General features: G+C 31.6%; 10 protein-coding genes across 15 annotated transcripts; 6 read left to right on the top strand and 4 right to left on the bottom strand.

The window, feature by feature from the left end:
- Nucleotides 1-1583: 1583 nt before the first annotated feature.
- LOC134707232 (uncharacterized) lies at nucleotides 1584-13519 on the top strand. Of its 2 annotated transcripts, XR_010105691.1 has the most exons (4): nucleotides 1584-2433; nucleotides 3547-5009; nucleotides 9878-12278; nucleotides 13392-13519. XR_010105691.1 is itself a non-coding variant. In XM_063566827.1 (3 exons), exons 2-3 carry the CDS (start codon nucleotides 3704-3706, stop codon nucleotides 10855-10857), a joined length of 2286 nt encoding a protein of 761 aa, XP_063422897.1. In that variant the 5' UTR covers nucleotides 1584-2433; nucleotides 3547-3703; the 3' UTR covers nucleotides 10858-13369. The 2 variants fall into 2 exon arrangements, 1 of the variants encoding a protein (XP_063422897.1); XM_063566827.1 differs by lacking the exon at nucleotides 13392-13519 and having other exon boundaries at nucleotides 9878-13369.
- Nucleotides 13520-16938: 3419 nt separating this feature from the next.
- Nucleotides 16939-22505, bottom strand: LOC134707231 (uncharacterized). The gene is made up of 6 exons (XM_063566826.1): nucleotides 22338-22505; nucleotides 21233-21397; nucleotides 20532-20610; nucleotides 18839-19015; nucleotides 18356-18374; nucleotides 16939-17062 (listed from the first exon to the last, which is right to left on the bottom strand). The coding sequence occupies exons 1-6, from the start codon at nucleotides 22344-22346 to the stop codon at nucleotides 17023-17025; spliced, it is 489 nt and encodes a 162-aa protein (XP_063422896.1). The 5' UTR covers nucleotides 22347-22505; the 3' UTR covers nucleotides 16939-17022.
- Nucleotides 22506-34535: 12030 nt separating this feature from the next.
- LOC134707230 (large ribosomal subunit protein uL18-like) lies at nucleotides 34536-52705 on the bottom strand. The gene is made up of 8 exons (XM_063566825.1): nucleotides 52584-52705; nucleotides 41138-41207; nucleotides 40522-40637; nucleotides 39995-40129; nucleotides 38964-39166; nucleotides 36371-36542; nucleotides 35660-35748; nucleotides 34536-34664 (listed from the first exon to the last, which is right to left on the bottom strand). The coding sequence occupies exons 1-8, from the start codon at nucleotides 52584-52586 to the stop codon at nucleotides 34571-34573; spliced, it is 882 nt and encodes a 293-aa protein (XP_063422895.1). The 5' UTR covers nucleotides 52587-52705; the 3' UTR covers nucleotides 34536-34570.
- A 4040-nt stretch (nucleotides 52706-56745) lies between these two features.
- Nucleotides 56746-87284, top strand: LOC134707229 (coiled-coil domain-containing protein 18-like). Of its 2 annotated transcripts, XM_063566824.1 has the most exons (31): nucleotides 56746-57217; nucleotides 59265-59472; nucleotides 60030-60209; nucleotides 60602-60711; nucleotides 61790-61918; nucleotides 62867-62963; nucleotides 63555-63676; nucleotides 65050-65153; nucleotides 65651-65838; nucleotides 66498-66655; nucleotides 67121-67257; nucleotides 67860-68080; nucleotides 68288-68539; nucleotides 68775-68909; nucleotides 69738-69932; nucleotides 71520-71687; nucleotides 72282-72424; nucleotides 73370-73533; nucleotides 74398-74495; nucleotides 75261-75376; nucleotides 76219-76318; nucleotides 78931-79047; nucleotides 79329-79472; nucleotides 80067-80146; nucleotides 80695-80812; nucleotides 81327-81470; nucleotides 82273-82485; nucleotides 83958-84363; nucleotides 84403-84519; nucleotides 85530-85602; nucleotides 85963-87284. In XM_063566824.1, exons 1-31 carry the CDS (start codon nucleotides 57090-57092, stop codon nucleotides 86066-86068), a joined length of 4671 nt encoding a protein of 1556 aa, XP_063422894.1. In that variant the 5' UTR covers nucleotides 56746-57089; the 3' UTR covers nucleotides 86069-87284. The 2 variants fall into 2 exon arrangements, with proteins under 2 accessions (XP_063422894.1, XP_063422893.1); XM_063566823.1 differs by having other exon boundaries at nucleotides 83958-84519.
- A 7523-nt stretch (nucleotides 87285-94807) lies between these two features.
- LOC134707227 (probable peptidyl-tRNA hydrolase) lies at nucleotides 94808-108030 on the bottom strand. 2 transcript variants are annotated; one of them, XM_063566822.1, is made up of 5 exons: nucleotides 108007-108030; nucleotides 96623-96842; nucleotides 96286-96385; nucleotides 95826-95871; nucleotides 94808-95364 (listed from the first exon to the last, which is right to left on the bottom strand). In XM_063566822.1, exons 1-5 carry the CDS (start codon nucleotides 108013-108015, stop codon nucleotides 95179-95181), a joined length of 561 nt encoding a protein of 186 aa, XP_063422892.1. In that variant the 5' UTR covers nucleotides 108016-108030; the 3' UTR covers nucleotides 94808-95178. The 2 variants fall into 2 exon arrangements, with proteins under 2 accessions (XP_063422892.1, XP_063422891.1); XM_063566821.1 differs by lacking the exon at nucleotides 108007-108030 and adding an exon at nucleotides 103259-103585 and having other exon boundaries at nucleotides 94813-95364.
- Nucleotides 103563-124818, top strand: LOC134707226 (monocarboxylate transporter 14-like). 2 transcript variants are annotated; one of them, XM_063566819.1, is made up of 8 exons: nucleotides 103563-103641; nucleotides 110313-110528; nucleotides 114859-114987; nucleotides 116526-116642; nucleotides 117143-117286; nucleotides 118179-118446; nucleotides 121146-121849; nucleotides 122273-124818. In XM_063566819.1, the coding sequence occupies exons 2-8, from the start codon at nucleotides 110399-110401 to the stop codon at nucleotides 122404-122406; spliced, it is 1626 nt and encodes a 541-aa protein (XP_063422889.1). In that variant the 5' UTR covers nucleotides 103563-103641; nucleotides 110313-110398; the 3' UTR covers nucleotides 122407-124818. The 2 variants fall into 2 exon arrangements, with proteins under 2 accessions (XP_063422889.1, XP_063422890.1); XM_063566820.1 differs by lacking the exon at nucleotides 103563-103641 and having other exon boundaries at nucleotides 110345-110528; nucleotides 114859-114946.
- A 17490-nt stretch (nucleotides 124819-142308) lies between these two features.
- On the bottom strand, nucleotides 142309-160976 carry LOC134707225 (fatty acid-binding protein 5-like). The gene is made up of 4 exons (XM_063566818.1): nucleotides 160386-160976; nucleotides 145163-145341; nucleotides 144824-144931; nucleotides 142309-143788 (listed from the first exon to the last, which is right to left on the bottom strand). Exons 1-4 carry the CDS (start codon nucleotides 160462-160464, stop codon nucleotides 143738-143740), a joined length of 417 nt encoding a protein of 138 aa, XP_063422888.1. The 5' UTR covers nucleotides 160465-160976; the 3' UTR covers nucleotides 142309-143737.
- Nucleotides 160977-179212: 18236 nt separating this feature from the next.
- On the top strand, nucleotides 179213-190178 carry LOC134707224 (ubiquitin-associated domain-containing protein 1-like). 2 transcript variants are annotated; one of them, XM_063566817.1, is made up of 9 exons: nucleotides 179213-179549; nucleotides 184277-184338; nucleotides 184695-184799; nucleotides 185478-185580; nucleotides 186086-186191; nucleotides 186822-186900; nucleotides 187379-187579; nucleotides 189296-189437; nucleotides 189940-190178. In XM_063566817.1, the coding sequence occupies exons 1-9, from the start codon at nucleotides 179294-179296 to the stop codon at nucleotides 190083-190085; spliced, it is 1200 nt and encodes a 399-aa protein (XP_063422887.1). In that variant the 5' UTR covers nucleotides 179213-179293; the 3' UTR covers nucleotides 190086-190178. The 2 variants fall into 2 exon arrangements, with proteins under 2 accessions (XP_063422887.1, XP_063422886.1); XM_063566816.1 differs by having other exon boundaries at nucleotides 184277-184344.
- A 5541-nt stretch (nucleotides 190179-195719) lies between these two features.
- On the top strand, nucleotides 195720-210624 carry LOC134707223 (L-xylulose reductase-like). The gene is made up of 9 exons (XM_063566815.1): nucleotides 195720-195869; nucleotides 197585-197724; nucleotides 200827-200919; nucleotides 201273-201411; nucleotides 202139-202179; nucleotides 202505-202574; nucleotides 204072-204108; nucleotides 209651-209714; nucleotides 210344-210624. Exons 1-9 carry the CDS (start codon nucleotides 195833-195835, stop codon nucleotides 210500-210502), a joined length of 780 nt encoding a protein of 259 aa, XP_063422885.1. The 5' UTR covers nucleotides 195720-195832; the 3' UTR covers nucleotides 210503-210624.
- A 4521-nt stretch (nucleotides 210625-215145) lies between these two features.
- LOC134707222 (polypeptide N-acetylgalactosaminyltransferase 5-like) lies at nucleotides 215146-228338 on the top strand. Its single transcript, XM_063566814.1, has 12 exons — nucleotides 215146-215189; nucleotides 216191-217168; nucleotides 217801-217954; nucleotides 218746-218912; nucleotides 220034-220198; nucleotides 221652-221868; nucleotides 224003-224120; nucleotides 225470-225661; nucleotides 225953-226081; nucleotides 226385-226492; nucleotides 226918-227046; nucleotides 228151-228338. The coding sequence occupies exons 2-12, from the start codon at nucleotides 216661-216663 to the stop codon at nucleotides 228277-228279; spliced, it is 2016 nt and encodes a 671-aa protein (XP_063422884.1). The 5' UTR covers nucleotides 215146-215189; nucleotides 216191-216660; the 3' UTR covers nucleotides 228280-228338.
- The last annotated feature ends 12146 nt before the right edge of the window (nucleotides 228339-240484 follow it).

The raw sequence follows: 240484 nt of genomic DNA, 5'->3' as shown, positions 1-240484 counted from the left end.
TACAAGAGCCTACTACTTCATGTAGTGATTTTTAAACTGTAAAAACGTCCAAAAATAACCCTTACCATGAAATATTATAGTTAGTATTAAGAAATGAGCCATGATCTTATCAATAACAACAATTTGCTACAATATGTTTAAAAACAGAATATAAAAGCTAAAGACTCAGATTCATGAAACCAACCAAATACGGGGTTGATCTAAGGTGCTTCGGAAGGTGAACAGATCCTGCTCCACGTGTGAATGTGATACCTGTCGTGTTAGGAGTTTGATTTCGCATTTCGGCCCCGTTGATTTTTTATTTAAATATGAAATATAAAGTGTCATCTGATGAAAAATGAATTCTTTAATCTTACGTTAAATCTTTAGAAGCTTCTGAATGATTTATTAAACACATGATTTTTATATTGTGTTTCGAGAAAAAAAAAACGAGACTTATATAGTCCTCCTACACTTATATGCAAGCTAGAATACCTTGGTGAAGATAGATTTTACATATAATAATCAAATGATGACATGTATCTGAACTTTTACCAGAATTACAAAAAGTAACGGTTCCCTCTACGTATATAAAGAAACATGCATAGACACTTTATGTGTCTTAAATGGGTATTTGCTGCCGAATGCATTACCATAAACTTTATTCAAACTCTTAAATTCGATTTATAACATGCTAAAATATTTACCTGCAATAAAGTTTAATAGGAAGTTACAAGCATTACACGAAATCGTGATAAAGTATCAATCGGAGATCTTTAGGCTGTTGACCACTGTTGCAATTAAATACAACACCGATATAACCTTGGTTGTACTGTTATACCACTGTCTCAGGTTAGGGGGAGGGTTGGGATCCCGCTAACATGTTTAACCCCGACACATTATTTATGAATGTGCCTGTCCCAAGTCAGGAGCCTGTAATTCAGTGGTTGTCGTTGTGTTACATATTTGTTTTTCGTTCATTTTTTTTTTACATAAATAAGGCCGTTAGTTTTCTCGCTTGAATTGTTTTACATTGTCTTATCTGGACATTTTATAACTGACTATATGCGGTATGGGCTTTGCTCATTGTTGAAGGCCGTACGGTGACCTATAATTGTTAATGTTTGTGTCATTTTGGTCTTTTGTGGATAGTTGTCTCATTGGCAATCATACCACATCTTCTTTTTTATATTGGCAATGGTTATCATATATGTCACTAGATACATATATATAAAATACATTTATCATATACTTTGACTAAATAACATATGATTTTTACTGTATGATAATAGCATTAAATTAACGTAACCTTCATATTTTTGGAATTGGTGCTTAGCGGGCTGATATGAAAAGTTTAGCACATGCTTCGATTGTTATCACATGCCTTTCTGTAACGTTATCGCATGGCATTCTGGTGATACTCGGCAAATTCCGGAAAATACACCTCAATGCTACGCTTTCAGTGAAAAAACATTACAAATGACATGGTGTATTTTTCGTTCAAATTTAATTCTCAGGCACCAACCCCAAATACTAATAAACATTCATTTATTAGAAAGAAAGATAGTTCCGAAAGTTCATAATTAAAATAAATTATTATTTATTTCTTCATTTACATAGAAAACTTTTCAATTCACGGCCCTAGATAAAGATTTATTTATATCTTATATAATAGGTTTTAAGTTAACATTTTGAAGCATTTAAGACGGAACTAAGTTTTTATTGTATTTACTTTGAATCGGGATTGTAGATTCCTTACGGCTTATTTTTAATACTTTTCTAGAATTTTAGCAAATAGTCTTTGTCATGAGATTAACACTTTGACTCAAACCTATTTAGCTTTGGCAGATACAAACTTGTAGACAGAGATTTAATTAAGCTGCTATTGTTATCTGCCTGAAATGTAGGTAATTTCAATTAGCACTGTTGATCAGGGCACGCTATTTTAGGACCGCCCTTATTTTTAAGAAATGACAAATCCCCCTTATTTTTCTAAAAACCTAGAAATCCGATTGGTTAAACAGAAAATAATCCTAGAGGAAATTGAAATACTATTTCTTGGGAACAAATCACTTACTGATTTGTTTCCAATTAATAAACATCTATATTTCAAGTTTCTCTTGGATTGTTTTCAGGTTAGTGAAATTACATTTATTTTATTGTATTATGAAATTCTTTTTATATCTATTTAAAAGAAGTCTTGAGACATAGAAAAAGAGTTAGCTATAATTGTAAATAATGTACACTAGATATATGTGTATATAGATCAATTAATTATCCTTCTTTTTATTGCGAATACATGTTCATTTTAATGAAAATTAAGAGTTCAAAGCCTATCTATAAATAGCTAGATTAAATCAAGTCCGATAACTCATTTCTGTTATGATAAAAATAGAAAAGGCGCTTTGTAAATGAAAGCAAGTTTTTACTTAGGAAAAGATGTTTAGAATCATGGTAAGACTTGGTTGCCTAAAGCCGATTCGCAGAATTTCTATAATATTATCTATAGCAAGGTTGTCTTAATATTCTATGCGTATAGAATCAGTTTTAGTCTAAATATTTGTGTAATAATGTTGGCCTACAGGTAGCCATTGTTTTACTCGTGAACTGAAGCAATAGAAACTGTACTGTTATCAGCTGATATAAGAAAATGAATATACTATTTTATTCCTTCAATGTTTTATCCTGAATAGTTTCCCCTATGACAGATTAAAGAATAATAGTAATTTCATCCCATGTTGAAAATGATTATCTCCCCTTATTTTGTTTAAATTATCAGTTGTAAATAATTAATCTAGTGTATATAGTGTGTAATGCATTTTTAGTTAAAGAATCATACTCATATCTATGTTGTTCACAGTACACAATAACTTATCACCCTTTTAGCAGAATTTATACCTTGCAAGACACCCATGCATAAAAGTGTGATTATCTCCCCTTAATTAGAAATGTATCAATTGTCAAATAAGTACTTATCTTATGAATAGAATTTTAACTACTTTACAAATTATAAAATGTAGGTCCACTCTTATCCGAAACTTAATAAAGGAGCTAGTCCCTCCCTTATTTATTATACATGTATTTAAATCCAGATTCTTTATGATTGACCCGTCATGTTCATAGGTTATCTTTGCAAGGTGTGTCTTTTGTTTGTTTGTTGTAGATAGTTTTTTGTTTTTAGTATATTTTTATAATGAGGAATGTTTAGTATTTTAAATACCACCCAGTAAAGCTGAAAACTTATATTTTATTAGGTACGCATAAGTATGTTGCATTTGTTTCTGAATTTCACTTTATCGCTTTTTTTTCAGTAGTATTCACTACGTCTTAATGTTGATTGTTTGAGTTTCACAAATTAATGATATTGATGTGTATTATTATATAGGTTTTGCTTTATACATCACAAATATGTATGTTTATATGTATCATTGATAGTATCCATTAACCCATGATTTTAGTTTATAGCCTTTGTATTGTACTTGTATTACTTTTTATATATGATGACTTACTGATTTGTTTCCAATTAATAAACATCTATATTTCAAGTTTCTCTTGGATTGTTTTCAGAACCCCAGTGAAGGATCGCATTCGATTACTGGTATACCCAAGTTAACCCGACACAACACCCTTATCCATACAAACATCAACATCCGCAACAAACAAGCGAAATTCACACTCTGTCAATTGGTGGAGCGACTTAAAGATCCCTAGTGTAGGAGAATATATGTGGACCAGATCCAAAGGACCAATAGACCTACATCACTCGTGGATGATAAGTATGTTTCCAGAAAATGGCACCCCCACAACATCAGATGGAGAAACAAATCTGATACTCCAACAACCAGGAACTTCTGGCCTCCAACAACCAGGAACTTCTGGACTCCAAAACTCAGCAACTTCCAGCCTCCAACAACCAGGAACTTCCAGCCTCCAACAACCTGGACCTTCAGGTCACCAAACAGCACCAACAACTAACGCTACAACAACAACAGTACCTACAACATCAACAGCAACAGTTCCAACAGTGAGTACTCATGCACCTGTCATTACATATCAACCACCACCTCAACCATCCAACCAACAAATACCTCCAGGTTTCCAGATAGAGCACAAAATTAATGTTCAAATAAAACCGTATGATGGGAAAGTTTCGCCAAGTCAATGGTGGCAAAAGTTTTTAGCTTTTATAACACTTCAGCATATGACAGACAAACAAGCAATATTATCATTACCGTTCCATTTAGAGGACAAACCAAGTGAATGGTTTTCAACCCTAGCTGATGAAGCAAAACAATCATTGGCAACAATCAAGACTGCTTTCATAAGCAGATTTCAACCTCAAGTCAGTTCAAGTATTAACTTGACAAAGTTAAAGCAGTCTCCAACCGAAAATATCGAAGATTATATTCATCGGGCAATTCAATACAATAAGTATAGGAGTGCCTCAGTACCGTTTTTGATAGAACTTGCTATTAATGGAATGAAATCCTCTATTGCCCACATAATTATTCCTCAACAACCACAAACTATTGAAGAGTTAAGGAAAATCGCATCAATAGCTGAAATGACAGTAAATCAAACAAAAACACTAGACGAAACCAACATCAATGACAGCGTCGAAAAATTTGTTGCATCAGCTGAAGCAAGACTCATGGACAATTTGGCAGAAAGATTTTCAAGTACCATCTCTGCAATAAATTCTTCAATGGATGAAAAAATTACCAGCTACAATCCAAATACCTATAAACCGGTTGAAAACAACCAATATGTTCAACCACAATACCAACCACAACTCCAGAATAACTATCAGCCAATCCAGCAATTCCAACAATTCCAACCACGCCAACAATTCCAACCACGTCAACAATTCCAACCACGCCAACAATTCCAACCACGTCAGCAATTCCAACCAAGACAGCAATTCCAGCCACAACAGCAGAATCGAACAAGATATCAACAAACCACGAACCAGACACAGCAATGGTCACCACAAAACCAGACAAACCAAAATACAAATTGTATAGGCTGTGGTAAGTTTTGTATATCAAGGTCCAAATGTCCTGCATTTAATAAGTTTTGTTTAAAATGTGGTAAACAAGGTCATTTTCACTATGTATGCAATCAGGGTAATCAAAACTTTCAACAGTCTGTCAATTTCCAATAGGGGTGCGAGCCTGCTTGTAGGCAACATAGGTCTATAGGTGGGCATAATGACAATCACAATCATAAGGCAATTGTAAATTTGTTGACAACTTTTCATCCTCAAAAGAGTACTACACAGGTTTCTGTTGGTGACACGAGAACTCATGCTTTGTTAGACAGTGGAGCAAATATTTCAGTTATGCATTCTAACTTTCTGAACAAAACTTCATATTCAAAAAACAAACTTCTTCCGCCTGATATACCATCTATAATTGCAGTGAATGGTGATCATGTCAGAATATTAGGCAAAATAAAAATCAAGGTCACAATAGGAGATAGAGACTATCAACAAATGGTCTATGTGCTTAACAAACTTCACCATTCATTGATATTAGGGGTAGATTTTTTGAAAAACTCAAAAGCACATTTGTGCTTTGACACAAACACAGTTACTTTAACAGACAACCCAAGCATATCAACTGTTATAAAAATGGACACAAAATCTGGTTTAGCAAGAGTCAAAAATGCTGTTATAATTCCTAAAATGTCTGAGAAAATCATATCAGTCAAAATTTCAAGACAAAAACATGGCGCAGAGGTTTTACTAGAACCACTTCACAATTTGGCTAGTCAAAACTTACTTGCTGCAAAATGTGTAGTCAAGGTAAACAAAAATAAAGGCTTTATAAAATTGCTAAACCCAACAAACAAAGATGTGCATTTAAGAGCAAACAGGGAATTAGCTACAGTTGAATGTTTACAAGGTGCAGAAATACACTCTTTTGATAAACCACAAGATGATTTGCACAATTTTTCTGTTTCATCTATGAAATCTAGCAACACAAAACAACCTAATGATATTCAATTTGATTTAGCAGATAGTGATTTAACAGAAGGTCAAAAGACAAAGCTAAATGCTTTCCTTAAAGAACATAGAGGTACTTTTGCTGCTGATATGAGTGAATTAGGTCTTACTACATCCTATACCCATCACATCGAAACAATCCCAAACTCCCAAACAGTGAGACAAAATTTCTATAGACAATCCCCTCACATGGAGAAAGAAACAAACAAACACATTGATGAAATGTTGCAAAATGACATTATCCAGCACTCCACCTCCAACTGGTCTTCTCCAGTTGTTCTAGTCCGTAAAAAGGCACTTGGTAATGAGTCGGACAAAGTGGAATACAGATTTTGTATAGATTATAGAAAATTGAATCGGATATCTTTCGCACAAAATTTTCCTCTACCCCATCTAGATAGTGTATTCGATTCCATTGGAGAAGCTCAAGCAAAATTTTTCACATCACTCGACATGAGAAGTTCTTTTTGGCAAGTCCCACTAGACCCTGAAAGTCAAATCAAAAGTGCTTTTATCACTCAATCTGGTGTCTATCAATGGAAAAGAATGCCATTTGGTTTAAGAAACAGTAGCATTACTTTTGCTAGCATGATGTCTAACGTCTTAAGAGGGCTTAACTGGAAATCTGTTCTTGTGTATATTGATGACATCCTTATCTTCAGTCGCTCATTTGAGGAACATCTTTCACATATTGGCCAGGTTTTCACTCGGTTGAATGAAGCAAATCTTAAACTTCACCCTTCAAAATGTCATTTTGCAGTAAAACAGTTAAAGTTCTTAGGTCACATTATTTCTAGAGATGGAGTTGAAGTAGACTCAGAGAAAACTAGAGCAGTCAGTGAATATCCTATCCCAAAAACCCAAAAACAAGTTCGTAGCTTTCTTGGCATGGCAAATTATTACAGGAGGTTCATCAGGAATTACTCACAGATTGTGAGTCCTTTAAATGCTCTTCTTAGAAAAGATAAATCTTTTGATTGGACTGAGGACTGTGAACAATCTTTTCAAACTATCAAAAATGCCTTGATCTCAGCACCTGTTCTTTCCTATGCTAATAGCTCTAAACCTTTCATCTTGACATGTGATGCTTCAAATCAAGCCATAAGCTATATTCTTGGTCAAAAAGATGATGAGGGCAAGGAATATGTCATTTGCTATGGAGGTAAATCATTAACCTCAGATGAAAGAAAATGGACAACTTCTGAAAAAGAATGTTATGCTGTGATTAAAGGTATTGAAGCTTATCGTCCCTACTTGGCAGGTACTCATTTTACCATAATTACTGACCATAGAGCACTTATATGGTTACAAACTGCAAAACATACAGGTCGTTTAGAAAGATGGGCATTAAAAATTCAATATCTTAACTTTGACATAGTCCATAGACCAGGAAAAAGCAATGTTGTAGCCGACTGCCTTAGTCGTCGACCTTATGATGATTCAGACTCTTCTTCTGCTAATGTTTGTTCTCTTCAAAATGATATTCCATGTGATGAAGATGGTTATCAACGTGAGGTCACTTTTGTCTATGCAAATGATTCTGAGGACTCTTTTCCTTCTATTTCTGCTTTAGAGGTTGGTCCTGATATAAATGATATCATAGGTAACAATACATCTCTGTCAGAGCTACAAAAGAACTGTGATGATTTCAAAGAAATCTATGCATATCTATCTGACAAAACTCTTCCAGATGACACAAAAACCATTAGGCATATTATTTCAGAAAGTGCATTCTATTCCATTCAAAATAATGTGTTATACCACTGGTATCAAAGGCGTTGCAGAAATGTCCAAGAAGAGTTGCGTCACATTCTACAAATTGCTTTACCTAAATGTTTAAGGCTTGATGCTCTAAAATCCTATCATGACTCTTTAGCAGGAGGTGGCCATCTTGGCGTTGAAAAATGTAGATCTTCTCTCTTGCAAAATTATTGGTGGCCAGCAATGCATGCAGATGTAGTTGAATATATAAAGTCTTGTGACAGATGTCAAAGAGCAAAAAGAAACTATGATCCAAACAAACCTCCTCGGTCTCCAATGCCACAAGCAGGTAGATTTGACAGATGGCATATAGATGTTCTAGGTCCTATTTATAAAACTGCTGACAACTATGAATTCATTCTTGTAGTCGTTGACGCTTTTACTCGCTGGTGTGAGGCATTTCCCCTTCGAACTCAATCAGCAAAAGAAATAGGTACTGTTCTTTACAATGAGGTAATAACTCGTTACGGAGCACCAAGGTGCCTCACCTCTGATCGTGGAGCTGCTTTTACTTCAAAACTCATACGAGCTATCTGTGAAATATTTGAGGTCACAAAACATTACACAAGTTCTTATCATCCAAATACAAATGGTACGGTTGAGCGTCAAAACAGTACACTTGCTGCCTCTTTGAGAACATATTGCAATAATGATCAGAAAAATTGGCCAGCCTTGATTCCTAGTATAATGATGGCATTTCGTCGTGCCCCATCAAACAACACAACAAAATTCTCACCTTTCTACATGGTCTTTGGTCAAGAGATGAGGTTGCCCTTTGATATTGCATTAGAACCAAAAGATTCTTTGCCTCCAGACAGTAGACACTTTATACAAGAATTTCTATCTAACTTAAAAATGGCTCATGAAATTGGTCTGAAAAATGAAACAGAACAAAAGGCCAAAGATAAAGAGCGCCATGACCTCAAAGCCAAGATACCTGAATTATCCATTGGTGACCAAGTTTTATTGAAAATACAAAAAACACCAAAAGGTCTCTCACGCAAGCTTTATGACAAATCTGAAGGTCCTTATCGTATCATAGAGCTTGGCCCTAACTACACATATAAGCTAAAAAGACTTTCTGATCATCGCATTTATCCTTCCCTTATAAATGCCACAAATTTGAGACGCTATTACCCCCCTGGACCTGTCAGAAGAAAATATGATGACCCACCTGAAGCTGAAATTCCACAAAATAATGACCCACCAGAACAGAATGCAGATATCAATGATGACACACAACAACAAGTAGATGGAGATGTTGCCCTAACTCAGCAGAATCCAAACCCCCCAACTCAACAGAATCCAAAACCCCCAATTCAACAGAATCCAAAACCCCAAACTCTGCCCACTACAGACCCCAGTACAAAATATGTAGTTAAAGATCTATTGAAAGGTCGATACAAAAATGGACACAGACAAACTCGAGTAGAATGGGCAGATAATTCACGTACATGGGAACCAGATACCAGTTTTGACCCAGATATAATAGAAGAAATAGACCGCATATTCACCAAGAAAGGAAAACGCAAAAGGTCACTGTTTAACAAAAAGAATATATCCTTCCTCAGGCCTCAACATAAAAAGTCTGAATTCTCAGATAATTCTTAGGTATGATTAGCCCCCCTTACCCAGAAAGAAAATCTTAGATGTAGTAAGCCCCCCTTCCCCCATACACACAGGTATAGATGATATTGAATCCCCCATTGAACATTGTTTTTCGACCCCCAAACCCACACACCCTTTTACTGCGATAGGCTTAGACTAATACCGCTATGGTGATTTGATGGTCAATAGACACACCGGTTATAAAGACATTTTTCTGATGAGGAACATTGCGCATATCATTTAATTTTTTTTCTACCTCGTTCATAGGATAATTCTTATCAGAAATATAAAATTCATTTTAGAATAACATAAATTAAATTTAGAGAGAAAACAGAATATTATGTGTTATGGTCATGTTTGTGTTAGTAGCTGGTTCTACTGTCTTAGTGCTAGATTGTATACTGTGTACAGGTATACTTTCATCGACAATCAACACATAAGTTTTTGTTACAATTAAAACATACTTTTAAATAAAAAAAAAAAAAAAAGAAAAGATTAAAATATTTTTTTCATATTTTGTAGGTTTCTTGTTCGCTCATCAGAATAGTCTTCTCTACTCCATCATAGTCATATTAAGCCTCATCACAATACTGTTATCCCCCATAAATGGAAAACTCACCCAAAGAATCAACCATGGAAATGAAATTAAAGAACAAATCCAGTCATTTATTACCCAAGAATCATGGTTACCCACTTTCCAGATTGAGTCACCCAAGACCATCGAAGAACAACCCATATTTACACAAAAGTTTGAACCAGAGGCAACATGGCCTGATTCAAACACCATTCTCATTGTTTTTACTACTGGTATCTCCAGAATAGTAATTGTCTTTTGTATTTTCATGTTATGTAAAGTTCGTAAAATGGCAGTAACACTACTTATTTTACAACAGTCACTACAAATACATTCACAAACCATGCCATCATTCATATATCGCAATCCAAATGTCAAGGATAAATCTCCATCTATCATTGAAAAGTTGATGAAACAAGAGTTTTCGTGGAGCCATGTATCTGTTATTTTGAATACCATTGTATTAATATTTCTGATTTTTATCATATACTCTTTGTACAAATCAAAAAATCAAAAGTCAACAAAAGTCATGCTTGAAATAACTTCAGGTGGAAGTTGTGTAACAGTGCCAATACTAAGTTTGTCATTATGTCCATCCTATTACAATTTTCCTGTACCAAAAGTACATGATCTCTCAATTTCTGCATTTCCTCAATCAAAATTATTTGTTTCATGGTCATCATTTATTATTACAAACAGAGTTACTGGACAGACTGTTAAAATACCATCCACTATAGATATTAATATCATTACTCGTTATAAAATTAGTCAGATTATAAATCAACCATTTAATGTGTATGTTTTGATAACCCATCAAGGTTTTGCCTCCACACTGAATCCATCTTGTTTACCACAGTCTAATGATCATGTTGATGATGTTCATGTAAAGGTTGATGAAACAACCTCAATGTATCCAAAGCTTGATTGACTCAACAAATTGCAATATAACTTCTAGTATAAAAGAATAAACGCTTAATACTATTTCATTTTTGAATCTTTTATATATATATTTTAAACATTGATGTTCAATGAGAGTAAACGCGCCCTGGTTACAGTACTTTCATTTAAAAATAACCTTTAAAACAACTTTATGCAAATTGTTTTTATTTTTTAAATTAAGTCAATAAGGCTGTTCCATAATTTTTAGAAAAATCAGGACCTTGATTACAAAACTAATCTCTGCATATGTGTTTTCTATATTTTAATTGGTATTGTCTATATGTGTATTATAATTTTTATGCTTTACTTTATATAAGAAAGATACTTCTGTTACTAGTTTGTTTTTTTCTACTAATATTTGTGTATTGATATTTTTCAGAAGTGATATTAACATTTTGAAGCTTTGGGGTCCAAAGCAGTTGGGCCAAGGGGGAATTGACATGGTGTATTTTTCGTTCAAATTTAATTCTCAGGCACCAACCCCAAATACTAATAAACATTCATTTATTAGAAAGAAAGATAGTTCCGAAAGTTCATAATTAAAATAAATTATTATTTATTTCTTCATTTACATAGAAAACTTTTCAATTCACGGCCCTAGATAAAGATTTATTTATATCTTATATAATAGGTTTTAAGTTAACATTTTGAAGCATTTAAGACGGAACTAAGTTTTTATTGTATTTACTTTGAATCGGGATTGTAGATTCCTTACGGCTTATTTTTAATACTTTTCTAGAATTTTAGCAAATAGTCTTTGTCATGAGATTAACACTTTGACTCAAACCTATTTAGCTTTGGCAGATACAAACTTGTAGACAGAGATTTAATTAAGCTGCTATTGTTATCTGCCTGAAATGTAGGTAATTTCAATTAGCACTGTTGATCAGGGCACGCTATTTTAGGACCGCCCTTATTTTTAAGAAATGACAAATCCCCCTTATTTTTCTAAAAACCTAGAAATCCGATTGGTTAAACAGAAAATAATCCTAGAGGAAATTGAAATACTATTTCTTGGGAACAAATCACTTACTGATTTGTTTCCAATTAATAAACATCTATATTTCAAGTTTCTCTTGGATTGTTTTCAGGTTAGTGAAATTACATTTATTTTATTGTATTATGAAATTCTTTTTATATCTATTTAAAAGAAGTCTTGAGACATAGAAAAAGAGTTAGCTATAATTGTAAATAATGTACACTAGATATATGTGTATATAGATCAATTAATTATCCTTCTTTTTATTGCGAATACATGTTCATTTTAATGAAAATTAAGAGTTCAAAGCCTATCTATAAATAGCTAGATTAAATCAAGTCCGATAACTCATTTCTGTTATGATAAAAATAGAAAAGGCGCTTTGTAAATGAAAGCAAGTTTTTACTTAGGAAAAGATGTTTAGAATCATGGTAAGACTTGGTTGCCTAAAGCCGATTCGCAGAATTTCTATAATATTATCTATAGCAAGGTTGTCTTAATATTCTATGCGTATAGAATCAGTTTTAGTCTAAATATTTGTGTAATAATGTTGGCCTACAGGTAGCCATTGTTTTACTCGTGAACTGAAGCAATAGAAACTGTACTGTTATCAGCTGATATAAGAAAATGAATATACTATTTTATTCCTTCAATGTTTTATCCTGAATAGTTTCCCCTATGACAGATTAAAGAATAATAGTAATTTCATCCCATGTTGAAAATGATTATCTCCCCTTATTTTGTTTAAATTATCAGTTGTAAATAATTAATCTAGTGTATATAGTGTGTAATGCATTTTTAGTTAAAGAATCATACTCATATCTATGTTGTTCACAGTACACAATAACTTATCACCCTTTTAGCAGAATTTATACCTTGCAAGACACCCATGCATAAAAGTGTGATTATCTCCCCTTAATTAGAAATGTATCAATTGTCAAATAAGTACTTATCTTATGAATAGAATTTTAACTACTTTACAAATTATAAAATGTAGGTCCACTCTTATCCGAAACTTAATAAAGGAGCTAGTCCCTCCCTTATTTATTATACATGTATTTAAATCCAGATTCTTTATGATTGACCCGTCATGTTCATAGGTTATCTTTGCAAGGTGTGTCTTTTGTTTGTTTGTTGTAGATAGTTTTTTGTTTTTAGTATATTTTTATAATGAGGAATGTTTAGTATTTTAAATACCACCCAGTAAAGCTGAAAACTTATATTTTATTAGGTACGCATAAGTATGTTGCATTTGTTTCTGAATTTCACTTTATCGCTTTTTTTTCAGTAGTATTCACTACGTCTTAATGTTGATTGTTTGAGTTTCACAAATTAATGATATTGATGTGTATTATTATATAGGTTTTGCTTTATACATCACAAATATGTATGTTTATATGTATCATTGATAGTATCCATTAACCCATGATTTTAGTTTATAGCCTTTGTATTGTACTTGTATTACTTTTTATATATGATGACTTACTGATTTGTTTCCAATTAATAAACATCTATATTTCAAGTTTCTCTTGGATTGTTTTCAGAACCCCAGTGAAGGATCGCATTCGATTACTGGTATACCCAAGTTAACCCGACACAACACCCTTATCCATACAAACATCAACATCCGCAACAAACAAGCGAAATTCACACTCTGTCACAAAGTAGTGTACAAAACAATTATTTGGATACTAAAAAGTATATTGTGTAAAATAATTAAAAATAGAAAAAAAATATTAAATAAATGCATTTCTTACTGTATAAAAAGTTTCAATCATAATTTAGAAAGTTACTTTAAAAAATATGACTTTTCCAAACAGTGTTCATAAGATATTGTTGAATTATTTTTTTGTCGATTCGTTCATAGATTTTTCTTCTCTGTTGAGGCATATGATGAGATAGATCCAAATATAAAATATATACATCATCGGTTAGGGCACAATTGATTTTTTTTGTTTGTTTGAGGGCTGCCCTCCAGGCAGTTATAAAATCACAACTGTCACAACCTTTGGAAATTTAGAATTGTACCAGTTCACATCGCAAATAACTATTTTTATTTGGCACATCTTTGTAATCTTTGCGCCGTGTTTGGACATTTTAGAATTGTACCAGCGTCTGTGGTGTCCGCTTAAATTGGATAAACTTTCAAGATTTTAATAGTATCTCAAGTTATATTGTTGAATATATTGACATGATTCATTTGACATCGTGCTATTACCGAAGAAGGATATCTGTTATCCGAAATATCTAATATTTGTTCATTTTATAGTTATTTAATGGTGATGTTGTACCCTTTTTTACTTGTTATATATTATATTTTGTAGTGTACAGAATCATATTACATGATCCATCGCCCTGTAAGATTAATCCTTGACTACTTATTCAGTCATTATATATAATATATATATAAGTACGTCTGAACCAGTGACAACTCTACAACAGATTTATCCATCGGATACATGACTGTGTACATTCTGTATATACAACTCGTCTAAACATCAACCCAACAATGTTAGATTTGCAAATTTTGTTCTCCCCTCGCCGGGATTCGAACCCAAGCTACTGATATATCGTGACATCTAATCACCTGCACTGTAACCGACGCGCTATCACACGACCACCTGGCCTTGAAGGCATAAAACTTTGCTCAGTGCTCGGAGCACAAAAATCATGCTCGAAACATGAAATTCAGCAATTTAATTGGTTGATTTTCGAGTCTGAGTACAAAAATCATGCTCGAAAGTTATATGACCGTGAGGCCTGGGCTTCATTACATTACCGGCATGAAGCTTTCGGTGGCCGGGTGTTACCTGTCCACGTCAGTTTTAATCTAGCGTCTTACTACAGTACATGATATATAAGGCATGAAGATGTTATTTTTACAGATCAGCTAAATTATCTGTAGTAAAGGGTCCTACAAATTAATTTAAGCTACAGTCACAGAAATGATCATATTTGTAAGTACGTCTGAACCAGTGACAACTCTACAACAGATTTATCCATCGGATCACCAGTAGTGATGGTGATACATGGCTGTGTATATTCTGCTTATACAACTCGTCTAAACAACAACCCAACAATGTTAGATTTGTAAATTTGCTTTCGCAATTTTTTGTTCTGCCCTCGTCGGGATTCGATATATGTATATATAGAGAGAGAGAGCTGCCAATGGTTATGTCACTAAATATATAAACATACATAAAACTATAGATTCTAGACAGATGAGCATGTGCAAAATTGTACAAAACAGTGGCGGATCCAGAAATTTTCATAAGTGGGGACCCATTGACTGCCTGAGAGGGGCGCGCTCTAGTCATGCTTCAGGGATTCCCTATATAAGCATTTTTTTTTACCTCTTGATGGATAAATGTCAATACTTTCGGAAAATGTGTCGTTCAAATGGATTGAAATTCTACTTTGGACCAATTTTCTGGGGACTTTTGTTACATTTTCACCTATTTTTTGTAATATTTTGTGTTAAAATATGTAGATTATTGCCACGGATACACCAATTGACATTAGAACTCACTTGGATTTATCAAACAATGGAAGATGACACATAGATCGACATTTTAAAAAAGTATACCAAAAACATTGATGTGATTACTATTACTCCGAGTTTATGACACAAACTGAATATACCTATCCAAAATAAATTCAGTTTAACACTAACTCAAAAGAAAACAGTCAATATTGTCCATTTTTAGACCCAATTGTATTGAAATAAAAACTAAAATATATGACAATAGAGACGTTGAAACTTTGATTTAAAGAACTTCCTTTTTAAATCTGTAATGTTCCAGGGTGTTTACATTTCACAGCTGGTATAGATTGTTCAAAAATGTTCAAATGAAGCCGACTGTAAAGAGCGTATATAAGCACTAATTGCCAGGGTTACAGATAAAACAGACTCAAGAATATATGTACTTTTGAAAGATCTTAAAATCATTTTCAGGATGTATCCTCTCTGTAAATGTAATGTAAAAAGCAAGTAATAAATGGCATTTCTATTAACCATACTTTCTATTATAATGATTATGTCACAAATAGAAATAAAATACATGCAAAAAATGATTAAGATGTTGGTACATGGTGCGATGTGATTTGAAACTACTGTCCGATGTTAGGGGAGGGGCGCCCACAAATATGTTTAACCCTGCTAAATACTGTATGTGCCTATCACAGAGTACAGAAAATGTATTTAACTAGTTGTCCGGAGTGGTTGGTTGTCTGTTAATTGCTGCATGTCACAGGTTTTTTTTCCGTTTATTGTCATGTACATAAAACAGGCCGTTACTTTTGCTTGTATAAATTGTTGTCTTACATTAGTCGTTTCGTGGACTATTATAGCTTGTTATGCGTATGGGTTTTCCTCATTGTTGACGGCAGTACAGTGACCTCTATTTTTTTATCTTCAGCACAATTTGGTCTCGAGTTTTCTCATTAGCAAGCATACGCCTTCTTTTTTTTTTTATACAGACGTTTTTTTTTAACTAGTTGAGTTTAAACGGTTCTTTTGTCTAATGATCTGGCATTTTATAACTGGCGGAATCGTAGATCTTAAGATCTATTGATATTTTTGAGAATTTTCTGATCTTTGAGCGATGTAATATTATGTATTCTGTCGTTAGATTATATATTGAATAAATGTTTGTGGGAAGCTAAAGTGCTTAAGTATACTTGACAGGTAACGGAAGGTAAAACATTGTTACATAGATGATATTTTTTTTATCAAACATTACACTTCAAAACAAAATATCACAAGGTTTTCGTGCGAAATACTCAAATTTGAATTTGATTATTTCATGTAAGCCTCCATAACCTTATTGCACATATTCATGCATGTTAGGAAACCTTGTAAACCTATACAACTACTCGAACCCTGTGTCAATCTGCATTGTTCGACACCTATATCAACTTTCTTTCAACTGTAGATCCCAATGGCAACACACAGCGCGCATATATATTATATTCAATTATATTCTAAACAACATTCGAGCCCTATTAAGTCGACCGTTAACGGTACATCAGTTAATATCATGTAAATATTATAAAATAAATATCTTGTTTAATTTTTATTCATTAAATATCATTATGATAATGGTAGATGATTTTCATAAATTATGATTTTTTAATTGCATTGCAATGTTTCAAGTTCAGGCTGTCTCATTTCGTTTAGAAGAACATTCCACCATCGAACATAAAAGATCCCATTCTGAAATAAAGTAAATGGGAGTTGAGATTTAGGTTGATTTAGTTTTTTCATGTATATTTAGTTGATATTTATCTGTCCTTACAAACATAAACATAAATTACTTCTTTGTTTGTCTGTACCTTCTAAATAATATCTTTACATATTTACGACATGGCCTTCTTGTACTAGACACAATTCATTGTCTATAAAATAAATGTTTCTAATTTCATGGTATGACTTTGATTTTATAATATGAAAAAAATAATTGTCATTTTTGTTTGATTTAAGTCGAGAAACGTATTGATCATTATAATGTGCATGTAAACAAGGTGTATTGCCTCACCTTGTATCTGATTTAAGTTTGGATGAATTTCTAAGCATCTTGTTAATTTTTAATGTATTTGATGAAAGCGGAAGGAAAAACTAAGAAGGCTTATCACTCCATAAAGGGTCTGTAATAAAGCTTCCTATTAGAAGTGTGATGTTTCCATGTTCCTGATACAATGTGATAGGATAAAAGTCCTAACTTCCTCTTCTATATTGATAAATGTCACAAGGAAATCATTTACATGAAACATTGCTACTGACTGCAAGTGGCATAAAAGCTCTTGTGAATCGGAAGTTATAACGAGTAAGATTTTGAGGTAAAAGAATAATAACTCCACCAAAGTTTAGCTTTATAAAAAGCTTCGGACTGCTTCGCTAGAAGATACACTAATTTAAGGTTATATGTGTGCATGTGGTTGTTAAATTAGTATTGGAAATGTGGTATTTTTAGATATCGATTGGTATAATATTGATGTACTTTAAGAGTGTTCGTTGTACACCCATGCATTTAAAAAAAAATCTTGTTGAAAATTAAAACAATTATAAATGTAGACACGACTATTGAGGTGTGCCTTTCTGGAGGTGTTCAAAAGTTATAAAATACAGATATAAATGCATTTTTGTAAACTGTTAACATTGTATAGGAACATTGTTTAGCCAAGCAAATCGTGCCAATTGCAGAATAACCGCAAGCATTTAATATTAATAACTGATATTTCAATATTGAATTTATCTGTGAAATGTATGCATAATAAAACGAACATGAATTAATGACAGTTGATCAGAACTGAAATACACATAGTTAATTTTCCGGCATTTGATGTCTTATCCTGGACGAGAAAACTTTGTAATTCTTAATCTCATTTAAGCCAATAGCTGTTGCTGTATTTCAGCCTCATCATAATGCACAACCAATCAGAAATTATACGCGATTAAGTAATTTATTCAAAAACCGTGATAAAAAGCAATAATCATAATACTACTTACAACATATTCTGCATAGGATCTGAAATAAAAGAATATATCCAAGTTTGATTTATTTTTTTGTTTTGACGTTCCGTGGCAAGTATATCATATATATTCAGAACAAAAGCACATTCAGATTTATTCTACCAAGGACTTATATACGTCCCTGATTCTAAGTAGTTGACCGATATATGCAGGATGAAGGGCACAACGTGTCAACATTTTGTTGGATAAATGTTGGATAAACTAGAAATTTCAATTCGATGAGTTGTAATTCCTTCACATGTTACGTTTCAGTAATAAGATAATTACAAATAAATTATACAATTTATTTTATCAACATAAAAAGACGACTACCAAAATCGCTATTTGATTTAGATATATCACGACTGTCTAAACTTTTGAAAAAAGAAACAAAAAAATATTATTTTCCCTCCTAAAACATTACATTGGCATTCATACCACATCTTCTTGTTTCTATTCAACTCTAAAAATAATGATTACCTTGACTGCCGAACATTGAGTTTCCTGTTTGAGCTGGCACATTCAATAATTGGTTACTCTGAGCGGCATTAAGCATCTGAAACACATTAGGGAGGTCAGCAGGAAGAGTTACTGGTGTTTCCTTTGCTGGTTTTGTCATGGTTTCACCGGCTCCAGGTAAAACGATACTCACTGTCACTGAAAACGATATTAATTAATAAATATTTCAAATTCTTATTATATAAGCATGCTATGATGCAATGACACACGTTTTCCCTTAGAACTATTCCTCGTTTAAATGGACAAATACAGAGTTTCGAATGGGTTCTTTCATGTTTGCACATAGCTTTTGAATAAATTTTGAATAAAAAACCTCTCCATTCATAATACCCTATTTATTGGTATAAATTGACATACTTGACACATCTTTGATTGTGTCACCAAATTTTGCATAATGTAAAAGACTTATGTGTATCACAATCATAGATAAGAAAAGAAATTGTAAGTGTTCCGCGGAACCCAGTGCTTACTTTTGATGTTAATCGCAGTTCTGTGTCTATTCAGTCTTTCAATCGACGCAATGCAATTTCAAAGATATTTCCTTTTGCTTTGTATACACTAGGGAATTCGTTTTTGTCGAGCCTTCGACTTTAGTCGAAAAAGCGAGACTAAGCGATCCTACATTTCGTCGTCGTCGGTGTCGTCAACAAATATTCACTCTGTGGTTAAAGTTTTTGAAATTTTAATAACTTTCTTAAACTATACTGGATTTCTACCAAACTTGGACAGAAGCTTGTTTATGATCATAAGATAGTATCCAGAAGTAAATTTTGTAAAAATAGAATTCCATTTTTTCCGTATTTTACTTATAAATAGACTTAGTTTTTTCTGCGGGGAAACATAACATTCACTCTGTGGTTAAAGTTTTTAGAATTTTAATAACTTTCTTAAACTATCCTGGGTTTGTACCAAACTTGGACAGAAGCTTGTTTATGATCATAAGATAGTATCCAGAAGTAAATTTTGTAAAAATATAAATCATTTTTTTCCATATTTTACTTTTGAATGGACTTAGTTTTTCTGCAGGGAAACATTACATTCACTCTGTGGTTAAAGTTTTTAAAATTTTATAATAATAACTTTCTTAGCTATCCTGGGTGTGTACCAAACTTGGACAGAAGCTTATTTATGATTATAAAATAGTATCCAGAAGTAAATTTTGTAAAAAGATAACTCCATTTTTTCTGTATTTTATTTTGAAATGGACTTAGATTTTCTTTAAGTTAACATTACATACAGTTTGCAGTTAAAGTTTTCAAAACATTCATTAGATTTATTAACTATCCTAGATTTTTACCAAACTTAGAAAGAAGCTTCTTACAATCATAAGATGGTATCAAGAGGAAAATTTGTATTGATTTTTTTCCTCATTTTTGTTGAGCCCGCGATGTACAGCAAAAGTAGGCGAGACACTGGGTTCCGCGGAACCCTTACAATTTTTTTATCCCATTTCTCCCATATATGCAGAAGGTACATCGTACATTCATGGTGTAAAAACGAGATAACTTACATGCAAATACAATGTTCAGTCACAGTCTTGGTGGTAAGGTTTCGCTTTGTTAAAGACTGAGCCATAGTATTTAATACATTTTGTAAAAGACAAGTTTTTCTGCTTTAACTGAATTTCGCCCGACTATAAATTACAAAGACTTACCAGCGCATCTGAAGCAGTCATTTCCCTGACATTTAGCAAGTCTCACACATGTTTCAAATGGGGTGTCGCATGCGGGGTCCTAAAAGATGACACGAAACAAAATGTTAATCCGAAACATTAATCATATGGATACGAAAGTTGGGTTTAAGGTGTTCAGAAGGATATCATAAAGCTATGGGTATAGTTAAATAATTTAAAATATGTGTCTAATATTATTTGGTATTTTATGTACAGTATTGGTAGCAGATGTAAAATAATTTAAATGTAACTGAAATATATCCTCTTCGCATGTGAGCAATACCATAATAACGGAATATTTCTTGTGACAGGCTGTTATAATAATCTATTAGAACTTTTAAGTCAACGAGTTTTTAACACCAAGTAAGTATATATTTACACTCTTTGGATTTTCTGGAATGAAAACAAATTGTCCATAGTAAAAATATATGCTTTTAAACTTTATACGTTGCAAAATGATTCGACTAAAAGCTAAGGTAAAACAAAAGTTAAGCAAATAAAGTTTCATATAAGGCAGACTAAAAGAATATACAGAAGGTAAACTTTTAGAATTGATCGGTTTCTGCCTTTTTCCGCTTCGAATTTAATTTTGATTTGGCATTTACAATGTTTTAAAGTCTTGTCAATAGTAATTACAAAACAATATTAAATCATCGCATGTTTATTTATCTTTAGTTTCTTACACATCCTTTCTTTGTAGATTTAGTGACGGTCCTTTGTGCTGTTACTTTGACTGTGTTTACAACGACAGGTGCTGGTTCTGGGGCAGCCTTAGATGTTGGTTCTGGTTGTGGTGATGCTGGAGATTGACAAGCAACGAAACCAACAAAGCAAATAACAGCAAGTATCTACAATATAAACAATCCAACTTAAATTCTATTACACTGCGATACAACTGATATTCATTTTCCTCAATTGAGTGTTTTTGTTAGAAAAGACATATTAAAAAAATCTAAATAACCTAGGGTCGTGCAAACGAATCTGTCTTAGAACCAGGACGTGTCGAGAGGGTGTTAGAGCACATATGATCTTAGTCCTAAACGTTTTCCAAGATAATATATGTCTTACATTTTGTCCTAGGGTTAGCATATATACATATGTATCTTTTGATGGTCTTCGGGTAGTAAATGTTACGACGACCTAAGTCGAAATAAAACAAACACATATTGGCCTTAATTCAATTTAGCTGCGGAACCGTAGCTCTTGGGTCCTTATTTTATTTTTTTACTATTTGCGGACGATCTATATGGTCCGCAAATAGTCAAAAAATAACATAAGGACCTAAGAGCTACGGTTCCGCAGCTAAATTCAATTATAAAAATACTAATACAAATATCAAATATTATACATATTATACTGTTATTAGAATTTAACTAATTAAACAAAACATTTTTCAATATGTGTTTTTTAAAGATTCAATTGTCACGGTTGCATAATTTTACATTTGTGGACAAATTTGATCCACAAAATACTTCCAGATATCAACAAAGTACGTTTATTATATTCACTTTCAGTTTTTTTAATATTTAATATGCATATTACAAGACCTTTGTCTGGTTGTTCTAGAACTAACTGATGCACATGCTTAAATACATTAAGATATTCCGGAGTCACTGATTGGTGCAGTATTTTTTAAGAACTAAAAGTGCGTTTCTATATTTATTTTTTTAATCATCTAAAAGGGACATAAATCGCAGCTTTCCATACAAAGTCTTGTGACAATTAAGTTCCAATTAGTTAAATTACACAACCTAAAACACATATGATGATGAGTAAGACGATACTTACGGATTTCATTTTCTGTGTCTAATATCTATCTTCCACAAAATTAATGGCAAAAACGCACAGAGGATGGAATTTAGAGCTTTATATGGAGCCTATACCCTATCTGTCATAAAATGATTTAATATATATTTATATCGTTAAGACAATGTAAATGATGTCTTGTTATGACATATTAAATGCTTGTTGTAAACGTTCGGCAATCATAAACTGGACAGGTCATTAATGTTCTCATGTTTCCATTACACATACATTCTTGTATATGATAAATAAAAGGGGGTGTCAAGATAATGTTTGACTCAAAACGTATTCAATTTCATATTGGAATTAATAATTTGCTATTATGAATTGTTTGCTAATTACTAAAATTGTTGGAATATTACAATGAACGTTCATTTTATTAACTTGTAAAAATTCCATAAATCTAACAGAAGCAATTCCATGAAAACAATAATTCTTAGATAAAACATTGATCACCTAAATTATGGGTTAGAAAAAATCAGAACTCTCACTTCCTATGTATTTGCATTTATTCTCATAAAAAAATGATAATATTCAATAGAAAACGTTTACGCTGACATTTTTTAACCTATGGTGATGTAGTTTAAGTTGAGATTATTTTATTAAATAAAAGGTCATATGAAGCAATTATATCAATATATTTGTCTTATAGTAACACAGCTAGATCAGTAATTGATGTATTAGACCGAGATACACGATACATGTATTAGATCGAGATACACGATACATGTACTACATGTATCATAATTTAATTATGTTGATCTTATATGTCTAGACGACACCCATTATTCTGACATCAGTACAAGCCATTAGGGTAAAAACATAATCATTTAAAAGACTGGAATGTTTTAAATGTGAAGTAGTAATGTTCATGATATAACCAAATTTTCTATCTCTAGTGATTTTACTTCCAGTTTGCCAAGAAAAAAAACAAACTTGGGAAGCAAAAATACATGTAGGAAGTTAATATGTTTATGCCCATTTTGATATGATATCTTGCTTAATTTAAAAAAAAAAAAAAAGATATCTAAACAATTCATAATATAATATGAATAAAAAAAATAATAGATAACCTATACAGGCTTTGTCAAGGCTGTATCAACTAAATGTTTAATATCCTATCACTTTAAAAAAAAATCTGACCACTTATAATTTTTGAATTGTGCGTTTTGCTGCAGCCAATATCAATCTTTTATCTATCTTGTGTATTTCCAATACAAATTAAAAAAAATATTGATAAGAAGTGGTAAACAGAATAAACATGTAAATGAATAACATTGAACCTGGTCATATTATCAAACTGATTTATTTTACAATGTCATATGGGGTTTGACAAGGTTACCATATTTAGCGCCATGTCAATACGGACCGGCAATGAATCCTGAATTACATGTAAACATATATGTGCATGTAATTCAGGATTCATTGGCAGTCCGTATTTGATTGGCCCTATATTCACATTTGATGTATGTAAAACAGCAATCTAATTAAAAACCGATCTCTCATCGCTCCCGTTTTCTGATATTAGTACTATATGTCTCGAGGCCAATACAGCAAACCTTGAATCTATTCCACTGCCAATACAGAAACAGCCAGTTAATAACACTATATTATTATATAAGTATCAAAGTGTATACATGTTGGATTTAATTCATTCACTTGTTGCAGTAAAGTTAAAGAAATTACAGAGAAAACTAGAAGAGGTCATATCATCAGTTTACCGTTACTAAATAGGTCATATCATCAGTTTACCGTTACTAAATAGGTCATATCATCAGTTTACCGTTGCTAAATAGAAAAGTGCAAAGGAAAACAACTCTGACAAATAAAATATTTTCCTGTGTATGTCTGATATCAAAACTGAATATTAGTCTAGTCTTGTTATTATTTCGCTTAAAACTAAAAGTTTTAGTAAATTGACAAGACTAGACTAGAACTACTGTGTAATTTTTGAAACCTGTCTTAGTTTGTTTTTTTAAATATTTGAACAAGCTTTCGCCGAGATAAAGGCTCCTTGTGCTTCTACGACGTAAAGTAATCAAAATCATAAACAAATATAGTAAAAAAAAACGATCTGAATGCCTTTCTTGCATTTAAAATAGTTATCTTGAAACTGAAACATACCGTTCTCCAAAGACGAATCGTAAGCTCAATGAACAGTAAATGGGCTATGTCATATATTTTGGTAAAATGTGAATACAAATTAACTGAAAATCGAAAAAAAATGCATTTATGTCTTTTATTTTCTGAAATATTGCTGGTTGAATTTAGTCAAACTAGTATTTGAACAGAAAGCACATAGAGTTGAAAAAACACGTTCCCTAATTTTGTTTTTGAATAATCTAAGCTCCAATTTCTAGACTAAGTTTTCTAACACAGCGATTTTCCTTAAAAAATAATATATATGTTGTTGATACAGAAATATCCGTTTTATGATATGATTCTATTTATCGCTATTTTGTGCATTTTTCCTTTGGTTCAATTTGTGATAATTTTTCATATCATGGCTACTCGCTTGAGATGGAAAAGTATCGCTAGAAACTAAGCAGGCACGTGGCGTTGCTAACGAAATTGTCATGAAATTGACAACGTCGTCATAGGTAAAATAGCGATAAACAGATTATCATTGGCCTTCTCAACTCGAATGCCTGTCTCGCTTTCGCCGTACCGGATCAAGCGAGAAAATCAATCTCGTTGAAATGATCAAAGATAATCTATTAATTTCATAAGCAACGCCACGTGCCTCCTTAGTTTCTAGCAATACTTGTTCATTTCAAGCCAGTAGTTTGACATGAAAAATTATCACACAAATAGATCAAAGGAAAAGGGCACAAAAAAGCGATAAAAAATCAGTAATTTTTCGATTACAAGCAAACTTTATCAGGTATTATCGCTATTAATTTTGTGCATTTTTTCTTAGGTCTATTTTTGTGATAATTTTTCATACCATGCTAATCGCTTGAGATGGAAAAGTATCGCTAGAAAATAAGCAGGCACGTGGCGTTGCTAACGAAATTGACATGAAATTGACAACGTCGTCATAGGTAAAATAGCGATAAACAGATTATCATTGGCCTTCTCAACTCGATTGCCTGTCTCGCTTTCGCCGCACCGGATCAAGCGAGAAAATCAATCTCGTTGAAATGATCAAAGATAATCTATTAATTTCATAAGCAACGCCACGTGCCTCCTTAGTTTCTAGCAATACTTGTTCATTTCAAGCCAGTAGTTTGACATGAAAAATTATCACACAAATAGATCAAAGGAAAAGGGCACAAAAAAGCGATAAAAATCAGTAATTTTTCGATTACAAGCAAACTTTATCAGGTATTATCGCTATTAATTTTGAGCATTTTTTCTTAGGTCTATTTTTGTGATAATTTCTCATACCATGCTACTCGCTTGAGATGGAAAAGTATCGCTAGAAAATAAGCAGGCACGTGGCGTTGCTAACGAAATTGACATGAAATTGACAAAATCGTCATAGGTAAAATAGCGATAAACAGAATATCATTGGTCATCTTAACTCCAGTCCCTTTCTCGTTGAGATAATCAACGATAATCTATAAGTATCATACAACATGTTAAACTATGGGTTCAGTTTACATACAATAAAGATAGAGTAATTCAGGAATCATCTCCAGTTCATTTCAAATCAACATTTTTTTTTTCGAATGTTGTTGCTGATGATACATAACGTACATACAAAAGTACATTTCAAATGCCATGGCCGAGATACAAAAAAAAAATGTATTTGTTTACATTTAACCAGAAGACATCCAATTAATAAAACTACATGTAACAGGTGCTCTTGGCAAGCTCATACATTCATGTCAAGTTATAAAACAATTCGCATACATCGTAACACAAATATAATATAATGGTTATAATGGGAATATAAGTGTTATTTTTTCCTTCTATATTATCCATGCAATAAAAATAAAGTGACATTTATGTTTGTAATTGAATAATGTAAAATTCAGCATCACGATTTTGTGGTAATCATTTTGATTGATTGTAACGTGTGATTTGACGTCCGTGCTACGTTTACTCTGGGTTATTTCACGACTTAGTGATCATTTTTTTTTTGTAACATACGACTCTATGGAGTGCTTCAATGTTTCATAAATCAACGTTAGATTTCGTTTGTATTTTTGTTGATTATTCATCTGGGAAAAACAAAACTAAGTTGGGCTATTTTGACCGTCCTGAGTCGGGAGCCTCTAGTTAAAGAGATTATCTTTTGGTGGTGTGGTGCATGGGCGTTTTTCGTTTTTTTAAACCGTTGGTTTTCCTGTTTAGCACGAGTAATTGTAGAACCTTAATAACTTGTTGCTCGGTGTGAGCCAGGGCTTCGTGTTGAAAGCCGTACTTTCACCTATAGTTGTTATATTTTTATACATTGCGACTTGGATGGCAAATTTTGTCATTTGCACTCTTGCCACGTGCATCTTTCTAATAGGGGCCTCAATTAAAACCAGGTACATGATCCCATGAAAGATCTATTCTCTTACAGTTAACCTATAAACCAGCAGATGAGCTACCTATAGCCATTTAAACAAAATTTAGCACAAATCTGAGCAGTCAAGTGTCATCGAGGGTTGGAACTTCAAAAATTGACTGTAACTGATGGTTGATTGCTTAATACGGAAGCCACGCTAGTCTACTTTTTACAATTTGATATAACACCTTATCAATTTGATATACCAGATTTTCGATTTTGATATAACAAAATATTTATTTGCTATAACAGATTATTAATTTGATATATAAACAGATTATTAATTTGATATAAAAAAAATTGTCAATTTTATATAACTGGACCATAACTCTGCACAAGAATTTTCAATTTAACATCTCGAATCATGACGAAAATAGTGTATAACTGATTAAATCATTAAATCAGTTTTACAAGTTGAAGGACCACAACTCTGCACAAAATCATCAGAGTAGAAAAAAATTGAACTTGATTTGTAATTATAAAACAACATACCAAATATCAAATCAATATCTTCAAAGCATGAAGAAAAAGTGTGGAAAACTGATTTGCCGGAAGAAGTGCAAACCTCAAGTTTCCTTCTATTTCATCAGTAGGGGACCAATAAACAGCTATAGATCACCATACAGCCTTCAACAATAAGCAAAGCCCGTACCCCATTGAGATCACAATTGTAAAACAGATCAAATGAGAAAACAGCCTAATTAATGTACAAATATGTAACATAGCAACAAACAACAACCACCACTGAATTGCAGGTTCCCAACTTGGGACAGACACAGGAGCAAACGGTCTTGCGAGAAAAAAAAATATTGTTGGTTTATAATTGCAATCAATCATTAGACAGAGAATATTGTAGTTTCATTAAATTGAACGGAATCAAATAAATTGGGACTGCGTCCATGCGACAGAGATAATGTCACAGCTGACATTCAACCTTATAAAAGGACACAACTCAAGAACTGTAAAAGTGGCCTTACTCAAATTACTTTATCAGAGTTGTGTACAAGTTTCATAACAAACTTGAGTTGAGAACATAAAAGAATTCACCAATTTTCTGGATCTATGTTTTGTGGTAACAAGTATTGTGTAAAGGTTTTATAAAATTTATCTAAATCTTATGGATAAGGTAAAACTGAATTCCCCCTCCCCTACAATGGGGGCATAACAGACATTTTTTCCTAAGTATATCTAACAATAAATGTCAGATCAGAGCAATAAAGTTAAGATTGCAGAAATGGCAAATTTAATTTTAATTTTTTTTTCGAACTTGATGTGTTTGGTGGTCATAAGCTTTATGTACAAGTTTGGTTGAGGCAATATACAGCATGTGTTGAAATGGCAAATGAAGCCATTTTTCATTTATAAAGGGGACACAACTCAAGAGCTTTGAAAGTGACACATACCAAATTATTACATGATCTGTGTTTGATGGTTAATAAGCAGTGTGCTAGTTTCACAAAATTAAGTCCAGGCAAATTAAAGATTGACAACCAAACTTATTATGGGATGAACACAACTTACAAAAAAGAGAATAAAGCGTTATCATAGAGATATGTCTCGCTTTTTTGTAATTTCAATAAAGCAAGTTTTGAAATAAAAAATAGCAACACTTTAACATGCAAATTTGGCAAATATTCGAAGTTAATGAACCATGACTGAAGGTACATGGCTAAACAAGCTCCATGGAAATGAGATATGCCAATGTTAATACAACTGCATACCAAGAATCATTGACCTACCACTTCTGGTTCCCCATAAACTGACCCAATCACAAACTAATACATGAAAACTAAGCAAAAGTTTCAAAGTCAACAGACCATGATTGAGGGGGCAGGGCCAAATAATCTCCATAGAAACGAGGTATGCCAATGCTTATACAACTGCATACCAATTATCATTAACCTTTGACTAGTGGTTCCCCATAGACTGTCTTGACACATTACAGCTAATACATTAATGCTAGCAAGACAAATCTTTGTTTGGCTTGCTTGCTTTGCTTGTATCAATGTTTGCTCAAGCATGGCAATTAAGAAAGGCGGGGCTTCAGCTTGTATACATCATACTTAAATTTTATTGGACGTTATGTTTGAAGTTAAGGACAGTCACACTAAATTTTAAAACATCACAAGATGACAAATATAAAGCGCAATCGTAGAAATGGAAGCCAAAAAATTGTATTTGTTTTTTTCTCGAAAGTATGCATTTTTTTATCATCCAACTGAAAAGACTGTCGTCAAGTACTTTTAGTATAACAAGAAAAAAAGCTATTCCAACACACCTACTCTGATTTCGAGTAATTCATTACATAGGTATTTCATTTGACCCATATATTTCATCTTTTAGTACTGTGATTTTTTTATGTTATAACGTCAACCTGTAGCTTTGCTATATAAAAATGATAGAATCTGAAGCGAGATGATGTATCAAATATTCTTTCTTTGTACGTTTTCAACACAAAATATTCATCTCAAACACACCCTAATAAAGAAGGTGTACTTGATTTTCTAATAAAAGGGATAAATTAATTAGGGGGGGATGACTTAATTATTTAATTTTTATGTCTATTGTTATTAAATATTGCGCACTTTGGATTAATTTTTGTTTGTAAACCTTCAAACTGATCATTCTTTGTTTATAGAGAAGGCGATAAGTACTTTCTGTTATGTCTACTTTAATAAGATTTTTTTCAAAAGTGAATAGAAACAAATAAAATAACAATTTTCATCTCAAATACGAGTGTTTTGTTGTAAAAAACAACCATTTGCATAAGTTTTTAATTTATCTATTACAAAGTTAAGTAGAACAGTTAGATATCAAGTCGACGACATGGTTATCTATCAAGTTGGGTGAAGAAAATTCTTCCCTTTTTTTAATTAATACAGACGGAGAACATATCAATCTATAAGTTTACTTATTTCCGTGTCTGTCCTTCAATTACGTGACTCAAGAAAAAAAATCAAAAAGTTGAAAACAATTGTATCAAAAAGAGAAAATCGAGCGAACCTTCTTATGTAAGGGTGTGTTTGAGATGAATAATTTGTCTAAAAATCGCACAAAGGAAGAACATTTGATACATCATCTCGCTTCAGATTCTATCATTTTTATATAACAAAGCTACAGGTTGACTTTATAACATAAAAAAATCACAGTACTAAAAGATGAAATATATGGGTCAAATGAAATACCTATGTAATGAATCACTAAATCAGAGTAGGTGTGTTCGAATAGTTATTTTGCTTTTCTAAAAGTACTTGACGACAGTCTTTTCAGTTGGATGATGAAAATGCATATCTTCGAGAAAAAACAAATACATTTTTTTGGCTTCCATTTCTACGATTGCGCTTTATATTTGTCATCCTGTGATGTTTAAAATTTAGTGTCCTTAACTTCAATAACTGTCCAATAAAATTTAAGTATGACGTATACAAGCTGAAGCCCCGCCTATCTTAATTGCCATGCTTGAGCAAACATTGATACAAGCAAAGCAAGCCAAACAAAGATTTGTCTTGCTAGCATTAATGTATTAGCTGTAAAACTAAGCAAAAAATTCAGTCAATAGACCATAAATGAAGGGGCCGGTCCAAATAATCTCCATGGAAATGAGATATGCTGATGCTTATACAACTGCATACCAATTATCATTACTGTCCCACCAGTGGTTCCCCATAAACTGACCTAATAAACTAATACATGAAAACTTAACAAAAGTTTCAGTCAAAAAACCATAACTGAGGGGGCAGAGTCAAATAATCTCCATGGTAATGAGATGTGCCAATACCTATACAACTGCATACCAAATATCTTACCACTAGTCGTTCACCATTAACCCTTTAACCCCCAATCCCGCCTGTAGGCGTGATGGCGACAACCATTCTTTGATGGTCCGTATGACCCACCTGATATGAACTGTCATGATAGCAGGGACTTCAACCAAGCAGTGCATGGTCCAAAAACTCTTCTCAGACGTCTGAAAATATGAATATGGCACTTTGAAAGCCGTTTAAGAGTTAAAAATCGGAAAAACGTGAAAAGTAGCCAAAATCAGGTGGGGGTCTGCATCTTTTGATTGCCACTACGTGACTGGTAGTCACTATAGGTATAAACTATTATCGTAAAAGCATGCATAGGTGGTATAGGAACACAGAGGCATAATATGGCCAATAGGAAACTAGTCTGTAAAATCTAGGTCACCGTTTTGTCAAAATTCCGTAAAAACACACATTTAGGCAGACCTGATTGACAATATTAATTCGCCAGCAAGACATCGTCAGCAAGACATCGTCAGCAAGACACTTAAGTCCCATATACTTCCAGTAAGCATGAATGGACTGCAGTAACTATAGGGTAAGACTTGATTGACAGAGAAACACAGTCTGGTCAATGTTCACCTCTCAAGGTCGTTTTAAAATCGGAAAATAGACGGAAAATGACAATTTTTCAGTGGGGGTGGGTTCAAACCCATGAAAAATCTTCCACCTATTATCCATGCCATCCGCCCCTAAATCTCAATACATAGTTCAATAGATGAGCATCAGTTACAGCATCAAGAGTCTGATCATTTGCATATGATTGCAAATTTTCGAAAATGCCTGATTTTCCAAAAATGTCTTGGCGCCGCCGTCACTGGGAACAGCATACCTTCATGTAAGTCTCGCTATTTGACTCTGTCAGCTGAGACAACCAGATGATCCGCAGGACGCAGCTTTATACGACCGCAGAGGTTGAACCCTGAACGGTTGGGGAAAGTTTGGACACAACATTCAAGCTGGATTCAGCTCTAAATTTGGATTGTGATTAAATAGTTGACACAGGTTTCTGACACAGAATGAATGTGGTCTAATGAACTTGCATTTCACTATGTTGAATATTATTCCTCTCAAAAAAATTTTTGAAGAAATTTTCTTTTTATTTATGAAATCTGAAATGAAAAAAAAAAATGACCCCCCCCCCCCCCTTTTCCCTTATTCCAAAGCTGATCTCAATTCAAATTTCTAATGGAGTTTACAACAATAACTGCACATTAAAATACATCATAAAATATTAAAATGTAAAAAAAAGTGCTTGTTATCACTGAATGGTAAAGATTGTTTTAATTTATCAGTTGGTAGTAAAAGTGAAAATACATTGTATATTGTATAAAACAATGATTTAAGTTGATTCAACTACTATTCTGGACAAAGAAAGATAACTCCAATTGAAAATTGATTGCTATTGCACAATATTGTGCAATTAGATATTTCTTGCTATTACGCAATACTGTCAATTGAAGATTTCTTGCTATTGCTGAATACTGTGCAATTGAAAATTTCTTGCTATTGCACAGTACTTAATATAATAATTTTGAATCCTGATTTGGACCAACTTGAAAACTTTGCCCATAATCAAAAATCTAAGTACATGTTCAGATTCAGCATATCAAAGAAGCCCAAGAATTTAATTTTTGTTAAAATCAAATTTAGTTTAATTTTGGACCCTTTGGACCTTAATGAAGACCAATTTGAAAATGGGACCAAAAATTAAGAATCTACTAACACAATAAGATTTGGCATATCAAGGAACCCCAATTATTCAATTTTTGATGCACACACTGAAATGTCTCGCCTTCTTTACTTGTCATTAATATTGTGTTGATAGTCCTAAATAAAAAGCTTTATTACAACTATCACATAAATTAAACACAAGAGTGCAAATGCTGAAATGTCTGGCCTTCTTTACTAATCATTGATATTATGTTGATACTAAGTCAAAAGTATAAAGCTTTATTAAAAACTGTCGCATAAACTTGGCATTAACCGAGATAACTAAACAAAGACCAATGAACCATGAAAATGAGGTCAAAGTCAGATGAACCATGCCAGGCAGACATGTACAGCTAACAATGGTTCCATACAACAAACATAGTTGATCTATTACTTATAATAGACCAAAACACAAAAACTTAACACTGAGCAATGAACCGTGAAAATGAGGTCGAGGTCAAATAAAACCTGCGCAACTGACATATGGATCATAAAATTATTCCATACACCAAATATAGTTGACCTATGGCATAAAGTATTAAGATAAAAAGACCAAAACTCAAAACTTAACTTTGATCACAACCATGAAAATGAGGTCAAGGTCAGATGACATCTGCCCGCTAGACATGAACACCTTACAATCATTCCATACAACAAATATAGTAGACCTATTGCATAGTGTATGAAAAAAAAAGACCAAAACTCAAAAACTTAACTATAACCACTGAACCATGAAAATGAGGTCAAGGTCAGATGACACCTGCCAGTTGGACATGTACACCCTAAAGTCCTTCCATACACTGAATATACTAGTCCTAATGCTTATAGTATCTGAGATATAAAACTTAACTTGTTCACTGATCCATGAAATGAGGTTGAGGTCAAGTGAAAACTGTCTAACAGGCATGAAGACTGGCAAGGTAAGCACATATCAAATATAATTATCCTATTACTTATAATAAGAGAGAATTCAACATTACAAAAAATCTGATTTTTTTTTCCAAGTGGTCACTGAACCATGAAAATGAGGTCAAGGACATTGGACTGACAGAAACTTCGTAACATGAGGCATCTATATACAAAGTATGAAGCTTCCATGTCTTCTACCTTCTAAAATATGACGCTTTTAAAAAGTAAGCGAACACCGCCACCGCCTATGTCGAGCTTTCTGCAACAAAAGTTGCAGGCTCTACAATAAACCATGAAAACTAAACATTGACCTTTGAACCATGAAAATGGGGTCAAGGTCAGATGAACCATGCCAGGCAGACATATACAGCTAACAATTCTTTCATACAATAAATATAGTTGAGGTATTGCTTATAGTTTAAGAAAAACAGACTAAAACACAAACAAAAAAAACAAAAACTCCCAAAATCAATCTGAACCTGCCTTTTGTGGTCATAAACCTTGTGTAAAAATTTCATAGATTTCTGTTGACTTAAACTAAAGTTTTAGTACGAAAACCAAGAAAATGCTTATTTGGGCCCTTTTTGGCCCCTAATTCCTCAAATGTTGGGACCAAAATTTCCAAAATCAATCCCAACCTTTCTTTTGTGGTCATAATCCTTGTATTTAAATTTCATAGATTTCTATTCACTTTTACTAGTTAGAGTGCAAAAAACTAAAAGTATTTCGGACAACGCCAACATGATAGCAATATACGACCAAAAAATTTTAATTTTTGCGGTCAAATAAAATCTGATTGCTCTCTGTGGGAGGCATAAAAAAATTTGTACAATTAAGTCAAGTCATTCACTCGAAAATAAACTATGCATGTGTACAAGCATTGCTTCCCCAGACTATAACTGTTTAGTTTACTTCAAACTAATGCACTGCCGACTGGTGGACCAAAGTGAACATATTTGTTTACTGCAACTGATTGTTTGTTTTCAACACCACTCTCTTCTATATTGGAGGTCTGTTTTATTATTAGAAAAAGCTGGAGTTCCTTAAAAAATAAAATGCAACCTACACCAGGAAAACTGGCAATCCCAGAAAATCCAGATCTAGAGTCTGATGCAACTGCCACAAAAACAAGAAGGGATTGAGTTCACTATCTCAGTGTTGACAAGCTAGTGATTTCTGTAGGTGAACTACTTACATCACTCCACCACCTTTTTGTCAGTAGTTGAACAAATTTATAAAATAAGTGAAACTAAATTAGGCAGGACAGATTGTTTTATTTAGCACAGTCTTTATTCATCCTCTTGTATTTTCTTTAAGAATGCCGCCTTTTTCTGCTTAACTCTGTCTTTCCTCTGTAGGCTTGCCATCTTTGATCGATTCCATCTGAAATAATATAATAATAATGTATTATTTCAACAATATTTGGAGAAAGGGGAAATAGTAAATGAAATTTGTATGCTTCTGGTTTGGCTTTCAGCTCTTGTTCAAATCATTCATTTTATAAATTCAAACTTTATTCTCCTCTCAGTGTCATATTTCCATTATACCAGATTCATCATAGTTGAAAACAAACCCAATGGTTATTGAGGAATAGATTTCTTTCTGCACTCAATTTGTGTTAGTAGTGTTGTGGTGATAATGAGGTAATTCTCAATAAATAGTATGTTGCTATAAACTAGCTTGTCATTTGGATGATTTGAGTAAACTATTGTATGTATTGCTATTGGCCATGTTAGTTTTACCTCTTCTTTGGAACCTCTTTAGATGTTAGTAGTGTTTGTGTTGTGATGATTTTTGACAAGATAATTTTCAATGCAAGTCTGTGTGTTGCTATAAACCAGCTTGTCATTAAAACAATGGTTAGAGTTAAGTACTGTGTTAACTTATTGGACATGTTAGGACTTACTTCTTGTTTGGAACCTCATAAGGTGTTTGTGATGTAATGATATTTGACAAGATAATTCTCAATGAAAGTCTTGTGTGTTGCTATAAACCAGCTTGTCTTTAAAACAATGGTTAGAGTTAAGTACTGTGTGTATTCTTATTGGCCATGTTAGGACTTCCCTCATCTTTGGAACCTCTTTAGGTGTTTGTGTTGTAATGATATTTGACAAGATAATTCTCAATGAAAGTCTGTGTGTTGCTATAAACCAGCTTGTCTTTAAAACAATGGTTAGAGTTAAGTACTGTGTGTATTCTTATTGGCCATGTTAGGACTTCCCTCATCTTTGGAACCTCTTTAGGTGTTTGTGTTGTAATGATATTTGACAAGATAATTCTCAATGAAAGTCTTGTTGTGTTGCTATAAACCAGCTTGTCATTAACAATGGTTAGAGTTAAGTACTGTGTGTATTCTAATTGGACATGTTAGGACTTACCTCTTCTTTGGAACCTCTTTAGATACTTTAGCTTTAGCCTCAGGATTGGATCTTATTGCAGCATGACCTTTCTTGTACATAGCCTCTATCTGTTATAAAACATATTTATATTTAAGAAGAGAACCAATACAAGTTTTTTCTGTTTAATTACAAAGCTTTATGTGTCCATTCATTACCTAGAAAATCAAAGATCAATACAAATCATAGTCTCAACAAAGAAGAGAAGAGATTTTTTTTTTTTTTTTAGTCCTCCTTACATTATAGAACAAGAATGTGTCCATAGTATATGTATGTCCCAACACAGTTTCATTTTATAAATAAAATTGGGGTCAAAACTAGGAAGATTATATCATACGGAACATGTGTATTAAATTTCAAGCTGATTCAACTTAACTTCATCAAAAACCAAAAACTTTAACCATAAGCTGGACAGATGGACTGCAAACGAAAACAGACATAAAAAATACCAAAAAGAGAAATGTTAAGCCAATACATTCATTGCATGATGGCATTATTACAGCATCCATGAAATTCACAATTGTACGAGGGTTTATTATTTGTACTAATTTTACTTTCACAAATAATATGAAATAGTATTAAGGCCCCAAAAAAATATAATTGATTCTGGACAGTCTACAAGCCTTTTTAAAATTCATTTTAAAAGTGTATGCACATCCAATTGATGAAGATATATCCCACATGCCTACTTACTGTATCTGGTTTGACGCCATTCTTGATGAATTGAGAGAACTGCCTCTTGTAGGCATCATCATCTTCTTCCTCTAATTGTTTCATGTAGTCTGAAACATGCTTTCCAAAGATATGGTCTTTATGGACATCAGCCTTGAATTCACTTCCATCAAATCCAGGGAATCTCTTGTTGCTTGAATTAAAATAAATACCATACAGGGTTTCAAATGAGATAAGGTTGCATGTGTTAACTTTAAAAATTAGTATAGAAGAGTAGGAGTGCAGTTCAAATTTAAACAACAGATTGTTTGTCCATTTGATGTTCACAAAGATTGCTCAATAAATGTGTTAAATTTTGTTAGGTTTTGTAGTCCAGTACCACTGTATGACTGTCCACACCAATTCATATATTTTGATACCATTTTTTTTTTTATTTCAATAAAAACTACATTTTCCTCTTATTCATTTGGTTTTTTTTTAATATATATCTTCTAGATTAAGGAGTCTGTATCTTTTTACATTTGATTGAAAAATCTTTTCTATTCATACTAGATTTTTTAATTGCAATTCTTATTTTTAGACTGATTTTTTTTCCTTTAGTACCTTTTTTTTTTTACAGGTCTTTAAATAAAAATAATTGGAAGAATTTTGTGGCAATACCAATATAAATACTGTTACATCATATCTGCCATGATAATCATAAGATTTCCACGGAAAAGGAAAGATGTAATTTATTTAGCTCTGTTTTAGTCCAAGATATCTACACTAAACAGCTTGGGTGGAGTAGAGCATATAAAAGACTGCAACAGTTGTAATCAGTAATGAAAAAACATTGAGATTGGCAAGGGATGAAGTAAGCAGTTAGAAGTCCAAACAGATACTACAATTGAGAGATTGTGGCAAATATTAATAAATTTTTCTTTCAATATTCCATCTCTCACACAAAAAGGAAGACAGATGAAAAATTTGCATTTTTGAATCTAAACATTGGTAAGGTTATCCCCCAGAACCCTGTGCAGTGATATTGTTAGCCTCAAATTACCGCTGATATTCGGCCTTTTCCCCTAGAGAAAATTCCCAATTACAAAAAAAAATGGCTTGAAATTCTTCCCAATTAGTTGTACATTTTCCCAAACAGTGATTGCATTTGTAGTAATGCTGTGTAAATTTCGTATTTATGTTATTATTTTGATATGATTAAAGCGCTTTTGAGATCAAGGACTCTGATTCTGATCATTGGGGTGCTTGTAAAATGATTTGTGTAAAACATGTGTATGTACGGTACTACCATCATTCTAATCGTTTCTTCCCCCCCATTAATGTTCTTTTCCGGTTATAGTTTTATCGTTTCTTTCCCTGCCCTCAAATGTTCCTTTCCGGTTAAGAATGTCTTACAATTCAAAATATTACGTCAAAAAACTCAGTAAAAAAGACGGCAAAGGTTTACAGAAGATCGGAGATGTGTTCAAAAAAATTAATAAAGTTAATAAAGTCACTGATGAATCATCTGAAATAAAATCGGAAGTTGCTAAAGCTATTGAATTTGCTCATTCAACCATCATTTAAATGACAATGACTTGAATGAGCTTGTTGATATGTTCAAGGGGTTGAAGGACCGGAAAATGGATCTTTGAACATTAAAAATTAAAATAATGAACTGTCTTTGTCCAAGTTTCATAACAAACAATGAAAATTTACAAATTATGAATGTAAAAATTAACACAAATGATGTGATGCCCCAACTTGCACATCACTTAAAGTTAGAAAGGGACACTACAGAAGAATGGTAAAAGTGAGGCTACCCAAATTATACTTGATCTGAGTTTCTTGGTAATCAGTATTGGAAAAAGAAGAAATTCCATTTCATGACCCAATTTGGAATCTAACTTGAATTTGAATTTAAGTTGAATTAAGTTACAAGGCAGTACCTCTCACTCTGATATCTTTACTTATCGGTCGTCCCACTGTCTATATCACTCTGTTCAGCTCTTAATATTATTCCGTATCATGTCTTTGTGACGTCAAATACATTGACCCGGCCTTAATAACTTTAACCTGGACATATCAGCGACGTCATAATGTTTGAACCGACGTTAATAACTTTGACCCGAACTTATCAAGTCATCTTTTGTGTGCTGATGAAACAAAAAAAACACTTCTGGAACACGCAAATATAGCTCGATAAATCGATTATCAGATTATCTGCATAATGATATTGTAAAATATCAGCTGCTTGACATTATATGAAGGCTCTTTGATCTCGTTCGCTACGCTCACTCGACAAACTTCATATTATGTCTCGCAGCCAATATTTCAGATATCAACATGCAGATAACCTGATAATCGGTACACATCAGGGTATCTAAAGATAATTTGTGCCAAACAGATGTATTTTTAAATCATTTGCAGTGTTCTCCCCAGAAATTTTAGATAGCATCACATTTGGCAGTACAGCGACACTAAAACGGCCTGGGGAGAACACAGCTTTGCTTTTGTTACTAAAGGCATTGATATCAATCTAGGTATAAACTGTTGACACAGATAAACTCATTTGTTTAACATGTCAACTTTAAAATGGAGACCTTTAAAAATGACTTGAGAGATTAGAATCTACCTGTGAGGGATGTCAAGACCACCATCAACAGCTCCCTTCATGGCTCCAAACACTCGGGCTCCAGTTGTGGTTCTGAAGAGACCAACATCTAAGTAACATCTAAATGCACCTGGCTGGCCATCAACATCTTCATTGCTGAACTCGTCACCATCGATTTTTGTTTGACCTTGATAGATTTCATCCAGCTTCAGTTGTTTCAAAAGCTAAAAGAAACAAAACAATCTTTAACATATAATCAGAAAAGAATCATTTATATTTACATGATAATGTATCACTTATCTACTCCAAATTGGTCATTTACTGGCAACAGTGTGAGGGTGTTTTGATTAAAAGCAAATGAGGATATTTTGTAGAATACTTCCCACTTGGGCAAGAGGGGTCAGAGAAGAAAACCAAATTATTTCATAATGAAGAGGGCAGGGAACAAAAAAAATATTTGGTTATAAAAATACTTGCATGTTTAAATCCTATGGTCTTCATAGTAACTATCCAAATGCCAGTAATGTTATTTGCCAAAATCGGCAAATTATTTAAACTTTTTACTGTAAATCGAAGTGTTGCCCATTTTTCTAGGATCTAATTGCTTGTTTTCTTGTTTCCAAATTGTAGCAGAATCACTTAGTGGAAAAAAAGTTAAGTCACAGCATAAGAGCAAAAATTTCTTTTTGGTTATTTTAGTGCTGAATCAACTTAATAAAAGAAGACTTAAAAAGGGACACAATCTAGATAACTCACTACCGAAATTTAGACTCTGTCACAAGTTTTAAGTTCTTAGCATTGTGTAGGAGTTCGTAAATATTGAATGAGGAAAACTTATATTTTTTTAAATGAGAAGTGGACAATAATATATATACACATATACCTCTACCATTCATACACAATAAGATAATACAACATATACTAATACTTGATTTCCCCCCCTCAATGATATAGCTTTTAAGAGACTCTTGCATTTGGATCTTATCATTTGGGGTGTATTCACTGCATAAAATGTTGTCATGAAGACCAACATGAGATTAAATTCTACCTACTCTTCTGGCCAGCAAGAGTCCTGTACAATATGCTGCTGCATAGTTAGTCAACCCAACCTTGACGCCATATCGGGGGAGCTCATGAGAATAAGCTGCACATATAATGTAATCTCCCTCAATTCTTGCGTACGCTATCTGAAAAATAACAAGGACAAATGGTTATGATAACCTCTACTTAAAATACCTGACAATATTTGCCACAATGGAACTTCCTCCATATTGAGAAAGGATAAAAAAAATAGTTTACAAATGTTCACTTTTTATTCTAAATTACAAAGTGTCACAAAAAAGATAAGAAAACATTTGGACAATACAAAAAAAGATAGTGCAAGTTATACAAAACATTAAAATTCAATGAAAGAATTACATAAAGAGGATCATTTATTTTTCTGCACAATTGAGATATGCCAAAGCTCAATATAACCACATATCAATTTTTGTTTACCTATCACATGTGGTTCCCCTCACAAACCTGAAACTATCAGCTGAAAATTAGACATAAATCTCCATAACTAATTCCTTCTTACCTGACAGATGATATCCTTGTTGGTAAATCGAACAATCATTCTGTACTTTGGAGTGTTGTATTTGTTTTTTTCTTGAATGATAAGGCGTTTCCTGGCATAGTAATCTGTCCTACCCTCTAAAAAGACAAACAGAGAGTTATTATATAAATACCAACATAATATATACATATATAGGATGTCTATGCATTATACTACAAATTCTAGGGAGACACAATTTCTCCTAAGTGCAGATGAGGAAGCGATGGAATAAAAAGACTTTTTGGTGAAGCCCTCAGTTTGTATCTGATTGAATTTAACAAACAAAAATCCAGAATTTATAGAAACTTACTAATTGATGACTTCACCAGAACTGAAACTAAACGTATCCAGCATAGAAGCATATTCAAATCAAACAATTGCAATTTTTATTTTTAATATTTAAGTCCAGGGAACATGCCTTATTTATGAAATCAAATTTGAACAGCTGACATCAGAAACATGTAAATCTTTTTGAGCAAAAAAAATAAAGGAAAGAGAAAGTTTTAAGCCAGAGGTCATAACGTTACAACTGTAGATCTCAGATAGACAAATCTGTTAACTTTCACTATCAAACCTTTCTTCTAGCTGTTAATCTTACCTTGTCTCCTCCTATACTTTACTTGAAACCTTTTAAAGTATGCCTTATTCTTCACTACTTTCACAAACCCCTATAATCACAAAATAATAAAAATTCAATTCTACATATTTTTCTTTTGATATCTTTTCAATATTGCTATTGTAAGGTCATTCATTATTCTAAAAATACAATTGCTATGGTAACTAATTTAATATTTATGACAGAATTTCTATTTCAAATTCAAATACTTTATTGGACAATTTTTTTTTTTAATTTAACACCAGAAAACTGGAGTTCACCCCACTTTTCACAACTCGAGCACAACCTGTTACAGTAAAACAAACAGGAAGGCATGGAACCATAGATTTTGACCTAAAAAGGTTAGCAAGGACTGGCTAGTGGATTTTTAAAGGTATCTTTTAATATACACTAAGAAAAACTAACTCAAACCCTTAGTTTTAGTTAAACTGCTGAAGCATTTTTAGTTAAATGTCTAAAAACTGGAAAATACCCCCTTTTTAATGAATAAAACCCCAAAACTCAGAATGTTAAATCTGTAAAAAATTGAAAGGGAGCCTACATCAATAAATATAAACAAATCAGCAAAATGTCATGAGAACTACTGAAAGCATTTAGAGTTTTTGTCCCCAAACTGGATAATCCCCTTTTTTTTTAATTAATAAAACCCTACAACTTGGAGCCGTAAAATCTTAAAATTTAAAAAAACAAAAGAGTTCTCACATCAATAGATATATATAAACAATTCCACCAAGGTTCATGCAATTTTGAATTTTGTTAAAGAGTATTAAAGTTAATGTCCGACATAGTGATGGCTGGACAGACGGACAACAGTATACTATATGTCCTGTACACTCTAACACACAGCCTCAAGTTTGTCGCTCAGCTCGAGCGTTGTTTCATGTAGTATAATGTTTCTCAATTAGGGGATTTGACATACAACATTGACAGCTTCAATTATCTTTATCATTTAAATTACATGATAAGCCAAATAGTATGAAAACATAGTTTCTGGTCATACACATTTATGTATACATGAGTCAGATGTAAACAATTAGATACATATATATAGAAACAGGAAATGGAAGATGTAAAAATGAAGAAAAGAAAAAAGAAAAAAAAACATTTATATTTGTGAGTATTCTGATTGAAAATTATTTATATCAATACATAAGCATTGTTCTATTTTGATGATTTTTTTAATATATATACAAATGTACATCTGTATACCTTGAACATTACATGTTTCCATTGCCTATTGATCAGTGAAAATGAAAAAAATAAATAATGCAATAATACTTGTACATGTGAAAGAGGGACGAACGATACCAGATGGACAGTCAAACTCATAAATCGAAAATAAACTGACAACGCCTGTAAACCTATTTTTTTCTGGTGGGTAAAGATATGAATAAGATGAGATTTTCCACAAAGACAAGATTGAAGAACGATATTAACATGTTTTAATAATTAAAGCACTACCAAAACAATAAAAACATGTAGAGGTATTAATTAGATCTAGAATGAGGGAGATTTTTATTCTAGATATTTGATTTATATATAAACAGGGAAAATACTTGTTGATTATTAGTTTTGTTAAAATACTTCATTCAACAGTAAACCCCTCCCCCTTTTTTAAACCTAGTATGATTAAAAAAGAACTTTTGAAAACATACTAACAAATGTTACGCTATAAAACATATACAATATCCAAATACTCAGGTATGCCATACAAATATTAACTGTTACTGCTTGAATACGTAATATACATCAATCATACCTATTATTACATTGTAATATTCTCCGCTGTGATTGCAATAAAAAAACAATATATCAGAATCCAAATGATGTAGATGTCACCAACTATAGATTGGAATGGGGTATCCGTCAATGATACTAGTAATAAATCAGTACATGCACAGCAGAATTCACATAATAAAAGGAACAGCGATTGTATTGCTGTTCTTTATCTCAAAGTCCCAGTGAGGACTTCAACAGGGAACTGAAATAAAACTCTTACCAAAGCATCTTCAGAAAAATGGTATCAGTAAATTCAATTCAATCATAATGTACAAATTTAAAACCTGCTTCGACTTAATCCAATTTAATTTTTAAGATTATATATATCGGCAATTTTTAGGTAACACAAATACATAGAGACAAAGATGTTTGAAAATGTGCCTTTGTTAAAATGTTTTCCGTGCATACAGTTTGAAGATGACAGCAACAAATGGATAAGGTTTCAAGCCATTGTAGATTTTCTAAGGAAGCATCATCTTGAAACTGATTCCATCAAAGAAATTAAAAGGCACAACTTGTTACGGGAAATGAAATCGTATAAAAACAGCATAAGAGAGACTGACAGTGAAATATATGTAAATCTAAGTACCTTCATTCGCTATATCTTTCATCACTCTGACCAGCTAAAAATATGCTTACACATAGTTCATCAAATAGAAGCAGCTATGCATTCTAGACCAAAAAAGCAACAGCATTCAATACAAGTTTACAGTGTTGAGGAACTGTATAAAAATATAGCAACCAAACAATTCAGACTTCCTGCAATTGACAACATCTTAAAAAAGGACCAGAGTATAGATAATTACTGTACACCCTGTTTATTTCAAAACTATAAAGGTCAATTTACAGACAACGAATGGCAGAAAATATGCTTTTTTGAATATCATTTCTCTAAATCAAACCAGGAAGCTGAATTTAAAGATTATGATCAACAATTGGACCTTAAATGGCAGTTTCTTAAGCAAGTTGATAATGTAGCTGTTGTGGCAAAGTCCATCAAAAAGTCATCAAACAATATCATCAAATATCGCAATGAAAGAAAACATATTGCAGAAACAGATGAAAAAATACTTTTATATGCCAGTAAAATTCATATCGCAGCTAGAATAGAAAACGAACTTTGCACTGCAGCTTCTGAAGATGTAGAGAATGTTCTTCTTTTTGATTGTGTTTCATCATGCACGCATCGAATGAAAATTCATATATTTGCAGAAGTTAAATCAGAAAGACTTTTCCAAATGGCAGATGTAATAAGTACATTTAAATTTCATCTAATGAACAGACATAATCTACTCATGCACTCTATTGTTTTCTTGAGGCCAAATACTTTAACACCGATCTCAGAAGGCACTGATATGTCCAGATTTGAAATCAGAGACCTGTATATGTTGAACAAACTTGATGAAAATATTATAACAGAACATATTCTCGAAGATGATCAAGAAGTTGAAAGTGCAGAGGAAGAAGGAAAATGTGACAGATGCTTTCAGAACCAAATGATTAAACCACTACATTGGAAATCATTCAATATTATACAAGAATGGACAATGGATGTACCTTTAGATGTTCAAATTTTGCTTGAAACATTTTTAAATCAGAACAGTCTTAATCGTTCAAACGAACTAGAGACTCTTATAACATCAAAGCTAAAGAAGCTCTATGGCATATATGATACATTATTAAATGTTTTCAACAGAAACTACTGTGGTATTCTTCAAGAGCTCAATACCCAAGAACTGTCTATGAACTATCAATCTATTGGCACTGCATTTTCTATTGCTTCAAGTTCTGGTGCCACTCTCAGCTTAAATGCAGCAGAAAAGAGAATTAAAGAGAAAGCGTCTTTGGAGATGTGTTATTTCAATACTTACGTGAGAAGATACCAGTTAGAATACAACACTGTGGCCGGCTACGTTACAAATAATGTAAGTCTACGCCAATGCCTGTTGGTTTTAATGATGGATAACTTAGTCAGACTTAAATACCATACAGATCCAAATCCTGGTGAATCTCGCTCCATGCAAATATGTACATTACCAATTACTCTACGTGGTGTTCCAAAAGACCATATAGATGTTCAACAGACATGGCATACTGATCATCAATGTGACCAGTCTGATGATTGCAAATGTAGGCAAGAAACTAATCTCCACAAAGAAGATGTGCATACTAGTCTTTTATCCTTATCGACAGAAGAAGAAACATGTATGAATCAGTTTCGATCAATGATGACTTGGGGATTAGATGATCTGTGGAGAAATATTATGAATGGTATGTTATCTATAGGGCTTTTACACAGGCGATTTTCTTAAAAAGACTAATTGTTCATCGAATATAAATTAAAAAAAGAATATGTGGGATGATTGCCAGTCTGATAACTTCTTTTATGCAGATTATCTTTGCATATTTAAAACAATATCTAATAACATAAATGGCTTCTTCTAGAAAATATATGTACTTTAATGAAATTTATTAAATATTGAGATGGATTGTAATAAATATCATATATAAACACAGGAACAATTATTATTAAAAAAAAGTACTGATTGTTAAGTGGAAGGAAAAATATCAGTTATTTTGTTTAATCCTTATTTGGCATATTACCAAACTATCTTTTGTTATTATCAGAAAACAAGCACCTATTAGTCTGTGGTCAAGAGGACTCAACACAAAATTCAGATATAGCTCTTGAAGACTCATTTGCTACACTTGACATTGAGGATCATATGGATGATAATATTGGAAGAAAGGTATACTGTGTTAATCATTATGTATTTGTTCCTTTGATCATTAATCAAAACTACCTCACATTTTTCAAGCTTACAAACAAAATGTGGAATATGGATACACACAAATGTACAAATAAGACTTACAGTAATAGTATACCTACAGTCTGTTACACACAAACGACAGCAACCTTTCATTGCAAAGATTCCAAAGGTGATTGGGTTTCTTGTTTAAACACAGATTCAAAATCAACCGATATTGGATAACACTTTTAACAAAAGAATGAATATACAGTCACATTTCAGGTGATAGAACTACACAGACGGTTAATTTGAAAGGGACTCTCACAAGATTCATTCACAGATGAGTTATGATAAATAATACTTCATTTGGGATCTTTTAAGTTTGGCTCAACCAAATGTCATGAAACTTCATGCTCATTCCAACAAAACACAGATTAAATCGAAAGGTGCATGAGTTTTGTTACTTCTACTGTGTTTTAAGTAATGATCCTTTATAATGTTATATGCAGGTGGGGCATCATTTGTGTCCCATGAAAAATTATCCATTATTTCATTTAAATATTTACCTATTTATTTCAGTCTCCCGATGAAATTGAAGAAGACATTGAGATGGAACTCTCTGGCGAGGAAAGTGACAACACTATTGATTTAGACTATGAAGAGCCTGAATCAAACTCATCAGATTATGACAAAGAAGAAAACTTGGAAGACATTCTGAACGAGCTTGAGTTATCAAACATTCCAGATGAAGACTACGAAGATTTGGAACAGTTTTTCACCCCACTGGACGATTCAGTTGATTTGACACCAATCCAAGAAAACTCAGACTTAGACTTGCAGATACAAGAACAACACATTACAGAACTCACAGATGACCAATTATTGAATGAAATTGCAGCCATTAGCACCAATGTAATGGCAACTGATTTTGATCAAAATTCAACAAATAACAATTCATTGATTACAGATAAACCTGATATATCCTATGACAGAATTGCAGGTAGCTTTGGATTTAAAAAATACAACCCACCTACATTACTTACAAGACATCCACCTCCTGCCACAGGAAGAGATGATGATATAGTAAAACTTAAGGAAGTATTGGATGACATACTAATTAAAACTGATAAAGTCGGCACTAATGCAGCCAAGTCGTACAGGATTCTTTTTGGTGCTGATAATAAAATTGGAGCTAATTTGCTTAAGCTAATGTCAATGTCTTCCAAATACAAAATTTTTATTCCTGAGTATCCTATTCTACATCTTAAGAAGTCTAAAATAAACAATATTTGTAGTGGTTATAAGCATGCTGGAATAATTCAAATATTGAAATACATGCGTGATGAAGAATACAATGAGTGGAAGAAACTAATATCTGCAGATCACATTGAAAAGGCATCAAGATACATAAGAAGGCTTTCAATCGCTCTGAGAATTTCATTTCAAGTAAAGTTTATCCAGACATTACAACAAGACCAGAGAAAAGAAGTACTGAGTGACCTTCAACAAGAAACAAACAACTGGAAGAATTGGGAATTGCTGTACAAAGATTTTCTTGCTGAAAGCAAAAGAGTAAATGCTACTTTCCTGCTTCATTATGAAATGATGGAACATTGTGAAGAAGTGAGTGCTCTTTCTCTTGCAGAACGCATTGGTGGTCATCAGGGATATAATCTGATGCTGGCATCAGTCAAGCTTTCATTACCGTTTGCATTTTTGAATGGTGCATCCTCATATGCTGCATATACAACACAGCTACTATATGAACATTGTAAGTGTGGCGTGTTCTATCAAAACATGAAAGAATCTTTATTTACAGCACCTCACAAAGACAGTACATTGAACTTTGGATTGGACACCCAGAGAGAAATGGACCACCGTGACGCCTTAAAGGCTTTTCGTTCAGGAGCAACAATGTCCTCTGTTATGCCTAGAATGTCACTCATTGACTCTTTGAATGAGGCACATGATCACAGTTCAAAAAACAAGAGATTACAGAAACAGGGAGAAGCATTGAATGACAATACTCTTGGGATGGCTATGAATGACAAAGATTTCAATTACATTATAAGCATTTCCAGTTTGATATTGCGCCAGGGTGGTTTGTCAACAAAGAAGGACGATAGAATTTTAAATGTTTATTCTCACCCAACAGTTGTCTTGCCAGAAGCGATATTAGATGCTAACACAAAGGATGTTGGCCAATATCTAATATGGAAATATATAAGCACTCAGGGATTATTTAACCTTTCAAAAGACGACTGCCCTGATGTAGAAAAAATTGATGGACCTAAAGAAATTATTAGAAAACTTAAAACATCTAAAGGTACAACAATTCAACGAGTAGGAAAAAAACTGAAAGATGTTACAAAGAAGGAAAGGGACACAAAAGAGATCCAAAGAAAGAAACTTGTAGCAAAACAGACAAAATTGGCAGATCAAAAAAGTTCAGAAATGAATGCATGTCAAGCCATATTAAAGCCTGATTGTTCTAAACCAAAAGTTCAAAAATCTACAGGTATCCAGAAAGCACTGCTTCACTTGTTAAAAGAAGCAATTGAAAAACTGGACGAAGTTGATGGGAATGAAGGCATGAATATGGACAAGTATTTCTTATTTGGACAAAAGACCTTACCAGCGTATATTGTGACCTTGATATCCCATGTGACGGTTGAATTTGCTGGTGTCAAGTTCAAAACTCGGGCACACGATGGAAAACATTATTTAAAGTTTGTTGAAGATTCAATTATAAATAAAACAATCAGCCTGATGCCAAAAGTAAAACAAATGGTAATATGTGAAGAAAAGTATAGCTTTACACCAGACCACTTTAAAGCAGCAACAAGAACACAACGGCAAGTCAACAAGCCGTTGTTTCCTATTACACATTTAAAGACCAATGAAGAAATCTTAAGTTCCACCACCTTTGACAAAACATCGCTTGTCACAACAATGGAAGGTAAAAGCCTAATAAGTACTTTCATAGCTAGAAACATCGAGCAACTTAAATTCAAACGTGATATTATAATTGATATTGACAGTGAATACATAATGGAACATGAAACAGACTGTCCTTTAGGGGTACAATGCCTTTGCGAAAAATACACAACCCCAATTAGATACAAATTCAATCACTCACCATTATCCCGGAACAAAATTGAGAAACTCCCATGCATAAAACAACGCAAAGGAGAAGCAGAAATGGCGCAGGTGGATTGGCTGGTAGAATATGTATCAGACATGGAAGAAGGAACAGCATGTGCCAGTATAGTAACATCAGGAGACATTGATGCTGTTACCATACACATGTTTGCATTGTGCCATTTATGGCCTAGAAACGATGACAACACTTACAAGCATCCAGTATATATTATCTTACAAAAACCAGGAAGCACTATGGATGTTTATAATGTTACTGCTATTTTGCAACTATTAGAAAGGAGGTGGAATGATAGATATATTGGGATAAAAATTGCAATATTTCTATGTTTAGGGGGTAATGATTTTTTACCAAAATTTTATAACATAAGTCATTTAAATGTAGTCAGTACTATAGTTGCTACAGATCATATCTTTCAAAATTTAGTCAGAGCAGAGGAAAATGAAATGGATCAACAAACATTTTTGAATGTCACTTTCAGTCAAGAATCATATAGAGAACTGATTAAGTTGTTATATTGTCCAAAGACCCTTGATTCAACAATGCTGTCATTTGAGGAAATCAGACAACTAACTGTGAAAGCTCCTACTGCTAAGATCAGTGATCCACCTAGAAACTATGCATTGTGGATGCCAGCAGCATCAGTTCTCAATAAATTATCTTTGAATATTAATTGTCTAATCAAATATTATATATCTGCTGGACAACACACAGCTTTCTTGCCAAATTTTCTTCAAGACGGATGTCTTTTGAAATTATCATCGGGAGAAATTGAGTACAATCTAGGCAGTGAAGCATCAGTTGATAGTGAAAGTGAAATTTTGATTTACCCACCAAAAGAACTGGCCTCTAAATTGAAAAACTGTCAGTTAAAAAGAAAGAAACAGATTAACAAAACTAGAGGCTCTCAAGAGCCTGTATCGCTCACCTGATTCTACTTGGGTTTTTGAAATCATATAAAAAAATATAAAATTTGGCTAAAAGTGACAACACAACCTCATTTATAAGAAAAGGAACATGTTTAATTTCATTCAAAAGTCCCCCACTGGCGGCCATCTTGGATGACGGATCGGCTACAAAGTAACAACACTTGGTCAGCACCTCATAAGGAACATTCATGCCATGTTTGGTTTTATTCCATTCAGTGGTTCTCTAAAAGAAGTCATTTGTATGCATTTCCCATAGGGTCCCATGTTAAACTAAGTTCCCTGCTGGCGGCCATCTTGGATGATGGATCAGCTACAAAGTAACAACACTTGGTCAGCACCTCATAAGGAACATTCATGCAATGTTTGGTTTTATTCCATTCAGTGGTTCTCTAAAAGAAGTCATTTGTATGCATTTCCTTATAGGGTCCTATGTTAAACTAAGTCCCCCGCTGGCGGCAATCTTGGATAATGGATCGGCTACAAAGTAACAACACTTGGTCAGCACCACATTAGGAACATTCATGCCATGTTTGATTTCATTCCATTCAGTGGTTCTCTAAAAGAAGTCATTTGTATGCATTTCCCATAGGGTCCTATGTTAAACTAAGTCCCCGGCTGGCGGCCATCTTGGATGATGGATCGGCAACAAAGTAACAACACTTGGTCAGCACCTCATAAGGAACATTCATGCCATGTTTGGTTTCATTCCATTCAATGGTTCTCTAAAAGAAGTCATTTGTATGCATTTCCCATAGTGTCCTATGTTAAACTAAGTCCCCCGCTGGCGGCCATCTTGGATGATGGATCGGCTACAAAGTAACAACACTTGGTCAGCACCTCATAAGGAACATTCATGCCATGTTTGGTTCCATTCCATTCAGTGGTTCTCTAGAAGAAGTTCAAAATGTAAATTGTTAACGACGACGACGACGGACGACGGACGCCAAGTGGTGAGAAAAGCTCACTTGGCCCTTCGGGCCAGGTGAGCTAAAAAGCGGTATGAAAAGGAGACCAGAGGACACTCCACAAAAAGGAGCTAGGAAAAAAATTCAACAAACTTCTACACCAAAGAAGTAATTATAAAGAATAGTCAAGGACTAATATTACATTCAGAAATATGATTAGTTGTGTTTTAGTTGACTAAAGTATCTATAATTTGTCTACATTTTTAAATACAATTTACTCTGCTTTTATTAATGAATTTGTTGTTTGGTTTTATAGAAAAAAATTGGATGAACATTATTCTCTTTCACACCAATGACAATGTCATTATGCTTCATTTGTAAATCTGACAAGAGGTGGCATTAAAACCTTCATTTTATTTACAAAAGAAATTAATATTTTCAAATAAAAGAAAATACTACTGAATCAAAACTATTTAGATAGATATAATGTAAAGAGACAAAATTGAAGGGAAATTGTGCTTTATTTCAAGAAAAACAATCGTCTGAATTTGCAACATGTAGGGTTCATTCTTGCAAACTCTGTAAAATAAATTGAGAATGGAAATATGTACATTGAACCTTGTGAATTAAGTTTTGTACTTTATTAAAAAAAGATGATTCTCCCATTTTATGTATATATAGTAAATTCAGTATGTTTTATCATTTTCATATTCTTTGTGATCAGGTATCACTTTCAATGAAAGATAATTTGAATGTCATGAAGTGTGTGTGTACACATGTTTGCATTCTTTCACTATCAAATGTCAGAAGGTGCTTAATTATAAATGACAGATTTTATTAGCTTGGCAAGAAATAAAAACAAATCCAGTAGTTCATTACTGATAACAAAATTTTAGTTGTAACGGGCTGTGTGTTAGAGTGTGTAAAGGGATGTGAAAAAAATCATGACAACTACTGAGGTACTGGTCCAAATAATTATGACAACTTGAAAGGCAATTTTATTTTTTTTGGAGACGTCTCCTAATAAGATAGTTCCGGGACTGTCTGTCATGTGACTTTCATCGTGTGACAAAATTAGGCATAATCATTTCTGACACATGTTGAGCAAACAGGTGAAAAAGTTTAAACTGCATAAAATATTTGGAAAATTGAAATCTAATAAGATGGTCACAACCCTCATTTGTAATGGAATCAAGATTACGAACTTCGGGAACATTGAGTATTCCTTTACTACCTTACAGAATGACAATAATGAAAATGCTGGAAACTTGCATATTGAGCATGGATACAGGCCGGCCTTTTAATTAGAAAATGACATGTGCAATATTGGCAATCTTTTTCAGTCAAAGACATGATTCTAGAAGTGATGTATAGCCTATCAAAATTATTTGGACTACTGAGGTTACCCCTCTTTACCGTTGAAGCCTGTATCAGATAAATAAAATGCAAGTTGACTAGTTTTTCTCAAATTTGGCAATTATTCATGGGTTGTTAACAAACACTTTCACATTATTGTTTAGTATACGATTTTCTGCACTTATTATATTTGTGAGAGTGTCATCTTGGACTTGGTATCCCCCTTTTATCGTGTCGACTTAGTATCCCCCTTTTCAACGGTATCGATTCAAAAGAGTTTTGGAATGTATTGAAAAATATCTAAGCATATCGGACAAATCTATAAAGAAACTGGAACTGGACCATTATCATTTTTTATTGTTTTTGTAACTGCTTCACAACATAAACATGTTTAACGTACACGTGCATTTTGTATAGTGTAGGCGAACGTTCGTTTAGAATCTGCAAATATCATAAGATTTTACTATCATCGGGTTGATGTGCGCCTAAAAAATGAAATAACGGACGTTTAATTTGTAATATGTGATACTGCCATGTTTCAATTCTCACCATTTTTAGGGATATCTAGGATTTATTTTCCTAGTTTCCAGATAGCTTCGGTTTTAGGGCTTTCTACAGCCGGAAAAGGAAGTTCGTAAGGGTTTTACTAAAAACCTGAACGCGGACCGACCTGAATAGACGCAATAACGGACGTATTTTTCAATGAATCTTCAAATATTCGTAACGAACGTGAATAAAATAATTAAAACTTCTGAATTAATCGCACAACATACGCTTAGCTTTTTCTTTTTTTTTTTTTTTTATCTTGAATTACTTTTTTTTATATTTTCAACTATTATCTTTTAAAAAAAAGACGTTTGGTCACTGCGGAAACTATAGCAGTTTTTCTCAAATAGTATTTTGAACAGGACATATTGTTTTTAGCACCTAAGACTCGGAATATTGTTATCCTCTTAAGAATAAAAAAAAAATGACTAGATTGCCGATTTCAGTGTATACGTGCAGTTTGTATTAGTATGAAGATGACCGTTATTTAACCGTCACTCACTTTTAGTTTAAACAATATTTCATTTCAAAAAGTGCACAAAATATAATTATACAATATGAAATACAGGGATTCGGAAACAAGAAAAACTTATATAAATCCGTCTCCTTAACCGTCACACACTTTTGCATCTTGCCATCGTTAAATTAATGGGGTTTTATTTAATCAAGGATTTGAATAGTAAGACTACAATACAAATCTTGATTTAATCGGGATTACATGCTATCAATGCTATAAAAGTCGCGTAAAATTTGCCGAAATTTGCATAGATTGTTCATATGAAAATAACCATTTGAGAATCATTTGAGTTATCTCACCGGCTCAAATGGCTAAGTTGGCGATTTTGGATAAGAACAAATAAAGATATTTGGTATTTGATAAATGAATCTCAATAATGCAATAAATCACTTATTTGTCTTTTTTTGCTATCAAAAGTCTAGCCCATTAAATGCAAACTTTCTGTCTCAAAATTAGCAGCTTTAAGCAAAGAACTAGACCACCTGTGAATTGTTCCACAATCCTAGAAGTCAGTTTACAGTTATATATAACCTAGTAAATTGCAGGATGACTGTTTTAATTTTGAAACTATGCTGTCATTGTTAAACAAGTATGTAGCAATTATTTTGAATTATAGTTGTGAAGTTTGGAGAAATCACAAATGTGATGATATAGAACAAGTTCAAATGAAATTCTAAAAACGTATATTGAACAAGTAATTTATTTCATTTATTTGTAAATACCGCATATCTGCTCATTGTTTGAATATAGAAACTGGTAGATTTTACAATATTGAGAGACATCTAAGGCTTTGTAATATGTGTGATAAACAAGTAATTGAAGATGAATATCATTTTATTTTAGTACATGTATGTGAAAAGTATGACGATATTCGATATTCGATATATCAAACCATATTATTGGAGAAAACCATCGAATTTTAAACTTATACAACTGTTATCTGTTCATATTTGTCTTTAATTTTAAACTCATTTTAAACTCATACAATTGCTATCTGTTCATATTTGTCAGATGAAGGACGCCTCCGGGTATGGGAATTTCTCGCTGCATTGGAGACCTGTTGGTGACCTTCTGCTGTTGTCTGCTCTATGGTCGGGTTGTTGTCTCTTTGACATACTCCCCACTTCCAATCTCAATTTTATTTTATAATTGTAAAGAAACTAAATAACCGAATTAAGAAATTTAATGGGTCTATCAATACCACGCAATGTCAATTTTTAAAGACCCAAATATTGCAAAACACTTGTCCTACCTCAATGACAAATATGTTGTTGTACCCGCAGATAAAGTCCCAAACAATATCGCTTTTGTGTGTAAATATCATTACTTAAACTGCTTGATAAATGCATTAGGTATTGACAATTCAGTTGGAAACTCAACATATACGCTCACAACACTTACCACAGAGGAAATCCTATACTAATCATAGGGTCTATTCTATGTTCCTTTGGAATTTCAACCTAAGATGAAGAGCTGGATCTTTCATCACTGTATTGGATACCTAAACTCCATAAGTGTCCTTACAGACAACAGTATATTGCTGGGTCTATCAAGTGCTCCACGAAACCTCTATCTAAATTATTAACATCTATTTTATCAGCAATCAAAGCTGGGCTTCAAAGTTATTGTGAAACTGAATATTCTAGAGGTGTCGTGAAGCAGATGTGGATACTAAAAAAATCGAAAGATCTTTTAAGATACATACAATCTAAGACTATTTCATCTTGCAATAGTATTACTTATCTGGGTCAATCTAATTAAAAACCGATCTCTCATGCTCCCGTTTTCTGATATGTCGCGACATATCAGAAAACGGGAGCATGAGAGATCGGTTTTTAATTAGATTGTATCTGGGTAGGTAGCGTTTGGGCAAACAAACCTATTATTCATTATGGCCCAATTTTCGTGGATTACGGAAAACCTGCATAACCGTGGATATCTAATTTTGTGGTTTTGCCGAAGTGTACATATAAGCCTACAGAAAATGTGTTATTCGTTGAACATTTAATTTCGATCGTGGTTCACTGCATGTACCCACGAAAGCAACAAAAATTAGTGTCCAACGAATAATAATGAATTCACAGTACACTTTTCTAAACTTTACACAAGTATTCCACATTACAAACTTAAGAACAAATTGAAAGAGTTGGTATTGCTTTGTTTCATAAAAAATAATGGTCAACGTAGATACAAGTATCTTAGCTTAGGGAGGGATAAATCCTACTTTGTAAAGGGACCACTCTGAAAGATGCTATATTTTTTGATTGACAACATATTTTGGTTACGTGTAAAAACTTATCAACAGACTCGGCATTCAAATTGGAACCAAGTGTGCCCCTCTTCCTGTCGACTTATATCTTTATTATTATGAGGTTGACTTCATACAGGAACTTCCTAGGAAGAAAGATAAGAATTTAGCAATATCCTTGAACTTTCTTTCCGCTATAATATAGACGAGGTTCTCTCAATAAATAATTAAAAACTTGGTGACTTTGTTGAACGCGTCTATCCCGTCGAACTAAAGATAAAGGATACAACAGATACAGTCAAGTCGGCCTCATATCTTGACTTTCATCGAGAAATTGACAATGAGGGGCGGTTGAAAACAAAACTTTACGACAAAAGAGACGATTTCAGATTTCCAATTGTGAACTTTCCATTTCTAATTAGCAACATTAATGTTATTCCAGCAGCGCCTGCATACGGAGTATATATCTCCCAATTGATACAAGATTTCTGTGCTTGTATTTCCCATCATGATTTCATTGATAGACTAGAGGGTTGCTGCTCACATAATACTATTAAACCAAGAGTTCCAAATGGTAAAGTTGAAAACATCCCACTTCGTAAATTTTACAGACGCTGTTGGTTGACCATTATGAAATAACCGTTTCACAGATAATATCGGATATGTTCCTTACGTCGTAACTACAATCCCCTTTCCTTTTCATGAATGTGACCTTACGAATTAGACTATTTAGGTACCGGGTTTGTAATAACTGGGATGAGCACTGTGACCCGACGGGTGCTACATGTGGAGCAGGATATGCTTTATACCCTTCCGCAGCACCTGAGACCACCCCCAGCTCTTGGTGAGGTTCGTTTTGCTAAGTCTTTGGTTTTCTATGTTGTGTCATGTATACTATTATTTGTCTGTTTTTACATTTTTATTTTTAGCCATGGCTTTGTCATTTTGTTTTCGTTCTATGAGTATGACTCAGTGTCCTCCTCTGGTATATTTCGACCCTCTTTCACAGCATCGAAATAAAAGAATTTTTAATGTTGTATTATTTTCTTCTATAACATATCGATTTTCTTCTGTAACAATAATCAATTTTAAAGGAAATCAACTGAAAGATTATTTTTTTAGGAACGTGCCAAAAAAAGTAAAATCACAAAAATACTGAACTTAGAGGAATATCAATTCGGAAAGTCCATAATCACATGGCAAAATCAAATAACGAAACGTATCAAAAACGAATGGACAAGAACTGTAATATTCCTGACTTGGTACAGGCATTTTCAAACGTAGACAAATTAGGGGGTTTTGGGTTTATATATGTTTAAATAAATGTTGGGTTTCAGATTTCCCCCGTTCATTTTGACGCTTGAAACAATATCATAAAAGTTGCTCATCGTAAACGTTTCATTGATATGAATTTTGAAGATTGTTTTGGTAGCCAATCTGCGAAAAACGCGAATTTAGAAATATTTAAATCAATGTGAAGTTGATGCATGTGGTGTAAAACGCAAAATTGGTTATAATTTTATAAAACAGAATATTATTACACAACAAACAGCTACCAAACCTTCAACATTTGAAAGGCATATGTTTCTATTGAACACACAATTTAATTTGTAGAGTTGCATGTTTCGGCCTGTTTTGCAAAATGTAAACAATGATAATACCGCCATGTGTTATATGAATTAACCGAAATCACAAACAAAATATAACAGTTCTTCACTAAGCTTCAATAAGAAGAACATAAATTATGGATAGCTTTGAACCGCAAGCTCTGTTGATGCACAATGTGCATGACCTTCGCAGGCGTCTGTTAGAAACAGAGAGAAACTTGAAAAAGCTTTCAAAAATTGAAAATCGAGAGAAAAATAGATTTGAGTAAGTAAATAAAATCAATAGGTTATTTAACTGTTTACACCAGTTTATTTTAAATGTTTTATATGGGAGATCCAAATCCCAACAACACATGCATGAGGCTATTAAAGGGTACAAGTCAAATCGGCACCTGGTCAAATCGCCACCCATAGCAAAAGTTAAATCGGCACCTGGTAAAATCGGCATCTAGTCAAATCTGCACCTATTTAAAGTAAATTCGACATCCAATAATATTTGATATAATATATGGGACTGGGACTATTATGCTAAGTTATAGTAATTTAAGTATACTAGCATAATAATCCCAGAATGAGATATATATAAATAATTCTAAAAATGTATAAATTCGATTATGATCTATTTTGGGGGTTGGATTTATCATACATAACATGTAAAAAAGCATCAACTTCATGATGATGAACAAGCAGTAAAAATACAAAGGTTAATCATTTAAAGTTTTCTCAACATTATGTGACTGATGTTTTGATAAATTTTCTAATCAATTAATTAATAATTTTAATCAAGTACATAGTGAAAAAAAACACAATGTAACACCGGCTTTTGTTTTGCATATTTCTGTCATATTTTCACAACTACATGTATATGATACAAAAAGACTTTTTATGGATATATGTGGTATCAGGAGAAAATTAAAATTAGAATTTAAACCATTAGGTATCCTCATTTCCATTGTGGGGACAAGGATAATAGCACAAAATGTTAGGTTAAAGTATATAAATTTGAATTTAAAGATTGAACTAGAACATTTTTAAAGATAAACTTGTATCACCTGGTGTAAGAAAATGTGTGTCAAAAAAATTATAACTTGTACAAAAACCAAAAATATATTAAACAAATTTAACATGGGTGCCAATTTGACTACATCAAGTGCCGAATTAACCAGGTGTCAATTTGACTAGGTGCCGATTTGACTATACTGGGTGCCAATTTGTCAAATTGACCAAGTGCCGATTTAACCAGGTGCCGATTTGACTAGAATTCGAGGCTAATGGTATCAGGTCCCAAAAAGTAAATCTATTGGGGTGACGATCAGTCCTTAATTGACATAGCCCCTTAATAACTAACCCTGCAACTAAGCAAAACTATAAAAATATTCACTGTCATATTTTAGATCATTAATAATCTAGCTATCTGGGCTGTACCTTTGCAAATGATCTACATGTAGCTATAGTGTGGAAAACACAGTCATAATGAACATCACAGGTACAACCAAAACCTTGGTATCTTACTCTGAAATCTAAAATAAGTCCTTAGAAAGACCACAAAAGGGATATGCTATAACAACATGGGATTGTTTGTGGCACAAATGAAAGATTTTTTTGACGCAAAAGCAAAGCACCGGTCAGACAGCTAATTAACCCTTGATTGTAATGAGAAGGTATTAAAGTAGGGTTTGTTTTGATAATAATTAACATGATTATTGATCATGTTGCTGTTTAAGGCAAAAAGTCAGATACACCGTGAAGAGATCGCTTACATTTTAATTTTTTCTGAATTATTTTAAAATGGCAATAGGTGTGGTTTACCTGGTCCAGGTTTAGTAAACAAGTCAAAAATATAATTTAGTAACCAGGTCAACAGTTTTGGAAGCCCTTATTACCAAATAGGACAGCTATATTTGTATCTTTAAATGTAACATTGTTAAAAAAATGCAAAGGATGTAAACATCTATTCTAATATTTTTATCAAGGACATATTCAGTAAACAAAGACACCTAACTCAAAAGTCAATTAGCAGCCAAAGTGTTCAATCAACAATCACTGAATGTATATATGTTGTCTATTTAATAGTGGTTGTAAATTCATAAGAAATGTTCACACATAGATGACAAAAGTTAAGTATTTTCTGAAAAACTAGATTCAAATAACTTGAGAATAAGTTATTTTATTTATTAAATAAAGATATACAATGTATCATTTATACGATTATAATATTTATATGCAAAACTATTATAAAAAAAGGTCTCAAACCTGAATCTAAATAACATCTATTTAAAAAAATATTTTTTTTATACTTGTTTTGTTTTTAGTGAGGATGATGATGTTGAAAGTATAAGTACAGTAGCAAGTCACCCAGACAGACTATTTCCATTGACAATGGATGAGCTACTTCAGTACCCAGATAATAGACAAGATGACAGAGACAGCATAGCCTCTGGTTTAGCTACACTGCCTGAATCTTCTTATGCTGGCTTTGAAAGAGTCAATCCTTTATCCAGTACTCCTAGTAAACCAAAGGTATGTACATGACATAGCTTTGAAGATAGGGTCAAAAGTAAGGACCAAACTTAGTTTTCATGAAGAGTTGATTCAAACATTTTTCACAGTGCTACACCTAAGACTAGCATTCAGTGATGAGTGTCTCTTGCCTTTCAAAAATGATCTCCTCAAAGCCAAACAGAAAATAGAGGTTGAATTATATTACAACATTCAAATATATTTCCACTGCATTTTTTTTAGCTTTTGAACTAAATTTGAAGAGGTAGATTGCAAGAATCAAGAAATTCTACCATTCAATTTTATTCATTCATGATTGTGTATATAGGGTATTTAAGTTAAAAAGCTAATGGGAAGATGAAAAATGAATAGATGTTTGGGTTGACTGATTAAAAAGAAAAATCTTTGAATTTCTTCCTTATTTCTTATTAGGTAGAAAGAAACATACATTTTTTACACCCAAAAACACAGCCATTACACGCCTATTTCAACTTTCTTTGAGGAACTATAAGTCTGACAGATGGGGGCTTGTTTGTGCGATATATGAAAATCTAATAAAAAGAAAATTTTGTGTTTAGTATACATCTAAAGATGAAAGACTCAGCTACAGCTTAATTGAGGGTCATCAAAAGGTCAACAATGAGTCAGCAGAAGTAAGAAATGTGAAAGAGGCTAACAGGAAGTTACTGTTACAGAATCAGAAATTATTAGTGGAGACAGAAAAATGTAGTCGTGAATTACTTGGTGCTAAATCAAAGGTAAGAAGAGAAGATTTTTGAATTTGAATATATTAAAGCACTAAATTCATAAATTTATTGGTTCTTTCTTCTTAATAAAACATTTTTTTTTATAATTTTTGTTGATGATTATAAGATCATTTAGGAATGTAGGAGGGTAAATGGACTGAAAGTCACAGCACAAAACTTCACAAATTTAAACTTAAAGCTATAAGTACAAAAATTGTCAATAGCCACTATTATTATTTAGAAACAAAAAGGTGGGTATTATTATTTATATACTAAACAGAAAATCACAGTTCATATGGTTTGATACACTTTAACAGGGATATTAAAAAAAAGCATGTTTTATTTGATTACCGGTAAAGAGAAATGTATTATATATATATTGTGAATGTTCTTGTCTTGTGTAGGTACAGGAGCTAAGCAAGGAGTTAGATGACTTCAGGGAACAAGTTCCAGATTTAGAGGATAGAATAACAGGATTGCAAGCTGAAACAGAATCCCAGGATTCAGCTCTTAGGTTGGTCATAAGCCTTTAAGGGTACAGCAGCTGTGCATGATTTAGCAATGGATTGTTTCTAATAGCATCTATCTATGTCAGATGGATCTGTTTGAAACCTCTAGAAATAAGCCTTTAGTGATGAACCAACAAACTTTTATAAGGGGTTCTATTTTTTTCATATAATTTTTAACTGACACTGTGTTTAGGTTTTATATTTTCTTGTATTTTGTTGTTATGATATAAACATTTAAGCATTTCACCAAATTCTTTTTGTAACAGGTATGTAATTTTTTGCTGGAATCATATTATTTAAACTACTGCTCTGTCATTGAGACTATTCAAAGTATAATGCTTGTCATTGAGATAAAACTATACATACATCATTTGTACATAGGCCTTTTAGGTCTACATACATATTGACCATCTTGTCCTGTATAAGTGATAACACAAAATTGGAACACACATTATTTTAATCGTTTGAGTAGTGCTATTAGACTTTTTTTTTTTATAAACAATAGTGCAGGTGATACTCCTAATATTAAAGATTCTACAGAGCAGACATTATCCAATCGTAAACATATTTTCTTTTAACTGATGACTTTAATATGTACTTGAAATTGGTAGCTACTAGAATCCAAATAGAACATATATATAAAACTAGATTCATGTTAAAGACATTTTGTACAAATATTTGACTGAATTTCATTCTAAGTTATAACTTGTAATAATTTTTAAACCGATTAGTTGACCCATTGAAGTAAAATATATAAATTGTGAAAGTATATCAGTCATATAAAAATAAACACATAAAACTCAGCATATACATATGTATAAAGCTGAAACAGGCATTTGCAATTTTATCAATTTTTATGGTTATTTTCTTCTGAAAAATGGATTTAATAAACTAAAATTGTGGAATCTTAAATAAGAAAAATGTTAACAGAATAGAGATGAAACCAATGTTTAAAAAAATAAAATTGTAAAGAATTTTATAGCTCGCTTTATATAGTACACAAATGTACAGGATTCATATTATTTTCAAGTGAAATAAGTCTGCAATAAGTTATTTAAGTTATTGAAAATGTTTTTGTTTCAGGGATGCTGAGGAGAGATATGACAGAAGTCAAAAACAACTTGATGAAAACAAACAAAGCATTAAAGATTTAGAAAATCATATTGAAGAATTCAGATCAGAACTATCTGATGAAAGAAAAAAGAGAAAGAGGTAATTAATTATTGAAAGCTAGTAATTATGTTAACATTGAAATCTTTTATTTGATATCAATAAAAAGTAGATATTTGTATTTAAAGTCTCATTAATTGTTAGGTTGTTGTTTTTCTTATTCTTAATCTGGGTTTGAGTCAGAGAAAGGGTATCCTTCTGCCATGTCATCTTTTGGGTTGACTCAAATTCAAATCTGAGCTTCCATGCAGTTTTTCAGCATATAAAGATAATTTGCCCTGTTAAAATGTAGTCAGTCCTAAATCCAATGTTAAATGTGAGATTCTTGTGTAATATTCATATGGGGAACATATTTACATTATTGTAGCAATAACAGGTTTAATTACTTTACAAAAGAGTAATTGTTTTATATATGAAATGAATAATATGTACATTTCTTTCTTATTTCTTTTTCCATTTAAAACTAATAATCAAACTCATGAGATATAGGCAGTAGTAAATTAATGTTCAAATTTCACAACATAAAAATGAAGATGTGGTATGATTGCCAATGTGACAGCTTTCCACAAGAGAAAAATGACACAGAAATAAACACCTTATTTATACACTATAGGTACTATACCACCTTCAACAATAAGCAAAGTCCATACCAAACAGTCAGCTTTAAAGGGCACTGAAATGACAAACAATACAAACAAGAAAATTAACCGCCTATTTTATGTTCAGAATAATGAAGGAAAAATACATTTTTCTTGCACAAACTAAAAGGAACAATTGTTTACTGATCAGGCAATAATATAGATTAAAATTAATTGAAGACTTAGTCACTGGTTATGTTTTAAATGTTGGGCAAATTTTCAATTTAGACTACTGGTAAGTTGAGAAGAAAATACTCTAAAAAAATATAAAAAAAAATGTCAATTGCATTCTGGCAGAATTTGTTATGTTATATTTTTTTCAAAACTTACATTCTTTTAATTCAATTTACAGTACTGAAAATCAGAGGGATGAAGCTTTACAAAACCTGTTAGAATCACAAGAGATGCTGGAAGATTATCAGAAAAAGACAAAAGAGAAGATTAAAAAGGTTAACTAGAAAATTATGTTTCACATTTTGAATATATTTACCAGAATACTTGTGTTATAGATTTTCTTTCAAATGTTTTTTTACATTCAGGAACAGGACATGTGCAACATGAGTATAAAGTACAAAATAAACAATTCTTTTTCGAAAATAAGTCACAAGCATTATTATTTTGAGTTATTACTTTTCTGGACCATTTGGTCTTCTTCATGCTAATTTCAAATGAACATTTTATTCCTGAGAAATTAAATCATCTTGAAACTTCTGAATAAGGTTTCTGCTTCATGTACAGGACAGAATGACAGAATTATGACAGCTTTAATGACTTTTAGATAAAAACAGATGTTAAACAATAAGCGATCACATAATATCATAACTGGATTCAACCTCCATGCATGAAAAATAAACACCAAAAAAACAATTTGCATATAAGGGAAAAATTCCTGTGAAATTCGTCAGATTCAAATTTCCAATTTGATTAAAGTTGCAGTATGTATGTAAGCAGTAAGCGTTCTATGAATAATTGATATCCTATCATTAGAAGCTAAAGTGTTTAATATAATGAAGTATAAATTTTTTTGCTTCTTATTTCAGATGGAAGAAAATGAGGATTATCTACGAGACAGTCTGGCTCATGGTAACAGGGAACGTGAAGAACTACTTGAAAAACTTTCCCTGTTACAGTCTAAAGTGAGGAATCAACATGATGATATCAGGTACAGTGATTCCACAGGATGTCAATGTGCCAGACAAAACTCAGATAAAAATGAACTTGGTCCAAGGAGCAATGTATATTGCTCATAATGGCAAACATATTATAGAAAGAAGTGAAATTGTGTAATATTCTGAAATTTTAAATGTAAAGAAGCAAGTAAATCCTGTAAATTTTGAAAAAAATCTGTTGTATTGTATGGTCCAGTAAAACAGAGTTTGGATAAGTTTGCTTACAGTTTCAAATGTCAAATGAAATGTTTTGCCAATTATACAAGACATATTTAGCTACACTTACATACATACCTCCCATAGACTTTCTTTTATTTAACCATCTATCTAAGTGATAAAAGTGTATGTTTGAAATCATTTGCATTCTAATATTTTATGAAAAATTGTAGACACAAGTTTCACAATTTGATAGTTATAATTATACCCCTGCTTCAAAAAAGGGGGGGTATACTGTTTTACCTCTGTCTGTCCTTCCGTCAGTCAGTCCGTCCGTCCCATGAATATTTTTCGTCGCATTTTTCTCAGGAACTACAATACAAGGATTTCTGAAATTTGGTTTCAGGGTTTATCTAAGTCAGCTATACCGTGTGATGAGTTTTCAGATTGATCACTTGACAGCTTCCTGTTTACCGAACACTTGTATGATTTTACACATGTTAGCCAAGTTGAAAATTTTCGTCACATTTTTCTCAGGAACTACAATACGAGGATTTCTGAAATTTGGTTTCAGGATTTATATAAGTCAGCTATACTGTGTGATGCATTTTCAGATTCATCACTCAACAACTTCCTGTTTACCGAACATTTGCATATTTTTACACTATTAATATTATCCACTTGTGGCGGGGGTATCATCAGTGAGCAGTAGCTCACAGTTTCACTTGTTTTCATCTGAGTTAGAATTCTGTAGTAATTGCCATACCTTAACTTACTTATGTTATATGCTGTTTGCCTACATAATATATAATGAGAAATCAATTTCCATTTTTAAGGTTATTCACACTTTGTACAATAAGTCCAATTGTTTAACCGAAATACATAAATAAGGTGGTTAGTTTTCTCGTTTGAATTGTTTTACATTGTCATTTCGGGGCCTTTTATAGCTGACTATGCAGTGTGGGCTTTGCTCATTGTTGAAGGCCGTACAGTGACCTATAGTTATTAATCTCTGTGTCATTTTGGTCTCTTGAGAGAGTTGTCTCATTGGCAATCATACCACATCTTTTTTATAAGATATATCTCTTGAGTTGACAATTATTGGTTTAAAATTTACTTTATTAGGGTTTTTAGTCTAAAAATGGCTATAAATTTAGAAATATACCAGTTTGTTGGCATGTTTTGATATTATTTGACATTTTTATTTTAGACAATACCAGAGTGAAGAAAGGGTAGAAATGGAAACAAAGAATCACTTAGAACAACAAAATATGGACCTGAAATCACAACTAGCTAAGGTTACAGCTAAACATAGTATGTTATTAATTTTACAGGAAGAATGTTCAATATAAACGGTCAGCAGCAATTGTAGTTGAAAAAACTCCCCAGAGAAATGTAGTATGAAACTGTCATCTTAAACAATATCAAAATAAGCTATTCTGTACAGTTTTCAGGCTTATAATTCTAATGGTAAATTGGGGTACAAGGTTCAACTCCTATACATTTTTGAGATGAAAAATAATGATTATCCATTGAAATTTTTTTTTTGTTTTCATGACAATTTTGTATTGCCATGAGTGAATTTCTAAAAAAAAGTATTCTGAAAAAAATGCATAATATTTTTGCATCTATTGTTTCTTATTGCATATTGCATTGGATTTTCATTTAATTTGAAAACAAGTATGGTAGTTACATGTAGTTAATGTATATATGTTTAAATACAAGTTGATGTCTTATTGTATCTAACATTTTAACTGACTTGTTCACCAGATTTCATTTTGTATCAACAATTTTATAATGTTAATTTTAAGATAAATCTGACAATGAGTTGATGATGATGGAAAGTATTAAAAAAGAAAACACACGACTGAAGTCACAAGTGAACAGACAACAAGAACAGCTAAATACCTGTACACAGGAGATAGAAGAGAGTAGAACCATGCTGGTCCAACTAGAACAACTAGCTTCTCAAGTTCAACAAGATCAAAGCAGAGGCAGTGTAAGTATACATTGACACTTTTATATGTGGTGTCCAAATATGATATACATTTAACTTTGTATTTATGCCTTTGCCAATAAAACTTACTTGTTCTAGACAAAATGCTTGTTCTATCAATAAGAAATTTAATAATAATGTTATATTTGAAAAGACACTTGCCATTCAAAAACATTCACAGGAGGAGGGGCATTACCAATCATCTTTGTTTTCTTTTTACTTTAGTCATGTTATCTTAAATTTAAGTTCATTACATGGTCATTTTTAAATTTACACAAAACTTTTGGCTAAATATTAGCCTCATTGCACATACTTTTACCTGAATTCATTGATGTATAAATTAAACCCTATAAACTAAGGTCATACCTCCAAATATATTTAAAACAATCTAATATTGGCACCCTTTTATATAAATAATTATGCATTTATACTGTATGAAAAATCACTGTGAATGTTTTGGAATATATATGCATTCATTGTATGGAATATTTGTCCGTAGCATATTATTTTTCATGTATGTACAATTCCATGTCTAATCTTACATATAATTGTTTTTATATGTATTGAAAATACAGCATAAGAATGCATAAGCAGACAAAAACATAAAAAAAAAACTAAATCTTTAACAACTATTTTGACCCAATGTTTTGTATATTTTATAGAGAGGTGCAAGTTTCAATGACAGTGGTGTCTGTAGTGTGAGACAAGACCAAGGTGCTTCTGGTGGCTTTTATAAGTCTACACATATTGAGCTTGATACCTTCACAACAGAACAAACTTCCCCCAGGGGAGGAGCAAGAGCTATCTTACAGGATCTCAGGTGGGTTTTCTTCTTCCTAGTACAGGAAATACTCTGTTGCCTGAGTGTGGAATAACCCGTTTTATTGCAAATTTTGATAGTTCAACCAACAGTGAGAGGCTCAAACAGTATACCAGGATCAATGCACAATATTGTTTTTAAGTATTATTCAATAATGAACAGCTCTGGAGAGTTTTGTAGAGTAGCATTCTATATGAAACAAAGGTTGCTATCAGATGGAAAGTGTTAAGGGAGCTGTATCTCTTGGAAAAATAAATTCTATTAAAATATGTCTCATCTTGACAGATTCTGGCAATCTTCGTAGCAAACTATACAAAGCAATGACATTTACTTGCTAACCTTATTTGTTAGTTAAATAATTAATGACCGTGGCAATGTTAGAGTATGAGCAGGCTGTTATGATACACATATTATAATTCTGCTTTTTTATATGATTAAAAAAGACATTTGTATTTAAATTTAAAGGATGCAGTTAGCCATGAAAGATGCAGAAATCCAGAGTTTACAGGCCAGTCTTCAGTCAAAGGAAGCCAGTAGTCAGACAGTTGTCATAGAAAGCCTGAAGTCAGACCTTACATCTCTCATTGATAATAATAAAAAGGGTTGGTATATGAACATTCTGTATTAGGAAAATTTTATTTATCTTTTAATAATGAGGAAGAAAGCACTTTTAAAAATAAACAAGCTCATAAATGACCATTGACCATGCACTACGATATCCACATTGTGGTTCAGCTGGACTCTTAAGGTTCAGTATTTTTAAAATCCACAAAAAAGATTTAATTCCATGATAACATCAAGTGACAAAGGTATGCATATTATTAATATGTCACTTAGGAAAAGAATTAATGATCACAGCAGTGAACAAGAATGTGTCCCCAGTACATGGATGCCCCATCCACACTTATCATTCTCTATGTTCAGTGGACTGTGAAAATGGATTTTTTTTCTAATTTGGCATTAAAATTAGAAAGATCATATTGTAGGGAACACATATACTAAATTTCAAGTTGATTGATTTGACTTCAACTTCGTCAAAAACTACCTCAACCAAAAACATTAACCTGAAGTGGGACAACGGACGAACAGACAGATGCACAGACCAGAAATGACAATGCCCATAAATTTAGCATAAAAAACGTGTGCCAAAATGTTAAATAACATCATAGTGGGAGATGATAGAAATATAAATATGATTTTTCAGGACTAACTAGGGCACAAGAGATGGAATCCGCCATAAGTTGTTTAGAAGCTGACAAATCCAAGCTAGTAAGCCAGTTAGCCGAGGCCAAACGAGATCTGGCTGATAGAGAAACCCAGAATACTTCATTAGAAACAAGAATCAATCAGCGTAATACACAGCTTATTGAACTCCAGGAACAAATTAATGAAAAGTGTATGGAAATAACTACCATTGAACGTGAGGTAAGATTATGATACCTATGATAGGTAATGAATTGTAAGAATTACAATGTCATCAAATATACAGATAAGCTCTGTTTCCTATGAAATAGATCAAAGAAATAACTGCTATTTACCAAATAAATTTTAAAAACATGATTCTTTGTCATCAATAATAGTTCAAGAGTTGCTTTTGCCTTTGGTGAATATTTGTGGACCATTTTATTTCAGTCAAGAAGAAAAACTTCACAGATGGCTAATCTTGAACAACAGCTGGATCAAAAGATGACAGAGTTTTCTGCAACGGTAGCTCGCATGAAACAGCTTGAGGAAGAAGTGGTTTCAAAAGAGGACGAGGCTAATCGCTACCAGAAAGAGTTACATGAAAAACATCAAACTTTACAGAAAGTGAGAACCTCAACTGATCAGAACCAACAACTTCAGAGGGAACAATTTCAAGAATATGAAAAACAAATAGATATCGTAAGTTTGATTTGTACTATTTGTGTTGAAAAGGTTTTCTTTTAAATTTTGAAATGAAAAACAAACAGGAACATATTACGTGAAAAAAACTAAACAGAACATAATTAGGTCAGAAGGATATTGTGTGTATCACTTCTATCATTTATATCTATTGCTATATTTAGATTTGATCAAAAGTTTTAGCAACAACTTTCTGTCTTTTATTGCAATAAATTGTAAAGATTTTATTCTGCAGATTCAAAACGAAATGGATAAAGCCAGCAGTGAGCTGAAGAACAAAGAAAGGGAAACAACTCATCTAAAGAGAGACTTAGACCATGCTAACTCACATATAAAAAGTGTAGAACAATCATTAAAGTCAACTAGAGAGGTAACATACTATTCTCACAACTATTTATAAAACATAGAATTTTACTTATATTTCAATGGGTAAAGTAGTATTCTAATTTTCATATAGCGAAGTATAATATCAATTATAACGATTAAAGGACATATTTGTCTGCGGTTGGAACTTTTTAAAAAGTTGACAATTATTTATAGCGTTTATAATTATCTGATAATATCAGTCTTAAAGTGGTCAAACATAGCAATTGATGATGCACACACTACTAGGTCGATTATGTCTCACAATTCACTTGAACTTTATTGACTTACTCATATTGAACGGGAGGTGTTATATTTCAGATTTGTTGCTTTGGTGCAACTTCTTTTTGGATTAAAAACTATCAGTTACAAATATTTCACAAAGAAAGACACCCAATACAGAATGAGTATAATATTATCAAATGATAAAAGGATAAAAGTGAACAAAAAAACTGCAAGTAGTCAAAGAATCAGATATAACCATTATGTTGTTCAGGATAGTTGTTCTAAGTCATGTTGCTGTTCTGATATTTTCTGAACATGTCTAAATGAAGGCCTTGTGATTGAACATTTTCAAATATCTGTTTTGATAATTGCCAAAGTCAAATGAAATCAAATTTGACAGAGTGGTTCCTTCTGTGATGCTGTATACATATTTACTAGTTCCTTCTGTGATGCTGTATACATATTTACTGGTTCCTTCTGTGATGCTGTATACATATTTACTGGTTCCTTCTGTGATGCTGTATACATATTTACTGGTTCCTTCTGTGATGCTGTATACATATTTACTGGTTCCTTCTGTGATGCTGTATACATATTTACTGTATTTTAGGAGTTAAATATTAAGTCTAAGCAAAACAGAGAGGCTCTGTCCCAACTTGATGTACAACAAACAGAGGCAACATCTCAGATAAAACAGATGGAGACAGCACTGCTGGTCTGCAGGGAAGAAATCAAATCTTACATTGAAGCATTAGAAGATTCTAAGGAAAGATTTGATAGAGAACTTCAATACAAGGAAGATCGGGTATGTTGATAATATGGATTTCTGTAGATTCATGAATTCTTTACTTGAGGGTGGCTGTATGTAATCATAAAGGCCATATAAAACAATTTAGATAATAAATAATGCATTTTTTTAATTTGAATTCACATGGGTATACTGGGCTGTCTAAACGTCCAGTATTCTATCCCCTCACATGTGTACAATTCTTAGATGATTTTCATGAGTTATATCAGCAAAATCTATGACAAGATCACATATCAGTGCCCTTAAATCTATTATTACCTTAATGTTCCCTTAGAAATGTAAATTATATGGAAAATTGCATTGTAAGAGCTTTGGGCATACATTTCTTGTACTAAGGATTGTTATGAAATTCAGTGCTCTAGCTAGAAATCAAAAGGGGGAGGGTGCCAGTGTAGGGCAGGGCACTCTTTATGATAAGAAAAGGCACTGCTCATTTTTTTGTCTACGTTTCTGTGTGTTTTACGTTAACAAATCTTTTTTTTAAAAAATAAAGATGCATTTCAATTATAGTCTTTATTTCATCGTTTGTGTAGTTATGAATTATATTGTTCATCTTCATCAATATATTATGTTAATATAGTTTAACTTCACTCTACCCATTATCAAAATATATATTGTTTTTTTTCACATATATTAAAGAATTACAGCTTTTTAAAAATACATCCAGTGACCAAATGTTTTGTGTATTACTAATTTAACAATGTTTAGAACATGGATTGCTAAAAGTATAATTATCAAAAAGATATTGCAATATATTTTTTTTGATATGTTCAAAGGGGTTAATATCCTTAAGGTCAGATTATTATGTTATTATATATTCAATCGGTAATTTATTCCTTTTTTTTATACTAGATAATATTTTTAGAGCACAAATTTGTAATAAGCTAAAACAGGGGAAGTAACTCCAAAATCAATTTCCACCACGTTTGCGTTAATAAATAACTGTGCTTTAATATTGCTAACAAGTTGAGATGGCAGGCATTTCTGTATAGGCATAGTTTTATTTTGATAACTCAAATTCAATTCTAAAGTCATGAAAGTCTTCATTTATACACTCTTCCATTGTGACTTGGAGATCGAAAATCCCGACCCAAGCGAAACACACTCTCCGACACATTCATCAAATGTATGACAAAAAGATACATTGTCCTAATTAAATTACCTAGTTATTAACACCTTTGAAGTCTTTATCATTGTAATTGAATGAAATGACATGATTAACCTGGGGGCAATCACACAGGTGTCATATGTAATTAACTTGGAGATCAGAAATCGATGAAATAAAATTTTACCAAAACGGCACAAGAGAATTTTGAAAAAAGACATCAGGGCAGAAGGGCGCGGATGAAGGCACCCAGGGCGCGGCGCCCTTCTATTCAGGGCTAGCGAGACCACTGAAATTTATATAGAAGATTTTTATCAGCAATGTTTAGGATGAATTGAAAATAGTGCTGATCAATTATTTTTACATGAGTTATGCCCCTTAGAAATATATATTCTATAGAAAATTGCATTGAAAGCACTACCAAGTGTGCAATTCTTTGTACACCATCTTTGAATATCTTTTTTTGTTACTGATTTTAGTTACGGGAATTGGAAAGGCAGTTGAAACATGCTAGAAAACTTCATGATAACAAACACCAAGAGAACCTAGATTTTGAGAAAACTTTGCATGAACACCAAACAATGTTACAACATAGCACATGTCGTATTACTGAGTTAGAAGATAGTCAGACAGAGTTACAACAACAGGTATAACTAATTTGTTTGTCTGAAATTTCCTTGACAAAAAATAGTGTATTGACTTATCGTGTAGAAACTGACTGCATGAATCTACAGTAGTTATTTCAAATTAAACATAATATTTGTGTTTTCATATATATAATCTATCAATGAAAAGAATATGATAGAGTGTTACTCTACTCAAGACAAGTAAAATGTCATTATAAAATATTTTTTGTCAATTGTGGAGAAATATCATATTGCAAGAGATTTAGCATTGTTTAGTAGTTTAAAATATTTCTCTAATGATTTAAAGGCGATATATAGACAAACTTTATCTTTCGTTTACATTAATCAAAAGAAGATGCATTCTTTCTATGTGACATCATCAGACATGTTCCCCTTTTTCATGATGTCACAATAGAAAAAAGAGTGATCATAATTGAATTTTGAGTATTGAAGAACTGAGCCACAGGTTGATTATTAAACAGTATGAACAGATCTGGGGTAGATTAACATGGAATTACAATTATATGTTATTTATGAGAAATAGATGTTATCATTATTTGTTTTTAAAAATTTTCTCCTTCTTTCCTTGAATGTTATTATATATCTTTCTATCAGGTTTCAATATATGAACACCAGACATTGACAGAGAAATCACAATTCATGACAGAACTACAATCATCAGACAGAAAACTGAAGCAAGCTTGTATTGACCTGGAGGAGAGGACTAACACAATCACAAAATTAACAGATGCACTTAGGTACAGGATGTTAATGTGAATAGAGTTTATTAAGAGTTTATACCATGAGCCTAACAAAGGGCCCAACTATACTGTAACCACCTTGTCAATCTGTTGTCTGTCTGTTCATCCTACTTTAATGTATACAAATAATGAACAAATTGACCTCATTTTTGACAGCAGATTGACCATGATGAGTTGTTACGTGTGAACATTTATCAGATCTGTCAGACATCAACTTCTGTTATTTTAGAGGGTAGAACTTGGTAACCCCTAAATATTGCTCTCGTTTAATTTTTCTCATGTTTACCATATAGAAATGATCAGGGTCAATGCTTCTCCTGCCAAAGTTTTGTAAATCTTCAATCTTACATTTTATATTTATGATATATCAAATATGACCAAATTTGGGGTTATCTTAAAAAAAATATTGTGTGAATTTGCATATGTTCTCATAAGAAATACCCACAAGTGTAAAAATGTGTAGTAGCAACATATGTTGTAGTAAATCTGAAATGTCAATAGTTGAACCCTGAATGTAGGGAAATGGTGTTAAATTAAAGAACAAGTTAAAAATTCTGGCCAGGTAAGATAACATACTTATTTTTCAAACTTTGCTAGAAAAAAATTATCATTTAATTCCTTCAAAATGCAATATGTACTACCAAAACAACTTTTCTTTATTAACCTTGAAAATCACAAAAGTTAATTTTATGATGGAAATTAAAAAAAAATTCAAACAATTTGGCTTACAGACATTCTTTAAAACCTTAATGTAGTCATGTTTATAATGAAAATTACAGTACCCTTGGGCTGAATTAACAAAAAGATAAATATGTAATGCTGGGTTCAACATGAAAATGTGTATGTATTAAGATCAAAAGGAGCAGTGTGCTTAAACAGCTTTATTCACAGACTACCTATTTAGAAATGTTTATTTATATCAGATTTATATGTTTTAAACAGAAATTTAGAGGAAGAAAAAGGTCATATGAATTCTGAAATCAACATGTTAGAACAACAGCTACAAGATGAACAGGAGAACAGTGATAAGAAGTCTTCCAGGATGAATAAATTAGAGAAGGATACGAGAGATCTTAGGGTTCAACTGGAACAGAAACTAGAGATGAGTAAGTTAGGAGGGAAAACAGGAGGAAGTTAATTAGGAAAACTAATATATTTGTTTACTGTGGATTCATTATTATTAGTTGGGTTTTGTGGGTGCAGGTGAACCTCAAATTTAAATGTTCAACAAATTACAATTTTTCTATACAGTGATAAACAAAACCACAAAATCAAATATCCATGAAAATCAAGTTTTCCTTAAATCCACCAAAATTGATTAATCCACAGTATATTTGTTTATACTAACACATCAATTAGTGTTTAGAATTTCTATCACTGTACTATTGTGCTATTCTTTGGCGGTTAGTTTTCATTGATTAAGGAGGCTAGAGTGCCCATAGAGACTCACCAACATTCTGTATGAAAACTGACAATCCTAGTCAATTGAGATTGGAGTCGAACTACCCTGCCACATGTTGGGGTTCTAACTCACAACCTCAGTGCTGACAGGCTAGTTATACAGTATTTTGACTTCTTAGACCAATTTAGCCACCAATGCCCTCTCAGGTACACTAGAGGTCTGCAGTACATCTCACTATAACTCTTGCAAAAAAGGACAGTTAATCAAGGACAATTGAGCATACCTTTGAATTAATATAAACTTGATATAGGTTTAGCAATCTTCTAAATATCTTCTGATGGTGTTAGAAGTTCAAACTTTTTCTGAAAGTTGCAAAATATAATTAATAGAGATTTTATTCATTGTTGGATGATTTATTAAAAAAAAGTATATTTTATAGATAAAATACAGTCTTAACATACTTGGATATGATATTGTTAGTTTCAGTATTTTGAAAGGATGTATATTTACCAAAATTATAATGTATGTCAAATTAAGATGATTTGATTAAATTATGATAATTTTTCAGTAAGTGATTATGAAGATCAGATTCAGCAGAGAGAACAGGATATGGATCAACAAACCCAACTTGTTGCTGAACTTGACAGTGAAGTCAAACGACTACAGGTTAGATTACAATTTACACACCAGATTTTAGGTTTTTTTTTTAATTTGTTTATTTTTGACATAAAGACAGAAAACAATCAAGCAGGATTACACACATGTACAGTTTCAAGTATGGTCTTAAATATATTATTATTATATGACAACTCCAAATAGCAAGACATACAACAAAATATAACTATAATTTTCGTACCAGTTATAAAACATTTAAATCACCAGATTATAGTTTCTTGGCTACATTTAATGAACTAACAGGTAAAGAGATCACATTTCAGTTATATCAATTTCTTCTTTCAAGGTTAAAAAAGCCTCCACAAAAAATCAAATGCTACACATAAAGTTTTAGGGGAGACTCCTGAAAAAACATTTTCTTATGGCATTTTCCAGTGCATTGGCATTAGATACGAAGACTCTGAGACACATATTTTTCTGTTGCGTACACATTTGTGAAATGACATGGGGCTATGATGCAGTACATTAAAAAATATAATAAAGGTGTCATTGATACAGTGCTAAAATATGATTACAGTAACAATCTTCTTCATTTTACTGTAAAAAAGAAAACTAATATACAATAGAAAATCTATATAAATGATTATTTCGAAAAAATATGTTGAAATATTTTCTAATAATGTCACAACATAAATTGTATGGGTTTTGCATCCTATATAAATGTATTGAATCTTTCATGTGTAAATAAATTTTTGACATTATTAAGTTGTATTAGAACTATTGATTCTTATTTTATATTTTTGATTATAATGTTAGATAACACAAAGCCAGGCCCAGTGTGAATCTGATGATACAAGTAAACATTTACAGAAAGTGTTGTATGAAAGTAAAGCCAAGGAAGAAATGATAGAGGATCTTAAAGATTCACTTAAGTATTTATTTTGATTAAGGTTGTTATCATGAGATATAATTTGGTTAAAAATGTCAATTTATAAAAAATCTAAAACTTATTGATTTTAGGATAAGGTTTAAGTTGGTCACATTATATTGCTACATAAAAAAAAACAAGCATGAAATGTATAACTGAAATTGCCAATTATCAATGTCTACAAATATGCTGTATACCTAACTATCACAGCTTAATTAGGTTATGTATGTAAGATTCAATATTTATAAATCAGTGTTTATCTTTAAATTTCTAGGTTGAAAACTGGCCACCTCTACAGCATTACTTGCATGAATGTGATATGTTTTTTTTTTTTACAAAATGTAAAATTCATATGTTCCCATTCAAGTGGAGATAATTATAGATTATTGTTGGTCATTTCAATGAGATTGATTTTTGCGCTTGAGTCAGCACGGTGAATGTTAGAAAAGCAATAGAGTTGAGATGACCAATGATAATCTGTTTATCACTATTTTACCTATGACACCGTTGTAAATTTCATTGACAACCACCGTTGTTAATCTTATTGACAACAGGAATGTGCGCCCATAGTTCTAGCTACAATTTTTCATATCACTCTACTGTGATGATAAGGGAAATTATCAGACAGTAAGATTAAAGGAAAATTTTGTAAAATAGCGATAATCAAATTGCCTTATTGCAACATGTGGTATAAGTCTTTTGTTAGACAGCAGGTATTCTTTTGTCAGCACACTCTCAGTTTTAGTTATCCATCTTTCAATATTTATTCATATGAGAAGGAAAAGTCCTGTGTAAATTTGATGGTATGGCATTTATTTATCTGTTTTGATTTACTTAATTTATTAGAAAAACTCAAGAAGAATTGAATGAGAAGAGACATGCTGTCCAAGAGTTAACAGAGACATTAGACGAGAGACAGCTAGAATTACAACAGAGAGTATCTCAGGTAATTTATTAAAAATTTACAAGGGCTATTTCTTGTTGCACATAGTGTCTATTGTCTTAAAATATACATTTATCTGTTAGAACAACTGTAGGATTACAAAGTTTACCTACTTGAAATAGATTAGCTCTTCAAGATATATTGATAATTTCTTACATTATCATGTTGTTCTCACAATAATCCTGTTTATCACAGCACGGGAGGGTGATAGAGCAGAACTTTACTCCCCCCCCCTAATTATTTTTTTTTATCAAATTTATCTAAGGCAAAGCGAGGAAAATTATTTTTAATGAGTAACACTCTACTCTATCATCTTATTTGATTTATAAAACTTAATGTTCTTTTAAAATTGTCAGTGAAAAGAAGTGATTTAGTTTAAATTATTGGCTTTCAAATTATAGATTTAAAACAAAATATTATCTTTTGAATAATGGACTGCTCTGCCCAAGTGGTATAACTGTGAAATTTTTCATCTGCTGTAACATTTGTAATGGATGATGCCAAGCTTGTATTAATTAATAAAAATAATTGTTATGTTGGTAAATCCCATAATAATTTGTAATACAAATAACTTTATTATTGAACTATAATGTTCTCAAATAGCCTGATATTGATTTGTAGTTTTCATAATACATATATCATATTTGTTATATAAAGTTAACTCTAGTTGTTTCGAACTCTGTTGACTTGAAATTTCAGATGAGTCCAAGTTTTCACGTGGTCCCGAACTTTGATCCATATAAATGTACGTAATTCAACTCCTGATGAGTCGAAATTGAATGAGTCGAAATTTCGGTTTAGTCGAACTGAATTGACAATCCCAAGGTTAACAAAAGTATTCAAAATTCCTTATTTATCTCGAACTAATACACATATGTCAGAACATGACCTCCAGCATTTAAATGGATTGAAGAGTTAATCTGACAATACACATATAATTAAATTTCCAGTCACTGACCACTGTATTGATTTATGACATGCTATTTCCAGGAGTGTTTACCTGAGATTATCTTTATAGAATTGTTATAAATAATTAGGGTTAAATTGTTAATGTTCATGAAAAAGTATTTAAAATGTTTACAAAACAATTAATTGTAATTTAAACTAATGAGCTGGGGTGCGTTTAAAGTAAGGATTATGACTTCCGTTGATGATCACCTAAAAACTACTCAATTGGCATCTTTAATCTTGTTGTGTTTTCTTTTGAAAAGAAAGAGTGGATAAAACAAAATAAAGAGAAATCTAAATTTTCTAAATTCTCTTGTATCCCAGAATAAACCATTTTGTCAACTTTAAACGACCTGAATAATGAAACTATCCATAGGAAATTACTCTCTCGGATAATAGCCATAGGACAAAAATGTAACTGAAACAATTGAATAAGTAAACATAATGTTATTATTATAATGAAAGACCATGACAAACAAATACATCGATCTGATACCAGAATATCAATCCCCTTCCAATATTCACCCGGATTTATTTTAGCTTTACCAAGCTAAGCAAGAGTTGTGTCCCTTGTTCTCTCAAACTTCCTGTTTTCGATTGAGTCGAACTGTGTGTATCTCAAAACATTTCTCTGGTCCAGCTGACTTTGAGATAACGAGAGTCGACTGTATAAGATGATACTTCAAATAAAAACCAAAAAGTAAAAACCAGACAAAGAAAAAAATATTAGAAAGACAAAAAAAATCGATATTTTTTAATGCATAACTGCAACAAAGGTTTAAGCATTGAAAAAAATGTGAAAATATACTCCACAGAAACACAAGGCACAATTCAGCTTTAATATCATACCTTTTACTTAATTTTGAATGAAATTTATAAAGATTCCAATTTTTTAATACTAGAACGAACTTGAAAGAGTTCTAAGATATTTTGAGAGCTATCATAATGTAATTAACTTTCATAAAGAAACACAGTTAATGGAATTTTATGCTCTCTTTGCTGTTCCTTCTTGTTTGTAACCTGTTTTGTTACTTACAGTACGATGAAACGGTAATGTTGCTTATTGTTGTGTGACTAGTTGCTAGTAACCTGCGTTTTTTCGGTGGTTGAGAATCTTTATTATTAGTTGTGTATTACCTGATTTGTAAAAAGCAGTCCATGAGTGATTTAGTGCCAGGAATCATTATGGACCATTCCAAGGTCTTGCTATAGAGCCAGTTGTTGTGATTAAAATAATAAGGGGGTTCAAATCACATTGCTAAGATGGTATATTGTGTATCAAAATTATTTATAATTTTTTTAAGTTCAGCATTATTTTTTGGAAAATATGTTTTCCCTTATATGTGCATAATCATTAATGTGACATAAATAATTAGGTACTTATTATGAAAATAATCAAAAAAATTTTGGTCCACTTTTGAAACTCTGTTTTTAATCTTATTCTTTCAATTCTTGTTTTACTGTGATATTCCAGACATCAATAAATGACCTGTACATAACAATGGGAACCTTGACTTACATCCTATGAAAGAAAAACTTCAATAGAATTTCATGATTTGTATTATTATTAAGGATAACTGATAGTAAATCAAAGATATTTCAATATCATCTTTTTCCAGTATGTTTTTGAATTAATATGAAACTCACCATATTCTTATTGCTTTCAGGTGGCAAGACTTGATCAAACAATCAAAGAACACCATAATGAAATGGAACAAAGGATTCAAAAATTAGATTCTACTTTACGCAAATATGAAGCTGAAATTCAAGAAAGAACTGTACAGGTTGGTAACCAATTCTAGAAACACAATTAGGTTGAATTATAATCAAAGCTGACTGAATGATTGTTTTTATTAACTGGATGTTTCTGTATCACCTCTGGTATGGATTTGGTGAAAGCTCTAGTAGCCACAAGACTATGAGTCAAGGGTCAATATATTTGATCGAGAATCTATACCAGTGCCATCATGAATTTTTGGTAAATAATCATAAAAGTATGTAATTTTGCTCTGAACTATTAACTCCAATGTCATTTACAACATTACTTAATGCCATCTTGATTTAGATTTCAGATCTAGATGACCGATTACAAGAAACACAGTTACAACTTAAAGAAACCAAGATGTTATATCACCAGACTGACACATTGGCCCAGAAACAGCAGATAGAGTTACAGTCTAAAACTGCCAAGTTAGATGAACTTGAGAAGGTCAGTATACACACTAAATAATAGTCTGAAATAGAGACAATAGTAGTTGCTTGTAGGAATTGGACAGTGGCAAAAGAAGATTCAAACATCAAACTCTGCTAAAATTCTTCATAATTGTCAGACAATTTCTATTATAAAAGCCTGTTGTGATTTTTATGATATTGTTGATACTTTTTTATATTATATTAAATTAAAGATAGATAGAGCGAAATATAAACAGCAAAATTGAATATAATATCACCAAAATCATTTTAGGGGTCATTACTATTGTCATGACTACATAAGGGCAAGGGATCTTATTGGGATTTGTTGGGCCAAGTTTGAAATCAGTTTTCTAAATGAATGTATTATATCTTTTTTACAGTTTTACTTGAATATGAACATAAATGATCTTGAATCAAAAGACTTGTTTGCCTATGATATCACTTGAACAGGCTTGAAAAGCTGTATAGCTGGAATAATAACTGTTGATTTATTATTATTCAAATGTGAAATGTAAATCTAAAGCATTTTATCCTTACTTTATAAATAGTTTTAATCTATTACTGATTGCACTCATATTCAGAAGGTGTTTTATGATTATTTTCCCAACAGCTGACACATAGACAAAAATTACAGATTGATGAATTGAAGGATGAAAATGTAGAAATTACACAGGAGTTAAGATTAACAAGGTAATATTGCTAGTTGTAGAATGAGATAGAAAGGGTTTTTATCCATACATAAATGGAAAAATTCATCAAAATTTATAATATAATAAAAACTAGCATCAGAAGAAAATGGCAGCCTTTTTTGATTATCATGAGAAATAGTTGTTACAAGTATTTTAACGTCACATTTTGGTGAATTTAGTTGCTGATAGTTGAGTTATTTTTACAAACTGACTGTGCATGATGATGGTAAAAACCTAAATGATTGCATCATCTATGTATAGATTAATGGTTATTCTTCATCTTGATATTGTAAAATATCAGCCATGAGTGACAACAAAAACAAGATTGATAATGTATCCTCACACATTGTGATGTCATTGATATTCTTCAACAACATTGTGTCACAGCTGATAATGCCTGTTTATGTCTTTAAGTAATGATATGAGAATTACAGAGTAATTGAGCAGGGTGATATAGCCATATAGGCAAAGGGGTGGAAAATAAACATCAGTTATCTACCCTGTTTCTAGCTGTTGATTGCCATTTATCAATATTTTATTTTTATTCAGAGAGCAGTTACAGCAACAACATGGAGAGTTCATGGCTACCAGACGTATGCTATCACAGACAAACAGGGAAAATGAGAAAATAACAAGAGAATATGAGGAAATAGCAAACAAGCAACAGGTAGTGTAGTAACTCTATTTTATAGATAACATTATTTCAAGGGACACATATCTATTTGAAAAGTTTGAAAGTTTCATGTGACTTTTTTTTATGTATCTGGTGAATATTCCATTTACTGTAATGAGATTTAAAAAAAAAAAAAATATTTTTAGGTTTCAAATTATTTTTAATATGTTTATAAACGACTGTCTGACAAAGTTCACCTGAATTTGACCTCATCTTTAAGGTTTCATGAACCATGCTAAGTTTAAGCACTTTGGTTTGTTTCTCAGTACCTATTAGTAGTATTTATAGGTTGTCTATGAACTTACTAGGAGGTATAAATGTTCTTATTTTCATGGTTCATTGAACAGTACCAATATTTTTTAAAAGGTTTGTTTTTCAGTTGCTATATGTAAAAGGTCAACTATATTTGATACTGTGATCTGTGTATGTTTGACAGGATAAGGGTAACTTCATTTGTGGTAGGTGGTAATAGAATTTTTAGGTTAATGTTAAAAATTTGTATTGACAGTCAAGAGAGACAGATACTGTTAGACTTGCAGAGGAGCTAGGTGCAGCAAGAGCCAGAGAGAAACAAAATCAAGCCAAAATCTCTTCAGAGGTTGACCAGATGAATGGTGAAATTAATCATATTAAAGCAAGACATCAAGAGGAGGTAACCCTTCAAAATTAAATAAAAAAGAATGATCTGATTGGTAGAATATTTAGAATACAGTGTAATCTGCCTTATCCAACACCTGAGTATTCCAACATTCTGCTTTAGTTACCACATTTTTATGGTCCCAAAGTATGCCTATTCTTAAAGAAAAAAACTGAGTATTCCAACAGGTCTATCAAAGGAAAAAATATGTGAGGTTTGAACACCACATGATATTTTTTTTTTTGAGTAGATTGTGTACAAATGAATATAAAAAGTAAGGGTGGTGCAGTATTATAACATTTTTACATGAACATCGTATTAATTTCTGATTGTTCAAACCCTATTTTTGTCAAAGGGGAATAATACTGATTTCAATGTTTTAATTGATAAGAGTGGATAAGTGTGTTTGTCAATCAATGTGTTTTACATAGTTTATTAATTTACCTAAGGAGTTGCAACTAACAAAATATAGAGGATTCTGTTTGCGAATTTTAAAGTAGTCTTTTCGACTCTTATTTTTGACTTGTCAGCCAAATATAACCTGTTCTATGTTATGGTGTCTTTACATTATAGTCATCTAAAACTTCATACCCGTAGCCAGGGGGGTTCAGGGGGTTCGGACGACCCCCCCACTTGAAAACAAATAAGCACTGTTAAAGTCAATGTTCTGAACTTCCTTGCTTGACAAGGTAAACCACAGAAATAATATTGAATGTCGGCTTCACTTGTTTGAGAATTCAAGAAGTGCTGTTATATAGGTCTCATACTGTCAATCAAACAAAATGTTTTATTTTAATTACCCTTTTTATTACTACAGCTTGATAACCTCCATGATGAAATGAAAGATTTGAAAAAAGATAAAGAAAGGATAAAGAAAGAATTGATGGAAAGAGAGAGCCAGATTAAAGACTTAGAAATTCATTATCAGGAACAATTTGAAAAACTTCAAGATCAGTTGGAGGAAATAAATAATGAAATGGAGGCAAAGAAGAAAGTAGTCAGTGCTGCTAATGAATCATTGATACTGAAGGTAATGTTAGCTTATCCACTGCAACTGAAGGGCTTAACCTCAAGTAAATGTGAGGTTATCTATAAATGAAACATAGAAATATCCAATGAAATAAAATCTTATCCACTGAAATGAAAGCTTATCCATTAAAATGAAAGCTCAACCTTTTAAAATGAAATCTTATCTCTTGAAATAAAGGCTTGTTATCTGAAATTTCAATCGTGAAATTAAAATGATTGTTCCGAGTCACTTAAGGTGGTACCTTACACTTTGACTAAAATTAATTTGGCTCGTTTAATTTTCATAAAATTTTGACAAAATATTTACTTTGACCCTTTGAAAAAATTGAAAAGGAGTAGGTCTGGTAAGGGCTGATTTTGGCCTCAAATTTAAGGTTTATCTAACGAAAGTTTTTGGACACTTTTTAAACACTTCAGTGTCTATTTCAATTGATTCGATTAGTTAATGTGAAAGATTTCAACTGATTTAGACATTAAATATGCTCTGATTTAAGCTTAAATATGAAAAATCTATCAAATATGCAAAAAAAATATCACTTTTCAGATGGTTTTTGTCAAAAATGAAAGTCCGTGTTCATCCTCAACCTTTATAAATGTTTTGTATTATCATCAAATACAACTTACATTTCTATATTATGAATGCACACGAATCACTTTCATTTCAAACGGAAACCGTCTAAAAATTAACCAAAATGCTAAAATTTTGAAGATTTCAGTAATTTACTAATTAGCATGACTTAATGATGCTAGAACGCGATATTTGTGCAATGTATTCTCAAATACAGCTCATATTAATGTAGCAGAAGCATTTTGCTTTCCAAAATATAGCTTAAAGATTACATTTTCACAATTTTCTAAAAGTGCTATATTTTTGGGCCAAAAAGGGGTCTTACTGAGTCTACTCCTTTCAAAAAACTTGAATCAATTACTTGTTTGGAAAACTTTGGTTCGAAAAATAGCAGTTTGACAAACACTAATTTTGATCATTGAGAAGCTTAATATTTCCCTAACAATACAACGTGATTAAAATTTTAAGCTGATTTTACAGAGTTATCTCCCTGTAGTGTTAGGTACCACCTGAAAAGGAAAAAGATGTAATTTTACCAACTTTGATGTACATGAAGCTTTTCAATTGAATTTTGAATACATGAATGTTTTTCCACTGAAATTAAGATTGATAATTGATATTATATTGAGAAAAATAAGTTTGAAGTGATATAAATGTGAACCATGCTTTGCAGTACAATGACAGGTTGATATTTTAAAAATGTACCTGCTTATATTTAATTAATAGTTTTTCAGTTTTATTTATTTTATTAATTAGCCTATTATTTAGAATACGTTCAAAAATACAATACACATTGCAGTTTCTATCAGATTTTATTCAAGATGTATACCTTTATAGTTTCATTATTGTAAATAACATGTACTTTAATATCAGTTTATGAAAAAGAAATGTTTAATTCCCTACAGGATGCTGAGATAGCAAGACTTCATGCTCGTATGTCTGGTTTTGAGAGATCAATGACTTCATTTAGAGCCATAGAAAGTTTGAATCAAACGGGTGTTGGAAACCAGTCAGTGTTCCAGAGTTCTGGTGTAGATATGGTAAATCGGCCTTTATCTGGTGAAAGTCTTATTCAAGGTGACAATACACGGCACAGTGCAGAATTTTTACGGACTTATTCAGACTTTATTCCATCAAAAGATGGCCCCTCATCACTTCATTCATTTAATAATCCTCTAATAGAAAATGGACATCATCATTTTCAAACAGTTGATAAAAATGTTGACAATATTCCTCACATGATTTTGCCTGAAAGTAGTGATGAAAACTATCATCAGAGTGGTAAAAGTGGTGGACACTTAGGGAACCTCTCTGATGCTGAATTATTTAGTGCTCATCAAGGACATCAACATAGTGCATTAATCTCTCATCAGAACCAAAAGACTTCTTCTAAACATAGTACGAAGAAAGGAAAAGTTCAGAAAACTGGAAGACTATCAGATCATTTACCTGGGGAACATATTATAGGTTGGTGTTATACACTGATACATCTTAATCATATTTATATTTTTAACAATTTTTTAACTTACTACATAGTAATAATAGGAAGAAAGGAACATTTAAACACATAAGTCAAAAATTAACCAACAACGCCATGGCAAAAAAATGAAATGACCAAAATACAAACAATAGTACACATATACCAACTTTAGTGATTTGTTGCAGTAATGATAATTAGGGTTATCGTTTGAAAATTGATAAATATAGTCATGAGTAGATTTCTACACTGTAGAAGCTTGCATGTGCAATATATATTCTATGAGAGATAATATTGACCAGTAATCATGTAAAAACCCTTTTATTATATAGCAAATCTGGAAAAACTTTAAATCATAGATTTGTCACTGATGACAAAGATAATTTGAAACTGTATTTGCATTATGGCAATATCATAGAAAATTGTACACTTTCTTTACATTACTTTCTGTGTAAAATATTATACCAGTAATGCAATAATCAGAATTATTGTGGAAACAAGAATAAATATTTTACAGTAAGCACAGACTTTACATAACAAATAGCATGTATTATCAATTCATGTACTAACAATTAATTTTATTAACTTAAATAAAACCTAGAGTGTAATTTTCATTGGGATTTCGTGTCATTAATAACTGCATTACAATTCAGTTCTACCTATTTCAAGCTCTAGGCTAATAGAAAATATATATATATTATATATATCTTTACATATTGGTTTACTTGTTGTTATTTTAAATTCAGAAATTATTGTGAGATTTCTGTTAATGCTAATAATGCAACTTCTTGAGTATCGCAAAAATAAAAACTCACATTCTGATATCTGTACAAAGTTTTCCTAAAATTCCTAAATCATTTTTGTTCATTTTCAATAATAAATGCACACAATAATTTCTGAATTTACAGAATTTAACTCATAGCTTGCATTATATACAAAATAGACCAAAATAGACCAAAATAAACATTCAATAGGACTATATTTTATATTTATTGAACAGATCCAGAGACAGCAGTAGGGAAGTATCATTCAGATCCTATAGAATACAGTGAGGAAGAATCACCAGAAAAATGGTAAGTTATTTCTCTTCTGTTAAACCTTGTTAGTTTTGCAAAAAAATTAAGGTACAAATGAAAATTTGACAAGTATGTTTTAAATCAACAATACAGGGATAAAACTGAGCTTTGTGTGTAATATGTATAGTTTGAGAATTAATTTACACTCTCTCTTAAAAGTCTGGACTTTTAAAAATATGTAACTTTTATTTCTATTGAGAAGGGAGTGTGGTTCTAACAAATACATTATTTATTTTATATTGACTAATTGAGTTGTTAAAGAGATCGCAACACAGCCAATTATATATTTATGTAATGCATATTCTTTTTATTAGAATGTAAATGATCAAATATGCATAATTTTCATTTTTTTTACAGTATGCATGACTTACATGAAAGACTTCGAGCCAATGAAATTAGACAACAGATGATAGAGGAACAACTACAGAGTTTGGATGATGAATGTGATACTAATTCTGTGTAAACTTGGACCATTTTATCATTCCTGTATCAGGGGGAAATGTTTTGAATTCAATTGAAGCATGATCTACTGCTGTTTAAAAGACTGTCTTCACATGAAGTTTTGTCCGTCCATTATAATTATTATTAGTTTTATTATGTAGTATCATTAGAAAATGCTCATTTTCAAAGTACCATTAAGCAATTATCAAAAGAAACTAGATCTATCATTTTCGTAATTCAGAAAATCACACTTTGAATAGAGCATTTTATATATTATAATATTAAAACAAAGAAATTTGTAATACAATCATCAACTTCTTAGACTTGAATATGAAAATCTATGCTTAAAATTTGAAAGAATGAGAGGTAGATTATACATATATTTCAGTGTTCCAAATTAGCAAATAAAGAAGTATATACTGGCAAAGTATAGCATTACATTCCAATGACTTCTTTTAAGACATTCCATTTAAGCTCTTCTGGAGCAAAGTGTCATCATTTTGTATCTAGCATCTGTCATTAGTGGCTGTATTCCTGCATTATTTAAAAAAAGTCTTCTGGAGATAAGGGGCCAAATTTACCAAACTTAACCTGAATACTCCTTCAAAAATGATGCATAAAAGAGATAAACACCACCAATAATCAAAATAGACCAAATGTACCTCTTGTTAATTTTTCGTCCTGAACATGCTTGAAATATTTGCCACTTGACGTTCAGCAAACAACAATCAATCAATTTTGTTTATAATGCATTTATACAAAACATACCAACAAACATGTTCATTTCCACAATTACTTTTAATAAAGTCTGCTGTTCATATGAAAATACTGTTTTCATTACAATAGATTTTAGTAAAATATTAATTGCAAATACATGCAGTAATTAAATTATTTATTTGATCATTTGAACTAATTTTGGCCCAAAAGGATTTTGGGATTTTCAATATGATCAGATATTAAATCTACTGATCATACCATGCATCAAATATAGTTACTAGAGTAGAAAATACTTCTATACACAATTTATACAACTGGTTCTCATCTTGACCAAAAATATTGCATGATTACCAATTAATCGTTTCTGGCTCTGTAGGTCTTTATTAAAGTTGCCATATAAGAAATACAGTCTCCTAGAAGTCACTTTTGTATGCATTTGTATTTTATATATTCCAAGTATTATAGTATCTGTTATATTCCACAGATCGTTTTATTTATATTATTTATTAAAATTGTTTTTTTATATTGAGTCTTTTCTCTCTTCTTAATGTTAATAATTAGACTCAGCATTATTAACGAGACCTAATTAGGAAGATGAATTTGATTGTTTGATTTTTTATTTAACCCTTGTTACATACCACTTTCAACACACTATATTATTACAGCCAACTTTGAAGAAGGAAACCAGAGTTTCATCCTAGTAGTTAAAATTAGAATTGAATGCACTTGGCCACAAGTGGGGTTCAAACTCACAACTTAGACCCCTAGGCCACAAAGTACTCAAGATGAATTTGCCTTTGATTGGTATTTTGTAGGATTTTGTGCTAACTTTTGTGAAACAAATAAAAAATGTGATTTTATCCACTCATAGATAATTAAATTAAAATAGAAATTTGATAAAATTGAGAATGGAAATGGGGAATGTGTCAAATAGACAACAACCCAACCATAGAACAAACAACAGCAGAAGGTCACCGATAGGTCTTCAATGCAGTGAGAAATTCCAGTACCCAGAGGTGTCCTTCAGCTGGCCCCTAAACAAATATATATACTAGTTCAGTGATAATGAACGCCATACTAAACTCCAAATTATACACAGGAAACAAAAATTGAAAATAATACAAGACTAACAAAGGTCAAAGGCTCCTGACTTTGACAGACGCAAAAATGCTTAACACTTTGTTGAAATAAATTTTTGTCAGAAACTAGATTTAACATAGAAATATGATAGGACTTGTAAAAAGAAAAATTGTATGAGGAATTTCTAATAATATTGGACTGCCAACCCAAATATCAAGAATGGACTAATAAAACTAGACCTACAGAGAAAATCAACAGCAAACAACACAATTTCCAGAAAGCATGCCTTGGTACAGAAAAAAACATGTCATTAAATTAAAACATACAATTAACCAGATGCTCTGCAGGGCGCAGCTTTATACGACAGCAGAGGTTGAACCCTGAACGTTTGGGGCAAGTATAGACACAACATTCAAGCTGGATTCAGCTCTAAATTTGGATTGTGATTAAATAGTTGACACAGCATAGGTTTCTGACACAGAATGAATGTGGTCTAATGAACTTAACAAAAATTATTTGCCTTTGAGCAATTCACTATGCTGTTGAATATTAATACTCTCAAAAAAATGTTTGAAGAAATTTTCTTTTTATTTATGAAATCTGAAATGAGAAAAAATGACCCCCCCCCCCCCCCAATTTTTTTTCACATCCCCCTTCCCTTATACCAAAACTGGTCTCAATTCAAATTTCTAATGGAGTTTGCAACAATAACTGCTCATTTAAATACATCATAAAATATTATAATGTAAAAAAAAGTGCTTGTTATCACTGTGAATGGTAAAGATTGTTTTAATTTATCAGTTGGTAGTAAAAGTGAAAATACATTGTATATTGTATAAAACAATGATTTAAGTTGATTCAACTACTATTCTGGACAAAGAAAGATAACTCCAATTGAAAATTTCTTGCTATTGCACATTATTGTGCAATTAGATATTTCTTGCTATTGTGCAATACTGTGCAATTGAAAATACTTGCTATTGCACAATACTGTACAATTTAAAGTTTCTTGCTATTGCACAATACTGTACAATTGAAGATTTCTTGCTATTGCTGAATACTGTGCAATTGAAAATTTCTTGCTATTGCACAATACTTTAATAATATAATAATTTTAAATCCTGATTTGGACCAACTTGAAAACTGGGCCCATGATCAAAAATCTAAGTACATGTTTAGATTCAGCATATCAAAGAAGCCCAAGAATTTAATTTTTGTTAAAATCAAACTTAGTTTAATTATGGACCCTTTGGACCTTAATGTAGACCAATTTGAAAACGAGACCAAAAATTAAGAATCTACATACTCAGTTAAATTTGGCATATCAAAGAACCCCAATTATTCAATTTTTGATGAAATCAAAAAAAGTTTAATTTTGGATCCCGATTTGGACCAACTATAATAAAAAATCTAAGTACATTTTTAGATTCAGCATATCAAAGAACCCCAAGGATTCAATTTTTGTTAAAATCAAACTAAGTTTAATTTTGGACCCTTTGGACCTTAATGTAGACCAATTTGAAAACGGGATCAAAAATTAAGAATCTACATACACAGTTAGATTCGGCATATCAAAGAACCCCAATTATTCAATTTTTGATGAAATCAAACAAAGTTTAGTTTTGGACCCTTTGGGCCCCTTATTCCCAAACTGTTTGGACCAAAACTCCCAAAATCAATCCTAACCTTCCTTTTATGGTTATAAACCTTGTGTTTAAATTTCATAGATTTCTATTTACTTATACTAAAGTTATGGTGCAAAAACCAAGAAAAATGCTTATTTACGCCCCTTTTTTGCCCCTAATTTCTAAACTGTTGGGATATCAACTTCCAAAATCAATCCCAACCTTCCTTTTGTGTTCATAAACCTAGTGTTTAAATTTCATTGATTTCTATTCACTTATACTATAGTTATTGTGCAAAAACCAAGAATAATGCATATTTGGGACCTTTTTAGGCTCCCAATTCCTAAACAGTTAGAACCAAAACTCCCAAAAGCAATCCCAACCTGCCTTTTGTGGTCATAAACCTTGTGTCAAAATTTCATAGATTTCTATTTACTTAAACTAAAGTTATAGTGCAAAAACCAAAAGTATTCGGACCACGACACAGATGACGACGCCAACATGATACCAAAAAATTAAAATTTTTGCGGTCGTATAAAAACTCTACAAAATCAAACTAGTGTGAGGACCACTTAATGGATCTCAAGAGAAAACAGAAATAATTTGGAAAGCAGGATTTAAAACTTTGCTGGTTTTCCATACAGATATCTACAACTGTCACTTGAATAATGTCACTAAAAATGATAAAAATTAACTAGAGGCTGTTGAGAGCTTGTGTCACTCACCTTTGTTTAAGTGCATATTAAACAAAGGACAAAGATGGATTCATGAAAAAATTGTGTTTTGTTGATGGTGATGTGTTTGTAGATCTTACTTTACTGAACATTCTTGCTACTTGCAATTTTCTCTATCTGTACAGAACTTGACCCTTTAGTTTGAGGAAAATATTTTGTAAAAACTTGCCAAAATTTACCAAATTAATGAAAATTGTTACAAATTGACTATAAAGGGCAGTAACTCCTTAAGCGGTCATCTGACCATTTTGGTCATGTGACTTATTTGTAGATCTTATTCAGGGGCAGCAACCCAACAACTAGTTGTACGATTCAACTGATCATTTCAGAAAAGAAAGATATTGACTTGATAAATAATTTAACCCCTTTGTTAAGATTTGCTCTAAATGCTTTGGTTTCAGAGTTAAAAGCCAAAATATACATTTGACCCCATTATTCTATTTTAGCCATGGTGGCCATCTTGGTTGGTTTTGCGGTTCATTGGACAGATTTTTTAATCTAGATACCCAAATGATGATTGTTGTCGAGCATGATTAAATTTGGTCCAGTAGTTTCAGAGAAGATTTTTTAAATACAACCAGATGCTCCGCAGGGCGCAGCTTTATACGACTGCAGAGGTTGAACCCTGAACAGTTGGGGCAAGTATGGACACAACATTCAAGCTGGATTCAGCTCTAAATTTGGATTGTGATTAAATAGTTGACACAGCATAGGTTTCTGAAACAGAATGAATGTGGTCTAATGAACTTAAAATTTTTGTTTTGCCTTTGAGCAGTTCACTATGCTGTTGAATATTAATCCTCTCAAAAAAATGTTTGAAGAAATTTTCTTTTTATTTATGAAATTTCAAATGAGAAAAATTTAGTTTAATTATGGACCCTTTGGACCTTAATGTAGACCAATTTGAAAACAAGACCAAAAATTAAGAATCTACATACTCAGTTAAATTTGGCATATCAAAGATCCCCAATTATTCAATTTTTGATGAAATCAAAAAAAGTTTAATTTTTGACCCCGATTTGGACCAACTATAATAAAAAATCTAAGTGCATTTTTAGATTCAGCATATCAAAGAACCCCAAGGATTCAATTTTTGTTAAAATCAAACTAAGTTTAATTTTGGACCCTTTGGACCTTAATGTAGATCAATTTGAAAACAACCAAAAATTAAGAATCTACATACACAGTTTGATTTGGCATATCAAAGAACCCCAATTATTCAATTTTTGATGAAATCAAACAAAGTTTAATTTTGGACCCTTTGGGCCCCTTATTCCTAAACTGTTGGGACCAAAACTCCGAAAATCAATACCAACCTTCCTTTTATGGTTATAAACCTTGTGTTTAAATTTCATAGATTTCTATTTACTTATACTAAAGTTATGGTGCGAAAACCAAGAAAAATGCTTATTTGAACTCCTTTTTGGCCCCTAATTCCTAAACTGTTTAAACCAAAACTCCAAAAATCAATCCCAACCTTTCTTTTGTGGTCATAAACCTTGTGTTTAAATTTCATAGATTTCTATTTACTTATACTAAAGTTATGGTGCGAACCAAGAAAAATGCTTATTTGGATCCCTTTTTGGCACCTAATTCCTAAACTGTTGGGACCAAAACTCCCAAAATCAATCCAAACTTCCTTTTGTGGTCATAAACCTTGTGTCAAAATTTAATAGATTTCTATTTACTTAAACTAAAGTTACTGTGCGAAAAACAAGAAAATGCTTATTTGGGCCTTTTTTGGCCCCTAATTCCTAAAATGTTGGGATCAAAACTCCCAAAATCAATCCCAACCTTCCTTTTGTGGTCATAAACCTTGTGTTAAAATTTCATAGATTTCTATTCACTTTTACTAAAGTTAGAGTGCAAAACTAAAAGTATTCGGACGACGACGACGCCAACGTGATAGGAATATACAACGAAAATTTTTCAAATTTTGCGGTCTTATAAAAATTGATTAATGAATGGCTATAAAGGGCAATAACTCCTTAAGGGGTCAACTGACCATTTTTGTCATGTTGACTTATTTGTAGATCTTACTTTACTGAACATTATTGCTGTTTACAATTTATCTCTATCTATAATGATATTCAAGATAATAACTGAAAACAGCAAAATTTCCTAAAAATTACCAATTCAGGGGCAGCAACCCAACAACCGGATGTCTGATTTATCTGAAAATTTCAGGGCAGATAGATCTAGCCTTGATAAACAATTTGACCACACGTCAGATTTGCTCTAAATGCTTTGGTTTCAGAGTTATAAGCAAAGATCTACATTTTACCCTTATGTTCTATTATTAGCCATGAGCGGCCATCTTGGTTGGTTTTACGGGTCAACGGACACAGTTTTAAAACTAGATACCCCAATGATGATTGTGGCCAAGTATGGCTAAATTTGGCCCAGTAGTTTCAGAGGAGAAGATTATTGTAAAAGTTAACGCTGATGGATGCCAAGTGATGAGAAAAGCTCACATGGTCCTGTGGGCCAGGTGAGCTAAAACCTATTAGGATAAGGAGATTTCTCTTAAAGTGCTCAATCAACATTATTTTACTTATCATTGATTTCATGTTGAAAGTGAAATATGATGGTTTCAAAACATGTGCATCAAGATGAAAATGAGGTCACAGACTGATAAACCATGCCAGACAGACATGTACACCTTTCAATCATACAATACACCAAATATAGTCCTGTTGCTAATAGTATCATAGAAACAGATCAAACCACAAAATCTTAACATTGACCAATGAACTATGAAAATGAGGTCAAGGTCAGATGACACCTACAGTTGGACATGTACATCTTCCAATCATTACATACACCAAATAGAGACCTATTGCTTACAGTCTAGTATCAGAGATCTAGACTGGACCACAAACCTTAATCTTGTTCACTTATCCGTAAAATGAGGTAAAGTTCAAGTAAAAACTATCTGACAAGCATGATGACTTGCAAGTAACGCATATACCAAATATTGTTATCCTAGTTCTCATAATGAGAAAGAAATTGACATTAAAAAAAATAGAAATACTCTGCATTGAGCAGCTTGATAAGAATGCAAAGGTCCAAACAGTTTAACCTGAACAGTTGAGCAAGTATGGACACAACATTCAAGCTTGATACAGCTCTCCATTTGGATTGTGATTAAAAATTGACACAGCATAAGTTTCAGACACAAATTAATGTGGTCTAAGAAAACTAAAATTTGATATTGAAGGTCGTACAATGAGCGAAAGTTGTTAATTCTTATGTCATTTGGTCTCCTGTGGAGAGATATCTCATAAGTTATTATACCACATCTTTTTATTTTTATATTTACCCATTATGGTCCAATATCCACAATCTCTAATATATAGATATAGGAAGATGTGGTGTGAGTGCCAATGAGACAACTCTCCATCCAAATAACAATTTAAAAAGTTAACCATTATAGGTTAAAGTACGGCCTTCAACATGGAGCCTTGGCTCACACCGAACAACAAGCTATAAAGGGCCCCAAAATTACTAGTGTAAAACCATTCAAACGGGAAAACCAACGGTCTAATCTATATAAACAAAACGAGGAATGAGAAACATGTATATATTACATAAACAAATGACAACTACTGTACATCAGATTCCTGACTTAGGTCTGTCAGGTGCAAACATTTGCAGCGGGATTAAACGTTTTAATGGATCCAAACCTTCTCCCTTTTTCTGAAACAATAGCATAACATCACAACATAGAAAAACATACGATAAAATATCAATTGGCAGACTTAACTCAATCAAAAAATACTTTGTTAGAATCCCAAGAACCACAAGAACTCAATTTTTGATGATATCTTAGTAAATATATTTTTTGGATCCTTTGGACCTCAATGTCAACCAATTTGATTATGGGGCCGAAAATCCAAATCAAAATACATGGTTACATCTAGAATATCAAAGAACCCCATACATTATGATTTTGTTGAATACAAACTTTCTTTATTCTGGAATCTTGACCCTGATTTGGACTTACTTGAAACCTGGGCCCAAAATAAAATTAAAAATATTAACCTGTTTTGATTCAGGATATTAAAGCACCCCTAGAATTGAGTTTTTGTTAAAATCAAACAAAAACAGGGTCCGAAAGTGAAATCTAAATAAACAAGTAAACATTTGATAGAGGCAAACTTAAGTTCGAGAATGGAAACTAAAAATATAGTAATTTTTCCATTTATTATGGGGCATAACTCTAGAACAATTAAAGTGGCGCTACCAAAATTCAAACTTGATCTGTATTTTGTGGTAATTAGCATTGTGTATTAGTTTCAAAACATTTGGTTGAGGCAAACTTAAACTAGAGAACAGAAACTAAAACTTGTGCAATTTTTCCATTGTCAAATAATAACTCCAGAACAGTTTAAGTGACGCCACCAAAATTCAGACTTGTTCTGTGTTTTGTGGTAACAAGCATAGTGTTAAAGTGTCATTACATTTGTTGAAGCATACTCAAGTTAGAGAATGGAAAAAATTTGTGCATACATACAGACAAACAAGAATAAAACTTAATGCCCCCTCAGCTACAGCGTGGGCATAAAAATGTGTTCTGGTTTTCATTAACATGTGAATAATATAGAAAGTAACTGCTTTTTATTATGCTTTATTCTTGAACAATGGTTTTGAATTTCATATATAAGGACTCTTCTGTTCACATTGTTCTCATCCTAGCAGTGTCTATCTGCAGATTCTGTATGCAGTGTCTTTTAGGTTACCAGTCTATCAGCAGAACCAGTCTGCAGTCTCCTGTAGATTACCACTCTACCTGCAGAACCAGTTTGTAACCAAGATGATCTTCTGAACCAATCTGCAGTATCCTGTAGGTTACCAGTCTGTAATCTCTTTAGAGTTCAAGTCTATCTTCAGAACCAGTCTGCAGTCTCTGTGTTTCAAGTCAATCTTTAGAACCTGTTTACAGTCTCTTTAGGTTACTAGTCTTACACTAACCATTATGTAGTATCAAGCAGCTTCACACCAAACTGCTTTTGAAATTCATTGTTCAGGGCTTGAATACAGTTATCTAAAGTATGACTAATATCCCTCCTTTCATCAGCATTAAATTTTCTAAGCACATAATCTGCTACTTCAGACTTGGATACAGGTCTATCTATTCCAACCCATAACCTTGGAATATCCTGTAAAATTACAAAAAACATTACTAATCATGCTATATTTTCCATTATGCAAGTGAAAAACTAGTGTCTTTATTTTTAATCAATTACCCATATGAAATGGAATAATTTTAATAGTTCTGCTCTGCAATTCCTGAATTTTAAATCAACTTTAAAACTTTTGTTCCTATCTCATCTTGTACATGGTATCTTCACTAATAATAAACAGTACCTTTACACTTTAATCTAATGCGAAAGGTAAATTTGTCTTTTATAAATAACTTTCATCACCTTTATTGGTACATTTTGTATAACATTGAGTTTCTACTTCAATTTTTTTCGTAATACATGTAACTTGGTCATATCATTTTTAATAACCTTCAGGCTTTTTTTTATAATAAAAATCATGTTTTAGAGAACCAAACATATAACTTAATTTATACACTTTTTGATAATCTAGAACAAACATAGAACACTATAAATACCTCTGATTGTAAAGACTGTTGGATTGAACGAATACCTTTATGTCCCCTGGAAAAAAATGATGAAAAGATGTTAAAATTATGCTGTAGAGTTCAGTATTATAATAAATGTAGTAAACCATTTATATACAAGTGATAACTAAGCTTTACCAAGTTTTCTCAAATGTCAATTACTAAATAGAAAATCTAAAAAAAATCATAAATCTGTTTAACTTAACACCTAATTATTACTTGTAATGACAGATGCCACCTGTGAAGCAGGAATTCATTTTCCCTCCCAGAGCACCGAAGTCTAGACCTGTTTATGGGTAGGTTATTGTAGTGTTGTTGAGCTATGTTTTGGGGTGCATTTTAGGAAAGGTCAAACAAAGTGTGCCTTAATGCTGAATCATATGAAGATATGAGAATTGCATTAACTTTCTACAAATAACAAAATTTAATTATGATTTATATATATGAGTACCTTGCACTGCCTCCGTACTTAAAACCATATTTTCCAACAGCTTTGTCAATTTCATCATGTATCAGATAGACATTCTCAGGAAGTATACCATAGTGATTTACTGTAAAATATAATACAACAATGCTTTACTACAATTTACAGTATAATTTGTCAATTATAATACTTAAGCATGGTGCAGTGAAACCCAAGAGTTCTGAAAAATCAAACCAAAAATATCATAACCATATTGAACCATAAAATAAATTGGGAAACTTTTCTTTGACTGTGTTATTTAATTTTGGTTATGTTATTAAAATCTATAATCAGAATAAAACAAACAGGTTGAATTTATTTGTACCTGCTTTTTGGACACTTCTTCCATTAATATTCATGGCTACTTTTGGTTTTAGAAGAATACATCTTTGCTGATTTTCAAAAGTGTGAATAGCTACATAGCCTTGACAAGTCTTCCTTTCATTGGTCCAAGATACTCTGAGCTGATTGGCTAGCTGATTAATGACCTGCATACCCACACTGTGTCTTGTGTCAAGCATATCAAGGTTCCCTACCCCTACTACCTGAAGTTAATAAAGAGATTTCTTGTAAATTTATGCATGTATGTAATGATTATATTAAATCACAATAACAATCATAGTATGGAGTACTATGGATTCATTTGTTTTCTTCAGTACCAATATTTGTGGATTCAGGAATTTTTGCATTCTCCTGGATATTTTATTTTGTGGTTTTGCCAACATCTGCATACAAGACTATAGTGAAGGAAATTCATTATTTCTTTGTAAATTTAATTTCAAAGATCACCTAGCCAGAGTGGAACAAAGAAATCCATGAAAATTAGTATCCTACGAATATTAATGAATCCACAGTATATAATTTGGAAGCTGTTTATATTAAGTGCAGGAGTAGACTGTTTGGTTACAAGAACTTTCTACATGTATACTTTATTTGACTTGAGAGTCAACTAATTTTGAAATTAAAAAAATATTGGTGACAATTCAGCAATCATCTCAAGCTTATCTAGACACATGTAGGTAAATCCCATACTAATTCAAAATGATTGAACAAAGATTATTCATCATATAATATATATGCATTCAGGCTGTAATGAATTATTTCTAAATCAGTGGAGTTTCAAGACTAAATTTTTCGGGTAAACATACAATGACATATAGTCATATCTATACATACATTAGGTACATATATAATCTTCAAAAATTTATATGGCATAGAAAATTATTTGATTTTTAATTTACCAGGTAGATACAGGAGTACTTTAGCAAAATTAAGATGTGGTGTAGCACCCATCAAAATTGAAACTGGTCGTTATGAAAATTTTTATATTGAAAATAGATATGTTTTAACTGTACTGGTGACGTTGAAGCTGAAAAACATGTTTTGTGAAACTAGCTGTCCTGTAAATTGTATATTCAGATATTCCTAATGCTATTTTTAACCATGCTAGTATTGTTGATGAGAATTTATTTACATATGCTTGATTTATAATGAAAAATTTATATTTCTTTTTACATCTGAAAATATCGTATTTTATACTGCCAAAACCTGCTATGAAATTTTAATAAAGCAAAAATGTATTTTAAACTGATGATAGTTGACTTGTATTTGTATAAATAATTTAAGAAAAATTGTTTTATAGGCTATCATAACTCTTTATAGAGTGGCACTTGTTGTTAATTTGTGTTTTAAAAAGCTGTATATTTTATGACAATATAGACAATATTTTATTCGCACAAACACATTTACATTAAATGGTTATGGCATACAAAATTAAGACAATAAACTTACAATAGTTAAATTGATTACAATTATATTAGAGTGACAGTGGTATTCACAGCAAAGAAGAAAAAAGGCTATAAATTTCAACAGTTAACACATTATTAATGTTCATGAACAATTGAAAAAAGAATACAAACAAAAATTAGGTTGGCAATGCATATTAAAAGAAATACAAGTTATTCAGATGTTCTTAATAAAAGACAATCATTAATATACTTTATGGTGATTTTTATAATGACTGGTAAACTGCTATTTAAAAGTACAGTCAAATGCTTAAGTGTTATAGTGGACTGCAATTTAATAAAATTGAAATTAAGATTTTTATTAATATTTTGTATATAGGTATCCCTTAATGATGTATAGCATGGACAGATTGAGAAGAAATGGTATTCATCCTCAATTTCTTGTCTGTTACAGGATAAGCAAATGCGTTTACTTCTTTCAATGTTGGTATAACGCCCTCTTTCAATTGCTAAGGAATGTGCACTTAGTTTAAATTTACTGAAAACTGATCGGTCAGTTTTGAATTTACATATATCAATATATGGGGGCCTTTTTCTAATTCTTTTAGTATGACAAAAGAAATTTAATTTTTCACATTTATTGATAGAACAATTTATAATTTGATAAGCCTGGTCATAGATTCTTTGTTGGATACTATTTATGTGATATTTTAAATTAAAAGTATCAAAAGTGAGATGACCATAACCTAATTTATTTAACCAGTCTTTTACAATGTTAACCCATTTACTTGTTTTCTCTACATTATTATATATTTTATGGACTAAAGTGTTAGGCGAGTTTACAATATGGTTTAGAAATTTTATAGCTGAAAGCTGAATTTTAAAGTACAAAGGGATTCTGTTTGTCTCAGTTAAACAGGCTACATTCGTTGTTTTGCACTGTACACCTAAAATTTCTTTAATAAATTTAATATGTAAATGTTCAAATGGATCTGAATCTTTGAACACTTGGCTTACACCCCAAACTTCACTTCCATAAAGAGTTATTGGAACAACTAAAGTATCAAATAATTTTTCAAGCATACTGCAGGAATTATCTAAAGAGACTGTTTTTTTAATTTTAAACCAAGCCTTTCTTCCTTTTTCCATAAGATTTTTTTTTGAATGACTTAAACTTCCTGAACAATTTATAGTTATTCCAAGGTAACAAATAGATTTAACAGTCTCAAGATGTTCTTTTTCTACCTTAAAATAATTACAGTGAGATTTTCCATTAGAATTGAATATTATAATTTTTGATTTTTGTTTGTTAACATCAAGTTTCCATAGGGAACAAAATTTAGTTAACTCATTTAGTGCATTTTGTAGCCCTTCTTGGGTTTCAGATAATAAAATAATGTCATCTGCATATAATAATGATGTTAATTTAACATCTCCTATAATAATTGGTTGAGTGTTTGCATGATCAAGGTCATTTACAAGGCCATTTATATAAATATTAAACAAAGTGGGGCTAAGTACATCCCCTTGTTTTACTCCACAATTTGATATAAATTCATGGCTCATACCATTTTGAAATTTAATTCTACATTTGTTGTCATTATACATTGATTGGATGACGTTAAAAAGCTTGCCTGGAATTCTGTTTTGGAGTAGAATGTAGAATAAACCCTCCCTCCAGACAGTATCAAAGGCTTTTCGCAGATCTATAAATGCTGCAAAAATTTTCTTTTTTTTAGTTTTATATTTGTCTACAATAGACTTTAATGAAAAGATATGATCTGCTGTTCTAGCTTTTTCTTTGAAGCCAATCTGATTTTCACTTATCAAATTATTAGTGTTAATAAACTTCATTAGTCTAGTGTGTATAATTTTATTGAATAATTTTCCCAAATTAGAAGTCAATGAGATACCTCTATAATTAGAGGGGTCAGATTTGTTCCCCTTTTTATGAATTAAAGTAATCAGACTTTTGTTCCATAATTTTGGGAAGCTGCCTTTCATAAATACTAGGTTGAAAAGTTTTAATAGGGGTTCTAATAATACTGGCATACCACATTTAATCATTTCATTAGAAATTAAGTCTTCAGCTGATGATTTACCATTTTTAAGTGTTTTAACTGCATTTAAAATTTCAGCTGGCTGGATTTGTTTATTAAATTCGTTGTCAGAGTTGCATGTATTTAGTGTCTTTTTTAAGGCTGTTAATTTTTCAATAATTATGTCATGTATGTCATGGAATTTATTGTTTTGGATGTTAGAAGTACTGTTCATTTTTTTAAAGTAGTTTATAAATAATTCTTGATCAAAATGGTTTTCCTCTTTTATTTCTGAAAGAGAACTTAATTTGTTAAGTAAATTCCAAAATGTCTTTGGGTCTTTTTTCATATTTAGTGAAATTTGGTCACAGATTTGACTCTTGTAATTTCTTTCTTCTTGTTTACACCTTCTTCTTAATTTAGATTTGAATGAGTAAAATGATTTTCTATAGGATCCGTTGTCTGGAAACTTATTTACAAGTAAACAGTACTTTTTAACTGTAGTATGGAGGTCATGACAAGAGTCTGAGAACCATGGTTTTTTATTTTTCTTAATAGGCCTATTCATGATTTTCTTTTGAACAAATTTAGTTGATAAAAGTGCTGTATCACACAAAATAGCGTTGAATTTTTCAACAGCTGAATTAGAATCAATCTGTTTATCATTTACAAATTTATCTAGTCTTTGTTTTACATGTGAGTTTTGAATGTTTGTAGTATAACAATCCATTGCTTTGTTATCCCAAAAAAATTTACCAGGGAGAGGATCTAATTTTGTCTCTATAGTTTTACATTTTTGAAAGCAAGTAAGTAAAGAACAACTGATAGGACAGTGATCTGATATTGGAGTAAAATCACTAACTTTAAAGTTTCCAAAGCATTGTAATATATTAGAAGACACAAGTGTATAGTCTACAAGACTGGAACCATTATATGTTATACATGTACATTTGCCCAAAGGGTCTCCAATAGTTCTTCCGTTCAGTATTCTGAGTCCGGATTCTTAACATAAATCAATTAATAACTTTCCACTCTTATTTGCAGATTTTGAATCAAGATTATTTCTTAAATTATGTGAGTCAATTGAATAATCATTGTCTTTTGATTTTGGGAATTTTGCTTCATCAGAGATAACAAAATCAGGAATAGTATTAGTATATGCATTAAAATCACCTTGTATTACAATATCTCCAAGTTGACTATAGTGCTCAATATTTCTTAGCAACTTTGAATAAACTTCATTTATGTCTTCTGTACAACCAGAAGAATATTCTGGTGAAAAATATACTGTAGCCATAAAAATATCATTCTTAAGATTAAAAAAATGTTTATCTAGTTTAACCCATACAGCATTATTATGAGTACAAGTTAGTTTGGATATACCTTTATATATAGAACTTCTGACATACAGAGAAATACCACCAGAACCACGTCTGGCTCTTTTATGTTTTTTCCTGGTACTATTACATATAAAATCAAATCCAGGTATATTATCAACAGGTTTACCACTGTCACTCCAAGTTTCAACAAGACTAATAATATGCATTTTTGATACAAAATTTACAAATGCATGATCAGTAATTTTTTCTGAATTTAAACCTTGAATATTCCACATGCCAATGTTAAGGTTATATTCAGTAGAACTAAGTTTTGGCATTATTTTAGTAAAATGATTTAAAGTATAAGTTAAAAGGACAAAATTGGAGTTGATTTTGGATGATCCTTTGTCAAGGAATTGATAATTTTAAAATTACAATGAATTAAATGATCCATTTTTTGTATTTTTACTATTATAAATGGTTAATAGAAGTTTCATTATTTTTATGATTTATCATATATATAACATAAAAATGGGAAGAAATTTTTTTTCCTTTTATAAACAGTATAGAATGAAAAAATGGTGTTTTCATTTCTCTTTCTCATTACTATGAATATTCATACTTTATATATATATATATTTGAAAAGAACAAATAAAACAACAACGAAAAAAAAACCAACAACCCCCAAACATTGATTTTAAGTCATATCTTGACTTGTCAGGCAAATAAGTACACCAAATTACAATTGTTTTTAAACAATAACAGATAGGTTTCACATGTTTATCTTTTGATATGCAATTAATACTGATTGTAACAAATGTTTACAGATAATTTGAAAAGCCATTTTGGTTACTTGGTTGGTTAAATGTGCCCCATGGCCACGGATAATACGGCAAAGGCGGTAGGTTGACTGGTGGTGCTTGCAGGAATGGCATCCTGTGTAGATTATTGTTCATGTTGAATGTTGTTGTTTGTGGAAACGGTTGTCGTTGACTAGTATTCATGTTGAATTGTTGTGGTTGTGGAAACGGTGGTCGTTCTTGAGTGTTGTTCATGTTGAATGGTTGTGATTGCGGAAACCTTGGTGGTTGTGGAAACTCTGGTTGGAGTTGAATATTGTTAACTTGGTTGTTATTATAATTTCTGTATCTTTCGTTTGTTAGACGATCCTTGTTGAAAATCGGTTATATTGGTGGTCATAACGTGTAGTAGTTTGGTTGGGTCGATCCCTTTGTCTTGTGGTTGACTTGTACGGTTGTGATGAATTGGTTTTCGAAGGTGTAATATTCATACCTTTTTTCAAAAATTTTACAAGCGATGGTATGCCTTTAGTAGTGTTTAGATGCACATGATCAAAGTACATATTGTCTGCTGGTACAAATGGATCTAGTGTTATTATAGTTTTGAAGCCTTGACTGGCAGATAGTATTGTCTGATTTGCCATCTGCACTTGATCATATGGAATATCTTTCCTTTTCAGTATAGGGAGAACAAAGATTTGCGACTTAGGCCATGTTCTGGTAATACCAGAGAATAACTCTTTGAATTTGTGCTCTTTAACCCCATCTCCACGAAGGTCTCTTCCTCCAATGTTCACAAGTACCTTTATGTATGTAACAAGTGGTGAGACTTTAATACAGTATTTGTCTTGTCTATACATGTACATTTTGGTTATATTTTTTTAATACCAAGCCCTATAGACTTTTAGTACAGCTGTCACAGGGCAAACTAGACAACCATAAGACAAATTATATAATGTCTGAACCCCCCCCCCCCCCCCCCCCCAACAAGACATTTAAAAATATTTTAAGTTACAAGTCCTGGAATTTATAGATATGACCCTAAGCAACTACTAACCATAAAATCCCCTTGATTTTGACTCTGAAATGAATAACCTGACGCCATTCTGCAGTATAGATATTTGGTTGATTGCATAGTAATCCTGTTATTTTTCCGAGCATTATTTTCTGAGTGTTGACGTAAGAATGATGAAACTTTGCTTATTGATTGTTTAAATATGTTAGCAAATTTTATCATGCTTCACCCAGTTGTGAAATTCCCTTTCTTCGTCACAAAGACGCTTGAAACTAACAGCATCACGAGACATTAATTTCAAAACGCAACACAGATTTAAGATGTCGATATGAACTTCCGTTTCCAAAAATAACTCATCACAAGGTCAGGATTTAGGTTGAGGGCAATATGGATGTGAAAGTCGAGTTGATTAGAAATTTGATTAGGTACTGTATGGTTTAATACCGTTTGCAAAAAATTGAGCTGAATACAATGTGCATAGTTTAAACAACACAATAATTTTCAGATTATAGAGACTTATTTTTCATGAGGTGAATTATTGCAAGGATTTGTATAGTACTATATACAAATCCTGGATTATTGGAAGAATAACTTCAATTAGACTTTTTTTTAACGTTTAAAAGCTCATTAGAGCTTATGTTTGTCTATGTTTGTATACCTTGCCGACTCTAAATAAAGCTTATTTACTATTTACTTTTTAGCAGTTTTATATTAAAATAATTATCCATAATTTAATGCAGCTGACTAAATAGCCTCTTATGGGTGCTATTTTACCGGCTCCGGCAAATAGCGATTTATATACAAATATAGAGTTTTGCTATTTTTTCTGGTCTTATTTCAAATTTTTAATCAAGACTATGAAATATATTTTTTAAGGAAACTTAGTATTTACAACTGTAGGCACAAATGATATATGATAATATATATGGCTAGATATCAATAACCTTTTTGTTTGCCTTACCTTAATTACTAGTCATTCAATTTTGGTAAATTGCACTCATTTAATTACATGTACTGTCAGATGTATGTTATAAGTTTAGTCTTAACATAACAATTTATAGTGGATTGGGAAACAAGTTATTGCAACTTATATTTATCCCTTTCCACTTTGCGAGTGCTGCCTTGTAGTGGCATTAGCCCTCCTGCTCTTTTTCAAAATCTACAAGGGTATATTATTTGTATACATCTGATGAGTTAAACTCTTTTCAACTGATTTATATAGTTTGTTCTTATGTTGTACTGTTACACCACTGTCCTAGGCTATGTTAGGGGAGGGTTGGGATCCCACTAACATATTTAACCCCGCCATATTCTGTATGTATGTGCCTGTCCAAAGTCAGAAGCCTGTAATTCAGTGATGATGACTGCGACATATTTGTTTTTTAGTTCATTTCTTGTACATATTTTAGGCCGTAAGTTTACTAGTTTAAATTGTTTACACTTTTTCATTTCGGAACTTTTTATGGTGACTATGTAACGGTTTATTTCTTCCTCTGTGATATTTTATCCTGGGGATAATTTGTCCCGGTAATATTTTTCCAGGCATGGTATTTCACAGGTAGATTTTTTCCAGAGGAGTGAAAATCTATCTGTGTTATGCGGATAGTATGTACTGGTATATATTTGCCGTACAATATTTCACAGAACCTTGTGAAATATAGTCCCATTAACTAGTAAGTAAGTTACTCACAATCAATATATACCTGACTATAATTATAAAATGTTTCACAAAGGTAGAACAAATTTGCATAATTTATCAAAGGGAGGTAATTATGAGCAATTTATATTTTAAAGACATTAGTATAATAATATTCCTGAATCTATTTCATAGTGAAATTTTGTCCTTGAATCTTATTTTTTGTATATTCATTTATATAAAAAGATGACTTACAACATAATTTTTTAATAAGACAGATAAAATTTAATATGTAAATGCTATCCAGCTGTTAAAATTGCTTTTGTTCCAATATATTGTTATGCTATAATTTATCTGATTTCCATATGCAACTACATCTTTTTCACCAGACAAAACTATTTATACAGTTAAAAATATTATCATAATCAAATTCTTCAATTACTGTTACAACAGTAGTAATAGAGGTCGGTCATTTAAAGACGTATCAACCGTATGATATACGTTGACGTATCCGCATCTGCAGATGTACCAAAACACAATATATGATCCCGAGCCTTAATTTTATGTATTTTCAATAATATGCAAATGGGCGACTGATTAATTTCTAATGCAGAAATTTACAAAACAATAAGGAAATGGCATGATAGGAGTGAATACGGAAAAATCGTTTGTTTTTTTGTGTATGAATTTGTGCTCACATAGAACCAAATTGTTAAATGACAAATAGAGTGATACTCAGCACTTTCTATTACCTTTAATGATAAAATCTCAAATGAACAATATTCAAAGTTCCTTACATGTATATAAGTAGTACATTTGATTTTTTTGGGTGTTTATTCATATAAGATCTTGAAATATTTTTTAACTAGAGTATTAAAGGATTGTGTACGATATTCGTGTACCTGCCCTACATTGGCTCCTTTTTAAGGGCATGTAAAAGTAGTTGATAGAACCCCTTATTTATTTTTTTACGAAACAACCCTATCACAAAGATTGAAAGTGTATGTTTGATTGTTTCGAAAAGACTCCAATTAGTTTTTTTTAAATGAAGTATGGTCTTATTAATAAGCTCGGGATCACATAATATTTTTTGATATATCTGCAGATGCGGATACATCAACGTATACGATACGGCTGATACGTTTATAAATGACCGAACTCTAATGCAACTATATTTCTACCTTTACTTTTTAATTTATAATTGTACTGAGATCTGAAAACAACTCACTTTTACATGTATTTCGCTTACCTTATTTGATCATGATATTATTTCACAATTACGATCTTTGAAATTATTTCTGGTTTTCTTTCTTATGTTTAATCATAGATGTAATACCCATCTATGGTTTAATGATAATTTTCTTTTTAAAAGAATGATATTTACTTGAATATTTCAGGAATTTTTTTCAATGATAATTTGTGAAATGAATCCCATTTTAATACATTTTTGTTTACAATAGAGGTTTAATTCAAATACACTATTATTATTTCATAGTGTTTGTAAAGGATAAGTTTTTGCTAAGGACTATTCAATAAGTTAACTACCCAGATAGAATTTCACGGCAAAGGAAAAAATATCCCAGGAAAATATTCTCCTCCGGATAAAAAAATAACAACAACTACTGTGACATTTTTTCCTCCGGATCAAATTACACCCGGATATAATTTTGCTTTACAACTATGCGTTATTGGATTTGCTCATTGTTGAAGGTCATACAGTGACCTACTGTACATATATGTATAGTTGTTTATTTCTGTGTTATTTGGTGTCTTGCAGAAAGATGGTCTCATTGGCAATCATACCAAATCTTCGTTTTTTAACATACATTAATTTCTAATGATCAGTGAACGTTTCGAAAATAGAAAGCAACAACTTTCTATTGTTATGAAGAATTACAGCCAATTTTTGAGTACATTAAAAATCACGAAACCAGACAAAACTTTAATAATAATCTATAATCTATGGTGCAATAAAATATTATAAGATGAATAAAAAAATATTGTACACACGAAGCATAGAATTCTTTACTAGCTTTTGACAGCATTTGTTCTATGAGTGTTGAATACTGAAATGTATACTACAAATGTAGTAAATCTGCAAATTTTGTAAAAGTGATGCAGACGCTAAAGAATCAAGTGTTATGTCCAGTTCATATCTGCAATGGCAGCACCTTTCTAGTGCCAGGCATTAAAAAAATCACCAAAAAGCTAGTCACTGGTTTTGTAACACTCGTAAAGCAGGTTGTTGTTGGGCTACTTTTTGTTTCAAAATTTATACAATATTTATTTGATTGCAAACCAAATGAAAGTTTATCATAGAGTCATTTGCTCTTGACCAAGGTATTCACTGTGTATCATCAGTACAGCAGATATAGGTACTAACCAAGTGGGCATGATCGATTTTTACCTTACATGGTAACAAAAATCTGGGTTTTGCTTTATCAATATTCAATGTATGTACATTTCTCAACTTTTGAAAATCCTGCTCTTAAATAATTTTCACATCTAGTTTTTCCTATTTATAAAACAAATTTGATATTCTAATAAGAGCAATTAACTTGTACATGCGCAAATAGTTGTGAATTTCAACAAATATTTCAATTTCGATACAGTAAATGAGTTTTCGAAACATTTACATGTTGTATCTGAAAGAAAGCTAATACAGGGCAAAAGTAATAGTTACCAATCATAATCCTACCTGTGATGACTCATTCCTTGAAACTTTTTGAGTAATACACAAGTATAAAAATTAAGTTTTTGTGTAAGGTGTAAAGCAGCATAACTATGCACCGTACAGAAGAATTTTGTGGTCAGCTAAACACTGTACACAGTGTTTCTTTCAGAATAAAATATAGAAAAATAACATATGCATTAAAGATTCCAATGTCAATTATTGAAGCAGCTATAATTATTACCCACACACAGTGGCCCTCTATCAGAAAAAGAGTTTCAATAGATTTAGAATTATATCGGATGAGACGAGCCCCAACTTCTTTGACAAGTATTTGCACATGTTTTTAGTAATCGTTCTTGTTTTTGGAAAATAATGAGACATGTCTAAACACCAACATCCGACCAAATCATTTCTTAAAATACATTGATATTATCCGCTGTACGATGATACACGGTGGTATTTTAACTTTTGCAAGTTTACCTTTCCCATTACCGACCGTGCAAGGGCTGTATAGCCAGTCAAGGTTGTTAAAAACTTCCATTTGTTGTCTTTCCCATTGAATTAATGCAATAGCTATTGTTCTCTGTGTTGTTTATTCACTTGGGACCTTTAAATTTCTTCTAGGAGAAATCTATGAGTAACACTCATTGATTAATTTGCCTGACCCAAAAACTATCTTCTTTGTTGATTGAAATACATGTATTATAAACTCACATAAACTGCATGTGATACAGTATTTATTCAATATCAATGATATATTTTCAATCTGTTCCATATAAAAACTGATTCAATATTATAAAAAGTTTATTTCTGAATAAATTTTTTTACTACTGTTTCAAAGAATTTGCATGTTTTTTGATTGTTCAGTTCTAAAGAATACATAAATGACAACCTTTATTTGAAACATTATCATTTATTAGTGTTTACTTGTGAACACACTAAAAAAGCAAATTTTAATAAGTAAAATAATGAAATTTAGTCAGAAATGAACTTTTAATTTTTAAATCGGTGTTTATATTAAAAAAATTGAAAATGTGTTATGGATATTGAATAAATACAACACCTCATGCAGTTTTGTGATTCCTTATTTGTACATTTATTTTCATCATTGACAGTTCAATTTTTTGTTCAGGTAAATTAATCAGTGAGTTATAGATTTCTCTTGGAAGAAATCTAAAGTTCCCATTGAATAAACTATGTCACAGAGAACAATAGCTATTGTATTTGTTAGATGGAATAAAAGAACTTGCAAAAGTTTAAATCGACATGTAACTTGCAGGTGAATCTGTGAAAAACTATTAGGATTCGCAATAATCAGAATGTCAATTTTGTTATATGGGTTCGTATGCTTTGCTTATGTGTATTATATATATTTGTTTTTAAGGATATATTTTATACCGCCTATTAAAGAAAAAAAATACTAGTATCAATTTTAATATTTTACTTTTTAAAAATGGTTTAAAAAGACATGTTTTTAGAGCCTGTAAAGAATACCAACTTTAATATGCATGTTTTGTATAAATGTTTAAAGAAGACATAGTTGAATAAAGATTTCTTATTGAAGTGTTTCTATATTTTTATACTCCTTATTTCTATACTTCTATTTCAATCTTAATTAAGACTGGCAGAATAGCAAAACTCTATATAAAATTACTATGTGGCAAGAGACGGCAAAAAAGCCACTGGCTTATTTAATAACCGTTTTTTGTTGTTGTTTTTTTTACATTAAAAGTCATTATTTAATTGATACATAATTTTTTCTGTAAAAAAACAATAAAGCCTTTAATAATTCATTTGAATGATTGTTTTAAGAGTTCAGTTTGTGCATGATCAAGAATTTCTAAATGATGATTTTTCATGGCAATACCTCTCACAAAAATCTGGAAAGTTAGCAGATTAGGAGACAGATGTATACAAAACAGGCTATTAGTTGAACTTGGAATTAATATCAATTAAAGAATTAATATAATTTCTTGGTTTGATTTTTTTTTAATAAATTCCATGTTTATTCTATACTTTAATGTTCTGTGCTGTGCACAACACTTTCTATTACAAAGAAGATAGTACATTTTCAAAAGTATGTACTTTGCCGCACACAACATCCATATAAAATACATTGTATGGAAAGTGTTGTGAACAGCTCAAAACAGTATAATACCAAATTAACATGGAATTTATTAAAAATTTCAAGCACAAGAAATTATGCAAATTCCATAATTAAAAATAATTGCAAGTTCAAATAATAGCCTGTTACAAGTTCTTATTTCTAAGTCCCTGTATTTCAATCATGTCTATTGTATAATTGTAATATTTGCATTTTTGAAAAATATAAAATATTGTGTAAACTAGAATTGAAATTTTAAAACTTTTGTATTAACCAGTTTAAATGTATGCATGTGAATTCTTGTATTTGACACACTATAGAGAGCTGCAAGGAATCCATGTACACTCTATAAGGATGTACATGTATCACTAAACTTATATACTACAATGTACCCACCAGAGATGAAAATTAATTCAATCAATTGTATAGAATGAATTATTTGCTATACATGTAGCTTTGTAAAATATTTTTGAATTCATCAAACTCTTTAGCTCAATAGTTGTACTCCAATATAGTAATTACCTCTCTCAGTGATACGTTATTGATAATGTAAGTTTAAGAAGTTCTCAGTAAACTTTATTCATTCAAATATTCATAGTACATTAGATCAAATTAGATCTATTAAATTGCTGTTTTCAATTTTGTTGTAAAGCATATAAGACATCTTTATTTAATATTACAGACGTGCATGACAGGATAGTATAAAGAGTACAGAAACAAATCCAGATCTGGTGAAAACACGGAAAAACAACCAAAGCCAGTCTAGACATGGAATCTTCTGCCAAAACAGTCTTCTTCCAAGACATGAAGGAAGACACTACACATGATGAGAAAAATGGTCATTTCATTGAAAACCAAGAAGACATTCCCGAAACAATTCAACTCTATGACAAAGAAGGTTTGGTTTCATTTAAAAGAATAATGTTTATGTTCTACCACTAATAAGAAAATCTATAACTCATAATAATCTATTTCTTTTCTTTATGTTAAATTGATAGTGATTTTTGTCAAGCCTGCAACTTTTGTTGCAGAAAGCTTGACATAAGTATAGTGATCCGGCGGCGGTGGCTACCGCGGCGGCGGCATTAGCTAACTTCTTAAAAGCTTTATATTTTAGAAGCTGGAATACCTGGATGCTTCATACTTTGTATATAGATGCCTCATGTTACGATGTTTCCGTCAGTCACATGTCCAATGTGCTTGACCTCATTTTCATGGTTTAGTGACCACTTGAAAAAAAAGTTCAGATTTTTTGTAATGTTAAATTCTCTCTTTTTATAAGTAATAGGATAACTATTTGGTATGTGCGTACCTTGCAAGGTCTTCATGCCCATTAGACATTTTTCACTTGACCTGGACCTCATTTCATGGATCAGGGAACAAGGTTAAGTTTTGGTGGTCAAGTCCATATCTCAGACACTATAAGCAATAGGGCTAGTATATTTGGTGTATGGAAGGACTGTAAGGTGTACATGTATATGTCCAACTGGCAGGTGTCATCTGACCTTGAACTCATTTTCATGGTTCAGTGGTTATAGTTAAGTTTTTGTGTTTTAGTCTGTTTTTCTTACACTTTATGCAATACATGTAGGTCTACTCTATTTGTTGTATGTAATGCTTGTAAGGTGTACATGTCTAGCAGGCAGTTGTCATTTGACCTTGACCTCATTTTCATGGTTCAGTGGTTATAGTTAAGTTTTTGTGTTTTGGTTCATTTTTTCTTATACTTTATGCAATAGGTCTACTCTATTTGTTGTATGGAATGGTTGTAAGGTGTACATGTCTAGGGGGCAGATGTCATTTGACCTTGACCTCATTTTCATGGTTCAGTGGTTATAGTTAAGTTTTTGTGTTTTAGTCTGTTTTTCTTACACTTTATGCAATAGGTCTACTCTATTTGTTGTATGTAATGCTTGTAAGGTGTACATGTCTAGCAGGCGGGCGTATGACATTTGCGCCGATTTTGAATATTTTCATTCTTTCATTTGCGCCGATTTCATTTTTTCATTTGCGCCGAATTTTTATATGCTCCTAATTAGATTTACAGGTAAATTAATACTTGTACATGTACTATACCATTGGTAAAATTTGGTTCTAAATGTTTTTCATTTATGTTTAAGATAATTTTGATTCATATTTTTCTGCAACTTCATTGCTAGACATATTGCACACTGAAACAAGCCGAGGAGACAATTCTTTAATCACCAAGGGCCATACATATCGCGTATCGGAAGATAAGTGTCCTGAAATATAACAACATATCTTAATAATGTACTATAAACTGTGTAAAGCCAGAGTCACCACGGATTTTATTGTCAAAACACAGATCGAGCATAAATATGTGGCAGATGTCCAAAAGACAGAGGCTAAAGAACTACGGTTACGGTCAGGGAAAATGTCTGGAGATGTATCTTGTAGGCCTTCTTCCACCTCCCCACTGACTGTGAGCAGGGGACAACAGTTATATACATGTTATGATTGACAATTCATAAATGTGTACAAGTGGCTAATGGAAGAGGTCTATAATGTTAAATGAAAAATAACATGACTTGGATGGAGAGTTCTCTCATTGGCACTCATATCACATCTTCTTATATCTATTCACCTGTAATTTACCTGTAAAAAAATCGGCGCAAATGAAAGAAAATATCGGCGCAAATGAAAGAAAAAATCGGCGCAAATGAAGTGCAGATCGGCGCACATGCAAAACGCCGCTAGCAGGCAGTTGTCATTTGACCTTGACCTCATTTTCATGGTTCAGTGGTTATAGTTAAGTTTTTGTGTTTTGGTTCATTTTTTCTTACACTTTATGCAATAGGTCTACTCAATTTGTTGTATGTAATGCTTGTAAGGTGTACATGTCTAGCAGGCAGTTGTCATTTGACCTTGACCTCATTTTCATGGTTCAGTGGTTAAAGTTAAGTTTTTGTGTTTTGGTTCATTTTTTCTTATACTTTATGTAATAGGTCTACTCTATTTGTTGTATGGAATGGTTGTAAGGTGTACATGTCTAGCGGGCAGATGTCATTTGACCTTGACCTCATTTTCATGGTTCAGTGGTTATAGTTAAGTTTTTGTGTTTTGGTCAATTTTTTCTTACACTTTATGCAATAAGTCTACTCAATTTGTTGTATGTAATGCTTGTAAGGTGTACATGTCTAGCGGGCAGATGTCATTTGACCTTGACCTCATTTTCATGGTTCAGTGGATAAAGTTAAGTTTTTGAGTTTTGGTCTTTTTATCTAATATTATATGCCAAAGGTCAACTATATTTGGTGTATGGAAATATTTTATGATCTATATGTCAGTCCCGCACGTTTTATTTGAGGCCATGGAAAATTAATTGTTGGTTTCCCCTAACATGGGAAAATTTTAAAGACCCGGCAGGCAGGCTCTTTTTTTTTTTTTTTTTTTTTTGTTACCATGCATAATTTTATATCTATATGTTTTGTTTCTATAGTGGAACTATGCACTTGCATATTTTCAACACTAAATGTTGTCTCTGCAAAAAAAAAAAAAAATTTTTTTTTTTTTTGCTTTTTTGCAATAAAATTTAATGACCTGGCGGTTAAAAAATGACCCGGTCGGGTTAGGGGAAACCATCAATTATTTTTCCTTGGCCTGACCATGACCTTAATTTCACAGTTTATTGCACAGTGTTAAGTTTTTGTGTTTTGGTCTATTTTTCTTAAACTATAAGTAATAGGTCAACTATATTTAATGTATGGAATCATTGTTAGCTGTACATGTCTCCCTGGCATGGTTCATCTGACCTTGACCTCATTTGATGCTTCATGTGTCTTTGTTTAGCTATCTTGGTTAATATTAAGTTTATGTGACAGTTGTAATAAAGCTTTATACTTAGGACTATCAACATAATATCAATGATTAGTAAAGAAGGTGAGAAATTTCAGTGTGTGCACTCTTGTTTTCTTATATTAAAATCAATGATATGATAATTGGTTTTTTTTTTCTTATAGATGTATATTTATTTTTTCCCAATAATTGATAATCTCAGATTTTTCCAAATTTTCTGCAGAAAGTTACACTTCAAAAAGTTTCAAAAGTTTCACTGGTTTGTCTGTCAAGTTGGTTCTTTCATACTTAACATCCTTGCAATGGATATTTATGTACATGAATCAACAACATGAAAAATCTAAAAACTTCAAAAAATTTGAGATTTGATGATTTTAAAGTGGCTCGCGGGTACATAAATCTTTTTTTTTTTAAATATTGGATTTCGCTATTTCTTTCTATCAATAAACTTTATAGTTTACCTTAAAGAAATTTAAAATAAAAATATGGGGTCACCATTCATTTAAGCTCACAATCTACCTTCGAAAAGCATGTATTTTTGTACTTTTTTTCTGTTGAACCAATAGGAGAAAAAATATGGAATATGGAAATAAACATGATAAATAAAAAGAACTAAATTACAGAAATTGCTAAAATTTTACAATAGTTTAGTATAAGTACAGGATATTTAAAAAAAATAATAAAAGGTAACCAACGAGTGAAAAAAAGTTACATGTATTTTAACTTTAATTCAAAAGAATATACATTTTTTCACTAAATAGAGATAATTTGTAGCTTCTTCAATAATATAAACATTTTAATAGTCATCTTGGGCCAAAACAAATAGATTTTTCATTTGATTTTTGTACCATATCATGACGTAACAACTAATACATTTTGTAGTGTAATAAATAAAATTTGTAATGAAAAGAAAAATGTTTCAATTATGTGGAATTTTTTGTACCCTCAAGCCTCCTTAAGACAAATTTACATACTTAGCTGATTTTATTTGCCTTCCATATATAGTTTACAAATGGTCACACATTTTGAAAGAAATATCATGTAATAAAAGAGATAAATGTGTTAGTTTCTTGTGTACAATTTGGAAATTAGTATGGCGTTCATTATCACTGAACTAGTATATATTTGTTTAGGGGCCAGCTGAAAGACGCTTCCGGGGGCGGGAATTTCTCGCTACATTGAAGACCTGTTGGTTACCTTCTGCTGTTGTTTTTTTATTTGGTCGGGTTGTTGTCTCTTTGACACATTCCCCATTTCCATTCTCAATTTTACTGTTTTCTTCAATTTTTTACTTCAGTCAAATTTCTGTTACACCCCAATAAATTTACAAAAGAAGCATTCAATTCTTAAATAAAAGCATTCTGCTAGATATGTTGTGATTTTAGTACATGTACCAATTTCTTTTATTACAGAAGAAACAAATTTGAATGATGATGACCCAGAATGCAATGTGGTTATTGAAAGTACACATGTGACAGTTCCTGATGGAGGCTATGGATGGTTGGTTGTATTCAGTAGCTATATGGTGCATTTTATTATTGGTAATTCTGTGTTGGATACTGTGTAAATGTTGTAATTTGTGTGTACTTGTTTGTGGACAACTGTTGAATAATTTTCTGTTGTACATAGCACCCATACTGAAACACTTCCTGACAGTATTTGTCAAAGGAGTAATTAAGTTCATGAAGGGTTAAAATTGGCCCTAAGATCTTGGAGTATTTTTTAAATGGACCAATATACTACAAATCTCACATACAAATAATTGTTGTAATAATAATAATACAGAATAACTTCATTTTGGCACATTTCATTAAAAATAAAGAAGTATTTACTCTATAAAGTATGCATTATTTGTGTTGTAACGTCAGATTTGGTCTATTATTCAATAAAACTTAACAGTTTTTATCATAATGTACAATGGCTGCCACCCATGATCCACAAAATTTTGAGTCTAGGGATTCAAATCATCAGTGGTAACTTTTGGTTACATAACGTTTTGGATCTTGGGGTGAGGACAATAGTTCCCCATGCAAGCTTTAAGGTAAAAAAAATATCATGAAATCAACACATACAGTATTTACAATACAATGTCTAAAATAGGGTGCTTTTGAAACCAAAAATATACTTTTATGGAGAGATTTATTTTAACAAAGAAGATAGGCTTTTGAAAAAGATCCATTTAAGAATCAAATTATGACTATTTTAAGTAATAATAAGAACTTAACAATCAAGGCCGTATTTGGTCTAAACTAAAGCTGACCATGTCCTTTAAAAAAATGTATGCTATAAATTAGAGGAAGTTGATATTATTTAGAAAATTAATAATTATTATAATTAAGACAACATTGATTAAAGTGCATTATATAAAGTAAAACCCTGAAACTAAAAGCAATTTTAAGTAATGGAATATGTGTCTTACAAAATTCTATTTTTGTACATCTTAAAAGGTCATGCAGAGACATGTTTATAAACTCTATGAAAATCATATATATGTACCTGTTGCAATATTAATAATGTTCATGACATATGACAGTTTTTTTCCTGAACCAATAATTTTGATATTTGTCATATTATTTAAGAATTGAATAAACTTCATTAGAGTGTAAAAGTGTTGACCAACGTTCTTTTTGTATGGAGCACGGAAGCACTTCATTCTACAAATGTGCTCACTGTCAACACTTTTTAATAAAACAACCCTATGAAGTTACAGAAAGAAGCATTAATTTCAATACTTATAATTACATATTTTAGCTAGGATCATGAAAACACGATTTTTTTTCTTAAAGAAAGCAAATAGATTTATTTTCTATTTTCCTATTATCATGACAAACAATCAACTTGTAGACATAACCAAGTCTTGCAAACAAGGGTATACAAATGGAAGTTTTAAAACGACCTGGACTGGCTATACAGCCCTTGTACATTTGGCCCTGGCTTGTGCTTTTTTGGGCAGTTAATAATTTAATTTTTACAATATTGTAATTTAAGCAAGGGTATAGTACCATGTTGTATAAGTTATAACATAAGTTGGTAAATACTGCTTTTCTATTATGAATGAGTTGTCAAACTTACATTGCAGGTGGTGTAGAAAGGTCTGCTGGTCTATTATACCTACAGTTTTTGGACAGATATAATGAGTCAGCAGCACTTACAGCTTGGCTTTGTGGTGTCGCCTCTGGTGTTAGGTTAATGTTAGGTAATTATTGTTTTATAGTATAATATTGAGAATGGAAAACGGGGAATGTGTGGAAGAGATAGTAAGACAAAATATCAGAAAACAGCCCAACTAGACCTATGGGACTTTAAAATAATGACAAAATCCTGCACCTTAATGAAGGTTTTAATTGGCCCATTAACAAAATATATACTAGTCCTGCAAAATGGACACCACACTCACCTCAGAAACAGACAAATGAACCAAAATTTAAAAAAAACACATAAGGCTAACAAAGTCTAGAGGTTCCTAACTTGGTAGTCAAAACCAATTATCTATATAATTTAAGATTAAAAAAAATATGTTTGAAATCTGTTTTTGACTAACCTGAAATGAATTATAGTTTTTGACTGTATATATTACTTTTATGTCGGTTTAAAAAAAAGCTCATTAGGGCTTATGTTGTCTCTGTTTGTATACCTTAATTACTGACTCTAAATAAAGCTCATTTATTATATTATACTTGAACTGTTATTTTTCAGGTCCACTTACAGGTGCAGTTGCTAATAGATTTTCATGTAGAGCTGCTGTTGTATGGGGAGGAATAATTACTTGTATTTCCATGATAATATCAGGTTTTGCTCCAAATATTGCTATCCTGTTTATCACCTTTGGATTTTTAGGTGGTAAGATATTTTACCTTCTTTAATGTGAACTGTGAGAACAAATTTCTGTTTTGTGCTGCATTTCCCATTTCCCTTGATCTAATTCAAAATAACATGATATATAAGGTTATTGCTAAGAGAATTTTCAAAAAAGATAACTGGTTGAGTCTCTTCAAATATACCATAATCAATGCTAATGGTTCCCTGACGTATATATAAATAATATGGTCATCACTTGATTTCCCCTTCCAGGTAGTAAAACTCTTGCTAAACCAGGTCATCTGTTTAACTGTGTGGCATTCATAAATATATGAAGGTATGGGGACATTAGATCTATTGCCCTTTGTAGTCTGTGTGCAACACGCCATGGAAACTAATAAACCCTGAAACAAATGACAGGTCTGTATATGACCTGTTGTAAAGCAAACTTTCTTCTGCTATTCAACATGATCTCATGTTTAGCTGGTAGTCCAAATTTGAAGGTCAACTTCAATAATTCATGAGATTAACTATTTTATATATAGTTAATTTGTTCTCGAACTATACATGCAATAGTTGCAACTTGACAAGCAATAATAAATCATTTAATATCCAATTAAGTTTCTCAATAAATTTTAAGAATTTTATCAAGTCAATTTAAACTGATATCCTGTGCAAGTTTTCCAAATGGGTCTAAAGAAATGTTTTTTGGAGATATATCAGACAAATTTGGGAAGCTGAATTGGACAAAATATGAGTTTGCCACTTTCAATATTCAAATTGTATTTTAAGATTAATTTAGCATGAGTTTGGACATGTTAAAAGATCCTAGAAAGAGTTTGTGTGTTTGTATCTAGTATGCTTCAATTTTCAAAACAGAATACAGAAGTTGAGAGAATCTGTCATAGTACCATGCTTAATTTTTTTGTTTCAGGTATTGGAAGATCCTTAGCATATTGTCCAGCAGTTGTGATTGTTGGGTTGTATTTTCATAAAAAGCGTGGAAAGGCTGTTGGTATAGCGACATCTGGTGTAGGTTTTGGTACCTTTGTTATTCCACCAGTAATTAAACTTCTATTTGATTATTATGGATTTACAGGAGCTTTTATTTTGATTGGTGGAATAACACTTAACTTAACAATTTTTGGAATTCTGATGCGACCATTGTCAGTTCACAGGAAAATAGAAGCAATTCAGCAAAGGTATTTCTGATATAATTATATTTCATAACATTTTATAAAAGTTTCAATCTAATTAAAATTAAATCCTTTAATTGCTCCTGTTCTGATATTTCGTGCATCATATCAGAACAGGAGCAATTAAAGGATTTAATTTTGATTATATTGTAAAAGTTTGGAAGTCATTTAGTAAAAAATCCTAGAATTTAAAATTAATTATACATTTGATCGTTTAGTAACACCCACATTTGATCAAATAATCAGGGCTCACAAAATTTATAGTTTTATAGTGAAAGTGGTCTTTTTATTCTCAGTCTGATCGGGATAACTTTTTTCTTTTTTGTTAGAATAGCATTCCTTCTCAAAGCTGTAAGTGGGTCTCATTGGGGTCCTGATTTTTTGTAAGCATAACATGTGAAAGTCAATTTCTTTTTCTGTGAAAACAGGAAATGAGGTCTAGCGGGACATGGGAAATTACAAAAAAATGAGAATTGCTTCCTTACATAGTGTAAGTGGGATCGGGGAATCTGTTAAAACACTAAGCAAGATCCGGGATTAGAACCCCCCAATGAGACCCCCTGTAATATGTCTTTGCTAGAGTATTGCTGTTTTATTTTCAGTATTCTCAGTTTGTTTTGAACTGTTTGTTTTTCTATTTGTCCATGCACGATTCCGGTGTTGAAAAATATGAAATTAATGCTTTTTTATACGACCGCAAATTTTGAAAAAATTTTCGTCGTATATTGCTATCACGTTGGCGTCGTCGTCGTCGTCGTCGTCGTCGTCGGCGTCGTCGTCGTCGTCGTCGTCGTCGTCGTCCGAATACTTTTAGTTTTCGCACTCTAACTTTAGTAAAAGTGAATAGAAATCTATGAAATTTTAACACAAGGTTTATGACCATAAAAGGAAGGCTGGTATGGATTTTGGGAGTTTTGGTCCCAACATTTTAGGAATTAGGGGCCAAAAAGGGCCCAAATAAGCATTTTCTTGGTTTTTCGCACTATAACTTTAGTTTAAGTTAATAGAAATCTATGAAATTTTGACACAAGGTTTATGACCACAAAAGAAAGGTTGGGATTGATTTTGGGAGTTTTGGTTTCAATAGTTTAGGAATTAGGGGCCAAAAAAGGGCCCAAATAAGCATTATTCTTGGTTTTCGCACAATAACTTTAGTTAAAGTGAATAGAAATCAATGAAATTTAAACACAATGTTTATGACCACAAAAGGAAGGTTGGTATTGATTTTGGGAGTTTCGGTCCCAACAGTTTAGGAATTAGGGGCCAAAAAGGGACCCAAATAAGCATTTTTCTTGGTTTTCGCACCATAGCGTTAGTATAAGTAAATAGAAATCTATGAAATTTAAACATAAGGTTTATGACTATAAAAGGAAGGTTGGTATTGATTTTGGGAGTTTTGGTCCCAACAGTTAAGGAAAAAGGGGCCCAAAGGGTCCAAAATTAAACTTTGTTTGATTTCATCAAAATTGAATAATTGGGGTTCTTTAATATGCCGAATCTAACTGTGTATGTAGATTCTTAATTTTTGGTCCCATTTTCAAATTGGTCTACATTAAGGTCCAAAGGGTCCAAAATTAAACTTAGTTTGATTTTAACAAAAATTGAAACCTTGGGGTTCTTTGATATGCTGAATCTAAAAATGTACTTAGATTTTTGATTATTGGCCCAGTTTTCAAGTTGGCCCAAATCAGGTCCAAAATTAAACATTGTTTGATTTCATCAAAAATTGAATAATTGGGGTTCTTTGATATGCCAAATCTAACTGTGTATGTAGATTCTTAATTTTTGGCCCAGTTTTAAAATTGGTCTAAATTAAAGTGCAAAGGGTCCAAAATTAAACTAAGTTTGATTTTAACAAAAATTAAATTCTTGGGCCTCTTTGATATGCTGAATCTAAACATGTACTTAGATTTTTGATTATGGGCCCAGTTTTCATGTTGGTCCAAATCAGGATCTAAAATTATTATATTAAGTATTGTGCAATAGCAAGTCTTTTCAATTGCACAGTATTGTGCAATGGCAAGAAATATCTAATTTCACAATATTGTGAAATAGCAATTTTTTTTTTAATTAAGAGTTATCTTTCTTTGTCCAGTATAGTAAGCAAGAAATATCTGCAAGAATTTTTTTTAATTGGAGTTATCTTTCTTTGTCCAGAATCAACTTAAATCTTTGTTATATACAATATACAATGTATATTCACTTTTTACTACCAACTGGTAAATTTAAGTAATCTTTACCATTCAGTGATAACAAGCAGTTTTTTTACATCTTAATATTTTATGATGTATTTAAATGAGTAGTAATTGTTGCAAACTCCATTAGAATATTTTAATTGAAATTAGTTTTGGAATAAGGGAAAGGGGGAGGTGAATAAAAAATTGGGTTCAATTTTTCTCATTTGAAATTTCATAAATAAAAAGAAAATTTCTTCAAACATTTTTTTGAGAGAATTAATATTCAACAGCATAGTGAATTGCTCTAATAGAAAACAAAAATTTTAATTTCATTTGAATACATTCATTCTGTGTCAGAAACCTATGCTGTGTCAACTATTTAATCACAATCCAAATTTAGAGTGGAATCCAGCTTGAATGTTGTGTCCATACTTGCCCCAACCGTTCAGGGTTCAACCTCTGCGGTCGTATAAAGCTACGCCCTGCGGAGCATCTGGTTAAATCATAACCTGCATGTTTTTTTTGTAGGAAAGATGTAGAGTTGATGGTTACAGATGTCAAAATTAAAATACTTCCCAAGTCGGAAAGGTTAGATGCTAACCTATATGATAGCATAGACTTTACCATTCCTGTGCTCCAGGAAAATGAGAGAATCAAGAAAAATAATTCATTTAGTAATCTTAAAAGAAGGATCTCCTCGGTTGTGACATTTACAAAATCAAAACAAAGTAAACCCAAAGAAAGAACGAAGAAGAAACTCTTTGAATTTTCTCTACTTAAAGATTTCAGATTTGCATGCTTTTGTATTGCCATTTTGCTTTTCACATTGGCATTCCAGTCTGCATTTGTCTTTTTGCCGGCATATGTTGAACAGGTAGGAGGAACTAAAACAAAGGCAGCTTTCTCTATTGTCATAGCAGGTGTATTTGATGGAATAGGAAGAATAACAGCTGGATTTGTTTTAGACATGAAGAAAATAAAACCATATAGAATTTACATTTACAATAGTATCATGTTTATTATTGGTGGTGTGTCTTTTGTCATTCCAAATTTAACTGATTATGTGTCCATTGCTATTGCATGTGGATTTTATGGGCTTTTAGTTGGATCTTATATTTCACAGAAATCTGTAGTAATAGTAGATTTACTTGGACCTGCAAAATTAACTTATTCATTTGGAATCATGATCCTTTTCCAAGGAATAGGAATGTTGATTGGACCAACAATTGGAGGTAAGTGTCAATATATTGTCATAAATATTGATACAAAAAGAAAGATTTCTTTTAAATCCGGGCATATATCAAAGATATCTCATAAATGTTAAGAGCTTTTTACCAATTAAATATAACATATGCATGACTTAAAAAAAAATACTTTAAGATTTAAGATCCTATCTTTCTAATCTATACTTCCTAAATATTTGGCTCATTATGTTGTTCAAAAAGTGTATGTAGAAAAATTAGTCATCTCAATATTTTTATGTAATGTCAAGAGCATATTAAACTTATAAACAAGTCTTGTAAGACTAATATTTACACATGTTTATGGCAATTGTTGAAGATTTGAAGGAAAATATTGCTGAATGAAACATTTATCATTGTAACATTGTTACACCATTCTTATCATATTGTTTATAATTTTACTTTCTTTTACAGGCTTTCTCAAAGATATTAATGGAAAATATGACTACTCATTTTATTTTGGTGGAGGTTCTATGTTAGTTGGTGCTTTTATCTTACTGATTTCAAATGTAAGACATTTCTTGAAAGTGAAGAGGGAAGAGAAATAATATAGGACAATTTAAATGGTATAAGAACTGTGTTGATTTTCAATGGTACAGAAGAAATATCAAAAATACATGTGTACATTTTATATTAATACTTAATGTTTAAAAGTGTGGTTACAAGAATTAACAGATAAATTTTGAAAATATTTTGAAAGTAAGAAAAATCCATCAAATGAGTTCCAAATCAAAATATCAGACCTAAAATCAAGATATGTTTTTCAAGGATCTTTTTAAATATTTTTTGTTATTGTTTATTTTTTTATTTGTAGTCCATGAATCATTTGTAACATGCACATTCCATTTGAACCTTTTTCTGTTTCTTATCATTTTGAAACCTTCCAGCTTTATCATGGTTATGTGAAATGTCTTATATATACAAATTCATTTTTCCAGTTGCATAAATTTGTCATCCAATAGGATATACATGTAGATGGTGGGGAGACATGTGATTTAGTTCACTATAATATTCTCATCTACTTAATATTGTATTTTCTACAATTGTTTATTTTATGTACCATGTACATTCTAAAAAACTGACACTTATAACTTGCAGTCATGTGTTAACATATGTTTTATTTAAATTCAATTATAGCTAAATGATCGTTTTAATTGAAAAATATTGAAGAAATAAAACTGAATTAAATATTCTTTGGAATTCATCTAGACTGTACTAGTAGATATTTTTCACTAAAGGAATGACTTATTTTTGACACGTTACAAATGTAAATAACCATGACATTTTATCACCAGTGTTATCAATGTTTTCATCAACAAAATAAATGAAAAACTAGTTTTGCATGCAATTAAATAGAAACTTTGTGAAACACAAATAATGATGAAATAGCTTTTTAATTTGAAGTCTAGTGTCTTAGAAGTGCTTTACTATGATGATTGAATCATCAAGTTTGTTAGTTTTTTAGAAGGGCATTTATTTGTTATACATGTTTATTTATTGTTAAGCATATTCATATTTCTTATTTACAATTTGTTTTTGTTTAAAATGTAATGTATCATATAGGTTGTAGAAATATATAGCTTTTTCCACCCTGTCCCCACTCACACATTTTCTAGTCAAAATTTCATATTTTTATTTTATGGCCAGTTTTAAAAAGTTTTATTTTCAGAAAGAATTCTTGTTTAAAAAATCAACCTATTCAGTTTCATACTTTGATTATTTCACAATTATACTTCTTGTTAATTACTGGTAACATAGCACCTTAGAAAAAGGTTTGTCAATAAACAAATTATAATGGTTATAAAACTACTTTTTTTACTTGGATTTTTAATTTCTTGAAAACTTTTGCTATATGTTTCCAAATGTGAGTGACATCCACCAATTTTACAAAGTTCAGGTTTTTTTGTAACATATTGTGTGAAACTGCTTCATATAGTAAAGTGCTTTGTTGTTCTAACCTCCCAATTGAGTGGATATGTTTTATTTTTTTTAACTTATGATATTTTACTGTTAGTTTTAATATACACTGTTCTTCTATTCATGTGATGTCTAATTTTATACAAGTGTTGACAAGATATTGAATATGAATCTGCATAGATCGCTCCCTGATAAAATGTAAATTGAATATATTCTGGTGCTAAATGATTTAAAATATATTGAATTCCATGGTAATAAGATCTCATTTTGAAAATGAAGGTAAATGTGTTAAAATATAGTGCTAGTCATGACATGTATTTTATGACAGATTTATATTAAAATAATATGTATGTTGTTATTTAATCAAATTTTGAAAAATTTAATCAGATATACAACTTTTAGTGTAACAAGCAAGTACTTCCATTCGACAGTTACTGAACATGGTTTCCTCTTTAAACTATAAACTTTCTGTCTCTAAGTCTTACAGGAATGTTTTTGTCATTATACAAATACAAAATGTATGAAAGAAAAATACAATCTCAAAAATACTGAACTCTAAGGAAAATTCAAAATGGAAAGTCCCTAAAAAAATGGCAAAATCAAATAATAAAACTCACCAAATGACTGGACAACAACTGTCATATTCCTGACTTGGTATAGGAATTTTTAAATGTAGAAGATGGTGGATTAAACCTGGTTTTATAGCCATCAAATTCCATTATATTTACAACGATGTGTAATATAATTTTCAATCAAACGAAAAAATGCTGGTATAAATCATGAACGTTACAATTTTCTACTGTATTTGTAATTGTATTTGTATATTCCCTAAAACCAAGTAAGTTCTCTACATTCATTATTTCCATTCCAAAAACTAGTCAATTATCTTCAATGAGAATAAAGGTTAATACTGTACATTACATGCTTTTCTATTTGTAGGATATTTTTGGAGGTAATTTCACATGATACCAATATTGGTTTTCTATGATTATTTTAAAGGTACATTATGATTGTATCTTTCATCACTGATTTATAGAGTTCACCCTCACTTTTTAATCCATCATTGTCCATTGTCAGCTAGACACATGTTTAACCTTCTCTTAAGGTGGTACCTAACACTACAGGGAGATAACTCTGTGAAAATCAGTCAAATGATTTAATCACTTTGAATTGTTATGGAAATGTTAAGCTTCTTAATGATCAAAATTAGTGTTTGTCAAACTGCTATATAAACAATGAAATTTTTCTGATAAAGTGATTTGTTCAAATTGTTTTGAAAGTTGTATATTTTTGTCAAAGGGTCAAATTAAACATTTTGTCAAAATTTTATGAAAATTAAAGGAGCCAAATTCATTTTAGTTAAGTTGTTCAGTACCACCTTAAGCCTAGTTTTCTGAACCCATTGGGTCATGCTGACCAACCCAACTGGTTTTTGTTACTGTATTATAGCCTATTTAAATACACAATAACAATCATAATGGATATACCATTTAAATTAACAATATTTTGAAATAAAAAAATTTCAATGTACCCCTGAGTTAGCCATTAAGACTATCCCTCAATTGACCTTAAGTTATGATTTTGACTAGTTTTTTTAGTTGTAAAACTGATTATGTACAAACTATTCAAGATTGACGGACACCTGATTTTTAATGAAAAAAATGTATATTCTAAACAAATTATCTGTTCCCTAACCAGGCTTGATCATGTTGATGTAGGAAACCCTTGCCCAAAATTGATCAAAATTACTTTGTCATTGGTTCAAATAAAACAAATCTTAGTTTAGAGCACCATTTTTGGGTAAACAACACAGCTAGATCACATGAGACATTACTGCCAGTAAGCTTCTCCTGTCATATCATGCATTAAATGTTTCAAAAATTGACTTAAATACTTACTTGATTCATGTTGAACAATTGAAATTTTAGATTATTTGGTGGACACAACTGCCATCTAAGGCTTTTTAAAGCACACAAATTAAAAGGACTTGAGTTTACTTTCTATCAGTAGCCTTTGTTTTACATTTATCAAACTTTCAATGCATGTAAGATATGACAAAAATCTGAGAGTAAGATCGATGTCTCATTCTACAAAAAAGATATTTATATTTTTAATTGTTATTTATTTTTTGACATTGACTATATTTGTTTGTTTTTCTATTGTTATGATATTAATTAATTAGTACTAAATTAACATTGAGTTATTTTTATATATTTGTATTCTCAAATGATAGTGTATAGGCTTCAATTATATCAGGAACATAATTATTGTATTATTTTCTTATGATATATTTGAAAAAGGTTTCACTATTTTTGGGGTAAAGATTGCGTGAAATGGAATCAAAATCCTATGGTACTGACTTGATATCTAAATTTCAAGGTTTATCACTACCTCTGAGGTACACAAAATATAGTGCATTAATCATACCATTCTATACATTCCATCTATGACCATTTCAAGAAAATTATTAGTGAAATATATGCTCAAATATTCAAGTCAAAAAATTATGTAATATTTGTAAAGAATATTATATAACTTTTGCAGGGTAAAGAACTCTTATTATCTGTTCTAAAAAATATCAATGATGTCATTGTTAAAGCCATTTTGGAAACAGGAGTTATCTTCCTTTATTTAAAATTGTAGTTGAATCAACTATAACCAATGCTTTATACAAAGCAATATTTAATTTTAATTTGATTTTTTAACCTTCCACTGATAAATTAAACCACTTGTTTACCCTTCAGTGCTTACACTCACTCTTGGTTTTTTCTTTGCTCTGAAACTTCTCTTACATTTCAGGAAAAAGCATTCTTACAATTACAGTTCTTGCTTAAAACATATGTTTTGACTTAAAAAATATGCAAATTTAATTGAAAATACAGAGCTAAAATGGCTGTCTTTTGTTTTGAACATATTGTTTTTACCAGTGTAAAGTAAAAATCGTTTATCTGGGAGTATCACTGATGTGTATTTTACCTTGAATTTAAAAGTATTATACAGGCGTGTGATATAAAATCAAGTACATTATCAAATCATTGGATTATACCTATTATGAATATTGTATGAAGATGTATATGTAGTGTGCTTGGTATGAATCATATATGAATAAAACAAGATCTATTTATTTTTTTGTCTTTTTATTTAGATAAAGATGTGCATACATAGGAGGGAAAATGGAGAAAATTAAAAATGTAATTAAGGCAATACAATTGACACCATCAGTTTGCTATCATACTTTTTCTTTAATTTAAACAAAAACCACCACTGTAAATTCAAAAGTTTCAAAATAATATTAATATAATTAAAAATGCATCAGATACAAGCTAGGCAATGAAGTAGGTAATTGTATCACACGTATTTTTTTCCAACACAGAATATATTCAACTGCTGGTAGACTATCGGTCTTTAAGGGTATCACCATTCAAGTATAGTCAGTGTTTTGTTACTGCTGCTGGCTGACTATCAGTCCTTTAGGATATCATGTGCCAAATACTTCAGTTTATGATGTATGTAGTTGTATAGTTGTACTGAAACTGAGATGGCACCTCAACTAGAAAGTTCTTTTAAGACTTCGTATTAGATTTGACTTTACAACTTTTTTTATTTGAGTTCCATTGAGGAGCTTTGTGTGAATATAAAATGCGTCTTAGGTACGTTATTTTAACGTGGTGTCTTTCTCGAGTTGTTGTAGGTGTTATGTTAAAAAGGGAAGAAGATACTTGATTAAAACTGATATACACAAGAAACCTACTACAAACAGACAAAAGGTTAAAGAACAACAGACACAGCAGATCCATAAAAATAATACAAAGTGTACCCAAAATTGAGCAAGACAAACGCCCAGAAGGGTTATGCAGTGCTCGATGTACTAGTGGCATTCATTGTTTCGTTCATTGAAAATACAAATCATGCAATGATTCGCCTCTTGTGGTGTATTTCAAGGAATAGCATTGCTGGTCAATATACAAGTGCTTATTCCGGCTTGATAATAGATGTCGTTTTTGACACATACAATTTGTAACAGTTGGTTTCTACTAACAATTGGTTAGATCGCTTCCTTGTAAGCAATGATTCTTTATAAATGAGAACATATGCATTTTTTGTTCTATTTATTACGCCTCATTTATGGGCATTATGTTTTCTGGTCTGCGCGTCCGTCTGTTTGTCCATTCGTTCGTCCGTTCATTACTCCGTCCGTCTGTCCCGCTTCAGGTTAAAGTTTTTGGTCGAGGAAGTTTTTGATGAAGTCGAAGTCCAATCTACATGAAATATAGATGATGTTTTTTCACTAAATAATTCAAAATTTTGTGACTATGAGGAACGCATCTATCCCATCGAACTAGGGATAAAGGATACTACAGATACAGTTAAGTCGGCCTCATATATTGACTTCAATCTAGAAATTGACAATGAGGGTAGGTTGAAAAAAACACTTTACGACAAAAAAGACGATTTCAGCTTTCCAATTGTGAACTTTTTCTAAGTAGCAGCACCTGCATACGGGATATATATCTCCCAATTGATACGATATTCCCGTGCTTGCATTTCCTATCATGATTTTCTTGATAGAGGGTTGCTGCTCACAAGGAAGCTATTAAACCAAGAGTTCCAAATAGTGAAATCATCCCTTCGTAAATTTTACGGACGCCACCAGGGGTTGGTTGACCGATATGGAATCACCGTTTCACAAATGATATTGGATATGTTTCTTGCGTCGTAACTACAATCCCCTTCCCTTTCATGAATGTGACCTACCGAATTTGACTATTTACCGTATTTGTTATCACATAAGCAACACGACGGGTGCCACATGTAGAGCAGGATCTGCTTACCCTTCCGGAGCACCTGAGGTCACCCCTAGTTTTTGGTGGGGTTCGTGTTTATTCGTTAGTTTTCTGTGTTGTGTCGTGTGTAATTGTTTGTCTGTTTGTCTTTTTCATTTTTGGCCATGGCGTTGTCAGTTTATTTTAGATTTATGAGTTAGACTGTCCCTTTGGTAGCTTTTGACCCTTTTTTAGTACACATGTTCCCTATGATATGATCTTTCTAATCTTAATGCCAAATAAGAGATTTTCCCACATTTTCACGATCATAGAAAATGATAGTGCGGATGGGGCATTCGTTTACTTTGAAAACATTCTTGTTGTTCTCTATATTTCGGTCACGTCTTCTGTGCACAGCTTCAAAGACTACCAGAAAGTTTCATCTAGTACACAGACGTTTAAAAGAAATTATATTCCATGCTCTTTTTTTTTTATTAACAAGTAAAGATGTTTCCCAAAAAAATCTCCAAGATAAATGACTCAATAATCACTTTTTTTCTAATACAAGAAGTTGTTGGCTGGATATCATTTTGGAAGAATAAAACTGTGACACCAGTTGCATCCTAAATTATGTTCAACTGGCGAATTGTAAATCATTGAAACCACACTATCATATGCAGGTTGAGGTTCTATCTACGTTATGGCGAAATTTGTAACTTGCTATCGGTTAGAAAAAATGAATGTCTGACAATGACTAAAAAATCCGCTTTATCCGCTTAGGACTACTTTTTCTGTCTTAATAGAAGATAATCTTTTTTTTAATAACAAAAATATAATACGAAGTTAATTTCAGATACAATCTAATGCATTGTGGCGATGGATGTTCTTCGTTATAAAATGTTACAGAAATATTTGAAAAATGTAATATTGTATAATAGTTACTTTACCAGCAACTGAGCAGCATTATGAATTTAAGTATAATTGTGTATATATATCACAGGTACTTGAGGACAGGACCCTATAGGAGCCTTGTGATGCCCCCCTCCCCCTTTTTTTTTTTTTTTTTAATCGAGCAAAAATATCATTATTTTCGCTTATATTCAGCTCTCTGTATGCTATTTATCACTTCAAATGCAAGGAATACTATCAAATACCAGTTTCTAAAATTTGGGGTTTCTGATATATGTATAGGCGGAAAGGTAAGTCACTCAGGTTTGTTTACATTGAGGTACTGCTCGGGATATTTCTTGAAATTTTCTATTAAATTATGTCCTACCTGTTCCAATATCGTATTTCTTCTTCGCCATATATATTATCCTCACTGAAAACATACATAAATAATCAAAATACAGGTATAAAGTCCTCCTCTGGGACACTTTTCACTCGCGATTTGAATATTTTCAACCACATTTTAGTAGAAGCTACGGAAGTGACATCGCTAGCGACATCTGTGCGGTATTTTCAAAAGGGCGGTAACCATTTCACATGTTACCTATTCTGTAACTCCCTCCTAAATCAAGAGAACCATAATCACTCCCGATCGATCGATTTCCGAATGGCAATGACGACAACGGTAAAACGCGAGAATTCCGAATATATTTTGCGGGAAATTTTATAACAACAGACAACAACAACAATAATGGATAAAAATGATCTTGTGACAATTTATGATGCACTGGAAAGGGATGGGTTGAAATATCCCATGAATAAGCCCTTTTGAAATGATTCCATTCAATAAAATTACCTTCAAACTTCATATGTCTTTTACATTGAGATTCACTTCCACTTTTTAAGATATTGTTCCTAATTTTTTTAATAACATGAGAAACATCCATGATGAAACTTATCTTATCATTACTGTAAATATTATTAAAGGAGCATGTTACTGGTTTGGCAGAACTAAATTCAGGCATTAAAAGCTTAAAGAGGTATCTATTAGTCTGTGCCCCATCAGTGCTAACAAACATGATTTTAAACCCAAAGTTCATTAACCTATTCACAGATTGCCATACTAATAAATAGAGTTCATGTCCAGATGCAGTGCTTGCAGGAAAATGTGCGAAAGGAAACCGAAAACCTGTCGACCCTAGGAATACAAGTTGAAGTGCATGACTCGCTAAAATTCTTTCGTTCTTGTTGGATTTCAATTTATCAAAAACTACTGACTCTGGAGATAATTCAGTAAATCCAATCAATTCTATTTTTCCATTTATCTTTTTTAACTGTAGATCTTGCTGAATCGACATTTCATCAATAATGAGCCCACCTTCATAACCCTCGGGTGGTATATTTTTTAGCTTGGCCTCATTTGCCATCCAATGAAGCATATCATTATTTATTCCAGCTTCTTGATTTACAGTATTTTTAAATCTTTGTAGTAATTTCTCAGAAGGGAGGATGACAAACTGACTATTTCTAAGTTCTGTATACCCCTTAGGGCTTCTGCACCATAATGTTAGACACAGACGAACGATGTCTCTGTTCCAACGCCTTCCATGTGGGTTTCTTTCAATTGCCATTTTCTGCGACATTAAAAATAATTTCATTTTATCACTACATTCAGGGAAAATTTTTGTTAGAATTTCTGACATGTCATTATTATCTTCTGTAGATAGTATTACATCCTGATCTGTATTTGATCTTATGCAAGTTGCATTTGTGGAATTTAAATTCTCATTCAAAGGTTTTTTCGTTGTTTCTTCAAGTTGAAAATTTTTAACAATAACTGCTTTTTCCAAACATTTACAATGCACACATGATGCTGATGCTTTGTGTGATTTTTTAAATGGGAGCACCTTTTGACATAATTTTGACCTGTATCTAATTTGTTCTGAGTTTTCATCAAAAAGTTTTGAAACATGCTCTTTTAAGAAGTCTTTATTTTGCATTGACTCATCAACTTCCTCAACACCATTACAATAACGCAACTGTCTTATTATTTCAAAACATGATGGTAAATTAAATGTTTTGTCTACCCCTAAGCTATCAGGGTCTATCTTTTTACCCATAACCATTAAAGTCCAAGTTTGGTCCAATTTTAACTGAGCTTCAGTAAGCACCTTCAATCCATTTATTATGGTTTTGTTAAAATGACCTATAGTTATACAGCTTAAAGTTTTTGATAACAAGACAAAATCAATGGGGATATGTGTTCCAAATGTGCTTATATCTAGCACAACTGGTGTATTAATTTTCCACTTTATACCAAAGTAACGTTTGGTCATTTTGCACCAGTTACTTTTGCTGCGTGCATTTTTCACCTTCACATTTTTATATATTTGTTTTATTAAATTTCCAACTGATGTCCCTTCAGCTGCAGTTTTTTCTTTAATATCTATTAAATCAATTGATTCATCTATAGCCCCTTCCTCAATGTTATCAATTATCCAGTTGAACAAATTAGACTTATTTGACATTTCATTTATATTTGTCATTCTTTTTCAGTTCATAATTTTGCGCCAAAACAATTACTTAAAATATATTCGGAATTCTCGCGTTTTACCGTTGTCGTCATTGCCATTCGGAAATCGATCGATCGGGAGTGATTATGGTTCTCTTGATTTAGGAGGGAGTTACAGAATAGGTAACATGTGAAATGGTTACCGCCCTTTTGAAAATACCGCACAGATGTCGCTAGCGATGTCACTTCCGTAGCTTCTACTAAAATGTGGTTGAAAATATTCAAATCGCGAGTGAAAAGTGTCCCAGAGGAGGACTTTATACCTGTATTTTGATTATTTATGTATGTTTTCAGTGAGGATAATATATATGGCGAAGAAGAAATACGATATTGGAACAGGTAGGACATAATTTAATAGAAAATTTCAAGAAATATCCCGAGCAGTACCTCAATGTAAACAAACCTGAGTGACTTACCTTTCCGCCTATACATATATCAGAAACCCCAAATTTTAGAAACTGGTATTTGATAGTATTCCTTGCATTTGAAGTGATAAATAGCATACAGAGAGCTGAATATAAGCGAAAATAATGATATTTTTGCTCGATTAAAAAAAAAAAAAAAAAGGGGGAGGGGGGCATCACAAGGCTCCTATAGGGTCCTGTCCTCAAGTACCTGTGATATATATGCGAAAGAGCGATACAATATTTAAATGCGGTAAGATATGGTCAATACGTCAAGTTAAGGTATTGAGCGTGGTTGACGAAACAGTATCCAAAATGTATGATCTGATGCATCCTAAATTGGTTGTGTAATTGAAATATTACGAAACTAATGTTTGCTGTTTAGACAATAAGGATAGTTCTAAAATAATAGACACAAACCAGACTAATCGTTTGAGCACTTGATTCTTCTGTCATATTTCATATTTTAATCGATCTCTCCTTTCATTTAATTGTCTCATAAATTCCATGCCTTAGTTTCCGGAATTTTGTTAACATTTGTATTGCAACCAGTTTTCCTTCTAAGCCTGTTTCATCTTTTGCCTATGGGCTTTCATTACGAAAGCTAATCCATAAAATTGCATAGGTTGTAACAGAAATTATACTCTACTTATAGATCCTGATTATCCCTTTTTCTGCCAATATTTTTCAGTATTGAAGAAAATGTTTAGTTGATCAAATTAATAGCTTGTAGCCTTATGTGAAAATCATACGGTTATTAAACTTAGTTATCCTCCTCCTTTAGATCATCTCAAGCAATTTGTGTGAAATTCTAACAAAATAAAATAATTTCTATTTGAATTTGGTTTTTTTTTTGTAGCTGTTACATGATTTGTATCGCTTGACTTTTCAATGCATTTAAGCTTCTTGTTTTGTATACTTTTCCGTTATAGTGTTTATTATAAGTAATGCCATCACTTTCTGCTCCAATTTTAATGCTGTGTTTTGTATGGTGTAATTTCAGGTTACTTTCCCAAACCCTACCTTTAAATTATTCTTTGTTTTAAAAGGCTATAGGCAAAACGTTTTTGAGATTTTGATATAATATTTTGTGCTGATACAATGTCACACCAACATTGCTCTTCCTCTATTCATCGATGTTCTATGTATGTATGTATAAAGAGATCTATAAAGTTGTTAGTTTATTTCAATTTAATATGATTTAAGATCCAGTAATAACAACATGGAACATTGCCCCCATCTTCTAAACATGTCCTGATGTACATTGTAGTTATGCATCACAAAAAGACACAATACAATGATATGTAGGTACGGTGTCGGACACCGTTTGATATTGTGGTTTAAGCGTACTTGAAAAGAATTAAACATAATTGGTGCTGGTAATCTTAATGAACATACTTCTTGATGAAGTTTCAATATTTGGTGGCGAAAAGAATAAGGATTGTTTTATCCCAGGAATAGATTACCTTAGCCGTATTTGTTTTTACTAATGTGCTCTGTCCTTTTTGTTTATCTTTGTTGACATATTTGCTTGTTTTATAGTGATTACGATTATTATAACACAATGTCAACTGCTATACCCCTATTTTTACATTGTTATCTATTACGTCTATTTGTTTTGTTCACACATCGTTGTCAACATAATATAATTTTGAATCAACCATGCTCTTCAACTTTGTACTTGCTTGGCTTTATATTTTTTTTTATCTGAGCGTCACTGACGAGTCTTATGTAGACGAAAAGCGCGTCTGGCATATTACAATAAATTATAATCCTGGTACCTTTAATAACTATTTGATAATCGTTCCGAACGACTGGTTGTTAGACACTTTCGACCAACAGACGTTAATATTACCTGGTTGCAGATGTTTTATTATTAAAGTCAGACCACATCGAAGAGTTGAAATAAAATATTTTTAATGAAGTTTCTATATTTATATTATGTTAGGTGTTAATGATGCAAACAGATAAAATAAATTCGGATATTGTAATAATTCTTTTCATACTTTTAATAATAAAACACATGCAACAGTTTTGAAAAAAGAAAATACAGACAATTCAAAAGTTTCTTTTTTGATTTAAAGGATATTTGGGTTAAATCTTGTGAAATCAAAATATGAATTTAAATTTAAATATGAGAGGAAATGAAAGTGTGTGGTTCAAGTCAAGTGCATGTCAACCTATCAATTCATGAACTTAAAAAGACTTATTGAAATCAACACAATGTCTTCTATAACAGACAAGTATCTACACCATATGCTAAGCCCCAAATCGATGCGACACTAAAAAAGGTTTATCTGTCTAGAAGATTACCTAAAATGTTATAACAATCTAACAAAATATGCACTTTGATAGAAATTTTAGCAATCAGAATAAATCCGACGTTATAATTTAACGTTTGATACATATTTGATACATATACAAAAATGTTGAGTAATAAATACGGTATAGCATTTTTCAAATGGTATTGTAAAGAATGAGTTTTACATGACCGCCCAAATGAAGAATCATTTTGAAGTTGTTCATGAAAACGTTGTAAGATTCGATCTTTTCGATTACATTGGTTAATGTTGTGTAGATATTTAAACAATTTCAAAGTTATAGGTAAGTTTACGACCTGGACTACACATGTTTTATAGACTTCATCCTGTTTTGTATTAACTTTGGAGTTCAGTATTGTTGTCAATATGTTTTTATTTATAATTTACATTGCCATTATGAGGTTACTAGTCGCCTTTTATATAATTCCTAGCTAGTATATGTGCACAGAAATCTAACAATGGACTAAATAATCTGGGCTTTCTTTTTAATTTTGATATTCTTTTAAAAAATTTCTCAGTGTTATAGGGGAAAAGAGGCTGAAGATATCAAGGGAACATTGGTAACGACAACGCCATGGTAGAGAAGGAAAGAAGGCGTTAGGACAAACAATTTCACAAAACACTTCATAGAAAACTAACCATTAAGAATGTGGACCAACACGAACGACACCAAAAAAAAAACCCGTAGGGTTATTTAAAAGAGTACGAAGATCCCTCTTCACTGTTAGACAACTGTCATGTTACTCATGTAAGTACAAGTTCTTAGCACTAGGCTTTTAAATTCCTTTCAGATTGTTCTCCCGTATTTAGTATTGTATTTTCATCCCTTTCCGTTAACTCTTTTTACTGTGTTTTTTGTCGAGCCTTCGACTTTAGTCGAAAAAGCGAGACTAAGCGATCCTACATTCCGTCGGCGTCGGCGTCGTCGGCGGCGTCAACAAATATTCACTCTGTGGTTAAAGTTTTTGAAATTTCAATAACTTTCTTAAACTATACTGGATTTCTACCAAACTTTGACAGAAGCTTGTTTATGATCATAAGATTGTATCCAGAAGTAAATTTTGTAAAAATAAAATTCCATTTTTTCCGTATTTTACTATAAATGGACTTAGTTTTTTCTGCAGGGAAACAAAACATTCACTCTGTGGTTAAAGTTTTTAGAATTTTAACAACTTTCTCCAACTATCCTGGGTTTGTACCAAACTTGGACAGAAGCTTGTTTATGATCATAAGATAATATCCAGAAGTAAATTTTGTAAAAATAAAATTCCATTTTTTCTGTATTTTACTTATAAATGGACTTAAATTTTTCTGCGGGGAAACATTACATTCACTCTGTGGTTAAAGTTTTTAGAATTTTTATAACTTTCTTAAACTATCCTGGGTTTGTACCAAACTTAAACAGAAGCTTGTTTATGATCATAAGATAGTATCCAGAAGTAAATTTTGTAAAAATAAAATTCTATTTTTTCCGTATTTTACTATAAATGGACTAAGTTTTTTCTGCAGGGAAACAAAACATTCACTCTGTGGTTAAAGTTTTTAGAATTTTAACAACTTTCTCCAACTATCCTGGGTTTGTACCAAACTTAGACAGAAGCTTGTTTATGATCATAAGATAATATCCAGAAGTAAATTTTGTAAAAATAAAATTCCATTTTTTCTGTATTTTACTTATAAATGGACTTAAATTTTTCTGCGGGGAAACATTACATTCACTCTGTGGTTAAAGTTTTTAGAATTTTTATACCTTTCTTAAACTATCCTGGGTTTGTACCAAACTTAAACAGAAGCTTGTTTATGATCATAAGATAGTATCCAGAAGTAAATTTTGTAAATAAATAAATCCATTTTTTCCATATTTTACTTTTAAATGGACTTAGTTTTTCTACGGGGAACATTACATTCACTCTGTGGTTAAAGTTTTTAGAATTTTTATAACTTTCTTAAACTATCCTGGGTTTGTACCAAACTTTGACAGAAGCTTGTTTATGATCATAAGATTGTATCCAGAAGTAAAGTTTGTAAAAATATTACTCCGTTTTTTCTGTAATTTACTTTTAAATGGACTTTCTTACAATCATAAAATAGTAACAAGAGGAATTTTTATTGATTTTTTTCCTCATTGTTGTTGAGCATGCGATTTACAGCAAAAATAGGCGAGACACTGGGTTCCGCGGAACCCTTACAAATTTTTTGCACTGTGCAATTTGAGGTCATTTACACACACACTATCGCTTCTTCCTTCACAACACTGTAGGCATATTATGATAGCTATAGTTTTATATATATATCTGTATAGTTAGCATTCCATTTTGCATTATCTGTTATATATATATAGTATATATAAAAGCCTTTTACGTAACGTAGAGAGTTTTTAAAATTTTTATATTAATTTAAAAAATGATTACCCTATATGTAATGCTTGAAAGTAAAAGGTTTTGGCACATCCTGTACCATTTCGCATCAAGGACAAATATACCCCTTCGAAAACATAGTTTCCGTTTGTTCTATATTTTGAAGGATTTTCTGCAATTTCAATGTTTTGTTCATCTAGCTAGTGTTCATAATTTCTAGTTTCTTCTAATACTAGTATAAGTATGATTAAATAATACCAATAAGACATAATCTCTGTATAAATATGCATTAACGTTAGATATATATGATATAATCTCTTATCTTTTCTATAGAACACTAAAATGTTAGACAAATGTCGCTCATTTCTAACCGAAAGACTTGTTATCTGCCGAAAGACAGACATTTTAACCAGGTTACAGCTGATCATATATGTTTACGACCAATTCAAAAGGTCTTAATCAAAAATGATTAAACAAAGGTTTTTGTGTTTGAATAAATTTAGGATTTAATGGTGAAAACAGAATAATTTATGAATTCATTTATACGAACAACTTATATATATTTTTTTTTAAACTTTTGTAAGCTTAGTAACAGCGTAACAAGAATGCACAATCAAGAAAATGAGAAAAAAAGGAGAGACAAATCTAATTCAAAGTTGACGATTCGTATGTGCTCTAAAAGAGGGACGAAAGATACCAGAGGGACAGTCAAACTCATAGATCGAAAATATACTGACAGCGTCATGGCTAAAAATAAAAAGACAAACAGACAAATAATAGTGCGACACAACATAGAAAACTAAAGACTAAGCAACACGGACCAAACCAAATTTGCTGTGATCTCAGTTGCTCCGGAAGGGTAAGCAGATCCTGCTCCACATGTGGCACCCGTCGAGTTGCTTATGTTATTACAAATCCGGTAAATAGTCTAATGTCACATTGAACTCAGCTCCATGTTGTGTTAGTGTAACTCACACGTAAACTGAACACAATTACGTTCCCATTGATAAAACTCAATGTTTACATGTAGTTTAAATCATGTTTTGTCTACCTGCAGTCAATACTCAATGGAGGCCTTGTGTAGGTTAAGTGTACAGTCACAAAACTAGGCATTAAATATATATGATAATTATTAATAAAGTACTTTACAGAAATATTTGTTTTCACTTGATACATTAATTTGTTAAAAAAAACACCTTTACGTAGCTTTATTTACCCTTATCAAGACTAAAAAATTATCATTGCAAAACAAATTCATTTGAAAAGAATCGCCTGTGCGTACACAGGAATATTTGCCACTGATAATATGTTTGTGTTCTATTTTAAGGTTTTTCTGTTATATATTGTCCACGTTTAACTCTTTTATAATAAAAAAAAACCTGTATAGCTGCAGTCTGATCAAATTGTTTATTGATGTATTCGACTCGATACGATTGTTGATTGACGTTTTGTGCAAAGCTATAAACGGTTAACTTTATGGTCTTAAAATGAAAACGAATCATCTATTCTATCGGATTTCAGAGTTCACCGTCCATATGCACTTATAAAAAAAGTTTCCGTTGGTCATTCCCGTACATTGGTAAATAGAGTTCTGTCTTGTTGTTAACAAACATTTCTTCTATTTCTGTATGAATATATATTGCCAAAAATTCAAATCTTTAGAATCGCACATCGTAGAAATTCTTTGCATGAATGTGTTGACAGGTATTCTAAAGACTGCCATAGTCTATGATATAACACAAAACGAACATACTAAATTCCTGGCATAGTCCCAATGAGACAAACGCTTGAGTTTTCGTTTCTAACCGTCAGTGATGAGCCTTGAAGAAGTTCTGATTTACATTTAATTTGATACATGGTATTTGGTTTTTTTTTATTTGTAGCAGTGGTTTTTTTTACGTAGTAAGGGACAATATGTTTTGTAAGTTTTATAGGGAGTCATTTTTTCTGAAATGATTTTGATGCATGTTCTCGTATGTCCATGTATTACTCCGCTGAATGATTCAAGATAAAGAAAGAGAGAAGGTTAAGTACTAAAACTAAGTTGCACCATTCCAAATATTTATTTACCAGTCTTAGTCAAGAATCTTGTAAGTAGTTATTCATGCTTTAATCTTAGAATGTAATAAATGATGATGGCCCTTTTACTGTTGACTCTGTTCAATTTATTTAAAGCTTTTCAATATGTATTGTACTCGAGATAATATTTAAGCTAGACATTTGACAAAATGAAATTGTTAATACATGAACCCTTTTATTGGATTTGAATACAGCGAAAATGAAAATCTAATGCTTTGAAAAGGTTTGCAAATCCTGCTCTTTTTTCAGATACTCTGCATTCAGATCAATTATATTTGCAGGCCTACCTATGCGATATGACGATAACGACCATTAACTCTCTCTCTCTCTCTCTCTTCATAATCGATTAACGATGATATTGGTAAACACATGTTGCTTTAATAGATAGATAAGTTTACATTTTGTTTATAACGACTAGTATATAGGAAACTGTGAGACGCCAGCTTTCTGTATGATAAATGTTATTTATAAATACAAAATAAATCATCTCAGTTTTATTTAATCATAACTACATAAAATTTCAATATCATTTTAATATTTTGTAAAATTCAGTTGATGTGGTTGAGCTTTAGATATTGCCATTTTATAAAAGACTTTCCGTTTTGAATTTTTTCAAAAATCGGTAATTTTGTAGGTATACTTTTGAAATTGCATTGATACGAAAACAGAAACAAATCTAAAATGATATATCTCATTTATATCTTTAAAAAGACAATTTCACAGATTTATGCAATATACTTACATTTCTTGATTGTAAAAATATTATTTTCTATGATTTCTTTCTGATGCTTGAAATGCTTTGCATTTTTAACTAACGATACGTCTTGTCACATTCTTAGTTATGCAATTACATTCCTCTGCTATATTGAATCAGAGATAATGATAAATACCCTCAGAGTAAATACTGCACAGCTGCATTTCAAGTTTTGATACATAATTGTTAATGAAATATATATACTAAATATATATTCGAAATATATATATCCTGTATCTAGCATAAACAATCATACGCTATCTAGTGGCACTTGCTGTGTGTATAAATGATCATGGATAGTAATGGAAACTGAAAATACATAATATATTTTATCAAAGATTACGCACTGTCTTCAATAATATCGTTGTAGATTCTTTATTAAAGACCTTGTGCTTTTACTAGATTAAACAGGAATTGACATCATAAGTATTATGTCATTCACAATCATGGTTAATGTATTTAAGGGTCCAAATAATTATTATCCTATCAAGATTAATTCATGATAATTATGATATCTATCGAAATCAAGTAGCAGATAATCTAATTTATAGTCGAACTTTTCGCAGTTTATGTTTTCAATACACCTAGGACTAATCGTTAAAATGCTTGACTTTATTTTTTTACGTTGATTGATGGATCTTTCAAAACACGTTTGGTATTCAATTGGTACGTAGTGTGTCCCCTTCTAGCCGATGCGTTGTTGTACTTATTAAACGCAGTATTAATACTTTTTAAGAGATAAAATGAAGGATAACACATTTTGCGAAGTTATTAAATTTCACGTTTAGAAATACATATGATGTCCTGTCACTCAATTACGTTTTAGTGAGGACTTGCATCATATATATATCACAGTGAACTTGTGATTAAAGATATTACCGATACTAGTAGTCTAGCTTACCATTCCAGCAAAACCATATCCCTGCTGCATTGTAAGGCGTTAATATGTCTCAATTGATACAGTCTCGCTCCTTTTGAATTTCATTCGATCTATAAGTTTTGACAATGGAAACCTACTGTTGCCTTAAAAGAGGGACCAGAGGGACAGCCAAACTCATAGATTGAAAATAAACTGACAACGACAAGGCTAAAAATAAAAAAAAAATAAAAAACAAATACTAGTCGAAAGACATAACATAGAAAACAAAAGACTAAGCAACAAGAACCGCACCAAAAACTGGGGGTGATCTCAGGTTCCATCGTGTTGCTTATGTTATTACAAATCCGGTAAAAAGTCTAATTCGGTAGGTCACAATCGTGAAAACAGAAGGGTATTGTAGTTACGTCATAAGGAGCATATCCGATATCATCTGTGAAACGGTTATTCAATAACGGTCAACCGTCTCGTGATGGCTTCCATAAAATCTCAAAGGAATTTGTTTAACTTCACTATTTGCAACTCTTGGTTTATAAGCTTCCTTGTGAGCAGCAATCCTCTATCAGGGAAATCAAAGGTATCAGTATTATAATTTAAAACGCCAGACGCGCGTTTCGTTTACATAAGACTCATCAGTGACACTCAGATCAAAACAGTTAAAAAGCCAAACAAATACAAAGTTGAAGAGCATTGAGGACCCAAAATTCCAAAAAGTTGTGCCAAATACGGCTAAGGTAATCTACTCCTGGCGGTACGTAAATCCTTAGTTTTTCGAAAAAATCAAAGTTTTGTAAACAGGAAATTTATAAAAATTACCATATAATAGATATTCATGTCAACACCGAAGTGCTAACTACCGGGCTGGTGATACCCTCTGGGATGAAACGTCCACCAGAAGTGGCATCGACCCAGTAGTGTAAATAGTTATCAAAGGTACCAGAATTCTAATTTAATACGCCAGACGCGCGTTTCGTCTACATAAGACTCATGAGTGACGCTCAGATCAAAACAGTTAAAAAACAAAAACAAATACGAAGTTGAAGAGCATTGAGGTCCCAAATTTCCAAAAGAGTTGTGCCAAATACGGTTAAGGTAATCTACTCCTGGGGGTAAGTAAATCCTTAGTTTTTTGAAAAATTCCTTTTTGAGGAAAATCAATTCGTCCATAATCACAAGGCAAAATCAAATAACAAAACGTATCGAAAACGAATGGACAAGAACTGTCATATTTCCTGACTTGGTTCAGGCATTTTCAAATTAATTGAACGGAACGTAAAGTTAAAGGATGTTGCTAACTTCTTATGTTTCTTCCTGATAAGATTACGAATAACGAACAGACACTATCAATTCGTTGATTTGTGCTGCAAAACTAACTAATCATAAAGACTTTGCCATTATGACAAGTGGTTTCTAACATCCGTACTCCAACTAGCTATTCTAAACTAATGATGTCGATAAGTATAGTTTATCGGTTAACTAAACTAACAAACAAACCTCAGAAACAAACAAACAAATACATTAACTTGATAAGCTTTTAATAAATATAATAGTATTTATTATTTGTTAACAACATAAAATAAAATAAATATGCCGACAACTATTCCACCAATTATACTAACGTGATATAAGCAACAATCACACACGTCAATTTGACTGATAAACCATTCTAAATATAATATGTCTGATTGGTTGAGACAGCTTTGTTCTTTCAATACAGAAATACTGATTGATTAGACTATTTTACACAAAAACAATCATCGGATTTTTTTTGATTGGTTAACGAATAGCTTGATATTTAAGTGCATCATAGTTAACTTTCAAATGTATTCACTGTCTATGTCGAAGCTTTTAACATTGTAAATGATTTATTCGAGGATATGGATCAGTGAATATTAAGGAAATTAGATCTGAATACATGCAGTTTTGATATTAATTTTGAATTACACTTTTATCAAATCATGTCACACTTTCAAAACGGATGATTGTCTTTGTAGTTATAACTTATTCATTGCTATGCATTTTTGGTAAAATTTACTATTTATCATAGATTGAATTATTCTGGTAAATGTAATATCTGGTACTCTCTTTAAATGAAGTATATTGTAAGTTATGTCACTGTGGTGTAAAGAGATGCAAAAAGCTACCAATGAAATCATGTAGCAAGACTTCATGCGAAATTTCATTACATTGAACATCATAGGACTATCATGATTTCAGCTCATTGCTGCAGGGATTTTAGCAAATACATAGATTAAAAACATCAAGAAAAAGAGGCTCATATAATTTGTTCCAGTCGATTCGATTTTTCTGTTTAGTTCTTATGTAACATAAATGTTGTAGCATCATGAAGGTTTCAGTAAATACACTCATCATAGATAACAGAATGAACAATTTGCACGCAAGACGCGCGTTTTGTCTAAAAAGGAAAAATCAGTGACGCTCTATAATATAAAAGTTAAAAGGGCCCATAAAGTACAAAGTAAAAGAGCATTTAGGCCTTATTAGTATACCTTTTTTAATTACAAGATAGTTTACAACATTATGTTTTAATTTGCCAAAATATTGAGATTAGTTTTTTTTACATTTAATAGTTTATCTAGTAATTTAATTTACTGACGGAATATCATTTTTATCCTGGCAAAGTCTGGACGTTTTAAGAACGTTATCACTACAAAAACAAATATAACAAATGTTTCATATGTCGTTTGACGACAAAGGCACACAGTATAAACATAATAAACTGCAACAACATATACAGCACTTAATGGTATTATGAACATATAGATGATATGCATATTGATAACTAATGAAAAATGTTCTTTACTGCTTTCTCATATCAAGCATACTTTGTGATTGATTTACTTTGCTTTCTTTTTATATGAAATCGAATAAAATTCATGGTTTGCATACACAAATTCGAATAATTTGGAAATCTAATGGTCTTTCATCAAACTTTAGCATATTTTGATAACATTGATAATCCAGAGCACGATGTCTTCTGAAAAGAATAAAAGAGGCGTTTGACATAAATGTTATAATCCTTTTAAACATAATATATGTAGGTATATTATTAACTTTTTGCATAATAGTATACATCATTTATGAAGAGTGGTATGTTTTCGTTACAATTTTATGATATGTTTTCTACTTTTCTGTATTATTCTCGATAATTTGACTTCAGAAACAAAATGAACTATCAAGAATTGAAACACACAGAATAAGTTCGAAGAATATTTGTAAACTGTTTGTTGATTATCGTTCATTTGATTTCTTTATAATAAAAATGACAAATTTCGTTGATTTACGTAAATACGTGTTTTGGCATGTAAATAAAATTGAGAATGGAAATGGGGAATGTGTCAAAGAAACAACAACTCGACCACAGAAAATCAAAGTATATTTGACATTCATTTCCACAATTTGTGACTAACATTAAAGGAGTAGGTTCAGTAAGACCCCTTTTTGGCCCCAAAATATAGCAGTTTTAGAAAATGTAATCTTTAAGCTATATTTGTGAAAGTAAAATGCTTCTGCTACATAAATATGAACTGTGTTTGACAATACAATGCACAAATATCACGTTCTAGCATCATTAAGACTTACTAAATTACTGAAATCATCAAAAGTTTAGCATTTTGGTTCATTTTTAGACGGTTTCCGTCTAAATTAAAAGTGGCCGCATTCGTGTTCATTCGTTATATTGAAATGTAAGTTGTATTTGATGATAATACAAAATATTGAAGGTTGAGGATGAACACGGATACGGCCCCTTTTATTTTGACAAAAAACATCTGAAAAGTGACGTTTTTTGGCATATTTGATAGATTTTTCATATTTAAGCTTGAATCAGAGCGTTTTTAATGACTAAATCAGTTAAAATCTTTCACATAAACTAATCGAATCAATTGAAATAGACACTTAAGTGTTGAAAAAGTGTCCAAACACTTTCGTTAGATGAACCTGCAGTTTGAGGCCAAAATCGGCTCTTACCGGACCTTCTCCTTTTCCTTAGAGTTAAAGAATGACTACTTACTACAAACATTTGTCCATCTTCTATCCATCGTTCTATATTCATTTCTGCTCCTAGAGACTGATTTGTGTGTTGTTCCACCAGCTTTCCATTATCAACATTAACTAAACTCTGAAATACATCGGTAACAGTAATATTTTTATTTGTCTTTGTTAGATTTTTTGGATTTTTTTTTAGTCAGTTTTTTTTATGATTGTTAAGTACTTTTACACTTTGAGCTCCTGACCTGGGTGATTCCCAATTATTGTCAAAATTAATATTGACCTGTTGTATCTGTTTGGTAGATAGTGAAAAGCAGTAAGAAACACTTTTAACGATTTACCGTAAACACCTTATCCATACCTTCATTGGAGACCCATCTATATCAGCTGAGTCATAAGGCTGTCCTACGCTGAATTTGAATTCTCGGCCACCAGGAACACCAACCAAGCCAACATTTATTACCCAACCATCGCCATCTTTTCCGTATGAAATTGCAGTTCTTGCTGCCTTATAAAGCTCGACTTTATCAGCTGGTAAACCTATATTAGAAAAGATAATGTTGATAAAATGCTCGACATTGGCATTTGATTAGGGACTTTCCGTTTTGAATTTTTCTCGGAGTTCAGTATTTTTTTTTATTTAACTTTCTATCAGCCGGTAAACCTATGATAGAAAGTTAATGAAGATATTATCACTGTGCTTAAACGGCTGTGGGTAACTTAAGTTACCCACAGCCCAAGATGGACCCGCCTGGCTTCGGTTAGAAAGTTTGCTCCTATATAATTACAATACCATGAATACAAAAGAAATGTTCAGTAATAAAAAAGTTAGATAAATCTTTTAGGGAAACTATGCAATGTAAAACGAGGTTTGTTACTACAAAATAAACGATTACAGCACGATTTGCCAAAACACTTATGATGTCCGTAACTTCAAAACAACTTGTCCGTAACTTTTTTCCTTGTACCAATAGGGATGTCCGTAACTTTAGCATGATGTCAGTAACTTTCAAAGAATCTAAATTTATTCATGGATGTAATTATTTTAAAAAAGAAATGATAAATAACAAAAATACTGAACTCCTAGCAATATTCAAACGGGAAGTCCTTTATGGAATGGCAAAGCCAAAAGCTCAATTTAACACACCAAACGAATGGGAAACAACAGTCACATTCCTGCCTTGGTACAGGCATTAAAAAGTAAAATTACAAAAATACTGAACTCTGAAGAAAATTAAAAAAGGAAAGTCCCTTATCAAATGAAAAAATCCAAAGCTCAACCGAATGGATAATAACTGCCATTTTTCTGACTTGGTACAGGCATTTTCTTATGTGGAAATTGTACGGCAAAATTAATGTATCTTACATTCTACTGGCTTTAAAGATTGTTTACTGCTTAAGTTTTAGATGATAAATCATGACACGCAGGTTATAAATCTCACAATTTCCATTTGTAGAAATTACATTAATAGTGAATACTAGTATGTGAAAATCACCTTAGGAGAACAAGTTCGGAGGTCAATCCTTACCAAATACATAGATGAATCAGTAGAAACCTCTATAGAACATATGTATGATTTGATACCGTGCCGATCTTATTGAATCCCTCGGTTAATGAAACTTTTAAAAGATTTTTAATCTACCTTTATTGCTATAATAAACTGACACCTGTTCAACAATATAGCCTTCCATCTACTCCTAGATATTTGCATCTTTTTCTCACAATCAACAACACATCACACTATATATAGTGAAAAGACCATACTTTTTTGGCTAACACTTCAAGAATTATTTAAAGGAAAGGAATTTTTTTTCCGCGGTTACACAGGCCAAGGACTTATCAGTGAACAATCTATAAAGCTAGAAGAATGTTAGATAACTTCGCCGTACCGTCAGATCTCGTTTTATCCCGGGAATAATTTTTAAAAAATTAACGGAAAATCCGTGACACTCTGGTTTGCTTTTTCTCTTGTTTAGTTTGAAGCATATCGTTATTTTATAAATCTATGTAATACTTAAGGGGTGTGATAGTGTTTATTGTCCTTTAAGTGTTGAAATTGTTAATCTTCCAATTTTGAAAAAAAAGTTACCCACATCCGAAAATAAAGTTACGGACAGTCTGATTATTTTTTACTTATAAGTTACGGACATCTTATGCATTTTTTAAAAGTTGGCCTTGCGCTAGAGTGAAGTCAAAATTAACAAATTTGTAGTGATGGTAAGTGATTTCTTTATTCAGACATCCTATCAATATTTACATGGATCATGAAAAACGTTGCAAAAAGTAGATTTCGTATCAACTATCATCTCAAAAAGTTAAGTGTCCGCCATCTTGGGCTGTGGGTAACTTAAGTTACCCACGGCCGTTTAAGCACAGTGATTATGAAGGTCGAATCTTTTTCATAGCTGTGATTTACTGGTTGATTTTTGGTTGGCTTATTGGCCAGTGGCTTATAGTTCATGCATATTCAGGAATATCATAGTTGTGTTTATAATTAAACCAAACTCCAAAGTGTACCATATTTAAATATTTCATAGAGTATATAGCCTATGCATCAAACTCTTAACGTATTTTTTTGGCTAAATTTTAATTATTATATTTTCTATATCAAAACACTTAATGTTAAGCAACACTTTCTAAAAAGCATACAACAAAAAAAAGCTGGATGTGAATATATGTTGAACATAATGAAGACATGCTTCAAAGAGCGATATGCCCTTTTGGATGTCATTGTTTTGAGAAAGGAAACAAAAAGAAGTATCAGAGATAACGTTTTTATAAGCATCAATTATAATATACAAACACACAAATTAGTCATTAGTCCTCAAAAAATTAAATAGTAAAAATTCTATTTGTATTTATGTCATGCTTTCGTTCGCAAAACGAGTATTTAGAATTTCTTTGTATTAGAAATAGTGCGATTTCTAATAAATTTAGTTAATACAGTGTTCATAATCATTTTATATATCTTTATTCACTCCTTTACATGTAACAATATTCTACATGATTTATAGTACTATTCTAGTAAACAATCAACTGCCATATGCCAACGTGGAAACATAAAAAAACATGATTATAAATACCTTACCTCTATGGCTTACCACCATGTCTGTTGCTACCTTATTGCTGCTATAAATTACTTTAATGTCAATAATTAGATTTCTGCAATTCATTTGTACTCTAAATGATATTGAATAGTTCGCGTACAAAGCCGTAGTACTGCCATAAAGCTTTGTCTTGCGGTTAGACTACTTATGAATGCCTGTCTGATTACATGTTGAGAACCATAACGGCATACCTTTGGGAGGGAAACTCATCACGTTCTCTTACAGAACGTACTTATTGATGTATGTACTGTCTTTGTATTGTTGGTTTTAAAATCGTTCTTAATCTTGATTCAAATGAAAATAAATATGTAGTTACATAAACTTAGAACTGTTTCTTAGCAGTTGTTTTTGTCTTCTTTTGATGTAATTCTGTATTTGATATTATTTTTTTACGTATGTACATAAAGAAGGGTTTTCCGGTTGTAAATCATTGCAGCAATCAATTAAAATAAATTTTGTATGTTATATAAGGAGATACTTAATTAAATATAGTGGTACCATTTTATGTTTTACAAGACCTCCAAGTATCTACAATTCTTTTAAAAGATCCTTCAACAAGTAGATGTTTAATTATCATTTTTGATATGGGTTTGTTTGATGTGGCATTAGACTAAGATGTGAAAATGTGGATACACCACAATAATAGTTATCAAAGGTACCAGGATTAAAATTTAATACACCAGAGGCGCGTTTCGTCTACATAAGACTCATCAGTGACGCTCAGATCAAAATAGTTATATAGCTTGAACAAGTTGAAAGTTAAAGAGCATTGAGGACCCAAAATTCCAAAACGTTGTAGTAAATACGGCTACGGTAATCTATGAATGGGATAAGAAAATCATTAGCTTTCAAAAAATTTGTATTTTCTAAATTTGTTTGAGTGACACAGGACAATATGTGTTAAATAAAACTTTGAAAAGAATGCCAAGATATTTGTGCTTAAATAAAGTGATTCGAATTTTACATTTTGTGTCTGAGTTAAATGTATAACTAAATGAAATTTTGTGTTTTAAGGGTTAATCTTATTTCTTAATGAAAGTTTATCTTTCAAATTGGCTTAATTTTATGTCTTAATTACCGTCAAGGGAAAGAAACATTGCAACCCAAAGATACATAATGTTAAGCTCAAAGTGAACTTTAAATAGTGTACAGAAAATACTATGAATCAAATTTTTGGCTAGAAGAATAACTATTTTCATTATCAAAATAATTATTGTTCTACTTTTCTGCCCAGCTCTAATGTTTGATCTGTCTTTATCAGGAGTCGCGCAAGAAATTAAAATATTTGTGAACTGAATGAGTACAAAGATAGGAGGGGGAAACAGTCTATTTGCGATGTATACATATCCCTTAGGTTGATTAATCACAAATGCGATACAGAATGACAAGGAATAAAATTAAATCCAAGTAGATGACGTATTTATGTTTAATTTCTATTTTTGTTTTTATTTTTCCATAATCTAAAGTTCTTGAATTTCTATTTTTTTCATAGGCATTTTGGTTTGTCACTATTAAAAACATCTGGCAGTAAAAAAAAAATGCCACTACTTCTTTTGACAAATTCCCATAGACAATGTAGACTAATTTAGTAATTAACATGGCAAAACCATGAAATTCAATTTTTTATCACTCAAATGATCTTTTACACAACAAATGCTCCCTTTGTAAATACTAGTAGTTCCTCTTACTTTTAAATATTTTCGTACCAAAAAGAATTTAATTTTAATTCAAAATTACACCCCATCTTCAATAGACTTCCTTGCTATGTTTTAACTGGTAAATGTTAAGAAAATAACATAGCAGACAGACAAGTTCTTTCATAAGAATTTCAATAGAATTAACCAAATTAGATAATGATGAAGCCAATCATTACATAACATGTGATGCTGTAATCAGAATGTGCATTTGATGAATTCTTGTTATGTAACAGCAAATATTGATACACTACATTATACAGATGACTGAGATAGTTATGCATTGTTGTCTAAAACACTCTGTCTATAAAGTACCTTGATATTATTAGACTACATTAAAAAAAATTATAAGTCAACCAAACTTGCCGCGCGTATAAAACAATGAGGAACAAATCCAGGTAAGAGCAGACAAACTTTGGGAGGGAAACTAGTCAAGACAAGTTTAAGTTCAACTGCAAATGTGATGACCAAATGCCAACGGCAAGACACGTATAAGTTCATCTATGTTTGAGATACCCCATACACAACAGTCAAAACACGCCAAGGATCAACTTTGTCAGAGATAATCCATAAACAGTCAAGACAATTGAAATTTCAACTGTTTTCGGATATGACCGACACACAACGGTTAAGAAACGTTTAAGGTCAAGTTTGTCTGCGATATCCTATATACAAAACGACCAAGACACGTCTAACTTCAACTTTTCCTGCAATAACCCAAAAACAACAGCCACGAAACGTCCAAGTTAAACGTCATTTTTTTATATTTTATTTGAAATGAACAGGGACATTTTCATGTCTGCCTTTAATATAAGATCGAAATCTATGATTGAGCTGGATACTGGGACAAATATGAGAATAATAACTTTCACGTTGTACACTAAGTGATATGAGATTTTAAAACTTAAATAATTTTTTTTTTTTTTATCAAAATTGACATTTTTTGGTACTAAGAAGCCAATACACATATGTAAGACGTCTGCAAAAGTTTGAGCTTTATTTTAAAGTATGGTTGCATTGTTTCCTATTTCAGTTATTGAACGGCATGTGATAGGTACAAAATTCTACGATTGTTTGAGTAGCAATTAAGTGTCAGTGTATGTAAAGTGCGGATCCTAAAATATCATTTTTACTGTATATGCCATAAATGTCTAATGTAGAATGATAAATAAACAGACGATTTTTTTTTAATTTTTGAAGAAAATGAAGAAAATTAGTTAAAATGCATATGTTCAGAAATATATAATACTAATACAACAAAGTAAGAGATGCGAGTGGGGTTTTATCGCGCCTAAAGCCATCTAGCTGTGAAATATATACCAAAATAGCTGAATATTTAGGACATTTCACGAACAGATCGTGCAGGTGCTTTATAACTAACATGTAAGATGTTGTTGCAGTAAAAAATATTCATTTTAATACAATTATTAAAGTTGTGTAACGTAGAATATGTTTTGTCATTCAGTTTCTTCATATTTAACTAAACTCCACTATGATGATTTCGTAATGCTAGTCACGTTTACTGTCGAATAATGATACTATTCTTTTATTTTCACTGTGGAGCGAATCATAAGTATTGTATATGCGGTGCATTTTCACTGTATAATTATTATTTTTTTTTATCTATTACAGCTCATTTCTTTAAGCATGTAGAGCAAGTGTTTAGTTGATATGCTTGCTTTTTTTTTTATAGAATAATCATTATGATAACACCAAATTTAATTCAAATATTAAAAATACAGGTTAAACTATGCCTATTCATATTGTTTAAAAATGTCAATCTTATTTACAAAGTTTGTATAAACAATTTTAAAAACAAAGCAAGCAAGCCTACCAAAGTTTTGCTTTACATGCATTAGGAAATTAGCTGTAAAGCCTTAATTTAGCCGACTTGCTCAAACAATAGATAGAAAGTAAGAGAAAGATTTGATAAAATTTAACTTACGGAGGAAAGTTTGTTTTAAAACACTGACTCTAATAAATTCAAAAGAAATAACATTTATTTCAAATGTATTCCATTTAGTTTCTTATAAAGCGTATAGGGATCTTTATCCTTATTTTTTTTTTTATCCATTTCACCACTAATTACGTACATCTTGATATATATATTGCACCTTTGTTTTCCCGTTTAAAAGGTTTTACACTGGAGCACTTTGTAACTTGCTGTTCGGTGTGAGCCAAGACTCCATGTTGAAGACCGTGTTTTGACGTATAATGGTCTACTTTTATAAATTGTGACTCGGATGGAGAGTTGTCTCATTGTCACATACGACATCTAAATATGGCTCAAAAACGAAACGAGACGGGATAAAAAGGGATAAAAAATCCACGCTACTTTTTTAATATATTTATAATGGGCTTAATATGAGTCAAAATAGAGTAAAATAGTGGGTCGCATTTGGGTATAAGCGTCACACCGGATTACCGATTTTTTGCAAGCGTGACAGGTGAAAGTCAAATGATTGTGTAGTGAAAAACGGGAAATGAAGTCTAGCGGGACACGGATAATTACAAAAAATTCGAACTGCATAGTACAAGCGGGATTCGGAAATCTGACAAAACAATAAGTGGAATACGGGAATCTGCCAAAAACAGTAAGCGGGATCCGGGATCAGAACCCCCAATGAGACCCCAGAATAAGATATTTTTGTATATTCATCCTATTGTTACAGTCATGCCTTCAATTACAAATGTATCCGATGCATGCATTTTTTTTTATATTTTTGGTCCCTTTTTCAATTTTGTGGGGTCCAAATTTATAGACAAAAGTCCTTTCATATAGATATTTGGAATTCGTTGACATGCTGAATCTAACCTTGTATCTCGTTTTGGGACAATAACCCAAATGTGCATGGTTTTACCTCTGCAGTATTATCCATTCGCAGATCTAGAATTTTTCATAAGTAGGGGCCCACCGACTGCCTAAGAGGGCCCGCTGCTGTCACGTTCCAGTGATTCCCTATATAAGTTAAAATCAAGGAGAAACGTAATCTGAAGAATACAATATGACATTTTGAGAATCGCTTTTGTTACAAGTTTGAAAAGCTATATATTTGATGAAGAATGAATGAGGAGTTTGTATTTCAATTTGAAAATACATTTATCATAAATCCTAAAGTCATCAACTAAGTTTTTTTTTCATTTGTTGCAAGTGCATTTATCAACTAATTCTACAATAAAAATTCCTCGCATCTTTGAAAATTCTACATTAATAATGACTGCACTAACAGTGATAATTCATCGCATCTATAGTTAAAATGGATCGCTTTCAATAATCGATATGCTATATTATGATGCTTTTATAACACTTATTTGAACTTTAATGCTATGTTTGTATATTATAAAGACATATCACAATGAAAATATGTTAAAACTTAACTTAAAATCCTTTAACTTGATATTTTAAAAACGTAAACAAATACAGTTTTCCCATGATCCTTTATTCTACAATAGACATACCCGCTTATAACAGTAAAAATGAACTAGCTGGATTCGCACTTTATATACACTGAGTGTTATAACATCAAATGTGATTTAGATTTAAGTATTAAGTATGAATAAAAGTTATATTAACTAGTTTATGACAAATTACTACAAAATAGCCTGGTACACAGATTAATTACTTTACAATGACTTAAGTGAAATGTAAATGTTTATTACTTAAAACCCATTAGTTCTCCTTAAAATTATGTAATAAGTGCCTAAACAAAGTGAGAAAAATACATATATTTTGCCGATATTTTGAGTCAAGAATTTGAAAAGAAGTTGGCCTACATAGTTTGCATACTGTAAAAGATTAGCATGTCAATGTTTGACATAAGTGCAAACGTATATACATACATTAATATTTTTTTTAAATATACAATTTGTGTGCAAGCTAAATTAAAATATGAAAAAAGATGATTTTAAAACAAAAGGTAAACGGTTGAAAAACATAGCTACCGAGTTTTTACCACTTCTTGAAGAATCGACAAGTACAAAGAACGTCATTTATGAATGCATCTAAATACAAAGTTTTATTTCATTTTGAAGAGTCAACTCTCCAAATAAGGAATTTTAAAAGTTCAATTCTGTTCTGGATTTTCGTCAAAACAAATAAGCATAAAATGTGCAGTTTGTTATCAAATTGTGTTAAAGAGCAATGTATACGACTGTTAGATGGATATATGTAAAATTATTTAAAACTATACAATAACACTTTTGAAAAAAATCTCTCAGATCTTGCTTGTATTTCAATAAGCTTAAAATACGTGGGAAGATAACTGGTTTGGAAGAACTATAATATAAACTTGGTCTACGTCAAAAGTCTGTATATACCATTAGTATTTACAAATAGAGCCGTTGAGTAATACATTGCAATGCGATATGTCTACCAGATGTAATGCACATCTAAACAAACAGATACTTCCAGTATTGTTTTTTCACAAACTGATTCCAGAAAATAGTTAAGAGTATTTATTTTACCCATCGTCTGTTGCGGTTAACCAAACGGAACGTGCCGAGCTGTCAATCACTCTGATGTATATTTATATGACGCGGTTAAGCAGACGTTCGTTATACTGAATAGAACACAGATTCAACCACCAGGAGTCAAAGTATTCTGCTATGTTCTTATAAAAGGTAACGAAAAGTATTAAAAAACGGTCTACAGACATCATTTGATCCAGCATTTAACTATGATATAATTTATTTGGACGAGTGTTGACAATTTGAGTTTTAATTTTTTTATAATTTACCATTTCGCACTATTCTTATAACATTAAATTGTGTAATCATTAGCTCAATATGTTTTCTTTCTCGGCTAAAAGTTGCTGATGCAAAGAAAAAGAGAAACGTTTTACAAACAGAATAAAAACTGAAACGACGATATGTTCACTTTGCACTCAGTTTAAAGCATTGTCTGTAATAAAAGTTTGCATTATTAATAAGAGTGATGTTTATCCTACAGAAAGATTATTAGGCCTTCATACAGGCGATTTGCTTTCTTCGTATATGCTACGTATATAGTACGATTTGCAAATAAAGTTAAACATTGTTTTCATCTTACAGTTATAAGTCCTTTAGGAAAATGTGAAGGAGGGCTACAATTGTCTTTTTTACTTTTCTTTCACTGCAAAAAGGAAGTTTGGTATTCCAACTTTATGCCTCTACCTTCGAATGCCTGATTTATGATTAAAAGTCTTTTATATGCCTTGTTTAATATACATTAAGAGTTTTATTTTATCGTCTGAGTTTATTTTTCACTTGGACGCATATATGTAACAACCATCTGTGTTACAAGAAGTAGAGACCCTAATTATTTCTATCATTATCAAATTTTATCTGTTTTATCATTTTTATCTGTTTAATTATATGGTTATATCAATCTCAAGCAGTCAGACTGTACGTCAATCCTCATCAGATTGTCAAAATCAAACTAATTTGTCCTGAAGTGGTTACAAGTATGTGAATCAAAATTTCGATGAATTTAACAGATATCAGCTGTAAGTAACCTTACTATCTTACTTGCTTATTTTTTTTAAAGCATGTATTGAAATGAAAATATTTGTAAAATGTAAAGAGGAGTACCCAAGTGAACTTGAAACAAGGGAAAGCATCGACGATCTGTGACGGGCTGGTCTAGGCAGAAAAATATTTTAGCGAAAAAAATAGTTACAAATTAAATTATAGTTATGTTATGGCAATGGAGAAATTGTTTTGTCCAAATTTTATATTTTTTAAATTAATTTTCGTAAAAAAAAATCACTCAAAACAGGAAAATATTTACACTCTTTTGAGGTCGATCCCTATTTTACTCACAGTTAACCCGAACAATAGATATCTTTAAATAGAAAACGGGTAAAAAAGACAACGCTGTTTACAGTTATATAAGTACGAAAGGAGTATATTGATCTAAAACAAATCCGAAAAAGTTTTTTTTATGATCAAAGCCACATTCAATTTTCAGAATTCTTTAACTAGCCTTGAGTTTTCTCTGGGTTCTATGCCAATATATTTTAGATATTAATTTGCAGTTTCGTCAATATAAATGCATTTTGTTTCTAGCAAGTTACTTTCAGAACACTGTTTATCATATGCAATTAATTTAAAAACCCTTCAAGATGTCATCATTATAAATGTTTGCACAAAACTGATTTAATCAAACGAACATTATATCATCATGGTATCTCAGTGGTCTGTCTTATATAAAGCCGCCTGAAATATGTTTTGACTACAGAAAAATTGAAATTGATGGTCGATTTCGAATTCATTGCAAAATCTAATCTCTATTAACTGTTGAAATTTATTTCTGAGGCAATCGCATTAATCAATATCACTTACGTAATAAACTTATCCAATAAATGGTTCTAACAATTACTAATAGTGGAAAATATGAGATTAGATATTATAGCTTTATCAAAGTGGTTTTTTACAGGAGAGAAACATTAATGTCTGTTCACTATAAGTACTCTTTATTGGCCAGCGTTCATAAAGCCTTTGCATCCCAATTTTTCTAAATAAAAATTGCTTATATTGCACGATTTTAAAAATACATTTTTTTAACACTTTCACCTTTAAAAAACACAAAAAATGAAACAATTTTGTTTCAAAAACGTTACACACTTTTATAAGTTATATGGTCCGCTACTTAGCCCCTACGGATCCATAGAGGGTTACATAAAAAGTTATTAAAAAAATCATAAACTTTACAAAACTTAATTAGATGTATCTAAAAATAACTTCTATGAAGTTTTTAAATTGGGATAGGGAATCAAAGATAGGGTATCAAAGAGTGCTCTATATTACTGATAACAGATCAAAACCTTTTACTTGCTGATATGAAATCTTCTCATTCCACGCTTTAATAAAAGTGGTTGTACGTTTAAGAAGATTTATTAATACAATATCATAAACAGTCCAAAACAATACCATCATGTACAATGTCCAAATTACACTTGAACCTTATCACAATGTAAACAAAATTAAAAAAAAAAATGTTTTGTTCAAACTATGAATGGACAAATTGATGTCAGAAAAATTCCACCAGCAATATATTTAACAACTAAATCTAACAGTTAGTTTGTTATACCTGAAGGACGATATAACTACAGTTATTAGCTTTATCGATGTTATTAGAAATTAACAAGATGGAAATGACATTTCATATTTAATTCCTATTTCCAATACTAATTCCTATATTTGTTTGATCAGAGTTAACTAAAGTTCAGAACGGTTGATGACAACCATCCAAGGTAAAATGAGCAATATAATATGATAAAATATAAAAGGCTGATTTTTCTTTTGACAAAGACATCAAAATTCTGTATATAAAATACATATAATCAGATTGTGCCCTGTATAAGCGTATTCATTCTGAATGTACAAGATGGATTATTTCTAACAATATGTCCCGAAGTACGACGAATATTAAGGTTCTATTTGTAGCCAACAAACATAAAAATTACCTGCCGGTAGAAATTGTATTTTTATAGGGACACAGGTATTTTTCAAATCGGAATAGACATATAATTGACCATTCAAACAACCGGTCTCTTTAAAGTTATGATAAATTAATGTATAGAATTTAGTTTAGTATGTGACTTTGTATTAGTATTGTTTTATTTCAATTGTAATTTCGGTCCAATTCTTTAAGAACAGCAATATTATTTCTAAATGTAGCCTCTAACAATAAACTGATATGGATTTCTTAATAGATGAAACTTTAGATATCCATACTATTAATGTTTTTCTTGCTGAGTTTAGAATTTTTATTGAAAACTAATATCATGAAAAGGGCAACTAACGTCATTTTTGGATATATATTAGTTTTACCATTAAAAATTCATGAGGGAAGATAAATTTGGTTGTATTTTGAAAGAACCAATCGACTTTTTTTTGTATTTGTTACATATAATGAGAATGCCAAACAATGAGAGTAATTATGGATACAAATTTGGGAAATATGTAGAAATATGAAAGTTCAAACACTGGGATAATTTTAATAATAATCGTCATTTGCACAGTACTGCATTCACTAATCATTTTTTTATTATTACGAACAAATATTATATCCAAAGCAAACATGCTGATTAATCCAATTAATCATAGTCTAGACAAAATTTTAAAAATCCCGACTAGCTTAAAAAAAAATCTTGAGATGAAGAATGACAATTAGCCATGCAAACAATAGTAAGAGATTAACGTGAATATTCCAAGGCACTTAATGCACAATTCGATAATTTTCGTTCCTTTTTTCTAATGCAAGATAAGAAGTATATTGCTAATGAACGAAATCTATAACATATACAGTAAGCTTTTATCATTTTAGCAACTTGATGTGAAGCAAAGCAACAACAGAAACAAAAACAATTGAGACGGCAACTACAGACAAGCATTGAAATACAGGTCCTTGGATTTTGACAGACATACACAGAATGTGGCAGTAGAAATCAGTGTTCATGCTTTTGTACAATTGACAAATGATGACAAGAAAATAAATTAGAAAATCATGAAAAATCTACATATGTTGAAGGGAAGGCTTATGGCTCCAAACTTAACATGTTTTGCTAATAAGTTAACCTATAATCATCGTATCAACAGAAAAATAAAAATTGGTAACAATGCCTATCAGAAAATAGATTACCCCCCCCCCCCCCCCCCCAAAAAAAACCCAACCAAAAACAAACTGATTTTTATAGTTCGTTTTTACATTGTACTGTAACACAACTGTCCCAGGTTAAGGGGAGGGTTGGGAAGCAGCTAGCATGTTTAAAGCCGCACATTCTGTTGTTTGTTGCTGTGTTACATATATGTTTCTCGTTAATGCTTTTTTTTGTACATACATTAGGCCGTTAGTTTTATTCGTTTGATTGGTTTAACATTTGTGATTTCGAGGCTTTTTATAGCTGACTGCGGTATGGGTTTTACTCATTGTTGAAAGCCGTACGCTGACCAATAGCTGTTAATTTCTGTGTCATTTGTCATTTGTCTCATAACATTTGCAATCATACCACATCTTCTTTTTTTTTATATCAACCTACATTACAGGAATTCATAGCAGAGTTGAATCGTATCGGAATATAGTTTATGATAGTCCTTCTGTCTTTGAGTCCGCTTGATTAGGTATATAGTTTGTCAGTGACAGAAGTGCAAGCCTTATTTCTTTTACTGATCGCATATCAATAAACATCTCGTTTAGCAAGTTAATGGTGCGTGAAGAAATTTGTCCTCAGATTGTAAAACTACCATCTGTTGCATCATATACAAACGGTTGTGGTTGTTACAATCCGATTTTAAAAATACATAATTCATGTATCTTTATCGCGTATAAATAATTCTTAATTTCTAAGAGAATGAATTTATCTTGTTTTCCTTAGTTTAAAAACAGCATAAAATCGTCGTTCTTTGAGGACATGTTGTTAAAACTAAACCATCTGTTACAGCTAAAATGAATATGTTTATATCGGATAAAGTCTGAATATAAATTTTACATACACAATTTTGATATTTTTGTGAAATAAACGAATAACCTATTACAGAGACATATGATAATTGTATTATATATCTCTGCCTATTATAAGCATAAGCTAATATAAACCTTACATGTCCATTTTGTGAAGTACCTTATAGATACGGGTTTGATAGACTTTTGATCTCAAATGTTCCAAATAAAAGAATTTTAAGAGATGCGTGTCTTTGGAACTAAAATTTTATATCCGCCCAATATCTTATTCAAAATATCACATTACATGGAGTAAGGCATAGTTACTGACTTCATCGTTCAAATATCTGAATATCTATCCAAAGTTTTAAATGGTTGTACATTTATACATATTTTTTTTCTCCTTTCTGTGAATTTAAGTATAGTGCTAACTCTCATTTTCCATTATACGAAAAGCCCCTGTATGAAATTTGACTCATACGTATATTGCACCCATTGAGTTGTGAGTATTTTAGATTCGAATATATAACAACGACATCACAAATTTTTCCAATTGTGGAAAGTATTTTTGTTTTTTTCATTTAATATTTTTGGTATAACGTTATCGATCGATTTCATTACATAATCTCAGACAGCATAAAACTGAAATTTCATACAAACTAGTACAGATCAATGAAAAGATAGCAAAAATCTTAACATTCTTAAAGGGACAAACTCTTTTTAAAACATATATGAACCATTAATAATAATTTGTTTTTACATAGATCGACTCAAAATGTCAATTATACACTCAAATCAACAGATTGATCTTAAAGATAAACCACGACAAACCAATGTAAAAACAGTATCACTGAATTAGTAAATTATTTTATTACTGGTAATATTAACAATTTTCTATATACTAGAAGTGCTTGTTAATCAATGATACAATATACGTTAACTTGTGCATAACTATTACATAACTTCATTAATTCATAAAAACAAGCTATATTTAAAAGTAACACATGTATATATATAAATTAAGATACCAATGTTGAAACAAACTAGATAAAAAAAACATGACACAATTACTTAGATGTACGTGTTGATGAACTTTTATCAGGTGCGATTGCTGTGAAATGAAATTTTAAATGCATTCTAATAAAGGATCACATTATATTAAAGGCAGAAATAACAGTGTTCGGAACAAATTCAATGGGAAGATGTCCCCAACATTGACAAAAGTGTTCACGAACAATTAAAGTATGTAAACTAAACAGCACACATACAAAATCTCATCTGCAATACAAATAAATAGCATCGAACATATTTTGGGATTTATTTTGTTTTTCTCTCATATATAAAAGTTATATTAAACTTACCTAAGGCACTAGCCATTTCATCAAAACCTTCCTTGGATTGCTCCTGCCAGCTTCCAACAAACGCATCTAATCCAGTCATCACGGAATGGAACCAAAACTCTTTCACAATATAAGAAATAAGATTTTGTGTTATCAAGATAAAGTTTCAGGTATTCACTGAACTACTATAGTCCCTTTCCCCTACCAGAAGCACGTGCAGGTTATTAGTCTTTTATATTGATATGCTTTCTGATGGTTCTGTTGAGAAATTGAAATTAACTGAAAGCTCTGTGAAATCTCAATATATATAGCACAGGTCTACAGAAGGCAAACCCACGTTGTCTGCTCTGGGGGTCGGCAAGTACGCAATTTCTCAATAAATTCAGATCATATTTTGTCGATTTTATTACGCTTCTTATTTTTAACTGCATCGGTAATACATGTTCATTGTACTCCAATCAATTTCACTGAAAGACCACGGGAGATGTGTTTAGACAACACCTTTAATTATTGTTTTACTCTATACGATCAGACAGAAAACATTTATCATGAAACATCTGATGCTATATTAACTGGCGAATTATTATATGAATATTGTGTGTTGTAGAAATTGATTAGTTTTCATTCATCGGTTGTAAATAGCAACGTTTCCATGCACGATTTCACCTGCAGAATACTCTTCGGTCTTTAGTTTAGTGAACAAAGTAATGTTAAATACTATAGATTTTATCAATCAATAAATGAAACATTTGTTTTACTACTAAAATGCTCGTTATGGTAAAAATCTAAGTACGTAAAGAGGTGTGTATATGAAGAAAACCTGGAGTGCAAATTTATAGAATGAATATAGCTGAAGACCGGAAATTGAAAACTTGAAGCTACCTCAATTGAAAATTATTCGTTTGATATAAAGAATAAATTTATTGACCGATATAAAGTTTTGTGCATGTAGCTTAAAATGACAAGAAACCAAGTTTAACAAGAATCTAACAATAATGCAATAATTCATTTACATGTACACTTATATCCAAGCATGAATTAAATTTCCTTTGGTGCACGTGCACTCTATAAATACATAAAAAGGATATGGGACAAGATTGCAAATGAGACAACGAACAATTTGCTTGCGTCTTATTGCTGGGAGCGTAGTAAGATCGCGGTTTAAATGTTTTATGATCGTAGTTTGGTCGTGGTAAGAGCGTGCTATAATAGCAGTAGTAGCGTGGTAAGATAGCGTTGCAGTTAGATAAATCGTGGTAAGGTCGTGGTGAGAACTTGGTATAATCCTAGCGGTCGTTGTAGAACCGGTCGTTGTAGAAGCGTGATGAGGATGTAGTAGCAACGTGATTGAAATGAAAACTTACATTTTCATGCCGCTCATGCTGCGAGCTCACCACGACCTGAATTTATTTCAGATCGCGGTTATCGTGGTGCAATCATAGTCTAGTGGTACTGTGGCTTAAAACGTGTGTGTGTTTTCTGTAAAATTAGTGTCACCAGTTGCCATTCAATGCTTTATTTTCATTAAACATTATTTCATTATGTATGTTACAGTTAATACTAGTATCTTAATTTTAATGATAAATATTAAACTAAAATAAATGAAACCATATTTGTAATAATCTGAAACATGCAGATTATATGCCCATTTGTATAAAGAAAAAACTATTTTCCTTGAAACTTGAATATTTGTTAAGTTCGATTTTTGTACTAAGAGACATATGAAGCTTGAAGGGTGTATCACTGCGAGAAACACATTAAATCTCAATCTTATTACACGTTTCATTATTAAATGTGACAGGTATAGAAGCACTCCGTTTTATGTAAAGGTTTGGGAATAACTTAATTATATCTGTACAAAACACCCAGATTATTATTATATGAATACTCTTCCCTTCAAGTGGACTGCGATTTGACAATAAAATTCTACAAACTGTTGATGTTGAGTCTGAGCCAATTAGGCGAAGACCTGCCGTCATGATAGCTCTTTAAATCCGTTAATTATCATCATTGGATCATCATGACTGTGTTTTGAAATAAACAACATATGTTTTAGAACTCACAATTTAATGAATCTTTATATTTCAGAGTTTTGTGATTATGTTGAACGCATCTTTCTCATAGAATTTTAAATACAGGATAAAACAGATACAGTCTGCTGCATATATTAATTGATATTTAAAAAAAAATGGCAATGAAGGTTTGTTAAGAACAGAACTTGATGACCAAATAGATGAGTCAAGCTTCCTAGTTGTCAACTTTCCATTCCCATTAAACAAAATTTCAGCGGCACCTGCACATGAGGTCTATATCTCCCAGTTGAAATCATTTCCCAACAAGGAAGCATTTGAACAAAGAGTTCCAAGTGGTCAAGTTGAAATCATTCCTTCTAAAATTCCGCGAACGCCGTCACGAGTGGGTTGACTGTTATGACTGTTATGGAATATCTGTCTCACAGAAGAGTTAGACAAAGGATATCTTCTAATTGTTGTAACCACAACCCCTTCAGTTTTCCTCGAATGTGACATATCGAATAATACTTATCCCTGGCTATTTACTTACAATATCGACGTCTGCCAAAGGAGCAGTTTTTACATACCCATCTGTAGCAACTACCAGGTTTTCAGAGGGGTTGTTTCTCAGTCTTGAATTTTTTATGTTTTGTTTTGTGTAATGTCGTTTGTCGTTTTTCTTTTTTGCCATGACCTTTTCAGTTTTAATATCACTTTAGTATCTTTTACCTATCTTTTTCTTGCTTATCCGGATAACAAAATATTATCAATCATGAATAAAGATTTTCTAAAAATTCGGAAAAAAAAGGTTCAAAATCCACCGTAAAGTGTTTAGAAAATTTAATATAATAATAAGAAACATATGTCTGCTCAATCAACATTCAAAAGCAAATACATTCCATTTGATATAGATCATAATTTATATCAAGTACACAGAAACGCCACAACACTTTTGCTTTGTTTTGAAGGAAGGGTCTAATGATTATGATTTTGCCTCTTTTTAACCAAAGAATTTAAATTAGTTCCAAAGAAACTATATATGCCTTTTTTGTTTCTTCGATACATATATAATTGCTTGTTTTTATAGTGATTAAGATTATCACACAATGATAACTGCAGAACTCTTAATTTTGACATTATTAGTTATACAGTGTGCAATTGTCCTAATACGAGAATTTATCGGGTCAATAAAATTCATATCGGGTGAGGCGAAGCCAACCCCGATATGAATTTTATTGACCCGATAAATTCCGTATTAGGAAAATTAAACACTGTAACGAATTTATCCTGATTTTGTTATATTACATATTAATATATTCAAATCCAATTTTAAGACAACATCAATAATATATTTTAGATATTTAATCTAAAACTGTGAAAATTTTTAAATATTATGACTATAAAGCAACTCAATTTAAAAAAAAATATTAGGTCAATGGTAAAGGGGAGATTATTCCCATTGACTTAATAAATAAGGGAGATAATTCCAATTGACGTGATAAAAAATTATACTGAAATTTATTAGGACAATATTAGCCAATCAAATTGTGAGAAATTACTCTAAATCAGGATAAATTTACCTATTATGTCTGTTTCTTTCGTTCACACATAAGGGAATGCTGTACTAAGTCAGGAATATGACATTCGTTATCCATTCGTTGCATGTGTTTAAGCTTTTGATTTTGCCATTTAAGTAGGGAATTTCCGTTTTGAAACGCGCGTCTGGAGTACTAAATTATAATCCTGGTACCTTTGATAACTATTGAATAAATGTCGGAGTTCAGTATTTTTTGTGATTTTACTTTTTATGTATGTGCTATATTAACCATGTCATAACGAACTTAAGATAGTCACTGTTGTTGTTATAACTAGTGTGCAATCCCTTTTACTATTTTTGCAAATAAAATATGTTTAAACTTACTAACTGTATATCTAACCAACTAACAACTGACCAATTTTAAATATTATGCCTAACAATCTAATCTAATAACTAATCAACAAACAAATTATCAATAAGTATACACACCAACAGTAGTATACCGCTGTTTAAAAGTCATAAATCGATTGAGAGAAAACAAATCCGCGGAACAAACTTAAACCGAGGGACATTCATCAAGCTTTTCAGCTTCTGTAATGTTAAATTTTAATATTCAAAAGATTTGGTTTTACCCAGTCTAGACATTATTGAATAGAACGCTTATATATCCTTAAATACAATTATTAAAATTTCAATTAAAATATAGGATCGATTGCGTCATACTGGATATAAATTCACCTTTTTATTCGCATTAATGTCGGTGAATACTTCATTTCAATCTTGTGAGCTAAGTACATGTGTTATTGGTGACCAGCCCTAACGGCATAACTAGAATATTTTTCTTGTCATATTCAGGTGCAAAGCAATATATCAATAGTTTTTTTGCAACAAACCTGAGAATCTAATACAATATTGTCTAATTACATGTAGTATCAATAATGAGTCAGCATGTACTTTTTCAGATTACGCAAAGACAAAATTAAAAGCAGAAATTGACTTTTGGAAATAAATCAAATGGGAAAATACTTCTTTAAAGTTAATCAAATAAATGTGATTAACACTCACATGGGAAACAGCAGAATCAGGACGCTACATGTATTCTTTATTAATCTTTGTTAATTATTAGTGTTACTCTTTAGTCTATTTGGGCTATATCTATATGACTTGGTTTAGACTTCCCGTTATTGTGCTATAATACATTTTGTTTTGTTTTCGTGTCTTTCGGTTTAGCTAATGTGCTTTTTCTATATCCTTTTTGTTCATCTTTGTTGACAAATTCGCTTGTTTTTATAGTGATTAAGATAATGAAATAATGACAACTGCTTTACCCCTATTTTTGTCATCAAAGTAAAAGGGTTAGCGCTATAAAACCAGGTTTAATCCACCATTTTCTACATTGGAAAATGTCTGTACCAAGTCAGGAAAATGACAGTTCTTGTCCATTCGTTTTTGTTGTGTTTTGTTATTTGATTTTGCCATGTGATTATGGACTTTCCGATTAGATTTTCCTGTAAGTTCAATATTGTTGTGATTTTACTTTTTGCTAAGCGGAGAATCAACAAATACCGATTTTAAAGACTTTGATTTGAACCGACCGTGGTTTGAATCCAATAACTCCGGCACTAAATGAGAACACGCTAACTCGAGACCACCGAGTCGGTTTGAAAATTCTGATTGAGTGACTAAATCGTAAAAGAAATAACCAGTTAAGAAAGTTGATGAGCAAATCACAGTGTTGGTTGATAAAGCTGTAATAATTTGCATATTAGTATGAAAATAACTCAGCATAGATACCAGGCATTTAATTTGCTGAAAATTTGGATAGAAGATTTTTTGCTCCTTGAAGTCGAAGTTAAGAATATGTGATTAGTTTCGAATATTTCTTCCAGTGCTTTTCAAATAATATTTTACAAATTACAGACCATGCTTTGAGTTTTGTGTTCTATATTTGCCGTCGCCTTCGATCTTTTTGATTTAAAAAAACAAACGTAAAACATGTTAAGAGGCCTCAGTTTGATATCATGCAAATAATATTCAGAATTAATAAAAAGAAACCAGCAACATCCTACAAAAATATTTTGCAACACTGTTTTTAAAAAGGTGCTACACGATATCGTTGAATTCATTTTAATATAAACATTTAAATTTAAACTATGTTAAAACTTTGCCAGTTTTAGGTTTGGGTCAAATATGTTAATACGATACACATAACAAATCCGCCTTAATTAATCATCAAGCAGACTATATAATCCTCATCAATTAGCAATAAATGTTACACCACTTTGAAAGGATAGAAAAGTTCTACGATTTTTTAAAATTTCAAAGAAAATCTAATGAGTCTATCAGACCTCAAACTTTAGGAGATTTAATTGATTTATGGTAAATGAATGCAATACCACTTTCTGCATGATGAGCAACGATTTTATTTATTTGGCAAGTAAATTCTCTTACAAAAGAAACCTAATCATGTTTGACAAAAAGTATCTTGAAAGAAAGTTATGTTTAAGTAATAAATAAATAGTTTTTCAACCTATCTATATAACTTAGTGCATCAAATACCCCTTTCTAAACCAGTGCTTAGTACTTCTTATTCACGAATAACTCGGCATTCTCATATGACCACATTAATTTAAGAGAATACTTTATATCGGTCCAATCTTATGCACTAGTTACTTATTGATGAACAACCCTACAGTATCGCTTGAATTTGTCAAATGCAAGTGCATAGTTCTATATAAATAGTTTTTTGCAACGGAAAATAATGGAAAATTGTGTACTAACATGTACTATCAATAACAAGTCAACACGTATTATTTCATGAACGAAAGGCAAAAACAAAGCTGGAAATGACCTTTAAGAAACATAAATATTGAGTAAGCCTCTAAACAGAAAAACAAAACAGTAGAACAATACATGACAACATCCGAATCGAATAGCATCTTCCTTGGTTTATATTGATGGGAGCCAACAGGTCCTTCTCTAATTCTAAGTTTTGTCGTGAATTTTTCACTATCCCCAAATCACATGTGGATATACATTTTCCAACTTATTCGGTATTCAACACCTTGCAGCTCTACTCAGACTTTGTAAACATCACGAGAGTCTTGGTAGAAATTTGATGAATCAGAACTATGTCAAAGAATGTCTCGTAATTTTTTTAAAAAGTTTTTAATATTATTTATTTTGTTCATCGGAAGGGACCAAGACCTTGTTGTTATATATTTCATATCAATTTCACAAATAATACACGATGGTCTTGAAGTAAAGATTCTGCGTACTGATGTTGATTATCATCTTAATAACGTGTTATTGTATTCTTTTATTTGTTTTTATTTATATTACTTTTCCTGTTAAGTTTGATTATGTGATATCCATTTGACGTGACTCTTTACTAATGCATCCCGTCATACTCTGAACGACAAAATTATTTCATTTCTACCTGTTTGACATCCAACGCGCGATTATATGTTCAATTAAATGATAAGACATGTTGCCCACGTGTCTGTCAGTGTAAAGATTCGGTCTCAATACTTAAAATCTTTCAATCCTTTATGGGTGGATTTAACATCTATAAATAAAATCGTCCAAAAAAAAAGAAAACAAAAAGAGGTTGTTAAATTTAATGTATGCTTTTTAGTTTTTAGTTAAGATTATTATAACACAATGTTTTTGCTTTACCCACATTTTTGACAATTTAACCTACTGTGTCCGTTGACGTTGTCAATATAATGGAATATGGAGCAACTGCCATAAACTGCCATAAAAGTGAAAGTTTTAGCTAGCTATAAAATCAGGTTCAATCCACCGTTGTAATCCATTCATTTAAAGTGTTAGAACTTTTGATTTTGCCATTTGATTAGGGACTTTCTTTTTTTGATTTTCCTCGGAGATCAGTATTTTTGTGATTTTACTTTTTGTGTTCAATGAAGCTAATAAACTCGTCTTAGATAAAAGGGTTAACATTTTTGTTCGTATGGGGCGCGTTTCGTCTATAAATAAAGTTATCATTGGCTATCGAATAAAAAACGTTAAAATGTCAAATAAATTACGAAGTTGAAGATCATTGAGGACTCAATATAATGTCAGGTATTGACAAGTAGAACTAAACTGATCTATTCATGTGCTTCTTTGTAACATACATTTGTATCCTCAGCGTTCAGTTATTTTACTTATCCTTAACATTCAAAGTTTTGTAACTAAGCGGAAATAGATTGTGGAGCATTAAAGTGTTATCTCAAAGAAAATTTTCTTTAATCATATCTTATAATATACAACATTACAGAGAGTGTACTCCTGCCTCAATCCCTGGCTCCAACTGATAGAATAATTTAAAAGATTTAACTTTTAAGTTACATAGTTATCCTCCCATTCCTGATTACATAGATTTAATAGTATTAATTTTCAAGTTTACCAAATGATTTATTCATAAACAACTATTTGTATCTTGCTTTTTCAGAGTTTACTGTGGAAAATTACCTTAATGTGCATATAATATTGTTACATGCATGTTGCCAAGAAAAATTTGTTAACGAACTTACATGTAGAAATAGGCCGTTTGACGTTTTGTAACACTTTGCATGGACCGAAAAAAAGGTTAAACGTCTTTATCATTTCCATATTTACAAACTGTTAGTTCCGACGATAGCTGGAGGTTTTAGATAGTTGTAACATGGACACCGAATAAGTGTGATAAAATAAAGCTCAAAAGTGCTAGTCTCAACATTTACTGAATTACCGTAGGATACGTTGGATGCCAATAAAAATGCGAAAAAAGTCAACTGTTATTTTAAAAATAAATTTCTAGACGTGTTTGATGCAAACTAAACTGTCCGGAATGCATTCAATATTTATTTTCTCTCTTTCGTTTAGGTAATGTTTTGAACAAGTAAAATTATCTTGCAAGCAACCTTTTCGTGAAATGTTGACGAAATAAAAAATATTTGATTTGATATATATTTTCAAGAGAATTTTCAAGAGTCCAGAATATCATTTTATTATAGAAATAGATTGAAATACCAGTCCTTAACTATTTTATTCCGATATGTTGAGACCAGCGAAGTATTTCTCTTAATTCGAAGGGAAAATCCATATGAAAAAACGTTTATTTTTCAGTGTAATGTAAGCTATCGTTAATACTAGGGACGCGGCATTTATATTAATAGTAGATTGGAAGTTTTATATTGTCGATTCTAACCAGGAACGGAATAAAATTAACATATCCATATACCTCAAACAATATTTTCTCTCAAATGTTGGTCATACACTTTAATGAAATTCTCAAGACACCACGAAAGGGATTAAACTATGATATTGAATGGAAATTTGTCAGTCAAAATTATAAAATTTGAAAAAATCTTCAATTCCAAAGTGATGAATGTGTACGGAATATATAAAGGAGATTAATTAGATAACAGAATTCTGATACCGACATGTTCAATATTGCTACAGATGCGCGCCCCTACTTTTTAGTTTTCATATAGACTATTTAGAATTTAGGTATAGTTAGTTTGGATAAGTATACATGTTTAGTATTGAGTTGTTAACCACAATTGTAAAGCTAAATAGGGTATGACAAGTTCATTTAAACAAATAAACCGTCATTATGTTTTGAAAGGGTTGTGTTTAGATTTGAAATGATGATCATATAAAGTAGATGTTAACGAGGTAATGTCATTAATACGGGGCGCCGAATGGGACTCTTGTGGTTTTGTACAAAATTCAATTCTGTCATAACAAAATCATTTTTGTCTTACAAAACTATGTGCTACAGACTTGTTTTGTGAGAACTTCAATTTTGTGATGACAAAATTCATTTGTGTAGACAAAATTCATTTTTGTCATGACAAAATTCAGTTTTGTAGACAAAATTCATATTTGTCATGACAAAAGTCAATTTTGTCTAAAAGGTATGTAAATATAAACATATTTGCATACAAAATTGACTTTTGTTACCTGATATGGAAATTAAATCACAAAAGTCAATTGTGTGAGGTAAGATTCAATTTTGTCAGACAAAATTGACTTTTGTGAAACAAAATTAACTTTTGTGAGACAAAATTGACTTTTGTGAGACAAAATTGACTTTTGTGAGACAAAATTGACTTTTGTGAGACAAAATTGACTTTTGTGAGACAAAATTCAATTTTGTGAGACAAAATTCAATTTTGTGAGACAAAATTCAATTTTGTGAGACAAAATTCAATTTTGTCATTTTTGTTGAGACAAAATTCAATTTTGTCATTTTTGTTGAGACAAAAGTCAATTTTGTTAATTTTGTTGAGACAAAAGTCAATTTTGTAAATTTTGTTGAGACAAAAGTCAATTTTGTTAATTTTGTTGAGACAAAAGTCAATTTTGTCAATTTTGTTGAGACAAAAGTCAATTTTGTCAATTTTGTTGAGACAAAAGTCAATTTTGTGACGACAAAATTCATTTTTGTGATGACAAAATTCACTTTTGTAACAACAAAATTGACTTTTATGAGACAAAATTGACTTTCGTGAGACAAAATTGACTTTCGTGTGACAAAAATCAATTTTGTTGAGACAAAATTCAATTTTGTTAATTTTGTTGAGACAAAATTCAATTTTGTTAATTTTGTTGAGACAAAATTCAATTTTGTCAATTTTGTTGAGACAAAAGTCAATTTTGTCAATTTTGTTGAGACAAAAGTCAATTTTGTCAATTTTGTCTCACAAAAGTCAATTTTGTGTAACAAAAGTCAATTTTGTGTAACAAAAGTCAATTTTGTGTAACAAAAGTCAATTTTGTGTAACAAAAGTCAATTTTGTGTAACAAAAGTCAATTTTGTATGCAAATTAGTTCACAGAAACCAAACTAAACTAATTTGAATACAAAATTGACTTTTGTCGCTCAATTTTCAAATTAGGTAACAAAAGTCAAGTCTGTGTAACAAAAATGAATTTTGTCATGACAAAAGTGACTTTTGTCCGCTGATAGATAATTTTGTATGACAAAATTTCAAATTTGTAGTATGATACAAATTTTGTTAAACTGAACTCATTTTTGTTGAACAAAAGTCACTTTTGTCCGTACAAAATTGAATTTTGAGTACAAAACCACAAGAGTCCCATTCGGCGCCCCGTAATTAAAGCATTTAAATTAAAGGTAAGAGTTTTAAAAATTCCGACGAAACTGCAACGGTATGATGAAAAGAACTATAGAAAAATACAAACTTGAAACAGACAAAAATATCAAAATCATAGAATGATCAGTGATAAGATATACTAATGCATAGTACACAAATCATCCTATCATTATTTCTTAAAACTCAATCATTTCGACCTATTATAAAGAAGGTAGATAGTTTATTTCAAAATTTTCAAAAGCAATACATACATCACATGCACTTTACATTATTCATTTTTATGACAATTGAATTCATTGTTTCGTTTTGTGTAGTGTTTTATGGAAGAAGGTTAAGGTGTTAAATCTCATTTAATCGAAATTCGATCGGGTAAACTAATCAACAATTCATATTATAGAGGTGGCGTAAACAAGTGAGAGGTTTAGCTAGTTTGCTATATAAAAAAATGCCTGTATCAATTCAGGAGTATCACAGTTTTTATCCATTTGTTTGATGTGTTTGAGCTTTTGATTTCGCAATTTAATTAGGTACTTTCCGTTGTGAATTTTCCTCGGAGTTTGGTATTTGTGTTATTTTACTTTTTACAATTCATAAAACCTAAGTCTCTGTCCTCATACAAATGTAGCAAAGCATTTGACTTTTCTACACTTTACGCAAGTGGTCACAAGACAAATTGAAAGAGTTGTAACTGGAATAAAGCGTTGCTGCTCACAAGGAATCTTTAAAAGAAAAGTTCCAAGTGGTGAAATTGAAGTCATCCCCTCGTAAATTTTACGAACACCATCACGAGTTGGTTTACCGTTATGGAATATATGGTTCAATTATGATAACGGATATGTTCCTAATGTCGTGAGTACAATCCCGCCCCTTTTCTTGAATGTGACCTACCGAATAAGACTTATTACAGGGTTTGTAATAACATGAGCAACACGGCGGGTGCCGTATGTAAAGCAGGCTCTGCTTGCCCTTCAAGGAGCACCTGAGAATACAGCCGCTTTTTTGTGGGGTTCATTTTGCTTAGTCCTGAGTTTCAATGTTGTGGTTGTGTTCTGTTGTTTGTCTGTTTGTCTGTTTCGTTTTTAGCCAAAGCGTTGTCTGTTTATTTTCGACATATGCGTTGAATGTCCCTCTGTTATATTTCTCGACTCTTTTAACGAAAGAATTTAAAAAAAATGCAATCATGCAGGCGCTGCATAATTAGATGAGCAAAATGTTTTGAACTTATACCTCAAATGCAAACGAAATCTGGGTAAAAATAAAGACAGTTTTACACAAAGGAATTAGAGAACAACATATCAACCAAAAAATATAACAAAAAGAATAAACACACAGGGATAATAGGAAATCTAAAAATCAAAATCCCACAAAAAAAAAACAACAAATATCATATAAAACTATGAAGAATAATCTCAGGATCCTAAATATAAAGCCTTAAAGAAGAGTTGCAAAGAAAACTGACAACGCATCGAAGACACGATTAAACCTCAAATGATGAAAAACTATTTGAGTGATACAAGAAGTAAAGACTTTTGTCAAACATGAAAGAAAGGGAAAAGATTTGTGTAACATCACTAATAAAGGAAGGAAACGTGTACACTGAACCAGAAGATAAGGCGAACATCCTTTTAATGCACATTTTAAACATACATTTTCTGAAAGAAGTAAATTCGCACAAGACCAACTTAGATCATCTGAGGGTATGAAAATAAAGAATAAGACAGATGCCAACTATTAGAAAATAACCTTGAATACAGAAGGCATAGAAATGTTGATAAAAACCTTAATTAAAACTGATCCTGTAGGCTCGGTGCAATGTTACCACGAATATTCAACTTGAAAGTGAGACAGCAACGCTTTTATTTTTACTGTTTACGAAATCCTTAAAAAAACTGTTCCAAACGACGATCCTCTTGAAAATGTATCTCAAATGTTAAAAAAGGACCAAAGTATACTCTGCAACAAAGTATCATGAAAGGCAGATCCTGTGAAACTCAACTCATGAAATTGATTGATCTAGTGAAAATCATAAACGTGGAACAAAGAGCTAATATACTGTTAATGAATTTTCTCAAGGCCTTTGATGAGAAAAACCTGAGCTTTCTTGTAAACAAATTTCAATCTGATAGAATTAGAGGCAACTTGTGGATAAATGGAATAACACACACTGTACTAAAGTTCCCCTGTATTCAATCTTTAGGCGAAATCTCTACCTCTTTTCCATAACGAAGTTGACTTGCAGGGAGATTTAAATGCTTCAGTTCGCCTGTTTGCAGACAAAAATATTGCCGGATTTAAAAAATGACATCCAAAAACTGTGAAAAAATATAATAAGAAGACTAAAATAAATCAGCAAGATGGGAACAATTATGGTCCATCAAATTTAAAAAAAAAACAGCATATAATCATATAATCTCCATGGGCAAAATTTAGGAGAAGAACAGGCGTCCAAATATTTAGGTCTAACCTTTGAAAATAACCTCAAATTGGATAACGTACACATAAATAAAACATTGCAAGAAAGGTAAGGAGCTACAGCTAGAAATGAGCCTCAAATGTTTGGGACCCAGATTAGTGACAAATAAGTACAAGCCAACTCCTTGAGTCTCACACATTCCCTACAATGAGTTAATTACTATTACAAAGAAGAAAGGAAGCCAGAAAAGTTATGATTTTACAAAATCGAGAATTACATGCACATTATATCAATAGCCAGAAGAGCGACACACACCACCAGTGTGTCTAGTACAAATTATATATAACTAGAGGCTCTTAAGAGCCTGTGTCGCTCATCTTGGTCTATGTGCATATTAAACAAAGGACACAGGTGGATTCATAAACACATTTGTGTTTTGGTGATGGTGATGTGTTTGTATATATTTCTTTACTGAACATTCTTACTACTAACAATGTTCTCTATCTATAATAAACTTGACTCTTTAGTTACAGAGGAAAACATACTATAAAAATTTACAAAATTTACCAAATTAATGAAAATTGTTAAAAATTGACTATAAACGGCAATAACTCCTTGAGGAGTCAACTGACCATTCTGGTCATGTTGACATATTTGTAGATCTTACTTTGCTGAACATTATTGCTGTTCACACTATATCTCTATCTATAATAGTATTCAATATAAATACCATAAACGGCAAAATTTCTTTAAAAATTACCAATTCAGGGGCATCAACCTAATAACCAGTTGACCAGTTCATCTGAAATCTTTACAGCAGATAGATATTGACTTGATAAAAAATTTAACACATGAGAGACTTGCTATAAATGCTTTTTGAGTTGTTAGCCAAAATCTACATTTAACCCCTATGTTCTATTTTTAGCCATCGAGGCCATCTTGGTTGGTTGGCTGGGTCACCGGACAAATTTTAAAATCAAAGACCCTAATAATGATTGTGGCAAAGTTTGGTTAAAATATGGCCCAGTAGTTTCAGCGGAAATTTTTGTAAAAGATTACAAAAATTAACGAAAAATTTGGTAAAAATGACTATAAAGGGCAATAACTCCTTAAGGGGTAAATTTTTGTCATTTTGACATATTTTTAGCTCTTACTTTGATGAACATTAATGATGTTAATAGTTTATCTCTATCTATAAAAATATTCAAAATAATATCCAAAAAAACGACAAAAATTCCCTAAAATTATCAATTCAGGGGCAGCAACCCAACAGCCAGTTGTCTGATTCATCTGAAAATTTCAGGGCAAATAGATCTTGACTTGATAAACAATTTTATCCCGTCAAATTTGCTTTTAATGCTTTGGTTTCAGAGTAAAAAGCCAAAATCTACATTTTACACCTCTGTTCAATTTTTAGCCATGGCGGCCGTGCAGGATCAGCTCCTGATTATCCATTAGCTTTCCCATGTTACGCTGATCAGATGGTTAAATGACAAATTTGTTTTTGAGGCTCCAGTACAGTAAATCCGCGTCAGCGATACTCTGACGACGGACGACGGACGGCAAGTGATGAGAAAAGCTAAAAAAAAATTAAAGATAAAAAAGCATACCAAGTGCCACAGTCGACAAGTTGATGCACATTAGATGTCATACTTCCATAGACTATAATGTCTTAAATAATTTAATTTCACGTGACGTGTACAGTTGTTTCTTTTGATAGCAGCACACCTGTTTCACATGATGCCTTCTCCCGCAAACGGAACTTGTTAGAAATAACTTCTAATGACAGAATCTTCAACTTGTTGAAGGTGGTTATCATCCGACAGAAAGATAAATTTTCTTAACGATATACCCATTATTTAACATCCATCAAAAATGTTGGCTAAATAGAAAAATCTTAAATACTTCTAAATTTATATCAGATTTACCAAAAATTATCTATTTACAAATTCCTTGATTGTGTTTTGTTTATATTGGTTATGGCTTCATTTGACGATAAAACATTGTATTCTTTTTGTATTGTTGTCCGGTACATTGAGGACATGTCTGTCGTTTCACACCATTCGGCAGGTATAAGTAACTTTCCAAAAACCACTTGTACAACATTTAGATTATTTTAATTTGTCCATTTGATTTCTACTCTTCAAATTTAAAATCGAAATTATGTAATTTTATAACCAACCCTTAATTGTTTTCTGATGTATTAGCAAATAACCAGTATTGATTCGCAAAATATTATAATCTAGCTATCATCATCGATAAGAGGATAATTTTAACGATAATTTTATCACTTAATCAAACATCATTCATTATGGTATTTTCTAATTAGATAAGAATATAAAAACAAAATAGGAACGGTAATTGATGAAGAACTATATGTCATTGTCAATTTTCTTGGAACTGAATTATGTTATGAAGGAGTGATATGACAAATGACTGTGATGTGACTTGGTACAGGTAAACACAGACATATGGTGCAGTTTACTCACATTCATGCAGAGGATTAAGTCATTTCCAAAACAGAAAAAATAAGAAAAAAATTGAATAGAGACCCATTAATCCAAACTAAAAATATCAAATTAATTTATGACAAGATCCTTTACGAATGACAGCTGCTGCAACATATTCCAGTACGATAAAAGATATAAGAATATGCCTAACTGAGAAATTTAAGATAGTTCATGTTGTGTACACGGTGATGCGGTTAGCGAATATAGAATACATATCTTTTGAAATCATAGTAATTTGTTTGTTATTCGTATTTCCTGTCAATTTGTATTAAATCATTAATGTTTGCACCAAGATTTGTGTGAAGTTTACTGGCAATGCACAGATTACTGTTCATATCATACTGAAATATTGTGATTAAAACCATTTCAAGAGAATAAGAACGCATATAGGGCGACAATATTGTCTTCTGGAGTCTGACCACAGACACTTGTCTCAGAAAAAAAATTGCCTTTATACCTTAATATAACACTTTAAGGTATATAGGATTTTTTCTGATACAATTGCCTGTAGCCTGACTTTCGTTTTTGACGGAGTATATACATTTTCATCTTCATGACTTTTTTGCGCGATCTCACTTTTGTGCTCATTTATAGTCTGAATTTTGTTAAAATTGTTAATTATCGTTCTGATTTTAGCTATATATTAGTTATTTCAATTCGTACCAGGTCAGAAAATTCAATTTCAAGTCCCCTGCTCCTCCGGGCACCGCTCGCCCCGATAACCAAATGATAATCTAATGAAAAAATAAAATGATGACACAATAGAAGCAACAAAGATACTCAGTCATTTTCTCTATATCGAATGTTGGATAGGAATTGATTTGTGCAGTCACTAGTGTCATAAATCTAAATGTTATCGTAAACTAGTTAACAAATATCAATAAAATCTCCAATACTTAATGGCAAACTGCACTTCGTATTCGATCCAGATTATATTTGGATTCGGATTTATTACAGCAAAAAGTGAACCAAATATCTATACCTACCAAACCAATGAATAACTTTCAGTGAATCAGCTCCGTGTAAGTAGAACTGTATAATGCTCATCATAGATGTAGGTATTACATATATGGGCTATGTCTTATTTGGTATATAAGGTATCAGGGTTGTTCGCTCCCAATACATGTTCGCACTCTTCACGTTCGCACCTCGCACGTTCGCACCCAAAGTCCGTTCGCACCCAATTTTAATCAAATTACAGTTGAATAATTATTGTTTTAAATTGCTTTGATGTTAATACTGCATGTATTTAGCTTATAAATTTAAGATTTAAAAAGAAAAACACACAAGATAATTGTTTTTTTTATAGCTTTGCCCCATTCATCCAAAACAATGGAACAAAAATTATAGCAAACCACTTTCCAAGACTTGATCAATTTATTCAACACAAAAACAAAAACGTTGTCAGAATCTCACTTTATTTTGAAGAAATGAAATAAAGATATATATAGTAATACACTAACCGAAATATGATTAACATTTATTTTGCACAAACAGAAAAGCCAAGTTGTCTTACTTTATTGGGTGCGAACGTGTAGGGTGCGAAAGTGAATGGGAGCGAACGGACCCAATTTCGTCTTACTATATGATTTTTCCTCAGCCGTTTTTTCTCCCTTCTGTGGTTACAGAATAAAAAATCTAATTTTAAATATCGATGTATTTTATTTACTAAATCATATGATCCAAAGACATGAATATAAATCAAAACAAACTCAAAAATACAATATAACTAGAGTGGGGGGCTCATATTCGCCGGGGACACAATTTCGCCGTTTTATGATTTTGGGGTGTAAAAACTTCAAAGGATGGCTGAAATGGAGGAAATTAATACACCGATAAATTATGATTTTATAACAAATATGATTATTTTGTAAACTTAAATAAAATTACGGCACTTACTGCAAAAGGGCCGAAATACGGTCATCGAATTGAATTTCGGTCAATTTCCTGAAAGAAAACAGGTTTTTCAAAGATTTTTTTCTTAGTTATTTTTTGACTGATTGGCCTAAATTTCTGTTTTTTACACCGTTGAAATGTCTGCTGTTCATCTATAATGAGATTTATTTGATAAATATTATATAAAGCTGCAGTTATTTGGTTTTAAAAAGATGTATAAACACGGCGAATATGTGTCCCCCATTGACAAAATATCAGGAAATTTCAAACACCCTTTAACCCAACTTTACAGATGATTATTTTCAAACAAACATGTTTTCAAGCTTAGAAATGATTTGCATTTGAAGTTATCTTCATATAGAAATATCGGTATACTTCAAAAACATTTAGACCTGAGCATAAACTGTAGAAAACATGAAAAGATGTGGCGAAAATGAGCACCCCACTCTACTAGTACTGCCATTCAACCTTTTACACAAGGCACTGGCTACGGTTACATGGAAATGTAACAATAATAAAAATATTATTGTTACATTGGAGACTAATTGCCGGAATGCAAAGTTGGGTAGGGAACTGATAAATTACGAATGTAACAATAATTATTGAGGCTACGGTTACATTGCGTTATTGTTACATGAAAAAACGGCAATGTACGATGGGACTAGTAATATGTACTAAATAATAAAAATTGAAAACATTTATTTTATATTTACAATACATACAATTATTACATACAATTTCTTTATTTAATTTTATTTACAATGACAGTTTCTACATATCCAGTAAGTGTTTTTGGAGCATTTTAAAGTCCGACACATTTTTTTTTAAAAAACATCTCCAAACAATATTTGTATATAGGTAATACCAAATAATTCTTGTAATTCCGAATTATACACAAGAATCTAAAATTAAAAATCATACAAGACTAACAAAGGTCAGAGGCTCCTGACTTGGGACAGTATCTTTAAGAACATCAAAACCATTAATACGTAAAACTATTCAAACACTATTTATTGAATAATAATATTTATTATTTGTCATTATTACAAGTTTTATTTGGTACATATGAAAGAATTAAGCAACAAAACCGTAGAAGATTTAAATTTAATAAATCTAGCGTATATTACTGTTTTTCATGTAACAATAATGCAATGTAACCGTAGCCTCAATAATTATTGTTACATTCGTAATTAATCAGTTCCTTACCCAACTTTGCATTCCGGCATTTAGTCTCCAATGTAACAATAATATTTTTATTATTGTTACATATCCATGTAACCGTAGCCAGTGCCTTTACACAACTGTCCTACTATCCTTACTAAGTCATTCAGAGAAAACGCGGATGAGGAACAGTTCTTATCCGGCATTGATTTCTAACTTCTTTCGTTGAGCTATTTCCGCTATAAACAAAAATAATCAAGATATTTATTTCATTCATGATACTTTAATTATCATGTATGTCTCAGATTCTAATATCTTCCCTTCAAAGGGGATGAGAATAAGGATTTGCCATATGGATGGACGTAACTATGTGATCGACCTGAACTCGAATATAAAGATTGACGAACTAAAAATAATGTCTTTAAGTCACTTTAATGACCCAGCAGAAAGCATTAAAACTTCGTTGTATCACAAGGTTTTACTCGTAAGAACTGGTCAGGTGTTATCTGAAGAGAAAACGATATCAGAAGAAGGAGTCAAAGAAAATGGTAATTTGTGAAAAGCAAATGATAAGAATAAATCACCTCTGCTATTAAAATACAAATGGCAAAAGTAATCGACTTTCCAGGGATCTCCATGGATGGAAATTGAACCATGGGGGAACTTTCACCATCATAAACCATATCTATGCCGTACAGTGTAGCGCGATCGAAAGTATTTCATCCCTCCACATAAGGATAGGTGAACATGCTAATTCATTTGAATTTTCATTATAAATACTATATACAGTACAGGTAGGGACTTATTTTTATGGAAGCCTTAATCCGTCTAGATGTCAGACTGGTCGGACAATTGTCCCAGTGTAATTAACACCTGCTGTGCAATATCCAAGTGGAAGGTCGTAAATCACTCTGTACCAGCTTGATTAGAATTAAATTTTACCTGTACAGATATATTTGTATGTATGGAGAATAGATAAATGTAAAATATTGTTTTGTATTCAAAGAGAAAGAATTGAAATTAAAATTAAATATAAGAATTTAAATTAAAAATTAAATATTTAGAATTAAAATTAAAATTAAATATCATGAACGTGGGATTTTTTTTTATATAATTTGAAAATTAAATAAAGACGATTTTTAACAATATATTGTGTTGCCAATTATTATAATAGTTTTGTGCCTATAAACTATTTTGTATTTGCATTTGTATTTGTAAACCGTAAATATTTCATCTTATTCAAAATGATAAGCCTAATAACAACCAAGACTGTTTTCAATCGAAGTTTAAATCAAATTGTTGAGACATCAATCCCGTAAATTGTACAAGTTTTCATTGATGGTTATATTATTTCCCCCTTTTAACGTCCTGTTCCTTGATATGTTATTATTAGAAACACAATTCTAAGTATAAGGCCAACATATCGTATTTATAAAATATGTATTTAAGCATTGTGAATAAAGTTATTTTCCTTTTCATACAACTTTCCCCGTCGGAGCCTCTACATCAATTCACACCTGTCAATCATTTCTCGCAAGTAAAACGTTTTGGTCAGACAGATCACTCGTGCTTTCTATTTTGACATATTTTCCGTTTATCTCTTTGAAAGGCAAACAATTATTTATAACGCCGTGATCATATTTCGATTCCTATTTTTTATTTTACAAAAAATTGTTGACACTCGAGATATTGCCTTTCTATTTTCATGTCTCGACTATTTTATGAAAATCGCCGGTGTTTTGTATTATAAATATATTTTACGAATCGATACACGAAAATCAAAAATTAACCTTATATAGTTTATTGAATAAATGCACATTTATACCCCAATGGGGTTGAAGGCTAATCGTACTAGTCATTATTAGCTGTCTTTACTTTTTCGTCGTACTTCTAGTCATTCTATAGCTCGCGCAGTCCGTAAGAATTTTTAAATCGATGTTGTATTATTTCCGAAGTTTAAAGGAGTTCTCCAAATTAGATTATTTAAATGGGAACCAGGGAAATGACTGATAAAAATAAAACAAAAATAGTTTAAGAAGACTAAATCTTGTTTTGATTTTACATGTATGTAAATCGATTAAATTTCTATTTTGGTCAATCGATCAAGAGCCTCAAAACTAACGCACAATTATACTGTCAATCATTCCACATCAAATTTAATCATGAATGGATTTTCCCACGGTCGTTCAGTAAGGTCACCTGAGTTTACTGTTACGACATTTCCCGCCATATAAAAATCTCGTGCAGTGAACAAAATCGATCTTTAATATCTTTTATTAGCATTCAATAATATTGTGAGTGGAGTCAAGTTAAAGTTCAACCACGTGTACACGCTGTTGATCACTAATATGTGTATCATGGAATTATCTTTTCACGGCAAATTTTTCTCAACAGATTGCTGTTAAAAATATATAACATACAAGTTTCCTTTTTTACATGGATTGTGCGTAAATTAATATTATGCAATTAATTTAAGTTCGGGATTTCGGGATTAACACTTTCGGAATCTGGGAATTCTTTATTTTCGCGATGTCGGGATTTTGATTTATTTAAATTCGGGACCTTGGGACTTCGTGTTTTTAAGCCCGGGATTTCGAGATCCGGACCCTATTAACCCCCTACCCCCAAATGCAGATCAATTATATAAATTTAGCATAATGAACAAACACGGAAATTTTAAAATAAACTTATGTCCGAGAAGAATCAATATCTTCTTCTAGTGTTATTATTTGTGTTCTATTTTAGTTATACATCTCCAACTTTGAAGTTTCGGACAATAAATTGTTTACAGTAAAAAGTAAAAACTACAAAGAATTTTATCTCGGAACTGACCCAACACAGACTGAATATTAAATACATATGATAGAAATATTTTGCATGTGGCCGCGTCAAACTAACCCTTGAGACAGCATTCTGCTAATCAATGGATTTACTTGTAAAACAAAAATAACCGTAAGCTTCCCGAAATAGAATACATGTAAAAATATTAATGTTTGAAATTTTATGCAAACAAATAAGAAAAAGATACACAAAAAAACAAAAAAATAAACAACAAGGAACATAGAACAAAACTAATTTTGAGGAACAAATTAGAAAATAAATAGCAGTTAAAATATAAAAACCATAATTAAAAAAATAGGCTATTTTTATTAAAACAGTTTCTCCAGTACATCACCTGTAAAAATATTTTATGTCATAAACGATGTAATCAATAAAGTGACTGAGAGGTTAAAATTACAGGTAACCTGGTTCTGAAATCAGTGAACCGTAATTCTAGCAGCACGGATTAAGATGAAAGGACAAATATATTGCCAATCACACCTGGATTTGTTGATTAATGACCATACTACCTACCATAAAAATGTCCGATTATTCATATCCGACTAGACGGATTAAGACATCCATAAAAATAAGTCCCTACCCGTACTGTAGAAGTATATATATTTTCAATAATTGGGCGTTTTTAGCCCTTCAAAGGCCGAACTCTCATGCCCCCTCCCTTTCCTTTAGTTGAGAATGACCAATAGCTATTAAGAAGGTCCCCATTGAGTTTTCTTGCTTTTTTTGGTAATTGTTATGGGGGTTAATAATCGTGTGAAGCTTATTTTTCACGGACACTAGTCAAATTCAGAAGTCATGAACCAATTACCGGTATGGCTGGTTTGCAGCAACAAAGGATTTTAAAGCAAACGTTGTCAAATGAAAAGATTTTTAATTACTTTATCTAGCAAATCGATGCTATGCAACATGCATCTTTCGAGTCTGAATAGAAACCGGAAACACGGATGTATCAATTTGATTGTAAACTACGAAAATTTCAGAATTATGATACGATATTTCTTTACAGGAAATATTAAAAGTTTTTACTTTTTAACTTTTAAAGTAATTCTATTATATTGTTACAATACAGCAGTACTCGAGTGTTATGAAATAATAATGACTGTTTTACGTCTTATGTTGTACTTCTTTAAAAGGGGGATGCTGCTTGCGTAACTGTCAAATTAAAACATGTGTTCGACTTGTTAAACTTTGTAACTGGATTATTAATTTATTCATTTAATATGAAATAATATAAGCATTTGCGGAAAATAAGTTAAATATTCGACAAATGAATCATCTATCTTCAGATAATATTCTCCTGTCTGGTTTGTTAATCTACCTGTACAAGCTCAGGTACAAGTGATTAGTGATCTAAATCTGGATATCCATCAGGCGTTAGAACTGTATTGGATTATACTATAAAAAAGCCTGAGGGTTATGCAATTACATGCATTTGATTATAATTGCTAAAAAAAATGGCGTCAGGCTATAAAAAAGATCACAGTTTTGAACGATAGCGGAAGACAATTGAACGATGGGGCGAGTCATTTGACTATGGCGCAAGACATTTGAACGATGGTGGGGCGCCACCGTTAAACAGGCCATGGAGATCCCTGCTTTCAAAACATTTTTAAGTTGTGTAACTCTTACTCAGTCTTCACGCTGAGTGGCAGCCCAGGCTAGTAAAATTGCTCTCTGGCCTGTAAAAATTATATCTACAGGCCAACAGAATCTACAATGTAACTAAAAATTTTCAAACATTGAGCTCCGGGCCTGTAGATTTAAAAGTTTGCCGTGAAGACTGGTTGTTGTCTCATCCTATGTCAAATTGTGGTAATTTCTGTTTGTTTCAAATTTAGTCAAAAGAATTTCATGGTTACTACATGTAAGTACATTCACATGTACATGTATTTCTTTCAAATATACGAGTACATCCTGTCTTGTGCTGTACAATGTACATGTGATATTGAATAGCTGTATCAATAAGAATAAAGACTATGCAAAGCATAGTCATGCACAGGTGGATTAGGGGGGCCAGGGGCCCAGCCCCCCCCCCCCCTTTTGAGAAAAAAAAATTTGGTTGCTTATAATAAAGGGAATTACTGAGGCATGAAGAAATTAGGCCCCCTTTTAGGCAGCCAGTGGGCCCCCACTTATGAAAAATTTCTGGATCCATCACTGTCATGGCATGTACTTCAGCTTGATTTCAATAACTGAGCCCACATTGTTGTTTCCTTAATATCAAAAAATAATATTTTACCATTTTAGCCTATACTGGTCCCCTATACCATGTACATGTAAAATGTATACTGAACAAAATGTTTATATTAAAAAGTGCCAATGCTACTGCAATGGAGAAAAATGCAGATTTTTAAAATGATTTGAATCCGATTTTTATTTTCAGTTAAGTATGGATTAGACAATAAACATGTGATAAATATTTTATATTTTTCAGATGAACTGATGTTGCTGAAGAAAAGATTGACACCCTCACCTTTAGAGAGTAAAGATGGCCTGGTAAATGTAAGATTGGACGAGATAATTATCCTATGAATAAACTTACTATTATTATATACTGTATTATATATATTAATCAACAGTCTGAAATTCAGTTCTGATTTTCGCTTTTTTGAAACTTAGTACTAATAGAATGACATTAGTGACTGGAAATTTGCAAATGCACCTACAAATGCAAATATGGTATTGCTTTAATTTCTTACTTGCACAAATAAATATTTAGTTCTTCATTCAAATTGTCTTTGTTGAATGTACATGCATATCTGTAAAATTTATAACTTGAATAATTTATAATTAGACAATATTAAACTTTTAAAGACTGTACATTGATGTTTTTATATTATTTATCTGAAAAGAAAGACGAAAGCAGGAAAGGACCAACAGCTGAAGAAATTAAAGAAATAACAGGAGAACTGTCAGCTACTAAAAGAGGACCTCAGCCTGAAGTGTCGAATGATGATGTAAGTTTGTCACTAAGTTAAAGGCTTTCTTCAAGAAGGGTGCCTACATTTTCAAATGATCATTTTGAATATGTAAAAATAATTCTTTATTTTATATGTTTTCTTAAAATATAAGAAACACAAAATTCTTTTTCTATATATTGGATTACATCAATCTTTGAACATGAACATACAGAGACTGCAAGCCTGTCTAAAAACAATTGAAACAATATCAGATTTATTACCTTATGAATAACATAAAACATTATTGTTACAAAAGTGAATGATAAAAACTTCTTTGCTTGAGGTCAGTTTATTTTGGAGATAAGCTTAATCTCTTGGATCATTTCTTACAGTTCTTGTAAAAGAAACTTGTGGATTAAACATTTTTATGCCCCACCTACGATAGTAGAGGGCCATTATGTTTTCTGGTCTGTGTGTCCATTCATCCGTCTGTCTTACTTCAGGTTAAAGTTTTTGGTCAAGGTAGCTTTTGGTGAAGTTGAAGTCCAATCAACTTGAAACTTAATACATATGTGCCTATGGTATGATCTTTTTAATTTAAATGCAAAAAATAAAGTTTTATCCCAATTTCAGGGGCCAATAAACATAGAAAATGATAGTGCGAGTGGGGCATCCATGTACTATGGACACATTCTTGTTTAGACTAACTTTCAGTTTATTTGTATTTTTATTTAGTTTCATTCAGAGTTGCAAAAGATTTTGGTAGCTTTGGTGGAGTTATCACAGAAATTGCTATGTATGAATCCAGATGTATCTAAATTATTTAAAGGGGCTGAAGGTAAGTCTTTATATGGACTATTTTCATACATACATGAATATAAGCATCTTTGATTTTTATAAATACAAGACAAGTCAGCCACAAGAGTTCTCTAGTTGCATTTTAAATTCTTTTTCTGATGAATCAACCTGTGGAAATTTCAGCAAAATTCATGTCAAAGTTTGATGATATAAAGTATGTACAATGCTGCCAATGCAAATAGTATTACACCAATAAGTTAATAGGAACACTTGTAGAATTACATGTATTAAAATAATGTATACGTCTTTCATTATAACAATTAATGATTAATTTGTTAATGGATGAATTGTCAGTTCAGGATGTCACACATACTTTTATTGCCATGGAAAGTTTTAAGAAAAACAGAATTTGCAACTGGTTCGCCAGTAGTTAAAACAAAGATTTATCAGATCTTTTGCCTATAAGTTGGTTACAATCTAAGTAAAAGTGAAAATATTAATTTGGGAAATGTTTCTAGTTGGATTGATTTTGATTTAATTTTCAGGTTTATCAAATGAGACAGAAGTAAAGGCTGATGAAGATTTAGTAAAACAACTAACAGACATGGGTTTCTCTGTGTCCAAAGTAACCAAAGCTTTAGAACAAACAAAGTAAGGAATAACATACAAAAGGGGTAACTATGACCTTAACCTTAAACTGTAGTAATACTTCAATATTGGTTCAGATCTCCCTTTCTTTATGGGTGATGTGACATCTAAGTCAGGTTGCATTCCCATGCGTAGCTCTTGATTCAGTATCCCGAAACCACATTTATGTGCATATTACAGTCTGCTTTTAATAAACTGTAAACATGTACATGGTGACATCGAAATCAATAGAGATCTTATCTCATTATATGTGACCATATATTCAAGTAAGGTTGCAATCTAATATAGAAGGGAGGAAAAAGATTCCAAAGATATATTCAAACTAACGAGTCGAAAATTAACTGACAATGCCATGGTAAAAAAAGTAAAACCAAAAGACAATCAACTGTTTACAAAACACAACATACATGTAGAAAACTAAGACTTATCAGCACTTACCTCACCACAGACCAGGAAAATCTAAGGTGCTCTGGAAAGGTCAGCATATTCTGCTCAACATGTAGCAACTGTTGTGTTGCGAATGTACTTGCTTAATTAACAAAATCTCTCATTCATGTACCCAGTACATAAATTCAATATAATTGAATTGTTGTTTATTTATATTTTTGGTTAAAAGTATTATCTGTGTTGTAGAAACTCTTTTAATTCAGCAATGGAATGGCTTTTACAACATGCATTAGACCCTGAACCAGAAAATACACAGGAGGATCAGGTATTTATCATTTAAAGTCTTATAACATTACATGCAGGTCTACTTCTTACTGACACAGCTCATATATTACTGTTGTTAATAGGATTAAAAATATTTCATGAAAGTTTGTCTCCAATTTAATCAACATATTTATAACTAAAGATAATACATTTCTAACAAATAAAATGGACCAAAAGAGTTAGAAACTGTGAAACTTGTTAAAGAGAAAGAGAAACGGTATTCATACAATCTAAATATAGCAAGGGAAAAGGCATTCTGTATCAATTTCATAGAATCTAATTATAACAAGGGAAAATACATTCATACAATCTAAATATAGCAAGAGAAAAGGCATTCATACAATCTAATTATAGCAAGAGAAAAGGCATTCATACAATCTAATTATAACAAGGGAAAATACATTCATACTATCTAAATATAGCAAGGGTAAAGGCATTCATACAATCTAATTATAGCATATGTCTATTTTACTTTGTAGGTAGAAGGTGCCACAGGAATAACTTTACCAGAAACCATAAAGGAAGACACACATCAAAGTAATCTTCAGTCTCTACGAGCTCTAGGGAAGAAAGAATTCAAACCTAATCCTCAGGCCTTGTTAAATCTTGTAGAGATGGGATTTGATGAGGCAGAAGTTATTGAAGCTTTAAAGGTTTCCAGGAATGAACAGAATGGTGCTGTAAGTGATGATGTGTCTGAATATGAATATACCATAAGCAACCCTAAAATTGTGATGTTATTGTTCCACAAACAACAGTAGTGTATATCATTAAAGGGGGTTATCAAATTAATTTATAGTCTTTCAAACTTCTACTGACAGTGAAAAAGGGAGAGAGCTAGTGAAGAAAATTTTATTTGATTTTTATACGACCGCAAAATTATTTTGGTCTTATATTGATATCACGTTGGCGTTGTCGTCTTAGTCATTTGGTTTTCGCACTATAACTTTAGTATAAGTAAATAGAAATCTATGAAATGTAAACACAAGGTTTATAACCACAAAAAGAAGGTTGGGATTGATTTTGGGAGTTTACTTCTACTAAAGTTATGGTGCGAAAACCAAGAAAAAATCAAATAAATTCTGGTTAAAATTGAGAAAGGAAATGGGGAATGTTTCAAAGCGACAACAACTTGACCATAGAGCAGACAACAGCCGAAGGCCACCAATAGGTCTTCAATGTAGCGAGAATTTCCGCACACGTAGATGTGCTTCAGCTGGGCCCTAAAAAATATGTATACTAGTACAGTGATAATGGACGTCATACTAAACTCTGAATTATACACAAGAAACTAAATTTAAAATTAATAGTTCACTTTTTACTTCCTTTTTTTTGTATCAGAAATTGGTTTGAAACAGTAAATTTTAAATTATAAAAAAACATTTTTTATTAATGAATTCCCCATCAATCATTATGTCTCTTTTAGTCATTTGAATTTTTACAAGAAGTGAATATATAATTTTTGCTATCAAGAAAAATCTGCATTTCAATAAAATAAGTTTTTTGATTTGTTTATGTTGAAAAAGTACATTTGCAATACTGCCAATACCCTGTGCTGAAAAAATACTTTATAAATTGATCAAAAGGCACTCTACAACTTTTAATCTTCAATGTCATTATGACATATGACCTATGTTTCAACTAACAAAATGCCCAAAACAACATTTTCAGATAAATGAATGAAGGACTATTTGGATAAGATATAAACTGCAGTTTAAATAAAATTGTGCAAATTAAAAGACCCATATTATTTATTTTGAGCTCATTTTATCTTCAGACTTCACTGATATTCCAGCTAAAGACCTGCTGTTAATACAATTGTCAGCAATACTGTTTGTAAATGTTCTTTTGTCCCCATCATTCCTTAATATGAAATTATTCAAACTACTCTTCCTATCTTTCCCCAGGTGCTAATCAGCACTTTGAATTTTGGAGTAGAATGTTGGCATAAACAATAGATATTCAACCTGTGAGCACATGTTTTTTTTTTAAAGTTATAAAAATCTAGATCTATTTTGTGTTGAAAAGGAAATGCAGGATTAAATAAAATTAGTTGAACTAAAAAGTTGTGTCACTTTGGACCCTGAATAGGGCTTTTTCTTGTCAACCTTTTTTCAGGTATTGATTTGGTGTGGTGTAATGTCATTTCTCATTAAATAGCTACAATTTACTTCTTTAGTTTAAACTACAGCTGGTTACACATTTTAACATATTCTAGGACAGTCCAGTCATCAATGTTAGTAGTGCAAGTGCAAAATTGAAAGCATAGTAAGATTATAATTCTCCTTCATCTCCAATAAAGTACAGGCTTCTGGAATACTCTAATTGAACAAGAATTGATATGTATTCAACAAGAAAATGGCTATTAGGAAAGATTTTTGTTTGAATATTTTCAGTGTGAGTGGTTGCTAGGAGACAGAAAAACTAGAATTGAGGAAAGTGAACCAGAAGGTTTAGATTCATCTAGTCAAATGTACAAAGCTTTAGTGTCAAATCCTAATGTTCAGCTGGGCTTAAATAATCCAAGATGTTTATTAGGTAAGATGTCAGTTAAATGTTATCTTTAATATCAATTATAGAATACATTAAGTGTAGTATTTTACTTCAGGTTCTAACCAATAACTATAATATGTGTCTTTTAGTGCAAACCTATTCAATATAACAAAAGCAAATAAGTTTAATACAAATATTTATGATTGTAAAGAAGTTGTTTCTGTTATCACAAATACATAGCAGGCAAAAATTTCTGAATAAAAATTAACAATTTATGAAACAGATCAAATTAGACAATAAAAGAAATAAATGCATTATCTTTTATAATGTTTTTTTCTTCCAAAAGTAAACTTGATGAACAACATGGGAATCACCAATTTATTTTAGTTTTAACTCAAACACAAATCCTGCAAAATATTTGAACTTTGATATTTTCATACTGATAATCTATATCTGAAAATGACATCCCAGTCAATAATTACATATTATTTATTTGCATATCAGTTATACAGCTTACAGAATTACTAAATAGATTTTTATATTTCAGCTATGATACAACTATTAGAAAGCCCTTTAACCTTACACCAGTGGCTGAGTGACCCAGAAACTGGACCATTTATTGTTCATATTACAAGGATATACCATTCTTGGAAATATTCTAGTGAAACTGACAACGATGGACAAATCAAATAATTTATTGTTTATATCTGTGATATTGATTTGTGATACCTGTTATTTAAAGTGCCTTAATTATTTATTGATAATAAAAAAAAACATATTTGCTAATTAACTGTATTGTATTACTGTTAAGTTCACCTCAATCATAGAAAATGTTGGTTTGAAGAGGAATTTTGGAAGAAATTTGACTTAAAGAATTATTTGATATTGTGTAAGATAATGATTATCTCAATCACCTTTGTTTGTTTTTTTTAACAAACTTTGAATAGATTTAACTAATGCGATTTTGTTTAGTTAACAAGTCATTTAACTTGACCTCATCAAAATTATTCACAACAGTTACCTCTAGAAATAAAAACAGCTCAACACAATGAGCACAGACCTTTTTTCAGATATTAAAATTAGGAAATGTGGTGTGATTGCTTATGAGACAACAATCTGACCACAAAAAAAAACAAACATTTTTTCAGATATATGAATACAGAGATGTGTATTATTGCTGATGAGATGTATAGATGTGATTATGTTATAAAATTAATAATCCTCAGGTTGCTATTTATCAATTATTTTCACTTATGCAATTCTAGTTTCGTCAAACATAGACATCCAAAACTTGTTTTGAATTGCTACATATGGGTACATATCTTTCTTTCAAAAATATAATAAAGTGAAAACATAGACATCTTAAACTTGTTTTGAATTGCTACATATGGGTACATTTCTTTCTTTCAAACATATAATAAAGTGAAATAATAATATTTTCACTTTCCTCAATTCTAGTTTTTCTGTCTCCTAGCAACCACTCACACTGAAAATATTCATACAAGAATATTTCCTAATAGTAATTTTCTTGTTGAATACATTACAATTCCAGTTCAATCAGAGTATTCCAGAAGTCTGTACTTTATTGGAGATAAAGTAGAATTATAGTATTATTTTTGATAGATAGACACATGACAATGTATCATAATGTTTCTACTCTGTTCCACATGAGGGAATAACAAGCTTGAAAACCACATTTAAGTCGGATTTTTGTGACCATGAGTTTTAAGTAAAATTGAAATTAGTATCCTAAGTGTAAGTACGTTTCATATACAACACTATAAAATCTACTTATTTAGAATTATTTCACTTTATTATATGTTTGAAAGAAAGATATGTACCCATATGTAGCAATTCAAAACAAGTTTTGGATGTCTATGTTTGACGAAACAAATGAAAACAACATGTTTTAAATTTCATGCATCTGAAGGGCTTTTCTAGATTTCCCTTCATCAGAAACCCTCAAAGCTGAACATTTGAAAGCCAAGGATGCATAAGGCCAGAAAATGTTGAAGAGATATAAACCAAAGATGACTCCAAAAAATATCCAAATCCATCTAAAGGTAACTTTGCCTGAGGGAGTTGAAACATAAGTTTCTGCATTATTTCAAATTTATAAACAGGCAATTTTAGATAGTTTATTATAAATTAGGTAAGTTTCGAAGACCTGATTACTGAGCTGTTGATACCATTGGGAATTAATAATCAGCAGATGTATCATTTCAGTGGTATGAAAACTGAAAACAAAACGTTATGAATTTCGGGCATATGAAACGCTTGTTTGGATTTACCTCTATCTTGTACGTTCAATGCCTAATATTGGTAATCCAAGAATTTATAAGGAAAGAAAACGTTAAAGAATATATAAATCTTAAAATGAAAATACAAAGTTACAAATCCAAATTTACCTGAGGGAGTTGAAACCTAAGTTTGTCTTTTATTCCAAAGTTTATTAACGGCAATTTTCGAAAGGTTGTTATAAATCATATCAGTGCCAAAGTACTGACTACTGAGCTGATACCATCAGCGACTTGTAGTTCACCAGCAGAGGTATCGACTCAGTGCTTTAACAAATTAAACAACATATTATAAATTTCATGCTTATGAAGCGTTTTTCTGGATTAGCTCCATCATGAATGCTCAAAGCCGTATTTGGAAGCCAAGGATTTATAAGGACAAAAAACTCTGAAGAGCTATAACCAAAAAGACATAAAAAATTGCAAAATCCATCTGAGGCTAACTTTGCCTGAGGGAGTTGAAACTTCAATTTTTGTTAAATTAAAAAAAATATAACTTGTTTGGCTTTATAAATGTTTTGATATGAGCGTCACTGATGAGTCTTATGTAGACAAAACGCGCGTCTGGCGTACTAAGTTATAATCCTGGTACCTTGATAAAATATAAACGGCAATTTCAGAAAGTTTTTTATAAATCATGTCAGTATAAAAAAAACTGACGACTGAGATGGTGATACCATTATGGAAAAAAGTAAAATCACAAAAATACTGAACTCAGAGGAAAATCAATTTGGAAAGTCCATAATCACATGGCAAAATCAAAAAACAAAACGCATCAAAAACGAATGGACAAGAACTGTCATATTCCTGACTTGGTACAGGCATTTTCAAATGTAGAAAATGGTGGATTAAACCTGGTTCTATAGCGCTTACCCTCTCACTACCAGCAGTGGTATCGACTCAATGCATTAAAAAGTTAAAACAACTCATTAAAATTTCATGCATATAAAGCGCTTTTCTGGATTTACCTCAATCATAAACGCCCCAAACCGTATCCTCGAAAGCCGATGATTTATAAAGAAGAGCTATAAACCAAAACGGACCTAAAAATAGACAAATATTGTAATGTCAACTTTGGCTGAGGGAGATGACACCTTAGTTTTTGTCTCGCCTTGACGGAGTCAAAAAGCGAGACATAGGTATGATGTTTCCGGCGTCGGCGACGGTGATGGCGACGGCGACGGCGATGGCGACGGCGACGGCGTCAACAATGTATTAGTTTGTGATTAGCTCAGTTTTATGGGGAACCACTAGTGGTATGTCAATGATAATTGGTATGCAGATGTATTACCATTGCCATATCTCATTGCCATGGAGATTATTTGGCTCCGCCCCCTCAGTCATGGTCTATTGACTTTGAATGGTTTGCTTACTTAACATGTATTAGTTTGTGATTAGGTCAGTTTATGGAGATCCACTTGTGGTACGTCATTGATAATTGGTATGCAGATGTATTACCATTGCCACATCTCATTGCCATGGAGATTTTTTGGCTCCGCCCCCTCAGTCATGGTCTATTGACTTTGATTGGTTTGCTTACATTACATGTGTTAGTTTGTGATTAGGTCAATTTATGGGGATCCACTTGTGGTAGGTCATTGATATTTGGTTTGCAATTGTATTAGCATTAATTGGCACAATTCATTGTCAAAATTACAAAAAGGCGAGACATATCTCTGTGATAACAGTTTATTGTATATAATTTCAAAATTTATAAACGGCTATTTTAGATAGTTTGTTTTAAATCGTGTCAGTATCCCAAAACTGACTACATAGTGGACGATACCACCGGAGACTGATAGTCCACCAGGAGAAGTATCGGATCAGTGCTGTCAAAATGTAAACAACACCATATAAGTTTCATACGTTCGAAGATCTTTTAAGGAATAACAGTACTGTAGTTTAAGAGTTGCCACCGTCAATTGTAGATTTGACGGTGGCAAATGCAGTTTTACTAGCGACGCGTAGCAATTTCCTCAGGCAAAATTGACCTCAGATTGGTTTTGTCAATCGTTTTGTGTGCCTTTGGTTTTATGCAATTTTAGCTCTTCACATATTCAAGTAATTACACATTCTTGACTTTTTGGGTTAAGTGAATGTAAACCCAGAACAGCGCTATAGATGCATAAGATTTATGAAGCATTATTTTGGGTAAAGATTGCATAAAATGCAATCCTGACTTGATATCTAAATCATCTAAGGTTGAATACTACCTTTGAGATACACAACATAATAATTTATGGTGAATTGATACATCGGTTCCATGAACATTTATAGACATTTGTATATGAAATATATGCTCAGATATTCAAGTAAAAAACTATGTTATACTTGTCAAGATAATTACATAATTTATGCAAGATGCTGGAATCTAATATATGTTTCTAAAAGTGTGTTTTAGTCATCTTTAAGCATTGAAGTTATCTTCCTTTATCCGGAATAGTTGATTAAAAAATGAATGCTTTATACAATACAATATTTAGTTTGACTCCCGGTTTCTATTTACACAGCGGTTCTTACGAGCACTTTGATAATTTTCAAAGACTAGGACGATACCACTGCTGACAAACAACTTGCAGTCCCGATGGGTATCATCAACTTAGTTGTCATAGCTTATTTACTGACATTGACTATATTCTACTTTTTAAAATTTTCTGTTGATACATTTAGAAATAAATAAAAAAACTAATGTTACAAATCCTTTCGACAATTTTTTTTCAGATTAATTTTGCTAGTATGGTCGTGTCCTTTTTGTGAGATATAGCTTCTTACAGTTTAAAATACTTTCTTCATTTTTCTAGACTTGATTTTTTCCTACATATGGTATATGTTACTAATGATAAAAAGGATGATTACAATTGGAAAGTAAATATCATCATGTTTGTCGTAGATTCTAGTCTGAGGTTTGTGTTTTATTCCTGATTTTGACATTTTTGTGTGTATATTTGATCCTTTAGTTTACTTAATTTGTATGTTCTTCTGTAAACATCGATACACTACAGTTCCATTGAACTGAAGTCGACCATTGTATCAATATCGAATAAAAGATCAAGACATATGAACGAGGCATAGTTTAGGGCTGTATCCTTAATATAAAGTTCACAGAGTTATGATAGATGTATGCCCAAACTAACAAATTGGAAAAATAACGTAAATTGGAGAAGCTGCGATTCTATAGTTTGATATTATTTCATATTTTTCATGAACCTTTTGAAGAATTTGAATCATCTTCTCTTATTTATGGTCTTTTTCCAATTTGTTTGGGCATGCATCTTTAATATAGCCCAGTGAACTTGATATTCAAGATACAAATAAGCCTTAAATAGTCGATGAGAAATGTTGTATGAGAGATCATTTTAAGATGGTGTTTTGGCAAATTTTATGCAACTGTAATACACATAAAAGGTTAAGATAGGTACGAAACCAGATTTAATCACGCATCCTCCACATAAGGCAATGTCTTTACAATATAAAAAAAAAATGTAACAGTTGTTTCGCATTCGTTTGAATGTGTTTTAGCTTTTGATTTTTCCTTTTAATTCATTAATTGTTAAAGGGATTTTCCGTTTGGAAATTTCCTCTGAAGTTCGGTATTTTTGCTTTCTTACTTTTTAGGTACATTACTGGTTACTAGTATTTGAATAATAGTAAACAGTTGTTCTAAATGTCTCAGTTTGTATTATTATATGGATATACAATCCAGCCTATGCCAAATAAAGGCAATAGTAGTATACTGCTGCTTAAAATTCATAAATCGATAGAGAAAAAACAAATCCGAGTTACAAACTAAAACTGAGGGAAACGTATCAAATATAAGAGAACTACGACACAACAGAAACACAACATCGAAATGTAAAACACACAGAAACGAACTATAATGTAAGAATTGACATTTTCCTGGTACAGGGCATTTTATGAAAAAATGGTGGGTTGAAGCTGATTTTGTGGCATGCCAAACCTCCCGCTTTAATGGTAGTGTAAATTATATGTTATAACATTAAAATGACAACATTACACGACAGGGTTACACTACATAAACAGATAAACAGATAACATAAACAGATAATATATCCCAAGTGGGTTTAAACGAAGCGAGATCTCGATTGACATGTTCAATACAGTGTTTGTTTATGTCGAGACAGAATGACTTCATTGAAGGATAAAGTTGTAATTATTACAGGTAAGACATCTTGTATTGTATACACAAACTGCTATGTTTACAATCACTCTTATGTCATAGATAAAACAGATACCTCGATAAATTATAAGTATCACAGCACGCTTAAATTAATTATACTGTTAAGGTGAGCTGTGATAATAATAAAGTGTGTATTTCCGGTTAAAAAGATATGAATCGCAAATTTACTCGTTGTCATAAACCTTTCAAAAGATCTTCTTATCTGATACTCAAGAACTAATTTTAAACATATTTGTGGCGAATGATCTTTATGCTATCATGTATGAAGCTTCGCTTTGTAATTTATCAAGATTTCCGCTAAGCTAAATATAGAACAAAAGGGTAACATGCAGTTTTATTTTTACTTATATCTCCAAATGTAAAGCACTTAGATCAACCTGAATGGGTACATATGATAAGAAGATTATAATCTATGTGCTAGAAAATTGGGCAACACATGATTTGGAGTAAAGTATTGTAAAACCTACTTAAACGTCGAATACCGAATATTTCACTAATTGATCCCTTATTAGAGCTATTGCCTTTGACAGACTATTTCCCTAAGGAGCCTGTTATTCAGTGGTTTTCATTTGTTGCTGTCACATGTGGAGTAGGATCTGCTAACCCTTCTAGAGCGCATAAGATAACCCCTTGTTTTAGTGGGATTCGTGTTACTTATTCTTTAGTTTTTTTATGTTGTGTCATGTGTACTATTGTTTGTCTGTTAGTCTTCTTCATTTTAGCCATGGTGTTATCAGTTCATTTTCGATTTATGAGTTTGACTGTCCCTCTGGCATCTTTCGTCTCTCTTTTACATACTGTTTTTTTCCGTTCATTTTTTTTACATAAATTAAGCCGTAAGTTTCTTATTCGAATTGTTTTGCATTTTTCATTCGGGGCCTTTTATAGCTAAATATGCGATATGGACTTTGCTAATCGGTGACCCGTATATGTTAATGTCTGTGTCATTTGGTCTCTTGTGAAGAGTTGTCTCATTGAAAATCACACCATATCTTTATTTTAAATGATAGATAGACGGTAACTTTGAATGTTAAAAATGCTTAGCGAATTAAGACCTACAAATAATTCAATATAACCGAAATTTAACCATTATAATAGTTGTTACCTTCGTCTTGTTTGACAAAAATGTTTATCAAGGGAAGCCCTACAAATGGTTGAATTGACAGAATGTTATCAAGTGATCCTTTATAGGAGTTATTGCTTTTGAAAGATGACTTTTGATCGACAATATATTTGTTGTGTTTATGGAATGATGTTCCAACTAGCATCCGTCATTCCAATGGGTACTGTTATACGACATTATCAGAAAAAAATCATACAAAACCGTTTTGAAACATAAAATAATCATCGAGCCAAGTTCCAAAACTTTACGTTCAAACATATATATGCAATCAATTCACTAATTAGTCTACATTTGAGCGATTCCTTCATCTCTTATATACCAGTGGTATTGTTATTATTCTCCGTCCTAACAATATTGTCCAAGTCTGATGACGGGTGACGTATAGTATACATAGCAAGATAAGGCTGTCGTTGGGGTTCTCTTTGGTTTTTTTTTATATATTCAAAACAGATTAAAGTTTTGAAAATCCTTTGATCATATTGGCCTCTTTTTTTTAGATTACATTGGTCGTTTTTTACTTTCTTTTCATTTTGAACATTTAAAAAAAAACTATTTAAATCTAATTCGTATTCAGGAGCTAGTTCTGGAATTGGTGAGGCAACAGCATTGTTGTTGGCATCACTCGATGTAAAATTAGTTTTAGCGGCAAGAAATGAGGAAAGGTTGAATGCTGTTTCAAAGGAATGTCAGACCAAAGGATTATCTGCTGAAAAGGTATTGTCACACTCTCTATTGTGAATAGTAAGTAAACGAATTACTACAATGAGTAGATAGTTATCAAAGGTACCAGGATGATAATTTAGTAGTACGCCAGACGCCATAGTACTCTCTTTGGTGGGAAAGGGATGTTAAATCCTTAAAAAAAAGTTTATACCTGTTATGTGACATTGAATCATTGTGTAATGCACAGTTTACTTTTCGTTTTTGGTGTCCTCGTTTGCTGTTGTAAATTCAGGGGAGGTGTCCGTTGCTATTCTGGGATTTACATGTTGTATTGTACAATTATATTATTTATTCATGTGTTTCTCTGTGCTGAGTTTCCTGTGTTTGTACTGTTATCCTGTCAAGTATTGTTGTCCGTAATTCTAGCGATATTTTTAGTATTGCCATATAATCCTTATAAATAAAATCAACAGTAGAATACCGCTGTTCAATAATAAAAAAAACTTATTTACGATTAAAAATCCGTAACAACAGAAACACTGAACTGCAACCAAAACAAACGCCAGCATACATAGAAACGGACTATTTGATAACAACTGCCATATTCCTGACTTTGTACAGGACCTTTTAAGAAAAAAATGGTGCGTTGAACCTGGTTTTATGGCTAGCTGAACCTTCTGTTTGTATAACAATGTTAAAATTACCGCTAAAATGACGGTTTTTCAAATACAGTACAAATACACACAAGAACACACAGGACAGAGATATGTTAAACATCTTTTTTTTATATAGATATAAGCTAGTTATCACCTTGATCATACCCGTCTTTTTTTTTAACTGCGGTATAAATTACATGCATACTAAGGAAAAGTTGATTATTAAGCTGATCATCTCCCTTTGTCATATGTTTCTGTTTCAATAACACAACCTTATTATGTAAGGGCAAAACAGGACATGTTGGATAGAATTGCAAAGTTAATAACAACCATAGTCAAGGGGAAACAATTCCAAAACAAAATAGAACAACTATACACATATGTATAGAACACTTTAAATGTAAATCTTTGACAGTTATGTAATGATGCACACTTACTATTGTCCAATATGCATACATATTTGATCAATTGCACATAAATGATAATAGTATTTAAGAGATTACAAAAGGGGAGATCCCGCTCATATATCAACTATGTTTTAAACACTTCCCATTTACTTTTGTCTTGATTTTGATAATCTGTTGAAGAAGGCAACACTATTTGTTTGGTATATATTGAAGCATATTAATCGAACTAATAGGAGCTGCCAAAGAAGCATAACGCGTTCATGTTTTTTTTTATATAAATAAGGCCGTTAGTGTTCTCGATTGAATTGTTTTACATAATCTTATCGGGGCATTTTATAACTGACTATGTGGTATTGTCTTTGCTAATTGTTGAAGGCCGTACGGCGACCTATAGTTGTTAATGTCTGTGTCATTTTGGTCTCTTGTGGATAGTTGTCTCATCGGCAATCATACCACATCTTCTTTTTTATATGTATAAATGTGATACTTAATTAGAAAAAGTAAAATAACAAAAAAATCCAAACTCCAAGGAAGATATCAAATAGAAAAATCAAAAACTGTAACACATTAATCGAATGGAAAACAAACTGTCATATTCCTGATTTGGTACAGACATTTCCTTATGCACATAATGTTGGCTTGAAGCTGTTTAGCTCAACCTCTTACTTGTATGATAGTCGCACAGAACTCCATTATGTTGACAATTATATGTGAACAAAATTAATAATAAAACAGTAAATAAATGTAATGATAAACTCATCATAGATACCAGAATTGAAATTTTGTATTTGCACCAGACAGACGTTTCTTCTACAATTAAAGACTCACCAGTGAGGCTCAAATTATTTAAAGTAATAAAGGAACATCCCATGACTCTGACCCCAGAATGATTTGTATTGCATTTGATTTTATATTCAAATTACCGTTCCGCGGAGAAAATTTCAGGGACTGAATTTTCGGCTCTCCCTTTAAACCTTTTGTGAGTATGGTCTTGAGAAACGATGATAGCTCGTCGGATGGGGACAATAAATGACTGAACCGTGTTAAAAGAGAGCAATATCTCTTGCACGTAAAAGACACCCTTATAGATTTCGTAAAGAACAGGCTAGTGCCGCTACAAGTGGGCACTCGCAACCGCAAAAGGGAAATGGACGAATAGAAACTGTAATAACTTGTTTCCCAATCCACTATAAATAAATAAGTTCAAACTAAATTACATTAATGTTGAATAAATACTGAAATCTTTACATATATTAGATTACATTACCAGAAAAAAGATGACTAGCATTTTTAAGTTTCGTTACATAAACTACATCAATTGACTTGTTTTAAACCACATGTATGCAACAGAGCATTCATACGAGAATTGTATGATTTGTTTCCACTGAAACATACTACATTTGTTGTTTAAATACAACAAAATGGTTAAATCTAAGTGAGCAAGATTTTAAAAAACTGAAATGATTTAAGATTTGACATTTGATGCAAATAACCCTTTATTTATTTCGTGTATACACGCTTTTCTTGGTTTTTCCTCCATCAGGAACGTTCAAATTCACGCATTTAAAATCAAAGTTGTATAGGAGCAAAGCACTAGAATTCAAAATATAGTCAATTCATCTTTTGTCAACTTTTCCTGAGGGGAGTTGCTACTTTTTTTTAATAATTTCTTAAATCATCAACGAATAGCGTGATTTAAAATTTATGTCACTGTTGAAGCACTGACTACTGAGTTACCGATAATCTCGGGGACTAAAAGTCTACCATGTAATGGTATCGGCCAAGTTTATCAATTTCGAGCAAAAGAAGACCTTTTCTAGGTTTACCTTCATCAGGAAGTGTCAAAGCCCACACATTTTAAAGCCAAGGATGTATTAGACACAAACATATAGAGATCTGTATGACCAAAGGGACCCGAGGTAGTAAATATTTTTAATAATTTCTTAATTCATTAACGCACACAATACGAAAGCTTTGTTATAATTGTTGAGCAGATTTTCTGCGGAACAATTGGTATCTGTCTTTTAAAACTTTGAAGTCTTACATGCACATATCTAACTAACACGTTTCTTTCTCTGTATAATTTTTAGGTTCTAGTTGTAAAATGCGATGTCGTTAAGCCAGACGATTTAAATAAGCTGATACAATTAACCCTATCTACCTTTGGACATATTGATGCGTTGGTAAGAATTATCTGGATATTTGACAAATCTGCGCTTATGATTTGATTTATTTGTGTAACTGTAAGAACGCATTTAATGACAAACTAAAATTCAAAGTGATGAGTTCAATTTCATAATAGCTCTTAACTATTTAAGTAAGGGAGATGTGGTATGATTGACATTAAGACATTTATCAAACAGGGTGCAAAAAAAGTGAATTCAGCCAGTTATAGGTCACTGTCCGTCTTACAACATTTTTTCAATTTAAGTTATCATTACCCTGGTGCAATATGCGTTGATATCACATTAAGTCATAACAGTGATGATGAATCTTTTTAGATAGTCTTAAAGGTATCTTCTTTTTTGTTATGTAGGTGAACAATGCTGGTAGTGGAAATTATAAAAAGATGATGGAAACAACGCCAGAAATATTAGAAAGTATTCTTGATATTAATGTTAAAGCACCATTTAACCTGTCACAAAAATGTGCACCTCATCTTATCAAGACACAAGGTAAGATCATTTTACCTTATCAATACTGTTGGTTCATAATGCATGTCGAGTCAAAATAAATGAAAACAGTTTTTGATATGAATAAGGGATGTTAATTTTTTTCTCAAACAAAAACTGCTATGAAGAAGATGGATAAATGGCAATATTTGGTAACGAAATATGGGTCGAAAAGATATTAACACTTTTATAAATTTTGTCCGATCAACGAGGAAATAAGAACTCCAAATGAAACATTCATTTTGAAAAAGGACGATGATGCGTTACCTGTTCTAATATTGGACTTGGACTTCTCTTAAACTAAGTTTAAATATGCGTACTTTTGTGCGTTTGTTTTTTCTACATTGGCTAGAGGTATCGGGGGAGTGATGAGATCTAAACAAAAAACCATGTTGAATCCCGACCAAATTTTGCGCCTGTCTCACGTCAGGAGCCTCTGTAATTTGTAAGTCTTGTATGATTTTTAATTTTAGTTTCTTGTGTATAATTCGGAGTTTAGTATGACGTCAATTATCACTGAACTAGTTACATATTTGTTTAGGGGCCATCTGAAGGACTCCTCCGGGTACGGGAGTGTTTCGCTGTATTGAAGACCCGTTGGTGGCCTTCGGCTGTTATCAGCCCTATTTTCGGGTTATTGTCTTTTGGACACATTCCCAATTTACATTCTCAATTTTATTATTATTCTTACTAATTGAAATGTGTATTTAGTTTCTTTCTCATTTAATAGGTAGCATAGTTAACGTGTCAAGCATATCTGGGCAAAGACCGGTGAGTTTTAGAACTTAACTTACCATGCATGAAAATAAATTCTTTTGGTTATTGAGAATATCAATTACTATTTGTAAATTGTACGTTTTCCTTTTATTTTTTACATTTGTGTTTATTGATTTTGCCTCAGCATTACTTTAAGTACTTCTGAAAGTAATCTTCTGTCGGCATGCTAGCAGTTTGAATTTGCGTTCTTCACATCTGACTTGATGATAAGCAATAAAAACATGCATATATTATACCGCATCTCATTATTAGATAAAGAATGAGAAACAAAGATTCTGATGCAGCGCTATCTGCAATCAATTTGTTTTACTTATTGTAGATTGGAGTATGTCCAGCTTACTGTATGTCCAAAGCAGCGCTTGACATGTTTACAAAGTGTTTAGCCTTAGGTTTGTTTTTATTGATATTATCTGTGTTGCATTTTTCTTCTATTACAATGCTTACCAAATGTTTATTAAATATTGAGTTCATAAACAACGTAATTATACCTTGTACGTGTATAGCTTTCTTGCTTGAGTTTGATGTTCAAATATTTGTTATGTATTCATGGCATTCCAAACGTGTTTTTGTTAGGAAACATCTATTAACAGAACGTATTGAATATACTATATGGATTTGGCTATCAGCTCAGGAGGCATGTTTCCTTATGAAAAAAAATATCAAGTTTGTTTGGTTCATTCCAAAGTATTTTCCCAGACATTGATTCTGTCTTAGCAAAGTATAACAGTACTATTCTCAGTATGCACGACAAATAAAGTTTCCCAAATTATGATGATTACCTAATGATTTGAAATTTCGAACTGTCAGAAAATGTTTATTAGCCGAAACAATTGAAAAATATTACGTTTGGAAGCCGATTATATTCTTAATCTAGTGGTTTTTTTTTATATTAAATATCTATAAACCTATATACGTGTGTGTATGATTCATATGTAAAAACGGAAGGTCCTTTGTCACTTTGCAATATTTAATTATATAAAAAAAATTGTCAGTGTTTATCAGAAAACTATCTTCTCTTCTTTAAATTTTGTTTGTAATAATTTGTTGATCACTTGTTCATTTCTGACATATTAAATGTATATTTTTTATCAATCATGACCTCTTGTAACACGTGTCTGAGTGTTTTCCTAATAAATCTTGAAATCTTGAAATCATATTCAGGAGGCATATTTAGTAATGTTGTTACGTTATCGCATGTTTGATAATTACTAAAGGATGATGTTCCTATTTAGTATTGTATGTTGGATGACTGATAACTATTTGTTTTAAATCAGCTAAATGATATTGTCATTGTCTTTCCCTCTTTGATTTATCAATCGCTTATCTTTTCTTAGTCTGTAATTTATGAATATGTCAACACAGTGGTACTTATGTAGACGAAACTCGCGTCTGGCGTAAATTTACATTTAAATCCTGGTATCCGTGGTGAGTTTAATGATCATACTTAACTTAGTAGACTGAATGTACATTAAAAGGATCAACTCCGGTCCTATGTTTTCGTATCATTGGTCTGAAAACTACTAGCACTTGATAAAATGCTATCATACCACTAACCCTTGATATATTATTTTGAGTATCCTGTATATCTTGTTGTTCCACAACAATGATACGAAACCATCGGACCGGAGTTGATTCTTGCAGTTGTAATGTACAGCGCACGAATACGAAATATAGATAACAGATATGGTGACAAATATTAGTATATGTCAATTTCAATAACGTTCTTAATATTCTGAGAACAAAAGCTCTTGTACTTATTACCCATGTTATGATATTTTTATGATTTATGTAAATAATAGCTATGATCCTTTATTTTGAATCAAACATATTAGATATAGACTAAATGAAATTTTCTATTTTATTTATCTTTAAATTATTCGTTTTAGATCTTGCACCTCACAAAGTAAGAGTTAATTCAGTGAAGTAAGTACACCAACTTATACGATATGTGGAATAATGCGTTCTCATTTACGGGACATCTGATTTTCACATTTCATTTATTTACATTTAGAAGTATCCTGACTTAGGGAGGGATGAATTTAACTTCCCAAAAAATTCTCTAAAATTGACACTATCAAGACTGTTGATATCTTGATTAACATATTTTAACGTTGGGAACGGGTTATTCAACAAATTATAGGCTTTCCCACAGTATTTAGTGGTACGGATCTTGTTTCCTTGTTCATATGAAGCTGAATTTATCAAGATATTCTGAGAAATAATTAAAAGAAGCTAGTATTATCCTTTAAATGGGCACTAACTGTCAAACTCATGTTCATCGATTTTACTCAAATTCTCATATTCGATATCTCTGCTGGTGGACTATCAGTCCCCGAGGGTATCATCAGCTCAGTAGTCAGTACTCCGGTACTGAAATTGTTAAACAAACTTTTCTAAAATTGTCCGTTTATAAATTTTGAAATTATTAAGGCACTAAGGTTTCAATTCCCTCAGGCAAAGTTCAATTGAAATATACATCTGCTGGTGGACTATAAGTCCCCGAAGGTATCATCATCTCAGTATACAGTACTCCGGTACTGAAATTATTAAACAAACTTTTCTAAAATTGTCCGTTTATAAATTTTGAAATTATTAAAGTCATAAGAAACCTCAAATTAAAAAAAAAATATGCATATGTTTTTTATAACTAAATGGATAGTTTTCATTATACAACTTATGTACATATTCTTTTTCCTGAGGAAAATTCTTTAATTTGTCAACATTTAGAAGAAGTTTACTTATTTTTAATTGCTTGCATCCAGGAAGCAATTCGCCGACATTTTTTCCGTATGCATAAGGACCCGAGCGTAACCCTCCTCGTAAAAATCCTGTGATCATAATACGCATGGATCTGTCATTGAAATAAACAAATATCTGATTATACATGTTAAACACGTGCTCAGTACCCATGCTTTTTGTGATTTGTTTACTATAAGGTGACAATCGGTAAAACTCGGCTTCAAAACACGGCATTTAATGAGCATCCATACTTGTTAAATCATAACAAACTGAGAGAGAAAAAAATGACGATTATATGATATATTTGCAAAAATAATGATAAAACCGTGCACAGAGGACTAAGTTTATGATGTATACATGCATTGGTTCAAGAATTGGACAAACATTAACAACTCGTTTCATATGACGTTAAGGCACTAAGGTTTCAACTCCCTCAGGCAAAGTTCAATTGAAATATACATCTGCTGGTGGACTATAAGTCCCCGAGTGTATCATCAGCTCAGTAGTCAGTACTCCAGTACTGACATGATTTAACAAACTTTTCTAAAATTGTCCGTTTATAAATTTTGAAATTATTAAGACACCAAGGTTTCAACTCCCTCAGGCAAATTTCACTTGAATATTACATCTGCTGGTGGACTATAAGTCCCCGAGGGCATCATCAGCTCAGTAGTCAGTACTCCGGAACTGACATGATTTAACAAACTTTTCTAAAATTGTCCGTTTATAAATTTTGAAATTATTAAGACACCAAGGTTTCAACTCCCTCAGGCAAATTTCACTTGCATTATACATCTGCTGGTGGACTATAAGTCCACGAGGGTATCATCATCTCAGTATTCAGTACTCCGGTACTGACATAATTTAACAAACTTTTCTAAAATTGTTCGTTTAAAAATTTGAAATTATTAAGAAACGAACTCCCGCAGGCAAAGTTGACTTTAGATGAATTTGGCTATTTATTTTAGGTATGTTTGTCATATAGCTCTTCAACGGATTCGGTACTTATACGTCTTCGAATTTCAAATGTTTGAGCGTTCCTGATGAAGGTCAATCCAGAAAAGCGCTTCGAACGAATAAAATCATTAAACGTGTTGTTTTCAATTTTTTAACAATGTAAAACAGGTTCATCCAAGTTATATAAAATTTAAAGTAAACAATGCACAGAGAGCATGGGCTCGATAAGATGTAACTTCGTTTCGTGTGTATTTCATTTAAGACATCATCTACTTAACTATCGAGATGACCCCGAAAACTCGTTCAAATGCAGTTGTCTCTGTCTGTTTTATTTCATTTTTAAGGTAAAAAAAACACAACAACTTTATTTTCGGTTGTACCTGTATAATAATGATTTAATGTGAATCGAATCAGTCAACCAAATGATTAACCTTTGTTTCACGTTGAATGTTGACATTCTCTTCTTTTAATAGCTTACACGCATTAAACATTTATAATCCATTTCTAGCTAAAGGGTTACATTGAAGTTCACATGAATACGGATTCAATGAGGTCAAATTATTCACTTGCAAGTGAATAATTCATCATCGATGTTTCTTATCTTATTTTGACAAAATTGATCCATACTGGCTTCTAATAGGAAATAATTATTCCACTATGTCACTTTCATAAATGATTGAACAACAAAAAAATCATAATTTGAATTGTATCTCGTATCTAGTGCCCAATTAACTTATCGATCAACTATATACTAGTAGATCATACATTCTCACTAAACACAGTTTTGTAACTATGTTGAACGCATCTATCCAATTGAACTTGAATTAAGCAAACAACGGACACATAAAGTAAAGTCGTCCTCATAACTTAACTTATATCTAGAAATTGGGAACCATGGTTGGTTGAGAACAAACCTTTACGACAAAAAAGATGATTTCATTTTCATTTTTATGTAGGAACATTCCAGCAGCGCCTGCATATATAGAATATGTATCTCTCAATTAATACGATCGTTCAGAGCTTTCAATGCCTATCATTATTTTTTTTGATATACTACAGGGCTGCTGCTTACAAGGACGCTATTGAATTAATAGTTTCAAGTCGGAAAATTACGGACGCCATCACGAGTTGATTAACTGTTATGGAATATCTGTGTCCAATTGTTGTAATCACAATCCTAACTTAATTTTTGTCGACTTATTATCGGGTTGAGCAAAACGACGGGTACCATATGTTGAGCAGTATTATCCTACCTTTCAGGGGCAACTGAGATCGACTGCCATGGTATTGTCAGTTTATTTTCGACATATCAGTTTGAATTTCCCTTTGGTATCGTTCGCCTCTCATTCGCATGTTTTAACTCATGTCAAGAAAATTATTGACTATACATTGAATAAATTTCAAATTTTAATACTTCCTGTTTTACCATCCAAAAAAGAATTTGTACTAATTGCATTAAGTTCAATGAACTCATGCACAATTTCCAATTAAAAATGAATCTACTAATCGTTGTATGGGAATTTTGATAATGACAAAATTATTTTAAGGTTGTATGCATTATATTTCGAATTAACGTTTTATACATGGATGGCAATTATCTTGGCTAAGTCGATGGATGATTTCATTAAGATTGTGTAAATCAAATATATATTTTGAATTTACTTTAGTATTACTCCATTACAATGAAATAGTGTCTTGAATGAGAAAATACCAATTGAACAATCATAAACATAGGTTCAAGGAAACAGACATAATATTTTAGTCAAATGAAAAAGAAGAAAATATAAAAAAAAAAGGTGTGGTATGATTGCCATTGAGACAACTCTTCACAAGAGACCAAATGACACAGAAAATAACAATTATAGGTCACCGTACGACCTTTAACTATGAGCAAAGCCTATACCTCATAGTCGACTATGAAAGGCCCCGAAATAAAACAAATGTAAATTAATTCAAACGAGAAAACCAACTGCCAAATTATGTAAAAAATATGAACGAAAAACAAATATGAATCATCAGCCCAGTAGTTGGCACTTCGGTGATAAAATGAATTTGGTTATTTTTATAAATTAACTGTTTGCAAAAGTTTGAATCATTCCAATTACTAAGTAATCTCTTATCACAGGCCTATATTACCTTAGCCGTATTTGACACAACCTTTTGGAAATGTGGGTCCTCAAAAACTCTTCAACTTAATATTTGTTTGGCTTTCAAACTGTTTTGAACTTGGCGTCACTGATGAGTCTTATGTAGGCCAAACGCGCGTGTGGTGTATCTAACTATAAGCCTGGTACCACTGTTAACTAATTACGAAACAACTAACGATAATCACTGAATTACAGGCTCCTGACTTTGGATAGAAACACACATCAAAGCTTTTTTTGCTTTTAGTTTACAGTCGTATTACCTTAACTGTAAATAAAGAAATTGAGAAGAAAAATGCACATGAAACATCAATCGAAACATAAATACTAGGGGCAAAATCGACGGATTATCAGTATATAACTATTCTCCGTTAAACCACAATATTTGATTAACTGAAAAACTTTTTCTTCAATAAAGATCACGAGCACCTAAAAAGACACGTATTTATAACTTGATAAAATGCAGTAAAACCCTTTACATTGTAGTACTTATTATTATGTTTATGACCAGTTAACGTTTCATGCAGAACAATACTTAGTCACACGTGGATAAGACGGTTACTACGATTGAACTTTTTTCAGTTTGGGTTTTCTTCAGTGTCTTTTAATGTTGTGTTTAACGACTTAAACATTTACCAATATACTAAACGTAACAATATCCGTTAACTTAAGCTCACATGGCCAAAAGGGCTTATAAGTATGTGATATTATTTTTTACATCACCAACTGGCGCCTGTTGTCTGTCTTTTATAAACATTTTCGTTAAATCTGACACTTCTTAATTAAAGAACCACAATCATCCTTACTTTAAATTTATTATTTATAGCTAAGGAAAGCACTGTGTCTATTCAATATGGCCATTGTCACTGTAATTAAAACATTGGTAACACAGTCTAATATGAAATAATATAAATGTTAAGATACTTTATAATTGAAGTGTGATATTTCTCAATATAAACTAATACATTATTAATTAGTTTTATTCCAGATTACCCACATAATTGATTACGGCCATTGCACTGTTAAAGTAAAATATATCTTATCTGTTCCATTGACTTTTTCCCATCCAGATATTGGTGGACGGTATGTGTTAAAATAATGGGAAATTGTATTATATATCATGCAGTATTTTTGTATTTGTTGTACCCATTTCAGCCAAGTTATGGTCTCTTTACTAATGGGTACTATCATTTTATTAACCTCCCTTTTCTTATAAGCAACATACCAGTTTTCTTTCATATTATGTATAATAACCTACATCACAAAACATAACTATTTAGTAAATGGATGCATTGTGCTTACTTATGGCGAGTTAATGTTTATACAATGAGTTGAATGAACATAGGGCCTAAGTTAGCCTGAAAAGGTTTCATTACTTCGGAAAAACTGAATATTTTTAATATTGTCGTCTATGTTTTTTTTGTTTTTTTTTCAGTATTTATTTAATGGCCTTGATGTTGTTTGTTTCCTTTCGACTTTGGATTTGATTGTCCGTTGATATATGACATTTTTCCTACATCTACTTGGATTTTTTCCATGAATGCCTAAATAATAATCCATGGCAGCCTACTGTATGTGTGTACTAACTGTATAATTGATTTAATTCCTCCCTTCATATTTTGCAGTCCAGGTGTTATAATTACGGATTTTCAGAGGCGTGCTGGTATGTCAGAGGAAAATTATGCAAAAGTAAGTTGTATTAATATCACCTCATGCAGATGTCTAAAGATATTAATTGTATACATCCTAGGACATAATCATTAAAGTGTGTTAACGGTTGAAAATTCTATTTATATTAGATTGACGAAATTTGCTATCCTAACATGCTTTATCAAATCTGTTTTCATAAGGATTCCTTGTAGATGAATAAAGTTTTAAAAAACTAAGATTCCAACTTTCTACTTATGTGAATTTGACTATAAAACTACGTTTCTGTTTATTTCTTTTGGAAGCGTCTCTGTGATGGGGAAAAAGGCATATACGTTTCGGCAAACAATATGGTTAGAAATTAACAATATTTATTTATGAAATAGTACCAGAAATATTCTCTGGTTATCAATCAATCAAAATGGAGGATATCTATATAAGGTGTTATGGCGAATAAAAAGACTTTCGATGCATATACTGTTTTTATTTTAAGTCAGAAAAAAACCCTAAAATTGTTTGTTATTGAAATATATGATAAAATTTCAGTGCCAGTGATACTATAATACTTTAATCTCTATGCTTTCGACTAAGCAGAATGATTGGAGGCAAAATCAAGTGGAAGCTAAATCAAACCGCAGAATTTTAAAAATTATTTTGTTTTATTTTTGCAGTATTTAGAGAGGCAAAAGGAACTTCAACCACTTGGAGGTGCAGCTGAGCCAATAGAAGTTGCTAAAACTATCAAATTTTTATTGAGTGATGACTCCTCATTTGTTACTGGACAACTTTTGTTTGTGGATGGAGGACGACATTGCTTGTCTCCAGTATAAAGACTCTAAATATACTATCAGAATCTTACAAATATAACTTAAAATATTGATATATTGTTTGCTGTTGCTATTTCTTACCCAAATATTTTCTAATAATTATTGAAATAAAAGAGTACACACAACATTGCTTGTAACTTATCTTATGAGTCAAACTTAAAACAATCTTATTCATTTGAAATTAAAGGGGCATTTCCTACGGGATATATACAAAAACTAAAGTATGATTTTTTTGAGGTGCTAAATAATTTAGGAAATAGATATAGATATAGTGAAAAAATAATTCACTTTCATCGGCCAGTATGGTTCAATCTTAAATAAAGGGGATAAACATTGATGATGAATTATTCACTTGCAAGTAAATAATTCGACCTCATTGAGTCCGTATTCATGCATGTGAACTTTTATTCAACCAGTTAGCTATAGATGGATACCGTGCGTGTTCAATTATTCAAATGAAGAAAATGTCAAAATTGAAAGTGAATCAAAAGTAAATCATTTGATTGACTGATTCGATCTTCAATTTTTTTTATTTCTTATAAGGTCAAAACGATTATTTACCTATATTTTTAATCTATAATATGAAATTAAACAGACCTAAAAAAATTCCAAATGCACGAGTGTGATATATATGTATATGTATATTAATGATTATATGGCAATCAGAGGTGTTTCGGATGTCAACTCGACAGTTAATTATATTAAGACTAAAATACACACGAATACACACATATTCTAGAGCCCATGCCCGGTATATTGTTTAAAACTTTTTATAGTTTGAATAAATGTTTTAAGTTGTTATAAATTAAATATGAGAATTTGAGTCAAATCGATGAACATGAATTTGACAGCTAGAACCTCTTTAGGAACAATACTGGTCCATTTGACGATTTGTTTTGTGTGCAGGTATTTAAAACACGTTACTTATGTTCCTTCAAATTGATTAGGAAAGCTCTTCATCTTCGTTTGAAATTGGCTTTTAGGTGTTTGTGAAACAATTTAATCCAATAAAGAAGTATAACCACAAAATGCTTAACTCCAAGGAAAATTCAAAACGGCAAGTCCCTAATCAAATTGCAAAATCAAAAGCTGAAACATGTCAAACGAAGTCCAAGTTTAGCTTATATTGCAGTCAGGATGATTCTGATAATGTTTCCTGAAGCAGCGTCATCAATAAACTTAGACCTGATATCGGCAACGATTAACGGTCATTTATGTGCATTGACAACAGAAAACAGATGTAGGTAAGTATTAATTCATCTTACAAAGATCAGTGGATGCCCGACGTATATAATAGCTACCTTAGCAGAAAGTTGACGAACCAGGGGTATGTCAAAAAACGTCTTGTCCTTTTTCTGAAAAAGAGTCCATCGAAAGATACCAAGACCTTGTTGATAAATATTCCGTTTCAACTTCACAACTATTATATGATGGTCTTAAGGTAAAGACAGTAGGTATTGACGTTGTTTTTATTACCTTTACTGTTTAGTCTATTTTAGGTAATATTCTTTTGGCGTGGATCGGTATTTATACATCGCTTCATAGTACTGATGTGCTATGGTCAGTTTTTGTATTCTTGTCCTTCATTTTTGCTTATGTGTTTTGTCTAAAGAGTGTCTATATGCATTTGGTTTTCTATGTTGGTATATATTTTTTTGATAATGTTTAAGATTATAACTCATGTTTACTGCTGCTGTACCGCAATTTTGTACATTTTTCTTAATATGTCTCGGTTTTTGGCTCACTTGTTGTTGTAATTACAATGGAATTTTATTTGACTGTAAATTAAAGTTCTTTGTTTACCGGTTTTTATCGTTGCCGATATCAGGTCTAATTACATTTGACTGTCCCTGTGGTATCTTTCGTCCCACTTTTAAGGCAGAGGTTCAGCTAGGAAGACACCATGTTTAATCCACCATTTTCTACATGCGGAAATGGCTTAACCAAGACAGGAAGTTGACAGTTGCTTTCAATTCGATTGATGTGTTTGGATTTTTGACTTTTCCAGTTGATATAGGACTTGTCGTTTTGAATTTTCATTTGAGTTCGATATTTTCGTTCTTTTACTTTTAATGTGTGCCTACAAAGTTGGGTATACTTCCGATTGTGTATTGAATTTAACATCCGTAGATACGGATTTGTCCATCCCAAACAGCTAAACGGGTGTCTTATTTTAAAAGTATTTGTAATCTGACTACACCAATAACTCATGTAATCCCACAAACAAAACATATCATTTGATAAGGATGAGATTTTGGCGTGTCATAAATCCTTCATGGCTTCAATGTACATAACATTAAATAATAAATCGAAACACTTACTTTCTTTGTTTTTGATACCGCAGCTTCACAAAATTCCGTAAAAACAACGATACATTGTCGGCTCATCTGCATGTTCGACTAAACTAATAGTCCATTAGATTGACAAAAATAACTACAACTAGAGAAGGTCTTCAGAAATATTGTGAGACAGTTTGTTCGCGTATTTGTATTAACCATATGTGGATTCTTAAAAACGCTAAAGAGCTTCTGGATAATTGTTAATCTCTTTTTTCTGAAATTAGTTATATCAAAGCTTTTGAGCTTTTCTAAACCACCATTCCCAACGCAAATTGAAAAATCTAAAAGAAACAATCCACAATGCTTTTCAGCATAAAACACAAAGTAAGTAATGCATTTATAACATTGGGAGACGATACGGCATATTATGTTAATAGTGATCAGAAAGGTTAAAAATGCTACACAAAAGAACAAGTGATCATTATGCTGGATTTTCTTATTAAAAACATATGTTTGGAATTTGAAGGTAGACTTATTTCAACATATTGTCGACATTCCTATTGGACCGAACTGTTCTCATCTCTTTGTTGACCTCGTCTTATTTGCATACGAGTCGGAGTTCCTTTAGACACTTGTCAAAACAAGAAGATCAAAGAAGCCAGGTCATCGAGTTTCACATTCAGATATATTGATGATGTTCTTTCCATGAACATTCAAACATTACTGATTTGGTTCCAAACATATCCCCAAAAACTAGAAATTAAAGAAACAATAGGTACGGCTAATTGTTAGACTTCTAACTCAAATTTGAGATACACGGTAATTTCAGTGCTAAAGTCTGTGACAAACGAGACAATTTTAATTTTGAAATTATCAATTTCCCCATGACCAATTTTAGTAGCAATATACCAGCTTCACATTAGTGTATAAGCAGAGAGTTAATAAACCAGGGGTATGTTTCGTCCTTTTTCTAAAACGGTTTATCGTTTGATTTTTTTAATTTCCACTGTGTCATTTTGCTATAGATTTTTCTTTCATTTTTGCTTATATGTTTTGTCTTTATGCCTTTGTGTGTTTATTTGTTACATATTTGTTTATTTTTTAAAGTTATTAAGAGCATTAAACAATGTCGACTGTTATACCCCTATTTTGACATTTTTACTTTTTATGTCTGTTTGTTTTGTTCACACATCGTTGTCAAAATAATAGAATTGTATGCGACTGTCATACAAGTGTGAGATTTGGCTGGCTATAACAGTAGGTTAAATCCACCATTTACAACATACGAAAATCCCTGTCCGAATTCAGGAATGTGACAGTTGTTTGAGATTTTTATTTTGCCATTTGATTAGGGACTTTCCGTATTGGAGCTCGGTTTTTTTTGTCATTTTACTTTTTTCATATTACATGTCATTGCAAACAAGTAATTTACGGTCGTTTCATATTTATGATATATATACGTTTAATAAAAGTTGCGATTTTTGCTCAAATTATTATTATAATTGGTACAGACTTTATGAACAAGTTATCAGGATCTGCTTGCTATTCCGGAGACCTGAGATCACCCCCCCCCCCCCACCCCCCACCCCGTTTTTGGTGGGTGTCGTGTTGCCTAGTCTTTAGTCTTTAGTTTTCTATGTAATGTATTGTGTACTATTATTTGTCTGTTTGTCATTTCATTTTTTAGCCATGGCGTTGTCAATTGATTTTTTGTCTATGAGTTTGACTGTCCCTCTGGTATCTTTCGCCCGTATTTTATAATAAGGCCTTTAATTTACTTTTACTTTTGAGGAAGCTATTTTAAAATTTCACATATTAATGATTCTCTAAAAAAATGTATCAGTGTTATGAATAAGTTATGCAATTATCAAAAGACAAAGTTTGTACAAACTATAACTTTTATATAATTATTTATATATGTATTTGTATCAATAATTGGTGCTTCTGTCATTCTAAAGATTATTAGGGAATATGCGTAGAGTATACTGCAAACCAAACTGGTGATTAGAAAATGTCTAAGCTCTAATTATGCATCTGTATTTGACAAAAAAATTTACAAATAAACCAATACATTTTCCGTTTTACCTACTTTTGAAAATAAGAAAAATACTTGTGCACTTGCATGTCAAATGTGATTATCCTGACAACTATCTATTTCATTATTTCTACCTTTAATGTTTCGTCGTTACTTACACATAAAACTAAACTTATTTTCAACGTTGTCCTACTCATTAATATTAGATACACTGAAAATGAAAAAAGGAAATGATATTACCGAATATTGAAGTTAAAAGGAAATCAATGAACAAAATAAATGAATAAACATGACTCCGGCATGCAACATCTTGATGTAATCAATAAGCTAAACACGTGTCATCTATAAACTAAGGATATATCTAAAACTTGATAAGGTATGTTGATCATAAAACGCTATTATTATCTAACAACTTTTTGTACAGAAAACCTTGTGCATGTCTTTTTGCATTTATTTTTCTGTGGAGCGTTAAATTTCTAAGTTTTCCATTTATTAATATGCAAATTTAGTCCTCCTGAACACTTCACGCCCATGAGTTTCATAATTTATATTGTGAATTGTCAGTATATGGATGGCATATGTGTACTAAAACTTAAGTTGTAATTCCCTCAAACAATAATTGTCTTAACAGATTTCGGCTTATGATTCTGTAAATGGTTTTTGTAATTTCAAACGAAAGTATTCTACGAATAACTTACTTAAAGAAAAGTGTTCCAAGACACATTAAGTCGTTATATACAGTTGTAATTACTGCTGGGTCTGCAATTTTTAAGGTGGACTGTCAGTTATCGATGTTAGCCCGCCCAGGAGCCAACTAAGGGTACAATTATGATTTTAAGTGACAATGTTTATTAATGACTGTACTGAAACGTGTTGTGTTCCGGAAACAAGTATTCAGTGCGCACGTTTTAACATTAAGTAGAATTACAACGGGTAGATGAGTACCAATGAATTTAATTCCGTGTGAAATTAAAACAATTTAGGTACACATTTATATGTGATTTCAATCTGACAAATAGCTCAACTGGGAAAGGGAAACATAGTCATTGGTAACTTCGAAATTATTAAAAAATAATATAAAGGGACAGACATTATCAGAAATATTATTAGATATTTAGCTTGTATACTATTTTATTCTGTTTCGGCAATTTTTGAACGATAACAATTATAATCTCTTAACATTTATATTGTCCAGATTTGTATATGTTAACAATGGAACTCTCGGTAGTGCTTATCTCTCCTGTAAACTTTTATAATATGTTTAAATCGATGATTGATATACGTCGTAACGTGCGGATTAAAGAGTGTTTTAGCTAATATCAATAGTATTTTGTCTTAGTGGTCTAAATAGTTATCAGTTTACTTCTTTTTTTTCAGAATATATATACATGTCTCAGCCTATACAGCCTTGACTGAGAAAAAGATAAAATAAAATAGGTCTAATTCGGATAAGGTCTATTCTAACACCTAAAATGTTCATCTAGTGCTTTTTAAAGGTGCTACGGTTTCAGTGAAAAATTGCACTGCAAACTATAAAAATAATTTCAATTTTAACATAAAATCCCCAAAAATGTTTCTTAATATTTGAATGTGTGTTTGCATTTATGAAAGGGAGATTAATGTGTATGTCCATATTAACTTATACATATTGTCTTGAGTAAGTTTTAAAATACTTAAATTTCTTCGTTATTTTCTTAGCCAAAATGCTAGTACTAATGACCAGATTTTAAATCTACGGAATTGTACTTAATCTTAATAACTAAGCAAGCGATTACATTTACATCAAAGTAGTCACCACCGACAAGTACTTAAAATATAATACCAGTGATAACTTATTTTTATACACAATGACTAAGATCACCAAATCATCTTTTTTTCTTACCATTTTTGTTGTCTCATTAATATGGTTTTCAATCACCTTAATGATACTAATGTTTCACGAAGATCATATTCACAGACAATATCTAAGAGATAATATTAAAATTCAAGAAGCACTAGAATCAAGTGACCATTTCAAACTTGTTCATAACAAAAAACCTCTAAAAGTTGATGCATTTGTAAGTCCTGAAGTAAGGAGACCGTTGTTGAAAACACCCAAAATAAATTCAGTACAAAAGAATAAAGTTCCTTCTCGATTTCTACATCAACAACTTCAACCCCCGAAACAAAAATTTGAAAGCCGCCGATTAAGTAATAAATCTTCACCAAAGGAGCATGTGGATGCCGGCTTGAAATTTACAGAGACAAAATTAAAGAAAAACAATGCTAATGAGAACCCAAATGTGTATGTAATCCCAGATAGTGAATGGAAAAGATTACAACATTTAGACGTCATTGCTTCGATGGATGCACCAGGTAAGTTAGATAAATGCAACAATAGTATACCGTCATAGATCGATTCAGAGAAAACTAATTCAGGTAACAAACTAAAACCGAGGGAAACTATAGGTAAAAAACAACGGAACAACAGAAACATAAAGCGCAACAAAAACAAACGCCACCTCAACATACATAGAAACGAACTATTTGATAACATCTGCCCTATTCATGACTTGGTGCAGGCCATTTTGAGAAAAAAGGGTGTTTTGAATCTGGTTTAATGGCTAGCATTCTGTAATCGAAATACTAAAGTATCGTACTTGCAACATTTAATATACAAAAGAAAATGTGGTATGATTGCCAACGAGACAACTCTCAACAAGAGACAAAATGATATAGAAATTTACAACTATAGGTCACCGTACGGTCTTCAACAATGAGCAAAGGCCATATCGTATAGTCCGCATAACAGGCCCACAACAACAAATCCAGTGACAGAAACTAAAAATTAACGGTTTTTACTTACTTTTGGTTTGTTAATTAAAAGCATACGTATGTATATGTATTTACTAATCTAAAAAATGTTTCAAAAATTCAAGTTCAAACTTCAATCAATTTTTCTTATAATCTTTGTTTCTTAATGACATTATTATTTATAATCCTATAAGGTGAGATGGGTAGTGCTGTAAGAGTTAACGTCACTAAACTAGCCCCAGATGAGAGGTCACAGTATGATAGATTGTACAAACTAAATGGATTTAATCAGTATGTAAGTGATATGATATCGTATCACAGAAGACTGGCAGATATTAGAAATCCACAGTAAGTTTCAAATCCAATATGCTTTGACAAAAGCATTGTTTAAAGTTGAAAAAAAGAACTTCCATCTACGTCTACGTCTGGAAGGGTTTGTAAAATATCTTCATAACAGAAAGGACTAATAGATAATAGGAAATCTAATATTTGAAGCAATGCAGTTAAGATATTCACTATAAATCCATTACCACAATGACAATGCAAACAACTTAAGAATGACTAAATGTTGCATAATGATTATGCAGAAACTTACAATTACCTTTTAATTCTATAATGTACAAACTTTTAGCAATTAAAATATTACATTTATAGCTATGAAAATACAGTATGGACATTTGAAACGTATGATAACTATATCATGTATATGAACTTTGATAATAATGTACACACTACCATCAACAATTATTGTTTAGAAACTTTAAATTTCATAATTACAGTGTAAATTACTAAAACAGTAACATCAATGATAATGTAGACACTTGCACAAATGACAACATCATTTCAGACGCTTGTAATAATGTCAACGTAAACATACTGATCAAAATTCGCAGTATTTCAGTAACACTATACAATTTTATAATCAAACACTTATAGCAATGACAATTTATACACTTATAACAATGACAAGATAGACACTTACAGCAATCGCAATGGTGAGACTTACAGCGATCATAACGTTAATAATGACAATTATAATTTAGACACTTTCAATGATTGGTAGATATATGCGTAAACATTAACAGCAATGAAGGTGTAGAAAATTGACAGACTTTTGTGTCTAAACTAATCCATTTCAGATGTAAAGCAAAAATTTATCCAAAAGATCTCCCAAATACAAGTGTAATAATTTGTCTTCATAATGAGGCTTGGTCGGTTTTACTGCGTACTGTCCACAGTATTTTGGACCGGTCGCCACCATATCTGATACATGAAATAATTCTGGTAGACGACTTTTCAGATTTAGGTAGGTACTTGGTAACCGCAGTTTTTACATCCATTTCACCATAAGAATGTGCATTAAACGTTCTAAAAACATAAAACATTTATGTCTCGACACATTGACATGCATATTAAGTCATATTGACAATGATTACAAATACATGCAAAAGCACTCCAGGCTAAATGAATGTACTACTGCTCTTTGTGTGAAATACTACAAGATGTTCTTTTATGGACACTATTGCTGTTAAACTAACCAAATACTACATAAAATGACTAAAAACATCAGGTACTTGTTATTGAATCATACGTGTACTACGGTGACTTAATTGAACTATGATGAAAACTTACTGAAATAATAAAAAAAAGTCGACAAACATTTTCCGCTTTAATCTTTCAATAGGACAAACAGATATTGCATCTAAATTAAATATATTCTATCGACAGAAATTCAATTTTTTTCGGTGGCAATAAAGTTTGAGTTTAGCAACGCCTAGAAATGAAAACAAAAAAATGCACTGTTTTTGGACCAAATGACAATTAAGGGGAAAACAAACATTCAGAGAAAACTGTGTTACCGCTTGTTTAAAATATTTAAAAGAATCATGGTCATTTTCCACTTGATTTTACGCTAAAAACTTAGTCAAAGGTTATTAAAAAAAGGATTTTGAACCAAATCAAAAGAAGGTTTGAAATAATAGAATTGAGGATGGAAATGGGGAATGTGTCTAAGTGACAGCAATTGATTCACCTTCTTTAAGATAAACATTACTTGATCTTGGATTTGGATATTTCTTAACGAATCTGTAAAAAAACATGTTTTTAAAAGAACTGTCTTCAACATCGTATTTCAAAAAGTATATAATAAAGCATAGTAACATTCAAATTCGAAAATGTTCGTTGACTGTTGAATTCTGACCCCGTTAATTACAAATTCAAAGGTGGTTTTATTCAGGTCGTTAATTTTACAACCAAGAATACCATATTTTGTATGCTAATTAATCTTGAGTAATTTAAATAATTATGATGCACTAGTTTTGCGAAAGATAACAACCAAATGTGGAACGTGTCAAAGAAACAACAACCGACCAAGAATGGAACAAAACATGAAAGACACACCCGTTAATTGATAAATTTTTATTGCAGCACATTTGAAGAAACCATTAGACGATTATATGACAACACTTAAAAAAGTAAAAGTATTACACACGAAAAAACGAGAAGGATTGGTGCGAGCCAGACTACTTGGGTATTCTATTACAACAGGAGATACTCTCACATTTCTGGATTCTCATGTGGAATGCTTTCCAGGTAAACTTCTAATGTTTCAAAATTTAAATAAGTATATTTATAATTTTAATAACATCTATAAGCTTTCCCATAAATGTTAATCGACCAAGAAAATGTATCTCTTACATTCTTCGTCTAGAAATTGCAACAAGTTTATTGCGTATATTTCCAGATAAATATGTTATTTTAGTTAAACTATCAAACTTAAGAATGTGTTATTTAATTTTGGCTATACTTTTTGGACCTTTTGGATTATAGCTCTTCATCTTTTATTATTTAAGCTTTGGATTTCAAATATTTTGGCCACGATAATCACTGAAGAGACATGTATTGTCGAAATGCGCATCTGGTACAGGAAAATTGGTACCGTTAATCTTATTACTACCACTGGGTCGATGCCTCTACTGGTGGCCTGTTAGTCTCCGAGGATATCACCAGCCCAGTAGCCAGTACTTGGTACTGGCATGAAAATACGGATTGTTTTTGTGTTATTAAAATTGGATGTTACAACATGTTAGAAATTATTATAAATTAAGGAATGAGTCTCCCTCGTGCAAAGCTCTAATTCCTTTCACGGATTTGGTTATACTTTTTGGACCTTTTGGATTATAGTTCTTTATCTTTTATTAAAGTTTAAGATTTCAAATATTTTGGCCACGAGCATCACTGAAGAGACATGTCTTATTGAAATGCGCAACTGGTGCAGGAAAATTGGTACCGTTAATGTTATTAACATTACTATAAGACGTGTCACGGTACTTATCTATCCCAAATTCACTTATTTGGTTTTGATGTTATACTTGTTATTTTCATAGGATTTTGTCTTATGCTTAGTCCGTTTCTGTGAGTGTTACATTTTAATGCTGTGTCGTTGTTCTCCTCTTATATTTACTGCGTTTCCCTCAATTTTAGTTTGTTACCCCGATTTTTTTGTTGTTCATGGATTTATGAGTTTTGAACAGCGGTATATTACTGTTGCCTTTATTTATTACACCCATTACTAACAAAATTGGTAAATACTGAAAATGTGAACACTTCTGTGTTACTTTTTGAATCTGCTTTAAGAATGTCACTGTTTAAAACTATTTGTATTCGATAACAAAAGTACAAAAGAGATTCAGTACTTGAATATACTAGTCCCTATATATCATGTATATGACAGTCGATACTCGTGAACTAGGACGGTGTATATTATTGATACCTATTGAAAGTTGTCTCCAAAATACATATTTTTATATCATTTAATATGTTTACATTAAAAACAATGTAAAAGATTTGTAATTTATCACTTATACCACCAGTTTAGTACACAGGCTGTGTTAACATAACAAATGTTAATTCGTATACATCAAGACAAGTGGCAATACCAAACAGTGTGCCCTACATTCTAGCTTGGAAATGGGAATAAAAAGCATGCACATACAAATCCGTATTTCTGATATATAACTTTACAAAAGTATTTGGCATTTTACAGGTTGGTTAGAACCATTATTAGACCGAGTACATACCGACCCTACTATTGCTGTAGCTCCTCTTATTCCTATCATTAGTAGTGATAGCTTCAGTAGTCAAAAATCCGTGGCTTCTCTCGTTGCAGTAGGGGGATTTGATATTGAAAAAATGTCTTTTAATTGGAATAATATACCACGAACACAAAGGCAACAGCAACAAGACGCGGCTGATCCACAGAAGTAAGTATTTGGTCAATTGCTGATATTTGTTTTTCGTGTGAAGAGGCTCACTTTTCTAACAATTATTGCCAACTGCTCATATTTGAACAGTGAGTTTAGTGTGTGCGAATTGTGTAAAAAAAAATGTTACTACTTTTTCTGTTGACACCATTTGCTCAAGATGTTTGTTGTTGACTATCTTGAATGCATCTTTTCCATTGAACTCAAAATAAAAGATACGACAGGTACAGTTAAGTCTGCCTTATAATATCATATATGTATATTTAGAAATTTAGAAAATGGTCGTTTGAGAACAACAGTTTGTGACGTTTCCATTTCTATGTAGCAACATTCCAGCCGGTTGCATTTCTTATCTTGATTTTCTTGATAGTCGGTTGCTGCATACAAGACGCTATTCAACTAAGATTTTCAAGTGGTAATGTTTAAATGTTTCCTTCGAAAATTATACGGACGAGTTGGTTTACTGTTGTACAAATAGTATTTGTTTCACAGATGACGACAGTTACATTCCGACTGTCTTAACCACAATCCCATCATATATTTTCCCACAATGATACCTACAAGTTTTATCACTGAATTTGTACTTATATGAGCAATATGTTGCTGTCACACGTGGAAGAGAATCTGACAACTCTTCCGGAGCATCTGTTTCAAGCCTAAATTTTGTCTGGGTTAGTATTGCTCTTACTTTGATTTGAATATTTTACTTTGTTCCTTTGTCTGTTTTATTTGTATCGGTCACAGTCTTTGGTGGATATTTGTCTCATTGGCAATCATACCGTATCTCCTTATTTAAATAGTGTCTATCCTTTTCACGAAAAAGTGTTTCAATTCAATTTAACATTCAGGCAAGTTTTGTGGTTAGAAAATTGACATTACCGATTGTTTACGAAGTTGGTGTCATTTACTTATCCGTTAAATCACTTGGTATATGTATGATAGTTTATTGACGTATGCATCTATAGGGTAATCCTTCACATGTGGAGCAGCATATGCTAACCTAATTCGAAAGACCTGACTGATTTTAACTCTTGATTTTTCGGTTGGGTTTGTGTTGCTCAATTTAAAGTTTTGTATGTTGTGCTTTGTATACTGTTGTTTGTTCTGTTGGTAGATTTCATTTTTTAGCATGGTTATGTCAGTTTGTTTTTAACTTATGAATTTGAATATCCTCTTGGTATCTTTCTCTTTTCTATTAATGCAACGAACGCCAATAGTGGATCAAGATCTTGAACTACTTACCTATCAAAAGAACATTTGTTCCTTCTTTAATCATGTTTTTATTTAAAAGATATGAGCAGTAAGGTTATGATTTTCTTCATTTACTTTTTAAACACGGAGGAGGTCATACCGTAGATGATCCAATAATAACAACGGTGTTCTACAAATGAGCTAGATTATAATTTCAAACTCACCTCTTAATCAATTTAAGGAAACAAAAGAGTTTTAAACATCATGGAACTATGTTAAACTATGGCGTGTGAAATGTTGCTGTATTCACAAAAACAAAATATATGTTCATAAAATTTTAAAAAAATGTTTGTAAAAACGAATATTTGTTCATACAAATTAAATATATAATCAATAAATCATAACATGTGTTCATAAAATAAATCATAAATGCATAAAATATAAATATATGTTCAAATAATTATTCATAACAATTAAATATGTATTCATGAAAATAAAATATTCATTCATAAAATCAAAATATTTATTCATAAAATCGAAATATTCATTCATAAAATCAAAATATTCATTCATTAAATCCAAATATTCATTCATATAATTAAAATGTTCCATTATAAAATCACAATATTCATTCATTAAATCCAAATATTCATTCAAAAAATCAAAATACTCATTCATTTAATCAAAATATGCATTCATAAAATTAAAATATTCCTTCATTAAATCAAATTATTCATTCTTATAATCAAAATATCCATTCATATAATTCAAATATTCATTCATATAATCCCAAAATTTCATTTTCCAAGCCAGGACAATGACCGTTTTATCAATTCGTTTGATGTATTTGAGCTTTTGATTTTATCATTTGATTAGAGACTTTACGTTTTGGATTTTACTTGATGTTCGGTATTGGTGTAATTTTTCTTTTTGTTAATTTCAGATCACCAACAATAGCAGGCGGTTTATTTACTATCTCCAGAGATTTCTTTACAAAAATAGGAACATACGATGAAGGCATGAATATTTGGGGAGGAGAAAATTTAGAAATATCATTCAGGGTATGTAAAACTTACTTCTTCTATGATCAATCATACCTGAAAAGGTAACAGAAATCAACCAAAAATACTTGATCACAGATCACATTAACAAACAATATATAACTCATCCGCGAAAAAAACCCTAGACAGATAAACTAACCCGAGCAAACATGATCCGTATAGCCTACCTTGGAACAGACACAACATGGTGGAGTTAAAACAGTTTACATTCACACATCCCTCGTCTTTTCGGATGCTTTTGTTAAGCTCAAAATATAATGTAAGATAAAAATAAGAACAAAATGAATTAAGATTTTTTTTATTAGACGGCTATTTTCCCATGTTTTTTGAAACTGTAAAACTTTCGTTCAGGTGTGTGGTTGTATTTTTGCAATTTTATATTTTCAACTTTTCCTTAAAATTGTTTAAGCCTATGAAGTGCTAAGATTGCAATTTGGTTAATTTTCTTGATTGCCAATTATGGAAATCATCAAGATTATTGCCATTCAAATGAATATATAGTAAAAAGAAATCCATTTTCATAATTCAAAACATTTACTGTTTGTGCAAATCGATGCATATTTTCACAGCAGGTATTTAATAAACTTATTATATTATTATTGTATTGCACACTTTTTCAAAGTATTAACTCCACATAACTTTGTAATGAGATATTAATGAATGAATAATTCCTCAATTATATTGTAGGATTTTTACATAACTGCATGTAGATATATTTACCGAGAAAGAAGTAGGACACTGGACATCGAATATTAAATAGTGTATTTCGTGTAGTGCAAAAGCTGTCAACAACTTGCTTATTAAACATGTTGGGCTTTTTTTTAATTGCACGAAGTCTTTTACTTATATGAGTTGATTGTTTATTTAAAAACAATACCACAGGTTTGCTTCCAAAATACTTTGCACTTTGGGTTTTGGTTAAGAATATTAATCTTCAAATGTAAGATCGAATAAGTCTTTAAAGATTGAGGTTATGTTGTCATTAATATAGTTTTGAAACCGATACTTTTTCACACCATCAGGCCACATTTTCCAGATAAGGTATATTCGCATGTACATACCACGATCAACAAGTTGGTGTTTCAGAAACAAATAATTCAAAATCCTACAAAACGTACGCAATTTTTCGTAATTAAAACTTTTTTTAAACATTTATAATTTGCCATATTAGGAATTAAACTACAATTTTAATCACAAAAACAATCTGACATCTGGTCTTTGCTTATCTTGTTGTTTAGATTTAAGTTTCCTTATAGTTTCCAGATTTAAGTGTGACGTCAATTTACATTCAACTAGAACACATTATTTAAAATTAGAATAATCATACCAAAAAACATTTTGCTTTAAAGGTTTGGATGTGCGGTGGTAGCCTAGAAATCCATCCTTGTTCGGCTGTAGCTCATATATTTAGATCAGTTAGTCCTTACAAATGGGGTTCGACGCCAATTTTTGAGACGTTACGTCATAATTCTGTTCGTGTTGCGGAGGTGTGGATGGATGATTATAAAGACTATTACTATGGAACTCTCAACTTCAATTTGGTGAGTAAATGATAAACAAACTCTTGAATTTCACATTTTAAAACAATTTTCAGTTAAGAGGATTTTCTAGATTTGATGAGATGCTGTGTCCTTTACATACACTATTTCTTCATAATGTAATACAGAACAGCAAAGGCACATGCCAAACAATATGACAAAATATTTTAGATCTTTTAGTCTCTAACTTTATATTTTTTTTAACAACATATCATATTAATTTCGTTTCAAATATATCTGTTTGTGCTTTCAATAATAAAAGTAGAATTTAAAATAGTTTGCTTTTCCAAATAGGGTAACTACGGTGACATATCCTCAAGAAAAGAATTACGAAAGAAACTGAACTGTCACAGTTTTGATTGGTATGTGAAGAACGTTTTTCCTACAATAAAACTGCCAAAGAGAGCTCTTTTTGTTGGGGAGGTAATATCTAAGATTCAGTAGAAAGACCGTTGTTCATAATTACATTAAGAAAAGATTTTTTACTGTTATCTCACAGAACAGGAATAAATATAGATGTAGTATATACTACAAACCACAACCGTAAAGAACTAATGATTTATAATCCACGTGCAGTCTCAATATATAATCAGCAGTGACGATAAAAGAGTAGAAGTATTATAAGTTTTTATACGTTGAAAATACTCGTAAAGATTACAAAGAGAGATTCAATAAAAGTCAGATCTTTCTTCAAAATTCAATAATAACGTACATCTAAATTTACAGCTGAAGAGTTTTCTAGCACCTTCTATTTGTATGGATTCCATGGGTGGTGGACACAGTGCGACAATACAAGTCCAAGGACAACCTTGTCATGGAGGAGGCGGAAATCAGGTAAATCATGGTAATCAGAAAAAATATTGGGATTATCAGTTTGGTCCATCTCTAAATGCAATTTTTGTGAACCTTTTTAACATCTATGTGGAAGATTGGATACTAGTTTCGAGTTTTGCACATAATTATTCTATTTTAAATGCAATCACTTCGACATCATTTTCAGAATTATACAGAGTGAAATTGGTGAATGTACTCATATATGTCATTGGAATTGATCAGTATGTATTATCCCGCTAATTAAGCTTATGCACGTATCCAATTTGTCAAATGTTTTGGTAAAGTTCAAAACATTGCATTGTTGTTTTATTCATTTATCTAAAGTGTTTAGTTCATCTTTTATTCTGTTTTTTTTTTAATCATTCGGAAACAAAGTGATAGGTAGAAGTTGATCAATGCATGTTTAATAACTTTTTTGTTTGTAGTTCTTTAGATTAACAGCTGATAGCAGGATAGAAAGAAATAGTGCGTGTCTTGATTTTAATTCCAAAAATAAAACGCTTCATTTCATTCGTTGTGATGGGGGATCAACTCAAACTTGGCAATTTACAAAGGTAAACACATGTTTAAATGTTTTAAGTGTGTAAATCTTTTAATTTTGTCATTGTATGATGGCATAACTTTAATTGATAAAAAAAGATGCGGTAGGAATGCCAATGAGAAAACTCTTTCATTCAAGTCACAATTTATAAAGGAAAACCATTTTAAAAGTTCAAGGTCTTCAGCACAGAGCATTAGCTCACACCGAGCAGCAAGCCAATACTGGGTTACAAACCCTTGATGAAAGCTTATTTCAAAAGTTATCAACAATCAAGCGGTTTCTGTTTCAGTTTTCAGTAAAATTGTAAACGTTACTTTTGATAAATTCAAATTAGCTAGTTTGTTAACAACTAAAACTGGAGCTCGATAATAAGAGTCCAAGAGCTGAAATGAATTGTCGGAGACAAACTTGGAAAGTTTTATCTATAGAATAAAAGAAGGTATAAGATACTATAAATATGGCAACCAATTACCATCAGTCAAGAACTTTAAACCATAATACGAGCAAAAGACACACAAATAAAATATGTATAGAAGTCAAGAAAACATCAACAGAAAAATAAAAATTGAGCAGAACAAACCTTGCAGGAATGACCAGGGCACTCAGTTATGTTTTATCATTTGATTTTGCCATTTGGTTAGGGACTTTCCGTTTTGAATTTTCCATCGGAGTTCAGTATTTTTGTGATTTTTACTTTTTACCCATAGTTTCTCGTATGACAATAGTTGTAATTATCTTATAAAAATATAGATTGATAAATTACATCTGTTAATTAAATCTTATACGTTTCATTTTATGAACTTCCCTTCTGAATTTAACTTGGAGCTCCGTATTTTTATTAATACTTTTTGACTAAGTAAAATACAAAGCTGATGTGTAAATGTATTTTGTCTAATCCGAAAGACAACACCAAAAGCATCAAACATACAAATCCTCAGACAATAAAACATACTCGAATGTGAGCATTTTAAAAAGATATACATTTTTCAATATTCAAAAATATGATATAGATAAAATATTGATCAAATTAAAGCAGAAACAGAATATTTAGTTATGATTTAAATTTTCAGACTAATACTATAACAACTGACTTAAAGATTAATTGTACATCTTTCAGGATCAACAAATTAAACTACAGTTATGGGATCTTTGTCTGGAACTCACATCAAACAGACGTACACTTGCAATGAACAATTGTGAAGCGATCCCAAAGCAACAATGGGCGTGGACCAAGAAGTATATATAATGAAATAATAAAAAACAAATCAATACCATAGATTATATAAAGGCAAAACAATTACTTAATACAGCAAAATGCATTAATTGTGCAGATAAAGTTATAGCCTTGGTCAGCTTGCTTGCTTACAAGCTGAACCGTAAAATCATAATTAGGTTAGTTATACTACCCTGCTTTCGGAATAATTCTTTCCAACAGACAATATATTAGTTATTTGTCGGACTAGGCTACTCTTATAAAAGAGAGTATTATACCTAATTAAACGATGACTTCACGGTTCAGCCAACATGCAAGCTAACCAAACATATTACTGTTACCTACACACTCTAGGCATCATCATGTCTGTTGGACTTCACAAAGAACAAATCATTTTGATAAGAAAAGTGTGTATGAAGAAGGTTATGTGGGTATCCGTCAACGTAGTCCGAAACTGTTATGAAATCTGAAAGCCTCTAAGCATTACGGGACTACACAAGTCATAAAATGGACCGTCAGACGTCACAGCAATCTTGGAATCACATTCCTAAACAATTCACAAAGTGTACCGTCACAGCAATCTCAGACTGCCATTTATAAGGCAGCAATAAAAACATCAAAAACAACGATTAGGAATAACAAAATACAACAGCTGACAACATACCTGACTTTATACAGGTACATAAATAAAGGAAACAGTAGTATACCGCTGTTTGAAATTCATAAATCGATTGAGAAATAAACGAATCCGGGTTACAAACTAAAACTGAGGGAAAACTCATCAAATATAAGAGGAGAACTTCGACACAACAGAAACACAACATTAAAATGTATAACACACAGAAACGAACTATAATACAACAATGGCCATTTTCCTGACTTGGTACAGAACATTTCAAGAAAAATGGTGGGTTGAATCTGATTTTGTGGCATGCCAAACCTCCCGCTTTTATGGCAATGTTAAATATAACATTACAATGACAACATTACATTTACACAACAGTACTGAAATTGCAATACAAATAAATGGAAGAACATATAGGACCCGAATAGTATAATCATAAACATGAGAAGGAGTTAAAGAAGTTAATAAGATTTTTGTCTTTCCCCCTTTTAATCAATGAAATAACAAAAGACAATCACGGACAAGGTACTTGACTTTAGACAGGCACTTACTAGTAAACATGTGGAGGAGTAGTTTATTATATTAGATTAGTCCTCCCCCTTTTAATAAGTGGCATGGCAAAAGACAACCACGGGCAATGTACCTGACATGTAAGCACATAGACACTTTGAGTAGCTAAAAGTAGTATAGTTAGATTAGATGAGCCCTCTTTCAATCAATAGAACAACAAAAGGTAATAAAAGAACGTGTCATAATATATAACAAGCAGTAAAGGAAATTCACTTAATTTTTGGAAAAAAGTAAAATCACAAAAGTACTCAACTCCGAGGAAAATTCCAAACGGAAAGTCCCTAATCAAAGGCAAAATCAAATGATAAAACACATCAAGCGAATGGACAACCACTGTCATATTCCTGACTTTGTACAGACACTTTCATACGTAGAAAATTGTGGATTGAACATGGTTTTATAGCGTTAAACCTCTCACTTATATGACAGTCGCATCGAATTTCATTACATTTACAACGATGCGTGACCAAAACAGACATAATAGGTAAAATCTGACCAAAACAGACATAATAGGTAAAATCTGGGGTACAGCAGTCATCAATGTTATAACAAGATGGTATTTTGCTATAAGTTTATTAACGTTGCCTAGACCGATGTGTCCAATATAATAAAATACACAAATATATATACAGAATATAAACAGCGTCAAGGTTTCTATTAATTTGACCATTATAGTCTTAAATCAAAAGATGCAGGGATGAATATCTATTAAGTTGTCTCTAATTGACATGTTTTTGACCAACCTGGAAATTGATGGTCAAAGAGTACACGTATGTTCAGTGTTATAACTAATTGTTATTGCTACATGTCACCACCTGGTCTGCATGTAAACATGTTATATGCAACCCAGCGGTCAATTGAACAACCTTTTACAAGGTCATGATTTACTTAATAGATATTCCCCTGTATTTATTTTATTCAATTTAATAAACATTTTAAGAATATATAATCATCAATATAAATATAAATATATTTTATATATATTTATATATATATTTTTAGCCTATCATATTGTCACATTCCTCCCTTTCTTAAGAAATATAATTTATATTTTAGTTAAAATCGGTGACAATATGAATACTTGCAAATTTCCCCAAATACAACAAAAATATTCATAAATAAAATCATTTCAAAAGTTCAACAACATCTAAATGTTCAGCAATGTATAGTTCATACAATTCTTGTGTGAATAACTAAGTTCGTAACATCAAATATCGGAACTTCTTATTTCCAGAAAAAGGCGCAACCATCAACTACGGACCGTCTTCATAACCCCGACTCCAGTGAACTGCTCCTCTGATCGTCGTTGTCAACTCCCAACAATCCATCTGTTTATCTGCAACGCCAATTCCCGTCATTTAGAAGTTCTGCAACCATTCCAACTTCATGTGATCCACCATCCGTACTTCATGTGATCCACCATCCGATCTTCGTGTGATCCACCATCCGTACTTCATGTGATCCACCATCCGTTCTCCATGTGATCCACCATCCGTACTTCATGTGATCCACCATCCGTCCTTCATGTGATCCACCATCCGTACTTCATGTGATCCACCATCCGTCCTTCATATGATCCACCATCCGTCCTTCATGTGATCCACCATCCGTCCTTCATGTGATCCACCATCCGTCCTTCATGTGATCCACCATCCGTTGTTGATTTACTCCTAACTGACCTAGCTTACCTACTCTGTTAATTCAGAGTCCCTGACTAGGTTGCTCAGTTATCACCGGCTGAAACATTACAGGAAAATCTACCTGTGATGCTGTAGAACGATTCCCTTTACCAATAAAAAGTTATGTGATCGTATAGTTTTATGTACATCTAAACGTCTGCGTTGTGTCCAATGATCAAAGCCAATATCCAATACTGGATAATGGTTCTTAGTGGCTGGTTCTCAGTAATGGTGCAGAAGCTATTTTAACATCTCTGTAGGCAGTACCATCGCCCTCAACATTAGTTGACACCATTTGATCACCACCAAGGTATCGTGTGACTATTTGAATCTCTCTTTTACTAAATTCTCTTGGCTAAACACCTATTATTAAACTTAAGAATATATTAATAACAAAATATCTATAAATATAGCATTAAAATAAATCAATGCATTTACTAAATTTTATAGTTCAAAGTCGTCCTCAAGTTTTAACTGCTTCGATTTTGAAAAAAAAAAAAGTATCGATATGTTATCTATTTAAAATAAGAAAACATTTTTACTCAAATACAAAAACAATAAACTAATAAGATAAACTTTTCTCTAGTATTAGTACTGAAAAATTGTTTTATAAAGGTTTGACATTCAACCAACACTTTCCTTCCCTTTTCATAAACAAAGCTGTGATTCAGAGATTACTGATATTTATAGGATTTCTTAACAATCAACAATTTTTCAGCGAGCAATCTGAATCGAGAATTAGAATTATTAATCAAAACAAAATTATTTTATATACACATATATTTATTTAAAAACAATCATCACGAAGCCTACGTCTACGACATGTTAGTCGTTCATTTTATTAAGATAACTAGAAATGTTTGAGAGAAAACTTAAAATTAAAATTAATTCGTCTTTCTTTTCAGACTTTTTAACAGTTCGTTTAGTTTTCTTTGGTATTCTTACTTCATCAACAGACATTTTTTGACTGCGTTCTGAATTGTACCCATCGGAACTATTATTATCCGACATTTCGCTTGAACCGGAAGTGACAGAAGATTTGTCTTCCTCGTTTTCACGTCGGTTTCTATTTGCTATTTTTTGTTTAAGTTCTGCGAGCGGAATATCATCCTCGTCAGAAGATGTTTCTCTTTCTTGTAGGTAACGATTTATGAGTCTTTCTCGTGGATTAGCAACTGGAAGTTCACTATCACTACCGTCACGATCCTCGGGAGGTACAACATAATTTGTTTTCCTTAATTGCCTACCTTCTAGATTGGTTGGAATAACCCATTCATCAATCTTAGCTTTTTTAAGGTGTTCTAAATGGACTTTCTTAGCGACAGACCCATCTAATTGGTTTTTAAGGACAAATGTTACCGGAGAAGTTTTTTTCAATGATTCTGTAATAAGGCTTCCACTTAGTATCTAACTTACTTTTTCTTAAATGATTTTTGAAATATACCGGATCCCCAATTTCTAAATTAATTTCTTGTCTATTTTTATCTGCGTTTTGTTTTTGTTTTTCTTTAGACTTTTTCAAATTTCTATGAACTAAAATGAAAGATTTGTGTTGTTGTTCTAGAAAAATCTTGTGCGGATCTTCACCTACATACTTTCTTCTAGGTTTCAACAGGTTATCAATTGGAAGAACTGGGTCTCTATTGTATAAAAGAAAAAATGGAGAAAATTTAGTTGATTCATTTTTTTTGAAATCTAATAGCTGCTATTGTTTGATTTAAGCATACGTCCCAAGTAGACGCATCACTTTGCAATTTCTTTGCCATGACGTCATGAAGCGTCCTGTGAAATCTTTCTACTTTCGCGTTTCCCTGTGGATGATAAAAAGAAGTTGTTATGTGACTTATATTTAATTCTTTTAAAGTTTCTTCAAATATTTTAGAGGTGAATTCACCGCCATTGTCTGACACGATAACTAAAGGTACAGAAAAGTTTGGGATTATTTCCTCAATTAATAAATGAACAACATTTTCCGAAGTTTTATTTGGAACAGGAAAAGCCAAAGGCCACCCACTGTAATGACAAACAAAGCTAACAATATACTTATTTCCTGACAATGATGTAGGATAAGGTCCAGATAAATCTACCCCTATCTTAGCAAATGGAAATGGTGGTATATCAGATATTTGTAATAAAGGTTTTGTTTTACCTGCACTTTGAGATTGACAAATAACACAGGAATTAATATAGGAATTAAGTTCTTTATATAACTTTGGCCAAAAATATTTTTGCCTAATTGAATCGTGACATTTGTCAATTCCTAAATGACTTAGATTATCATGATAACTTTTGATGACCTCATTTCGTAATTGTAATGGAATATAAAGCCTTAACTTTAAATCATCATCAGGGTGAGAAATGTAATAAAGTATATCATTGATAATAATATGTTTATTATCAACACTTTTTGAAGCCTTACCTGTGTTTATTTGATTAATAATTTCCGAAAGTTCTATGTCTAAAGATTGTTCAATTTTCATGTCATAACCAAGAATCGTGCATTCCTTAACGCTAAGTTGATCATCTTCTTTATAGTCACAACTTGCAAAATCTTTTGGATTGAACTCATTTGAATTCAAAGTATTGATTTGAAAAGCCTTGTCACTTATATCTACTTCAATTGTTTCACTTTGATTTTGATTGCCTTCTTGACCCGGAGGTCTTCTTGAAAGATAGTCAGCAATAGTTTTATCAGTCCCCGCTGGCCATTCAATCTTACAATTGTAACTTGCAATCCCTAAAGCCCAAAGCTGTAATTTTTTGTTACATTGTGGCGAAAGCAATAAGTACTTTAAAGGCTTGTGGTCAGTTCTGATAATAAATTCAGCTCCATGAAGATAATGATCTAATTTTTGTAATGCATAATGAATGCTAAAGGCTTCTTTTTCAATAGTAGACCACCTAGACTGTGTATCTGATAATTTATGAGATAAAAAGTAAATAGGTTTTTCTTTTCTTAAACATGATAAATGAGTCTCTTCTTCTTCGCAAGGTTGCGTAAGACATGCACCTATGGTATCATTAGAAGCGTCAGTATATAAAACATAAGGTTTCTTCAAATCTGGATATGCTAATAAAGGAGTTACAGTTAAACTATCTTTCAAAAAATCAAAAGCTCTTTGACATTCATCATCCCATTGAAATTTAGCATATTTTTTAGTTAAAGCAACTAAAGGTATAGAAATCTTTGAAAAATTAGGGATAAATCGTCTATAGTATGAACACGCCCCTATAAAACTTCTTACCTCCTTAACAGTAACAGGGTTTGGTAATGTTTTTATTGCCTCAACTTTGGCATCATCCGGTTTTACACCGTCGATATTGATTTTAAAACCTAGATAATTAGTTTCTTCCTGCAAAAATTGACATTTCTTTAATTTCAATTTCAAATTATGTTGTCTCAATCTGTCAAATACTTGTTGAATGTGATCAAAATGTTCTTCTAAAGTTTCAGAAAATATCAAAATATCGTCAATATAAGAGATAGCAAAACTTAGATCTTGTAAAACTATTTCCATCAATTGACTAAATACAGCAGGACTATTTTGCAATCCAAATGGCATAACATTAAATTCAAAAAGTCCCTTATGACAAACAAATGCTGTTTTTGATTTATCTTCTTCCGCCATCTTAATTTGCCAGAATCCTGCCCTTAGGTCAATTAATGTGTAAAACTTGGCAGCCCCTAAAAGTGTCAATATATCATCGATAACCGGAAGTGGATATCGGATTGCTAAAGTAGAAGAATTCAGGGATCTGAAATCTATGCAGAAACGTGTAGTTTTATCTTTCTTATCAACTAAAACAACTGGTGAGGAATAGTTACTGTTTGATCTTCTTATAATGTTTGCTTCTAACATGTCAGTTATTGCTTTATTGACTATTTCTCTTTTGTGTAATGGAGTTCGATAAGGTTTCAATTGAACCGGAGGATTATCCCCTGTATCTATTCTCATTTTCACAGTGTCAGTTTGACCTAATTCAGTATCCTTGAAAGCAAAAACATCTCTATTGTTATTCAACATTTGTAACACCCTACCCCTATGAACATCAGGCACATTAAGATCAGTTTCAAAAACATTTTCAATTTCAGAGTGCTCTTGAGTAGATTCAAGGGAGACAACATTTTCTTCTAAAACTGGTGAAGCCCTTCCTATTGCTATGCCCCTTCTAAACTTATAAGTTTTATTCGTAGTATTTACTATAAGAACTGGCATTTGACGTTTTTCATTAAAGTTTGCAACTGAATTAGCAACCATTAATCCTGGTTGATAAATCAAATGCCCCTTAGTAATTGGTGAAATTTCAAAAGATTAAGAACTTGAAGTTGTATAATTTTTATTACCTTTTACATAACAGATATTACTTGTCTGAGGTTTAATTACAGTGGTTTGAGCAAGCCTAACAATTGAAGCTATATGAATATCTTCCACTAGTGGTACATAAGTTTTATTTATCCTTAAACATCCCAAATCAAAATAAACTCTAACACCAAATTTTACTAACCAATCACGACCCAAAATTGCATTTCTGTTCATGTCAGATACTACATAAAAGGTATGATTCATTTTGTTCCCTTTCATGTTAAAGTCTAAATTTATACTTCCTAAAACATTTAAAGAAGCCCCGTTAACTCCTTGTAAATTGACTTTCTTTTTTTCTAATTTTGGTAATCCCTTAATTGAATTGTAAATCTTATTATGCAATAAAGATACTGAAGCTCCACTGTCAATTAAACTTCTAACTTTCATATGTGCAATTTTAATCAAACAAGAATTTGGATTTCCCGCTAAATTAATTTCAAATATTTCTACTTGTTCAGATTCATTTTCAATTTTGCTTTCTGATACATTTTTAAATGATTTTCGTTCTTGATAAGTTTCAATATTTCTATTTAGTTTGTATATTTGAATTTCGCGCTCTAACCTTTTTATTTCCGCTGAATTTTGAATTTCGCGCCATATTTCCTTTGTTTACTTCCGGTTTTGATTTGAAATTTCGCGCCATTTTTTCTTTGTTTACTTCCGGTTTTGAAAAATTTCGCGCCATTTTTTCTTTGTTTGTTTCCGGTTTTGAATTACAATTGTTAGATCTTTTATAATAATTTTTATTCCAGTGATAGGTAGAATTGTTAGAACATGCATTGTTAAAATCTGTTGATTTGTTATTTTTTTTTTTTTAACCATGATTCATATATATTATATACAGGTTTTGTATACCTATAATTAATTTTTCTCTCAAACATCTTATTTTCCTTAATTCCCTTAAAAGTCTCCCTATTGGCTTCAGCATAAAGAGACCGTCCTAGTTTAAATTTTCCCTTGGTTTCCTAAATTGTTCATTTGATCTTGCTCTACAATTTCTTTCATAATGACCTGGTTTACCACAGTTCCAACAGAAGAATGTTCTTCTTTGTTGTCCTGTCAAGTCAGACTTGTTTTGTACAGAATTAAACCTTCTAGGATATGTATTTGCATTATGCCTTATCGTGTTGTCATTAAAATTGTGTTGTACTGAATTAAACCTTCTAGGATATGTATTTGCATTATTACTTATCGTATTGTCATTAGAATTGCCTCGGGGTACATGTAATTCGGCACGCGAACTTACTATATTTACATGAAATTTCGGTTTATCCCTGCAATATTTTGCCTTATGGCCGAATCTGTTACAATTGTTACATTTCACACCTATTTCTCGGTAATGCGATATGTCCATTGGTGTTATATTACGCTCATTACCGTTATTTTTTTCAAATCAAATTTTCTTCGTAATTGTGTTTCAGCCATTGCCGAGTTTACTGCTTGAGCCAAAGTTTGTGGATTTTCACGCATTATTTTCATTCTCAAATAATCCTGATACAACCCATTTATGAAAAAGTTAACTAATTGAAGTTGAACTATTGGTTGATTGATATCTTGTCCCCTAAAAGCATCTGTTGCCAAAGTTAAAATTCGTTCTCCAAATATTGGAACATTTTCGCCAATTTTTTTATTAACCTTATTCAGAAGCTCAAATGCATATGATGCATCAGGAATATGCCCATAACGAAAATTCAATTGAGTTTTTAGATTTTCCCAATTATTATTCTCCTGATCGGTTTCTCTTAACCACCTAGCAATGAAATCACTTACTGGCCCTACAGATGTTTGATAACATATCATTTTACAATCATTTGGACTTAAATTTGTAATCATTGCATATTTTTCTATTGAACGAATCCATTGAGAAAATATTTCTGAGTTTGAACCATCAAAACCTTCAACTATCGTATTGACACCGTTTGCAGTTAACTTTTGAGTAAGACTTTGAACTTGTGTTGCTAAATTTTGAAAAACTAACCCTACATTAAATTCTTGTTCAGCCATTTTTGAGAATATAATAATTAAGATTATCAAATAAAATATCACACGTACCTTAGTATTTTCAGAATTCGTCCTGTCACGGTTCACCAAAAAGAGTCTTATAACAAGATGGTATTTTGCTATAAGTTTATTAACGTTGCCTAGACCGATGTGTCCAATATAATAAAATACACAAATATATATACAGAATATAAACAGCGTCAAGGTTTCTATTAATTTGACCATTATAGTCTTAAATCAAAAGATGCAGGGATGAATATCTATTAAGTTGTCTCTAATTGACATGTTTTTGACCAACCTGGAAATTGATGGTCAAAGAGTACACGTATGTTCAGTGTTATAACTAATTGTTATTGCTACATGTCACCACCTGGTCTGCATGTAAACATGTTATATGCAACTCAGCGGTCAATTGAACAACCTTTTACAAGGTCATGATTTACTTAATAGATATTCCCCTGTATTTATTTTATTCAATTTAATAAACATTTTAAGAATATATAATCATCAATATAAATATAAATATATTTTATATATATTTATATATATATTTTTAGCCTATCATATTGTCACAATGTGTCACAATATCAATTTGAACAAGACCAAACAAATATTCAACAAAGAAGCACAAAAAGCATCTATCAAATTTAACAACCACAGTTATTGCTTACTTATATAATTATGATATACACACCTTATCTTGAAATACTAGTTTTGAGTGTCGAAAACTACAAATTTAAAGTTAATCCCTCGACAATAACACATCTTTCAATGATTTAACTATTAATTAAATATCAAAGAAGCATCGAATTTAGTCATTCCGAAAATTCTGGTTTCAAACAGTAGGAAAAGCACACAAACAGAAAGAAAAATAAGAGGTCAAACACAGACATGCATGTCAGTTAACTGCTAGTAGTCTGTTGTTATTTATGCGTTATTGTCATTTTATTCATTTTCTTTTGTTACATCTTTTGACATCGGATTCGGACTTCCCTTGAACAGAATTTTAATGTGTGTATTGTTATGCGTTTACTTTTCTACATTGGCTAGAGGTATAGGGGGAGGTTGAGATCTCAAAAACATGCTAAACCCCTCCGCAATTTTGCGCCTGTCCCAAGTCATGAAGGAGCCTCTGGCCTTTGTTAGTCTTGTATGAATTTTAATTTTAGTTTCTTGTGTATAATTCGGAGTTTAGTATGACGTCCTTTATCACTGTACTAGTATACATGTTTTAGGGGCCAGCTGAAGGACACCTACGGGTGCGGGAATTTTCGCTACATTGAAGACCCATTGGTGGCCTTCGGCTGTTGTCTGCTCTATGGTCGGGTTGTTGTCGCTTTGACACATTCGCCATTTCCTTTCTCAATTTTATACAATATTATGGACGACAGAAGAAATAAAATAGAAAAATAAACAGCAGTCAAAAACATAACCAAATATTGAGCAACACGAACTTGTGATGGGTACACAGTTTCTGTTCCATTATTTGCACCGCCGTGGGCTTTTGTAACGTAAAATCTAGTCATCATTTTTATCCGGTAATAGACACAATCCCGGAAAAAATCAAGATTATAGATACTTTCACATGGAGCATATCCAGGGTTATTTGCAATACAAATAATATGGTTATTGTTTTCTGATTATTCGGGTGTTGATGGGTGGTGTGGTCTGATGTACTGTCTAGTATTTTTGGTGATTCCTGTGATTATTTTTGTGTATAGGTCAAACAAATCATGATGGCTGCAATCAATATGTTATAGAAACCGTTGCACTTTACTACTTAGACCTTTAATTACATATTGCAAGAAGCAAGTATCAGTTGAGAAATAAGAGCACGATGGAAAGTTTTGCATTAAAATACGTTCGAAGAATTCGAAATTTGAAAAAGGAATCATTTCCTGCATGGTAAGAAACTTTTCTGAAAATTAATTTTACTAGGGGATTGATCTGAAATGTTGTTGCATAAAAATACATTCGAAGAATTGAAATTTTGAACAAGGAATCATTTCCTGCATAGTAAGAAAATATTTGAAAATTGAATTTACTGGGGAATATGATCTTTAAAGGCAAAAAAACGATGGTGCATTGATAATATGAGTGTGTATGGCCAAGTATCTGTGACAGTCTTAACGATATGGTGACTGTAGGTTTTATGAAGTATCTAATTTTCCTTCATAACTATGTAGGGATAGTTGGTAAATGAAATAAACACTTTATGAATTTCTGGGTTTAACTTCATATAAGGAATGCTCAAGCATAAATATTTCGTGAAAAACCAGGGATAAATAAATTAAGAACACCTTTTTTGTGAAATTGATAGAGAAGCTTAAATAATGTCTTTTGTCGTAGAATTTAGTTCTCAGCAGGCTCTCGTTGTCAATTTTTGGGTTTAAAGCAAGACATGAATCAGCCTTAACAATAAACTATATACTTATAATGTATCGCTTTAGCTAATATAAGCATAAACAGGAAAGGTAGCATGACTCATCCAGTGAAATTAGATAGATGACAGAACAGCAGCTAATCTTCAAGATCAAGAAAAGGAGGGTAAGCAGATTCTGCTCCACATGTGGCACCCGTATAAGCTGTTTTAACGTCAATGTATATATTTATTGTCTAGAGGATTGATACGTTTGAGAGCGTTGCATACATATAAAGACCATACATTGAAACCAATACAACAAAAGCACTCAACTTTAAAATCAACGGTAAGATAGACAACCAATTAATTAGCATTCTATATACTATTCTATCTAAGAATACTCGCAGTTACAGAAAGCAAACTTGAAGTACTGAATTAAAAAAATTAAACTGATGATGAAAACACGAAGAAATTAGGTCATTCACAAAATATCGGCTTATTGTGTGTCTTACGTATCCTTGTATCTATGAACATCTATAATGAAGATATCAAGCAGCAACGTTGTAAACAGAACACGAAGAAAATGTATGTGCAATGACCAAAGCCATCTATTCAACAAATAAAAAGATGGATGAAA

This window comes from Mytilus trossulus, chromosome 2 (genome assembly GCF_036588685.1).
Source record: "Mytilus trossulus isolate FHL-02 chromosome 2, PNRI_Mtr1.1.1.hap1, whole genome shotgun sequence".
Lineage (NCBI taxonomy): Eukaryota > Metazoa > Mollusca > Bivalvia > Mytilida > Mytilidae > Mytilus > Mytilus trossulus.
This window is presented reverse-complemented; position numbering and strand designations above follow the sequence as displayed.

Bases quoted from the DNA above. Each gene is read 5' to 3' on its own strand.
- LOC134707232 (XM_063566827.1), top strand. From the start codon at position 3,704: ATGTGGACCAGATCCAAAGGACCAATAGACCTACATCACTCGTGGATG. The intron at 5,010-9,877 runs GTAAGTTTTGTA...CATATTTTGTAG, and splicing joins TACAAATTGTATAGGCTGTG to GTTTCTTGTTCGCTCATCAG.
- LOC134707231 (XM_063566826.1), bottom strand. The intron at 20,611-21,232 runs GTAAGAAACTAA...GTCATCTTTTAG, and splicing joins AATCTACAAAGAAAGGATGT to GACCCCGCATGCGACACCCC. The intron at 19,016-20,531 runs GTAAGTCTTTGT...TATCGTTTTCAG, and splicing joins TGACTGCTTCAGATGCGCTG to TGACAGTGAGTATCGTTTTA.
- LOC134707230 (XM_063566825.1), bottom strand. The intron at 40,130-40,521 runs GTAAGAAGGAAT...GTTATTTTTCAG, and splicing joins ACAAGGATATCATCTGTCAG to ATAGCGTACGCAAGAATTGA. The intron at 36,543-38,963 runs GTAGATTCTAAT...TTTTAATTCAAG, and splicing joins GGTCTTGACATCCCTCACAG to CAACAAGAGATTCCCTGGAT.
- LOC134707229 (XM_063566823.1), top strand. From the start codon at position 57,090: ATGGATAGCTTTGAACCGCAAGCTCTGTTGATGCACAATGTGCATGAC. The intron at 68,910-69,737 runs GTAACATACTAT...ACTGTATTTTAG, and splicing joins CATTAAAGTCAACTAGAGAG to GAGTTAAATATTAAGTCTAA. The intron at 73,534-74,397 runs GTAAGTTAGGAG...ATAATTTTTCAG, and splicing joins GGAACAGAAACTAGAGATGA to TAAGTGATTATGAAGATCAG.
- LOC134707227 (XM_063566821.1), bottom strand. From the start codon at position 103,438: ATGATAAAATTTGCTAACATATTTAAACAATCAATAAGCAAAGTTTCA. The intron at 96,386-96,622 runs GTACAAATAAAT...TATATTTTACAG, and splicing joins AAGAAGTGTCCAAAAAGCAG to TAAATCACTATGGTATACTT. The intron at 95,872-96,285 runs GTACTCATATAT...ATTTTTTTCCAG, and splicing joins AAGTACGGAGGCAGTGCAAG to GGGACATAAAGGTATTCGTT.
- LOC134707226 (XM_063566819.1), top strand. From the start codon at position 110,399: ATGGAATCTTCTGCCAAAACAGTCTTCTTCCAAGACATGAAGGAAGAC. The intron at 117,287-118,178 runs GTAAGATATTTT...TTTTTGTTTCAG, and splicing joins CACCTTTGGATTTTTAGGTG to GTATTGGAAGATCCTTAGCA. The intron at 121,850-122,272 runs GTAAGTGTCAAT...TTTCTTTTACAG, and splicing joins GATTGGACCAACAATTGGAG to GCTTTCTCAAAGATATTAAT.
- LOC134707225 (XM_063566818.1), bottom strand. From the start codon at position 160,464: ATGACTGGATTAGATGCGTTTGTTGGAAGCTGGCAGGAGCAATCCAAG. The intron at 145,342-160,385 runs GTAAGTTTAATA...TTTCTAATATAG, and splicing joins TGAAATGGCTAGTGCCTTAG to GTTTACCAGCTGATAAAGTC. The intron at 143,789-144,823 runs GTAAGTAGTCAT...TATTCTTTTCAG, and splicing joins AAGATGGACAAATGTTTGTA to AAGACATCGTGCTCTGGATT.
- LOC134707224 (XM_063566816.1), top strand. From the start codon at position 179,294: ATGTATGTCTCAGATTCTAATATCTTCCCTTCAAAGGGGATGAGAATA. The intron at 185,581-186,085 runs GTAAGTCTTTAT...TTTAATTTTCAG, and splicing joins ATTATTTAAAGGGGCTGAAG to GTTTATCAAATGAGACAGAA. The intron at 186,901-187,378 runs GTATTTATCATT...TTTACTTTGTAG, and splicing joins AAAATACACAGGAGGATCAG to GTAGAAGGTGCCACAGGAAT.
- LOC134707223 (XM_063566815.1), top strand. From the start codon at position 195,833: ATGACTTCATTGAAGGATAAAGTTGTAATTATTACAG. The intron at 202,180-202,504 runs GTGAGTTTTAGA...TACTTATTGTAG, and splicing joins GCATATCTGGGCAAAGACCG to ATTGGAGTATGTCCAGCTTA. The intron at 209,715-210,343 runs GTAAGTTGTATT...TTATTTTTGCAG, and splicing joins CAGAGGAAAATTATGCAAAA to TATTTAGAGAGGCAAAAGGA.
- LOC134707222 (XM_063566814.1), top strand. From the start codon at position 216,661: ATGACTAAGATCACCAAATCATCTTTTTTTCTTACCATTTTTGTTGTC. The intron at 221,869-224,002 runs GTAAGTATTTGG...TGTTAATTTCAG, and splicing joins GACGCGGCTGATCCACAGAA to ATCACCAACAATAGCAGGCG. The intron at 225,662-225,952 runs GTGAGTAAATGA...TTTTCCAAATAG, and splicing joins GAACTCTCAACTTCAATTTG to GGTAACTACGGTGACATATC.